The 276,144-nt window shown below is 59.1% G+C and overlaps 10 protein-coding genes across 19 annotated transcripts in view; 4 read left to right on the top strand and 6 right to left on the bottom strand.

Annotated features, from left to right (window-relative positions):
- Window positions 1–31,834, bottom strand: part of KMT2B (lysine methyltransferase 2B) — a gene marked incomplete at its 5' end in the record, with an annotated part of 34,669 nt that extends 2,835 nt beyond the window's left edge. Inside the window, 32 exons of the mRNA XM_084613627.1 lie at window positions 180–254; window positions 489–626; window positions 866–963; window positions 1,055–1,153; window positions 1,434–2,829; window positions 3,151–3,369; window positions 3,763–3,917; window positions 4,429–4,507; window positions 4,693–4,813; window positions 5,033–5,191; window positions 5,598–5,735; window positions 6,012–6,118; window positions 6,529–6,650; window positions 6,776–6,849; window positions 7,094–7,201; window positions 7,354–7,446; window positions 7,982–8,166; window positions 8,575–8,688; window positions 9,022–9,139; window positions 9,268–9,363; window positions 10,131–10,277; window positions 10,517–10,630; window positions 11,240–11,338; window positions 11,785–11,879; window positions 12,116–12,364; window positions 15,194–15,249; window positions 15,608–15,854; window positions 16,262–16,424; window positions 16,661–16,759; window positions 23,012–24,999; window positions 26,843–26,918; window positions 31,580–31,834. Of these exons, the coding sequence (XP_084469753.1) occupies window positions 180–254; window positions 489–626; window positions 866–963; window positions 1,055–1,153; window positions 1,434–2,829; window positions 3,151–3,369; window positions 3,763–3,917; window positions 4,429–4,507; window positions 4,693–4,813; window positions 5,033–5,191; window positions 5,598–5,735; window positions 6,012–6,118; window positions 6,529–6,650; window positions 6,776–6,849; window positions 7,094–7,201; window positions 7,354–7,446; window positions 7,982–8,166; window positions 8,575–8,688; window positions 9,022–9,139; window positions 9,268–9,363; window positions 10,131–10,277; window positions 10,517–10,630; window positions 11,240–11,338; window positions 11,785–11,879; window positions 12,116–12,364; window positions 15,194–15,249; window positions 15,608–15,854; window positions 16,262–16,424; window positions 16,661–16,759; window positions 23,012–24,999; window positions 26,843–26,918; window positions 31,580–31,834 (7,282 nt within the window). The remainder of the gene's footprint in view (window positions 1–179; window positions 255–488; window positions 627–865; window positions 964–1,054; window positions 1,154–1,433; window positions 2,830–3,150; window positions 3,370–3,762; window positions 3,918–4,428; window positions 4,508–4,692; window positions 4,814–5,032; window positions 5,192–5,597; window positions 5,736–6,011; window positions 6,119–6,528; window positions 6,651–6,775; window positions 6,850–7,093; window positions 7,202–7,353; window positions 7,447–7,981; window positions 8,167–8,574; window positions 8,689–9,021; window positions 9,140–9,267; window positions 9,364–10,130; window positions 10,278–10,516; window positions 10,631–11,239; window positions 11,339–11,784; window positions 11,880–12,115; window positions 12,365–15,193; window positions 15,250–15,607; window positions 15,855–16,261; window positions 16,425–16,660; window positions 16,760–23,011; window positions 25,000–26,842; window positions 26,919–31,579) is intronic.
- A 3,281-nt stretch (window positions 31,835–35,115) lies between these two features.
- Window positions 35,116–55,655, bottom strand: ZBTB32 (zinc finger and BTB domain containing 32; the record flags this gene model as incomplete). The annotated part of the gene is made up of 5 exons (XM_084613222.1): window positions 35,116–35,354; window positions 36,709–36,873; window positions 37,411–37,497; window positions 38,254–38,345; window positions 54,445–55,655. 5 exons carry the CDS (start codon window positions 55,653–55,655, stop codon window positions 35,116–35,118), a joined length of 1,794 nt encoding a protein of 597 aa, XP_084469348.1.
- A 35,094-nt stretch (window positions 55,656–90,749) lies between these two features.
- Window positions 90,750–97,726, top strand: PSENEN (presenilin enhancer, gamma-secretase subunit). 2 transcript variants are annotated; one of them, XM_084613420.1, is made up of 4 exons: window positions 90,750–90,890; window positions 91,532–91,615; window positions 96,877–96,981; window positions 97,383–97,726. In XM_084613420.1, exons 2-4 carry the CDS (start codon window positions 91,555–91,557, stop codon window positions 97,520–97,522), a joined length of 306 nt encoding a protein of 101 aa, XP_084469546.1. In that variant the 5' UTR covers window positions 90,750–90,890; window positions 91,532–91,554; the 3' UTR covers window positions 97,523–97,726. The 2 variants fall into 2 exon arrangements, with proteins under 2 accessions (XP_084469546.1, XP_084469547.1); XM_084613421.1 differs by having other exon boundaries at window positions 90,888–90,902.
- An 8,692-nt stretch (window positions 97,727–106,418) lies between these two features.
- Window positions 106,419–108,888, top strand: HSPB6 (heat shock protein family B (small) member 6). The gene is made up of 3 exons (XM_084613419.1): window positions 106,419–106,675; window positions 108,203–108,325; window positions 108,406–108,888. Exons 1-3 carry the CDS (start codon window positions 106,472–106,474, stop codon window positions 108,601–108,603), a joined length of 525 nt encoding a protein of 174 aa, XP_084469545.1. The 5' UTR covers window positions 106,419–106,471; the 3' UTR covers window positions 108,604–108,888.
- Window positions 108,889–109,818: 930 nt separating this feature from the next.
- On the bottom strand, window positions 109,819–127,521 carry LIN37 (lin-37 DREAM MuvB core complex component). Of its 3 annotated transcripts, none has more exons than XM_084613190.1 (10): window positions 127,303–127,521; window positions 117,397–117,451; window positions 113,432–113,507; window positions 112,997–113,047; window positions 112,578–112,607; window positions 111,822–111,907; window positions 111,411–111,577; window positions 111,080–111,226; window positions 110,378–110,451; window positions 109,819–110,241 (listed from the first exon to the last, which is right to left on the bottom strand). In XM_084613190.1, exons 1-10 carry the CDS (start codon window positions 127,381–127,383, stop codon window positions 110,160–110,162), a joined length of 849 nt encoding a protein of 282 aa, XP_084469316.1. In that variant the 5' UTR covers window positions 127,384–127,521; the 3' UTR covers window positions 109,819–110,159. The 3 variants fall into 3 exon arrangements, with proteins under 3 accessions (XP_084469316.1, XP_084469317.1, XP_084469318.1); XM_084613191.1 differs by lacking the exon at window positions 127,303–127,521 and adding an exon at window positions 118,174–118,738; XM_084613192.1 differs by lacking the exon at window positions 111,080–111,226.
- Window positions 127,522–127,626: 105 nt separating this feature from the next.
- PROSER3 (proline and serine rich 3) lies at window positions 127,627–139,881 on the top strand. 2 transcript variants are annotated; one of them, XM_084613188.1, is made up of 12 exons: window positions 127,627–127,910; window positions 129,023–129,146; window positions 129,501–129,778; window positions 130,071–130,213; window positions 130,382–130,425; window positions 130,859–130,947; window positions 131,189–131,319; window positions 131,598–131,779; window positions 137,831–138,472; window positions 138,687–138,864; window positions 139,193–139,274; window positions 139,421–139,881. In XM_084613188.1, the coding sequence occupies exons 1-12, from the start codon at window positions 127,759–127,761 to the stop codon at window positions 139,488–139,490; spliced, it is 2,115 nt and encodes a 704-aa protein (XP_084469314.1). In that variant the 5' UTR covers window positions 127,627–127,758; the 3' UTR covers window positions 139,491–139,881. The 2 variants fall into 2 exon arrangements, with proteins under 2 accessions (XP_084469314.1, XP_084469315.1); XM_084613189.1 differs by lacking the exon at window positions 138,687–138,864.
- A 2,017-nt stretch (window positions 139,882–141,898) lies between these two features.
- ARHGAP33 (Rho GTPase activating protein 33) lies at window positions 141,899–189,632 on the top strand. Of its 4 annotated transcripts, none has more exons than XM_084613186.1 (23): window positions 141,899–142,121; window positions 151,701–151,795; window positions 155,251–155,335; window positions 155,893–155,979; window positions 156,343–156,480; window positions 156,959–157,051; window positions 157,623–157,745; window positions 158,055–158,132; window positions 161,426–161,492; window positions 162,463–162,531; window positions 169,129–169,290; window positions 169,856–169,958; window positions 170,426–170,570; window positions 171,255–171,337; window positions 171,686–171,793; window positions 172,042–172,187; window positions 175,684–175,882; window positions 176,073–176,170; window positions 181,795–181,869; window positions 182,056–182,154; window positions 182,251–182,895; window positions 185,877–186,229; window positions 186,852–189,632. In XM_084613186.1, the coding sequence occupies exons 1-23, from the start codon at window positions 141,996–141,998 to the stop codon at window positions 188,034–188,036; spliced, it is 4,362 nt and encodes a 1,453-aa protein (XP_084469312.1). In that variant the 5' UTR covers window positions 141,899–141,995; the 3' UTR covers window positions 188,037–189,632. The 4 variants fall into 4 exon arrangements, with proteins under 4 accessions (XP_084469312.1, XP_084469310.1, XP_084469311.1 ...); XM_084613184.1 differs by lacking the exon at window positions 141,899–142,121 and adding an exon at window positions 147,492–147,584; XM_084613187.1 differs by lacking the exon at window positions 141,899–142,121 and adding an exon at window positions 148,994–149,451.
- A 5,348-nt stretch (window positions 189,633–194,980) lies between these two features.
- Window positions 194,981–199,547, bottom strand: UPK1A (uroplakin 1A). Its single transcript, XM_084613221.1, has 8 exons — window positions 199,534–199,547; window positions 198,503–198,603; window positions 197,924–198,124; window positions 197,497–197,571; window positions 197,169–197,276; window positions 195,833–196,012; window positions 195,530–195,613; window positions 194,981–195,298 (listed from the first exon to the last, which is right to left on the bottom strand). The coding sequence occupies exons 2-8, from the start codon at window positions 198,563–198,565 to the stop codon at window positions 195,254–195,256; spliced, it is 756 nt and encodes a 251-aa protein (XP_084469347.1). The 5' UTR covers window positions 198,566–198,603; window positions 199,534–199,547; the 3' UTR covers window positions 194,981–195,253.
- A 3,081-nt stretch (window positions 199,548–202,628) lies between these two features.
- On the bottom strand, window positions 202,629–220,873 carry APLP1 (amyloid beta precursor like protein 1). Its single transcript, XM_084613292.1, has 17 exons — window positions 220,563–220,873; window positions 216,226–216,390; window positions 215,565–215,694; window positions 215,240–215,352; window positions 214,143–214,321; window positions 213,735–213,973; window positions 212,775–212,905; window positions 212,351–212,425; window positions 211,784–211,942; window positions 211,150–211,278; window positions 210,941–211,040; window positions 207,807–207,971; window positions 207,164–207,187; window positions 206,976–207,046; window positions 206,527–206,595; window positions 204,697–204,840; window positions 202,629–204,308 (listed from the first exon to the last, which is right to left on the bottom strand). Exons 1-17 carry the CDS (start codon window positions 220,629–220,631, stop codon window positions 204,210–204,212), a joined length of 2,061 nt encoding a protein of 686 aa, XP_084469418.1. The 5' UTR covers window positions 220,632–220,873; the 3' UTR covers window positions 202,629–204,209.
- A 35,107-nt stretch (window positions 220,874–255,980) lies between these two features.
- KIRREL2 (kirre like nephrin family adhesion molecule 2) lies at window positions 255,981–275,896 on the bottom strand. Of its 3 annotated transcripts, none has more exons than XM_084613181.1 (15): window positions 275,383–275,896; window positions 267,564–267,713; window positions 266,996–267,145; window positions 266,698–266,855; window positions 266,214–266,364; window positions 265,756–265,861; window positions 265,360–265,508; window positions 264,794–264,921; window positions 264,390–264,516; window positions 263,944–264,044; window positions 263,370–263,568; window positions 262,833–262,943; window positions 261,825–261,937; window positions 261,365–261,448; window positions 255,981–260,985 (listed from the first exon to the last, which is right to left on the bottom strand). In XM_084613181.1, the coding sequence occupies exons 1-15, from the start codon at window positions 275,438–275,440 to the stop codon at window positions 260,566–260,568; spliced, it is 2,205 nt and encodes a 734-aa protein (XP_084469307.1). In that variant the 5' UTR covers window positions 275,441–275,896; the 3' UTR covers window positions 255,981–260,565. The 3 variants fall into 3 exon arrangements, with proteins under 3 accessions (XP_084469307.1, XP_084469308.1, XP_084469309.1); XM_084613182.1 differs by having other exon boundaries at window positions 261,825–261,934; XM_084613183.1 differs by lacking the exon at window positions 275,383–275,896 and adding an exon at window positions 273,386–273,590.
- Window positions 275,897–276,144: the final 248 nt, after the last annotated feature.

Raw genomic sequence — 276,144 nt, 5'->3', positions numbered from 1 at the left:
TTGAGCCCCGCCCCGCCCCAGAGCTGGCAGAGAACCCAGGAGTCCTGGTTCCCAGCTCTGCCCGCTCTAACCACTAGACCCCACTGCCCTCCCAGAACTGGGAGAGAACCCAGGAGTCCTGGCTCCCAGCCCCCCTGCTCTAACCCACAAGACCCTAGGCCAGGGCTCCCCACACTCACCAGCGAATGACAGGTGCTTGAGGCGGGCATTGGCTCGTGCCTCCTGCACCTTCTCAATCACAGCCTTCCAGGCACCTGGGGAGAGAGCAGGGGAGAGCATGAGCCCCTAGGCTGCCTGGCACTCCCACAGCCCTGTGCCCCATTCCCTACCCCTCCCTCCGCCTAAGCCAGCCAGTCCCCTCCCTGAGGCCTGATCAGAGCCGGTGCCCCTTGGAGGGGAAGGCCCAGTGTCCCTTTCCCCCACTAGCCAGTCCCCTCCCATCGGGGCTGCTCAGAGCCAGCATCCCCTGGAGGGGAAAGGCCCCATACCATCAATGCTGTCAGCCTGCACGCTAAGGCCATCCTCACTGCTGATCTCGAAGCATAGGTGCGGCTGGCTCTTGGGTGGCGCCTCATTCTCCTTATCCTCGCAGTACAGGGCGTCCTCATCGGAGCTGGACAACTCCCCTAGGGGTAGAGAGTGAGAATGGGGCAGGGTGGGGCAGGGCACAGAGTCCTGGCTCACGTCTCCACGCCGCCTCCCACCCTGCTCCAGTCCCAGGCTCCCCTCTGCCTACCAGCCAAGCCCTGCAGCACGGCATCCCCCAAACCCCCTCACAGGATGGCATGATGCCCCAACCCCCCCGCCCCCCCATGGCACAGCACCACACCAGTCCCACTCCCCACACTGGCTGCCCAGGCAGTACCTGTGTAGCGGTGCCACGTGGGCTCTGGCGGAGGCTCCAGGCTGGGATCCGGCATGCGGGGGCTGCACTCCGGGACGAGGGAGGGATCCGAGGGTGACCTGCAGGGGTCAGGCAGAGAGAGCTCAGCACGGACAGGCCACCGGCCGGGAAGGTGGGGCAGGGCGGGGGGCCAGCAGGGCTCACACTCACCCTGTGCTGCCCCCATCGCTCAGCTCCGCCTGCTCCTTCAGCGCCGCCAGCTCCAGGACACTCTTCACCGAGGGGGTCTTCATCCGCACCCGGCCGGGCCTACAATGCCAGCACAGCAGTGGACTTAGGGGGCAGGCAATGGCAGCTGTGGGTTGGGATCAAGGGGCCCTGGCAGAGCAGGGCAGGTTGTGGGGAGCCCAGGGCTAGGACAGGAGGGGGCTGTGGGTCAAAATTGAGGGGTACTGGCAGAGCTTGGGGGGGGCGGGGTTAAGGCACCCCATGGCACAGATCTGACATGTCCTTACAGGGAGACATGCACTGGGCGGCCATGTCCCAGAATGCACTACTCCCCACAGCTTATGGGGTTGGGGTCACCTACCTGGGGCCCTGCGGGGGGCTGGTGAGGCCGTTCCTGCTCTGGCTGTCAGGGGTACCAGCTGGCAATGCAGGGGGCAGCAGCTCTTCCTCTTCCTCCAGCTTGGGCCTCTTGGGGTGGGCACCAGCGACGGCAGAAACCCTCTTGGCACTGCTGGGGAGCTGGTGGGCATGTGGCTGGGGTGGGGGGACAGGCAGGTGGAGCAAGCCTGAGTTGAGGGCCAGGCGCTGCAGCAGGCAGGGCTGGGGCAGCCCCAGCGAGGGCGTAACCAGGGCTGAGGGGCCCAGGGTGAGCTGCCCCCCAGCACCTGGTGGCCGCAGCACATTCATCATGGGCACCATGCTGAGAACAGGCGCTCGGATGGTCCAGGTGGGCACTGGGCTCCTGGCCACGCCCAGTGGGGCTGCAGCACGGAAGATCACTGTGCCCAGGCTGGCTGGGGGCTGTGGGGGCAGAGCCGGGCCTGGCTTGGCGGGGGCACCCGGCCCCTCCAGGCTGCCCCCTGCCAGCGCCTCCTCCCCGCCCTGCATCTTGACGAACACCTGCCCCAGCTTGTTGACCAGGATGACCTTGGAGCCAGGCTTGGGCGGGGCGGGCGCCTCGGGGCCCAGCACCCGGACGCCCGGGCTGCCTGGCACCCAGCCCAAGGCACGGGCTGGCTCGGGTGCAGGGCCTGCCTCGCTGCCATTCACGCTGGGCTCCGGGGCCTTGCCCTCGCCCAGGTTCTTCAGCACAAAGTCCACGATTTCCGAAGGCAGGTCCTCGGGTGGGGGGGCGGGGCCAGCTGACCCCTGCTCTGCCCCTGGCTCCACCCGCTTGCCATTGGCACCCCGCCCCTCACCCTCCCCATCATCCACCCCATCCAGCTGGTCGATGTGGGGTAGCGGTAGGTCCAGCGGGTACGGCGCCAGGTCTAGCTCCCGTGTCACCACCGTGCGGGAAAAGCGGAAGTAGCGCCCAGTGCCCCCAGCCCCTTCCTCCTCCTCGTCTTCGTCACTGGGGCCGGCCAGGGGCAGGCCAGGCGAGGAGCAGGGCCCCCGCCCCTCACCCCCCACCTGGAAGGGCTCATCCAGCAGGCTGTCGTCGAACTCCAGGTCCGAGACGTTGAGCTCATCGAAGGTCAGTTCGGGGGGCACGCCGGGGGACGAGGGGATTGCCGGGGGGGAGGTAGGTGGGCCGGGCCTGGCTGAGGTAGGGGGGTGCTGTGGGCTGCTCCCCGGGGGAGCGGCTCCTGCCCTGAGAGAGGTGGGGCCCGGCGGCCGAGTCCTGGTGGGGCGCGGGGGGGAGGGGGCCCGGCGCGGGGGCGGCGAGAGGGGGCTGTGGCGCCGGGGGCGGCGCAGTGGTGTGAAGTCCGGGTCGCCCACCGTCAGGATGTGGTGGGCCATGGACGACGTGCTGCCTGAGGGGGGAAAACGGGGGGGTGAGATGCTGGCACCGGGTTTGGGGGGACCCCGCACACCACTCCCAGGCGGGATCAGACCACCAGCCCCCAGAAAGCATCTCACAACCCTTGGCCCACAACACTGCCCCCAATTCCAAACCCCAAAGAGTGCATCCCAGAACCCCCTAGGCCACAACTCCTCCCGCCACCCCCCACCCTCCACAGTGCTTGTTTCCCAGAATCCTTTGAGAGACCAGGCCACGAGCAGCAACCCACCCTTCTCCCTCCCCCCACAAGGCAACCAGCCCTGCCCCTCATGACCAGGCAGGGGGCACTTACCGGGTGATGGCAGCGGCCGGGAGGAGACCCCAGCCAGGGGCCGGCGCGTCGGAGAGTAGTTGGGCACTTTGATGCGAGCTCCAGCCAAGGAGCGGGGCACGGAAGTGGTGGCCGGCTCCGGGGGAGGCAGGGGCCCCGGGTTGCAGGAAGGCGAGTGGCACTCTGGTGCCAGCATGGCAGGCGCTGCACTCGGGAGGTGCAGATCCCAGAGGTGAGCGTCTGAAACCGGAGCAAAAACAACATGCTAGGTAGAGCGAGGAGCCGCCTACGGCACGGAGACCCGACTGCATGGCCCTGGAGACAGCACCAGGACACGCGCCTGGTACAGAAATGCAGCCACCTCTGGGGCAGGGCAGCAGCCACACAACGCTGCACTTTGAGCTGAAAGGAGTCTCCCCTAGCTGCAGCAGCGGGTATTTTATCCTCTGCCAGGGTGAGAGGACAGCTCCCAGGCAGGACACAGGGGCTGGTGCACCAAGGACAGCCCCGCCCCCGAGGATGGGAGCCCCCACCCAGAACACGCTTGGCTTGTGCAGAGCCCACAAAGCCCCCTTGTATGGTGGCAGAGTGCCTCCCCCTTCAACCGGGTCAGCCCCCCACCCCATCCCTCACCTGTGGTAGGGCTGTGCACGATGGTCTGGTTCTCCTCCTGCCCCACCAGCGGGTCTGGCTCCTTCTGGTTCGGCTGGGGCCGGCACTCCAGGATTCGGCACTTGTACCAGCAGCGCCTCCGGGCATCTACGGTGCTCCAATACAGCCGAGTGCACCTGGCAGGAGAGGGCACCGCCCAGAGCCACCTGAGCTCTGGGACAGCACAAGCCAGAGACTCCACCCCCGCCCCAAGCCCAGCCACAGGTATCTGGCTAAAGCACCTCCCCGAAAGGTGGCTGGCCCAAGTCACTGCACCGTGCCCTGGCCACTCCCTCCACTGGTTGCCCCTATCCTGCCTGGTGCGGCCAGTGAGTTGCAATGAGCCTGCCAGGGAACCGTCCCACGGGCTGGACGCCTGCGGCCAGACGGGTCTCGACATTGGCTCGGCACCATATGCGTCCTTGCCACCTTTCCCTTGTGCTGATAGTTCAACCCTCCCTGGCTGCTCCGGCATGGCCCCAGCCGCCCACTTAGCCCCCCGAAGAGGGGCATGGGGGGCTGGAAATTGGGGTGGGGTACACAGGCAGCCCCAGGGCGGGGGAGGGTTGGGGATGGGGTCATCCCTGTAGTGCACACACTGCAGGGCAGGGAGCCAGGGAAGCCCCGCGCCGGGGGCCAGATACTCACTGGTAGCCGACAGGGAAGAGGCATCCCTCGCACTCCGACAGGTCCGTCAGCAGCCCCAGACTGTCTATCTTGATGGAACCTACAATAGGAGATGAGGTGAGGACATCCGCACGCACCTACGGCCAGATGAGAGCTGGCACCCCGTGGAGGGGGAGGCCAAATGCCCCATTCCCTGCCCGCCTCTTCCCCAGTCAGCCAGTCCTCCGCTCTGGGGCCGGATGAGAGCTGGCGCCCCCTAGAAGGAAGAAGCCCCCCCGCACTCACCGATCATCATGTTGACTGTGTCGGGTTCGAGGCCAACCATGAATTTCCTCTTGAAGCTGATGCCCTCGAAGTCCACGTAGACCCGGCGCAGCACATCGAACCCGTCCTCGGTGACGATCTCCTGGAGCGGGTGGGGGTATGGGTCAGCAGCTGGGCAGTACCCCCTTGCCTGGAAGCACTTTAGCGGGGACCCCCCGCAAGGGCCAGCCTGGCCATAGGGACCCCGCAAACACACCATGGGGCCCTAGCCCTCAATCTCCAGGGGAGTAGCACCCCACAGCCCAACCCGCCCGGCTCGCAGCCCCCACCCCCCGCAGGTGCATCCGGCACGGCCCCTCACCGTCCCATCCAGCAGGTCCGTGTGCTTCTGGCAGAAAACCTTCTTGTCCTCCTGGAAGGTGCAGCGGCGCAGGCGGGCGCACATGAAGTGGTAATTGCTGAGACAGGCCGACAGGCAGCAGCCCACTGTGGCGCCGGTACGCTGGCAGTGCTCGCAGCGCTGGGGGCACAGCGGGGGTAAGGGGGCAGCGCTCGCAGCCTGGCCTGCGCCAGTGCAGAGGGCAAACAGCCGGCCTCAGGCGCCCCCCCACCACACCCTGGCCTCAGCCTGCCCCCGCACTGGCCAACAGCTGCCCCGCCCCCACAGGGGGAGACAGGCCCCACCCCCGGCCCTCAGCCCTGCCCCCCACCAGGAGACAGGCCCCACCCCCGAAGGCTTCAGCCCCACCCACCCCAACCCCCCAGTGGCAGACAGGCCCCACCACCCACCTCAATGGGAGAGCAGCAGCCCTTGCCCCAAATGCAGACACACCTGCTCCCCTTCAGCCTTACCCCACCAGCACCTCAGCCTCGCCCCCTCACTCAGCCGAGGCCGACCCCCCGCCTGCAGGGACCTGCCCCCTCACCATCTGGCGCCCCCGCACCACGGCAGCATGCACGTTCTTCAGGGACCCATCGTTCTCCTCAAAGACCTCGGCCGACCAGATGGCGCAGTTGACGTGGGTCCATTCATTCTGGCCGATGTACAGGAGCCGCCCTGCGTCCTGGGGAGGGGTGGAGAGTGAAGGGGACAGGGTCAGCATCACCAGCCAGAGGGGGAGCAAAGGGCAAAAAACTCCAGCAGTGACCTGGGACAGAACCAGGAGTCCCAGCTCCTAGCCCCCTCTGCTGTAACCTTTAGCCCCCACTTCCCCCACCCTGAGCAGGGAACGGAACCACACTCCATGCTCCCCTGGATCCCCAGCGGCCCAAGGCCATGCGTTTGGGGGTTGATGACTCACCCAAGCCCTGGTGCAGCCTTGGGGTGGGCCAGGCCTTACCTTGGACGGGGCGTCCCCATACTGAAGGCACAGGGCGCACTGACGCTTGTCCTCAGCACCGCTGCCCAGCCCCTGCTTCGACAGCGCCACCTCCTGGCCCTTCCCACCTGCCAGGAGAGAGGGTGAGAGCTGCTGGGGGCAGAGACCCGATGGTGGTGATGGGGTGGGGGCGTAGGAGAGAGGCCTTAATGCACATGGAGAGTGACCACCAGCTTCCTTCCCCCATCACCCCTACCAACTCAGCAGCTGGCCCAACTTCCAGCCCCCATTCTCCCAGTCTAACCCACCAGACCTCACTCCCCTCCCAGAGCCAGGGACAGAACCCAAGAGTCCTCTCCCCCAACCACTCGCCCACCCCTGCCCTAACCACTAGACCCCACTTCCCTCCCAGAGCCCGGGAGAACACAGTTCTGGCTCCCAGCTCCCATCCCCCTACTCTAACCCATCAGACCGCACTCCCCTCCCAGAGCAAGGGACAGAACCCAGGAGTCCTGGCTCCCAGCCCCCCTGTACTCACAGGTGCCCACGGTTCCGGGTGCCAACTGGCCATTCTCTGTGGCGCTGGGCTCCTCGGGCCGGCGCCACTGCGCATACATGTGGTCGGAGGAGGGGGGCAGCACAGCGTCAGGCAGCATGCCACTGTGGGGGGGGGGGCAGAGTAACAGCGTGAGGGCAAGGGAGCCGGGGCCCTGGGAGTCACCCCAAGCCCTCCCTGAACCCCCCAGTGTCCCTGTTGCCAGTCCCCCCCACCTCCCAGTACTCACTTGGGGAGGCAGCTGCGCCGCTGCCAGCGCTTGGCGTCCTGGGCGTTGAACCAGCTGAACGAGCGCGCCATGAGCTGCAGGAGAGAGCCAAGTGGTGGGGGCTGCACCGGGGAACGCTTGCCACATCCACAGGGCCCCCCAGCCACCCCGCCCACCGCTGCTGCCCCCCAGCCACCGCCACGGGGGCCCAGCATCCGCCCCCAACCAGACCCACAGTGGGCCCAGCTGACCAGAATCCTGTCTCGCCCCCCATGTGCAGCGCCCCCCCGAGTGCCCTGGCACGCACACCATGCTTGCCCCTCGTGCTCCCTGCGATACCTCAATGTAGAGCGCCTTGGCAGAGGGACCGCCCTGCTCCTCCTCGAGGCCCTCATGCTCCTCCAGGTGCCGCAACAGGATGCCCACCACGTCCTCGCTGAACCCGTGCTGGGGGGAGAGCGACCGTGGGGGCAGAGCCTAACCACTACCCCGCCCTGCCCACCACCCCCTCTGAGCCCCCCTGCACTGCTCTGTCCCCCACCTCCCTTGCCCATCCTTCATGCTCCATCCGTGCCCTGCACGGCCCGCGGCCCCCTCACCACGGAGCTGTAGTGGCCCTGTTCGAAGAGCTTGCTGATAGTGCGCAGGTTGCAGGGTCGCCGGTGCACCTTCACGCCGTCATCCGGGCAGCACTGCAGGGAAATGGGGGTCAGCACCCAGGAAAACCACAGGTCGCTGGTGGGGAGGGGTCTGCTCTCCCCAGAGTCTGCACCCTGCCCCCGTCTGTGTTCCACTGTCCCAGACCAGGGTCCATCCCCCCCGCAGGCAGGGACTCATCCACCTGGCATGGGCCTTGTGCGCCTTGCAGCCAGAAACGCCCCCACAATCAGCTCCCAGCCAGCTGCCAGGAGGGGGGGGCACCAGACAGTGTCACTGCAACAACATGGACTAACGGGGGCTAGGAGCCAGGACACCTAGGTTCTACCCACAGCTGAGAGGAATAAGGGGACTCATGGATTCCAGGGGGCGCTGGGAGCCAGGGGGCTGAGGTCTCTCCCAGCTGGGAGTGCTGTGGGAACTAGTGGGTTAGAGCGCAGGGAGAGGCCGAGAGCCAGGGGGCAGGGGCTCTCCTGGCTCCGGGGCGCAGGGCCGTACCTGGGGGCACTACAGCAGGGGCTGGGAGCCAGGGGGCGGGGTCTCTCCTGGCTCCGGGGCGCAGGGCCGTACCTGGGCGCACTGCAGCAGGGGCTCAGCATGCTGGGAGGCCAGCATTCCCTGCAGCACGTTACGCAGCCCCTTGCGCAGCTCCGAGGTGAGGACATCCCGCCACTTGGCCCGGTCGCTGCCAGAGCAGGGCCGGCAGTTGTAGACCACGCTCTCTGGCAGGCTGGACAAGATCTCGTAGTCCTCGTCTGGGGAGAGAGCATAGCAGCTCAGGCAGCCCCAGCCCCATGCAGCCGGGGGCAGGGGGTGCATGGGCCAACCATGGCCAGTAAAGCAGGGCCAGGGCTAAGATGGCAGCCCAAGGCAAAAGGGGTGTGCTGCAGATACTGAGGGGACACACTAGGGGGTGCTGTGCCAAAGGGGTCATGGCTCTCCCCAACCAGCAGGGCCAGCCCTGAAGCCCCAGGGCAGCGCTTGAGGGCACTGTGGGGGTTCTGTGCTGCAGGTGGGCATGGCTCTCCCCAGCTGGCAAGACCAGCACCGAAGCCCCAGGGCAGCACTAGGGGGCACTGTGCTGCAGGGGGCAGGGCTCTCCCCAGCTGGCAGGGCCAGCCCTGACACCCAGCGCAGCTCACTGGACAAGCCCGCAGACTGACCTGAGAGCCCCTCACATTTGGCATGAACCCAGTGCTCGCACTTGGCGCATTGCATCATCTTGCTCTCGTAGTCGTTGTCCTCGTAGCAGTGAGAGCAGATGGGGCAGTAGTTACCTGGGGGGCAGAGGGGTTAGTGCTGCACATGGGGCTGGCACCCCCAGAGGGAACAGGCCCCATTCCCCATCCCGAGCCAGTCCCCTGCCCTGGGGCCAGATGGGAGCCTGTGTCCCCTAGAGGGGAAAAGGCCCATGCACCATTCCTTGCTGCCCTTATCCAGCCAGCCCCCAACCCTGGGGCCGGATGGGAGCTGGCGTCCCCTAAAGGAGAAAGGCCCCGCATCCCATTCCCCACCCCCCTGAGCCAGCCAGCCCTCCACCCTGGGGCTGGATGGGAGCCTGCATCCCATAGAGGAGAAAGGCCCTGCGCCCCATTCCCCACCACACACACCTTTGTCATAGAGCAGGGAGCAGGGGGGGCAGAAGCTGTAATCATGGGACCACTCTGTGTCCCAGTTCTTCCCTGGGGCAGCCCCACAGCTCTTGCAGCGGATGCAGGCAGAGCAGATCTGGGGAGCCAACAAGAGCGTTAGTGTGGGAGAAACGCCCCCCCTCACAACACCTCAACCCTGCCGATCCCAGGATAGACCCTGCCCCCTTCCTCCCCATCCTGGCACGGCCCTGCCCCTGTGCTCACCCAGCCCCTCTTCTTGCGAATGGGCTTGCTGGGGTAGTTGGGGCCCAGGCAGGCCGGGTGGTAGCAGTTGCGGCAGCGCTCGCACTCCAGCAGGGGCTGTGACAGGGCAGAAAGGAGAAGGCAGGCATGAGACACGGATGGAGACCCCCTGCCCCACCCCGAGATGGCGAGGGCTGAGATGCAGCTGCCTCAGGGTGAGGCCAAAGGCTGATCACCCAGGGCCCCCTCACCTGGCACTGAGGAGGAGGGGCTGGCAGGGGGTGGAGGTTGTCGGGCCCCTCTGGAGGCTGGCAGGTTGCCACCCCCTCCCTCAGGTGTCCCACCACTCCCTGCCACCCGTCAGGTGTGCCCAGTGGCTGCACTGGGGGTGGGGAGGCTGGTCCACTCTCGGGTGGGGCAGGTCACCCAGGGTCCCTCGCCCGGCACCCTCTGGGGTCGGGTGAGTAGCTGGTCACCCAGGGACCCCCTACCTGGCATTAAGACACAGCCCGGCTGGGAATTCCCAGCTGCTTGGCATTACCAGGTTTGGGCAGGAATGAAAGCCGAGCCCCAGTCACGCTGCCCACGTGGGTGATTTTGGGGAGCAGAACGGAATCACCCGAGGGGGACTAACGGGCCGGACACTGGGGTTCACACCTGGCTTTTGGCGGCAAAGAACTGTACAGAACCCAGAGGAGTCAGGAGGTGGGTGTACAGCGCAGGGGGAGGACGGACCTCAATGCTAGGCATTGGGGCCAGCCCCGACTGCCAGGGAGAGCCCCCCACCCGCGCTCCCTGCAGCACAGCGCCCCCTAGTGCCGTGCTAGGGCACAGGCTAACGCTGCCTGGCGGGAAGGGCCCCGACCTCCTGCCAGGGCACCTACCTTGGAGACCTTGTTCTTGCGCCCACACACGTGGCAGAACTTGCAGCGGCGACAGCACCAGTTCGCTTCCTGCTCCCGCTGTGGCTGCTCATCCTCCTCCAGGCAGAACACGTGGAAGGGGTCGCAGCAAACCTGGCAGAACACCAGCTGGGGAGGGGACGGGCCGATGAGATGGCTCCGCCCAGAGCCAGGAGGGAACCCTGGAGTCCTGGCTCCCAGCCCCCCGAGCTGGGAGAGAACCTGATCTCTGGGTTCCCAGCCCTCCCCACAACCACTAGACACCCCCCACCTCCAGAGCAGAAGGGGAACCCCAGTGTCTGGGCTCCCAGCACCCCCTGCCCCCAGAGCGGGGGGAGAACCCCAGCATCCGGGCCCCACGCTCTCACCTCATGGAAGCCCTTGCTGGCGCAGAGCAGACACACGAGCTGGGCTGTGACAGGTCCAGAGGTCAGGATGCTGAGCCCCCCCATCAGCCACACGTTCTCCAAGTCACAGTCTTCCTGCAAGAGATGGTGCCCACCCCACAGCTATGAGCCTCTCGCCCTGCCCACAGACGGCTTGCTGGGACCCTGGAGACAGACATGGGCTGGGGCCGCAGCCAGGGACACAGAGCCATGCCACCCTCTGTTCCCACCCACCCCACAGGATCCTAAGTGGGCAGGCCAGAGGGGACCCTCACACCGTGGGGCACAGGCTGGAGATTCCTCAGTGGTGCCTCCCAGCTCAAAGGGAAGCATGGGGACCAGCCTCCCCACCCCCAGTGCAGCCACTGGGCACACCTGACGGGTGGCAGGGAGTGGTGGGACACCTGAGGGAGGGGGTGGCAACCTGCCAGCCTCCAGAGGGGCCCGACAACCTCCACCCCCTGCCAGCCCCTCCTCCAGCCCTGCCTGGTGGGGGGGGGGGCTCCAGCACCAGAAAGGGGCTTAATTCCTTTGCCCCACCACCTGTGTGGGACTGAGCTGCCCTGTGTCCTCAGCACCTCAAGGGGAGGGGGCTGGAGGCTCGCGCTGAGATGTGGAGCCAGTGCTGACACCCCTCCCACAGTAGGGCCGAGTTGGGTGTGGATTCTGCCCAACACTGGGGACCAGAGAGCGCTGCCCCCTCACCTTGAAGTCAACACGCAGACGGTGGACCCCGTCAGTGGATTTCTGCTTCCCGTTCCAGCCATTGGGGAAGGAAGGGAACGAGCCAGAGGAGAGTGTGTCCTGGGGGGAGAAGGAGGTCAGTGGGAGGGAAGGCAGGGGACCTCCACCCTCTAAGGGGCATCAGCTCCCATCTGGCTCCAGGGCAGGAGACTGGCTGGCTCATGGGGGTAGGGAAGGGACACATGGCCTTTCCACTCTGGACGGTGCGGGCTCTGATCCAGCCACAAAGCAGGAGAATGGCTGGCTCAGAGGGCAGAAAACAGGACACGGGTCCTGGAACCAGCCAGTGAGAGCTGTGCCAGTCATGTGGAGGCCTGGATGGAACAAGGTGGGGTTCCCCATCCTGGCAGACCCCTGCCTGCCCACCCATGATGGTGTTCGCACTGGAATCCCTGGGCCCCATGCAGGCTCCTCTCCCTCTGCTCTGGGCCTGGGTCCTTCCAGTGCTGGAGCATAGGTGCATCACACCCCATACACTGCTCACTCCATGCCTGGGGCCACCTCACCTTCTCCAGCCTCCTCCTCGCCTTGAGCTGCACGACGGGCTGCAGCGGCGTCCTCCGCGGCCGGCTCTGCTCCTCTGCCTCCATGGGGAGCAGGTCTGGAGGGGCAGAGAGACTGTTAGAGGGCCAGCAGCCCCAGCCCACCTGCTGGCACGGCAACATCCCAGGCCCTGACCCCTCTGCACCCCAGGTACCCAATACACAGGTGGGGGAGACAGCCCAGGGAAGCCAGCAACCTGTCACGGGGAGAGGGGAGCCGGCCGCCACGCAGTGGGGGGCGGGTGGGAGCCAGCTCAGGCGCAGGGGGGACGGAGGTCCCAGCAGAGCGGCTCACCCGAGTCACGGGAGGGCTTCCTACGGGGCGTGGTGGAGCCAGGCCGGGGCTCAGCATCCGAGTCATCCGTGGACTCGAAGATGTCGTAGGAGGGTCTCTGCTTGACGCAGCGCCGGGCCGACTTGCGCTGCAGCAGGGCCTCCTGCTCTGCTGTCTCTGTCGCCCCCAGCATCAGCTCCCAGGGCGCTGGGAACTCCTCCTGTGAGTCCTCCGAGTCCCGCGCCACCACCGGCTTCACCACCGTGCGACCTGTGGGCGGCCGAGAGTCACTGAAACACGGGGCCCATGGCACTGCTGGCCCCATCACTGTGTGACCTGCAGGCGCCAGCCCCATCGCAGGGTAGCCAAGAGATAGCCCCCACCATCCCCACAACCACACAAACCACAGGGGGCAACCAAAACACACAGACAGCCCCAGGTGCCATGGGAGCAGCTCAGAGACACAGACGGGTCCTACAGCCCCACCACCAGGCAACCTGCCAAGAGACACTGATACACAGCAATGCAGCAGCTGCCCCCCAGCCCGGCTCCTCTCAGTAGGTCGCAGACCCATCCGCCCCACTAAGCGCCACATACGCAGTGGCCTCCTGAACTGTCCCACTATGGCTTCTCACAGCACCCACCTCCAGTCAACACAACCCACCAGCTCATGCCTGCCCCCCATGCTCCAGATCCACCCCCCACATGGGACCAGGCACCCAAGTGAACACGGCATGCTGGGCTGGGGCCAGAGATCACACCCCACCCCACTGTGCTCTGCACACCCCCCACCCCAAACAGACCCAGATGCTGTAGGGATGGGCCCTGCCCCAGGGGCCTGTGATCTGCAGACAGAGCACAGAGGGGGCAGGGGCCCCACAGGGGGGAGGAGGGAGAGAAGGGGCAGGATAGAATGCAGGAGTCCTGGCTCCCAGCCTAGTGCTGGAGCAAGTCTGGTTCCGTGAATAGCTTCCTCCCCTCCCCCATCCCATTGACACACACCCCAGGGCTCCCCTCCTGCCCCCCACACACCCAGCACCACAGACTCCACCCCACCCATTCCATCTCTCCCCCCAGCCACATATGGCTCACGACCCCACACACACACCCCTCCCCCACATACATGCAGCACCCCCCCCATTCCACTCCCCCTCCCCAAGGGGCTGGGACCTTTCCCCCACACACAGGCCTTGAGCCTTCCCAGTGGCAGCAGCACAGAGCAGCCTGTGTGCCCCCCAGCTCAGGCCCCCGCCACAGCCTCCTCCTGCCCCACCATGCTGGCTGCAGAGCAGGGCCGGCTCTGGGTGAGCTGGGGGCAGGGAGCGGAGGACAAAGGACAGGGTGGTGGGGCTAGGCCAGTTTCCCTCCTCAGCCACAGAGCAGGTGAGGAGGGCTGGCCTACCCACAGCAGGAGGAGCTGGTGCAGCGTCCACAGACCCTGCCCGAGCTTGGGGGCTGCCTCCTCCCCTGGCAGGCCAGGTGTCTCAAAGATGCAGCAGGCCCCTCCAATCTAAGCAGGCAAAGGGGGGGTCCCAGCAGCACTGAGGAAAATATCCGGCTCTCCTCCAGTGCCCCCATCCATAGATCTCAAAAGCACCCCACACAGTGGGGAAACTGAGGCACAGGGCGATGACAACTTACTCGCTCACCCAGCAAGCAGAGCTGGGAACAGAGCAGAGGTCTCCTGCGTCCCAGCCCAGGGCTGTATCCGCTAGGCTGCGCTGCTTCCCCAAGCTCAGCAATCCCTGGCCTCAGAGCAAACACCCACTGGCGAGTTTCACCCTGGGCAGTTTCCCGGCCATTTCCCAGCTCAGCAGCTATGCCATGGTGAAGACACGCAGCCCTGCTGGGCCCAGCAGTGCCACAGGGACTCATCCCTTGGCCAGGGCGCCCGGGGCCTTTCCCCCACAAGGATTGTGTGGGACATGTGGACAGGTTAACCCTAACCCTTACTGGCCACTCATGTGCCATCCTTGCCAGCAAGCTCTCTCACAACCTTAAGGAAGGTGCATCAACTTCTACACTACGTTAACTCTGAACCTTAATAACAATATGTGTCAACCTTGCTGTGTTCACTCTGAAACCTAACAACTCCATTATAAATGAACAACACTAGACTGGCAACCTCGGGTTGTGTTAACCCTGATCCTCAACTACTACCCCACAATTGTTGTTGTGTTAACTCTGAACTCTAATGAGATGCCACTGCAGCCCTTGCTACTTACAACCTCTGAGCGTTTCCCGGACAGGATCGGGGAATGGAGCTAGCCAGGGAGGTTAGACGTATGCAGAGCAGGGGGGTGTCCCTCCTGAGGGGGACTGGGTCCTCTCTGTGAAACACATGAAGAGGACACTGGCGAACTAGCAAGGAGGCAGCAAGTGAGAGCTGTGACTCCATTCCAACCCCACCTTGCACCAACATCCACCGAACCCAGGAGTTCTGCAAGGACAGCTTCTAGATTCACACCGTGGCCCGCAGCCAGAAGAGGGCATACAGGCTGCTCCCCCAATGCCCCTGGCTCCAGCAGTCAGACAGGAACACCCCAGATATTTTCAAAAAGGGTTGCTATGGGCCAGGGGAGGGACACTGTGGCGAAGGCAATGGGGGGGGGGTCACTCAGTAGGGGGAGCTCTCCCCTAAGCCACTGATGGCCCCAGTGCCGCACTAGGGGCTGCTGTGCTGCAGGGAGCACGGGCAGGGCTGGCCCAATTTCCCAGGGCGATGCTGGGCTACAGGGGACAGGATGGGGAGCTCTGAAGGTCCCTGGAACATGCAGCTCAGAGCCTCAGAGGACTGGGTGAGCAGGACCCAGCTGAGGGTGCCCTCCAGGCTCTGCCATGGCGGTTTTGCTGTAGTAGGATGGGGTATGGGCCCCAGATGAGAGTGGGCAGGAAGAGAAAGCACTCCACCACCCGCCCACCCCCACTGCCTGCAGCGCTCAGTGTACAAACCCAGCGTGTGCGGGGGTCTGCAGCACACAGGAAGCCCCAGGACATCTAAAGGTTACTCAGCAAGACACTGGCAGAGCCAGGGAGAGAACCCAGGAGTCCTGGCTCCCAGCCCAGGCCCCTGCCAGGCTGCAGCAGCACTGGCTTTACCTTTCTTGGAGAGCCGCTCCATCTTGCGTGCCTCGATTTTATCGCACTTGCGGTACCTGCCAGGGCAGAGAGCCGGTCAGAGTGAGGGGGCCACAGGCGCGGGATCGCAGAAGGGGGCAGCAACACGCATGGGTATGTGTGTGTTGTGTCCATCACATGTGATGCGAAGGGGAGCTAGCAGGAGGGTGAGTGCATTCACACAGTGCTTTAAGGGGAGCTGGAGGGGTCGGGGGAAATAATACAGGGAGCTCCGGCAAAGTGACATGACTTGCCTTAAGCCACACAGGGGCACAGTCAGGGGGAAAGCATAGGAGTCCTGGCCCCCAACTCCCCACTCTAACCACCATGCCTCACTCCCTGCCCAGAGCCAGCCTGGCAGTCGGGCGCCCGGCCCCCTGCCCCGGGGACACTCACACACAGCACTGTTTCTTGGTGTTGGGTCCCCCGAACTTGGGCTTGTCCAGGCAGTTGACGCAGGCCCCGCAGTCCTGCAGCTTCAGGCAGCCCTTGCACTTGCCACAGCGTGTCATGCGGTTCTTCTTGCCTGAGTGATGGTGGTGGGGGACGGGGCGGCGCACAGGGGCCGGGGCCTTCACCGCCACTGGCTCCACCTTCCCCCGTCGTGCTCGCCCGCCCTCGCTCTCTGAGGCGGAGGAGGTCTCTGTGGGGGAGATGGCAGCGGGGTTACCATGGGGTGCCCCTGGGCCCACCATGTGAGGCATGGGGCCGCCTGCAGGACAGCACCCCGTAGCACAGTCCCCCCCCCCCCCCCACAAGCCCTCTCACCCTGCCCCTGCAGCACATCACCCCCTGCCAAGCCACCTCATAGCGCAGCCCCCCACCCCACTGCCATCCCTGCAGCACAGCAGCCCCCTCCAAACCCTCCCACACGGCACCCTGCTGAGCCACCCTATAGTGCAGTCCCCCACACCCCACCCCACCCCTAAATGCAGCCCAGCACTCCCTGGCGTCACCCCAAAGCCAGCACCGATGGTGATGGAAGAGTCACCCACAGGGACAGCCCTGCATGGAGGCACCGCCCTGAGTGGGCACCATCTCCATACTCACCCTCGGCGGCCGGCGAGGCAGCGATCTCCTCCCGCTCGCGCAGGGGCAGGGCACTCAGGCGGGGCATGTCCTCGGGCACCATGGCACGCGACTGGCCCAGCGCCACTGCCGCATGCCGGCACACATGCTTGATCCGGGGGCCCTGCACTGGGGACTCCTGGCCCTGTGGAGATATCACAGCAGGTTGGGTACCAGAGGCAGAGATGCTGTCCTGCAGGAAGTGCCACGAGGCCAAGAGGCTGCCTCGCTCCCCAACCACTGGGAGGGGGTGTGCGGAGCAGGGCTGGAGAAGATATATCCTCCCCCCACCACTGTGTTCCTCCTTGTCCCGCATCACCTCTGCACAAAGCCCCCCACCCCACACACAGTGGCAACGATCCAGCTCCCAGCCCAGCATACCAATTTCTTGATCTCGTTCCTGTCCACGCTGGCCAGGTCTGGCACAGCCTCCCCCGGTGCAGCCTCTGCATTCTCCTCCGATTTGACGCTGGGTGATGGCTGCAGGCGGGACACAGACAGACACAGCTGTGACAGCACAACCAGAGCTACGGGGACAGACCCCTTTCCCTCTCTGGCTCTGGGACATTGGTGGGCTTGGTTAAGGCATCAGGTACCCAGCACTGCAGGGTTCTCTCCCTGGCTCTGGGAAAGGAGTGGGGTCTAGTGAGTTAAAGAGGGGGCTAAGAGCCAGGATTCCTAGAGCCATGGATAGAACCCAGGAGTCCTGGCTCCCAGGTCCACCTTCATGCTCTAATAGATGCCACTCCCCTTCCAGAGCTGGGGACAGAACCCGGGAGTCCTGGCTCCCAGCCCTGCCCTTCTCTAACCATGCATCTCCACTCCCCCTCCCAGAGCTGGGGAGAAAAAGACAGTTACTAACCTTCCCTTATCTGTTGTTCGAGTGCTTCCTCATGCCCATGCCATTATGGGTGTGTGCACGTCGTTTGCACCGTCGCTGGAAGACTTTCCCCTAGCGGTTTCCGTGGGCTTGGCTCTGGTGCCCCCTGGAGCAGCACCTCCATGGCACGGTAGATAGGCACCAGCCACCTCCTCAGTTCCTTCTTGCCAGCAACTCCAACAGAGGGGCAGGTGGGCAGGTTGTGGGATGGACGTGAGCAACGCATCCTGAAGAACAGGGGTTACGGAAAGGTTAGTAACCGTCTCTTCTTCTTGGAGCGCTTGCACATGGCCAGCCCAATGTAGGGGACTCCCACACAATCCATCAATGGGGGGGGGGGGTCAGAGTTCCTGTGACACTGAATGAAGGAGCACTGCCCCAAAGACTGCATTGTTCCTTGCCTGCTGGGTAAGGGATAAGTGCCCATGAATGTGTGGCTAGAGGACCAGGTATCTACAAACAGAGCATGAGCCACGAACGCTGCTGGTGAGGCCTGTGACCGTGTGAAGTGCGCTGTTAAGCATGGGGGAGCCATCTTTGCCAGGCCATAGCATGTGCAGATGCAGGACATTATACAGAAGGAGGTCCTCCACAACAAGACCATGCTGCCTTTCATCCTTTCTGCAACAGCAACGAATAACTGGGTGGACTTTCAAAAGGGTTTGGTCCTTTCTATGTAAAAGGCCAGAGCACGTCTAACGTCCAGAGAGTGCAGCCTCTGTTCGTGTCTATTAGCATGAGGTTCAAGACAGAAGATTGGAAGATGTCCTGACTATTGTGGAAATGGGAGACCACTTTCAGAAGGAAGGACATGTGATGACACACACAGACTTTGTCTCAGCCATGAAGTTGCCAAGCGGTCAGATGCAGGGACTGCATGCGGCCACGGCCCTGGGAGATCAGAACTGGCCACACTGGGAGACCAACTGGGGCATCTATTGAGAGGTCCAGCAAGATTCTGAACCAATGCTGGCGCGGCCATGCTGGTGCTAGGAGAATCATGTGGGGTTTGTCCCTTTTGACCCTGAGGAGCACTTTGCAGATGAGGGTGTGGGAGGAAAGGAGTAGAAGGAACCGGCCTCCCCATGACAGATAGAAGGCATCTGAGAGAGACACCAGGCTGTGTCCCTGGTACGAGCAGAACTGGGGTATTTCCTTTTGCTTCTGGTTGCAGACAGGTCCACCTAGGGAAACCCTCACTTCTGGAAAATAGCCTCCAGGACGTCCAGCCAGAGAGACCACTGGTGATGACTGGTGAAGGACCTGCTCAGGTGGTCTGCAAGCCCAGAAGCTAAGCAGCCTCCAGGTGAATGGAGTGGGCTAAGCAGTAGTCCCAGAGTTTCAATGCCTTAGACACAGGGGAGAGGATTGGGTTGCCCCTTGCTTGTTTATATAGAACATTGCTATGGTGTCCATGAGGACTGACACATCTGCCCCAGAGCTTGCAACAGAAGGCTTGGAAGGCAAGGCGCACTGCCCTTCGCTCCCTGACACTGATATGCAGGCAAACCTCCTGTGTCCGGAGAGGCCCCGGGTGGGCTCCCCACCCCATATCTGGGGCATCTCACACCAGCTCTACAGCTGGTGTGGGCCTTGCAAAAGGAACACCAGCACACACACTGTCCTCACCCAGCCACCACTGAAGGGCGTTGAGCATCGTCTGGGGAAGAGCCACCACTCGGTCTAGTGAGTGACACCTGGTAAAATGTACACCGCTGCCAGCCACAGCTGCAGAGGGTGGAGTCTGAGACGTGCACTTACATGGTACAGCGTGCAGGAGGCCATGTGCCCCAGGAGCTTTAGGCAGCTCCTGACTGTAGCGGTGGGGTATGCTGTCTGGCCTGGTATGAGGGCTGAGATGGCCATGAAAGCGGCTCTCCGGCAGGCAGGCCCTTGCTTGAGTCATGTCGAGGATTGCTTCTATGAGTTCTACCCTCTGGGCGGGAGTGAAAGTTGACTTCTGCTCATTGATCAGGAGTCCCAAGCTCTTGAAAGCGGATAGAACAATTTCCATGGGTTGTTCCACTCGCACCTTGGACTGACCTCTAACCAACCGTTGTCCAGGTCAGGACAGACATGTGCCTCTCTCCTCCCGAAGAAGCTGCCCCCTCTGCCATGCATTCTGTGAACAGTCCCGGGGCAGCTGAGAGGCCGGAGGGCAGAACAGTGAACTGACAGTGGTTCCAGTTTACCACACACCGAAGGTATCTGTGTCCCCGGAAGAGAGCTATAGGTCAAGGGCGGCATACCAGCCCCCTGGATCCAGCAAAACCATGCAGAACTTTAGCTTCTTTAAGAACTTGTTAAAGTTTGAGGTCTCGGATAAACCCGAGATCCCCACTGGACTTTGGAATCAGGAAGGAGCAGGAGTAAAACCCCTTGCCACTTAGTTCCCCGGGAACCTCCTCCACTGCCCCCGCCCTTAGGAGCAACTGCACTTCCTGGGCCAGGAGATTTTTGTGAGGAGGAATGGGCAGGTGGTGTGGGGAAGAGACAAACTGCAAGGCTTCTCCTACTTTTGCCGCGCAGAGCAACCACCAGTTGGACATGATGTTGGCCCAAGCTCTGTAAATGTGGGACAAACGGTCCACAAATATAAGGCCAAGATCCAGGTACTGGGCTGGTGCCCTGTCCTCAGGTGCCCCCTCAAAAGCATCGTCTGTTCCCCGACAGTTGTTTCATGTGTGCAGACGTTGAGGCTGCAGAGGAGTGAGAGGCTGGTCTCTTCCTGAAACCCCTATTACTCTGTCACCTGAAGTCCTGCCTCTAGTGGGACTAGTAAATATGGCCCATGGGCTGCGGCTTATCCAGGATGGGACAGTCCAACAATGTCAAGGTCACCCTTGAATCTTTCAGGCTGTGCAGCTGGGCGTCAGTTTGTTCTGAAAATAAGACTGCCCTTCGAATAGGAGGTCCTGAACAGTCTGCTGGACTTCATGGGGGAGGCCTGATGACTGAAGCCAGGAACTTCTCATGACAACTCCAGTAGCCATTGCCCGGGCTGCTGAGTCCACGGTGCTTAGGGCCGCCTGGAGGGATGCCTTGGCTATGGCGCTGCCCTCTTCAGTCATGGCAGCAAATTCTGCCCTAGGCTATGTCTACACTGGCAATTGAACGACAAAACTTTGGTCTTTCACAGGTGTTCAAAAAACCCACTCGTTGGGGTGGAAGATTTTGTCGGCAGGAGAGCTGACAAACAGCAGCTACAGGACCCTACTTTTGGCTGCAAGGCTGTAGCAACACAGTCACTTTGCTAAAAGCTGGGTAGTGTAGACGTAGCCCTAGAGTCAGAGGGCAAGAGCTCTCTGAATTTTCTGGACCGCTGACCAGGAATTAAAATTGTGACAGCTAAACGGAGCCTGGTGTTTCGCGACCCTAAGCTGGAGGCGGCTGTGGAATAGATTTTCCTCCCCAGGAGGTCCAGCTTCTTTGCCTCTCTGGCCCCCTGCTGCCTCGCGTCTCCTTCTTGTTGGCTGCAGTGACAACCAGGGTTACAAATACCTTTATGCTGGGCTCCTTTAGGGGCAGGAAATACTTCCTCTTCACCCACTTGGCCTTAGGCTGGAGAAAGGCTGGGGTCTGCAACAAGGCCCTCACAGGCTGCAGAATGGCCTTGTTCAGGGGCAGCGCAATTCTTGCTGGCCCTGAAGCAGTCAATGTCCACCAACGCTGACCTGACTCTGTGATCTCCTCTATCTGGAGGTTAAGGTTCTGAGCCATCCGACACAGGAGCTCCTGGTGGGCTTTGTAGCCATCCTGCGTCGGGGCTGCAGCCATACCCACCACTGTCTCATCGGGGAGGGTGACAAAGTGGTCTGGACCATTGCCGGCACCTGGTTCTCCTCCAGCCCTGGCAGTCTCCTGCCGGTGTGGCTTGAGAACCCCTGATCTCTGCCCCAGGAACCAATCCTCTTTCCAACAGGGATGGAGGGGGTGCGCTTGTCTCTGAGGGTGCCAAAAAGGAGTGTCCCCCATGGGAGCCCTGGACCTGTGCGGCCAAGGGGTCCAGCATCTGCCATTGGACGGAACCCCACCCTGGTGGGAAAAGTCCCAGGGCCATATCCGTGGGGGGTCTGATCTGCCTAAGGTCCGGTCCCTTGCAAGGCACATGACTCTGCCTGAGATTCGGAGCGCAAGGACTGGCTCCTAGGTGACAGGATGGCGCTGTGCCTCATGGGGCCCAATGACTGTCTTGCTGGGGGCGGCGCCACAACTGCTAGCGGCGTAGGGATTGCGACCGGTACTGGAGACGAGACAAGGCATCGCTGAAGCAAGCATGGCCTGGGTGCTGAGTCTCCCAACGACGAGTGGGATGGAGGGCAGTGCCTCGCCATAAGAACATAAGAATGGCCATACTGTGTCAGACCAAAGGTCCGTCCAGCCCAGCATCCTGTCTACCAACAGTGGCCAATGCCAGGTTCACTCCCTCTGGGGCACCTAACAGGTAATGATCTAGTGATCTTTCTCCTGCCATCCATCTCCACCCTCTGACAGACAGAGACTAGGGACACCATTCCTTACCCATCTTGGCTAATAGCTATTAATGGACTTAAATTCATGGAGGTTATCGAGTTCTCTTTTAAACCCGGTTACAGCCATCTTCATGGGCTTGACCAGGACTGGTGCTTGCCCTCTTAATGACTGTCTTGCTGGGCCCCGCAATGCCTGACTTGTCCCTCGTAGACTGCAGTTTGGAGACAACGGTGCCGGTAGGGGTAAGAGGTTTTGCACTGCCCCATAAGCCTCTGGTGCTGCCAGGTTCATGTCCTCTTCTTGAGGAGCTCCCCACGTGGGGAGCTCCTCAATACTGGACTTGACAGGTCTCCCATCCCTGGGGCTGGAGTCAATGGGCTGGTTGAGATGCACCCGGTTGAGAGTGGTTCACCACAGCTCAGTCATCCCCCAACGCCCCGATCAGACTTCTTTTTGGCCCCAGTGATGTGGGAAACAGTGCTGTGTCATCAGTGCAGACTTCTTGGGTGCCAGAGATGCGTGCTGGGGACCCGACAGATGCCAGCGCGCACCTGGTAGAGGGAGCGCTCAGTACTGGGTCTGGTCACCGCTCTGAAGCGGGACAGAGTGCCATTTCCGTAAGTAGGAACTTCAGTTGATTCTCTATATTTGGGTTCTTGAAGTTCCTACAGATCTGGCACTTACCCTAGATGAGACCCTCTCCTGGACACTTCAAAACATTGCTCGTGAGGGTCACTAACTGGCATGTGCCCGGCACACTGTTTAAACTAAGTCCTGGGACCAAGGCATGCCCTGGGGCCAGGGCGGGTGCTTACTAGAAAACTAACTAGCTTTATACTTATGCTAACGAACTATTTACGCTTATCTACCATCTATTTACAGGAAGACCACCATGAGGGGATCTATTGCTGAGCAAGAAAAGATAGTTCCAGACAGAAACAAAACAACTGAGGAGTCAACAGGTGCCCACCAATTGCGCCGTGGAGGCGCCACCAGAGTCAACCCAACAGACACCACTTGCGATCAGGGGGAAAAAGCCTTACTTACAGTGACCGTGCATGCAACACACGCACACCCATATTGGAATGGGCATGAGCAAGCACTCGAAGAAGAAACCAGGAGTCCCAGCTCCCAGGAGTCCCAGCTCCCAGAGCCCCCTGCTCTAACTGCTCGACCCGACTCCCCTCCCAGAGCTGGAGAGAGAACCCAGGAGTCCTGGCTCCCAGCCCCATCACCTGGCCCCATGGGAAGCACGGTCATTAAGGCAGGCTGACAGGTCAGCATGTACAGCGCCCCCCACTCTCCTCCCCGCCCAAGGCACCCGGAGACCCAGTGCCCGCTTCCCTTCCCCCCCCCCGCACGGGGGCTTGGTCTCTCACCGGGGCCAATCTGAGCAGTTGCTGCTGGTCAATCTTGAAGAGCTGCACCTTGGCACGAGTCAGCAGGCTGTAGACTTTGTCCATGCCCGACAACTGGGCTGGCTGTGCAGCCGGCGCTGCCTCCTCCCGGGTGGGTGCCACAGCTCCCTGCTCCTCGGCCTCACACCCAGAGCCCTCCTCCTCGGACTCATGGCTGGCCAGCGAGGCAACGCGGCGGATGGCTACCTTGCGCACCACGCCTGGCGCGTCCACATCCTCCATCTTGATCAGCTCTGTGTCTGGAGGGGCAGGCAGGTGCTGGGGGGGCTCCCCAAAGAGGGGCAGGGTTAGGTGATTCGTTCGGCCCAGCAGCCGCTTGCCACTGCGGGTCACCACAGGCTCGTAGTGGGGGGAGGGGGGCTCCGGCCGAGGCACGGGGGACAGTGGGGGGTCCTTCCCGGCCTCGCTGAGGCACATGGGCTCCGACTCCTCAGCCGACACGGTCAGCGACTCGTAGATCTTCAGGTGGGCTTCACTGGGGGTGAACTGAGGGGCCCGGAGCAGCGGGAGCCGCCTGGCTGGTGGGGAGGGGGCCAGGAGGGGGCCAGGCGGAAAGATGTGGGGCTCCTCAGGGGGCAGCCGGAAGAGGGACTTGCCCGCCTCGGGGGGCAGAGGCGGCGAGGTGCTGAGGGAGGTCCAGCGGAAGGTGGGCTCCCGCAGGATAGAGCGTCGCTTGCCAGGGAGGGTGGGGAGGGGGGAGGCTGGGGGCGAGAGGCCAGGGGAAGGAGGGGATGACGAGAGCGGGGAGGGGTACTCGTCAGGTGAGCGGGGGGGCTGGCCAGGCACCACCTCCTGGCCAGGGGCCTGCTCTGGGACCGGGGGCTCCCTGCGGAGCAGCTCCCCTGCTTCAGGGACCTTGGCCCGGGGCGCTCGCCGGGGGGGCTCATCCATGAAGCGCCGGGGAGGGCGGATGAGGCGGCAGGAGCGGGCGCTCACCACAGGCATGATGAACTGGCGGATATTCTTCAGGAATGTGGCCTTGTGCCCGGGGGGCTCCTCGCCCGCCGCGCCAGCCCCCTCCCGCTGGGCAGCCGCCACCCGCTCGGCCCGCTGGCTGGGGGTGAGGGGCGGCCGACCCCGACCCCGCTTCAGACACTGTGCCCGCGTGGACTGGGCGATGGAGGCCGGGGCAGCTGACTCCTCCTCTGCCTGGGCCGGGCATGTGGGGGACACCGGCCTTTCCTCCCCAGCACCCTCGCCCTGGGCCGGTGGCTGCAGCCGCCTCCGCCGCTTCCACCGAGCTTGAGTCGGAGAGGCCGGCTCGGCTGGTGCCTCATGGGGCCGCTGCTCCTTCGGGGGGGCAGGGGAAGTGGGGGAGCCCCCTGGCGAAACATCCCTCCTCTTTGGTGGGCTGCTCTTCATCCTCTTGCTGCCCTGCTTCCTGCCCATGGGGGGCTTTAGCCTGGCACGGGCCAGCGCCACCCGCCCCGACTTCAGCCGCTTGGCTTTGGAGACGAACTTGAGCAGCAAGGGCAATTTCTTCCGCCCACGCCCAGGGCCCTTCCCCCCAGAGCTCGGCCTGGAAGCCGGGGCCGGCTGCTGGCTCTTCCTAGGTGGCGCAGGGGCAGCAACAGGAGCCTTGGCACCCCGCCGAGGAGCTCCCGGCTTCTTCTTGAATGAGCCGCGGGGGCGGCCCCGTGGCCGGTGGGGCACCATGGAGTCTTGACTCTGCCCCCTTGGGGGGCTGCTGGGGGATGGGGAATGGGGCTTGACCTCAGAGGGCCCTGGGTCCTGCTCGGGAGGCGTCCTGGTGGTTTGGACAGGGCTAGCACCCGGAGGCAAGCTTGGCCTGGCCAGTGGGGGCCTAGATCTCTGGAGCAGCTCAGCCAGGGCCTTGACCATGCGCTCCCGCTGGGCCTCGCCCTTCCTCGGCTTGGCCAGCACCTTGGAGGGGGCAGCAAGCAGGGAAACGCCCCTCTTCTTCCTACTGCTGGCTTGGGGCGACATGCCTGAAACGAGAAAGGGGAGGGGGTGAACCGCGGGGGTGGGACTCGGGACCCCACCCGTGCACCACCACACACCCGGCCAACCAGCTAGTAAGGGTGGTTAACATGTGACAACTCCATCCCAGCCCCCCAGTGCTGGGGGGAAAAGCAGCCATCACCACAAGACCTGGCTTAACACTCGGGGGACAGCAGCCATCAACCCAACCAAGGCCTGGCTTAACACTAGGGGTGGCACTGTGTGCCTTGCAGTATAGAGATAGGAACCCCCCCCCATTCATACCAGGGCACCCCAACTGAGATGAGATCCCCTCATTGTGCCAGGCACTGCACAGACACCCCATATCCATTAGTGTGAGTGCCAGCCGCTGCCGAGACAGACCCTGCCCCAGCTTACATCAGAGCTCCATTGTGCCAGGCACTGCACAGATACAGTGAGAGACAGGACCTGCCTAAACAGCCAGAGGCGTATTACCCCCATTTCACAGATGGGGAAACTGGGGCCCAGGGAGAAGCAGTGAGCTGCTCAGGATGATGCCAGGAGTCAGCGGCAGAGCCCTAGCTTGTCTGGCATCCCTCCTCCCAGCCACCCCCCACTGCACACCTCTCCCTCCCCTTCCATGCTGGAAACGTGCTGGGAACAGACAGCAGGGAAGCCAAGGCTGGCAGGGGGTCTGTGGGCACTGGACAAAGGGAATCCTGCATCCCCAGGAGGGGCCCTCACCCTGACCGGGCACCCTGGGTACTGCAGGAAGCTGGCGTGGCCAAGCAGTTTCAAGCAGAAGAGAAGCATGTTCGCAGTGGGAAGCGGTCTCAGTTTATCCACACCCAAGTTAACTCTGCCAGGAGAAGCTGGCACCTAGACCCCAGCGGGACCGCCGTTATGCGGCGGGGATGAAACAGCAATTCCCTGTTGTCTGCGGGCATGAGCTATGGCTGGTGTAACTGGGCCCACCCTATGGCGGGAGGTAGGGGTAGCTATTTTAGTTAAGTTTCAGAGTAGCAGCCGTGTTAGTCTGTATCCGCAAAAAGAAAAGGAGGAATTGTGGCACCTTAGAGACTAACAAATTTATTTGAGCATAAGCTTTCATGAGCTATAGCTCACTTCCGATGAACTGAGCTATAGCTCACAAAAGCTTATGCTCCAATAAATTTGTTAGTCTAAGGTGCCACAAGTACTCCTTTCCTTTTAAATAAGATTCCTTCCCCCCAAGATCAGTCTTCATGCCAGGCCTTGTGCTGCGATGCGAAGGGACATTGAATGGGGAGGCCCAGCTGGGAGAGCTGCTGTAAAGTCAGTGCAGAGTCCTGGGGGGGACAATTAACTCAGTGTCAGAGCAGCAGGTGATGGTTCAGCTTGAATCGTGCCCTGGTCTGCCCCAGCGAGATGAGTGCATCCCCGCGGGTGTGCCCTTTGATTTCACACCGTGCCTGGTCCTGCAGGTTGGTGCCCTTGGGCCCACCACCCCACTACACCCAGGACAGAGGGAAGTGGATTGTCTTGAGTGTTCAGATTTGAGTCGTAACAGGACCAGAGCCCCACCCATTGCGCACTCACGACACATCCCCTTCACCGTCAGCAGCCTCAGAAAATCCTACAGGTCCTGCAGGCTGACCCCTGTGGGACAGAGGTAGCCTCCAGACAGCAGCCCCATTGCAATCAGAGACGGCCAGGCCCCTGTGCAGCGGTGCTCGGCCAAAGGGGGCTGGGGAACCCCAAGGGCCCCATGGAGAAGCACAGCGCAGGAGACGTGATGAGGGGCTGGGGACGTGGGATGCCAGTGCTGACACCTCCCTGGTGCCGGATTGAGGGGGTGTCCGTGTGGGTCGGGCCGGCCAGTGCCCTCACCTCTCTGGGAGCGCAGGACGGTGCGCAAGGAACTCTGGGAGACAGGCTCATCGGGAGGGAAGCCCTGGAACTCTTCCTGCAGGGAGGGAACAGAAAAGGGCTGTGGTTAGATGGAGGGTACAAAGCTCCAGCCCCAATATGAGCCCTGCCCATACCTGGGGATGGCTCCAGCCACCCCTTGCTACATAGCTACATTCCAAGCAGCACCAAGCTGGGCCTACCCATAGCCCCAGGTCCCACTCTCCCACTTGCCCCCAGGATGACCTCACCCACCTGGCCCCAGCCATACCCCCTAGGCCCCATCCAATACACCTATTCAGAGCAACTAGAGGTGGCCATGTCCACACCCTTTAGGCTCCACCCACCCAGCAGCTGTCCCACATACACCCCCTCCACAGGCCCCACCTACTGACGTGCCACACAGCTGGAAGCAAGTGCCCAGGCAGGTAGGCTGGCACAGCCCCACCGTGGGACAGTGAAGGATCAGGATGAGCAACTGCGGCACTGCCATGCCAGCAATGGGGGGATGAGATAATCCCAGTGGGCTCCATGCTACAGCTATGGGGCGGGGGGCTCCCCATCACAGGGACACAGACTCCCCTTGAGCCAGTAGGTGGGGTGGGCTCCTCCCCCATTGCCAGCGGGACTGTACCCAAGGTGAGGCCTGGACAAGCCACTGGGACCAATCCCTCCTCCAGCAGCCCTCTGCTGAACCCAGCCCCACAGCCGCCATGCGTTCAGCAGCCCCGAATGGGGCAGGCAGTGGAGCCCACCCAGCAGCTGCAGTGATCTAACCAGCACTAACCCCTAAGTAACTCCAACTTGCTGGCTTCCTCCTGTACCGGGTCGCCCGGCTTCCATACTGCACACCGAGACACGGCCCATAGGACCCTTGCATCAGGCACAATCGGGGACCCTCAGATGCCCAAGAGTCAGCACTGCCCCAGCCAGCGTGCAATCCACCACGAGGGGATACCCTGCCCCAACATATGTTGCCCATTCCCTTGCAGCTTTGATAGAGGCCCCAAAGGATAGCAAGGGCCTTAACGGATTGCACTCCCCCAGCTCCGAGATGCAGCTGCCTCTAGGGCAGGACAGCTGGGGAAAGCCGCATACAATGCCACCCAGGGAGGCTTGCCCAGGACTAGATGCAGCTGCCTTCACCAGGGCTTTGGAGCTGTATTCCGGCACCGCTCCAGCTCCAGGCAAAATCCTGCAGCCCCACTGCTTCGGAGCTGCTCCGCGCTCCAGCTCCGGGCTCCGCTCCAAAGTCCTGGCCTTCATAGTGGAGTATGGCAGGCACACAATACATGAGCACTTCATCATCTTGTAGCCGTACCCAGCTACCCGACCCCAGAAGCAGCAACATGTCAGCGGGGTCAATGAGAGACTGTTCCTCAGGTGCCCCATCTCAGCGCCAGATAAGTCATCCCCATGTGGCTGTTTCCCAGCATCCCCCAGAGCTGGCTGGATCTCAGTGCTGGACGAGCCGTCCCTGCACAACATGCTTCAGCTCAACTAGCCCCAGCAGTTGGGTACGTTGGGAAGCTAGAAGCAGCCCTGGGGCATGAACCCTGCACAACAGCGCCCCCTCCTCTCTGCCAGTCAGGTGGTGCTGCCCCTCTGTTGCAGGCTCTTCACAATGGGCTGCTTTGCCAGCTCAAGGGCACCCAGCATGAGCTGGGTCCAAGCCGCAAGCATGCAGGGCTATGCAGGTTCATACCACCAGACTCCCCCTCTCCACATGCCGCCTCAAGCAGCGGCCAGCACTGGGGGTGTCTCACGCACCTGGAGGAGGCGGTGGCGATATTCACCTGTGTGCTGGGGAAGAACCAGGGCCTGCCTGAGGTCAGCCTGGGCACGGCGCTGCAGGTGCACCTGACGGTTCGCTAGGCAACAGAGCAAGGCCAAGCTACGGCAGGACAAACTCCTCGGCTCAGGTGCCAAGAGACCACACCACCCACTGGTACATGGGTAACTCCACTCGGGAGGAAACAGAACCAGCCCCTCTGCTGGCACAGCAGGAGACTGGCAGCCACCTCTACATGCCCCTTGAAGGATCTCCAGCTAGGTCAGGAACCAGCAACCTTACGCTGGCAGAACTGCAGCAAAATGAGCCAAGGAATAGCGAGAGCAGGGAACAGAGCAGGAGAGCTTTTCCTCTAGGGGCTCCAGCTGTGAGTAGGCCCCAGGGCAGGGACCGGCTGGCTCAGGGGGGCAAGAAATGGGTCATGGCACCTTCCCCCTCTAGGGGGCACCGGCTCCAATTGGGCCCCAGGTCTGTAGTGGCCTTATCCCAAGCGCCTTTGCTGGAGTCTGCAGCTCCCAGCACCCCCTGCAGAAGACAGCTGCACTCCACTGTCCACAGGCCCCTGCAACCGGACAACCCAAGGCCCATGGGCTGGGAACAACCAGCACCCCATACCCACAGGAGACAAATAACCCATTCTGCAGGGCAGGCTGATCCAGCGCTGGCCTTCTCCCGCCCCGTGGGATCCCTGCCAGCTGGCTGCCCTCACCGCAGCTGGCCCAGCCCAGCAATGTTGGCACCTCTCTCCAAGGCCGGGCTCCTGGAGTCCCGTGACCAGGTGAAATGCAGCGCTTTCCTCTCCAAACAGGAAGGGCAAGTTCCCCGACCCAGTGTACACAGAGACATACAAGAGTGACGGCTCAAGCTCTGGGGCAGAGATTGGCATGTGCAACATCTAGCAAAGAAGGGTCTGTTCAGGCCAGGACCCTCATGTGCTAGGACAGCCCCACATCTCCATCCATAAACTCCAATTATTTCCAAAGAGAGCAGAGTCACCAGCCCCCTTAGACAGGTGGGGAAACTGAGGTATGGAGGGGGGAGTAAGCCAGTGGCAGAGTTGGGGCTGGACCCTAAGTCTCCAAAGTGCCAGTGCTCCATCCACTAGGCCGCACCACCTCCCCAGCATTGCCTATTCCCTAATCCGGGGGTTTGACTCCTGATTCCAGTGCAGCTCCCGCCCCATGCACAAGACCAGCAACGTTCTCTATGCTGTGCTATGTGGGAGGCCAGCTCAGAGCCAAACCCAGCTCCCCAGCACCAGCCAGCCTGCCCACAGCAAGAGCCCATCCAGACCATACTAGCCTCTGGCAGGAGAAGCATGAGGCATGACAGCAAGGGCTAGGAAGGCTGGTGCCAGAGACTCGCCCCAATCCCGAAACAGGGCACCTTCCTGGCCACTAGCCGCAGCAGCACGAGCCAGCTGGCCGTTCACTGGGGTCCCTCAGGATGAGGAAACCCCCCACCCCTCACTGCACGCAGGCCCACTTGAAGAAGGTAAAGGGGGAGACCATCTGTATGTACCCACAAAGAGGGGCCCATGCACTGAGGAGGGGGCGGGCAAGGAACCAAACATGACTCCAGGGCAGATGACGACTAGTTCACAGCGACTTTCCACCACTGATTGTGCAGGGAGGGCTCCGAGCAGTGCCATGCCTGGGGCAGGTCGGGAAGCTGCTGGGGGTGGCATTGCCAATTGCCACCCAGACTCTGAAGCCAAACTCCGGAGGGGAGCATGGAAAAGCTGAGCCCAGTGCCGGCTACAGCCAGCCAGGGTGAGATGGCCACTACATGTGCCTTCTGCTGCCCAACGCACACCATATGGGCAGGTCTCCCCACAGACCCTCGTCTGACCCACCCCAGCCCAACAGAACTATTCAGGCAGGGGGCACCCAGAACTCCTACAGGATGGGCTCCCCTGGCCAGGTGTCACTTCCCAACATGCAGCATCAAAACTCCTCTACATGTTGATAGGCTACACCCCACAACTCCCTAGCCCCACAAACAATGACACCTACCCCCAAGCAGAACCCCAACACTGTCCCAGCCCCACACAGGGGCCACCTCGACCCAGCTCCATAGAGTCCACTGACCCCCCTAACTTTCCCCTCTCCCACCAGCAGCCACACATAACACTCCTACGGGGACCCACCCCCACAGGTCACCCAGCTCACCCCCAAGATACCCCCTGCCCCAGAGTCTCAGACCCTCCATGATATCCCACCCATCAATCTTCCCCACACCTCCAGCCCTGGGGCCCCAGATCCTTTCCCCATAGGGATGCCCCCCATAGCTTCTCCCTATACTTCCCAGTTCCCCCAGAAACTGTTCAGTCCCCTCTCAGCCCTAGGGTCCCAGCACCCCATTCCCCAACCTCACCAGCCCCCCAGCCCTGGGGCCTCAGTTCCTACCCCTTGTCCCAGCAGCCCCCCAGGCTCCCAGCCACCCAACTGCTCCCCCAAGCCCCCACATTCTCCTCAGCTCCACCTCCCACTCCCCCATAACATCCCCCAACCTCTCCTGCACATGCTCCCAGACTCCCAGCTCCAGCCCTCTCCCCACAGCCCCCCCATGAGTTTCCAGACCCCCAGTTCCCTTCCTACACGATCCCCCCAGCTCTCCCCTCCCCCCAGGTTCCTATCCCAAGGCCCCTCAACCCCCAACTTAGTTCATCTCCCCCATGCTGTAGCTCTAGCCCTTGCCCAAGCCCAGCTGCTCTCCCCAGCCCCAACCCCACAAGCTCCTATGTCAAGCCCCCCAATCCCCAGCTCCTCCACTCAAATTCCCCCCAATCCTCCCCCCCGCTCCAGCTATCCACCCCCCAAGTCGCTCCCCACACAGCTCCTGCCCCCCAACTGCTCCGCTCAAATTCCCCCAACCTCCCCCGCTCCACCTCCTGCCCCCCACAGCTCCTGCCCCCCACCGCTCACCGGCTCCTCCTCGCTGCTGCCCCCGCCCAGCAGGCCCCGCAGGCGGCGCAGGCTCCAGCCCAGGCCCAGAAGGCTCCGAAGCGCCGGGTCCCCCAGGCCGGGCCCGTCCCCGCTGGACCCGCCGCGCAGGGGCAGCCGCGCGCGCAGCCCGGCCCGGGGCAGAGGGCGGCCCCCGCCCGGCCGCCCGGGGAAGCGGCCCCGAGCCCAGGCGGAGCCGCCACCGCCGCCCGCCGCAGCCGCCGCCGCCGCCGCCATCTTTAACCGCTGGGGGGGGGCCTGGCCCGGGGGGGCGGGGCCGCCGCAATAACAGCCCGGCCCGGCCGCGGGGCACCATGGGGGATGGAGTCCGAGCAGGGGCGGCGCCGATCGGCCACAGCGGGGCCGGGACTACAGCCCCCAGCAGGCATTGCGGCTTCGCTCCCCGCCCAGCCCAGCTGCGGCGCACCCCTGGGGGATGGAGTCCGGACGGCGGCGGCGCCCATTGGCCACAGCAGGGCCGGGACTACAGCCCCCAGCAGGTAATGCGGTTCCGCTCTCCACCCCCCCCCCCGGCCCGGCCGTGGGGCACCGTGGGGAATGGAGTCCAGGCAGAGAGGAGCGCAGCATGGAAGGAATAATAGCTCCCAGCAGGCATTGGTGCTACCCAGCCTCAGAGAGAGACCCCGTTGCATCATGGGGATGGAAATCCATGGTGAGGGCAGTTCTTCGATGCACCATGGGAGTTGTAGTCCTCTCTGGCCTGCAGGAAGGGCAGAAAACTTCATCTCCCATGCTCCACTCGGAGAAATACTGTGCAGCCTGGCATAGGTGGCCCCAGCTCCTCTCTTCCTGTCACATGAAAGAGCTAGATGTAATTAAATGACTACGACTCCCAGCAGGCACTGCGGCTCCCACTAGCCGCAGGGCATCATGGGGCATGGAGTCTGGGGAGGGAGGTGCCATGTAACTCGATCGAGACAATAATACGGGGGACTACAGTTCCCAGCAGGCATTGCAGCTGCCAAGGTGGAGAGGAGGGGGAATGGTGTCCAGCAATTCCGCAATGCACTGTGGGAGTTGTAGTCCTGTATGGCACTTAGAACAAGAGAGGACTACAGCTCCCTGAAGGCATTGCCAAGGTAGGAGAGATGCAGTGCATGCTGGGATATGCAGCCCCAGCTCCCTTTCCATCCCCATGCAGCATTGCGAGGTCAACTCCCAGCAGGCCCTGTCTCCACACAGCTGTGTCAGCCATTCAGGCTCAGCAGCAATGTACCATGGGAAACGCTGTCCTAAATGGTCAGTTCCCTCTCACAATGCCTGGGGGGGGGGGTGGCAATTAGCCTACAACTCCCAGCATACATTGGGCTCATCCTGCCCACTCTTAGCCCAGGGCACCATGAGAAATGTAGTTCTGAGACACTGATCACAACCACCCCATAGGCTGAAGGGGATAAAAGGTTACAACTCCCAGGAAGCATTGTGCTGCATGATATTGCAATGCACTGTGGGAAATGTAGTTCTGGGCTAGGCAGCCCTCTGCCCCAGATTTTGCAGTAGTTGTCCAGCCAGCAGGCATCACACTGATCCATGTGTGATGTGCCCCATACGGCTATTGGGGATTCTCCTTGAGGAGTCCCACTGCAGGGGGATGGAGCAGCAGGGCCTGCACACAGTGGCAGAAGATCCTTTTACTGGAGACGTCCCGCACGGCAAATGACAAATGCCCCTTTTAACCCGCCTGCTGGGGGCGCTGGACAAAAGCAGCAGAGACCCCGCGGGGCACCTTTCTCAACTGCATTCCCTGCTGCCCGGCTGGCGAGAAGTGATCTATGAATGGATTTGTGAGACCCTCTGCAGTCATGCGATTTTCCATGTCCAAAGTGCCGCCGGGTAATGTCCTGCAGGCAGGGGCAGGACAGAACTTTTGTGATCAACAGAAAATAACAGAGCCCTTCAGTATCCCTGAGACATTTAATAGAAAATGAGATCCCGCCCCCACCCCACCACACATACAGCTTGTGGGGCCTTGCCACAAAGGGGCAAGGGACGGGACACAACATACAATGGCAATCGACACTGCAACACAGCTGGCAAAGCCAGACTGAGAGCGGAACGTGAAGGGCTGGCTGGTGAGTGGCCTGAGGCACTCTGGTTGCTGTGGCTTGTTGGTCTTCGATTTCCCCAGCTGTGTAATGGGAGACTCTGCCTGTCCAGATAGGGAAAGTCTTTGGGGCAGGGAGTGTCTCTGACTCAGTGTTTGTGCAGCTCCCAGTGTGATGGGGGCGGTCTGTGCAGCGCCCAGTGCGATGGGGACCTCAGTCTTGTTGAGGGGTCTGTGCAGCACCCACAGGGACAGGGGAGTCAAAGCAGGCAGAGGGGGTGTGGGAGCAATGGGCGTGTGGGGCAGGATAGAAGGAGCAGTGCCGAATGAACTCCAGCTATTTGTCCCCGTCCCCCAGTTCTCCAGTCCCTGGCCCTGGGGCCAGTTCTTACCCCCACCCCCCACCGCAGATAACTTCCCAGTTCTCTACTTTTGGCTCCGGACCATTTAGCATCGCCTGGATTCCCGCGGGCTAATGAGTCCCACCCCGCTGCCAGGTAATGAGTGACCCACGGTAATCAAGGTGGGCCTTTTCACAGCCACTTTTGACTCTGCGACATTGCAGCCCGGGACTGGCAGAATCCCTCCCCTCCAGTCTCAGCTCTCTGGCTTGCGGCAGGTTCATGCCCTCTGAAGCAGGCTGGCCATGGTGCCCATGCCACACGCATGACTCCCAGCCAGTGGGTGGCGCTCCCAGTGCACCGTGTGTCACAGGCAGGGGAGCGAGCCATGGATCTGTGTTCTGCGGGTCCAGCCATGGCCAGTGGTGCCCACTCCCCATGCCAGGTGCTGCCACACCGATGCTGGACCCCATGCCCTCCCCGTGCCACACACCATCGCAGATCCGTCTGCCACACTGATGCTGGTCCTCGCGCCCTCCCTGTGCCATGCACCATCGCAGATCCATCTGCCATGCCGACGCTGGTCCCCGCGCCCTCCCCGTGCCATGCACCATCACAGATCCGTCTGCCATGCACCATCACAGATCCGTCTGCCATGCCAACGCTGGTGCCCACGCCCTCCCCGTGCCATGCACCATCACAGATCCGTCTGCCATGCCAACGCTGGTCCCCATGCCCACCCCACCATTGCAGATCCATCTGCCACGCCAACGCTGGTCCCCGCTACCTCCCCGTGCCACACAGCAACACAGATCCGTCTGCCACGCCGATGCTGGTCCCCATGCCCACCCCACCATCGCAGATCCATCTGCCACGCCAGCGCTGGTCCCCGCGCCCTCCCCGTGCCACACACCATCACAGATCCGTCTGCCACGCCGATGCTGGTCCCCGTGCCACGCACCGTCACAGATCCGTCTGCCACGCCAACGCTGGTCCCCGTGCCCTCCCCGTGCCACACACCAACACAGATCCGTCTGCCACGCCGACGCTGGTCCCTGCGCCCGCCTTAGGCCACGCATGAGTCTCCCAGTGCCTGTACCAGCGCGGGCGGCTCAGGAGGAGGAGGTGGAGGAGGAGTAGAGGTAGGTGGTCTCGATCGTCCAGTCCGAGGGCAGCTCCTCGGGGCAATGGCCCTTCATGTGCTTCTGCATGGCAGCCAGGCTGGGGCAGAACTGGCAGCATAGGGTGCAGCGATAGGGAGCCGCGCCACCGTGGGTCCGCAGGTGCTTGATCATTGCAGAGTAGTCACGGGAGCGCTGGGGGCAGAGCTTGCACTGGAACGGCTTCTCGCCTGCAGGGGGCAATGGGCTGTGAGGGGGGGGGAGTACCCCAGCCCCTCCCACCCCTCTCCCCTGCCCTGGCCCCCCAACTCTCCCCCAAAGCCCTCCCTGCCCTCCCCCCAGCCCTAGCCCGCCGCCCCTCCCCCCAAATCCAGCCTCACTTTCCTGGGGGAAGCACGGGATTAAGGCCATGGCAGGGTGGGGGGCAGGAGGGGTAGGGCTGCCCCCCCAGGACCCAGGGAGGTGGGGGGACCAGAGCACCCCCGACTCCCAGTGGGGGGAGGGCTGGGGGTGATGGTGTGGGAGCGACACCCCAGCCTGCAGGGGTAAAAGACAGGTATGTACCTGGTTCCCAGGAGTTAGGAGGGGTGCAACACAGTCAGGGAGCACCAGGGGCTGAGGTCCGTGGGGGAGGGACGCACAGCAAGGGGGGGATGACACTCATGGGGGAGGGGCACGCGGCACTGGGGGGCTGGCTCCTGTGGGGGAGGGACGCACAGCAAGGGGGGGATGACACCCATGGGGGAGCGGCACGCGGCACTGGGGGGCTGATGCCTGTGGGGGAGGGACGCACAGCAAGGGGGGGATGACACCCATGGGGGAGCGGCACGCAGCACTGGGGGGCTGATGCCTGTGGGGGAGGGACGCACAGCAAGGGGGGGATGACACCCATGGGGGAGGGGCACGCGGCACTGGGGGGCTGGCTCCTGTGGGGGAGGGACGCACAGCAAGGGGGGGATGACACCCATGGGGGAGCGGCACGCGGCACTGGGGGGCTGATGCCTGTGGGGGAGGGACGCACAGCAAGGGGGGGATGACACCCATGGGGGAGGGGCACGCGGCACTGGGGGGCTGATGCCTGTGGGGGAGGGACGCACAGCAAGGGGGGGATGACACCCATGGGGGAGCGGCACGCGGCACTGGGGGGCTGATGCCTGTGGGGGAGGGACGCACAGCAAGGGGGGGATGACACCCATGGGGGAGCGGCACGTGGCACTGGGGGGCTGATGCCTGTGGGGGAGGGACGCACAGCAAGGGGGGGATGACACCCATGGGGGAGCGGCACGTGGCACTGGGGGGCTGATGCCTGTGGGGGAGGGACGCACAGCAAGGGGGGGATGACACCCATGGGGGAGCGGCACGCGGCACTGGGGGGCTGATGCCTGTGGGGGAGGGACGCACAGCAAGGGGGGGATGACACCCATGGGGGAGGGGCACGCGGCACTGGGGGGCTGATGCCTGTGCGGGAGGGACGCACAGCAAGGGGGGGATGACACCCATGGCGGAGCGGCACGCAGCACTGGGGGGCTGGCGCCCCACACGGGGCGGGGGGCATTGGCACTCTGGCCGGCAGGTCCCACTCACCAGTGTGTACCCGATAGTGCGTCTCCATCTGATGCTTGAGGGTGAAGCGCTTGCTGCACTCGCCGCACTCATAGGGCTTCTCGGGGGGCGCCCGCCGGGACTCCCGCAGCCTGGCCTCAGCCTGGAACCCGCGGGCACAGAACTCCCGCTCCAACAGCCGCTGGCCTGCAGGGATGGCAGCGGGGTCAGTCCTGCACGTCAGGAGTGAGGGGTGCCAGCTGGACAGGGGCGGGGCAGGGGCGCTCACAGCCCAGGCTGTACCCATGCGGCTGCGGCTGCGCAGCACCATCTGGCTGGGGAACCGCCGCTGGCACAGCTGGCAGACGTAGCTCCAGGCGCTGGCCGGCTGGGCCCGTGGGGGGCACCGCAGGCCATACATCAAGTACAGCATGGGTGACGCCATGGGTGACGCCGCTGCGGCTGGCTCTGGGGAGGAGCAGGAGAGACACGGCTCAAAGATGGGTCCAGCCCACCCCACCAGCCCCTCCCCATTGAGCCCAGCTGGCTCCCACCCTCCACCCCCCCAATCAGACCCATGGGCCATCTAACCTGGGTTTTCCAGCCCCGCTGCCCTTGGGTGACCCAACAATAACAACGTGCCCAGTTGAAACAACTGAAACATCCACCCCCACACTGACACTGCCTCTCAGGGACCCCCCACTGTCAGTGCCCCCCTGGTCTCCCTTCTCCTGCCCCTCTCACCTCCAGGGGGTGCCGTGCTCAGGGGTGGCAGGTCCTTGTCACAGCTCCGCCGGGCCCGGCAGGGTGGGAGGGGGAACGGATGCGGCCCTGGGGAGAAAAAGTGACTGTCAGCTGGGGTGTGGGGTGGATGGGGTGAGGGGTCTGGGGCAGGGGCAAGTTACAGGGAGGGGAGCTGGAGGAGGGGCAATGAGGAATGGGATCAAGGATCTCGGAGGGGAGGGGATAGTTGGGGTAGGACTGGAGGACTCAGGAGACAAGGGCAATGGGGTGGCTGGGAGGTTGGAGGGGCCCGGTGGAGCCGGTGAGGGGCAAGGTAGGAGGAAGGGCCAGGGGAGGTAATGGGGCAGTGGGTGGTTGGGGTCAGGGGTCCAGGAGCTCCTAGTGGGAGGAGACGGGTCAAGGTGGGGCAGTTGGCAGGGTCCATACCTGGGTGGCACAGTGAGGGGGGTGGATGGTGGGGGGTCTATACATGGGTGGTAGAGTGGGGGGGCAGGGTGGGGGTCCATATATGGATGGCATGGAGGGGCAGAGGGGTACATACTTGTGTGGCACAGTGGGGACAGGGTGTGGGGTTAGTACAGGAGTGGCACAGCGGGGTGGCAGGGGAGTCCTTATGTGAGTGGCACAGTGGGGAGTAGGGTGGGGGGTCCGTACATGGGTGCACAGCCGGGGGGGGCAGGATGGGGGGTCCATACAGGGGTGACACAGCCAGGGGGGTAGGGTGGGTGGTCCATATGTGGGTGGCACAGTGGGGGGTGTACATGGGTGGCACAGTGGGGGGGCAGGGGGCTTTTTACATGGGTGCCACAGCTGTGTGGGCAGGAGGGACAGGGGGGTCCTTACGTGGGTGGCAGAGCAGTGGGAGGCGCAGGGCGTCTGAGCCCTGCTGCGGACAGAGGTCGTATGCCGAACTCTTGACCGGAGCCACCAGCAGCCTGAGAAGAGGAAAACAAGGGGTTAAACGGCAAGTGACCCACAGGACTCAGGATGGGGCCAGGTGAATCTCCAACCAGAGCCCCCCATCGCCCCCCAGTCCCCCATAGCTCTGACCCCATTGCCCCTGTGATGCTCTATACCTCAGGGCAACATCCTACACCCCCAGGTTTATCTTTATAAAATGATTGTGTGGTATCCAATGCAAAGTTTGTCATGTTGCGTGTCTTCAGAAGGCTCATAATGCACTGAGCATGGTTGTTATAGGATGTTATAGTAATTGTTACAGTTATTGTTGCATCCGATGAAGTGAGCTGTAGCTCACGAAAGCTCATGCTCTAATAAATTGGTTAGTCTCTAAGGTGCCACAAGTCCTCCTTTTCTTTTTGCAAATACAGACTAACACGGCTGCTACTCTGAAACCTGTTACAGTAATGTTATAGTGAGGTTGTAGATTATCATTTCATGTATATAGTTATGAGGCTGAAAATGTATCCTCATGGCTTAAAGCAAGCCCAGGCAAAAACTCTCCAAGAGCAGAGGGGCAGTTCACATCTCATCAGGGCAGGTATGGGACAAACCCAGCCCAGCCTCAGAGGAACAAAAGGGCGCTGGCCTAGGTAGCAACAAAAGAATCTGTTAGACCCTGGAGGGAGTCACCCCCTTCCTTTGGTCAGTTTGGGACTGCGATGAGGTAATGCTCACCTGACTCTAAGGAGGGAGGGCAAAGCCAAGAGGAAAAAAGCATGTGATAAAAGGGAGAGACATTTTGCCATGCTCTCTCTCTTACAGCTACATCTACAGATACCACCACCTGAAGTGCTGATCACAGGGGAGAGCCTGGCTGAAGAGCAACCAGCCAGCCTGTGGTGAGAAGCATCTAAGTTTGTAAGGGCCCTGAAAGTGTTAAGATCAGCTTAGAATGCATTTTGCTTTTATTTCATTTGACCAAATCTGACTTGTTATGCTTTGACTTATAATCACTTAAAATCTATCTTTATAGTTAATAAATCTGTTTGTTTATTCTACCTGAAGCCGTGTGTTTGACTTGAAGCATGACAGAGACTCCCCTTGGGAGAACAAACCTGGAACCTATCAATTTCTTTGTTAAATTGACAAACTCATATAAGCTTGCAGTGTCCAGCGGGCATAACTGGACACTGCAAGATGGAGGTTCCTAGGTTTGTGTGTGGGACCGGAGATATTGGCTAGTATCATTCGGTTGCACAATCCAAGGAGCAGCTTATATGCCAGAGGCTGTGTGTGAACAGCCCAGGAGTGGGGGTTCTCACAGCAGAGTAGGGTAAGGCTGGCTCCCACAGTCGAGGATTGGAGTGACGTAGCAGATCACCAGTCCGGATAACCCAGAGGGGAACATCACAGTGACGCAGCAAGCAGGGTGTATGTGCAGTTTGTTACCCCAAGTGAAGTTTACACTTTAAGCACTGATGTTTGTGATTTTAAGTGAGTCTTAAGTGCAGTGGCTAAGAGCAGTCAGGAGGAAGTCACCGTTCTGTTATCTGCTGTTTGTTTATTTCGGGTGAGGGAAATAAGCACAAGAAAGCAGAAAAATGACTATGAGTGAGGCAGCTACAAAACCAGAGCTGACCAGACTGGAAGTGGAAGAGAAGACAAAGGACCGTGAGTCTCAAATGTGGCAGGCAGAAATGAGGCTCAGAGAAGTGGAGGCAACACCACATCAGGAAGGGATGGGGGCGTAAAGCCTGCCAGGAAGAGAACTGTCCAGGTTGTTAGCTGCCAGCTGAACCAGAGATAAACCCGGCTCTAGATAAACCCCCATTTCCCCCAGCCCCCCACTGCTCTAACCCTACCACCCCCCGGCCCCCAACGACTCTGACCCCATCACCCCCTGACACCCCACCGCTCTACCCCCATCACCCCCTGACACCCCACCGCTCTACCCCCATCACCCCCCGGCCCCCCACAGCTCTGACTCCATTGCACTCTAGCCCCCCACCACTCTGACCCCAACCCCCTGGCCCCACCACTGCTCTGACCCCATCTCCCCGGCCCCCCACAGCTCTGACCCCACTGCCCCCCGGCTCACCACCGCTCTGACTCCATCACCCCTAGCCCCCCACTGCTCCGACCCCCATTGCCCCCTAATCCCCCACCACTCTGATCCCATCGTCCCCCAGCCTTCCCCCTGATCTGACCCCCATCACCACCTGGTCCCCCACAGCTCTAGCCCCATTGCCCCCAGCCCCCAACTGCTCTGACCCCCATCGCCCCCTAGCCCCCAATCGCTTTGACCCTCTTGCTGTGTAAGCTTCTTGCCCTGGAGACAGTATGCTCAGAGAGAGGAGGCTCCCCCAGAGTCCTGACTGGCTTCATAGGGAGTAGTTCCAGAGCATCGCCCGGTGACTCTGTGACAACTGGTGGTAAAGGTGGGATAAACTGCACACTGTGGACAGAGCATCCTGCAGTAAGTGACTGGGGAGCAGTAAAACGAGGGGGAATTAGCGAGAGGCAGGCAGGCTGGAGGCTCTGAGAGGTGCGGTTCTAGGAGGTGGAGGAGCCTACAGCTTAACCCCGAGAGAGCGTGGACCCCCGAGAAGGGCTGTTGCATTGAAGGGTTCCTCCCAGGGATCATGGGAAGCTGAGAGAGCACAGGCCTGTGAGTCCGTGACCACTTGGGAACATTGTGGAGGTGCCCTATAACCATCTCCTTAAGAAGGACATTGTAGAACTGTGCAGAGAGAGGGACGCGCATTGGAAAGTTCACTAAGGCACAGCTGATTGCTCAGCTGGAATAGAATGATCAGCTGGTTCCAGAGGCCGGGGTGGACGGGGAGGTGGCTCACACTGGCTCTGGTGCTGTGAGAAACGCCTGCATTTGCTGCCTGCCCTCACTGGGACAGCAGAGGCAAAGCAGAGCTCAGGGGGACCGGAGACCCCAGCTGAGTGTGGGGAAACACAGCCAGAGCGGGACAGCTGCCAACCAGGGCTGACTTGTCCAGAGGTGCAAAAGGCCTGGGAGAAGGGTAAAGCAGCCTTCAGACACATGCCTGCCACAGAGGAGCCTTTTCAGAAGGTGGCCCTCAACTTGATGAAGGACGAATGGGAGGGGAAGGCCTCCTCCAATGGAGAATCAGGGTGAAGCATGTCCTGACTTTCCGGGAAAAGCTCGCTGAGAGTGCGGCCAGGGCGAACCTAGCCAGAGCCCAAGGGAGGCAGGTCTGGTAGGATCATTCAGCCTATGGCACCGGGGACCAGCTGAGGGTTCTCATCCTGGTGAGGAAGAATAAGCCACAAGCTGCATAAGACAGGCCCTTCAAGATCATCAAGCAGCTGAATGGGGAGAACGATGTGGTGGAACTGCCCAACGGGGCTCACAGCCACCAAGGGGACCAGGTCAACATGATGGAGCTGTACTGTGACTGGGAGAGGCTGGTACTGGCCGTGTGTGGCCGGTGGGAGAATGGGAAAGATCCCCTGGTGGGTCTCTTCCCTGAGACAGGAGCCAGCCCATTACTGGAATCAATTCCTCTCTGACCAGCTAACCCAGAGGTGGGCAAACTACAGCCCACAGGGCACATCCAGCCCACGGGACCATCCTACCTGGACTCTGAGCTCCCGGCCAGAGAAGCTCGCCCCCAGCCCCTCCCCTGCTGTCCTCCCTCCCCCGCAGCCTCAGCACCCTGCTCGCCAACGCTCTGGCCCACCACTCCTGCCAGGCAGGGCGGTGGTGTGGCTGTGAGCCCCTGCCGCTCTGAGCGGCATGGTAAGGGGGCGGGGAGGGGTTGGATAAGGGGCAGGGGATCCCGGGGGGGAGTCAGGGGACAGGGAGCAGGGAAGGTTAGATGGGGTGAAGGTTTGGGGGGGCAGTCAGGGGACAGGGAGCGGGGGGTTGGATAGAGGGTGGGGTCCTGGGGGGAGGTTAGGGGCGGAGGTGTGGATAGGGGTCAGGGCAGTCAGGGGACGGGGAGTAGGGGGGTTTGGATAGGAGGTGAGGTCCCGGGGGGCAGTCAGGGGGCGGGGGTGTGGATAGGGGTCGGGGCAGTCAGGGGACTGGGAGCAGAGGGGTTGGATAGGGGGTGGAGTCTCAGGGGGCGGTTAGGGACAGGGGTCCCAGGAGGGGGCAGTCAGGGGACAAAGAGCGAGGTGGGGTTGGATGGGTGGGGGTTTCTGAGGGGGGCAGTCAGGGGGCAGGAAGTGGGAGGGGGCAGGGTCCAGGCTGTTTGGGGGGCACAGCCTTCCCTACCCCGGCCCTCCATAAAGTTTCGCACGCGGATGTGGCCCTCGGACCAGAAAGTTTGCCCACCCCTGAGCTAACCCCTGCCCAGCAGGCAGAGATCAGAGAGATCCTGCATTCGTACCACAGTTGTTTTCCAACCAGCCTGGGTTCACTAACTGAGCTGACCACTGGGTGGAGACGGGAGCCAGCCCTCCCATCAGGTGTTCCCCATTCAGAGTAACTGGGAACCCAGCCCAGGCCCTGGAGGGAGAGGTCAGACACATGCTGGCTTTAGGGGTGATCCAGCCATCCGCCAGCCCCTGGGCCCTCTCCCGTGGTGCTGGTCCCCAGGAAAGATGGGTCGATCTGATTCTGTGTGGCCTATTGGAAGCTCAGTGCCATCACCACGTCTGGTGCCTGCCCATGTCTAGGCCTGATGAGATCCTAGACAAGTTGGGGCGGGACTCGGTACCCCATGACCAGGGATTTCACTAAAGGCTACTGGCAGGTGCCTTTGGATCCAGATGTCAGGTTGAAACCTGCTTTTGTCACCCCTTTGGGGCTGTACAAGTCCCTGGTCCTACCTTTTGGGCTCAAGGATCAGTTACTGAGGGGGATGGAGAATTTTACCCTAGCGTACATTGATGATATTTGTGCCATTAGCCAGACCTGGGAGGACCATGTGTCCCAGGTGAAGAGGGGACTGAGTCACCTCCAGGATGCAGGGCTGACTGTAAAAGCTGGGACGTGCAAGGTGGGGATGACAGAGGTGTTGTACCTGGGTCACAAGGTGGGGAGCGGCCACCAGAAGCTGGAGCTAGCCAAGGTAGGGGCGATCAGCGATTGGCCTGCTTCCCAGACTAAGAAACAGGCCCAGGTTTTTATTGGGATGGCGGGGCACTACCAGAGGTTTGTGCCACACTTTAGCTCTGTGTCAGGTCTCATCACTGAGCTATGCAAGAAAGGTAAGCCAGACAAGCTGGTCTGGACCAGGCAGTGCCAGAGGCCTCTCTGCACACTGAAGGAGGATCTGGTCAAGGGCCTGGTGCTGGGAAACCCAGACTTTGACAAGCCCTTTATGGTGTTCACCAGTGCCACGGACACAGGGCTGGGCGTGGTGCCGAGGCAGGCCAATGCAAAGGGGGAGAAATACCCCATCATGTACCTGAGCAGGAAGCTGCTGCCCCGGGAGCAGGGCTATGCAGCCATAAAGAAGGAATGCCTGACCACGGAGTGGGCTCTTAAAAGGCTGCAGACGGATCTAGTTGGGCGGTGCTTCACTGTATACCGGGACCACTCGCCCTGCCATGGCTGCACCAGATGAGAGGGGCCAATGCCAAGCTCCTGAGGTGGAGTCTGTCCTTCCAGAATTATGACATGAAGGTGGTCTACATTAAGGAGAGTACAAATGTTATAGTTGATGCTTTATCCCAGAGAGGGAGGCCTGAACTTCCCCAGGTCACTGGCTAAAGTGACCCCGGTCAGTTCAGTCTCAAAGCGGGGAGACGGGACGTAGTGTTATGATGCATAGGCGCCAACTTCCCCTCTGCCTCATGGGTGCTCAACCCCCACCCCTGTTCCGGTCCCTGTCCTACCCTCTCCCCGCCCCAATTTCACACCCTTCCCCCAAGTCCCCGCCCCTGCCCCGCTTCTTTACTCCCCCCCCTCCGCCAATGTCCCTACTCCTCCCCCTCCCTCCCGGAAAGTCCTAAGCTCTGCCAAACAGCTGTTAATCAGCAGGGCGGGAAGCGCTGGGAGGGGAGGAGCGGGGACACAGAACACTCAGGGGAGGAAGAGGCGAGGACAGAGTGGGGGCGGGGGGAACTTGGCTGCTGGTGGGTGCAGAGTACCCGCTAATTTTTCACCGTGAGTGCTCCAGCCCTGCAGCACCCATGGAGTCGGCGCCTATGTTATAATATATGTGAGTCTTACTGTTTTGCATGAATGCTGTGCGTGCCTCAATTTCCCTATGTATTGCACCAATGTCTAGGTGGTGGGAATAAGGGGGTGTGACTTTTGTAGGGGTTTCTCCAGCTGCCTTCATAGATGCTATGGTTGCCCCTTCGTAACCTGAGAGCCAGGAGGGGGATGCAACCAGGTAACTCTTGGCCCAGGTGCGAGACAAAGGCTGGAGGAGGAGCAATGGGCAGGGCAGGGGCCAGGCAGCTGGAAGCAAGTCAGTCTCAGCGGGACAACCAGAGCCCTGGCTCTGGGCTCCCCTCCCCCCAAGATGGACTTGGCTGAAAGTCACTGATTTCTGTGCTAACAAGTTCTGTTCTACGCTGTGTTTCTGTCGACTAATAAACCTTCTGTTTTACCGGCTGGCTGAGAGTCACGTCTGACTGAGGAGTTGGGGTGCAGGGCCCTTTGGCTTCCCCAGGAGCCCCGCCCTGGCGGACTCGCTGCAGGAAGCACACAGAGGGGCAGAGGATGCTGAATGCTCCGAGGTCAGACCCAGGAAGGTCGAAGCTGTGTAAGCTTCTTGCCCTGGAGACAGTGTAGGGCGCAAAGAGGAGGCTCCCCCAGAGTCCTGACTGGCTTGATACGGAGTAGTTCCAGAGCATCGCCCCAGTTACGCCGTAACACTCCCATCGTCCCTTACCCCCCCACCACTCTGACTTCCAACTGCTCTGACTCCCATTGCCCCCTAGCCCCCCACCGCTCTGACCCCCATCACCCCCTGGACTCCCACAACTCTGACCCCATCACCGCTGGACCCCACCATTCTGACTCCATTGCCCCAGCCCACCACAGCTCTGACCCCATTGCTCCCTGGCCCCCCTACCGCTCTGACCCCCATTGCCCTCCAATCCCCCACCACTCTGACCCTCTGTGACAAAGTTCATGCCTCAGGTTTCTTGCATGTCCCATTGCTCCCCAGCAGGGGCTGAAGGGTTGTGTCCACGCTCAGACGCCCAGGCTGACCCATAGTGATGGACAAGCTGAGAAGACAATGGAAACCCCCCATGGCCAGAGGACTCCCCGAGACCCTGGCCCAGGGCTAAGCATGGGAAGTTGGGGTGGGACCGACATGGGGCAAAGCCTCAGACTTAGGGGCAGGGACTGCCCAAGGGGGGCTGGGATGCTGATGGGTTCATCCAAGGGACAGGTTAAAAGCAGGGGCACAGCACCAATCCTGTGTATCCGGGACCCCCTACATCATCTCATCGCAACCGCTGCCCTGAACCACAAGCGACAGTCTCGCTCCAGCCCAGCACTGGGAGCTCCCACACCTCACTCTGGACCATGTGGTTATGGCTGGCGCGTGCCAGCGGGCAGCTGTGCCGAAGCTCCAGGGCTGTTTATACACGTGCAAGCTGCCCTGAGTCGTGGGCATGTCCCTGAGCTGGGAAACCCCAGCTCGCAGCATGGAGGGAGCTGGGCGCCAGATCAAAAACCCGATTGTGCACCGTCCCCTGCAGGTCCCCATTCCCCCACACCCCCGGCGCAAGAATCTGCTGGCACTGCTGGCCTGTGCCCCAGCATCTGGGGGTGTTGGCTTGCTGTTCTAGAACCCGGCAGCCCCCCACAGTTCACCCTGCAGATCCCATCCCCCTGGAACATGGCAGCCCCCCACAGTTCACCCTGCACATCCCATCCCCCTGGAACATGGCAGCCCCCCACAGTTCACCCTGCAGATCCCATCCCCCTAGAACCTGACAGCCACCACAGTTCACCCTGCAGGTCCCATCCCACTACAACCCAGCAGCCCCCACAGTTCACCCTGTAGTTCCCATCCCCCTAGAACCAAACAGAACCCACAGTTCACCCTGCAGATCCCATCCCCCTGGATTCCAGCAGCCCTCCACAGTTCACCTTGCAGATCTCATCCCCCTAAAATCCAGCAGCCCTCCACACTTTATCCTGCAGGTCCCCTGTAACCCGGCAGCCCCCCACAGTTCTGCCTACAGAGCCTCAACCCCCTAGAACCCAGCAGCCCCGATGTGACATTATTGACATGAACTGTGACCATATAGATCATTGTTGCAACCAAGGTCCTATACTTGCACCAAATCTCATACAAAGGAGGTCACGTAAGATGTCTATGAAAAGGTTGTAATTTGCTGGTTATGATTATGCTGTCTGTATGTGTGTATCATTTTTGTATTTGAAGTTATGAATATTGGCTATGTACTTGTTTCTCAATGTGTTTGATTCTAAGTAGCATCAGTCAAGCCTTTGGTCAGCTTCTTGAGAAAGGACTATTCTGAGTAAGTGCCCAGTCAAGAAACACTTAACTGACAATGGACTTTGGAAGACTCCAATCCACATCTGAGGAGCCTTCCTGGGAACATTCAAGGTAGCATGTGAGCAATGGCTGCCACCTGCAAACTGAGTCATGCATGGACATGTGACTTGCCCATGTGACTCCAAACTCCATCTTGCTGCTGTGATTTTCCACAGTAAGACCAAAGAGGTTTCCTTCCACATGGCAGAGAATATAAAATGCCCTGGAAACCCCTCCATCTTTTCTTCAATCCTGCTTCTGACCTCTGGAGGAACTGTGCTACAAACTGAAGCTCTGAACAAAGGACTGAATGACCCATCCCAGCTGGGGATGTTCTCCAGAGACTTGATATGAACCTGCAGTTTATTCTATCACTGCTACAAGCCTGAACCAAGAACTTTGCCATTACTGTGTGTAATTGATTCCATTTAACCAATTTTAACTCATCTATATTTCTTTCTTTTTATGAATAAACCTTTTAGATTTTAGATTCTAAAGGATTGGCAACAGCGTGATTTGTGGGTAAAATCTAACGGGTATATTGACCGGGGTCTGGGGCTTGGTCCTTTGGGATTGGGAGAACCTTTTTTTCTTTTACTGGGGTATTGATTTTCATAACCATTCATCCCCATAAGGAGTGGCACTTATGGTGATACTGGGAAACTGGAGTGTCTGAGGGAATTGCTTGTATGACTTCTGGTTAGCCAGTGGGGTAAAACCAAAGTCCTCTCTGTTTGGCTGGTTTGGTGTGCCTTAGTAGAGAAGGAACCCCAGCCTTCGGCTGTGACTGCCCTGCTCTAAGCAATTTGTCCTGAATTAATACTCTCAGTGTGTCCCGCCAAAGGCCGCTTTGTTACACCCCATAGTTCACCCTACAGATCCCATCCCCCTAGACCCCGGCAGCCCTCCACAGTTCACCCAGCAAATTCTGTCCCCCTTAAACCTGGCAGCTGCCCACAGTTCACCCTGCAGGTCCCCATCCTCCAAGAAGTCAGTGGCTCCCCACAGTTCACCTTGCAGGTCCCCATCCCCCCAGAAAACCCCAGCCCGTGACAGTTCACCCCTGCAGTTCCCATCCCCCTAGAATCAAGAGGCACCCACAGTTCACACTGCAGGTCTCCGTCCTCCTAATATCTAGCAGCCCCCCACAGTTCACCCTGCAGATCCCATCCCCCTAGAATTCAGCAGCCCTCCACAGTACACCCTTGAGATTCCATCCCCCTAGAACCCAGGAACCCCCCCACCCTACATTTCACCCTGCAGATCCCAATGCCCTAGAACAAAGCAGCCACCAACAGTGCACCCTGGAGGTCCCCATCCCCCCAGAACCCAGAAGCCCCCACAGTTCACCCTGCAGATGCCATCCCCCTGGAACCTGGGAGCCCCCCTGTGAGGAAGTTGGGGATTTTTGTAGTGTTTTACATGAATAGCATGTGCGCGCCTCAGTTTCCCTGTGTGCTGCATGTTTAACAAGGTGGTGGGAGAGGGTTTGTTGTTGCAGAGGACCAGGTGTGCCCTCACCTTGCAGCTGGGACCCCTAGACAACGGCCTGGAGATGGGGAACCCTAACAACTGGTGACCTGCTGACTAAGAGGCCCACCCCAGCTTGGCAGTCAGCTGATTCTGGCCAGTGGGAGGACAAAGGGCTGAGGAGAGAGGACCCCGGTGACCTGACCAGCCAGTTGGAGTCAGAGGGGAACAAAGGACTGAAGAGAGAGGGCCCCAGTTACCTGTTTACCAGGGACAGAAGACAAAGGACAGGGGAGGAGCTGTTGGAGCCAGAGATATCGGATGCCCAGCTGGAAAGCGGCAGGGTCTCTGGACTGGAGAGGGAGAGCAGGTAGAACCCACCTGGATGCAGGGCAGACTTAGATGAGCTGTGCTGAGGGAGGCCAGGCCTGAAGCCTAGAGAGTTTCCTGTGCTGTGTTCAGACGCTCAATAAACCCTCCTGTTTTATGCTAGCTGGAAGTCGCTCCAGTCTAGAGGGTAGGGTTGCATTATTCCCTCTGGGAGTGGGGGGTCCTGGGCATCCAGAGCGAGTGGACTCGCTGAGGGAGCCCATGGGCGAGAGACAGGTGTGCTAAGGCTCAGAGAGGTGCGATTCCAGGAGGCAGAGGGGCTTAACCCCAGAGAGAGAGTGGACCCCCAAGAAGGGCTGTTGCCCTGAAGGGGGTTCCTCCCAGGGATTGTATGGGGCCAAGAGTGGGCACGACCTGTGAGTCCATGACACCCCCACAGTTCACACTGTAGATCCCATCGCACTGGAACCCATTCCCCTAGAACCCAGCAGCCCCCCATATTTCATCCTGCAGATCCCATCCCCCTAGAACTCAGCAGTCCCCCACATTTCACACTGCACTTCCCCATCCCTCTAGAAACCGGCATCCCCGCACAGTTCACCCTGGAGATTCCATCCCCCTAGAACCTAGCAGCCCCACACAGTTCAGCCTGCAGGTCCCCATCTGCCTAGAAGCCAGCAGACCCCCCCCCCAGCTCACCCTGCAAATCCCCATCCCCCTAGAATCTTGCAGCCCCCATCAAATGATCTGGAACCCAGCTGCCCTCAACATATGCCACAGAACCTAGGCCATTCCAGAACCTAGGCACCTCCAATTCTTACTCTAGAGTGAAGCTAGTATCTTCCCACACTTCTAGAACTTGGCTGCATGTATCGCTCTAGAATGTGGCAACACTTCCCCCACCATCCACATGAGAACCCATCTGTCAATACCACCAGGGAACACTCTAGAACCTCACAGCAGATGATCAGAGTGACTCGAGAAAACCACCTAGCCATACATTTTCCTCCAGAACGGGGACATCAACATGCTGAAGCAATCTAGAACCCAGTTGCTCCTGTGTCTACTGTAGAACAGTCTCCAGTTGTGTGGTGCTCTAGAATGCAACCCTGCTGTTCCTGCATGCTCTAGAACCCCACCTCACCACATTCCACACCACACCCAGGCTGCCTGCATCCTGCTGCCTGGCCCTCTACATCCTTGGCTTGCTGGTGCTCTAGAACTCTTGCTGCAGCCGGTTTTGGTAGATGCAGGTAACGGGAGCCCCGGAGGCCAGGGCTGAGAGGCACCCATTCCTGCCTGTCTGGGTAATGCAGGCCCCACACACGCCTGCTAGACATGCAACACTGTGGCAGCCAAACCCTGGGGGGTTGCCGGGCTGGGGGCACCACTCATCAGAAGAAGAGATGCAGGGAGCATTCCCCTGTGACAACGTGGCAATTTTCATAATATATTTATGACCCCAATAGGTGCCTCAGTTTCCCCTATGCATGGCTGCCTGGTGTGGGGTAAAGGTCTGTTTTTACTCTCAGGGCAGGCCGGGAGACAAAGCTATAAATGTCACCTGGCTGGCCAAGGTGTGATGGGGTTGTTAACGAGGTCATGAAAACAAACTCACTGACCCCATGTCAATGGGCAATTGGAGAAGACAGCTGCAAAACTGGTCACCAGGACGTAGTCCCTGGCCAGCCCACGACTCAGAGGAGCTAGGATTCCCCTGCCTCACCGCAGGAGAGCTGGGCAGAGACCCCAGAACAGGGAAGGTGCATGGTGGGGGCACAGGAGCTGGCATCAGTCCTGCAGAGTGGACAAGGCCCTCCAGCGCGTCAGGCTCTGTTTGCCATGCTGAACAGAGTGAAGAAGAAGGGCCCGAGGTGCAGCCTAGAGGCGCTGAGGCCATGTGGCAGAACAATGTGAGCCACTTGGGGGGTCTGGCACATCACAGGGGCTATACCAAGGAACTGTTCCAAAGCTGGGGGCACAGCCCCAATTCTGCACTCCCCAATTCCCCAATCCGTGACACTCCCACAACCCCGGCTGGTGCCCAGCTCTGAGCCTAGGGCTGAGCAATGCGGTGCCCATCCCCAGCTGGGCACTAGGGGGCTCCATGCACCAACAAGTCTTATCTGGGAGACAGGATTTCAGCAGAAAAATGTGAGTGACCCTTAGGAATTGTTTGAGAACACTTTTACTAGGTGCCAGGAAAGCCAAGCTGGAGAACGGCTATGCCGGATCTGAAACCAACCTGGCTTACAGGGGAAGTGCAGGTGGCTCTAAAACACAAAAAGGGAATACATAGCAAATTGGAAAATGGGGGAATGGAGAGCAATGACTATCACTCAGAAGCTTGGAATTGTAGAAACTGGATAAGGGAAGCAAAAGGATGCCAGATGCAATCTGTGGCCAGCAGAGAGTAGGACAATGAGAAGGAGTTTTTGAAGTATATTGGGAACAAAAAAGAATCCTAAATGCTCTTGGCCCTGCACTATTTAACATCTTTAACAATGACCTGGAAGAAAACATAAAATCATCCCTGATAAACTGTCTGATGATACAAAAATTGGACAAATGGGAAATACTGAAGAGGGCATGTCACCGATTCAAGGAGATCGGGGTGGCTTGGTAAACAGGGCACAAGCAAACACTCTGCATTTTAATACAGCTAAATGTCAATGTATCCACCTGGGACCGCAGAATGTTGATGGTGGACAGCTCCAAAAGACAGGTTTCAGAGTAGCAGCCGTGTTAGTCTGTATCCACAAAAAGAAAAGGAGTACATCCGATGAAGTGAGCTGTAGCTCATGAAAGCTTATGTTCAAATAAATTTGTTAGTCTCTAAGATGCCACAAGTACTCCTTTTCTTTTAGCTCCAAAAGAGGCGACCCCGGCGTCTATAAATAGGGGAATCTGGAGAAGCCCAGAGGTTATTTGACCTCTGTACTTGGCCGTGGTGTGAGTGCAGCTGGGACCCTGTGGCCAGTCCTGGAGCCCCTCTTTCAGAAGGGATGTGGATAAATTGGAGAGGGATCCTGAGAGGAGATACTCCAGGCACAGGATCAATTTAGCTGGACACGGGCCAGGTTGAGGGGCAACTTGGCTGCAGTCTGGCATGCTGACAGGGGCACGGCTTGTTAATAACTGGATCACCAGAGGAAGATCTGCACCATGGAAGGCTGGAAACTGAAGCCAGACTCATTCAACCCAGAAAGCTTTGGGACCTGGCCCAAGTGCCGAGGGTGCAGGCTGGGCTGCTGTGCGGGTCGAGGGGGCTGGTCCCATGGTGAGGGGCAGGGCTGAGCAGGGGAAGGGCGCACAGTACCCTGTGTGCAATGTATACACTTCCTGCCCCACAGCTGGGAACAGGAAAGAGCCGCCACGCGATCCCCGGCCCCTAGTGCACCCCACATGAGGGTGAAAGGTTCAAGTCTTCAAACCACGGCAGCTGCTCAGCCAGAGGCTGTAGGTCGGTACAGGCGGATGGGAGGGCGAGGCTCTGGGGGTGAAGCACGGGAGGGTAGAGCATGATCACAATGGGCCCTTCTGACCTTACAGTCTCTGGGTCTAGGAGGCTGAGAACTGGGGCTGCCCAATGTCCAGCCCCCGTATGTACCCCGACATCCACCCCCACAACCCATATCCCCCCGCCCACCAATCCACCCCTACAACAATAGTCTCCCTGCCCACAATCCACCCCTACACCCCATATCCCTCACTGCCCCCATCTAGATCCACCCCTACACTCCATATCCCGCCTGCTCCTCCCAGATCCACCCCTACACCCCATATCCCACACCCGGATCTACCCCTATACTCCATAGCCCTCCCTGCCCCTACCCAGATCCACCCCTACACCCCATAGCCCCCTGCCCCGATCCACCACTAAACCCCTTATCTCCCCTGCTCCCCAAACCAATCCTATACCCCATGTCCCCATGCTACTCCCAGATACACCCCTACAGTAGCCCCCTGCCCTCCCGAGCCAACCCTACACCCCATAGCCCCCGGTCCCCAATCCAACCCTAAACCCCATATCCCCACTCCTCCCCAATCCACCCCTACACCACGTATCCCCCACTTCTCCCACCCCAGATCCACCCCTATACCCCATATCCCTCCTGCTCCCCAAACCAACCCTTCATCCCATGTCCCCCTGCCCCCGATCCACCCCTGCACCCCATTGCTCACTGCCCCACCCCTACACCCTATATCCCACTGCTCCCCAATCCACCCCTACACCCCATAGCCCCCACTTCCCCACCCCAGATCTACCCCTATAGCCCATAGCCCCCTGCCCCAGTCCACCCCTAAACCCCATATCCCTCCAGCTCCCCAAACCAACCCTACATCCCATGTCCCTCTGCTACTCCTAGATCCACCCCTACAGTAGCCCCCTTGCCCTCCTGATCCAACCCTACACACCATAGCTCCCTGCCCCGATCCACCCCTACACCCTGTAGCTCCCTGGCCCCACCCAGATCTATCCCTACACCCCATAGCCCCCTCCCCCAATCCACTCCTAAACCTCATATCCCCACTTCCCCCCACCTAGATCCACTCCTACATCCGCTGTACCCCGATCCACCCCTACAGCCCCCTGATACCCGTTCACTTCCCCACCCTCTGAATTAAGGTAATTTGCCGAGAGGAAAATGTGAACGGCGCGGGGGGGAAGAATGTGTCATCTAGGAACAACTCAGCCCTTTGAAGTCGGGCATGTGGGTGTGGGGCCAGCTGGGGGAAACCCCACTGGCGAGTCACCCGCCCACCCCCTCCTGTGGGGACCGTTTCATCTCAGGCTCCTCTGCTCTCTGGGGCAGCAACCTGCTGGGCTCAGGATCTGTGTGTCACTGAGGGAGCGGGGGGCCCTGAGCCATGACCGGCATAACTGCAAACCAGAGAGATCGGGGGATTTCCCCCCACAGCGCCAGGCCAGAGCTGGGGTACCCAGGAGCTCCCCTCATGGACAATACTTTCCCTCCCCTCAGCTCCCCCGGGCTGCAGTGCCCCTACCCCAGGGTTAATCTAGATGGCCTGGTGCCGGAGGCGAGCGGCTTCCGGCCACGGGTACAAAAGGTCAGCGGTGCTCAGCAAGGTGCCTGCCCCTCGTGCCCTGCTCAGAGCTGCAACAACGCCTGCCTTGCCTGCCTTCAGGGGGAGGGTGCCTCAAGGAGACCAGGCAGGAAACAAGTGACGAGGCCAGTTCCCATGGAACAGGAGCCGCGGGCGAGAGCCAGTGTGCCCCGGAGCCACGGGAGGAGGGGAGGGCAGCAACCTCATGGCCTGAATCATCCCCCCTGGTCCCCTGCTTTAACCACTAGGCCCCACTCCCCTCCCAGGGACAGGGTTAGAACCCAGGAGTCCTGCTCCCAGCCCCCGCCCTGCTCTAACCCATTAGACCCCACTCCCCTCCCAGGGACAGGGATAGAACACAGGAGTCCTGGCTCCCAGCTCCAACCCACTGGACCTCACTCCACTTCCAGGGATAGAACCTATGAGTCCTTCTTCCAGCTCCCCCTGCTCTAACCCATTAGACCCCACTCCCCTCCCAGGGACAGGGATAGAGCCCAGGAGTCTTTCTCGCAGCCCTCCCTGCTCTAACTCACTAGACCCCACTCCCTTCCCAGAGCCAGCCAGAGATAGAACCCAGGAGTCCTGGCTCCCAGCTCCCCTTGCTCTAATCCACTAGACCCCACTCCCGACCCAGAGCCGGGGATAGAACCCAGGAGTCCTGGCTCCTAGTCCCCCCTGCTCTAACTCACTAGATCCCACTCCACTCCCAGAGCCAGCCAGGGATAGAACCCAGGAGTCCTGCTCCCAGCCTCCCACAACCCACTCCCATCACCTATGGCTTCTCTACCACCCCCACCCCGCTCACCTCTGGTCTTCCAGTTGCTTCTCTCTGCCCGAGATCCCAATGGGGGTGCCCGGCTTCCCCGTCTCCAGCCCGCAGGGGAAGGGTCGGATGTAGCCATGGAAACCCACGGACGCCGAGAGGGCCATGTGCCCGGGCCCCAGGTCACCCAAGGGCGAAGGCAGCGACCGCAGCTGGTAGCTGAGCAATGGCGGGCAGGGCTGGTAGCCAGCAACCACCCCTTCTGGCCCCCAGAGCACCTCTGGCGGCCAGGGATGGGCGCGGCGCTCCTGAGGCAGTGGCCGGGCCGTGATGACACTTTCCCGTGGCTTGAGGGAGGACTGTTCAAACAAGACCCAACTGGGTGCCAAGCTGCCATCTTGGATTTGGCTCCCCTTACTGTCTGGCCTAGCCAGGGCCAGGCAGGGCCCATCGGCCAATAAAACTAGGTTGTGGTTGCCTGGTGCTACAGTCTTGCCAACAGGGCTGGTGACCACAGACTTCATCTGGGACATCCCAGCCACTGTCTCCTTCCTTGTGTCTTGGGCGCCAACCCCATCATGGCTGCCAGCCCTGTCGCCATTGACAACTCTATCATGGCCACCATCCCCGTTGCCAGTCCTGTCGCAAATGCCCACTTCGTCAGGGTCACCAGACCTGTCACCAATGGCAACTCCATCATAGCCACCAGTCCTGTCGCCAGTGGCAACCCCATCATGGCCACCAGTCCTGTCACCAATGCCAATTCCATCATGGCCACCAGTGCCGCCACCAATTGCAACTCCATCACGGCCACCAGTCCTGTCGCCAACGCCAATTGAATCATGGCCACCAGCCATGTCGCCAATGCCAGTCCCATCGGGGCCTCCAGTCCCCAGTGCCCTGAGGCAAGCCTGCTCCAGCTCCTCCATCTCCAGGTCCCGGGCAGTGGCCAGGAGGCTGGTGAGCTCCTCAGGTGCCACCTCAAGGCTGCCAGTGTAGGCGAAGTCCAGGGCGTGCTTGAAGGTGGCAGGTGCAAGGAAGTCCAAACTGCAGAGCTTGCTGGGGCCCTGCAGCAGGAGGAGCCGGGCCAGGGTGCGGCTGGCGCAGGCCAGCACCAAGCTGTGGGCCGGGAAGTCCCGCTGGCCCACACGCACCAACACATCACACAGGGCCTGTGCATGCCTCAGCTCACCAGCCCGGTGCAGCAGCAGGTCTGGGTGTGAGGGGCTGTGCAGCCTGATCCGCCGCGCCATCTCCCTGCTGCGGGGCTCAGGGCCGCTGCCGGTCAGGGGTCAGCTCCTCCATCAGCCACGGGGCTCTTCCTCCTGGGGACAAGACAAGGAGATCATCAGTGGGGGTGGGCTGTGCAAGATGGCTGCCGGGCTCTCAGACCCAAGGGTCAGGGATGGCAGGAGCGTGGGGGGCAGGGGGACTGCACAAAATGGCCACCAGGGTCACAGACCCAACACTCAGGGATGGCAGGAGTGTGCGTGGGGCAGGATGGGGGAGGACTGCAAAAGATTGGGGTCACAGACCCAATGCTCAGGGATGGCGGGAACATGCCCGTTGAGAGGAATTTGGACCCCCACTTCCTCCCATTTCACTTTAGTTACACAGACATTTGGGGGCTACAGTTGTCCCTCGTTCCGCTCCCTTCTTGCCAGCCCTGGGTGGGACTGTGCCTGGGGGGAGGGGCTGGCAGGAGGGGTGCATGGAGGGGGATGGTTGTGGGGGAGGGCAGAGGGTTGCTGGGGGTTGCGTGGAAGAGGTGGTGGCCTTGCAGGAATTGGGGGCATTGGTGTGTAGATGAGGAACAGGCAGGAGTGGGGGTTTGGGAACAGTGTGTTGGGGGAGGGAATGGCGGGAGCGGAGAGCAGAGGGGCAGATGGGAAGGAGAGGTTGGCAGGAGCAGTATCTCAGTGGGGGCATGAGTGTGGGCCTGGGCCAGCTGTGGGGGTCGGGCAAGGCCGTGAGCCTGTCCCACAGGGGGTGGGGCCTGGGCCAGCTCGCGGGGCCATGAGCCCATCTCGTGGGGAGGCAGGGCTTGGGCCAGTTGCGGGGACCGTGAGCCCGGCTCGTGGGGGGCAGGGCCTGGGCCGGCTCGGGGGGCTATGAGCCCGGCTTGCAGGGAGCAGGGCCTAGGCCAGCTGTAAGCTCATCTCACAGGGGAGCAGAGCTTGGGCCGGCTCGGGGGGGGCAGGGCCTGAGCTGGCTGGGGGGGGCCGTGAGCTCGGACCACGGGGGCAGGGCCTCCGCAGCGCAGTGCTGTGGGGTTTGGGGTTTTCGCTTTGTTGTCTGTGAGGCAGGAAGCTGGATGGGAGACGGGGGCGGGGGGTGAGCACCCAGGTCTCTCAAGTGCATGAGAAAGTGTCTGTCTCCCCCCACTCGCTGGCTCTGCTCCCACAACAAAGGCAGCGAGGCTAGTGCAGATTCGGCACATGAAAGAGGCGGCCCCGCCAGAGAGTGCTGGGGGGAGTGGGGCCCTCCAGATTGGGGGTTGACTGGGAGCCAGCACAGGGATTCCCTTCCCCGTCCAGTGCATCCTGAGCCCCTCCAGTACTCCGCCCGGGGAGAGCTCCCCTCAAACTCCTGTGTGCAGTGGTGAGCGCTCAGTGCAACATTGTACATATGGAGCAAGCACTGGGCCCCACTCCCCTCCCAGTGCCGGGGAGAGAACCGAGGAGTCCTGGCTCCCAGCCCCCCCACTCTAACCACTAAACCCCACTCCCCTGCCCGTGCCAGGGGGAGAACCCAGGAGTTTTGGCCCCCACACAGAAGCTTTTTAAAAGATGCCCTGAGCTACTCTTCTCCCACAGTCCCCTGAAATTTGATCCAAGATATCCAGGTGCCCAGATGTCTTAACGAGACCCCTGATTTTTTGTGCTGGGAGCCTGGTGCTTCCTGGACACAGGACCCCCTTTGGGGTGTCAGGCATCAGCATCTAAAAGCACTAGCCCCTTTTCAGAAGCAGTGGCCAAACATGCCCCCCAGACAGGGCAGGGGACAGGGCAGAAGGGAGTAAGATGGGGCCGTTCCAGGGCAAAGCTATAATGGGCACCGCACTTTATGGGGACACCGGTGGCCAGCTCCACCTACACCCTATGCCTGGGTTTGTGGGGGCGCCTCCTGCCCTCTGCTGTTCTCGCAGGGACACTCTGCGGAGGCCGAGGGTTCTGGCCAAGTTCGGATGGATGCTTCTAGCCCCATCAAACTGCTTCTAAGTCACTGCAGCAGGGTGGCCCTCCTTGGCCAGCCGAAAACCCAGAGGCCTCCACTGAGATCAGGACCCCCTCACCCCCTCGATTGTGCCGGGTGCTGCATAGGCCCCAACCAAGATCAGGACCTCCCTCCCCCCACCTCCAATTGTGCCGGGTGCTGCCCAGACCCCAACTGAGATCAGGGCCCCCGAGTTGTGCCAGGCGCTGCAGATATATAGCTAGTGATTCCCTCCACTGAAGAGCTTACAATTCAGATTGACAACGTAGACAAAAAGAGGGTTATGCACTCCATGAGGAAACTGAGGCCCAGACAGCCTGGGTGACATCCCAAAGTTCCCTCAGGAACTCCATGGCAAAGCTAGGAATCAGGCCCAGGTGGGGTGAGTTCTCATGTTCTGGTTATTATTAATTTAAAATAAAAAAAAACAAAGAACCAAAGCCCACAGCCCCCCCCTCCCCCTCAACTCAGACACTTGCAAAACCATTGGGAGCAAAACACTCTAAAAACTTCTCTTCGTAGGGCATGCATGTCCCGTCCTCTACAGAGACTGCCAGGCAAAAACAGGGCAGGGCTGGGGGGACCCAGGCCTATTTCCAGTGTCGAAGCAACAAGGACCCCCCAAATACCAGCTCCAGCCATCACTAGAAAGCACCAGGGAAAGAGGGCAGTGCCCCTCATTTCCCCCAGACTCCCCCATGTTCCAGGGCACCTTCGGGAGGGCCAGTTTCCTGGCCATATGGCCCCTGCACGGCATCTGTCAGCAATTGTGGCAGCTGCCAGCTCGGTAAATTCCTGATTGTGTGGGTACAAAAATCCCTCCCCTTTTCCCAGCATCCCAGTAAATAAGGGGCAGAAGGAGACTGCAACTAGTCCATGGGCACTCAGAAGGGGATGGCAGGGGGTAGATCCCAGAGCCCTGCCATGAGCATCATTAGCCTGGAAGAATCCCCCTTGGGAATCAGCAATATAGGACACATGACACATGCACATCAGTGGAACTACAAAGAATCTTCATTACTGGCCTTGATGGACCAGTGGTCTGAGCAGGGATGGGGGATGTAGTTTGGCTGGGCCCATGGCTGGTCCAGGGCAGCACCCTTGAGGAGTGACGGGGCCAGATTTCTGCCCATTCCCTTCCCACGCTGGCATAAATGGGGAGCAGCTCCCAGGGGTCAGTGGGGCTGAGTCTCCTTGTTAATCCGGCCTGGGACTCCCTGAGCTGGTGTCTTGGGACCAGACAGGAAACGGGCTGCGCACCCAGTTCAATGGGGACCCCTAGAACCAGCTTGGGGGCAGGGATTGGCTTTCCGTTTGGCCTGTCCAGTGCCTGGCACAATGGGGCCCAGGGCCGTGGCTAGGGCTCCCAGGTGAGGAGCTGGGGGAGAGGAGAATCCTCCCCATAATGACACTACAGCCGGGAGAGGGACCCTGAACTTGACAATGGCTATCTATTTAACAAAGCTCCCTGGGAGGGGGGTAACCCCAGCACAGCCCATGGGAGGGGACAGGAATCGGGGGGCATTTTAAAGCGAACCTGGTAGCCACGGCCCAGCCAGGCCAGGAGTAAGTGACTGGAAGGCTCAGGACTAGCAGAGGAGGGTGCCGGCACAGGGCACACGCTGATGGAGGGCTGAGAGTGGGACCCACAGCTGGCATCTGGGTGATGCGGGTGGTGGGGGCCTCAGTGAGTTAAGTACACCAGTCGGGTTAATTCCACAGGGGGTCCTGCCCCGATTTCCTCTCCCTGCTGGCAGGACACCCTATGGATTTGCTGACAGCTGGAAGTCAGGGGGCACAGTGCAGCCGGACTGGGGGATGGGGAAGGTGAGGGGGCTAGAGACCATCCGCAGGGACCCAGTTGCTGTGAAAACATGAGGGGCTGGCTCAGGGGGGCAGGGAATAGGGCAGGGGCCTGTCCCATTTCAGGGATACTGGCCCCAATCCAGTCCCAGGGCAGGGGACTGGCTGGCTTAGGGGGTGGGGAATGGAACATCAGGCCTTTCCCCTCTAGGGGGCGCTGGCCCTCATCCACCCCAGTGCAGACCCCTGCATTGGTGGCATAACCCACAAGCAGTCGCAGACCTTGGAGAAATGAGTTGTCGCTTTCTCAGCTCCCTCAGCAGCTGGGGCTGAGCAGGGACCAGCTAGGGGGTCTCCCTGGGGGCACAGCGGCAGGGGCTGGCAACTCGCACTGCTGTTGTCCCCAGTGCTCAGGTTCCCCCCACCCCGGGCCCTAGAGGGGCTGCCTTGGTTGGAAAGGGTTACGCACACCGCGGTGGAGAGGGTGGCGAGCGTGGGACATCCTGTGCTGTGACACGAGGAAACAGACGTGCACAGAACCTAGAGAGGAGGGAAGAGAAAATGCAAGGTGCGGTGGAAACGGGCAGCCGCCTCCCTGGGGGATTGTCCCGAGGTTCCTCCCCCTCCTCTCCCCTCCCCAGAGCCAAAGCCCTGCCACTCACCCTGCCCAGGAGCACCGAGCCAGCCCCATCCATCCTTCACCCGCAGCAGACGTCTCTTCCACTGACAGTCCCTGTCAATCAGGTGTCAAGGTCTTGGGTCCCATCGATGGGCCAGGGGACCCACCCACGCCTTGCCATTGGCTGGGGAAGGTGTCTGGTGAGCTCACATTGGACAAGGGGAGCTGTCAGCAAGGACCAATCTGGCACCACCCAGAGGGATTTGACTTTTCGGAGAAAAAATTATGTTTTCTTTGAAGGGAAACTTGATTTTTTTGGCGCTAAGATGCAGCCAGCTGTGGTGCGGGGCAGCTGGGGAACAACCACACATAACACCGCATGGGCACGGCTCGCCTGGTGCTGGGATGCAGCCACCTCTGGGGCAGGGCAGCTGGGGAACAAACGTTACACACGAGTGTGGGGGACTGAATGTGACTCTGACACACACACCCCAGTGACTGGGAGGGGCAGACAGTACCATCCTGTCATGAGAACTCAGGGTCCAGTTTCTCCTGAGCCTCCCCCAGCTTCAGCAGGGCCCCATGGCAGTGGTAGGGGGGCTGCATTGTCCCATTGCTGCCCTCCCAGCAGGATCTCGCCCCACCCCCCTGGGGGTGCCAGGCTGAGCCAATGCCCAACAGCTTCACGCCCCACACATTGCAGCCAGTTGGGGGAACCTCCTGTATGGGGAGGCTGCCCCCAAAACACATTGTTCCCTGACCCTTCCCCCCGCCCATCCACACCTTCACCCCACATTGGCACCTCACCCCGAGGGTCACCTGTGTTCCCTGCCCCACTCCAGCCATGCTATTACTGCCTCTGCCTGGCTTGCGGGGGGGGGGGGGGCAGAGGGAGGCACAGAGCCTTTCCCCTCTTGGGGGCGCCAGCCCCAGGGTGGGGGATGGGCTGACTCTGGCGATTCCCCCCCCTCCCCCCAGAAATAACCGAGAGGGGCTGGTTTTCGTTTTACTGAGAAACAAAAGTGAAGGGTGGGGGCGGGGGCAGGGGACACTGTGGGGCCTGGGGATGATTCAGCGCCCACAACTGTGGGAAATGGGGACAGGGCAAGTTTCTGCCAGGAAGAGCAGGCACCCGCTGACACATCCCTGGGGGCCGAGTTGCCCTGCCTTAGCAGAGAGGGGGTGGGGCGGGAGTGGGGACACCCGTAGAACAAGAGGGGAGAGCCCAGGGCTGGGCTAGCAGGGGGCTGCAGGTCGGAAATGAGGGGCGCCAGCAGAGCTCAGGAGGAACCCAAGGCTGGGTTAGCAGGGGGCTGTGGGTTGGGAGTGAGGTGGGGAGCTTAGGGCTGGGATGGCGGGGTGGGGGGCTTCAGAACCACAAGTGGGTTCTTCTCTGGACTGTAGGGTCCAAGTTGTGATTTCTGGCCACTGAAATTCAACTTCAGAGATGACATTAGAGTGGCATGGCTGAGTGCAATGTGAAACCAGTTCAGAGGGAATTATCTTGTGGGAGCCCGGATACCTGGGTTCTTTCCCTGACTCTGGGAGGGGAGTGGGATCTAGTGGTTGGAGGGAGGGCTGGAACTCAGGACACCTGGCTCCTTTCGCTGCTGTCTGATCTTGGAGAAGTTCCTTGCCTCGCTGTGCCGCAGTTTCCCCTGAACAAGCTGTGTCAGACGGGATCAGGATGAGAGGGGCGGGAATCCTGAGCAGTCACTGCCCCTTGGCGTGACCTGCTGGGTTGCTGGGGTTTCCAGTCCCACAGAGGTGAGGACTCCAGGGCCTCTGGGCAGGGCCAGGGACTCCGCGGGCTGATTCATAGCGAAAGGAAGATGCAAATCGAACGGGCCGGGGCCTGTAACTGTCTACGAAGGGGAAAATACGGGGGGGTGAGCCAGAAACTCAGGGACCCACCGCAGGGCTGGCTCTGACCCATGGCTCCCCGCATCCTGGTGCGGGACTGGCTATGGCCCATGGCTCCCCCTGGTCCCGGTGCTCGGCTCGCTATGACGCACAGCTCCCCCCCAATACTGGTACTGGGCTGGTACAGTCTTGGTGTGGGGCAGGCTGTGACGCACAGCTCCCCCTGTAATGGTGCAGGGCTGGTTGTAACCCACAGCTCCCCCTGTCCTGGTGCTGCCCTGGCTGTGACCCACAGCTCCCCCTGTCCTCATCCTGAGCTGGCTGTGATGCACGGTTCCCCCAATCCTGGTACTGGACTGCCTGTAACCCACAGCTTCGCCCATCCTGGTGCAGGGCTGGCTACGGCACCTGGCTCCCCCCGGTCCTGGTGCTCAGCTGGTTGTGACGCACAGCTCCCCCCCAGTACTGGTACTGGGCTGGCTGTGACTCACAGTTACCCCTGTCCTGGTGTGGGGGTGGCTGTGACCCATGGCTCCCCCCCCATCCTGGTGTGGGGCTCGCTGTGACCCACAGCTGCCCCCGTTCTGGTGCAGGGCTGGCTGAACCCAAGGCTCCCCCTGTCCTTGTGCAGGTGGCTGTGACCCACGGCTCCCCCGCATCCTGGTGCAGGACTGGCTGTGACCCACTGTGATGTTATCAACATAAACTGTGACCGTATAAATCATTGTTGCAACCACTGTTATATATTTGCACAAATCTTGTACAAAGGAGGTCCAGTAAGGTGTCTATGGAAAGGTTATGATCTGCTGGTTATGATTAGGCTGTCTGTATGCATGTATCCATTTTGTGGTTGAAATTATGAATATTGGCTATGTGCTTGTATCTCAATGTGTTTGATTCTAAGTAGCATTATGACAGGTTTCAGAGTAGCAGCCGTGTTAGTCTGTATCCGTAAAAAGAAAAGGAGGACTTGTGGCACCTTAGAGACTAACCAATTTATTAGAGCATAAGCTTTCCTGAACTACATGCAGCCGATGAAGTGAGCTGTAGCTCACAAAAGCTTATGCTCTAATAAATTTGTTAGTCTCTAAGGTGTCACAAGTACTCCTTTTCTTCTTAAGTAGCATTTGGTCAGCTTTTGAGAAAGGAATTTGCAGATTAAGTGCCCAATCAAGAAACACTTAACTGAAAATGAACCTTGGGAGACTCCAATCTATATGACAGGTTTCAGAGTAGCAGCCGTGTTAGTCTGTATTCGCAAAAAGAAAAGGAGGACTTGTGGCACCTTAGAGACTAACCAATTTATTTGAGCATAAGCTTTCGTGAGCTACAGCTCACTTCATCGGATGTAGCTCACGAAAGCTTATGCTCAGATAAATTGGTTAGTCTCTAAGGTGCCACAAGTCCTCCTTTTCTTTTTGCCAATCCATATGAGAAGTCTTCCTGGGAAAGTTCAAGGTAGCATGTGAGCAATGGCTGCTCTCCCTGTAAAAGAGCTGAGTCATGCATGGACATGTTAAGTCTTTGGGTTAAGTTTAGAGGTGAGAGCAACAACAGTGATGTCGTGGTGGGCGAGTGCTATAGACCACCAGATCAGAAGAATGAGGTTTTCTTTGGACAGCTAACTGAAGCTTCCAGATCACAGGCCCTGGAACTAATGCGGGACTTCAATCACCCTGACATCTGGTGGGAGAGCAATACAGCAACGCACAGACAATCCAGGAAGGTTTTGGAGAGTGTTGGGGACAACTTCCTGGTACAAGTGCTGGAGCAACCGACTAGGGGCCATGCTCCTCTTGACCTGCTGCTCACAAACAGGAAAGAAATGGTAAGGGAAGTAGAAGTGGGTGGCAACCTAGGTAGCAGTGACCATGAGATGGTTGAGTTCAGGATTCTGACAAAGGGAAGAAAGGAGAGTAGCAAAATATGGATCCTGGACTTCAGAAAAGCAGACTTAGACTTCCTTAGGGAACTGATGGGCAGGATCCCCTGGGAAGCTAATATGAGGGGGAAAGGAGTCCAGGAGAGCTGGCTGTATTTTAAAGAAGCCTTATTGAGGGCACAGGAACAAACCATCCCGATGTGCAAAAAGAATAGCAAATATAGCAGGCAACCAGCTTGGCTTAACAGTGAAATCTTCTGTGAGCTTAAACTCAAAAAGGAAGCTTACAAGAAGTGGAAATTTGGACAAATGACTAGGGAGGAATATAAAAATATTGCTCAAGCATGCAGGGGTGTAATCAGGAAGGCCAAGGCACAATTGGAGTTGCAGCTAGCAAGGGATGTGAAGGGTAACAAGAAGGGTTTCTACAGGTATGCTAGCAACAAACAGAAGGTCAGGGAAAGTGTGGGCCCCTTACTGAATGGGGGAGGCAACCTAGTGACAGATGTGGAAAAAGCTGAAGTACTCAATGCTTTTTTTGCCTCGGTCTTCACAGACAAGGTCAGCTCCCAGACTGCTGCACTGGGCAACACAGTATGGGGAGTTGGTGAGCAGCCCTCAGTGGTGAAAGAACAGGTTAAGGACTATTTAGAAAAGCTGGACGTGCACAAGGCCATGGGTCCAGATCTAATGCATCCAAAGGTGCTGAGAGAGTTGGCTTATGTGATTGCAGAGCCATTGGCCATTATCTTAAAAAAATCTGTGGTGATTGGGGGAGGTCCCGGACAATTGGAAAAAGGCAAACATAGTGCCCATCTTTAAAAAAGGTGTCATAAATATAAAGGGAAGGGTAAACCCCTTTAAAATCCCTCCTGGCCAGAGGAAAAATCCTCTCACCTGTAAAGGGTTAAGAAGCTAAAGGTAACCTCGCTGGCACCTGACCAAAATGACCAATGAGGAGACAAGATACTTTCAAAAGCTGGGAGGAGGGAGAAAAAACAAAGGGTCTGTGTCTGTTTGTATGCTGCTTTTGCCGGGGATGGAACAGGAATGGAGTCTTAGAACTTTTAGTAAGTAATCTAGCTAGGTATGTGTTAGATTATGATTTCTTTAAATGGCTGAGAAAAGAGCTGTGCTGAATAGAATGACTATTCCTGTCTGTGTGTCTTTTTTGTAACTTAAGGTTTTGCCTAGAGGGATTCTCTATGTTTTGAATCTAATTACCCTGTAAGGTATCTACTATCCTGATTTTACAGAGGTGATTCCTTTACTTCTATTAAAAGTCTTCTTGTAAGAAAACTGAATGCTTTTTCATTGTTCTAAGATCCAAGGGTTTGGGTCTGTGGTCACCTATGCAAATTGGTGAGGATTTTTACCACACCTTCCCCAGAAAGGTTTCAGAGTAACAGCCCTGTTAGTCTGTATTAGCTCATGAAAGCTCATGCTCAAATAAATTGGTTAGTCTCTAAGGTGCCACAAGTACTCCTTTTCTTCTTCCCCAGAAAGTGGGGTGCAAGGGTTGGGAGGATTTTGGGGGGAAAGATGTGTCCAAACTACGTTTCCCAGTAAACCTAGTTAAAGTTTGGTGGTGGCAGTGGAAATCCAGGGGCAAAGGATAAAATTAATTTGTACCTTGGGGAAGTTTTAACCTAAGCTGGTGAAAGTAAGCTTAGGAGGTTTTCATGCAGGTCCCCACATCTGTACCCTAGAGTTCAGAGTGGGGAAGGAACCTTGACAAAAGAGAAGAAAGAGAACCCAGGGAACTACAGACCTGTCAGCCTCACTTCAGTCTCCGGCAAAATCATGGAGCAGGACCTCAAGGAATCCATACTGAAGCACTTGGAGGAGAGGAAGGTGATCAGGAACAGACAACATGGATTCACCAAGGGCAAGTCCTGCCTGACCAACCTGATTGCCTTCTATGATGAGATAACTGGCTCTGTGGATATGGGGAAAGCGGTGGATGTGATATATTTTGACTTTAGCAAGCTTTTGATACTGTTTCTCACAGTGTTCTTGCCAGCAAGTTAAAGAAGCATGGATTGGATGAATGGTCTATAAGGTGGATAGAAAGCTGGCTAGATCATTGGGCTCAATGGGTAGCGATCAACTGCTCGATGTCTAGTTGGCAGCCGATATCTGGTAAGTGAGATCAGAAAGAGTCTGTTGCTCAGGAATGTTCCTTTAGAACAAGCCCTAGGTGAAGGGGGTAAGGGCAGAATTTCTGTGAGGGGTGAAATAGAGAAGCTCCTAGGGAAAGGAATCCTCATGGTAGTCTTAGCAAGCAATTTGCTACAACTGAAGGGTGTGGAAGTAATTTGATCAAGGAAGTTTTAGTTCCTAACAGCCAGAAATTTTCTGTTGTGAATGGATCCACTGACTTTCCTTTTGAAAGAATAGCTTTGAGACTCTCAGATGGAGTAAAAGCTGTTAAAGTTTAACAGCCCTATAACCAAGTGCCTGTGCTTGACCAGTTTGTTGGGGAAACAAGGTTGTTAAGAAAGAAATGTCTCCATGCTAATTCTTTGAGTGAGCAGTCTGTGCTTCACAGTTAATGCCCATAAGTCTGAGGACAGATTTGGTTATTGGTGTTTCAAAGCAGAGCAATTTTATGGCTGAATGCCTAAGGCAGGGGTAGGCAACCTGCAATCTGCCGCACATGAGCTGATTTTCAGCGGCACTCACACTGCCTGGGTCCTGGCCACCGTCCCGGGGAGCTCTGCATTTTAATTTTAAATGAAGCTTCTTAAACATTTTTAAAACCTTTATTTACTTTACATACAACAATAGTTTAGTTCTATATTAAAGACTTATCGAAAGAGACTTTCTAAAATCGTTAAAATGTATTACTGGCACGGGAAACCCTAAATTAGAGTGAATAAATGAAGACTTGGCACCCCACTTCTGAAAGGTTGCCAACCCCTGGCCTAAGAATACAGGGGAAAGCAAGCAAACTCACCCTTATGTACTTTGAATTGTTTTGGTATCGCTTTAAAACAAAATCCAGCCTCTAAGTTGCTGGGGGTGGTAGATTCGCAAGCAGGCAGAAGAGCTTCTGTGTAGATGCTCAAAGCACAGAGAATCTGCAGTTGGTGAACACACCTATCCAGCAAAGGAATTCCTGTGAGCAGGAAGTTTCAGTTTTCAGCCTTCTAGAAAAACGGCATAGGGGAAAAGAACCCAATCCTGCTGAAGGGAAGAATGAATGTCCAGCCTTGAAATTGGTAGCAGCTGAGAATTTAAAAGCTAGTGTTTGTGTTGATGCAAGTTACCTGACTGACTGAAGGGAGAAAAACTTGCTAATAGCTGTTAGCACAGAGAGCACACCCAATCTGCCAGTGAATTCTATTAAGCAAGAGAAATCAGGGTTTGATCCTTCAGGGCAAGGAGGAAAAAGAGAAAAGTTTGCAAATGAAAGCCACAGGTTAACCCTAAAATGCCAAAACCCCAACGGTATTGAGCCAAAGGTGTGGAATAACAAACATGATTGTAGATGGACACTTGCAATTGATTTGTTTCAGAGTAGCAGCCGTGTTAGTCTGTATCCGCAGAAAGAAAAGGAGGACTTGTGGCACCTTAGAGACTAACCAATTTATTTGAGCATAAGCTTTCGTGTAAGTGAACTGTAGCTCACAAAAGCTCATGCTCAAATAAATTTGTTAGTCTCTAAGGTGCCACAAGTCCTCCTTTTCTTTGATGGATTTGTTGTTATTGCTAATGGTAATTTTTGTAACTACAGTTCTTGGTAATAGCAACACATTAATGTACAATGTGCCTGATCTTTTGAAAAAACCCTTGAACATGTTAAAAGGAATACATGAGAACACACTTTATGCTAAAAGGCCTGGTTATACTGACATTGCACAGTTAATGCCTGTAAACAGTATTGGAACTTTTCACAGAGGAAAAGATGTTCCAAACCTAATGTGCTGTATGAAAAGGGAAACTGAGGCACACTACCATATTGCTTTCATGGCTAAATGCCAAGATTTCTATACTGTGGACAACATTAATATCTACAGCAACTTGATGTTAATTGATTTCCAAACATTTGCCAGAGCTTGTATGGATAAGTAGCTATGTTCTCTAGCTCTTGGAAAGATCACGAGACACACAGGAATCATGCTGCAAGAGCAGATCCAATCCACTATTGTTCTAACGAAGTTTTACCTTGAGTTTGTAAAGAGATTCAATCATGTTATTGAACATGACTTTGATGAACCATTTCAGTTATACACTGGTACGGCTTCTAATACAATACTAGCTGTAGTAAGACAGAACCAAGGATGGGGAGCTCTTGGGATACAGTCAGCAATGTTTGTGTTATCCCTTCCTGCATCAATTTTGCATTGGGGGTGTGACGTTAACATGAACTGTGAACGTATAGATCATTGTTGCAACCACTGTTATATATTTGCACCAAATCTTGTACAAAGGAGGTCCATGGAAGGAGGTGTCTATGGAAAGGTTATGATCTGCTGGTTATGATTATGCTGTCTGTATGCATGTATCCATTTTGTGGTTGAAATTATGAATATTGGCTATATACTTAAAATCAAACACATTGAGATACAAGTTACATTAGGGAAGCATTTGGTCAGCTTCTTGAGAAAGGAATTTGCAGATTAAGTGCCCAATCAAGAAACACTTAACTGACAATGGATCTTGGGAGACTCCAATCCACATGAAAAGTCTTCCTGGGAACATTCAAGGTACAATGTGAGCAATGGCTGCTCTCCCTGTAAAAGAACTGAGTCATTCATGGATGTGTGACTTGCCCATGTGACTCCAAACTCCATCTTGCTGCTGTGATTTTCCACAGTAAGAACAAAGAGGTTTCCTTCCACATGGCAGAGAATATAAAATGCCCTGGAAACCCCTCCATCTTGTCTTCAGTCCTGCTTCTTACCTGAAGCTCTGAACAATGGACTGAATGACCCATCCCAGCTGAGACTTGATTTGAAGCTGCAGTTAATTCCATTGTTGGGCTGTGAGTGCCCTGCGCTAAGCAATTTGTTCTATATTGGTACTCTTAGTAGTGTCCCCCCAGAGGCAGCATCATTACACCTATGGTTCCCCCTGTCCTGGTGCCAGGCTGACTGTGACCCACAGCTCCCACCCCATACTGGTGCGGGGCTGACCCATGGATTTCCCCCCCCCCCATCCTGGTGCACGGCTGGGTGTGACCCACAGCTCCCCCTGTCCTCATGCAGGGCTGACTGTCACTCACAGCTACCCCCACCCCCATCTTCGTGCTGGGCTGGCTGTGACCCACAGCTCCCTCTGCCCAGGTGTGGGGCTAGCTGTGACCCATGGCTCCCCGCATCCTTCCTGCTGCTATTTGGCTGTGACCACTGGCTCCACCTCCCCAGTTCTGGTGCTGGCGTGGCTGTGACCCATACCTCCCCCTCGTCCTGGTATGGGGCTGGCTGTGACCCATGGCCTCCCCACTTCCTCCCCTCATCCTGGTGCGGGGCTGGCTGTGACCCATGGCTATACCCCACTCCGTCCCAGTGCTAAGCTGTCTGTGACTCACAGCTACCCCTGTCCTGGTGCGGGGCTGGTTATGACCCACTGCTACCCCCATGTATCATGGACTCACAGGTCATGCCCACTCTTGGCCCTGTATGGTCCCTGGGGGGAACCCCCTTCAGTGAGACAGCCCTTCTCGGGGGTCCACTCTCTCTCGGGGTTAAGACCTCTACCTCCTAGAACTACACCTCTGTGAGCCTTAGCACACCTGTCTCTCATTAGGGGCCCCCCTCAGGGAGTCCACTTGCTCTGAACCCCTGGGGCCTCCACTTCCAGAGGGAAGAATGCACCCCTGTTCTCTAGACCGGAGCAATTCTCAGCCAGCATAAAACAGGAGAGTTTATTGAGCATCTGAACCTGGCATAGGAAACTCTCAAGACCCTCAGGCCTGGCCTCCCTCAGCACCGTACATCTAAGCCTCCCCTGCATCCATGTGGGCTCGGCCTGCTCTCCCTCTCTAGGCCAGAGACCCTGCGCTTCCCAGCTGGGCATCTGATATCACTGGCCCCAATAGCTCCTCCCCTGTCCTTTGTCTTCGTACCAGGTAAACAAGTCACCATAGTTTGCCCACCTCTGAGCTATAACATTTGCGCTCCTCTTAATATGGACCACCCCCATAAGAAAGAAGATCAGACTCCACACTAAGAATTTGGTATTGGCCCCTTTCATCTGGTGCAGCCATGTCAGGGCAAGTGGTCAGTGTACACCATAAAGCGCCCTACAAATAGATACGGCTGCAGCTTTTTAAGAGCCCATCCCTGGGCCAGGTATTCCTTCCCTCTGGCCACGTAGTTCTACTCCCGGAGGAGCAGCTTCTTGCTCAGGTACACAATGGGGTGTCTCTTCCCCTTCGGCTTGGCCTGCGTCAGCACCGCACCCAGCCCTGCATCTGAGGTGTGCTGGTGAACACCCTAAAGGGTTTGTCCAAGTCTGGGTTTTACCAGCCCCTGGGTTAGAGCCTCCTTCAGCACAAAGAGCGCTCCCCTGGCACTGCTCACTCCAGACCCCCTTGTCTGGCTTGTCCAATTTAGCAATCTTTGTAATGGGGCTAAGGTGGGGTACAAACCTTCAGTGGTACCTGGCCATCCCATTAGAGGCCTGAGCTTGCGTCTTGGTTTGAGGAATGGGCCAATCTCTGGGTACCTTCACCTTGGCTGGCTCTGGCTTTAGGCAGCCGCTTCCCACCTTGTGGCCCAGGTACGACACCTCTGCCATCCTCATCTTACCCTTTCCAGCCTCTATCATCTGTCCTGCATCCTGGAGGCGTACCAGCCCCCTCTTTACTAAGACACACGGTTCTCCCAGGTCGGGCTGTAGCCACGGATATCATGAATCTATGCCAGACACAGTCCTCCACCCTCCTCGGTAACTGATCCCCTGGCACTGGGGGCTGTCAGGTGCCCCTTTGAGGCTGAAAGGAAGGACCAGGAACTCAGAGCCCTATAGGGGTGATGGGAACAGATTTCAACTGGCAACTGGGTCCAAAGGCACCTGCCAGTATCCCCTGGTTAGATTCACAATAGTGAGGTATCATAGAATATCAGGGTTGGAAGGGACCTCAGGAGGTCATCTAGTCCAACCCCCTGCTCAAAGCAGGACCAATCCCCAATTTTTGCCCCAGATCCCTAAATGGCCCCCTCAAGGATTGAACTCACAACCCTGGGTTTAGCAGGCCAATGCTCAAACCACTGAGCTATCCCTCCCCCCCACGGAATCACCGGAATCACTGGGTGATGCTCTGGAACTACTCCCTATAAAGCCAGTCAGGACTCTGGGGGAGCCTCCTCTCTGTGCCCTACACTGTCTCCAGGGCAAGAAGCTTACACAGCTTTGACCTTCCTGGATCTGACCTCGGAGCATTCAGCATCCCCTTCCACACGGTGCGCTTTTCCCAAAGTGAGTCCGCTCAGGCAGGGCTCCTAGGGAAGCCAGAGGGCCCTGCACCCCAGCTCCGCAGTCAGATATGACTCTCAGCCAGTCGGTAAAACAGAATGTTTGTTAGTCGACAGAAACACAGCGTAGAACAGAACTTGTTAGCACAGAAATCAGTGACTTTCAGCCAAGTCCATCTTGGGGGGAGGGGAGCCCAGAGCCAGGGTTCTGGTTGTCCCCCTGAGCCCCAAGCCAGCTGAGACTGACTTGCTTCCAGCTGCCTGGCCCCTGCCCTGCCCATTGCTCCTCCTCCAACCTTTGTCTTGCTTCCTGGGCCAGAGTCACCTGGTCGCATCCCCCTCCTGGCTCTCAGGTTACGAAGGGGCAGCCATAGCATCCATGCAGGCAGCTGGAGCAGCTTCCGCAAAAGTCACACACAGCATCCATACAGAACAGCAGGACACACACAACATAGCAAGTGAAAATCCCCACTTCGTCACATGAGGTAACGCCACCCCCCCCCCGCCCCCGTCTAGGATTTTGTTAGTCCTGGGCATGGGGCAGGCATCAAACACGGTGACGGCATTGAGCTTCCAATAGTGCACACTGGATCTGATTGACCCGTCTTACTTGGGGTCCAGCCCCAAGGGTGAGTCCCAGGGGCTGGAGGGTGGCTAGATCACCCTAACACCAGCATATCACTGCCCTCTCATTCCAGATCCCATGCTGTTTTCCTGATGCCTGTGAATGGAGAACACCTCCTCTCCCCCTAGGGACAGCTAGATTAGTGAGCCCATGCCAGCTGGCGCCAGGCTGCGGGTACAAACCCCCTCTGAACTCAGCCAGTGGGGAGGGGTTAGCTGGTCAGAGGGGGAAGTTATTCCAGCAGGAGGTCAGCTCCTGAGTTAAGAGAGAGATTCCCTTTCCCCTTCTATTTTCCCTGTCCACACACACAGCCACTCCAACAGTCTCCGTGTCAAAGTACAGCTTCATTACGGTGACATGGTACAACTGCCCAATTGGGCATCTTCAGCACATGCATCACCTCCCTCAGCTGGTTGCTGATTTCACAGGGCTCTCCCAAGGCGCTCTCCACACTGAGCTGAGACCCCTCTTCTGGTCCCCGATCAGGCACATTGTCGTACCAGCCCTGTCAGGGTTCCCCCGCCCCACACACACTCTGAACTCTGAGGTACAGATGTGGGGACCCGCATGAAAAAACCCCTAAACTTATATTCTACCAGCTTAAGAACATAAGAATGGCTATACTGGGTCAGACCAAAGGTCCATCTAGCCCAGTATCCTGCCTGCCGACAGTGGCCAGCTTAGGTTAAAAACTTCCCCAAGGTACAAATTCCTTTCCTAGTCCTTGGACGGTATTGCTGCCACCACCAAGTGATTTACACAAAATTTCAGGGAAGGGTCACTTGGAATCCCTATCCCCCCAAAACCTCCCCCCAAGCCCCTTCATCCTCTTTCCTGTGAAGCTGAGCCAGAGGGGAATCCTCTGTATTTTAAATCATTTTATTTACCCTGTAAAGTAATCTTCCATCCTGATTTTGCAGGTGTGATTCTTTTAATTTTTCTTTATAAATAAAGTTCTTCTTTTAAGAACCTGATTGACTTTCAGTGTCCTGAAGACAAAGGGTCTGGTCTGTGCTCACATTACTAACCAATTGGTTGGTATATTATTCTCTATATTTAGGACAAGCCCTTTTGCAATTCCTGGGCCCTAGCTAGGTTCTTCCTGGCCAAACTCCTGAGCTCAGTGAGCTTTCCCCAGAACGATAGTTCAGAATCCACCACCGATTCCCCATTTGTTTCTCATCAAGTCCAGGAGTCCCCTCCTTCTCCTTCCACACCCCAACTCAAAAGGGTGGACCCCTGTGAATTTCCAGAGCAGTAAACATTCTGCAGCAGCTCTTGCCAGGTGCACTGAACCTCCTGATGTTTAGAAGACAGGACATCCCCCCGGTGGTACTTCTGGGGGACCACCAGACACCCTCTGATCCCCCAAGTTCAGTTTTCCCTCAGGGAGCCCTTTCTTGGTACCAGATTGCTTCTCTCACCTGGATCCTTCCCCAGGATCTCGCAACACCAGGGTCCACAAGGCCCCTGCTTCTTCCAGGAAGGATCCTTCTGCAGCTAGGTCTAGAATTCAGCTGCTGGGTTTGGGGTCCAGCCCTCATTGCTGTGCCTTAGTTTTTCCATCTCGGGACAAGGCCTTGGTCTCAGCCCTGTTAAGCCCTGTCCCTGGCAACTCACTTCCCCGCACTGGAGGTTCCACGCCCCCCTGCAGGGTGGATTGCTGGTGCCAAGCCAAGTGGCTCTCCCTGACCTCAGCCACAGGCAAGGACCAGGGCACTGTCTGGCCAGTTCTTCAGTCCATCCCCCACCTACACCTCTGCAGGTATCTGATCATGCACCCCAACCTCTTTGGGGCCCCCATTCAGATGTGTCCTCGCTACAGGATCTTAACTGGGGGTCCGACCACCCCCAGCACCCGTGTCCCAGTGAGGGTAGGGAGCAAGCCCACTGCTTTGGTTGCCGCATCAGAGCCAGTGTGAGCCACCTCTCCCCTGTGCAGGGCTGTTGTCCCACTTAGCTCCAGGGCCTGGCTACAGACAGGCAGGAAACCAGAGCTTCTCAGTTCTTCCCTTGTACTACTTGCCAGGGGGAAAAGTACCCCCGACCCTGCCAGCGGGCCATTTATGGGCCATTCACATGCTCACTGGCTCCTGCCCTCTGCACCTTCCGATCTCTGGGTTCAGCTCTTTGGCCATTCTTGGCACGGGGTCCAGATCCTGTCTTAAAGAGACGCAGTCACTTCCCAAGAGTACATCTTTCAGGAAGGGATAGCTCAGTGGTTTGAGCATTGGCTTGCTAAACCCAGGGTTGTGAGTTCAATCCTTGAGGGGGCCATTTAGGGATCTGGGGCAAAAATTGGGGATTGGTCCTGCTTTGAGCAGGGGGTTGGACTAGATGACCTCCTGAGGTCCCTTCCAACCCTGATAGTCTATGATTCTATGACAGGTTTCAGAGTAACAGCCGTGTTAGTCTGTATTCGCAAAAAGAAAAGGAGTACTTGTGGCACCTTAGAGACTAACCAATTTATTTGAGCATAAGCTTTTGTGAGCTACAGCTCACTTCATTGGATGCAACTATGAGTACATCAAAGCTGATGTGCTGAAGGACCCTAGCTAACAGCCCTGCACCCCGATCCTTCCTGTGTCTGCACACGAACCCTGGATGAATGGCTGCCATCTGAGAGCCTTTCCCCAAGTTATACAGCCCCATAGCAGCTGGTGAGGTTGCATCACACCCACAAGAGTCTCATCCCAGAATCGCTTCCCTCCGTGAATGTTTCCCCACTGACTTGGGGCCTGAGCCCAGGGGTCACAAGCAGACATATCTGCTGGGCTTGGAGGAGAAGCCTGTCTGCCTTCCCCCTTCCTCTGGCCAGCTCTGCCCCAGGGGCCGGCTGGGTGACAGGTTCCCAGGTCACTCTCTCAGCCTCTGTTACAGGCTGTCTCCCCTTCGCCCGTTAACCCTTTGAGGGTTCTCTTGGGCAAAAATTTCCTGTGTCTTTGGGCATGACACCACCTTGGGTCCTTTTCAGCCACAGTAATTACATTCCAGGTCCCTCAAGTCCCATGATGGGGGTCGGCCCACCCCAGCCTTCATGGGCACCCCTGAGTTGGGCTTCCTGGAGTCCCACCTTTAAGAGGTCTCTGGGTGACTCCCCTTCTGAGTCCCCAATGTGGGTCTCCCTCCTGCCCCCAGTCTGCTGTCCACAACTCATCTTCCAGTGCCCCCGCACAGTGCAGATCTTTAGGCTTCCAGTCCACTAACCACATCTTAAGGTCTGGAGGGCAGATGTCATACAGCTGCTCCAACCCTACCAGGTTATACATGTCTTTGACGGTAGTGGCTCCTGTGCCCTTTCCCCACTTGCAGAGAGATGTTCCCCCAGCAGGTTGGCGACCTAATTGTAGGTGATGCCTGAGGTCTTGCGTACACCCCGGAATCGTTTCCTGTACGCCTCGGGGGTCAGTTAGAACTTCAGCACCAAAGCCTGTTTGAATACCCTCCATTTGGCTGACGGCATCTGTGGCCTTGGGATCCAGCAGGGGGGTCAGACAGTGGAACCTGTCTGCGGGGTCAGTCTGGTTCAGATCACAAGTCTTCTCAAAGGATGTGAGGTAGACATCAAAATCCCCCCCCTTAAATGCGGGTAGCAGTTTGATGTCTAGATTCCCTGCAGAACTGGCGTCTCGGGGCCCTTCCCCACTTACCCCCCGGCAGGTCCTCTTGGTCCGCCGCTCCTAAAACTCCAGCTCATGTTGTCTCTGCTCCGAGCGGCCAGCTAGCCTCCGCTCCTCCAGCTCCTTCACTTCCAACTCCAGTTCCCATCTCTTCACACGCACTGGTGGGAAGCCCCGATCCTGGCTGGAGAACTCGGTCCAGTGGACCCCCTGCCACTACCCCAACTGCCCCCCTGCTACTCCCAGGCTTTCCAGGCATCCCGGAAGCCCTGCTGGGATCTGGAAGTTGGCCCTTGGACTGGTCAATCTCTACCAGCCAGGCAATCACTGCTCCTGGGTGAGCCTCCCAATGCTCAGCCCTCTCTCCCTGCACAGACGTGCCAGATCCCTCTTACAGAGCTGGTTATAGGCCATTTCCGCGCTGGTTCCTTTAATCCCCTCGTTTTATTGCGGGCAGCCACTCACTGCAGAGCGCCTCCACTCGCAGTCAAAGTGTCTACAGGGTGCATCCACAAACCATCCTCTGCTACCACGTTGTCACGGACTCCCAGGTCATGCCCACTCCTGGCCCCATAGGGTCTCTGGGGGGAACCCCATTCAGTGAGACAGCCCTTCTCAGGGGTCCACTCTCCTCCTGGAACTGCACCTCTCTGAGCCTCAGCACACCTGTCTCCCGCTGTGGGCCCCCTCAGGGAGTCCACTCGCTCTGGATCCCCGGGGCCTCCACTCCCAGAGGGAATAATATCCCCTGTTCTCTAGACCGGAGCGACTCTCAGCTAGCCTAAAACAGGAGAGTTTATTGAGTGTCTGAACCCAGCATAGGAAGCTCTCAAGACCCTCAGGCCTGGCCTCCCACAGCACCGTACATCTAAGCCTCCCTTGCATCTGGGTGGGCTCTGCCTGCTCTCCCTCTCCAATCCAAAGACCCTGCACTTCCCAGCTGAGTGTCTGATATCACCAGCCCCAACAGCTCCTCCCCTGTCTTTTGTCTTCGTACCAGGTAAACAGGTTGCTGGGGTCCTCTCTCCTCAGCCCTTTGTCCTCCCACTGGCCAGAACAAGTTGACAGCCAAGCTGGGGTGGGCCTCTTAGTCAGCAGGTCACCAGTTGTTAGGGTTCCCCATCTCCAGCTTGTTGTCCAGGGGTCCCAGCTGCTAGGCGAGGTCATACCTGGTCCTCTGCAACAACAAACCCTCTCCCACCACCTTGTTAAACATGCAGCACACAGGGAAACTGAGGCGCGCACATGCTATTTATGTAAAACACTACAAAAATCCTCAGCTTCGTCACACCCCGTCCTGATGCTGGGCTGGAGGTGACCCATGGCTCCCCACCATCTCACTGTGGGGCTTACTGTGACCCATGGATTCCTCCTACACACACACATCCTGGTGCTGAGCTGGCTGTGACCCATGGCTATCCCTGTCCTGGTGTGGGGCTGGCTGTGACCCACAGCATCCCCCATCCTGGTGCAGGGCTTGCTGTGACCCACATCTCACCCCTATCCTGGTGCGGGGCTGGCTGTGACCCACGGCTCCCCCCTGTCCTGGTGTGGGGGTGGCTGTGACCCACAGCTCCCCCCTATCCTGGTGCGGGGGTGGCTGTGACCCACAGCTCCCCCCTATCCTGGTGCGGGGGTGGCTGTGACCCATGGCATCCCCCATCCTGGTGCGGGGCTGGCTGTGACCCATGGCATCCCCCATCCTGGTGCGGGGCTGGCTGTGACCCACGTCTGGTCCCATAGCCCACCCCCCCCCCCCCGACTGACTCAGCCCCAGTGGCTGGGCGGTTTAGGGACCGTCCCGAGGGCAGGAGCCGGGTGAGTCACCTGCAGGGCCCAGCAGACATTGCCGCCCATCTTCCCCCCTCCCCGCCGCCCGCGGTACCCATCAAGGAGGAGGGGGAGCCCCAGGGCCTCACAGCTGGGGGAGGGGGGACTGCTGCATCCCCCCTGGTGGATTCTCTCTGGGGCAGGCCACTAACCCCCTCGCAGGCCTGGGGTTCCCAGCCAAGGGGCTGAACAGCATCAGGCTCGGCTGTGGGCAGAGGGGAGGAATGGGATGATATGGGGTCTTTCCCCTCTGGGGGGAGCCAGCTCTCATCTGGCCCCAGGGTGGGGACAGGGAGTAGGGAATGGGGCTGGGTGGCTGGGCAATTGAACCTGTCTGCCTTAGATGTCAAGACAATTTCAGACCGGGTTTGGCCTGGGGCTACGACCCCCCACCCCCAAGTCTCCTCAACCAGCCCCTCCGGGAACACCCTCAGCACCCCCTGGAGTACCCCTTCCTGCCCCGCCAGCAAGGGGGTTTCTAGCCACAGCTGCTTCAAGGGAGGTGGCTGCAGAGCCATCGCTATGGTGATGACAACCCCCCTGCTCCTGCACGGCCCCCATCCCACCCTGCTGTCATGGGACTAGGGGCCATCAAAGGGCCCTGGGCAGCCACACACAGGAGGGGTCAGGAGCTGGATGGGAGACTGAGCAGCAAACTCCAAACTGAGGGGCTCAGCAGGGGGTGCTGGGCCGCAGGGAGCGGGGCAGGGGCCCAGCGGGGGGTGGGGGGGGCTGGGCTGCAGGGAGCAGGGCGGGGGCCCAGCAAGGGGTGGGGGGGGCTGGGATGCAGGGAGCGGGGCGGGCTGTGAATAGCGGTCGCTCTCCTCACACAGTCAGTGCCCATACTGCACTGCAGCACTAGGGGGCGCTTTGCTCCCACATCTGCACCCAAGACCCTTTTCCCCAGGGATCCCGCTGTCCCAGCTCAGGGGATTTCAACCTTTTTTTGTTTGCAGATCCCTAAAAATTCTGATCTGGTCCCGAGATTTGGGGGGGGTTACAGCTGGCTTAGGAGGACTGGGAATGGGCCACAGGGTCTTACCCCTCTAGGGGGCACCAGCCCCATCTTGCCGGGGTGGGGAAAAGCGGCTGGCACAAGCGGGGGCGGAGCTTGGTTACCAAGGGGGGCTGAGATTCGAGTGGGGGCAGGTCAGCAAAATGGCTCTTGTGGGGTTTCGTTTCCTGGAAATGGGCCCTTCGCCTGGGCGATGATTCAGCCTGTCAGTGACGCCCGGGGGGGGCCGAGCGCCGGGGCGGGGGCAGGAAATGCTGCCGGGGCCTTGGTGATGACGGTGCCTGGCCTCACCAGCTCCTGGAAATGCCCCGTCCGCCACCACTCACCTAACGGCACGGGCACCGAGCGCAGCACATCAGCCAAAGCATGGGGGCTGCGGGTCGGGAGTGAGGGGCACCGGCAGAGCTTGGGGGGCAGGGCTGGGCTAGCCAGGGGCTGCGGGTCGGGAGAGAGGGGCACCGGCAGAGCTTGGGGGCCAAGGCTGGGCTAGCCGGGGGCTGCGGGTCGGGAGAGAGGGGCACCGGCAGAGCTTGGGGGGCAGGGCTGGGCTAGCCAGGGGCTGCGGGTCGGGAGAGAGGGGCACCGGCAGAGCTTGGGGGCCAAGGCTGGGCTAGCCGGGGGCTGCGGGTCGGGAGAGAGGGGCACCGGCAGAGCTTGGGGGGCAGGGCTGGGCTAGCCGGGGGCTGCGGGTCGGGAGAGAGGGGCACCGGCAGAGCTTGGGGGGCAGGGCTGGGCTAGCCGGGGGCTGCGGGTCGGGAGAGAGGGGCACTGGCCGCCCTGCGGGATGAAACACTCGCTCCCTTGGGACAGGGCTGAACCTGTGGCGCTGGAGCTCTGGCTTCCCCTTGTGGACAGTTTTGGGAACCACAACCGGCTCCAGCTGCCATGTTAAATCCACCCACCCAGGTGCGGACTCAGAGCCCAGCCAGGCCCAGCGCGCTCCCTTCCGGCCCTGCAGAGCCCCTGCCCAGCCCGAGCCCCATCCCCGGGGCCTGGCTGCAGCCTGTGCTCCTCCCGCCGACCAGCCGGGCTGGCCCCTCCAGCATGTTCCTGCCACCAACTAAAATGCCTGCCCGGTGCCTGTTTGTACCTGGCAGGCACCAGCCTGTGGTTTCTGGCCAGCTTTTCCCCCTGAGCCCTCATTGCCTGGTTCGTGACCCTCTTGGTTCCTTTGGAGGAGCGAAGCCAAGTTTGCTCGCGCTGCCGGGCACGGTTCTTCCATCCCCGGATCCCTTCTGGGCCTGGCCCTGCACCCGCCCCTGATCTTTTGCTTTAATCTCCTTCTGCAGCATGCTGGGGCTGGTGCCTTGTCCCCCAGGAATCCTGCTCCCAGGGTGGGGGGCCTCTGGGACAACTATCTCCCCTCCTCCCCTGCACCTGCCAAGTCTCTACCATGTCCAGGCCCGAGATCCATTTGCCCCCAGATGTGGGAGCTGCTCTTGACTTTGGTGTCACAGACTCACAGGACTCATGCTCTCTCTCGGCTCCGTACGGTCCCTGGGGGAAACCCCCTTCAGTGCGACAGCGCTTCTCGGGGGTCCACTCTTGGGCTTAAGGCGTAGGCCCCTTCGCCTCCTGGAATCACACCCCTCTGAGCCCTCAGCACGTCTCTCACTGCGGGCCCCCTCAGGGAGTCCACTCACTCTGGACCCCCTGGGCCTCCACTCCTAGAGGGAGCAAAGCAACCCTGGTCTCTAGCCTGCAGTGTCTCTCATACAGTGTCACACAGGAGGTCTGCCTGCTCTCTCCTCCCAGCCCCTGCTTTCTCCTCTTCCCCTCCTTCCAGCTGGGCATCTGATATCACTGTCCCCCAAGTCCTGCCTCTGTCCTTTGTCTTCTCTCCCAGGTAAACAGGTCGCCTGGGCTTCCTCTCCTCTCAGCCTCTTCTCTCATCCGTCCTTTGTTTCCCCTCTGGCTGGAACCGGCTGGTCAGGTCACCGGGGTCCTCTCTCCGCAGCCCATTGTCCTCCCACTGGCCAGAACCAGCTGTGACTCCTGAGCTGGGCCTCCTGGTGACCAGTCTTTGGGGTGTCCATCCTCCAGGCCGTTTGCTGGTCCTCTGTAACCAGAAACTCCCTCCCCCACCACCTTGTTAAACCAGTAACACCCAGGGAAACTGAGTCCCACCCCCTCTGCATGCAAACCATTGAAAACAACAAAAAACCCACCTGCTTCATCACACTTGGCCAGCCCCTGCCAGGGGACCAGAAGCCATTCCCGGTGCTGCCCAGCAGTGCCAGCTGTGGCCAGTACATTTCCATGCCCCAGGCTGGCTGAGTGCCACCATTCCCTGTAGGGCTGCAGCTGTGAGACTGCCCTGTGGTTCCTGCTGCCAGCCCCTGGGTTTTTGTCTCTCTCAGGCTCTGGCAGCAGGGGCAGGGTCCATCTGGATCGTGACTGCGGACTGTCAATAACTCTCAGCGCAGTGGGCAAGGACAGGACGGAAGCGAATCTTGTGCCAATGTCTCAGAAGGGTAAATGGGACCCTGGGGTAATTCTAGACCAGCCAGTCTGACACTGATCCCAGCAAAGTAATAGGACGGCCAACAAAGGCCTGGGCTCTCCAGCGCTAAGGGGATGACGCAATGAATCTTGCCAAGCTTTCTGGATACCTTCTTTGCCAAGTTTGGCCGATAAAGACCCGAGTGCTGAGGTGCGGGAACTTTAACAGGCCTTCACCTTGGTGCCACGTGGCATTTTGATTGAGAAGCTGGAACGATGCACAATTAACGTGGTCTACAGTAAATGGGTTAGAAACAGGCAGACAGGCATCAAGGTAAAACTGTAACCAGAGAATAGTCACCGAGTGGGTGTGTTTCCAACAGGTCCTGTGGGGGGCGGTTCTGGGCCCTGCTAGGTCACATCTTTAGCAGTGACCTGGACAGTTTGCAGCTGACACAAATTTGGGGGAGTGGGAAATATTGAAGAGGGCAGCCAGACGCAGACTCACCGGCAGCGCCTCCTGCTGGTCATCTTGGGGAATTAGCATTCCAGCCTCTGGAGCACCCTCTTCAGGCTGGTATCTCGCCTTGCTGCTGGCTCCTGTGTCCCCCCCCAGGACCCTGGTGCCCCTTTCACGGGGTGCTGTCCCCTGGCAGTACACCACAGTTCTGGGTCTCTCCCTTCCAGGGGAACCCCCCACCCACTATCCCTACCTTGCCTCAGTCATAGGCTCCTGCCAGTCACCAGCTAGCCCCTGCGCCCTGGGGCAGACTGCAGTATGAGCCACTCATCACAGGCGAGGGGGTTTGGACCTGCTGCCTCTGCTTACCCATGGCTGCCCCTGCAACCCCCGTACCTAATAGGCCCTCAGCCTGGGGCTTTCCTAGGCTGGAGCTCCCAGGCTCCATTGGCCTTTCCCCAGCCCTGCTCCAAACTAGGTGTCCGGCTTGGCATCTTACACCCAGGCCCTTCTCCCTCTACAGTCAGAAAGAGAGTCTCCCTGGGCTTCTGGCTCACAGCCTTTATAGAGCCAGCTGGACCCTGATTGGGGCGTGGCCCCAGCTGAGGCTGCTTCCCCAATCAGCCCCGCTGCTTTCTACAACAGCCCTCTCCCAGGGCTGTTCTAAACCCCTCTGAGCCCGAGCGGGTGTCCACCCTGCTACAGCAGGGCACTGACACAGAGCAATCCGGGCGCAAGCGAACGATACGTGTTTTAACATGGCTAAAGGTCAATGTATCCATCTAGGAATGTGGGACATCGGCCGGAGTTACGGAATTGGGGAGCCGAGCCTCTGGAAGAGATGTGGGGTAGTGGTGGAGAATCAGCTGCACATGAGCTCCAGTGCGATGCTGCAGCCCAAAAAGCTAGTACGGAGCAGAGGTGGTTTGACCTCTGGATTTGGCTCTGGTGCAACCACAACTGGGATCCTGGGTCCTGTTGTGGGGCCCAGCATCCAAGGAGGATGTGGGTAAATCAGAGCTGGGTCAGAGAAGAGCCATAAGAATGATTCAAAGCTTAGAAAATCTGCCCGAGAGGGACAGACCAAGGAGCTCACCCTCGCGTAACACAGAGATGGTTCGGGGTGGTCTGATCCCCAACTATCAGAACCTGGGGGACAGATCTTAAATAACAGGCTCTTCCAGCCAGCAGGGGACGGTCAAACACCATCTGGTGTTGTTGGAAATTGAAACTAGACAGATTCAGATGGGAAATAAGGTGCCACATGCAGCACATGGGGGAAACTGATGCACATACGATTCTCACCCAAAGCACTAGGAGAAATTCCCACTTCATCACAGCCCACAGCTTCCCCAAAGTGTGGCGCCCAGAACTGGACACAATACGCCAGCAGAGGCCTAATCAGCGAGGAGGAGAGCTTAAGAATTACTTCTCGTGTCTAGCATCAGAGGGGTAGCCGTATTAGTCTGGATCTGTAAAAGCGGCAAAGAGTCCTGGGGCACCTTATAGACTAACAGACGTATTGGAGCATAAGCTTTCATGGGAGAATACCCATTTCGTCGGATGCATGTAGTGGAAATTTCCAGAGGCAGGTATAAATATGCAAGCCAGAATCAGGCTAGGGATAACGAGGTTAGTTCAGTCAGGGAGGATGAGGCCCTCTTCTAGCAGATGAGGTGCGAGCACTAAGGGAGGAGAAACTGCTTTTGTCCTTGGCGAGCCATTCACAGTCTGTGTTTAATCCTGAGCTGATGGTGTCCAATTTGCAAATGAACTGAAGCTCAGCAGTTTCTCTTTGAAGTCTGGTCCTGACGTTTGTTTGCTGCAGGATGGCTACCTTTACATCTGCTATTGTGTGTCCAGTGAAGTGTTCTCCTACAGGTTTTTATATATTGCCATTCCTAATATCTGATTTGTGTCCATTTATCCTTTTACGTAGGGACTGTCCGGTTTGGCCAATGTACATGGCAGAGGGGCATTGCTGGCACATGATGGCATATATCACATTGGTGGATGTGCAGGTGAACGAGCCTCTGATAGTGTGACTGATCTGGTTAGGTCCTGTGATGGTGTGGCTGGTGTAAATATGTGGGCAGAGTTGGCATTGAGGTTTGTTGCATGGATTGGGTCCTGAGTTAGAGTTACTATGGTGCGGTGTGTCGTTGCTGGTGAGAATATGCTTCAGGTTGGCGGGTTGTCCATGGGCGAGGACTGGCCTGCCTCCCAAGGCCTGTGAAAGTGAGGGATTGTTGTCCAGGATGGGTTGTAGATCTCGTCTCTTGTCTTGCTCACAACACTCCTGCTAATACATCCCAGAATGGTGTTAGCTTTTTTTTGCAACAATGTAACACTGTTGACTCATATTTAGCTTGTGATCCACTATGACCCCCAGATCCCTTTCCCCAGTACTCCTTCCTAGTCTGGCCTCGCCCGGCTGGGATTTAATTGATTGCTCCTTCCTCAGTGTCATACTTTCCACTTCCCCTTCTTGAATTTCATCCTAGGTATTGCAGACCATTGCTCCGCTTTGTCCAGGTCATGCTGAATTTGAATCCAAAGTGCTTCCAACTCCTCATAGCTTGGCATCATCTGCAGACTTTATATGTGGGCTCTCTGTACCACTATCCAAATTTGTGAAGCTATTGAACAGAACCAGAACCAGAACCAGGACCGATCCCTGCGGGACCCCACTGGCTATGCCTTTCCAGCTTGACTGGGAACCACTGAGAACTACTCCCTGAGGAGCTTTTCCAACCAGTTATTCACCCACCTCACAGTAGCTCCATTTTAGGTTGTATTTCGCTAGTTTGTCTATGAGAAGGTCATGTGAGACACTATCAAAAGCTTTACTAAAGTCAAGTTATACCACATCTACTCTCACTGGTGCAAAGTTACGCCTTATTGCCAGTCCGTATTTGTCTAGCTTCAACTTCCAGCTACTGCATCATATTCAACCTTCCTCTGCTAGACTGACAAGCCTGTTACTAAATAGCTGTTCCCCAACTTATAGACCGAGATCAAGTCACCCCTGAATCTTCTTTTTGTTTAGCTAAATAGATGGAGCTCCTGGAGTCTCTCACTCTAAGGGAGGTTTTTAACTCATTAATCGTTCTTGGCTCTTCTCTGACCCAACTCCAATTTATCAACATCCTTCTTGAGTTGTGGCACCAGAGATGGACACAGGATCCCAGCCGCAGTTGCACCAGGGCCAAATCCAGAAGTCAAATAACCTCTCTGCTCCTATTCAAAATTCCTCCATGTCTACATCCCAGGATCACATTTGCTTCTTTGCCCACGGCGTCACACTGGGAGCTTGTGTTCAGCTGATTATCTACCATGACCCCAAATCTTTTTCAGAGTCACTGCTTCCCAGGAGAGCATCCCCCTTTCTTTAAGTCCGGCCAACGTCCCATATTGCGAGATGGCTACATTGACCTTTAGCCTTATTAAAACACATATCGTTTGCTTGCGACCCATTTACCAAGAGATCCAGATTGCTCTGTATCAGTGCCCTGCCCTCTGCAGTATTTCCCACTCCGCCAAACTGTATCAGGGATGATTTTATGTTTCCTTCCAGGTCATTGATAAAGATAGAAAGTAGTGCAGGGCCCAGAACTGCTCCCTGCGGGACCCACTGGATACACACCCACTCAGTGAGGATTCCCCAGTTACAGTTACATGAAAGAGCCTGTTTACGTGGATCTGATACCTGGAGCATCAGCACCATGAAACAAAAGTACAAGCTGATTAAACTCTTGGAAAGCTGAAACCACCTGTTTTAAAAATAAGTGAAAATACTGTCTTGACTGAACGTTAAGTAGAGAGACAAGGGGGGTGAGGTAAATATCTTTTATTGGACCAACTTCTGCTGATGAAGAAGACAAGCTTTTCAGCTGTGTGGAGCTCTTCTTCATGTCAATATCGCTTCTGCAGCTCCGTGTAGCTCGAAAGCAAGTTGGTCTAATAAAAGCTATTCCCTCACTCACCTTGTCTGTCTAATATCCTGGGACCAATATGGCTACAACAACCCTGCAATAAACACTTTCATGCATGCAAGTTAAGCGCACACTTTAATGCTGTACTATTTCAAGAAGCTTTGCTGGATGGGGCCGGTTGATTTTATTAGGTCCCCTATTATGACACGTTTCCTTATTTGCCATTCAGAGCTTGTTCCACAGAGTTTGAGCCAAGAACTCCACTTTCAGTCCAGGCATCTGCGACCCCTTAAGTGTGCTGTGCTGGCCGAGTAGGGTTGGAAACTCCATTGAGACGTGGAGGCCTGTGAATCACAGACTAAGCCACTCTCTGTGTTCTGGAGTAGCCCATCTTAGTTCTATCAGTTTACAGCCCATGGCCAGTATGGGTCAGACCAATGGTCCACCTAGCCCCATATCCTGTCTTCCAACAGTGGCCGGTGCCAGATGCTTTGGAGGGAACAGAACAGGCCAATCATCGAGTGATCCATCCCATTGTCCAGTCCCAGCTTCTGCATCCTCAACACTTAGAACCACCATCCACTGCACAAGCACTGAGGACCCATTTGCATCTCCTCGCAACAGAACCGAGGGTGTCTAGCTCATGGGAAGGGGCTTGAATGATTGGCAGGTCTCCAGTGGCAGCTGATTCTGGGCCCGTTCTCATGTGCGATTGGCTGAGATGTGTCCTTCCGCCTCATTCAGAGGTTTAGTGATAAAGGCTGTAGCAGAAGCTCCTACGGACTCAGAGCGCCATGCTTTGCAAACAGCTTTAGCTTTGCCATTGGCCAGCACAACAGTGTCGGCTGCCTCCAGGCATATACTGAGTGTGCTGTTGGATGGTGGCTTTAGGTCTTTCAGGACACGCCCCCCTTTGGCAAGCAGCGACCAGGGCTGCACGGACCGGGCCTCTGCCCTCCAGAGAAGCATCGTTGATGTCGATAGCATCGGCCGCATAGCAAACAAACTTCTGTCAAGGTTCCTTCCCCACTCTGAACTCTAGGGTACAGATCTGGGGACCTGCATGAAAGACCCCCTAAGCTTATTCTTACCAGCTTAGGTTAAAACTTCCCCAAGGTACAAACTATTTTAACTTTTGCCCTTGGACTTTTTTGCTGCCACCATCAAGCATCTAACAAATATATAACAGGAAAAGAGCCCACTTGGAAACATCTTTTCCCCCCCCCAAAATCCTCCCAAACCCTACACCCCCTTTCCTGGGGAAGGCTTGATAAAAATCCTCACCAATTTGCATAGGTGAACACAGACCCAAACCCTTGGATCTTAAGAACAATGAAAAAGCAATCAGGTTCTTAAAAGAAGAATTTTAATTAAAGAAAAAGTAAAAGAATCACCTCTGTAAAATCAGGATGGCAAATACCTTACAGGGTAATCAGATTCAAAACACAAAGAATCCCTCCAGGCAAAACCTTAAGTTACAAAAAGACACAAAAACAGGACTATACATTCCATCCAGCACAGCTTATTTTATCAGCCATTTAAACAAAACAGAATCTAATGCATATCTAACTAGATTGCCCTTTACAGGAGTTAACCTGCATTCCTGCTCTGGTCCTGGCAAAAACAACACACAGACCGAGAGACAGCCTTTGTTTCTCCCCCCCCTCCAGCTTTGAAAGTATCTTGTCTCCTCATTGGTCATTTTGGTCAGGTGCCAGCGAGGTTATCCTAGCTTCTTAGCCCTTTACAGGTGAAAGGGTTCTGCCTCTGGCCAGGAGGGATTTAAAGGTGGTTAGCTTTCCCTTTATATTTATGACAACTTCCATGCTGGGAAACAGGCTGGGAGGGGTGGCAGCACTGTGGCAGCAGCTTCCGAACTGTGCAGAGCTTCCTCTGCGAGGGCTGCACCCACCTTTGGGATTCCTTTGTCACAAGCACGTGGCCAGCCTGGCAAAGCTGAACACGTTGCTCTGACCTCATTGCCTGGCAGAGGGTGCGCCCAGAAGCAAAGGCTTTGGGTCCATTGCTTTCCACCACTCCCACACATGCCATGTCTTGAGCTACACATGGCACCTTGACTTTCACTGACTCTTGTTTCAGGTTCTCTTCACCAGCACCACCCTCCAGATGAGATTCTCGCCGCCAGCGGAGGAACATGTGCAGGCTCCCAACCGCCAGCAGTTCCAGTGTCCCCACTGACATTGAGACCGTTATGACAAAGTATCTCCTGGAATGTTCAATCCCACATGTCCCAGTGACAGAAATACGTCCTAACTGGGCTGGGGAACAGGGCTGGCCGTCTTGTCAGCTTGGCAAAAATCCCTCACACAAGCGATGGAAGGAACTGAACTGAAGCCCTGCTAGGAGCCTAGAATTTTCTCCTTGAGTGACGACCTACGACTGATGCAGGCACGTGGAACGGCAATGCCAGTTTCCTGCTGTAACTGTGCCAAGCCTCAGCTAGCTCCAAGCCTCACCCGTCAGTGGCTGCCTGCCTGAGTGCACTTGGAAGCCGAAGCACGGCTGTGTCAGGGATTTTTGGTGCCCTCCCTCTTTTTCTTCACAGGCCTCGCAAACGGGATGTAACAAGTCAGGTGGCTCTGCCCTTCAGCAGTTATGTGGTAATTCACACCAGCAAAACAAACACTTGTTCTGTGGTCAAAGGCGGCTGCCTTTGTTCTCTGTCGTTGATCTCAAAGGCAATTGCAGAGTCTCTGCTTAGGGAGCATTTCTGGACAAAACCACACAGCATCCCTAGGCCATCGGTGTCACAGAACCAGACTGTCTAGTAGGGCAGACACTGGTGTCTTTTACTGGGATCGCTGCACTCACCACACGTGTTCCATCAGTTGCAGACGCGCTTGCTTTCTGTAACCAGTGGATTTTGCCTTTGTCAGCGGGTTGGGCACAACGATTTCTGTGCCACGCAACTGGTACTATCTGTTCTGAATGGAAGACGGACTCTGTTCTGTGAATGGTCTCACTGCATTTGACATCATGCAGTTTCTTTCTACTGGCTATTGCCTCCTTATTCTATGCAATCACACACGTCTTCTTTACTCAAGAAATAAAATAATGGTAAATAATGCAGTGACTGCAGGAAACTGGCATGGCTCTCTTGAGATTTACAACTGGTGCCATGGTTTACCTTCAACTGGACCCAATCTGAGTGGCATAAACCACCACCTCATCTAATTCCATCCCCATCACATCTATGTTAATTCTAGTCTAACTACAAAGCCTCGTGTACAATAAAACAAACACTAAGCATGTGAGAAAATGAGAAAATGATTTCACATATTACAGGAAAAAGAACTTTTTTCTGTGTCATGATTAACATAGTTCGAATGTTCCGAGAGGCAGATGACTAAACACTGTGAGAAGTTGCAATCAGGGTCCAATAGGTGTTAAGACCATGGTGCGTGTCATCTAATTTCTGGTCTGAATAGATTGAGCAGGAGTTATGCCAAACCCTTTGATTTTGCTGACAAGTTCCCGCACGCAGGGTTGACAAATCAGCCATTGCTGGTGAATGTTGGTGACCATATGTATATGCATGGGCCTAAACACCAAACATTTGTCTTGGTAACAGCCGGGTTTGAAACCAGGAGGGTCAAATGATGTTGGAAAAAGTTACCACCAAACTTTTAACAAAAACTACTTCTGGAGCCCTGGGACCCGTATTCCCACCCTACACACTATTGTAATAATCAAACCCCTTAGAGAGGTCAATTCTGAGGTTTCTGTCTAATCTATTCATAGTTAAAATTGTTCAGGGTGAAGTTTGACTCTCCTGCAAGGGTTGAGCCAAACTGATGAGCCAAAGAGGTTGACAGGCGCTTGGGGCTCTCTTGCAAACCAGCGGGGCTGCTATGTCCACAGTGGGGTGACTCAAGGTGACATGCTTTGGCCATTGAACTTGAACAGCACTCGCATGGCATGAGTTTGAGCCTGGCCCTGTGCAGTGTCCAGAGAACGTGTCTTGGGTGTAACCCTTGCATTCCGCAGGAGCGCCTTCAGGAAACTTTGCCCTTTGACCCGAGTTTCTGGAGTAAAAGGCGATATTTCAACGGCTCCAAAATCCACCTCGGACCCTGATTCTGCTTCACAAACACTGACTAAGAAAGCACCCAGGAGCCAGCAAAGAGAAGATGAAAGACTTGGGAAGCAGTCTGGTCACAGTTCCGGTCGCCCTGTCTCAACAAAGCTACAGAAGAATTGGAAACATTGCAGAGAAAGGCAATGAAAATGATGAGGGGGATGAAACAGCTTCCATAGGAGGCAAAATTAAAAAGACTGGGACTGTTTAGCTTAGAAAAGAGACAACTCAGGGGGGATATGATAGAGGTCTACTAAGCATAAGTGTGGAGAAAGTGACTAGGGAGGTGTTGTTTATCCCTTCACAGATCACAAGAACTAGGGGTCCCCTGATGAGATTGACAGGCAGCAGATTTAAAACAAACAAAAGAAAGTAGTTCACACAAAATACAGTCAACTTTTGGAACTCACTGCCAGGGGATGTTGTATGTACATGAAACAGCTATTAGGTAAAGAGGGTAAAGGCCTAAGTGCATTTAACGTGTTGTATATAAACAATTGACTTGTTGGCATAGTGGTTAGTGTGGTTGATAAGACCTTTGATGACCCTTTCAGGAGAGAGCGCAAAGGCAGCCTTCTTGGTGTGCTAAAGATCCTGCTACTGTGTTTTTGGGATGACCCTGACTTGAGGACAGGGCACTGAAAGCACAAGCAGGGCAAACTAGGGAAGCGCTTGTCCAGTGATAAGATTAGTAGCTTTGTTGTTGCTAATAGGCAGAGAGACATGTTCCCTGCTCCAGCGTGTAATGGGGAATTTGGTCATGACTATTGCTCTGTGACGAATCGGAGGAGGGGATGGGGATAAACACAGGACATCGCTCAAGGTAGGGAAAGAAAGACTCCAGGCTTGACGTAATACAGCCTTTGGCTTGCGAAGGTGTTGCCGCCCTGTGGGTCGGGCCCCACAACGAGGCCTGCCAACAGCCCCTTCTTACAAGGGACGTCCCTTGTTTCTTCCTCGCTGTACAAGAAGGTCGGAGCAGCCTGGAATCCCCCGGGCGAACGTGTTAATTAATAACAATGCTGATTTTGGGAGGGGGTGGGGGAAACAAGCCCCTGTTTTTAAATGCAATGTTGGCAGCCCCACGCCGATGGACAAGGCAGCCGGGACCTGGCCTGGGCCTGTGATTTGAAATTGGAATTAGCTGCGGATTTTGTTTCCTCCCAAACCGGGGATAGAATCCAGGAGTCCGGGCTCCCAGCCCCGCCCTGCTCTAACCACTAGACCCCCCCTCAAAAAAAAAAAAAGTCGGGAAAGGAACCCAGGAGTCCGGCTCCCAGCTGAGGTCCAGCTGACCTCTAACCCGTTGCCAGCCTTGACCCTCGCCCCGGGGCATGCTGGGAGTTGTAGTCCCCACCCCTAGTAGCGAAAACCAGTTCTGGCCGGGATCCCCGCCTGGCGCCATCCTGAGCCTCGCGCTCGTGGGGACCGACGAGACCAGAGGGACAGCGGGGAGCGCGCCCTGCCCAGTCCCGCCAGAGAACGAGACTACAGCTCCCAGAATGCACCGCGGCAGGATGGCGGCTCGCCCTATTGTATCGTGAAGGAGGACTACGGCCCCCAACATGCACCGCGGGCCGGAACCGATCTCGGGACTACAACGCCCGGCATGCAGCAAGGCAGGCGCATGCGCTAGGCCGGGCTCAGGTGATCGAGTAAGTGCTTCGGTGGGGGCAGGCAGGCCTCTTGTCCCCAGTGCGGGGGGCTTCACGCGGGGGCGCGCTAGGCTCCCGGTCCCCAATGCGGGGGGGGCTCCCTGGGCTCCCGTCCCCAGTGCGGGGGGGCTTCACACGGGGGCGCGCTAGGCTCCCGGTCCCCAGTGCGGGGGGGGCTCCCTGGGCTCCCGGTCCCCAGTGCGGGGGGGGCTCCCTGGGCTCCCGTCCCCAGTGCGGGGGGGGGGCTTCACACGGGGGCTCCCTGGGCTCCCGGTCCCCAGTGCGGGGGGGGCTCCCTGGGCTCCCGGTCCCCAGTGCGGGGGGGGGCTCCCTGGGCTCCCGGTCCCCAGTGCGGGGGGGGGGCTCCCTGGGCTCCCGGTCCCCAGTGCGGGGCGGGGGCTCCCTGGGCTCCCGGTCCCCAGTGCGGGGGGGGGCTCCCTGGGCTCCCGGTCCCCAGTGCGGGGGGGGGGCTCCCTGGGCTCCCGGTCCCCAGTGCGGGGGGGGGGGGGGCTTCACACGGGGGCGCGCTAGGCTCCCGGTCCCCAGAAGTGGGGGCTGCACGGGAGGGGGGTGCTTTGGGCTCCTCAGTGGGGTGAGGGGTGTGTGGACCCCTAGGCTGACCCCATTGTTCCTCCCCCCAGCTGCCCGTGGGGCCGGAGCTGGCATGAACCTGGAGCGGGTCCCTAACGAGGAGAAACTCAACCTGTGCCGGAAATACTACCTGGGTGAGTCGGGGGGGCCCCGGCATGGGGCGGTGGGCAGCGCCCACGACGCCAGCCTGCAGGGGGAGATGGTGCGTGGGGGGCCCCTGTAGTTGGGGGGGCAGATGGGGTACTGGGTTGGGGAGTTGTGGGGGGGAGGAGGAGGAGAGGGGACACCAGGCAGGGAGGGTGGGGAGGAGATAGGGCATTGTGGGTGTCCAGGTACTGGGATAGGGGGTAGAGGAGGGGGCACTGGGCAGGCACGGTGGGAGGAGAGGGGGCGTGGTGGGTGCGCAGGTACTGGGGTGGGAGGGAGAGGAGGGCAGGCAGAGTGGGAGGAGAGGGGGCGTGGTGGTTGCGCAGGTACTGGGGTGGGGGGAGAGGAGGGCAGGCAGGCTGGGCAGAGGGGGGCGTGGTGGTTGCGCAGGTACTGGGATGTGGGGGAGAGGAGGGCAGGCAGGGTGGGAGGAGAGGGGGCGTGGTGGGTGCGCAGGTACTGGGGTGGGAGGGAGAGGAGGGCAGGCAGGGTGGGAGGAAAGGGGGCGTGGTGGTTATGCAGGGACTGGATGTGGGGGAGAGGAGGGCAGGCAGAGTGGGAGGAGAGGGGGCGTGGTGGTTACGCAGGGACTGGATGTGGGGGAGAGGAGGGCAGGCAGAGTGGGAGGAGAGGGGGCGTGGTGGTTACGCAGGGACTGGATGTGGGGGAGAGGAGGGCAGGCAGAGTGGGAGGAGAGGGGGCGTGGTGGTTACGCAGGGACTGGGATGTGGGGGAGAGGAGGGCAGGCAGGGTGGGAGGAGAGGGAGCATGGTGGTTGCGCAGGTACTGGGGTGGGGGGGAGAGGAGGGCAGGCAGGGTGGGCGGAGGGGGGGTATGGTGGGTGCGCAGGTACTGGGGTGGGGGGAGAGGAGGGCAGGCAGGGTGGGAGGAAAGGGGGTGTGGTGGTTACGCAGGGACTGGATGTGGGGGAGAGGAGGGCAGGCAGAGTGGGAGGAGAGGGGGCGTGGTGGTTACGCAGGGACTGGGATGTGGGGGAGAGGAGGGCAGGCAGGGTGGGAGGAGAGGGGGCGTGGTGGTTACGCAGGTACTGGGGTGGGGGGGAGAGGGGGGCAGGCAGGGTGGGAGGAGAGGGGGCGTGGTGGTTGCGCAGGTACTGGGGTGGGGGGGAGAGGGGGGCAGGGTGGGAGGAGAGGGGGCGTGGTGGTTGCGCAGGTACTGGGGTGGGGGGAGAGGGGGGCAGGCAGGGTGGGTGGAGAGGGGGCGTGGTGGTTGCGCAGGTACTAGGGTGGGGGGGAGAGGAGGGCAGGCAGGGTGGGGAGGAGAGGGGGCGTGGTGGTTACGCACGTACTGGGATGGGGGGGAGAGGAGGGCAGGGTGGGGAGGAGAGGGGGCGTGGTGGTTACGCACGTACTGGGATGGGGGGGAGAGGAGGGCAGGGTGGGGAGGAGACGGGGCGTGGTGGTTACGCAGGTACTGGGATGGGGGGGAGAGGAGGGCAGGGTGGGCGGAAAGGGAGCGTGGTGGTTGCGCAGGGACTGGGGTGGGGGGGAGAGGAGGGCAGGCAGGGTGGGAGGAGAGGGGGCGTGGTGGTTGCGCAGGTACTGGGGTGGGGGGGAGAGGAGGGCAGGCAGGCTGGGCAGAGGGGGGCGTGGTGGTTGCGCAGGTACTGGGATGTGGGGGAGAGGAGGGCAGGCAGGGTGGGAGGAGAGGGGGTGTGGTGGTTGCGCAGGTACTGGGGTGGGGGGGAGAGGAGGGCAGGCAGGGTGGGAGGAAAGGGGGCGTGGTGGTTACGCAGGGACTGGGATGTGGGGGAGAGGAGGGCAGGCAGAGTGGGAGGAGAGGGGGCGTGGTGGTTACGCAGGGACTGGGATGTGGGGGAGAGGAGGGCAGGCAGGGTGGGAGGAGAGGGGGCGTGGTGGTTACGCAGGTACTGGGGTGGGGGGAGAGGAGGGCAGGCAGGGTGGGGAGGAGAGGGGGTGTGGTGGTTACGCAGGTACTGGGGTGGGGGGGAGAGGAGGGCAGGCAGGGTGGGCGGAGAGGGGGCGTGGTGGTTGCGCAGATACTGGGGTGGGGGGGAGAGGAGGGCAGGCAGGGTGGGGAGGAGAGGGGGCGTGGTGGTTACGCAGGTACTGGGGTGGGGGGGAGAGGAGGGCAGGCAGGGTGGGGAGGAGAGGGGGCGTGGTGGTTACGCAGGTACTGGGGTGGGGGGGAGAGGAGGGCAGGCAGGGTGGGAGGAGAGGGGGCGTGGTGGGTGCGCAGATACTGGGGTGGGGGGGAGAGGAGGGCAGGCAGGGTGGGCGGAGAGGGGGCGTGGTGGTTGCGCAGATACTGGGGTGGGGGGGAGAGGAGGGCAGGCAGGGTGGGCGGAGAGGGGGCGTGGTGGTTGCGCAGATACTGGGGTGGGGGGGAGAGGAGGGCAGGCAGGGTGGGAGGAGAGGGGGCGTGGTGGTTACGCAGGTACTGGGGTGGGGGGGAGAGGAGGGCAGGCAGGGTAGGTGGAGAGGGAGCGTGGTGGTTGCGCAGATACTGGGGTGGGGGGGAGAGGAGGGCAGGCAGGGTGGGTGGAGAGGGGGCGTGGTGGTTGCGCAGGTACTAGGGTGGGGGGGAGAGGAGGGCAGGCAGGGTGGGGAGGAGAGGGGGCGTGGTGGTTACGCACGTACTGGGATGGGGGGGAGAGGAGGGCAGGGTGGGGAGGAGAGGGGGCGTGGTGGTTACGCACGTACTGGGATGGGGGGGAGAGGAGGGCAGGGTGGGGAGGAGACGGGGCGTGGTGGTTACGCAGGTACTGGGATGGGGGGGAGAGGAGGGCAGGGTGGGCGGAAAGGGAGCGTGGTGGTTGCGCAGGGACTGGGGTGGGGGGGAGAGGAGGGCAGGCAGGGTGGGAGGAGAGGGGGCGTGGTGGTTGCGCAGGTACTGGGGTGGGGGGGAGAGGAGGGCAGGCAGGCTGGGCAGAGGGGGGCGTGGTGGTTGCGCAGGTACTGGGATGTGGGGGAGAGGAGGGCAGGCAGGGTGGGAGGAGAGGGGGCGTGGTGGTTGCGCAGGTACTGGGGTGGGGGGGAGAGGAGGGCAGGCAGGGTGGGAGGAAAGGGGGCGTGGTGGTTACGCAGGGACTGGGATGTGGGGGAGAGGAGGGCAGGCAGAGTGGGAGGAGAGGGGGCGTGGTGGTTACGCAGGGACTGGGATGTGGGGGAGAGGAGGGCAGGCAGGGTGGGGAGGAGAGGGGGTGTGGTGGTTACGCAGGTACTGGGGTGGGGGGAGAGGAGGGCAGGCAGGGTGGGGAGGAGAGGGGGCGTGGTGGTTATGCAGGTACTGGGGTGGGGGGAGAGGAGGGCAGGCAGGGTGGGGAGGAGAGGGGGTGTGGTGGTTACGCAGGTACTGGGGTGGGGGGGAGAGGAGGGCAGGCAGGGTGGGCGGAGAGGGGGCGTGGTGGTTGCGCAGATACTGGGGTGGGGGGGAGAGGAGGGCAGGCAGGGTGGGGAGGAGAGGGGGCGTGGTGGTTACGCAGGTACTGGGGTGGGGGGGAGAGGAGGGCAGGCAGGGTGGGGAGGAGAGGGGGCGTGGTGGTTACGCAGGTACTGGGGTGGGGGGGAGAGGAGGGCAGGCAGGGTGGGAGGAGAGGGGGCGTGGTGGGTGCGCAGATACTGGGGTGGGGGGGAGAGGAGGGCAGGCAGGGTGGGCGGAGAGGGGGCGTGGTGGTTGCGCAGATACTGGGGTGGGGGGGAGAGGAGGGCAGGCAGGGTGGGCGGAGAGGGGGCGTGGTGGTTGCGCAGATACTGGGGTGGGGGGGAGAGGAGGGCAGGCAGGGTGGGAGGAGAGGGGGCGTGGTGGTTACGCAGGTACTGGGGTGGGGGGGAGAGGAGGGCAGGCAGGGTAGGTGGAGAGGGAGCGTGGTGGTTGCGCAGATACTGGGGTGGGGGGGAGAGGAGGGCAGGCAGGGTGGGTGGAGAGGGGTCATGGTGGTTGCACAGGTACTGGGGTGGGGGGGAGAGGAGGGCAGGCAGGGTGGGTGGAGAGGGGTCATGGTGGTTGCACAGGTACTGGGGTGGGGGGGAGAGGAGGGCAGGCAGGGTGGGGAGGAGAGAGGGCGTGGTGGTTACGCAGGTACTGGGGTGGGGGGGAGAGGAGGGCAGGCAGGGTGGGAGGAAAGGGGGTGTGGTGGTTACGCAGGGACTGGGATGTGGGGGAGAGGAGGGCAGGCAGGGTGGGAGGAGAGGGGGTGTGGTGGTTACGCAGGTACTGGGGTGGGGGGGAGAGGAGGGCAGGCAGGGTGGGTGGAGAGGGGGCGTGGTGGTTGCGCAGATACTGGGGTGGGGGGGAGAGGAGGGCAGGCAGGGTGGGAGGAGAGGGGGCGTGGTGGTTACGCAGGTACTGGGGTGGGGGGGAGAGGAGGGCAGGCAGGGTAGGTGGAGAGGGAGCGTGGTGGTTGCGCAGATACTGGGGTGGGGGGGAGAGGAGGGCAGGCAGGGTGGGTGGAGAGGGGTCATGGTGGTTGCACAGGTACTGGGGTGGGGGGGAGAGGAGGGCAGGCAGGGTGGGTGGAGAGGGGTCATGGTGGTTGCACAGGTACTGGGGTGGGGGGGAGAGGAGGGCAGGCAGGGTGGGGAGGAGAGAGGGCGTGGTGGTTACGCAGGTACTGGGGTGGGGGGGAGAGGAGGGCAGGCAGGGTGGGAGGAAAGGGGGTGTGGTGGTTACGCAGGGACTGGGATGTGGGGGAGAGGAGGGCAGGCAGGGTGGGAGGAGAGGGGGTGTGGTGGTTACGCAGGTACTGGGGTGGGGGGGAGAGGAGGGCAGGCAGGGTGGGTGGAGAGGGGGCATGGTGGTTGCACAGGTACTGGGGTGGGGGGGAGAGGAGGGCAGGCAGGGTAGGTGGAGAGGGGGCGTGGTGGTTACGCAGGTACTGGGGTGGGGGGGAGAGGAGGGCAGGCAGGGTGGGTGGAGAGGGGTCATGGTGGTTGCACAGGTACTGGGGTGGGGGGGAGAGGAGGGCAGGCAGGGTGGGGAGGAGGGGGGATGTGGCAAGTGCCCGAGTGCTGGAGTGGGGATTGTAGGTTGGGGAGCAGGGTTAGGGGGGGCAGGGGGTAGAGGAGCAGCGGTTGTAGATGGCAGCCACCCAGTGGGCCATGTTTTTCCGCCAGCCTTGGGGCTGCCTGCCATGTGACCCCTATGCTGGTGCCTGGAGTGCTGTGAGCTCCTAGTGGCAGTGCTCTGACTGGCAGCCTTCCAGAGCAGGATGGGGTGGGGGTCAACTTCCCCTGGGCCTGACCCCTCTCTGCTGCCCTCTCCCCAGGCGGCTTTGCCCTTCTGCCCTTTCTCTGGCTGGTCAACGTGCTGTGGTTCTGCCGCGAGGCCTTCCTGGCACCCGCCTACACCGAGCAGCCGCAGATCAAGAGTTGTGAGTGGGGCAGAGCCTGCTGAGAGGTGGGGGGGGGCTGGGGCTGGGCACAGAGCTACAGTGGGCTGGGGTGGGTACGGCTCTGTGATGGGAGCAGTGCCAAGGGTATCGGGGGCAAGGAAAGGGTAGTGAGAGCTGAGCTTGGGGGCAGGCACCAGGGGCATGACAGGTGGTTCCTGGGAGGGCAGGAGGGCGTATTGAGTGTAGACCATGGGGACAAGAGGAGGGCATTGGGGGTGCAGCTAGCGGGTATGGAAGATAGTGCCCAGTTGACTGGGAGAGGGTATTGGGACCTGAGCTAGGGGACAGGGCCCTGGGGGGCTATTGGGGCAGGAGGGAGCGGCCATCAGGGCAGGACCTACATGTGGTGGGCACCGCACTCAGCCCTCCGTCTCTTTCAGATGTCCAGCGCTCAGCTGTGGGGCTGCTGTTCTGGGTGATCGTGCTGACCACATGGGTCACCATCTTCCAGACACACCGGGCCCGGTGGGGCGAGCTGGGCGACTACCTGTCCTTCACCATCCCACTGGGCATCCCCTGATGGCACCCGGCGTGCTCAGAGGGCATCCAGGGGGCGCCCTCCAGCTGGGACCAGCGGGGGTCAAGTCGCTGCCCCTCCTGCTAGAGCTGCCGTTCCTGGCTGGGGGTGCTGGTCCTCCGTGTACCCAGTTCTGCCCCGTGATCCCACCTGGGCTGTGCCCCCCACTCCAGGAGAATCAATAAAGCTGAGGCCCGTTTCACCCTGTCCCGCTGGCTCTGCAGCTGTGTGTGGAGTGAGTTCCTGGGGGAGAGGTGTGTAGGGGCCCAGAGAGGCAGCGGGGACAAGGAAGGACACTTCAGTGATTCAAGCCACCTGAAGTGGTGGGGAGAGCAGCATGTGAGGAAAGGGGGCACCCCCAACGCGATAGTCTTGGCTCCTGCCTTTCCTGGGGGGACGTGCACATTCCCTGCGGGGGTGGAGAGCAGAGAGGTGCCATGTAACTACGCCTGGGCGAGAACCAGAGCTACTGCTGCACAGCTATGTGGTGGAATGGACCAGGGGTGGGGGCAGCGAGTGCTGGGACACAGTCACACCTGGGGAAGTTTAGCTGTGGAACAACCATACATAACGCCACACGGGAACGACTCCCTTAGTGCTGAGATGCAGCCACATCTGCAGGGCAGCTGGGGAACAGCCACATAGGGACGGCTCAGCCAGCCCTGAGATACAGCCACCTCTGGGGAGTAGTCGTACAGTGACATTCCAAAGGCAGCTGAGCACACTCTGTACAATCATAACTGCAGGGGGCAGGAAAGAACCCTCGGCTTGCTCGTGATAATGAAGGATCCCTCCACCATCAAGCCTCTTATGAAAGGCAGGGCTGTAAGCTAGGAGAGGAGGGGGCAGATGCTCCTGTCATCTCCACGCCTGGCTTCAATAGGAGGAAAATGATTATTTATGGCAGCTTGGAGCCCTGGGCATGGAGCAGGGGGGCAGGGAGAGAGAGTGAGGATAGGATGTGATCAGGAATGGGCGGGCAGGGAGAAACAACTGAGATGTTGGCACATTACTGCCATGCTGAAGCCTGGGAACTGGGAGAGCTGCCAGAAGGGAACTGGGGCAGGCCGTGACGCTGGATATAGACTGGCAGGGGTTTGATTATCTGAGGTAAACGTGGATTTCACTATGGCTGGCGCCCAAGTGTCTCCATCCTTGAGAATTGCCTGCTACAGCTCGGCAGCATAATGAAAATGCAAGTGGCTCAAGTGGAGCTCAGGTGACATACGGGTGTGTTTTGGCTGGGGATGTTCCCCGGGGTGTTGGAACGGGGTTAAAGCTGGCGCTGTCATTAAACAATAGTCTGATCCTCCCATTGTGTGACATCCCCCCCCAATTTCTCACAACTGTGACTATTTAAATCAATAGAAATGGGTGGGGAGGCTTAAACCCCATAATTTTGTGCCACTGTGAAAATTTAAGTTGCTAAAAATCTTTAAAAATGCTTAAAACTAAACCCTAATATTATCTGCCAAAATGATCAAAAATCAGAATCTGATTCTTCCGGCTTGCTTAGGACCAGCAGAACCCCAGGGCCCAGCCCTCGTGACAGAGCAGGAGTTGAAGGGTACAGGGTGTTCAGAAATGATGGAAGTAAAGGTAAGCGTTGGGGGTAGCATTGTACCCGCACTTGATAGGAGTTTATTTTTGTTTTATGATTTCGATGGATAAGATCAGTTTCTTTTAAGCTTTTTTTAATTCAGATTTTTGATTTACATTTTTCCGGTTGCATGAGCTTAGGGGTTTCACCATTCTCTATGTTCATCAATTTAAATTTCCAATTTGTCCCTGTTTTCACTATTCAGGGGTAGTCTGCCTGTAAACTGATTATCGTGGATGGAAATATTTTTTGTCAGTGTGTCTGCAGTGACACCCCCGTTTACCGATAATAATCTAATCCTGCCAAGCCTAGTTGTACAGCAGTAATAGGGAGACTGTAGAGGAATCAGAAGTGGCAGCGTGGATAAAACAGAAGCGATGTGAGTCAGAGATCACATTGGGGAAGGATCACAAGAGAGAGAGTCTAGCGGGGTAGTGTCAGGGGTCTGCTATAGACACACACACCTTCCCCCTATGGTCAGATATTTATGTGGATTGAGATCCCTAATATTAGAGAGAAATACATCTGTGTATGGTGTCATTATGGGAAGCTCCAGTCCCCCCCCCGCCCCCTCCGGCTTGGCGAATAAAGTGCAAAGTACTTCACTTAGGAAGGAGAAATCACACCTCCAAACCAGGCAGTAACTGATGAGCGGGACATACTGTGGAACAGGCTGCTGGGGGGAGCATATCACTAATGTAAGGGGGCAGCAGGGGGATGCAGCTGCAAAGCAGGCCAAGCTCGTTCTGGGCTGTGTTAATGGGTATGTCGGATGTGAGACACAGGAGGTCGCTGGCCCACACTGCTTGGCCCTGGTGAGGCCTTGGCAGGAGTTCTAGGTCCAGGTCTGGGTGTGGCACTTTGGGAAAGATGGGGACACGTTGCAGTGAGTCCAGACAGCAGCAGCAAAACTGATCTAAGGGTTAGAAAACCTGACCTGGGAGGAAAGGTTAAAAGCCTGGGCATGTTTAGTCTTGAGACAAGACAACTGAGCGGGGACCTGAGAACAGTTCAGCCGCATGCAGGGCTGCCACAGAGAGGCTGGGGATAGTTGTTCTCTGTGGCCGGAGGCAGGAGAAGCAGCACTGGGCTTAACCTGCAGCCAGGGAGAGGAAGGATAGATATTAGTAACCACTTGCTAGCTCCCAGGGGAGTTCAGCTCTGGACTCTGCGTCCAAGGGAGGTTGTGGGATCCCCGCCACTGGAGATTTCTAAGCCCAGGCTAGACAAACCCCTATCAGGGCTGCTCTAGGGTTACTTGGTCCCACCTCAGCGCAGGGGGCTGGACTAGCTGCCCTCCAAGGTCCCTCCCAGCCCTGCATCTCTCTGATTCCCAGTCAGGCCGGTGACGGAATCCTTCTAACCGTAGGGCCCAGGATTTCCTGGCTGTGGCAGCCAGCAGATTTCCTCAGCAAAACCCCCCTGGATGGATCCATGGCACCCAAGTCCTGCAGGCAGGGGCCCCCAAGATCTTCACATTCCCTCTTGAGTCTTGATGCTGCAGAGCTGCCAGGAAAGGAGCTCTGGGATTCACAAACTAGGTGTAACCTGGCTGGCTGGGCTGGGCCTGAGCCCACAAAGAGGGGCTGGGGGTTTGACCGCTTGGCCTGATTTGGAGCCGGGATTGGCCTCTGTCTTTCCCCTCCATGGGGAACTCCTAATATTCTGGCCCATGTCCCTGCTGCTCCATGTTGGTTATAGAGCCATTGGGCTGGAGGGAGAAGGACTCTGTGTCTGGGCTTGCAAGGAGCTGGGTTTTATCAGTACATGTCATTTGTGCGGGATGCACACGAGCCAACCCGGTGAGATCTCCCTTGCCCATCAGCACACGGAGAGGCAGCGCCAGCAGACCGCAGCCTGGGACCAGTGCTGCCGCTGAAGGCTCCTTACATGTCTCTTTAGACGGGATGAGACCAGTTTGTGTTTAACGCTTTAACCAGCTTTAGCCTTTCCAATCTCAACAGTGCCTGTTGTTGACTATTGGCTGACCCTGCATGCTGTTGTCTGATCTCCCCCCCCCACCCCTCGCAATTTCCTGCCATGCTCACAGTGCCCCCGGATACACCTTGCAAAGATGACACTGAGCGCTGTAATTGTGCACAGCTGGGACCGTGCCCACTGCTGCAAATGCTGCAAAACGCAACATTGCTCTTGTCTCTGATGGATTTGGCCAGGGCTGGCTCTGCCCCAGGGAAGCAGCTGCTCTGGGTTAGGGAGCGCAGCACTGCCCCCACCCCGCTCGCCGGAGCTAGTAGCTCTAGGGGGCAAGGGTCTCGCACCAGCCGCTGGGTGAAAGAGGCCGAGTTGCCCTAGGGAAGCGTGGCAGGTTGGCAACCAGGGGTGTTGCCCTGGCTCCGAGCAGGGCGGGGTGTTGTGCCCCAGGGCTCTGGCTGGAGTCTCATTTATTTAATCTCTTCATTAATGAGCTTGACCCAGCATGGGCGGGTGAAACCTGCTGATGGTGGGAGGGGGAAATTGGGCAACCGGGAGCAGGATCAGCCCTGGGTGACCTTGCCCACGGGAGGGGCAGACAGGGGATTTGACATCGTGAAAAAGCAAGGGCATGGCATAGGGCCCCTGGTAGGATTGACGGTGGCTTGTCAGTCGGAGGGAACAGGCACACAAAGCCCACAGCCAGCCCCTGGTGCTGTGCCAACAGCCAGCATGCTGCCTGCGCGCATTAGGCTTGGCATTTCCAGCAGCGGTAGAGCCGGGTTAGTGCTGCTGGCCAAGGGGCGGCTCAGAGCCCAGCTCTGCTCTGTTACCCGCCTGTTCTGGACCCGGGGGTTCACACTGAACTCGGGTACAGCGAGGGGCTGAGCCCAGGCGCAGAGAGACCGTCTCATGGGGCTTGTTCGGCTGGGCACACAGAGACCTCTCATAGAATATCAGGGTTGGAAGGGACCTTAGGAGGTCATCTACTCCAACCCCCTGATCAAAGCAGGACCAACCCCAACTAAATCATCCCAGCCAGGGCTTTGTCAAACCGGGCCTTAAAAACCTCAAAGGAAGGAGATTCCCCCACCTCCCTAGGTAACGCATTCCAGTGCTTCACCACCCTCCTAGTGAAAAAGTTTTTTGTAAAAACTCTCCCCCCACAATGCACAGGTGTCCTTGGCAACAATCTGCTCACACGCTCCCTGATGGCACCTTCTCCCCGCGCACACGCTACACACAACAATACGCACACGTGTCCATGCCATTAACCCACCCACCCATTCCCCAATGGCACCTTCTCCCCACACACACGACAATACACACACATGTCCATGCCAACACACCCCCACACACGCTTCCCGATGGTATCTCCCCCCCCTCCGCACACAATATACCCCCCCAATACGCACACACATCTCCACGCAAACATACCAACCCCCTGGTGGTGCACACACACAGGCCCACACACCCTCTGGCTGATGCATGCACACGTGCCCCTGCACATGCATGGATCTGGTGGCAGTTGTCAATTTCCACTCGTCTATTTTGGGTGCTAATTATATCGCTGCCCAGCTGGGAGCCCAGCCTTGGCTCAGCCTCAGCCCCCTGCTTGGAACCAGCCAGCCGCGGGGAGGGCTTGGGATAGTCCCCCTTCACCGCCACCAGCCCAGGAAAGACCCTCCCACTCCAGGGAGTGGGCGTGAGCTTAGTCACTCCCCGCTGTGCCCTGTCTGCTGCGGGCCACCCCAATCTGCAGCGAGCACATTCCACGGCCACTGCCAGGCAGCAGCCAGGCTGACATGGCCTGCAGCCAGCACTGAGTCACGGGCCCCAGTTTACCTGCTGACGTCCCCAAAGCCCCTTCCAGGGGCCTCACCCAGCTCCCAGTCACAGGGCTGAACAGGCCCAGGCTGAGGCCCCCCCAGCCCTGGAGAGCTCAAGTACAGCCTGGCAACAGGACCCCCTGCTCTAACCACTAGCACCTGCCCCAGGGATAGAACCCAGGAATCCTGGCTCATAGCCCCCCCAAATCTAACCATTAGACCCCACTCCCTTCCCAGAGCTGGGGCTAGCACCCAGAGGCACCTAGTCTAGAGGACGAGCCCTGGCCCTAAGGGGACGCGACGGGTGGGGTGTTTCTGGGGCAAGAGGCACCAGGACCCAGCCTGCTCCCCAGGCCCAGCTGCTCAGACAGGTCCTGGGCGTCAGGCCAGCACTAATTACAGGGCCCCACTGGCTCCTGCGTTCAGAACAGGTGAGACAATCAGCCCAGCCCTGGCACATCAAAGTGGGAACAGGGTGTAACATCCTGCTCCTCACTGAAAGCAGTCTCACTGCTCCCCGGGCCAGAGTTCTCTGCCCTACGCAGCCCGCACGGCTGAGTCCCGGCTGCTCTGCCTACAGCGGGCAGCGTGTCAGCACCAGGTGAGCCATCCCCATGCGGTGTTATGTGCGGCTGTTCCCCAACTGCTCCAGCCCAGGGGTGGCTACATCTCCACACCCATCGAGCTGTCCCTGAGCAGTGTTGCTATGCAGCTGTTCCCCAGCTGCCCTGGCCCAGAGGTGGCTACGTCGCCGTCCCCAGGTGGCATTATGTGCAGCTGTCCCCCTCTCCCCCCACAGATGTCGGTGTCTGAGCACCAGGCCCCTGCTCTGAGGGGGTTAAACCCCATGAGACAGACATTGCAACACTGATATTTTAAGTGAAACTTCCCAGCCCCTGGGTCAATTTTTATGGTCCAGGTTTGAGCTGAGTTAGTTCAGCTGTTTTGCATTAGGGAGATAAACACCCTTTCCTTGCCAGAATGTAATGCTAGAAAGGCGGAGCCAGGACGCCTGGGTTCTCCCCCTGGCTAGGGGAGGGAAGTCTGGGCAGTTAGAACAATGAGGGGTGGGAGCCAGGACACCTGGGTTCTCTCCCTGACTCTGGGAGGGGAGTGGGGTCTGGTGGGTTAGAGCAGCAGGAGCTGGGAGTCCAGTCAGGATGCCTGGGTTCTCTCCCCAGCTCTCGTCTCCTGTGCCCAGCCTGCACTCTCTCCCTGCTCACAGGATCAGCCTGTCACTGAACGGCCTTTGTGTGTCAGCCGCTGACGCCTCCTGTGCCCATGACCAGGGGGCAAGGCAGCAGGATGGAGCTTTTTGGTGGTTATTGCGCTGCTATGGGGGGCTGGCTGCAGGGGTCAGGGGGAGGGAAATCCACCCAGGCCTGGGGGGCTCCAGAGGCTGGGCTGGGGGATCACTGCAGCTGGTGTTTTCAATTCTGCTGTGACTCCTTGCCTGCGGCTTGGCTGTGCATGTATCTGGCTGTCTGGGTTTGCAGCTGTTTCAGGGCTCAGGCTGTGGCTGTTCTGTATCTCACTGCGTTTGCTGCTGTGTGTGTCTGGATGTGTCTGCATCTGTTGTGGGGCGTGGGCTGTGGCTGTTCTGTGTCTTGTGTTTGTGGCTGTGTGTATTTGTGGCTTTGTGTTTCTGGGTGTGGGTGTCTGGCTGTGTCTGTGGGCTGTGGCAGTTCTGTCTCGTGCTTGCAGCTGTGTGAGTCTGGCTGGGGGGATAGTTGTGTGTCTGGCTGTGTTTGCGGCTATGCATGTGTTTGTGGCTGTTTGCGGTTGTTGTGGGGCTCAGGCTGTGGCTGGGTTGGTGTTTGGTGTGTCTCTAGCCGTGTCTGGGCTGCGAGCCAGGTGGCATCCATGTCTGGCTGTGGCTCTGTAGCTGGGTTCATTTCTTCGGCAGGCGCCCTGCCGGGGGCATCGGGCAGTGTGCAGGATTTGTCGTGGTGTGCCCCTGCATGTTGTTTAGTGGCTGCCTTTGCTGGGCTGTTCCCTCCAGGGGGTGGGGGTTTGTGCTGCGGAGAATGTTGTGTGTGTCACCAGGTGAGTGTTCGTGTCTCTGAAGTCCAATACAGTCAAACCACAGTATTCAGGCCGGGCTCAGACCCACAACACTCATTACACAGAGACCACCAGCTGGGCAGGGACCAGAGCTTGCACTCCTTAGACAGGCCCTATTCCCTGTCCCCCTTAGCCAGCCAGTCCCCTGCCCTGGGCTAGATTGAACTGGTGCCCCTAGAGGGGAAAGGCCCCAATCCCCATCCCCCTGAGCCAGCCAGGCCCCCCACCCCCCTCCCTATGTGCGGCAGGCGTGCACTTTAGCCACAGTCCCTTGGCGGATGCTTGACACATGGGCTAATCCCTGATATAGTAACATGAGCACATTTGGCCTCAGGCTTTGGGCACCAAATCCCTGGGACAGAGAGACTTAAAGAGACCCCCTGCTTTAACCCCCAGCCCCCACTGCCCTCTCAGAACTGGGGAGAGGACCCAGGATCCTGGCTCCCAGCCCCCTGCACCTCCCCCGCTCCAAGCACTACACACAATATTTTTGCTTATCCAACCCAGCTAGGGACACTGCTGCTCTGAGCTTCCCCACAGCAGTGCCCAGCTGAGTACCCTGCCACTGTGAGCTTCCCTGCAACAGTGTTCGGCCTGACAGGACCTCAGCGCTGTGAGCTTCCCTGTGGCAGTGCCCAGCTCTACAAGCTTCCCCATGGCAGCATCCAGCCAGGCAGGACCCCGCGGGGTAGGGCAATCTTCTGGGCAATGCTCCTTTGTTCTGTGCCCAGCTGGCCCAGCCTGGCTCCATGTCTTGGGCGCAGCTCCCCGAATGGGATCGGACAGGATGGGAAACCAGTGCGCCCATGTGCCTGGGTTTGGGGCAGGGCGCATGTGCCAGATACGCACCCCATCCCACTGTCTGTCCGTCCGTCCCCATTCCCCTGCCCCTCCCCAGCACACACCGCATGCAGCGCCCTCCCCGGGCAGTGGCCCACAAACGTGTGGGGTGAGTGCTCGCAGGGCTGGGAGGAGGGGAGCCGAGTCCTGGTGGGGTGGGGGTCGGGGGGCACAGTCTGTGTAGTGTCTGGCAGCTGGCCTCTCAGAGGGGCTGACATGTGGGTGGGGGTGCACAGAGTAGGGCTCAGCCCCTCCAGCAGGGACAGAGGGACACACACACACATGCACGGTTTGTGTGTGTGTGTGTGTGGTGTCTATCCATCCCCCAGCTGGAGGGGCTGAACTGTCTGTCTGTCCTCACAGCTTCTCCCCCCACCCCCCCGTGGAACTCCTCCTCCCCCCGGGATCCAGGCCTGCGACCTGCCCCAGACTCGGTCTGTCTCTGGTGTCAGTCGGCTGGGGACGGGGGGGTTGCCCACCCTATCCGTCTGTCCACATCAGTGTAGGTCGGTCCGTCCGTCTGTGCTGGTCTCGCCTGGCCCTGCAGGCCTGGCAGGCAGCCCGGCCCTCCCCTTGGCCCGGTGCCCGGCCATCCCTCCTCACCCAGGCTTCTAGCGCCTTCCACGCCCGTGGGATATAAGGCCCCGACGGAGGGCGGGTGCAGACGGACGCCCCGACCCAGCTGCCATGGACGTCGCCATCCAGCATCCTTGGCTGCGCCGGCCTCTGGGCCCTGGCTTTGGCCCCTTCCTTGCCAACCGCCTCTTCGACCAGCGCTTCGGCGAGGGGCTGCTGGAGAGCGACCTGGCAGCCCTCTGCCCCGCCGCCGGCCACGGCCCCCTCTGCGCCCGCCCCCCTGGCGTGGTCCTGCCTGACACAGGCCTCTCCGAGGTGGGTCAGGGGTGGGTGCCCCTCATTGCCCCCAACCCCTGCTCCCCCTCCCTGCTCCCAGTCCCCGCACCCCCTCACTGCCCCAAATCACTGCTCCCCCAATCCCTGCATCCCTCGCTGCACCCCAAATCCCTGCACCCCCACTGCCTCAAATCCCTGCACCAAATCCCTGCCCACTGAATCCCTGCACCCCCTCACTGCACCAATCCCTTCCCCCACTCCTTGCCCCACCCTCACTGCACCCAAAAACTCCTGTCCCTTCACTGCCCCCCAAATCCCAGCATCACCCTCATTGTGCCCAATCCCTGTATCCCCAATCTCTGCACCCCCTGACTGTCCCAAAAATCTCTGCATCACCCTCACTGCTCCCCACATCCCTGCTCCCCCCCCTTGCTTCACCCCCTGGATCTGTGCATGGTCTCCACCCTTCCTGTAGTCACACCCAGGCCCCACCCACTGCTGGCCCCCCAGAGCCACGTGGGCCCCCCCACCCATCCATCTATTAATGTCCACCACTCTCTCTGCTCCCCTAACTCCATAATCCACACCCCTTCTGTACCTCCCTGCATCCCCATTCCCTGCTGCCCCCTCTCTCTGCACCCTTAAATCCAGGTGTTGCCTGTGCTCACTGTACCCCCAGATCCATGCATGGCCCACATCCTCTCTGCACCCCTGAATTCTGCTCTGCCAGGCCCATACCCCAAATACCAGAGAGTCTCACCCCAGTGGCACGAGCTTCCCCAGGGCTGTGCTGGGAGTGGGGGGCTGCGGGGACTAATGCTGTACACAGCCATATTGGGGTGTGAGTGCCTCCCACCCCTTGGGGCACCGGTGAGCAGGAGAGGGGTAACGGGGGGTGGCACGGAAGCAGAGGCTGCCCTATTATGGTAACATTCCTGTGCTGTGCGGCGCCTGCTGCCAGCTGGTTGGGCTGCCAGCCATGGGGACGGGGGAATGGGGGGGGGAGCAGCTAGCTCCCCCCAACTTTGGACCCCGTTATTCCACCCTCCCCCAGGCTCTGCGTCCCTCACCGCACCAGCATCTGCAGGGCCCGGCAGGGGCAGCACTCACAGGGGTGGGACTCCAGCACTGCGAGTCCCCCTCCCCCGGCAGTGCCTAGCCCTGTAAGCTTCCCCCCCCACAGTGCCCAGACCTGGCCCCTGGCACTGTAAGTTTCCCCCAGCTCCCCAAGTCTGTGAGCTTCTCCCTGACAGTGCCCAGGACCGGTGCTGCAAGCTTCCCCCTGACAGTGCCCAGCCCCTGCAAGCTCTTCCCCTACCCCGCAGTGTCCAGCCCTGGAACCTGGTGCTGTGAGTTTCTCCGTCAGTGCCCAGCCCTGGAGCTGTGAGCTTCCCTCCAGTGGTGCCCAGCCCCAGATGCTGCAAGCTTCCCTCTGGCAGTGCCCAGCCCCAAAAGCTTCTCGCTGGCAGTGCCTGGCCCCCAGCCCTGCAACCTTCCCTGTGACAGTGCCCAGCACCAGTGAGCTTCCCCCCAGCAGTGCCCTCACCCGCTGGTCTGCCCCCACAGATGACACTGGACAAGGACCGGTTCTCAGTGCTGCTGGATGTGAAGCATTTCTCGCCTGAGGAGCTGAGTGTGAAGGTGGTGGGTGACTACGTGGAGGTGCACGCCAAGCATGAGGAGCGTCCGGTACGGCCCCCCCCCCCAGCCCAGAGTGCCCCCCTCAGCCCTCCTCCCCCCCCCACTGACACCTTCTCTCTTGCCCCCAGGACGAGCACGGCTACATCTCCCGTGAGTTCCACCGGCGCTACGGGCTGCCCCGGGGTGTGGACCCCGCCACTGTCACCTCAGCCCTCTCGCCCGACGGCATCCTCTCCATCACGGCGCCCACCAAACCAGAAGGCAAGGCCCAGGAGCGCACCGTCCCCATCACCTGCCAGCAGAGCCCTGCCATCACTGGGAAATAGCGGGGGCAAGGATCCGCCTCTACACCCCTCCCACCAGAGCCAGGGGGTCCCCCTCTCACCACTAGGGACACCCCCTGCCTGGTGGGCATCACCCTCCCCCAGTGCCTTGGGACAGCAGAATTTCAGGGGGTCCCCCTTTCCAGGCCTGGGGGAGCAGAGAGCTGGGAGTTGCTCCTTCCCCTTCTCCCCTCCCCCGACCAGCTGCTTTGCAGGATTTTTTTTTATCTATGGCTGGTGCTGTATGAAGCCAGGAGCTCGGCCAATAAACTCCACCCGCCTGCTGGACTGGTGCCTCCCTGTGGTTGTTTTTGGGGGTCACTGCTGCGGGGGGGGGGATTTCATCCAGGGGTGCTGCCTGGGAGGAGGTGGGGGTAAGTTACAGTGCATGGTGGGAGTTGTGTGCAGTGGCTGGTCTGTGCTTGTCAGGGAAGGGGAGGATAAACAGGGTTGTTTAGCGGTGGGGGCAGGTGGTACGAAGCAGAGAGGATGTGTTGGGGTGCACCTGTTTGAGGTTATAGGGCAGAATGCCCCTGGTGCCCAGGGCTGGGCGTGGCAGGCAGAAGCCCCTGGTGCCCAGGGCTGGGCGTGGCAGGCAGCTGTTTGGAGTTGTGTGTCAGAGCATAACAGGTGTCTGGTGCTGTGTAAGGAAGCACCTGTTGCATAGGGCTGAGAGAGACAGCCAAGGGGGCCCTGGGCCAGCTGTTGGGACCTATGGCTGCGTATGTGGGGTGAGGGGAGCTGCAGGAGGGACACATGTACCCATACTCCAGGGCATGGGTTACAGTAACATCCCACCCTGCTCTCTCACCTCATGCTCCCCCCAGGTCCCACACACTGCACCCCCTCACTAGAGCCCCTGGGGCCCTGCCGCGACACCCAGACACGGGCCAGCCCGGCCACCAAAGTGTGGCCAGTGCAAACTCCCTGCTCTGCCCCAGTGCAGCAGCATGACATCACTGCGACACACCCCTCTGTTCCTGAGGGGAGGGGGGCAGCTCAAGGCTGATTAACCCCTTGTGGAACAGCTCAGGTGGGGTTTACAGAGGTCTGGCCTCACCAGAGCCCCCTTTACCCACAGGGGTGAGGCAGGACCCCACTTCCCAGCCACCCCTATCTCCCCGCCCCTGCTGCATTGCCTCCAGCTGTGAATTCTCCCCAAAGGGGGCTTCTCCCTGGGCCACTCCAGGGTGTCATCTCCCCATGACACAGGTGAACCAGGTGGCAGGGACTCAGTTTATTGGCTGTATTGGAACTTGGGGGGGGGGCAGGAGAGGAGACTAGGCCCAACCTGGGAGACTAGGCCCCCATACATGCACTAGCCGCTGCCTCCACTGAGGGGCAGCCCCACCCCACACAGAGCCCAGCCAGGGGACAGAAGGGGGGCATGAGTGGCACCCCCAACCTAGACCACTCTCCCCCACACCAAGCCCAGGGTTTTCAGCTGCTTTCTACTACGAGTGGCCTCCCCAGAGGCGGGGCGCCCAAGTGGCCCCATTCCCAGTGTCTGGGCCTCAGTACAGCCCCACCCCCAAGAGAAAGGGCCTGGGCAGGGCCCCTCACTGCCGCTCGTACATCTCCTTGAGGATCTTCATGCTCTCAGCATAGCGCAGCTGGTTCCGGTGCGATGCCTCCTTCCACCTGCGGGGGCAGCAGAGATCAGAGATGGGGCAGGGGGACAAGAACCCCCCTCCCCGAGGCTGAAGTGCCCCCAGCCCTTCCCCCAGGCGGAGTATGAACACCCTCCCTCCATCCCCCACCACTCTGGCACACCCACCGCTGGCGGATCTTCTTCCAGCGCTCCATGTTCTTATAGATGAGAGATGACATCGAGGGCCGTGGGTCAGGGGTCTACATGGGGGGGCGGGAGAGAAGAGAGAGAGAGAACGAACACACATCAGGTTGGGGGGGAACCTGAGAGAGCAGGAGCCTACAGGGGGTGGATCCCCTGGAAGGGAGGGGCAGTGTCATGGTAGGAGCATAGTGGGGGGGTGGGATAGCTCAGTGGTTTGAGCATTGGCCTGCTAAACCCAGGGTTGTGAGCTCAATCCTTGAGGGGGCTGTTAAGTTGATCTGGGGCAATAAGTGGGGATTGGTCCTGCTTTGAGCCCGGGGTTGGACTAGATGATCTCCTGAGGTCCCTTCCAACCCTGAGAGTCTGTGATTCTGTGTGGGGGGAGATGGGTAGTTGGGGGGTGGACCCCAGGGGAAGTGGGTAGGAAAAGAGCAGGGAACCAGGTGGGAGATAGGGGGCAGGCAGCCTGCAAGGCTGGGACAAAGTATCGGGGACCCCATGGGACCCATGGAAAATGGCGGGGCAGCAGTCCAGGCTGTGAGAGCAGAGCAGTGGATGGGGGACAGACTGAGGGGAGCTGCAGCACCCCCTGCAGGTGGAGGAGGGAAGAGGCCAGAGCTCAGCGGGCATGAGGCCCTGGGTGGGGCAGCAGGTGGACACAGCAGCCCGGGGCCCCACCCTCACCATGTCAGGGGGCAGCCCCCCATCCTCAGGTGGCAGCGGGGAGGGTATTCTGGTGCTCACAGACTCCCCACCAGCACTCTCCAGGCCAGCACACGGCGGGGGCAGCTTGTACACATCCTGGCTCTTCCCGTTCAGCCCCTCAGCCCCCTGGGAACACAGAGCAGGTCACAGCAAGGGGTGGGGAGACCCCGCACAGCCCCTCCCCAATCCCTGCCCCTCAGCCCCCTGGGAACACAGAGCAGGGGGAGGGGACACCCGACAGCCCCATCCCCATCCCTGCACCATGGGGGGATAGGACCCCATACAGCCCCTCCCTCCACATACCCCCCACCTCCTCATCCTCAGGCAGGGTGGGCAGCGGGGGGCTGGGCGAGCGCTCCCTCTCGCGCACAGCGGGGCTGTTCCTCATCCAGGCCCGGCAGATGGGGTACAGCGGGGTGCTCTCCGCAAACTGCGCCAGGTCCACACTCCGGTCAAACAGCTTGATGATGTAGGTGTCTGGGGGTGAAAGCAGAAAAACCATCAGACGGGAACCCCCACTAACCAGCCCGCCGCTTGGGATGTGAGCCAGCACCCCCTGGGGGGGGGGGAAAGGCCCCATGCCCCATTCCCCCTGCCCCCCAACCCAGCCATGTTCCAGTCCCCCCCCCCCCCAACCCCGAACCAGTCAGTCCCCTGCCCTGGGCCAGATAGGAGCCAGCACCACCTAGAGGGGAAGGCCCTGTGCCCCACCCCCACTTACTCTGTCTCTGCTGGCCACCCTCAGTCAATCCATCATCTGTCTCCTTCCTCTTCTTGCGCCGGTGATGGGAGAACCGTGCTGAGGGCCTGCCGTGGGGGTGGGGACAGATCAATGGTGGACTGCCAAGCCCCAACACCTCCAGGGACTGAGGCCAGGCCATAGAAGGGACTCCCCGCCATAGGGCTGAATGGGGGCCCAGACACATGGAGCCTCAGGCATGATCCTGGGAGAGGAGCCAGCCCTTCCCCACACAGATATCCCCATCCTAGCACCGTCCTGCCACCCCCTCCCCACAAGGGCTCCTTGCACAGGAAGGCTCGCCCAGCACGGAGATGCAGCCAGCTCTGGGGTGGGGCAGCTGGGAAACAGCCACACAGTGACTATTGCTGGAGAATCTCTAAGCCCTTTAATAACAAAACTTCAGCTTCATAATGCCCTTCCAAGAGCTGGGGGTGTCACCTCTACTTCACAGACAGAACTGAGGTGCTGACTGCAAAGGGACTTGCATCAGGTCAAATGGCTAAAGAGGGAGAGAACCCAGGAGTCCTGACTCCCCCTCCCTCCCAACCCACCAGATCCCACTACTCACCCACGGCTGAGGGAGAACCCAGGCATCTCTGGTTCCCAGCCGCCCTGCTCTAACCCACTAGACCCCAGGGCCTCCCCCGTCTACTCGTCCATCTCCCGTCAGGGTGGAGTCTGGGCCTGACAGCCCTATGGTGCACAGCGAGGCACAATGCCACTGGAAGTACCCACCTCTTCCCAGTCGCAGAGGGGGAGGAGTCCCTGCAAAGACAAGAGGAGAGGGGAGGTGAGGCCCGAGGTGCAAGGCCCCCCAACCCTTCCCAGGGGCAGCAGGCCCCCGCTGCTAGACATGGTGCCCCCTGCTCCAATCCTGCCCACACCCCTGACGCAGGAGAAGGAGGGGGGTCTGAGGAGCACGGGTGGTGATTGGAGGAGGTCAGCATGGGGGTGGGGGAAGAACCAAGGGCTGGGAGCTGAACCCGGCTGGAGTAACGCGGGGCTCTGAGTGAAAGGGACAATCCTGCCATCCCACAGCTCAGTACTGGAATGTTATGGGCCCTCCCAGCTCTGACCTGGCTTCCCAAGGGGCCACAGGAGAAAGGCTCCCCCCACACAGCCCCCCCAACAGCTCCTGGTCAGAGGCTCCTTACTTGCTGAGCGGGTCACTGGACGTCTTCCCGGCATCCTCGTCCATCTGCTCCCTGCAAGGAGCATGTCAGTCCGAATCAGAGCCAGCCCGATCCCATCCCCCATGGCATGCAACCCAGGGGGCCCAGCCCCCGAGCCAGCTGACCCACTGCCGTGGGGCTGGAGGGACCCATCACTCCCCAGAGGGAAAAGGCCCCATTGCCATTCCCCACACCCGAGCCAGCCAGTCCCATGCCCAGGGGTGCCCCCTAAAAGGGAAAGGACCTGTGTCTCTTTTCCTGCTGCCCCAAACAGCCCGCTTGACCCCTGCCCTGGGGGTGGATTAGAACTGGTGCCCCCTAGAAGTGAAAGGCCCCATATTCCCCCAGCTCTGTTCCAAGCCCAACTCCCAGCCTATGCTCTCATCCCCCCACCGGTCCGTATGTATCTCCACCTACCGGTCCACATCACTTTTCTCCAGCAGACACTGCAGCACAGCATCAAGGCGGCTCCGGGCGTTGGCCATCTCCAGATCTGCAGTGGGAAGTGTAACTCAGACACCTGGAGCCCTGAGCGTGATAGTGGGAGAGGAACTTGCGCCTTCCCCTCACAGCCAGCCTCTCCACAGCCCCGCCCAGCTCTGCACATCCCAAAGGGCTCCACCCACAGGGATGGCCTGTCTGGCACTGGAATGCAGCCATCTCCAGGGCGGGGCAGCTGAGGAAGAGCTAAACACAAGCTACAACTGGCCAGAGCGAAGGGGTTAGCACCTTGTCTCTTGGGGCTCTTGCAGGGTTAGAATAGAACCCAGGAGTCCTGACTCCAAGCCCCCCCTTGCCATAATCACTAAACCCCACTCTCCTCCCTGAGCCAGGACAGAACACAGGAGGTCCAAAAACTGCTTTGGGACAGGAACTGAAGAAACCTGAACACAGGGGGAGGCAAAATAGAACCGGTCATGTTGTGGGGTGCAATCCAGACAGGGAAAGAGTTGTGTCTCCCCTTACCCACACGGGTCTCACAACACCTTATTACTGCAGCTGTCTGCCTGGGACACTCCCAGTCAGGACTGAGCATGCGCTCTATGGCCAGCCCTCATCCAACGCTTTCGCTCCAGGAGTCGGCCTGTGATACCCAGCCTTGGTTATCAATGGGTCAAGTGAGTCCACACTCCAGCCAGCCCGGAATCTCCCCAAACCATGTTTTCTGAGATGTCCAGCCCTGTCCTGGGACAATCAGAGGGAAGTTTGGGTCTGTAGCTTCTTTACAGAGTCAATAGCTCACAGTTTGTTACGTGAACTGAAGTTCCCCAACAGCTGAATTCAGACACAGCCTGGGATGGGTCGAGATTCAACATAAACCATGTTCATGTAATTTCAAAAAGCTTTGCAATGAGCTTAAGTGGCAGGAACGGTTACAAGAGAAAGGGAAAGAAAACGCGGTCCAGTGACTGAAACTTAACAAGGCAGACATGGTGGAAGGTAAAACCTCCCCACATCTCCGCCAAGCCAGCTGACCGAACCCCAGGGGCCAGATTGATCCCCCAAAGTCAAAGGGGGATAGATCCTCTCTCATCTTAGGGGTCGGCCAGATCACTTGGGGTCTCCTGGCCTCTCAAAAATGTCAAAGACAAAAGCCTATTTCTAGCTGTGAGGTGGCACCGTGAGGTCTGTCCCCCACCACCCAGTTGGAGTTGTCTGCAAAGATGGAAATCATTTAGTCCTGCCTCTGCCGGTGTAACCGAATGAACATGAGACATGTGATTGGCTATCTCCCTCCCCTCCAACGTGGTAGTGCGCCATTCGCCTCCCCGCTTTGTGAGTGTGGTGGGCCTGTTTACACGACATTCTCACGGTCTTTCAGAGCACTGCGGGAGTGGAAAACTCACCCTTCTGGCTACAGTGGGGTAGTTCCTGCTTGGCTGGCAACCAACTTGTCTATTATCATTTCAGTTCACATCCATAACTTTGCAGCAGTTGCCTGCAGCCATGTTACACGATGATATTAATACCCAGTGAGTCATGAGCTTTCCGCTAGCACCTCCCAAGGCATATTTTGTACAAAGGGTGTGAATCCAGGCATGCTTCGGGTCACCTGCCCCTCTTACAATGTTGCAGGAGGGTTACCCACTGGCCGACCCAAAGGCCCTGTTTCCTGGACCAGGGTCTCTGTTCCCTTTCTGTGTACAATTTCCATCTCATATTCTTAGAGCGGCATGCTCCATCAGAGTAGTTTGGGACTGGAGCCATCATGCTAATGCAGAGTGATCTGTTAGGCCCCAGAATTTCTGTTGCACTGCCCACGCTCCGGCCGAGCATTCTCTTTCTATGACAGAGTAATTCTGTTCAGCGGGTGTCAGATTCTCGCTTCATAAAGCATTGGGGGAGTTATTACTGTCCCAATTGCATTAGTGCAGCCCCTAACCCAGCGTGTGAGGTGTCTGTGCACAGCTCAAGTCTGGACTAGCCAGAACAGGCTTCTCAGCCCTCAACAAGCTTTCAACCACACACCATTGTCTGGCTTTTTGCCCACATCTGTGATTGCAACTACAATGTCACTGAACCCACATGCCCAGAGAAAATTGGTCAGACTTCTACTGTCCAAAGCAAACATTGCAAAGGTTGATTGGGCTATAAAGACAGGGTGGGGGGGCTGAACCTCAATCATAAGCAATTGACTCAACGGGTTGCATACGATATTATGTATTATCAGAGGATATCAAGTGAGGTCTTTTCTGAAAGCTAATGACACTTGGTGATGAATATCTGGGGAGATGTCTGTATTAATGCTATGGGGAGAAATACTGACACTTAGTGAGGTTACACTTTACAGCCTGTGTCCACACACAGGGAGAAACAGCTCACTCCCAGCCAGTCAGCTCCCTGCCTCCCAAGAGATTAAGCAAGATGTGATCAGAACTGATGACAGGCCCATTTACACAGAAACCATATAGAGCATGGGAAGCCCATGGGAACGGCAAACAGTCTGAGGTCAACCTGCTGCTTAGAACAAGTTCTCTGAAGGTATAAGGCAAGGACAGAAACCACCTTTGGCACCTGTCACTAGACACAAGAGATCAGAGCTACTGCAAGCTAAGAAAAATGGGTTCTTCCACCACAGGGGTGTTGAAGTCTCTAGAACGGAACACAGGTGAGAAATCTGCTTAGGTAAAGATCTTGCACCTAAAAGGACAAGGGAAGCCAGCATGTTGTGCTTTTGTGAAGGTCCTGATTGAGGCTGGGAAGAGCAAGCAGGCAGACAGACCATCTTGACCACCACCTGTATCTTGATAGATTGTTTTAGATGTATGTTTTCACTTGTGTTTTCCCTGTACCCCTTTCTAACTTGATTGTTTTTACTTGGCATCACTTATCGTGTCCTCAAAAAGAAAAGGAGGACTTGTGGCACCTTAGAGACTAATACATTTATTTGAGCATAAGCTTTTGCGAGCTACAACTTACCGCATCGGATGCATTCAGTGGCTGAATCCCACGGCATGCATCCGATGAAGTGAGCTGTAGCTCACGAAAGCTTATGCTCAAATAAATGTGTTAGTCTCTAAGGTGCCACAAGTACTCCTTTTCTTTTTGCGAGTACAGACTAATACGGTTGCTACTCTGAAACCTGTCATTATTGTGTCCTATTGTTCATAAACGGGTCTTATTCTTACAAGCCAACTCACCTCTGTGTTTGAAAGGCGGGTGCATTCATCCCAGTGAGATTAATAAGCTGTGATGCGTGGGTGTCTTTCGAGGAGGAAAGGAACCGCATTATTTCTCTGAACTGGCCAGGAGAGGGCTGGACATGGCAGAGCATACTCTGGGGGAAATTCGGGAATTGGAACATGTTGGGGTCAGCTTGCTGGTGGGGCTGCAGACAGGCTGCTGGGCCAGGGCTGTCTAGCACACACTCAAGGGGTGACCTGCATGCTGGTAGATTGGCTGTGAGCCTCCCAGCAGCAAAGCACTGGAAGGCACTCCAGGCTACCGGGCAAGTGGAGACAACCCCTCACTGGGCTGGATTGCACCCTGAACCCTGACTGGACCATCATAAAACTTGTCCCTTTGAATGGGCGTGGATGCTGGGTGTGCACCCCAAAGATCCTGATGGCAAGCAATTGGGACCCTCCACTCGCCAAAGTATTTTGAGGATCAAAACATGCCCAGGGTGGGTAGAGCCCATGCAGAGACAGGCATGTAACCCCCAACTGCCCCCATGATGACCCTCCCCCAGGGGGTGTAAGTTCTGTGGCCTCCTTAGAATGGATCAGCTGCTGGGCACATAGCAGCTGTGGGGTGGGAATGTCTTTCAGTGCCTGGCTGGGGGGCAGCTGGAATCCCAGACTAGGTAGCTGGAGGTGCCCACCCTGCCATCTGGTACCACCAGGGCTCTTCAGGCAGATCCACAGAGGTACAGAACCTACCCTGCTTCTCAATTTCCACCTTCGTAGGCAGCATGGTAACCTGGGGCCAGGAACCCTGCAAAGAGAGACCTGGAGTCAGAGAACGTGCTATGGGGACATAGACATGGAGAGCAGGATGGTGGGTTACAGCCGGGGGGGGGGGCATTGGGAGTCAGAACTCCTGGGTTCTATCCTGGCTCAGAAGGGGGATGGGGCAGAGGGAAATAGAACCCAGGAGTCCTGACCCTTTCCATGCTGAATCTGGTTCCAGATTTTTCAACAACAAGCTCTATTGGCCCTCAGAAGCCCAAAATAAGTCACCAACCAGCTTTTAAAGAGAACCGGAGTGCTCAGCGCTACAGGATCACAACACAGCAGCAACGAAGGGACCGACTGCCCAAAGCAACATGGTACAAAGCTTTTGCTTGGCCTGTTTTTCTAGCAGTTGGGCAAAGCCGCACAGACAGAAACCAGGGTCATTTCCCTTCTCTTTGTAGCTTAGCTGACCGATATGATGGGCTGAAATGGGTCAAGTCCATAGCCAAGTTCTCCAGCCACACTCAGCTCCAGCTGACAGACTGAAGGGGACGCAGACCTAAGGGGAAATGTGCTAGCCCGAAAGCCCCCACAAGGGCAGGGGGAGAAATGGAGCAGCATTTCACAGATGCTTTTCCGGCTCAGGACGCTGCACAAAACCTGCACAATCTTCACGTCTGCAGCCAGCCAAAATGGCATCCCCTAAGAAGGGGACAAGCTGGGATTTCAGGGCTTTTGTCTCCTTGCCATTGGCTGCGGTACCTTTTTCCATTCTGGGCCCATTTCCTCAGGGATGGTGGATTGGGAACTGTAAGCCATCCATCTACCAAAAGTAGCAGCAAAACCAGAACCGGCCAAGCTTGCAGCAGGGGACACACCTCCTCGATTTCCAGACCATTCTGCTTTGACAAAGCCGCACACCCAGCTAGAGGCAGAAACTCCCAGGGGCCCCTCAGGGACCACTCTGCTCTGACAATGCGGGATAGAGGCAGTAATGCCCAGGTGGCACTGGCTAGTTTTTGTGCCACTCAGGAACAAGATGGTACCTGGGGCAGGGCTGTGCTGGGAAACAGTTGGATTTTGAATTTCAAGCACAGTTCCATGGGTACTCTGGGGGCAATGAGGCAGCTAGTGGGCCTGCCGTTCCCCAGCCCACACGCAGCCCCCGTACCTGGCCAACCTACTACCATGGGCCTGCGCCCCCCACCCAATGCAGACCTGGCTCAGCCCCGGTACGACGCATACACCACCCCATACACACCAATGCGGACCAGGCAAGAGCCCAGTAACATACACCCCCTCACCGCACATACCCCACCACTCAAACGGGCCACGCCCAGCCCTGGTATCACCGCCACACACCTCATACTCTCCCCCAGAGGTATCTCCCCCACCCCCAGCATACACCTCTCAACCCTGCCCCCACATACCCCACACATTCCTTCCATTCCCACATCCCCAACTCTCCCCCCCACATAGCTCTACCCCCAACCCCACCCCATACGAACTACCCCACCCCCTGAACTCTCCCCCCCACAGCACTACCCCACCTCCAACCTCACGTTCCCCATACATCCCCTACGCTTCCCCCCTTCCAACAGACACCGCTCCAACATCCCATCCACCCTCCCACCCAGATCTCCAGCCACATCCACCCCACCGCCGAACTCTCCTCCCCATATAGCTCCACCTCAAACCCCACATTCCCTATACAACCCCTACGGCCGCTTCCTCCCAAGCACCCCTCCGAGCTACCCCACACATCTCCACCTGCTCTTACCGACACCACTCCCACATTGCATGCACCTCCGCACGCCCTACATCCCCCTACCCCCAAACTTCCCCCCCCAGCACCACTCATTTCCAACCCCACATTCCACATACACCCCACACTTCCCCCCACCTACCGACACCGCTCCCACAACCCACACACCTCCCCACCCCCTACATCCCCCCACCCCCCTAGCTCCACCCCCACCTCCCACCCCACGTTCCCCATACACGTCCTACGCTCCCCCCACCCCCTCCTACCAACACCGCTCCCACATCCCACACACCTCCGCACCCCCTACATCCCCCCAACCCCCTAGCTCCACCCCACCTCCCACCCCACGTTCCCCATACACGTCCTACACTCCCCCCACCCCCTCCTACCAACACCGCTCCCACAACCCACACACCTCCCCACCCCCTACATCCCCCCACCCCCCCTAGCTCCACCCCACCTCCCACCCCACGTTCCCCATACACGTCCTACGCTCCCCCCACCCCCTCCTACCAACACCGCTCCCACATCCCACACACCTCCGCACCCCCTACATCCCCCCAACCCCCTAGCTCCACCCCACCTCCCACCCCACGTTCCCCATACACGTCCTACACTCCCCCCACCCCCTCCTACCGACACCGCTCCCACATCCCACACACCTCCGCACCCCCTACATCCCCCCACCCCCCTAGCTCCACCCTGATCTCCACCCCACGTTCCCCATACACGTCCTACGCTCCCCCCACCCCCTCCTACCAACACCGCTCCCACAACCCACACACCTCCGCACCCCCTACATCCCCCCAACCCCCTAGCTCCACCCTGATCTCCACCCCCACCTCCCACCCCACGTTCCCCATACACGTCCTACGCTCCCCCCACCCCCTCCTACCAACACCGCTCCCACAACCCACACACCTCCCCACCCCCTACATCCCCCCACCCCCCCGAAGCTCCACCCCACCTCCCACCCCACGTTCCCCATACACGTCCTACGCTCCCCCCACCCCTCCTACCGACACCGCTCCCACAACCCACACACCTCCGCACCCCCTACATCCCCCCAACCCCCTAGCTCCACCCTGATCTCCACCCCCACCTCCCATTCCCCATACACGTCCTACGCTCCCCCCACCCCCTCCTACCAACACCGCTCCCACAACCCACACACCTCCCCACCCCCTACATCCCCCCACCCCCCCTAGCTCCACCCCACCTCCCACCCCACGTTCCCCATACACGTCCTACGCTCCCCCCACCCCCTCCTACCAACACCGCTCCCACAACCCACACACCTCCGCACCCCCTACATCCCCCCACCCCCTAGCTCCACCCCACCTCCCACCCCACGTTCCCCATACACGTCCTACGCTCCCCCCACCCCTCCTACCGACACCGCTCCCACATCCCACACACCTCCGCACCCCCTACATCCCCCCACCCCCCTAGCTCCACCCTGATCTCCACCCCACGTTCCCCATACACGTCCTACGCTCCCCCCACCCCCTCCTACCAACACCGCTCCCACAACCCACACACCTCCGCACCCCCTACATCCCCCCAACCCCCTAGCTCCACCCTGATCTCCACCCCCACCTCCCACCCCACGTTCCCCATACACGTCCTACGCTCCCCCCACCCCCTCCTACCAACACCGCTCCCACATCCCACACACCTCCCCACCCCCTACATCCCCCCACCCCCCTAGCTCCACCCTGATCTCCACCCCACGTTCCCCATACACGTCCTACGCTCCCCCCACCCCCTCCTACCAACACCGCTCCCACAACCCACACACCTCCGCACCCCCTACATCCCCCCAACCCCCTAGCTCCACCCTGATCTCCACCCCCACCTCCCACCCCACGTTCCCCATACACGTCCTACGCTCCCCCCACCCCCTCCTACCAACACCGCTCCCACATCCCACACACCTCCGCACCCCCTACATCCCCCCACCCCCCTAGCTCCACCCTGATCTCCACCCCCACCTCCCACCCCACGTTCCCCATACACGTCCTACGCTCCCCCCACCCCCTCCTACCAACACCGCTCCCACATCCCACACACCTCCCCACCCCCTACATCCCCCCACCCCCCCTAGCTCCACCCCACCTCCCACCCCACGTTCCCCATACACGTCCTACGCTCCCCCCACCCCTCCTACCGACACCGCTCCCACAACCCACACACCTCCGCACCCCCTACATCCCCCCAACCCCCTAGCTCCACCCCACCTCCCACCCCACGTTCCCCATACACGTCCTACGCTCCCCCCACCCCTCCTACCGACACCGCTCCCACAACCCACACACCTCCGCACCCCCTACATCCCCCCAACCCCCTAGCTCCACCCCACCTCCCACCCCACGTTCCCCATACACGTCCTACGCTCCCCCCACCCCTCCTACCGACACCACTCCCACAACCCACACACCTCCGCACCCCCTACATCCCCCCAACCCCCTAGCTCCACCCTGATCTCCACCCCCACCTCCCACCCCACGTTCCCCATACACGTCCTACGCTCCCCCCACCCCCTCCTACCAACACCGCTCCCACAACCCACACACCTCCCCACCCCCTACATCCCCCCACCCCCCCTAGCTCCACCCCACCTCCCACCCCACGTTCCCCATACACGTCCTACGCTCCCCCCACCCCTCCTACCGACACCGCTCCCACAACCCACACACCTCCGCACCCCCTACATCCCCCCAACCCCCTAGCTCCACCCTGATCTCCACCCCCACCTCCCACCCCACGTTCCCCATACACGTCCTACGCTCCCCCCACCCCCTCCTACCAACACCGCTCCCACAACCCACACACCTCCGCACCCCCTACATCCCCCCACCCCCTAGCTCCACCCCACCTCCCACCCCACGTTCCCCATACACGTCCTACGCTCCCCCCACCCCTCCTACCGACACCGCTCCCACATCCCACACACCTCCGCACCCCCTACATCCCCCCACCCCCCTAGCTCCACCCTGATCTCCACCCCACGTTCCCCATACACGTCCTACGCTCCCCCCACCCCCTCCTACCAACACCGCTCCCACAACCCACACACCTCCGCACCCCCTACATCCCCCCAACCCCCTAGCTCCACCCTGATCTCCACCCCCACCTCCCACCCCACGTTCCCCATACACGTCCTACGCTCCCCCCACCCCCTCCTACCAACACCGCTCCCACATCCCACACACCTCCGCACCCCCTACATCCCCCCACCCCCCCTAGCTCCACCCCACCTCCCACCCCACGTTCCCCATACACGTCCTACGCTCCCCCCACCCCCTCCTACCAACACCGCTCCCACATCCCACACACCTCCGCACCCCCTACATCCCCCCACCCCCTAGCTCCACCCTGATCTCCACCCCCACCTCCCACCCCACGTTCCCCATACACGTCCTACGCTCCCCCCACCCCCTCCTACCAACACCGCTCCCACAACCCACACACCTCCGCACCCCCTACATCCCCCCACCCCCCTAGCTCCACCCTGATCTCCACCCCCACCTCCCACCCCACGTTCCCCATACACGTCCTACGCTCCCCCCACCCCCTCCTACCAACACCGCTCCCACATCCCACACACCTCCCCACCCCCTACATCCCCCCACCCCCCCTAGCTCCACCCCACCTCCCACCCCACGTTCCCCATACACGTCCTACGCTCCCCCCACCCCTCCTACCGACACCGCTCCCACAACCCACACACCTCCGCACCCCCTACATCCCCCCAACCCCCTAGCTCCACCCCACCTCCCACCCCACGTTCCCCATACACGTCCTACGCTCCCCCCACCCCTCCTACCGACACCGCTCCCACAACCCACACACCTCCGCACCCCCTACATCCCCCCAACCCCCTAGCTCCACCCCACCTCCCACCCCACGTTCCCCATACACGTCCTACGCTCCCCCCACCCCTCCTACCGACACCACTCCCACAACCCACACACCTCCGCACCCCCTACATCCCCCCAACCCCCTAGCTCCACCCTGATCTCCACCCCCACCTCCCACCCCACGTTCCCCATACACGTCCTACGCTCCCCCCACCCCCTCCTACCAACACCGCTCCCACAACCCACACACCTCCCCACCCCCTACATCCCCCCACCCCCCCTAGCTCCACCCCACCTCCCACCCCACGTTCCCCATACACGTCCTACGCTCCCCCCACCCCTCCTACCGACACCGCTCCCACAACCCACACACCTCCGCACCCCCTACATCCCCCCAACCCCCTAGCTCCACCCTGATCTCCACCCCCACCTCCCACCCCACGTTCCCCATACACGTCCTACGCTCCCCCCACCCCCTCCTACCAACACCGCTCCCACAACCCACACACCTCCGCACCCCCTACATCCCCCCACCCCCTAGCTCCACCCCACCTCCCACCCCACGTTCCCCATACACGTCCTACGCTCCCCCCACCCCTCCTACCGACACCGCTCCCACATCCCACACACCTCCGCACCCCCTACATCCCCCCACCCCCCTAGCTCCACCCTGATCTCCACCCCACGTTCCCCATACACGTCCTACGCTCCCCCCACCCCCTCCTACCAACACCGCTCCCACAACCCACACACCTCCGCACCCCCTACATCCCCCCAACCCCCTAGCTCCACCCTGATCTCCACCCCCACCTCCCACCCCACGTTCCCCATACACGTCCTACGCTCCCCCCACCCCCTCCTACCAACACCGCTCCCACATCCCACACACCTCCGCACCCCCTACATCCCCCCACCCCCCCTAGCTCCACCCCACCTCCCACCCCACGTTCCCCATACACGTCCTACGCTCCCCCCACCCCCTCCTACCAACACCGCTCCCACATCCCACACACCTCCGCACCCCCTACATCCCCCCACCCCCTAGCTCCACCCTGATCTCCACCCCCACCTCCCACCCCACGTTCCCCATACACGTCCTACGCTCCCCCCACCCCCTCCTACCAACACCGCTCCCACAACCCACACACCTCCGCACCCCCTACATCCCCCCACCCCCCTAGCTCCACCCTGATCTCCACCCCCACCTCCCACCCCACGTTCCTCATACACGTCCTACGCTCCCCCCACCCCCTCCTACCAACACCGCTCCCACATCCCACACACCTCCCCACCCCCTACATCCCCCCACCCCCCCTAGCTCCACCCCACCTCCCACCCCACGTTCCCCATACACGTCCTACGCTCCCCCCACCCCCTCCTACCAACACCGCTCCCACAACCCACACACCTCCGCACCCCCTACATCCCCCCACCCCCCCTAGCTCCACCCCACCTCCCACCCCACGTTCCCCATACACGTCCTACACTCCCCCCACCCCCTCCTACCAACACCGCTCCCACATCCCACACACCTCCCCACCCCCTACATCCCCCCACCCCCCCTAGCTCCACCCCACCTCCCACCCCACGTTCCCCATACACGTCCTACACTCCCCCCACCCCCTCCTACCAACACCGCTCCCACATCCCACACACCTCCGCACCCCCTACATCCCCCCAACCCCCTAGCTCCACCCTGATCTCCACCCCCACCTCCCACCCCACGTTCCCCATACACGTCCTACGCTCCCCCCACCCCCTCCTACCAACACCGCTCCCACATCCCACACACCTCCCCACCCCCTACATCCCCCCACCCCCCTAGCTCCACCCTGATCTCCACCCCACGTTCCCCATACACGTCCTACGCTCCCCCCACCCCCTCCTACCAACACCGCTCCCACAACCCACACACCTCCGCACCCCCTACATCCCCCCAACCCCCTAGCTCCACCCTGATCTCCACCCCCACCTCCCACCCCACGTTCCCCATACACGTCCTACGCTCCCCCCACCCCCTCCTACCAACACCGCTCCCACATCCCACACACCTCCGCACCCCCTACATCCCCCCACCCCCCTAGCTCCACCCTGATCTCCACCCCCACCTCCCACCCCACGTTCCCCATACACGTCCTACGCTCCCCCCACCCCCTCCTACCAACACCGCTCCCACATCCCACACACCTCCCCACCCCCTACATCCCCCCACCCCCCCTAGCTCCACCCCACCTCCCACCCCACGTTCCCCATACACGTCCTACGCTCCCCCCACCCCTCCTACCGACACCGCTCCCACAACCCACACACCTCCGCACCCCCTACATCCCCCCAACCCCCTAGCTCCACCCCACCTCCCACCCCACGTTCCCCATACACGTCCTACGCTCCCCCCACCCCTCCTACCGACACCGCTCCCACAACCCACACACCTCCGCACCCCCTACATCCCCCCAACCCCCTAGCTCCACCCCACCTCCCACCCCACGTTCCCCATACACGTCCTACGCTCCCCCCACCCCTCCTACCGACACCACTCCCACAACCCACACACCTCCGCACCCCCTACATCCCCCCAACCCCCTAGCTCCACCCTGATCTCCACCCCCACCTCCCACCCCACGTTCCCCATACACGTCCTACGCTCCCCCCACCCCCTCCTACCAACACCGCTCCCACAACCCACACACCTCCCCACCCCCTACATCCCCCCACCCCCCCTAGCTCCACCCCACCTCCCACCCCACGTTCCCCATACACGTCCTACGCTCCCCCCACCCCTCCTACCGACACCGCTCCCACAACCCACACACCTCCGCACCCCCTACATCCCCCCAACCCCCTAGCTCCACCCTGATCTCCACCCCCACCTCCCACCCCACGTTCCCCATACACGTCCTACGCTCCCCCCACCCCCTCCTACCAACACCGCTCCCACAACCCACACACCTCCGCACCCCCTACATCCCCCCACCCCCTAGCTCCACCCCACCTCCCACCCCACGTTCCCCATACACGTCCTACGCTCTCCCCACCCCTCCTACCGACACCGCTCCCACATCCCACACACCTCCGCACCCCCTACATCCCCCCACCCCCCTAGCTCCACCCTGATCTCCACCCCACGTTCCCCATACACGTCCTACGCTCCCCCCACCCCCTCCTACCAACACCGCTCCCACAACCCACACACCTCCGCACCCCCTACATCCCCCCAACCCCCTAGCTCCACCCTGATCTCCACCCCCACCTCCCACCCCACGTTCCCCATACACGTCCTACGCTCCCCCCACCCCCTCCTACCAACACCGCTCCCACATCCCACACACCTCCGCACCCCCTACATCCCCCCACCCCCCCTAGCTCCACCCCACCTCCCACCCCACGTTCCCCATACACGTCCTACGCTCCCCCCACCCCCTCCTACCAACACCGCTCCCACATCCCACACACCTCCGCACCCCCTACATCCCCCCACCCCCTAGCTCCACCCTGATCTCCACCCCCACCTCCCACCCCACGTTCCCCATACACGTCCTACGCTCCCCCCACCCCCTCCTACCAACACCGCTCCCACAACCCACACACCTCCGCACCCCCTACATCCCCCCACCCCCCTAGCTCCACCCTGATCTCCACCCCCACCTCCCACCCCACGTTCCCCATACACGTCCTACGCTCCCCCCACCCCCTCCTACCAACACCGCTCCCACATCCCACACACCTCCCCACCCCCTACATCCCCCCACCCCCCCTAGCTCCACCCCACCTCCCACCCCACGTTCCCCATACACGTCCTACGCTCCCCCCACCCCCTCCTACCAACACCGCTCCCACAACCCACACACCTCCGCACCCCCTACATCCCCCCACCCCCTAGCTCCACCCCACCTCCCACCCCACGTTCCCCATACACGTCCTACGCTCCCCCCACCCCTCCTACCGACACCGCTCCCACAACCCACACACCTCCCCACCCCCTACATCCCCCCACCCCCTAGCTCCACCCCACCTCCCACCCCACGTTCCCCATACACGTCCTACGCTCCCCCCACCCCCTCCTACCAACACCGCTCCCACATCCCACACACCTCCCCACCCCCTACATCCCCCCACCCCCCCTAGCTCCACCCCACCTCCCACCCCACGTTCCCCATACACGTCCTACGCTCCCCCCACCCCTCCTACCAACACCGCTCCCACATCCCACACACCCCCGCCCCCCGCCCCAGGGCCCAGACACCCCTCCCCCCGCTGTCTCACCTCCCTCCAGCCGACACCAGCAGCAACGACTCGGTGCTGCCCGAGCGCGCCCAGGGGCCCGGCCGTCTGCACCCCTCCCATTGGCGAGCATCGCCGCCAATCAGCGCCCAAGACCCAATCGCCACCCGGCCTCTCTGGCTAGGCACGCTGGGTGCTGTAGTCCGCGTCGTGTCTGCCGACCGGCTCGTTGCCTCCTGGGAAGGGTAGCGCGAGAGCGCCCGGCGGTCATTTTGAAGGGGTGGAAGTAGACGGGAGCAGTAGTCACAGCGCGCTATGACTCATAGGATATGTCGTCATAGGACGCACAGACCTGCCCGGCGGCCATTTTTATCGAGTGGCCAGTGGCGCGCTGCGCTGCCCCATGGAAGTTGTAGTCAGTGGCGAAATGACTCACGGTAGTTGTAGGCAAAGAGGCGCGGGGCACCATGGGAGTGTAGTCAGGAGGCGCTGTGCCTTATGGGAAGTGTAGGACCCGCCGACAGGCGCCTGGGCTGCCATTTTCAGCGGCGGGGCCGGGGGAAATCCCGGACAGCGTGGTGCATTATGGGACACAAGCCCACCCCCATCCTCTGCCGGCTTTTCCCGACATGCCTGGCGGTCGTTGCTAGGTGATGGCCTGGGCGGCAAGTTCGGTTGGGGGAGGGTCCTGGGGGTTGCTGGGACAGGGGGTGGAGCCCGGACGCCTGGGTTCCCATAACCCCCACGGTCCCGCACTTGCGGGGCTGGGAAGGATGGAGTCCAGGTAGGGTCCTTCCGAGATTGGGTCCTCCCGCTTCCCCAACCTTCCCTCCGGTTCCCCCAGAGCTGGCTGCACACTAGCGTGCTCAGGCCGTGGGGTGGCGATGCCGTCTGGTCCCTGGGGACGGGGGCGCGATGGTGTCTGGTCCCGGGGTGTGTGTGGGGACGGGGGGGGCGATGCTGGCGGGGATTAGGGGGGAACTGGGGGGGCGATGGTGTCCGGTCCTGGGGTGTGTGTGGGGATGGGGGGGGCGATGCTGGCGGGGATTGGGGGGAACTGGGGGGGCGATGGTGTCTGGTCCCGGGGTGTGTGTGGGGACGGGGGGGCGATGCTGGCGGGGATTGGGGGGAACTGGGGGGGCGATGGTGTCTGGTCCCGGGGTGTGTGTGGGGACGGGGGGGCGATGCTGGCGGGGATTGGGGGGAACTGGGGGGGCGATGGTGTCTGGTCCCGGGGTGTGTGTGGGGACGGGGGGGCGATGCTGGCGGGGATTGGGGGGAACTGGGGGGGCGATGGTGTCTGGTCCCGGGGTGTGTGTGGGGACGGGGGGGCGATGGTGTTTGGTCCCGGGGTGTGTGTGGGGATGGGGGGGCGATGCTGTCGGGGATTGGGGGGAACTGGGGGGGCGATGGTGTCCGGTCCTGGGGTGTGTGTGGGGATGGGGGGGCAATGCTGGCGGGGATTGGGGGAGAACTGGGGGGGCGATGGTGTCTGGTCCCGGGGTGTGTGTGGGGACAAGGGGGGCGATGCTGTCGGGGATTGGGGGAGAACTGGGGGGGCGATGGTGTCTGGTCCTGGGGTGTGTGGAGGACTGGGGGGGTGATGCTGTTTGGTCCCGGGGTGTGGGAGGGAGTGGGGGGCGCGATGGTGTCTGGTCCCGGGGGCGGGGGGGGGGGCGATGCTGTCTGGTTCTAGGGGTTGGGTTGGCGGGGGGTGCCCGGCCCTGCCCCTGAGCCCTGCTAATTCCCCTTTTGCCTGCAGCACAGCTCTGTTCTCTGTCCAGGGGAGTCCCTTTGCCTTGGGGAGCCCAGCCCGGAGCCACTACCACCCTTCGCCTGCCCGCCTGCCTGGCCCACAGCACCAGTGCACGGTCCGGTGGGGGAGGGTATGAGAAGGCATTGGGGGGCTGGAGAGGGGAGCTGGGTCATGCTGTGTTGTGGAGTTTGGGGGGAAGCTGAGTCAGGGTGGGGGCTGCAGAGAGGCATTGGGGGTCCTGGGAAAGGCTATGTTTGGTGAGTTAGGGGAAGCCGGGTTGGGCTGTGTGGGGGAGTGCTGCAGAGGGGAGCTGGGTCATGTTAGGGGGCTGCAGGGGTGGAGCTGGGTCAGGCAGGGGCTGTTACGGGGAAACCAGTTGGGCTGTGGAGGTCTGTGGGGGCTGCATCCTGGGAGAGATGGGGGTGCAGTCTCTGCCCAGGCTGGCCCCCATCACACTCCTGAGCTTTCTCCATTTCCCCCCTAGGCCCTGAGCCCAGCCCACCTGCTGCCCAGTGTCCCTGCCATCGCCCTGCACCGACAGTGCCCCCCTGAGCCCACAGCCTCCAGCCCCCAAGACCTCAGCTTCCTGCAGGGCCCCAGCTGCTGGGGGACAGCTCTGGACTCAGACTCCACCAATCCCATCCTGGAATCATGGCCCTCGACCGACTGCAGCTCCCCTAGCACCCCCGAGAAGACGCCAGACTTGAGGCAGCTGCTGGACCCCCTAGCCTCAGCCCGGGCTGGGGTGTCCATCATTGCCAAGTGAGCTGCTCCCAGGGCAGTGGAGCCTGGTGGTCAGAGTGTGGTGGGTGGGGGCTGGGAGCCAGGGCTCCTAGGTTCTATCCCAGCTCTGAGAGGGGAGTGGGGTCTAGTGGTTAGAGCAAGGGAGGGCAGATTGGGAGCCAAGACTCTTGGGTTCTCTCTAAGTTCTGGGAGGGGAGTGGGGTCTAGTGGTTAGAGCGGGGAAGTGGTGATTGGGAGCCAGGACTCTTTGGTCTTAGGCCTGGCTCTTGGCGGGGCAGGTGACCATTAACACCATCTCCTTTCCCCGCAGGTACATAGAGCGTTTCCGCCATGGGCAGCCAAGCAGCCGCAGCCAGCGCCAGGTGCCCCCCATCCCCACAGCCAGGGAGTTCTGGTGGCTCGAGCCAGCACCTCCCTCTGACAGCTCCACCCCGAAAGGGGGGGCAAAGCCAGGTACCCCCCTTGCTGGGCAGGGGTCCCCCATTCCCTATCTCAGGGTCCCTGCTTGCAGGAGGGCACTTAGACTAAAGGGTCCATACCCCTTCCCCGCTTGAGGTCCCTGCGGGTGGAGGGGCTGGTTGGTTCCCTGGAACCTCCTTTAACTGGGCCATCTCCTTACAGACTGCGCCAAGCTGGAAGAGGCCAGACCGCCGCTGCGCCCCATGGTCAGTATGTCGCTTGCAGGGACGCAGAGCTGGCGGGCACCGGGCAGTCACTTAACAAGGGAGAGGGCCAGGCTGGCTCTGGGGTGCCCCTGGAACCCTGTCTAGCCCCTCTCTCTCCACTCTGGGGATCCCTCTGCCCGCAGGTCCCTGCCTAGCCCCTCTCTATCCACTCTGGGGATCCCACCCCACCCCCAGGACCCTGCCCAGGCCTTCTCTATCTGCTTTGTGGATTCCCCCACAAGACCCTGCCCAGACCCTCTCTCTCTCTGCTCTGGGGATTCCTCTGCCCCCAGGACCCTGCCCAGCCCCTCTCTGGGGCAGCAGGGGGCCATGTACTCTGGCTGGCTCTGTGGGGGACAGTCCCTGGTGCTGCCAGCTCCCTGGGGCCTGTTTGTGGGGCTGTTGCCTGCACTGCACACTTGCTCTGTTTCAGGGGGTCCCCTCAGATACTTCCCTGCTGGAGTCGCCTGACCCCGACACCTGCAGCCTGCAGGAGAGAGCCACCCGGCTGCTGCTGAGAAGGTACTGTCCAGACACCCCCTCTCCCCCGCACTGGGTATTCCACCCCCCCGTTGGCACCCTCTTCCCTGCCGTGTACACATCCCCCACCCCTGCAACCCCCCCCCATCTCACCCCCTGTTGGACACACGCACACCCCCGCTGGGTATCCCCCCTCTGGCCCCTCCTGCACACTGGGGAGAGGAGGATGCCCTCCAACGGACAAACCCACTGCCCCCTCTAAGCTTGCCTGCTCTTCCTGCAGTGAGTCCTCCCTGAGCAGCACCATCCCCGTCAGCTCTGAGGGGCTGCGCTCCACACCTCCATCCAGCATCCCGGACTCGGACCAGGCGCTTCCCAGCCCCCCTCACCTCTCCCTGCTGGAGCCCTCCCCAGGTAGGAACGGGAGTACTGGGCCTTTCCCCTCTAGGGGGCACCAGCTCCGATCCAGCCCCTGGGTGGGGATGAGCTGGCTTAGGGAGAGGGGAATGGAACACAAGAGCTTCCCCTCTAGGGGGCACCGGCTCCCATCTCCCATCTGGGTGGGGAACTGGCTGGCTCTGGGGGCAGGGAATGGAACACAGAGCCTTTTCCTCTCCAGGGGGCGCCAGCTCCCATCCGGGCCCAGAGTGGGTTATTCCCAGTCTCTTGTTCCTCCCTTTGTCTCCCCCCAGGGTCCCTGCCCCCTGCCTGCTGGCCTCCTGCCCATATCCCACAAAGCTCCTCTTCCACTCGGCCGGAGGATGACATCCTTTTCCAGTGGCGCCTGCGTCGGAAGATGGAGCAGGCAAGCCAGGCTGGCAGGTCACTGCCCATGCTGGGCTGGAAGAGTCAGCTGGCCTGGGGCCCAAAGACGGTAGGAGCCCGGGGATGATTCTGGGAGACCTGCCTCTCCCAGCAGGGATCATGGGGGCACAGCCAGCTGTGGGGCTGTTCCCTGTCTGCCCTGCCCAAGAGCTGGCTACATCTCAGTGCTGGGCGAGCTGCCCCACTGCAATGTTATATGTGCCTGTTCCCTGCCTGCCCTGCCCCAGAGTGCTGGACAAGTCAAACTACCCTGGGGTCATGTCACGGACTCTCGTTTCCCCTGCACTCCCGGCTCTGTACGGTCCCTGGGAGGAGCTCCCGTCAGTGTGACAGCCCTTCTCGTGGGTCCACACGCTCTCCGGGGGTTAAACCCTGTGCTCTAGCGCCTCCTGGACCTGCACCCCTCTGAACCTTCCATGGGTCCCCTCAGAGTGTCCACTCACGCTGGACCCCGGGGCCTCTGTGCCTAGAGAGAGCAATGCAACCCCGATCTCTACCCTGCAGTGACTCCCAGCCAGTGTAACACAGGAGGGTTTAGTGAGCATCTGAACCCAGGACAGGCAGTTCTCAGGGCTCTTGAGCCTGGCCAGTCTCAGCACCATCCATGTGGGTCTGTCCCAGTCCTGCTGGGCTCAGGCTGCTCTTTGTCCCCAGCTCAGCAGCCTCCTCCTTCCAGCCGAGCACCCTATATCACCTTCCCTACAGCTCCTCCTCAGTTCACTGTTTTGGTCCCAGGTATACAGGCCACTGAGGCCCTCTCTCTTCCATCCTTTGTTCCCCCACTCGCTGGAACCCAGCCGCAGAGGTCCTTCCTCTCTCCTCAGCCCATTGTTCTGCCATGGGCCAGAATCGGCTGACTGCCAAACTGGGGGTCCTACTAGTCACTAGGGTACCCAATCTCCAGGCAGTTGTTGAGGTCCTGACTGCCAGGTGAGGTCACACCTGGTCCTCTCCAGCAACAAACTCCCTCCTACCACCTCGTTAAGCACGCAGCACACAGGGGAACTGAGCCACAGACCGCACTCATGCAAGACACCAAGAAAATCCCCCCCGCTTCATCATAGTTCACCTACCATTTCTGTGTAAATCCCCCCGCCCCACTCAGAGCACCCCCCACCAATTCTTGCACCAGTGATGCTCCCGGGTGAGCCTTTATGTGTGACAGGGCATCATACAGCTGCTGCCTTTCCTAGCCACAAACTGCTCAGAGCCTTTCTGGTCCAGCTCTATTGCCAGCTCTCGCCCTGTCTCAGTGCTGTCCAGTTCATAGCCCGCGTGCTGGACCTCACCATCCACCTCTGTGCTACTGCTCAAGGATAAGGATAAATAGGAGGGGGACCAGAGAAGGGTTCAAGGGTTAGAAAACCTGCCCAAGAGCGACAGATGTAGGCCTGGTCTGCACTACTCGGTTCGTTCGAGGTAGGCTGCGTTGGGTTGACCTAGTCGTGGAAGTGTCATCCCTAAGCCCTGGTCTACACTAGAGTTAGGGTGATGAAAGGTAGCCAACTTACGTGGGCACACAGTCACCGTTCAATAACTGCAGCAGCCACATGCCAATGTAAGTTAGATCGATGTCCTTTTGTAACATAGCCGCAGCCTGAGATTATAGCTTAACAAAGAAGGGAAGGTGAAGGGGTGATTTATCGTAGCCAGGTCAACCCTGTGACAAAGTGGGGATTTTCCCCTTGTTATGTTGTATGTGAGACTTATTGTTTTGCATGAGTGCTGTGTGTGCCTCAGTTTCCCCGTGTATCGCACCAATGTCTAGGTGGTGGGAATAAGGGTGTGTGACTTTTGCGGGGGCTGATCCAGCTGCCCTCATGGATGCTATGGCCGCCCCTTCGTAAGCTGAGACCTAGGAGGGGGATGCGAACTGGAGACTCTTGGCCCAGGAAGTGAGACAAAGGCCGGAGGAGGAGCAACGGCAGGGCAGGGGCCAGGCAGCTGGAAGCATGTTGGTCTTGGCTGGTTTGGTACGCAGGGGGAGAACTAGAGCCCTGGCTCTGGGCTCCCCTCCCCCCCAAGATGGACTTGGCTGAAAATCACTGATTTCTGCCCTACGCTGTGTTCCTGTTGATGAATAAACCTTCTGTTTTACTGGCTGGCTGAGAGTCATGTCTGACTGCAGAGTTGGAGTGCAGGACCCTCTGGCTTCCCCGCCCAGGTGGTGTGGAAGGGGATGCTGAATGCTCTGAGGTCAGACCCAGGAAGGTCGAAGCTGTGTAAGCTTCTTGCCCTGGAGACAGTATAGCTCAGAGAGAGGAGGCTCTCCCAGAGTCCTAACTGGCTTCGTAGGGAGTAGTTACAGAGCATCGGCCCAGGGATTCTGTGACAACTGGTGGCAGTGGTGGGATAGATTGCCTTCTATGATGAGGTAACTGGCCCTGTGGATATAGGGAATACGGTAGATGTGATATGTCTTGACTTTAGCAAAGCTTTTGATATGGTCTCCCACAGTATTCTTGCCAGCAAGTTTAAAAAAGTATAGATTGGATGAATGGACTATAAGGTGGATAGAAAGCTGGCTAGATTGTCGGGCTCAACGGGTAGTGATAAACAGCTCGATGTCTAGTTGACCACTGGTATCAAGCGGAGTGTCCCAGGACTGACCCCTGGGGCACTCGTTTTGTTCAACATCTTTATTAATGATCTGAATGATGGTGTGGATTGCATCCTCAGCAAGTTTACACACTAAGCTGGTGGGAGAGGTAGATATGCTGGAGGGTAAGGATAGGGTCCAGAGTGACCTAGACAAATTGGAGGATTGGGCCAAAAGAAATCTGATGAGGTTCAACAAGGACAAGTGCGGAGTCCTGCACTTAGGAAGGAAGAATCCCGTGCACCGCTACAGGCTGGGGACCGACTGGCTAAGCAGCAGTTCTGCAGAAAAGGACCTGACCTGGGGATTACTGAGTACCAGAAGCTGGATACGAGTCAGCATGTGCCCTTGTTGCCAAGAAGGCCAACGGCATATTGGGCTGTATTAGTAGGAGTGTTGCCAGCAGATCAAGAAAAGTGATTATTCCCCTCTATTCGGCACTGGTGGGGCCACACCGGAGTATTGTCCAGATTTGGTCCCCCCGCCACTACAGAAGGGATGTGGACAAATTAGACAGTCCAGTGGAGGGCAATGAAAATGATTAGGGGGCTGGGGCACATGACTTACGAGGAGAGGCTGAGGGAAGGTGAAGAGAGAGGCTTGGGGTTATTTAGTCTGCAGAAGAGAAGAGTGAGGGGGGATTTGAGAGCAGCCTTCAACTACCTGAAGAGGGGTTCCAAAGGGGATGGAGCTATGATGTTCTCAGTGATGACAGAAGAAGCAGCAATGGTCTCAAGTTGCAGTGGGCGAAGTCTAGGTTGGATATTAGGAAACACTATTTCACTAGGAGGGTGGTGAAGCACTGGAATGGGTTACCTAGGGAGGAGGTGGAATCTCCATCCTTAGAAATTTTTAAGGCCCTGCTTGACAAAGCCCTGGCTGGGATGATTTAGTTGGTTTTGGTCCCGCATTGAGCAGGCGATTGGACTACATGCCCTCCTGAGGTCTCTTCCAACCCTAAGATTCTATGATAAACTGCACCCTGTGGACAGAGCATCCTGCAGTAAGTGACTGGGGAGCAGTAGAACGAAAGGGGATTAGCGAGAGAGAGGCATGCTGAAGGCTCTGAGAGCTGAGGTTCCAGGAAGGTCAAAGCTGTGTAAGCTTCTTGCCCTGGAGACAGTGTAGCTCAGAGAGAGGAGGTTCCCCCAGAGTCCTGACTGGCTTCATAGGGAGTAGTTCCAGAGCATTGCCTGGTGACTCTGTGACAAACCCAGCCACATTGTAATGAACCCCACATTCTGACCCTGTCTGTCCGTCCATCCAACCTCCTTGGTCAGGTCCCGGGGAGAGCCCCCAGACCTCTCCAGCAGCCAAGGCTTTATTCCCCCCACCTTGCACTTTCCCTGTCTTCTGTTCCCCAGCTGGGGCTCTGCTCTGCTCCCTGTGGAGAGGCGGGGAAATCCGTCTCCTCTGGGACACTTCCACCTACAGGCAGCGTCCTGGTGACTGCTTGCCATTTCTTCTAGGCTTTTCTATTGATACAGGGCCTGCCTTGGCCAGTCGTTTTGAAGGACCCGGACACCCTTCATACCTTTGTCTCCTTTCCCAGCCCATCCTGAGAGCAAACAAACCTTTTCCCCTGTGATGGAGTCACAGTCTGGGTGCTCTGGAACTGCTCTGTGTGAGGCTCAGCCCAGATTCTGGTGTAGCAAGTCTCCTTGCAGGGGCCCTTCCACGAGAGCAAGAAGCATCTTCAGCTTCGGCACTTCCTGGGGCCAACCTCGGAGCGTTCAACCCCATGAGCTCCCCGCAGTGAATCCACCTGGAACAGAGTCCATTTTGGTGGGTGGGGTATGGAGCCCTGCACTCCACCTGCCCCCTGCTTCCCCCTCATCCCAAACCAGGAGACTGACCCTTTCAGCTGCCCACTGCCCCTCCTCCTTCCTTTGTCTCTTTCCTGGGCCAGCAGGTCCCCTGGTCTGCACCAGCACCTCCGGCTGGTTCTTGCAGAGGAGGGGGCCTGGACATCAGTTGCCAGGATACACCATGTGGGCCATTCTCTGCAGCCCACCGGCAGTCACACCTGCCCTCTGGGGGTCTCTGCAACAATCATCCCACCACCTAGATACTTGAGTAACATATAAGGCAGGGGTGGGCAAACTTTTTGGCCTGGGGGCCACATCTGGGTATTGAAATTATATGGCAGGCCATGAATACTAACGAAATTGGGGTTGGGGGTGAGGGCTCCGGTTGAGGGAGCGGGCTCTGGGGTGGGTCCAGAAATGAGGAGTTCAGGCTGCCGGAGGGGGCTCCAGGCTGGGGTTGGGATACAGGTCGGGGTGAAGGCTCTGGGGTGGAGCCAGGGGTGCAGGAGGGGGCTGGGGGTGGAACAGAGGGGTTTGGAGTATGGGAGGGGACTCCGGGCTGAGGCAGGGGGTTGGGGTGTGGGAGGGGTACAGGCTCTGGGCTAGGGACGAGTGGTTTGGGGTGTAGGAGGGTGCTCCAGGCTGGGACTGAGGGGTTCGGAGGGTGGGAGGGGGATCGGGGCTGGGGCGCGGGAGGTGGTATGGGGGTGGAGGCTCTGGGTGGTGCTTACCTCAGCCAGCTCCTGGAAGCAGCGGCATGTCCCCCCTCCGGCTCCTATGCAGAGGTGCAGTGCCAGCCAGGTAGCTCTGTATGCTGCCCCATCTGCAGGCACCGCCCTTGCGGACAATGGGAGCTGCAGAGATGGCGCTTGGGGATGTGGTCAGCATGCAGAGTCCCCTTGGGGGGGACATGCTGCCGCTTCCGGGAGCCATGTGCGGAGCGGGGCAAGCTCCAGCTCCCCGGCAGGAGCTGGAGGGCCAATTAAAAGGTCTCACGGGCTGGACACGGCCCATGGGCTGTAGTTTGCCCACCCCTGATATAGGGGAAGCTGAGACACACACAGTATTCAGAGAAAACATTAAGAACATTCCCATTTCGTCCCATCCCCCCACCGGGTAACAATGCGTCATATAGGGGAAACTGAGGCACACATTGGCATCATAAAAAGATGACAGAAAATTCCCCCATTGCCAATCAGCTCAAGGAATTCTTCAGAACAGTTCTCAGGTTGTGTTACACAAGGGGCCAGACTAAGTAATCACTATGGTGCCTTCTGGCCTTGGGATCTAGGAATCTGTAGCAAGTCTTAGCTCCGCCTGAGCAACCCCATCCGCCTGTGAGTCTCCCTTGTCCAGCTTGGGCCCTTGGGCAGGGCTTCCTGTCGCAGGTGAGTAGTTGACAGCAGGTTTCCCCTTGGGCTGCTCTGGAGGGTGCCTTCCCCGCCACCCGAGCTTCTCCTAGGCACCCCGAGCTGGCGTTGGCTGGTCCATTGATTCGGAGAGTGCCTTGAAGTTTGTAGCATTTCCCAGGGTTGCCATCTGGTGTGTCTCCCAGCGAAGTCATGGACGATCCCGTGGTGATGCACAAATGTTTGTGTTTTTAATGCAGTGAGCTCCAGCGATACTTAATATTATTCCAGGATGTTGCAGGCAATGCCCCTTCATCGGCACACCTCTCCCCTTATTCCTGCAGGGTGATGGGGCGTGCATGACACGTCCTGGCCTTGGGCTGCTGCCAGGTGTGGCAGCATGGAAGAGCGGAGATGGCACTGCGTTCCCAGCACCTGCTGCTGAGCCAGAAGTGAGATCTGGCCTGGAGTGGACACCAGGATCCTCTGTGCTTCACCAAGGAATGGGGCACCCCCTGGAGGTGCCCTTCCTGAGTGCTGAGCCAGCTGTGAGGCAGAACCCCATAGCAGTCCATGTCCTAGGGCAGGTGGCATCTGTTGCAACTCCCTCCAGCACACCACAGCCTGAGGGAGATGGAGGAGGAGCTGCAGAGAGGTGGAGCTCCCGGGATGCTCGGCGAGCAGCGGGACCGGGACCGGCGGAGCGGGCCGCCTCCCGGGATGCTCGGCGAGCAGTGGGACCGGGACCGGCGGAGCGGGCCGCCTCCCGGGATGCTCGGCGAGCAGCGGGACCGGCGGAGCGGGCCGCCTCCCGGGATGCTCGGCGGGGAGTGTGGGCAGTGGGTGTGGCGCAGAACATACTTAAAGAGACCCAGCAGCCTTCCAAACCTCAGCCGTCGCAAGGCAGAGCTGCCCTGGAGCCAGAGACCACCACCAGCTGGAGGAGCGGGAAGGGGGAGTCCTCCATCCACAGTGCCCTGGGGCAGGTGCAGTACCCAGAGAGAGCCTGGCTGTGGGGAGTGAGGCAGGGTGTTAGTTGGGGGTGGGGTAGGGGAGCGGGGTGGGGCAGGGTGATGGCACAGTAGGGGCGCTGCCTCTGGGGAGCGGGGTGGGGCACTGGCTGCAGGGAGCAGGATAGGGGTGTGGGCTAGAGGTGCAGAGAGCAGGGCAAGTGACCTCCTGTATCTCTCTCTTTCCCAGGTGATCTCTGAGAGGCTGTTCTCCCCCCCGGCATCCCCCCACCCCACCAGGGGACACCAGTCAGGGCAGGGAGCAGTCTCTCCTTCAGAGCAGGGTGCAGCAGGGGAGCTCCCGGTCCCTGGCTCCCAGCACCCACAGCTGCTGCAGCTGGCGGCTCAGCTTCTAGAGGAGGCAGAGGGTGAGGGGGTGCAGGGGGTGGCTGGCAGCCCGGGTAGGGAGGAGAGGGCTGGGGGGGGGCACAGTGAGGAGTGGCATCAGGAAATGGGAGATCTGCTCAGGTCTCATTTCAGGGTGGAGGGGCTCTGAGCCGGGCTAGGGAGGGATCTAGCCAGGGTCCCCGTGGGGACTGGGGGGAACTGGATGGGATCTTGGGGGAGGGGGATCTTGTGGGGGTGTGAGTGGGGGCAAGTGGGATTTGGGGGGACCTGGCTGGGGTGTGAGCGGGGCAGGTGGGATTTGGGGGGACATGGCTGGGGTATGAGCCGGGCTCTCTCTGTCGCCCCCAGAATCAGATGGCACTGAGTTCGAGGAGGATCCACTGCTGGAGGTGCTGCGGGGCCAACGAGAGGATCTGCGCAGCCAGCTCCGGTAATTACCCTGGCGCAACACTAGAGGGTGCTGTGGGGCAGGGCAGGGGATGGCTGCCATCCCCATGGGGCAGCTGGCCTGCCCGGCTGGGAGATGCAGCTATTCAGGGCACACTCAGTGCTAATTTGAGCTCTCTCACCCCCCAGGGCCGTCGACATCGCAGTGTCCAGGCTCATGTCTCAGGGCTTGGCTGAGCCGCCCGGCCGCCCCTGCTGAGGGTCTCTGGGTCACCCTTTCTTCCAGCCCTGCTCTGTCTGGAATCAGCCTTGGGGGGCCGGTAACAATATCCTGAGCCAGGGCAACTGGCTATGAGTCCACGTACCCCCATCTCAGGGCCGAGTCAGCCCAGAGCCAGGGGTGGGCGAATCTGCCAGCTCCCCTTGGGCCAGATAGGCTACCTAGCGCTGCCTGCACCTCAGCCAGGGCCTCGTGCCCCTTGGGGTAGGGTCATTGGCCCAGCGGGAGGGCTGGCTGTGGGTGGAGCCCCCAGCCTGGTCCAGCGGGGGGCACTGTAGGGCACAGGTGTGCTGGGGGGAGCTGTTCCCTGGCCGGGTGTGTATGGTTTTTGCTGTTTTCTTAGGCAGTGTAATAAAAGTGTGTTTCCTAATTGGCATGGGATGGGCTTGTCTGCAGCCGGCTCTGAGATGTGGAAATGGGGTATAGGGGGTGCCAGCTCCTATCTGGCCCCATGACTGGGGGCTGGCTAGCTCAAGGGGGCAGGGAATGAGGCCGGAGGCCTTTCCTTTCTAGGGAGTTTGCCTCCCAGAAAGAGCTGGTGCTCCCTAGCGGCGAAGCCCCATGCCTCCTCCTGTACTGCCCCCCAGGTGAGGAAGCCTGGCCCTCTGCCCAGCCCCCTGTGCCCAACTCTGGCTCTCCCTGGCCTGGGGCTAGCACCTGTGTCAGGCCCACAAGTGCCAGCTCCTGGCTCCCCCAGCCCCTCATAATCAGCCCCTTGTGTGTCCAGTCCTCAATAGCCGTGTGTGTGCTGCCAACCCCATGGCCCCCACCCCACAGGGAACCACAAAGTCAGGGGCCCCGCTCCCTGCCTATGGCAACCACATCCTGCCAGGACAGCTCCCCTGGGGGGAACTGGGCAGTGGGGTGCTGAGTGAGGGGGCTGTGAGACACTGCCCCTGGCTGGGGGTGTATCCTGCTGCCCCGTGTTGAAGAGCGGGGTGTGTACACATACATACATCTCACTGCCTTCTGCTGGCTGGGATACCAGCTGCATCGCTGTGTGTGCTGCACCCTGTCCCGCTGGCAGCAGAGCGGGATTTTCCTCTGCTCCAGCTGCCTCTAGTCCAGCAGAGTGATCCCTTCCCCCCAGCGCTCTGGGGCTGGGCCCAGCTCGGTCCCATGCTCAGGAAGTGAGCACAAGCTGGAGGCTAAATTGGGCTCTCGGCGCTTTGGCCCCAGCCGCCTGCAAACAGGAAGTGGGAGCCAGCAGCACGGGGGCGGGGACAGTTCCCGTCCCCACAGCTACTGGGGGGAGAAGGGCGGGGGACCTAAAGTCCCCTGCTGTCCCAGCCTCCCTCACCCGCCAGCTCTGCCGGTGCCCCTCAATCCTGACCCGCAGCACCCATGGGTGTTCTAGTTGGCAGCCGGTATCAAGTGGAGTGCCCCAAGGGTTGGTCCCCAGGCCGGTTTTGTTCAATATCCTCATAAATGATCTGGAGGATGGTGTGGATTGCACCCTCAGCAAGTTTGCAGATGACACTAAACTGGGAGGAGAGGTAGATACGCTGGAGGGTAGGGATAGGATACAGAGGGCCCTAGACAAATCCATGCACCGCTACAGACTAGGGATCGAATGGCTCGGCAGCAGTTCAGCAGAAAAGGACCTAGGGGTTACAGTGGACGAGAAGCTGGATATGAGTCAACAGTGTGCCCTTGTTGCCAAGAAGGCCAATGGCATTTTGGGATGTATATGTAGGGACATTGCCAGCAGATCGAGGGGTGTGATCGTTCCCCTCTATTCGACATTGGTGAGGCCTCATCTGGAGTACTGTGTCCAGGTTTGGGCCTTACACTACAAGAAGGATGTGGAAAAATTGGAAAAAGTCCAACGGAGGGCAACAAAAATTATTAGGGGACTGGAACACATGAGTTATGAGGAGAGGCTGAGGGAACTGGGATTGTTTAGTCTGCGGAAGAGAAGAATGAGGGGGGATTTGATAGCTGCTTTCAACTACCTGAAAGGGGGTTCCAAAGAGGATGGATCTAGACTGTCATCAGCTAACAAGGAGTAATGGTCTCAAGTTGCAGCGGGGGAGGTTTAGGTTGGCTATTCGGAAAAACTTTTTCACTAGGAGGGTGATGAAACACTGCAATGCGCTACCTAGGGAGGTGGTGGAATCTCCTTCCTTAGAAGTTTTTAAGGTCAGGCTTGACAAAACCCTGGCTGGGATGATTTAATTGGGGATCGGTCCTGCTTTGAGCAGGGGGTTGGATTAGATGACCTCCTGAGGTCCCTTCCAACCCTGATATTCTGTGATTCTAACTGGGGGGACTGGCTGGCTGCTGGGGTGGGGGTGGGGGCGGGGGCTTTCCCTCTAGAGACGCCAGCCCTATCTGGCCCCAGGGTAGGGGCTGGGAAGCTCAGTGCCATGTGCTGATGCTGCCTGTTGCCCCCAGCCCCCCCGTGGTGCCCAGGGCAGCTCCCTGCAGGCAGCCTGGGAGGAACGGATCAGCAACTCGACTTCCCCTCTAAGCAGCGCGACAATGTGGTTTAACCTGTGGGTTCCAGCTTCCTGCACTGGGCGGCCCGAGGCAGTGCAGAGTCACAGCTCCCCAGGCCCCACACTGGAGCCCCTGGTGCCCCTGGACACGGGCTCTGAGCCACCACAGGTAGGAGGGCCTGGGGGGATGCTACCAGTACCCTGGATGCCTGGGTCCCATGGGCTGGGCAGCACCAGCTGCAGAGTCCCGAGGGGGTGGAGACACCACCTGAGTCCGAGGGATCCTGGCCCGCTTGTTCAGTGAAGGCTTTCCTGCTCTGTCGCTTCCTGGCTCACGCCCCGCTCGCTTGGTCTGCTGCCTGCACCCATTTGCACTGGCTGCCCATCAGGGCAGTGCCTGGCTGGTCTCCTGCCCCTCCCCATACACCTTCTGCCAGGGGCCTCTGGCTGGCCTCCTCCCCATGCAGCCGTTCGCTCCCCTCCTGCACGTGCCCCTCCATCCACCCTGCCATCTACCCCTCCCAACGTGCCCTCTCCATCCATCCATCCATCCATCCACCTGCCCCTCTCCACGCGTCCCCTCCATCCATCTACATGCCCACTCCACCTTTGCAAACTGGTGGGGGACAGGAGAGATCCCAAAGGCCTGGAAAGGGAAACATCGCACCTGTCTGTGCATAGGCACAATCTAGGAGCTCCTAGACCAGCCGGGGAGAGAGATTGGCCCTTAGCAGGTGGGGTAGTGAGACCTGACTGTTTGGGGCACATGGGTTTGTCCAGAACAAATCATGTCCATGACCCACTCTCCTCTGACAGGGCCTATCCTTGGGGAAGGGGGGGTGGTTGACATGAGCTATTGCCCCTTCAGTGAGGCTGTTGATATTGTCCCACGTGACCTACTGAACAAATCAGGGCCACGCAGCCTAGCCAAGTCTGCTTGGGGGCAGGTGCCCATTCCCAGGGGGTCGGGTCGGTGGTTGGCACCGAGTGGGGCCTGCCAGGATCAAGCCTGGCTCCGGTTTTGAGCACTATCTTCATCAGGGATTGGGCTAATGGCAGCTTGTAGCATCTGCAGACAGCACCCAGCCAGGCGGAGCACCAGTGCTTTGGGGGACAGGATTCGAAACCCAAGTGATCTGGAAAAACGGCCCAGGAGACACCTGCTGAAATTCACGGAGGCCACGTGCAAAACACAAGGCTAAGGCAGGTCGATGCAATGCTGCCTGGTGCCGCTGCACCACCTCCATGAGCGGGGTATGAATGTCCCCGGGAGCACTTTTGAGTCTCCAGGGCACTGTCTGTACTGGGGTTAGGCCAGTGCAGCTGCCTCGCTCGGGGGGATTTTCACACCCCCAGTGGTGTGGTTCTACTGCCGCACGATTTGAGTGTAGCCCTGGTTTGAGGGGGAGCCACTGCCCAGGTGCCAGCTTGTGCTGCCAGCCTAGGAGAGTCCTGCAGAGAAGGAGCTGGGGGAGAGCTGTAGCTCATGAAAGCTTATGCTCAAATAAATTTGTTAAGCTAGATATAGGTCACCAGAGTAACACTAGTGCCAAGCCAGCGCCCGTGGTTCCAGCTGGGCCAGCAGGGGCCTGGGGTCCAGACAGGAGCCACTCTGCAGCCGTGCCGAGGAGGCCTCGGTCAGTGTCCTGGGTCCGGTTCTGGGTGCTGCGCAACGGGGGTGAATGTGGCCGCTGGCAAAGCTGCAAGGAAAGCAGCAAAGGAGGAAAGGGCTGGACCCTTGGGCTGGGAGGAGAGACTGAAACCTGGGGCCGGGAAGCTGGAGCTGAGACACTGGCTCTGGCGTGTTGTGCAGACGGGCAGCCAGGCCTCTTGGCAGGGCCAGGCGCAAAGGGCAGCAGTGCTGTGAGGCCAGCTAAGGTTGGACATTGTATGTGGGGAGCTTGGCAGGTGCCCCGGGGCAGGACAGGAACCTAAGCAGGAGTCCCGGCGCAGGAGGCTTCTAAAAGCAGGGCAGACAGAGCCCTGGCTGGGCTGGATGCCCTTTCCAGGTCCCTTTCAGCCCCACATTGCTATGGGTCTATGATCCCTCCATCTGCCCCACTCCACACATCCACCATCCTCCCACCAATCTACCCTGCCCCACATGCACCCTCCATCTGTCCTTCCCCACACCCACCCCTCCCTCCATTTGCCCCCCACGTGCACCCTCCACCCCCCATTCTTCCCCACACCCACCCCTTTCCCTGACACATATCCTCTACCTCTCAATCCATCCGTCCATCCTTCCCCACATCCACCCCTCCCTCCATCTGCCCTCCCACATGCACCCTCCACTCACCCACCCCTCCGCCCCTGCCCACACATATCCTTTACCCCTCCATCCATCCATCCATCCCTCCATCTGCCTGTCCATCCATGCCCACGTGCAGACGTCTGTCTATCCATCTGCACATGTACACCGCCCCCATTGGCCCTGCTCCCAGACATCTACCAGAGTCACTCTGGTTCCTGACGCAGCTTCTTCTTGCCTCCCCGGGCCACAGGGGCCCCTGCTCCACGGGACTGGGGTTTCCTTCCACCCCACGTCTGTGCAGCTGGCATGTGTGTGCATGTGAACACTGCCCCCCCCTTATAGGGGATGAGCCCAGCTCTGTGTGTGTACTGACCCCTGCTGGAGGAGCTGAGTCCCCCTCCATATGTGTGTCTGTCACTCACTGCCCCCCAGCCCCTCTCCTGCGACGGGGTCCTTTCTCCCCCAGCCTCCTGGGAAAGCCCCAGCCCAGCTGTCAGCCCATCTGCCTTCCCAGTGGGCGGGGCGGGGGGGGGGCGAGAGGGAAATCCCTTGTCCCCACCCCCCTTCCCTATACAGCCTTTTTTTTTTTTGTCTCCCTCCTTTCCCACCCTCCCCACTTGCACTTCCCCCTCTGCCTGTCTCTTCCTTTTGCATTTCCTGCCCTGCCCTCCACCCAGCCTTTGCGCCCCCTGCCACCAAGATCACCAGTGGGGAAACAGTGAATGTCAGGGACACTGGACTTTGGAGATCATGAGGAGGCAGGCAGGCCAGCTTCCCCCCCCACACACACACCCCGTGATTGGCTCAGGCTCTCAGCAGACCCAGGCAGCGTTGCTGGGTTGGTCACAGGTGGGGAAGCTCCCCATTCTCTCAGCGACAGGCACAGGCTCTCAGCAAACCCAGGAAGCTTCTATCCCAGGGGTTCTCAAACGGGGTTGGGACCCCTCAGGGGGTTGCAGTGTTATTACATGGGGGGTTGCGAGCTGTCAGCCTCCACCCCAAACCCCACTTTACCTCCAGCATTTATAATAGTGCTAAATATATAAAAATGTGTTTTTAATTTATAAGCGGGGGATGCACTCAGAGGCTTGCTGTGTGAAAGGGGTCACCAGTACAAAGGTTTGAGAACCGCTGGTCTGTCCCAACCACTAAGGCTAGAAGCTTTAGCAGCCCGTGAAAGCTGAAGTTCTGTGGGACGTGATGGCACCAGCACAGCCAGAGACCACGTGGGAGGTGACGGAGCTAGCTCACAACTGAGACTCTGACAAGCAGCTGGCTTGGGGGGTGGGACTGGGGCATGAGGCCTTTCCCTTCCAGGGGGCACCAGCTTCAATCCAGCCCCAGCCTGTGCTAGGGGGTTCTGCTCTCTGACCCCCCAGCCTTGTTCCATCTGCAAACTTAGTGCACAGGGGTGCTGTGCCTATGACAGTGGGACAGGCCCAGCCAGGCCCCCAGACATACCTGGCAGAGCCCCAGTGCTACCGCCCCAGCCCTGCTCTCTGAAACCTGCTGCCCTGCTTGGCGAGTCTCAATCCAGCTGGGGCTGCAGCCTCGGGCTGGGCAGGGATGTGGGTGGGGAAACCTCCAGAACAACCTGCAGGGGGCTGCAGGGACCAGGGTGGGGGATCAGCAGGGGACGCTCTCCCCTTGCAGTCAGAGCTGGCCCCAGTGTGGTGTCGCTGGGTGGCTCTTCCCCAGCTGCCCCATCCCAGAGGTGGCTGCATCTCATTAGTGGACGAGCATCCCTGTGTGGAATTATGTGTCGCTATTCCCTGGCTGCCCTGCCCCAAAGGTGGCTGCATCTCAGCGCCAGGCGAGCCTTCTATGTAAGCAGTGGTGCTGGACTATTGATAAAGAGGACAGTTGTGGTGAGCACGAAGGGCATCCTAGTGCAAAAGGCATGGGGGGATGTGCATGGCGGGGCAGAGTAGCCTTGTTCACTGGGCACAGGTGAGTGTACCCAGGAGGATGTAGGTCAGGGGTGGGCAAACTATGGCCCGCAAGCTGTTTTAATCTGCTCCTGCTGAGGACTGGGGTCTGGGGCTTTCCCCGCTCCAGCCAGGGAGCAGAGACGGGGGCTGCTCCACACAGCTCCCAGAAGCAGTGGAATGGCCCCCCTCTGGCTTCTACGCATAGAGGCAACCTGTGCCGCATCCTCAGCTCCCTTTGGCCAGGAACTGTGGCCAATGGGAGCTGTGGGGGAGGTGCCTGCGGATGGGGCAGCAAGCAGAGCCACCCGGCTGTGCCTCCGCGTCGGAGCCGGAGAAGGGCCATGCCGCTGCTTCCAGGAGCTGTTTGAAGTAAACGCTGCCTAGAGCCTGCAGCCAGAGCCTCCCCCTGCACCCCAACCCCCTGCCCCAGCCCTGATCCCCCTCCCACCCTCCAAACCCCTTGATCCCAGCCCAGAGCACCCTCCTGCACCCCAAACTCATCATCCCCAGCCTCACCCCAGAGCCCGCACCCCTAGCCAGAGCCCTCACCCCTCCCAGCACCCTTCCGTCCCAGTCTGGAGCCCCCTCCTGCACACTGAACTTCTCGTTTCTGGCTCCTTCCCAGAGCCTGCACCCCAACCAGATCCCTCACCCCCTCCCACACTCCAACCGTAATTTTGTGAGCATTAATGGCCCACCATACAATTTCTATTCCCAGATGTGGCCCTCGGGCCAAAATGTTTGCCCACCCTTGATGTAGGTGCACAGGGCCCAGCCCAGCGTGTGTGGCAGGGAGGTGCTGGCGCGAGACTTGTGAGTAAGCATGCACAAGGGGATCTCAGTGCCAGGAGCACAGCCGTGCCAGCCTGCACCCAGCTCACGCTTAGCTCAGAATACAGTCCCCAGATTTAAAGCGCCAACAGGATCTGGCGACCCCCAGCCGCTTCCTGCTGCAGTTCCCAAATGTGGGCAGGAAGCAGAAGCAGTATCTGCAGGAGGAGCGAGATCTGATCCAAGCAGCTTAGACCTTTGGGGATGTTCACCCAGCACTGATGTGCAGTCACCTCAGGGGCAGCTGGGGAACAGCCGCACATAACTCTGCACAGGGACGACTTGCCCAGTGCTGAGATGCAGCCACCTCTGGGTTCAGGGCAGCTGGAGAACAGTTGTGCATAACACCACACAGGGACAGCTCACCCAGCGCTGAGAGGCAGCCACCTTTGGGGTGGGGCAGCTGGGGAACAGCCACATGTAAGGCTGCACAGGGACCTCTTATTAGTGTCCCTGTGTGGCAGGGACCCTGGTCACAGCTGGACCCCATCAATTGACCCCCACCCTGCTTCAGGGTCTCCAGCCCCCCACCATGGAGCCCCGTGTGCGGCGCCGATTCTCCTTGGTGGACAACAGCCAGCAGAAGTGGACGCCTCGTCTGCGCTCGCTCTCCACGGTAGGGAGCAGAAAGGGAACTCGGCATCCCCTGGCCCCACCATGGGCACAGTGAGTGCTGGGGGGCAAGGCAGGGATTCCTGGAGGGGTCTGGGAGCTGCACCCCAATGCTGCTCCCTGATCTCTCCCCAATGCACAGCCCCCCAACTTCTCTGCCCTGAACCAGATATGCAGTCCCCCTCCCAAGGAGTCTCCCCAGATTGGTAACTCCAAACCCAGACAGCGCACCCAGCCCACACAGAGCAGACCCCCAGACGGAGGCAGCAGGGACTCCCTCACTGACTCACACAGGCCCCCTTCCCTGCACAGCCCCCCAATCCCTCCACAAACCCTCCTGACCCTCAATACTTTCCATCCCCCCAACTGTTAGAGACTCCATGACCCACCCCATCACTTGCAGCCCTGCTTGGAATACTCTGGCCACCCCGTAGCCTCCATCCCTCCCCTTCCCTTCACCCTGATCAGTTCCCCCCACAGCCCCCTCCTGCACCCTACAGCTCCTTACTCCCCCCACCCTCATGCCCCCCATGCAGCCCCCAATTGCCTCACTTGTGTCATCCCCTCTCCACACCAAATACTCCTGGCACTGACACCCCGCACACCCTAAACTGTCCTGTTCCTCACACTGGGTAAAGAGTGGGCTGGGGGGGGCTCAGGTGGGGAGGAGGATTTGGGGGGGTCAGTCTGTGGAGGGCTGGGGTCAATCTGTGTGGCACTGGGGCTCAGTCTGTGGGGCACTGGGGCTGGGGGGTCAATCTGTGAGGGGCTGGGGGGTCAATCTGTAGGGGGAAGGGGTTGGGGTCAGTCTGTGGGGGGCTGGGGGGTCAATCTGTGGGGGGAAGGGGTTGGGGTCAGTCTGTGGGACACTGGGGCTGGGGGTCAGTCTGTGGGGGAAGGCTGGGGGGGGGTCCTGATGTATCCTGTGCTGAGAACACAGCCGCACACAGTGACCTAGGAGCATCCTCCCCCGGGGATTCCCACCCCCGACACTGCCACCAAGGGCCTGGGCCTCAGGAGGGGAGTGGGGGGCTGGGGGCTGGGACTCCAGGGTTCTCTCCCTGGCTCCGGGAAGGGAGTGGGGTCTGGTGGTTACAGCGGGGGGGCTAGGACTCCTGGGTTCTCTCCCTGGGGCGGGGGGGGCTGCGCGAGCCGGGCTAACAGAAGCCCCTTTGTGCGGGTTGCCCAGCTGCTGGCGCCTGGCCCATTGTGCCTCTGCCCCTTTGCATCTCAATGGGAACGTACCAGCGGGCGCGGCCCTCCCAGCCCCCCGGCCCCAGGGGCGCTCCCTGGGGCACCTTCCCGGTGGGGCCGGGCGTGGGGGGCACCCCTGCATCCTGCCCCCCGCCCTCCTCTCCCAGGAGCTTTTCCGTTCTCTCCTTCCCCAGGCGTCGGGGTGGGGGGCTGCCAGCGCGCGCGCGCTCCCCCCTCCCCGCCTCCTTCCCCGGCTCCCCCGTCTGTCTGTCTCCGTCCGCCTCCCCCTCCACGCCCCTCCCTCCGCCTGGCTCCTTCCGTCCCCCCATCCCTCCGCCTGGCTCCTTCCCCCGCTCCGCGGCTCGGAGCCCGGCGAGGCTCTGTTCTGGGGGTAGGAGCGCCCGTCCGTCCCTCTGTCCGTCCGTCTCCCCCCCCCCCCGGTGTGTGTCTCCTCCCCCTCCCCGTCTGCCTCCTTCCCTCTCTCTCCAGCTTCTCCACCCTCCCGCCCCATTGTGCCGCTCTCCACCCATGGCCAGTGGGAGCTGACCCCCCCACCCACGCTCCCTCCCTGGGGGGCTGCGGATGGGGGTCCTGTCCCTGCTAGATGCCGCCCTCCCCTCCGCATGGCTCCGGCCCTCACCCCCGGCTCCTCCTAGCGGTCCGGAGACACAATGGTGGTAAGTGGGGGCGGGGGTTATTGTCTGGGCTGACGGGGAGGGGTCCCCATTGGATTGTGCCCCCATGTTTGTTTAACCCTCTACCCACCCCAAAATGCTGCCCGCCCTTCCCGGCTGGCTTCGGCGCCAACGCTCCCCACACATGCACCTGTTCCTTAGTCCCACCCCCATCCCAACCCCCATATATATATTTAGGGTCCCCTCCCCTGCACCTCTAATCCCTCTTCGGGGCATCTCTCAGGTTGGGGGCTCTATTCCAGTGTGTATTTAGGGTCCCCTCCCGTGACCCCACAATCCCGCCTCGGGGCATCTCTCCGATTGGGGGTTATGGAGTTTTAGGGGTGTCTTCCCCCCATAAACCTCCCTGACCATAAAGATTTGGGGGGAAGACACAGTGCACACCTCTCACACTTTTGTGGGGAGATTTTGCAGGGAATCCCAGTTCCAAAATCCCCACACCCTCAAAATCCTCTTTTGGGGGGCCAGGGGAATCTCCCCTATAAATGCTCCAAGATTTGGCAGTCCCACTCCCATGCTGTAAGTATTTTGGGGCACCCAGTTTCTCTCATCAGTTTTTATTTGGGAGGGGGCTATAATTTTTCCAGCTGTCTTGCTCTGTATTTTGGGGTCTTGGCCCCTTTCTGCCTGAAATCACCTAGCAGCCAATCTTAGCCTCCCATGAGGGGTTGTGCACCCCACTTTTGCACAGGAAATGAAGGTCTCTGTTAATCCAGTGCGGGGATATTCTGCCCCCTAACCCTGAATGATGCAGCTAGATGGGGGAAATGAGTACGCACACCAGAGTTGTGCAGGGAGAGAGCCCCAACCCCAAACTATTGGGGTGGGTTATAAGGGGGCCAGATAGGCTGGGGGTGGGTTATGGGGGAGCAGCTCACCGAGGTATCGGAGATGCAGCTAGGTAGGGGTGGGAGATAAGGGGGTCAGCTGGGCTGGGGAAGAGGGAGCTGGGTTATGGGGGGCTCCTTGTGCTTTTCCTGGGTCCCCGTGGGAGGAACTGGGCCATTGCAAGAAGCTGTTATGTAACCCCCACCACGTGTCTTAACCCCCCCCCGCCCCAACATGGAGGTGGCAGGAGTGTGGGGGGGTGTCTCCTACGCAACCTCTTGTGGGAGGAAGGGAGGCAGTGGGGGAGCAGGGATATGGCCAGGTGTTTGTGGGGGTCAGTTCCTTGCGGGGAGATGGGAAGGTAAGGTGCGGGGGTGGGGGTGTTACACTCCTGTGTCTGTCTCACCCTTTGTCTTCTTTCTCCCTTCCCCAGATCTGGTCTGTCGGGCTATGCCCCACAGAGCCCAGGCGCCCCCTTGCCCCCATGGCATCCCCCACTCCCACCCCCCCTTACACCCATCCCACTTGGAGAGAAGGGCCAGGCCGGGGTTCTGGGCCTGACTCGGTTCTGAGGCCATTGGGGCTCCCCCACTTGCAGTCAATAACCGGAGCATCCATGCAGCTGACAGAGAGGATGTGGTCTCCGATCCAGCCCCAGGGCAGGGAATGGGGCCTTTCCCCGCTAGTGGGACGCCAGCTCTGATGCAGCCCCAGGTTGATTTGGATTTTGGGTTGCAGTTTGGGGCTCCGTATGCATTTGGAGCTGTAGGGTGTGGTGACTTCTACCCCTCCTGAGCTGCCTTTGCCCATGCCTGTACCCCTACCTCTCCATCCCACAACAAGGTCCTGCCCCCAAATCTGTCTGGTGGAAATAGAAGGGGAGATGTCCCTTTCCCAGCAATCCCCCAGCCTCTCTGCATAGTGCCAGGGATTTGGGGTTGATGGGGTGCTTTCCCAAAGGGTAAAATGGGGAGCTGCAGGGAGTGGTGGGGGTCATGGCAAAGAATATCTAAGCAGGCAGCTATTGATGGGAAACCTGATCCATGGAGATTGTTGCTCCGCAGGCTGCTAAAGCTAAAGAGGATGGGATTACATGGCGCAGGGGGGAGAACTGGGATGGTTGGCGTGTAGCAGGGATGCAGCCACCTCTGGGGTGGGGCAGCATCTCAGTGCTGGGTGAGCTGTCCCTGTGCAGCATTATGTGCAGCTGTTCCCCAGCTGCCCTGCCCCAGAGCTGGCTGCATTCCTGCACCAGACAATCTGTCCCCGTGCAGTGTTATGTGCAGCTGTTCCCCAGCTTTCTCCCCTGTGAGGTGGCTGCAACTCAGCACCAGGCGAGCACTTTGGGCTCCTTTTGGGGGATGGTAAATTGGGGCTGAGGTCTGTTTGATTTGCCGTTGCAGGCCCGCAGCACGGACAGTCTGGATGGGACAGGGGATGGGCCGATCCGCCCCCTGGGGAACACAGCCACCAGCGTCAAGGGGAAAGCCCCCAAGAGGTAAGCAGGGGGAGCCCTGCTCTGGGAGGGGCACCCCTATTGGTGAGTGTGGCATGACGTGTGCCTAGCCCGTCCATGCAATGGGGGAGTGAGTGGGTTCTCCGCTGGGGTCCCTGTGGGCTGGGCGGTCGCCGATGGGAGAGGAGGGTTCAGATCTCAGGCTCCCCTCTTGGGGGCACGTGTCCCATGGGAGTCCAGCTAGAGAAACAGACAATTAAAGGGACAATAATAAGGACAGGATCCTCTAATATGTGGGCTGAGATATAGCTCCAGGGGAAGGATGGGGCTGTGTCTGGGTGCCAGAGAGTCCGAGGGGCTACAGTATAATGCAGGGCCAGGGACATGTCTTGGTGCTGGGAGGCCCGGGGAGGGGGATGTGTCTTGGTGCTGGGAGGCCTGGGGGTGTGGGATATAGCAGAAGGGAGGATGTGTCTCGGTGCAGGGGGTCCCAGGGCTGGGATATAGCTCGGGGGAGGAAGGGGCTGTCTGGATATCGGGGAGTCTGGGGCGCTGGGATTCAGCGCGGGGACGGGGACATGTCTCAGTGCCATGGGGGCTGGGATGTATGGGGGGGTTCTAGGTCCTGGGGTTCCAGGGCTGGGATATAGAGAGGGGGCGTGTCTAGGTGCTGGGAGTGTCTGGGTGCTGGGGGGTCCCAGGGCTGGGATATGGGGGGGTGTCTAGGTGCTGGGGGGTTCCAGGCCTGGGATATGGGGGGCATGTCTGGGCACTGGGGGGTCCCAGGGCTGGGACATAGCGCGGGCTTGTCTGGGTGCTGGGGGGTTCCAGGGCTGGGATATAGAGGTGGGTATCTGGGTGCTGGGGGGATCCCAAGGCTGGGATATAGCAGGGGGCAGGGGAGACACTGGGCTCTGTCTCGCTGTTGGGTACATGGCTGTTACCTGATTAGGATATTGTGGGTGCTTGGAGTATTCTGGGGGTGCTGTATGCTGGGCAGTTGGAGTTTGAGATATAACAACAGTGGGATATAACAACAGGATAGTGTTCTGTCTGCTGTCGGGGTCCCCAGTTGGGATTGGGGTACAGCTGAGGGGGGATGGGTTATGTGGGGTGGGGTACAGCAGAATGGGGATGGGTTCTGGGGGGTTGGGGTACAGCCAAGGGGGATGGGTTCTTTGGGGGGTTGGGGTACAACAGAAGGGGGATGGGTTCTGTGGACAGCTGTAGTCCCTGGTTGTGTATAGCAGGGGGTTGGGATATCATGGGGGGGTGGAATACCCAGTGCTGTGTGGGTGTCAGGGTGTCAGGTTACTCTATGCTACCTGGCATACCACGTGGGGTTGGGTACCTCATGGTGAATAGGATATCATGGGGAGTTGGTACCCCATGTGTTCTCTGGGGTACAGCGGTGTTGGGGTTCCCTGCGGGTGGGTATGTCGTGCTGTCTGGTGTACAGTGGTGCTGGGGTACCCTGTGCTGTGTCCAGTACCATGGGGGTGGGTACCCCATGCTGTCTGGGGTACAGCAGTGTTGGGGTACCCCAAGCTGTGTGGGATACCATGGGGTGTGTACCCTGTGGTGTGTGGGGTACAGCAGTGTTGGGGTATCCTGTGCTGTCTAAGTGTTGTCATAAGAACAGCCCGGCTGGGGCAGCCCAGAGTCCGGGGCCTGGCAGGGGCCTGGGCCAGGGAAACAGAACAGGGCCAGGAGCCATCCAGCCCCTGGCTGCCAGTCAGCGGCTCAGGGACAGCGCGTGCCCGGCCCCTCCTCCAGGAACTTAGCTCGTTCTTTGAACCCTGTTACACTTCTGGCCCCCCCACAACTGGCGGTGAGTTCTCCAAGCTGGCTGTGCGCTCAGTCCATCCTTCTGTTTGTCTGAAACCTGCTGCCTGGTAATTTCCCTGGATGCCCTTAGCCCATGTTAGCTGAAGGGGTAAATAACACCCCACAGTCTCTCCCTCCACCCCAGACAGGCTTTTAGAGCCCTCTGGCCTACCCCCTCAATCCGCTCATTTCCAAGCTGAACAGTCCCAGGCCTTTGACTCTCTCCTCGTCCCCTGTTCCCTTCCCTGCACTTTGCCCAGGTCTCTGCTAGGCAGGGGCCTGGATCTGCAGGCAGGCAGTGTCCCCGGCGTGGTGTCCTGGGATAGTGTCCCCAGACAGTGTCTGTCACGGAGTCACCGGGCGATGCTCTGGAACTGCTCCGTATGAAGCCAGCCGGGACTCTGAAGGAGCCTCCTCTCTGTGAGCTACACTGTCTCCAGGGCAAGAAGCTTCGACCTTCTCGGAGCATTCAGCATCCCCTTCCACACCATGCACTTCCCGCAGCGAGTCTGCTGGGGCAGGGCTCCCGGGGAAGCCAGAGGGCCCTGCATCCCAACTCCACAGACAGCAGTGACTCGCAGCCAGCCGGTAAAACAGGTTTATTATTCGACAAAAACACAACGTAGAACAGAACTTGTTAGCAAGTCCATTTTGGGAGTCTTGGGCCAGACTCCCTGGACTCCCCCTCTTCCAGTCCCCACAAGTAGAGTTCCAGCTTCCAGCGACCCGAACTCAGATACCCCTGTTGCTCCTCCTCCTTCTCTTTGTCTCGCTTCCCAGCCAAAGAGTCAGTTGGTTGCATCCCCCTCCTGGTCTCAGGTTAGGAAGGGCACCGGCCATAGCATACGTGCAGGCAGCTGGAGCAGCCTCACCTGCCCCAGAGGTCTCAGCCAAAGTCACACACCCCTATTCCCACCACTGAGGTATTGGTGCAGCACACAGGGAAACTGAGGCACACACAGTATTCATGCAAAACAGTAAGATTCACATACAACATAATAAGGGAAAATCCCCACTTGGTGGTGGTGTCCCCAGCGGTGTCCCCGGGCAATGTCTGGGGTGTGTGCACCCGGGGTTCACACGGCGCCGGTGTTACGAGATTTTTCTCTCTGATGATCTGTCCCCGTCCCAAGGGTTTCTGGTGCTGCGCAGTTGCAGAGAGCAGCCCACATGGATGCCTGGCTCTTGCTCAGTCACACCCCACCCTCCTTCTAAATAGTGGGATTATTTATCGTTGGGTACCATGGCATGTTGGGGTAATCTATGCTTTGAGGGGTATCATGAAGGGATCAGGGTACCCAGTGCTGTGTGGGGTACAGCAGGGATGGGGTACAGTGGGGTGCTTCATGAGGCACACTGGGATACAGTGGGGACAGTGGGGTACAATGGGGGTGCTGTGGGGTGCAGCGGGGGTGGGGTACAGTGGGGTGTTGTGTGGGGCACACTGGGAGACAGTGGGGACAGTGGGGATGGGGTGCTGTATGGAGTACAGCGGGTGTGGGGTGCTGTGTGGAACACACAGGGGGACTAGGGACAGTGGGGGTGGGGTGCTTTGTGGGGTACAGCAGGGTGGGGTTCAGTGTGGTGCTGTGTGGGTTGCAGCAGGGGTGGGGTACAGTAGGATGCTGTGGGGGCACAATGGGGTACAGTGGGGTGTCCTCTCCCCCCAGGCTGTCCATCACCCGAGCCCATTTCCCCAAGCTGGCTGAATGCGCCCACTTCCACTACGAGGCCGTGGACTTTGGACACATCCAGGTGAGCAACCACCGTGGCCCCCTGGGGAGCCCCAATCCCTAATGCCTGGGTCCCCCCTGGGATCCCTCTTCCTGTACCCCTAGTCCCCTCCCCAGAGAGCCTCTTCCCCGACTCCTAAGTCCCATCCAGGCAATCCTCTTCCCAGGTGCTGCCCCAGACCTTTCTGGGCGAGGATGGTTGGTCACCCGGATGCCTGGGTCCAATTTGGGGGGCTTTTCTGGTTGCCTAGGTCCCATGTACAGGGACAGGTGGGGGGTCATCTCCCAGACAGCTGGGTCCTTGGGGAGGTGGGAGCGTCTCTTGCTGGAGCAGAAACTGTGGAGGGCTACCTAGACATTGGGTCCCAACTGGGGATCAGATGCAGGTTTGGTGTCGGGTTGGGGACTGAACTCCCAAACGCTTGAGTTCTCTCCCGGACACTTGGGTTCTCTCTCCTGGGATAAGGGGGGACATTCAGGGGATCTGGACTGAGCGTGCTCCAAGTGATGCCGGGGAGACAACTTGCCCCGGATGCCTGGGTCCCTCAAGGGCACCTCTCACCCACTGTATGCCCACAGCTCCTGCTGGCCTCCGAGCAAGGGGAGGGGCTGCCTGGTACCCTGGGGGACGGGGAGCTGCTCTTCATCGTCCAGGTCACCTGCCAGGTGAGTGGAGCCCCCCTCCCAGCCCCCCCATTCCCAATCTTCCCCAGAGCCCCCCCTTCCTGACCCTCCCATTCCCAACCCGGGTCCCTCCTCTCCAGCTGGGGTCCCCTCTGCCATGCCAACTGCTGAGGGGGAGAGGGGACCCACCCCCTCCCCTTTCCCCTGCAGTCCCCCCTTGGTCCATCCTGTCGTGCCCCACAGTGGCACCCCACACAGTGCCACTGCTCCCCACTTTCCTTCTTTAGCCCCCCAGATCCATCCCCCACTCCGTCCTCAGCTGCCACAGCACCTCCCAGCCCCACCTCACCAGTGTCCCCCTCCCTCGCCCCCAGCTGACATCCCACTTTGCCTCCCACCCCGCAGGGGAAGACGTGGCCCGTTCACCGCAGCTATGAGGAGTTCTGCAGGCTGGACGGGCACCTGCACTGCTGCATCTTCGACCGCCGCTTCTCCCAGCTGCCCGAGCTGCCACCGCCCTGCCAGGCCCGGGAACAGGCTGAGGTGAATCATGGGGGGTGCTGGGCAGAGCTTGGGGACTTGCTCTGTGGCTGTTCCCAGGCTGCCCCAGCCCAGAGGTGGCTGCATCTCAGTGCTGGGCGAGCCATCCCCGGGTGGCATTATGTGTGGCTGTTCCCCGGCTGCCCTGCCCCAGAGGTGGCTGTATCTCAGCACTGAGCGAGGTGTCCCCAGGCAGCATTACATGTGGCGGTACCCCGGCTGCACAACACCCGAGGTGGCTGTATTTCAGCACTGGGCGAGCTGTCCCTCAGCATTATGTGCAGCTGTTCCCCGGCTGCCCCACCCCAGAGGTGGCTGCATCTCCACGCCAGGCAAACCTTCCCTGGGCGGCATTATGTGTGGCTGTTCCCCAGCTGCCCCACCCCAGAGATGGCTGAATCTCAGCACAAGACGAGCCTTCGCTGTGGGGCAGACATGAGGGGGGTGGTTGCCAGGCCCTGACTCTGCTTCTGCCCCCTAGATGCTGGCCCCAGTCCTGCGGCAGTATCTGGAGAAGCTCTCTGCCATTGTGGACAGCAACATTAACTGCGGGCCCGTCCTCACCTGGATGGAGGTGAGATGGGGGGGCAGGAAAGGTAGGGGCCGTTCAGCACGGGACCCACACCCAGTCAGACCCATGGGCCTGTTCTGCCCACCATCCACCCCCACACCGGCCCCCAGCCCTGTCCAGGCTGGTAACCCCACACACCCCCGTCAGACCACAGGCCTGTCCCGCCCAGCATCCACCCCCACACCAACCCCCGGCCCTGTCGAGGCCAGTAACCCGCCACCCCCGCACCAGACCCGGCCCCTGTCCAGACCGGTAATCCCACACCCACACGGCCCACCTCCTCATCAGACCCATGAGCCCATCCAGCCTGGCATCCACCCTACCCCTGGTCAGACCCACAGCCCCTCCTGCCCTCCCCCCGCCAATCAGACTTACAGTCCCCCAGCCCTGTATCCCTCCCATCAGACCTATAGGCCTTCCAGCCCAGTATCAGCCCCACCCCTGACCACCTACAGCCCCCTCCTGCCCTCCCCCCCATCAGACCCAAAGCTCACCCCACCCCCCCAGATCAGACCCACACCCCATCCAGTCTTCCCCTTGCCACATGCTCATCCTTGCACCTCCTCTGTTGCAGATCGATAACCATGGCAACCGGCTGCTGGTGAACGAGGAGGCCTCTATCAACGTCCCAGCCATCGCGGCCGCCCATGTCATCAAGCGCTACACGGCCCAGGCCCCTGATGAGCTGTCCTTCGAGGTGAGGTGTGGAGGGGCACCACCAACCCCACAGCCCCCTCCCCCTCTGGCTGGAGCACTGTCCTGGGGAAGCTCACAGCACTGGAGCCCCCTTCCAACCCAACTGGGGCACTGGCCTGGGGAATCTCACAGCACCAGAGCTCTTTCCCCTTCTGACTGGGGCACTGCCCTGGGGAAGCTCACAGCCCTGGAGCCCCCTCCCGCTCTGGCTAGGGCACTGCCCTGGGGAAGCTCACAACTCCAGAACCCCCTCTGGGGCACTGCCCTGTGGGGCTCGGGGTCCCCCTGACTGTCTCTCTGCTCAGCGCAGGTCGGGGACATTGTGTCAGTAATCGACATGCCCCCCAAGGAGGAGATCAGCTGGTGGCGAGGAAAGCACGGCTTCCAGGTGGGTGTGGGGCTTGGGGAGGGTCTGCGAGGGGGAGGGGGAGGGCTTCCTGCTGGACATTGCCCCCCCATGCCTGGGTCACCGTGGGGGGGACTGCATGGGAGAGCCAGGGGCATGGGGGCACATGGGGGGGTGGGAATGCAGGGTGGGGGGCAGCTCGGGGCATGGGGAGTCGCCGCTCCGGCTGAGCTGCCCCACTGGCTCCTGGGGTCTGGGCAGTGTCTGGTCCCTGGTCCTGCCACTGGGTCCCCCCAGCACGCACCCCATGGCTGACTTCCCCCCCGGCTATGGCAGTGAGCCCCCATGGCCCAGATGCCTGGCAGGCCTGGTACGGGGCGTCACGCGGGCTTAACCATTGCTCACTAGCTGCCCAGGTGGATGCTTGCCATCTGCACTGCAGTTGCCTGGCCCCAAGGAGGCGAACCCACTTAGCAAGGGAATGAAGCTAAACGGAATTCAGGCTGCTTCAGTTTGGGAGGAGGAACTGAATGCGATTTAACTTGGGCTTGGTCTACTCTGAAAATTGATCCTGGTACAGCTCCCTCAGTCTGGGGTGTCAGACCTTCCCATCCCAGGCCAGAGCAGAACAGACCCAGCTGTGTCGACAGAGGAGGGCTTCCATCGGTGTGCCGTGCTGGGTGTGTATGTATGCGCCTGCAGAAGAGCCTCTGTTGGCGTAGGCTGCATCTACACCAGGGGGCTCTGGGGGCAGAGGGTCTGTCATAGCCATTGACACGCAGGAACGGGCATCCAGATTCATGGGTGGAGGGTTAATTCGGATTTAGTGTTGGTGAGTTAATTTGGATTTGCTGTTGTTAGGTTAATCCGAATTCGCAGTTAAAGTGGTTTAGGAAAGGAAATCTGGATTCACTGGTGATGGTTTAATACAGATTCATTATTAAAGTGGATTAGGTCAGGAAATCCAGATTTGCTGTTGGTGGGGTAATATACATTCACTCTAGGTTGGTTAATCCAGATTTGCCAGGAAAATGGATTAGGAAAGAAATCCAGATTTGCAATTGGTGCGTTAATCTGGATTCACTGGTAGTAGGTTAATCCTGATTGGATGTTAAAGTGGATTAGTTAAATGGCGGTGTGGAAGTTGTGACGGAGTCACAGGCCCGATGTGCCGGACCTGCTCTGTATGAAGCCAGTCAGGACTCTGGGGTGGCGTGACTCCCCTCAGGGCACACTGCCCACAGCAAGGAGCCTCCTTGGCTATGGCCTTCCTGGTCTGACCTCAGAGCATGCAGCATCCCTGTTCATACCATACACTTCCCCTTGGCGAGTCAAGCTGGACAGGACCTCTGGGGAAGTCAGAGAGCCCTGCACCCCCACGCTGCAGCCAGCAGTGACTCTCAACCAGTGAGTAAAACAGAAGGCTTATTAGTCAACAGGAACACAGCAAAGAACAGAGTTTGTTAGCACAGAAATCATTGACTTTCAGCAAAGTCTATTTTGGGGGGACCCCGGGCAGGATGCCCTGGACTCCCCCATCTCCAAGTCCCCCAAAGCTGACTGCCCAGCTACCAGAGACCTGACCTCCAACACACCTGTAGCCCTCCCTCCTGGTCTTTGTCTCGCTTCCCGGGCAATGTGTCCCCTGGTCACACCCCTCTACCGGGTCTCAAGTTATGAAGCCATAACATATGTGCAGGCAGCTGGAGCTGCCTCAACTGCTCCAAGGGTCTCAGCAAAAGTCACACACCCTTATTCCCACTACCAAGGCATTGGTGCAGTACACAGGGAAACTGAGGCACACACAATATTCATGCAAAACAGTAAGACTCACATAGGCTCATGTACAATGTAACAAGGAGGAAAACTCCACTTCATCACAACGTTTTCCTTCCGAATGGGAGTGGGCAGCAGCTGGGTGAGCGTCACTCCCTTTGGAAGTGGATTAGGAAGAACTGCTGCCATTGGGAGGCTAAGCACCCACCCAGGGGCTTAATTCAGTTTAAGGAATGCACATTGAGTTCACACCTTTGGCTGCTCCAGATTCAGCCCTGGGGTTCATCGTGTCCAGTGGCCTCCATCATGTCACATGGACAGATCCCCATGCCATCCGGGGGGTGGGGCAGGAATTTACCACACGGGACGAGTGGGTGTCCGTCTTGGGGTAGCGTGTGGGGATCCTCCTGTAACAAAGCAGCCTTTGGCAGGACACACTGAGAGTATCAGTTCAGGACAAATTGCTTAGAGCAGGGCAGTCACAGCCCGAGGCTGGAGGTTCCTTCACTACTAAGGCACACCAAACCAACCAAACAGAGAGGACTTTGGTTTCACCGCACTGGCTAACCAGAAGTCACACAAGCAATTCCCTCAGGCACTCCAGTTTCTTCTCAGTATCACCACCAGTGCCCCTCATTGTGGGGACAAATGGTTATGAAAACCAATACCTCAGTAACCAAAAAAAGGTTCTCCCGATCCCAAAGGACCAAGCCCCAGACCCAGGTCAATATACAAGTCAGATCTTACCCACAAATCATGCTGTTGCCAATCCTTTAGAATCTAAAGGTTTATTCATAAAAAGAAAGAAATATAGATGAGAGTTAAAATTCGTTAAAGAAATCAATTACACAAAGTAATGGCAAAGTTCTTGGTTCAGGCTTGTAGCAGCGATGGAATAAGCTGCAGGTTCAAATCAAGTCTCTGGAGAACATCCACAGCTGGGATGGGTCATTCAGTCCTTCGTTCAGAGCTTCAGTTTGTAGCACAGTTCCTCCAGAGATAAGAAGCAGGATTGAAGACAAGATGGAGAAGATGCAGCTGCCTTTTCTAGTCCCTTACCATGCAGCCTGTGCGTCCTTTGTTTTAAACACAAGCTGGCCAGCACACGGCTTGAAAGCCTCAGAGTTCTCTCCATAGGCAGGTCCCTGCTGCCTTGCTGAGTCCTAAGGTGTATCCACCTTCTCTCAATGGGTCAGTTGTGTAGCTGATGGTCCATAATGGGCCATCAAGCAGGCTAGGCTGTGCTGATGCCACACTGTCTGGGGTGTCACCCAGAAGCATAGCACAAGTTTGAAATACAGACAGTATAGAGCCAATACTTATAACTTTAAATTAAAAAAATGATACAGGCATATAGACAGCATAATCATAACCAACAGATCATAACCTTTTCATAGACACCTTGCTTGACCTCCTTTGTACAAGATTTGGTGCCACTATAGGACATTGGTTGCAACAATGATCTATACAGTCACAGTTCATGTCAATACATCACACCCCCATGTTCAGCTATTGGGGGTGGGGCAGTGGACCCTGACTCCATCTGTCTGTCTCGCCAGGTCGGCTTCTTCCCCAGCGAGTGTGTTGAGCTCTTTCCGGACCGCCTGGCGCTAGGGCTCAAAGCAGGTGATGCCTGGGTCCCACAGCTGGGGTGCTGCTCCTCCACAAAAAGGTGGCCTTGGGGACTTGGGGGGGTAGGGGGCAGGGTGTTTAGGGGGAGACAGGGTGAGGGGTGCAGGTGTATGGGGGATATTGGGAAGCTGGGGTGGGGGCAGGGAGTTGGGAGGAGATGGTGTGTTGGGGTAAGGAGGGGGTGGGGTAAGGGGTGCTGGATTGTGAGGTACAGAGGAGGTGGGTAAGGGGTGCTGGGGTTTGGGGGCATGGAGGGGACGGGGTGTAGGGGTAGGGCAGGAGTGTGGGGGGACAGGGTGTAGAGGTTGGGCAGAGGGTACTGGGGTGTGGGTGCATGGAGGGGATGGGGTGTAGGTGGGGCAGGGGGTGCTGGGTTATGGGGGTATGGAGGGGACGGTGTTAGGGGGTGCTGGGATGTCAGGGTACAGAGGGGATGGGTTGTGGGGTGTGGTAAGGGGGTGAAAGGGTGTCCCGGGGTTTGGGTTGTAGGGGTGTGGCAGAGGATGTGGGGGTATGGAGAGGACAGGGGTTAGGGGGCACTGGGGTGTCAGAGTACGGAGGGGATGGGATGCAGGGGCGGGGTAAGGGGGTGTTGGGGTATGGCGGGGACAGGGTGTAGGGGTGTAGCCAGGATTGTGGGTTATGGAGGGGATGGGATATAGCAGTGGGGCAGGGGGCACTGGGGTGTCAGGGTGCAGAGTGGATGGGGTTCAGGGATTGGGTAAGGGGGTATATGGGGGTTGGTATATGGGGGCATCCTTTTCCCCCTAGCTGGGGTCTCCCCAAGGACTCCAGGGTCTTTCCGGCACTCTGCAACACGTCTTGGGTTCTGGTGCTCAGCAGGGCCGGGCCATGTCTGCTCCATGGAGGGGCGACCCAGGGTGACCCTTATCTGGGGTGCTGGGGGGGGGGCTCTGTCTCCACCATCCCAACCCCTTTTCTTCCCCTCTGTTCCCCCCAACAGACACAGACGGGATGGGCACCAGCATCCCTGGGGTCCTCCCGCCTCAGGGGCCCCTCTCCCCGACGTTGGGTAAGTACAGCTGGTATAGAGGGCCTAAACAAGGGAGGCAGGGGGAAACACTACAATAACATTCTGCATCCCAGCGCTGGGCAAGCTGTCCCCATGCAGCATTATATACAGCTGTTTCCACTTGCCCCGCCCCAGAGGTGGCTTTGTCCCAGCACAGAAAGAGCCGTCCCCATGTGGTGTTGTGTGGCTGTTCCTGTCCGCCCTACCCCAGAAATGGCTGCGTCCCAGTGCCAGGTGAGCTGTCCCTGTGTGGTGTTATGTGTAACTGTTCCTGTCTGCTGTGCCCGAGAGGTGGCTGTGTCCCAGTGCTAGGCGAAACTCCCTGTGCGGGTTTCTGTGCGGCTGTTCCCGACTGCTCCGCCCCAGAGGTGGCTGTGTCCTAACGCTGGGCAAGCTGTCCCCGTGTAGCGTTATGTGCGGGTTTTGCTGGCTACCCCACTCCAGAGGGGGCTGTATCCCAGCGCCAGGCGAACGGTCCCTGTGAGGTGTTATGTGCAGTTGTTTCCGGGTGCCCCACTCCAGAGGTGGCTGCGTCCAAGCACCGGGCGAGCCGTCCCCATGTGGTGTTATGTGCAGCTGTTTCTGGATGCCCGCCCCATAGGCGCTGACTTCTACTGGTGCTGGTGGGTGTTCGACCCCCTTCTGCCCCCAGTCCCACCCCAATTCCACCCCAGCCCTGCCCCCTCCTGCCCCCATTCCAACCCCTTCCCCAAATCCCCACCCCGGCTCCGCCTCTTCCCTGCCTCCTCCCCTGAGCGTTCCACTTTCCCCTCCTCCCCCCTCCCTCCCAGAGCTTGCTACAGCTGTTTGGTGGTGGCAAGCACTGGGAGATAGGTGAAGGAGCAGGGATGCGGTGCGTTCAGGGGAGGAGGCAGAGACAGAGGAGGAGGAGGTGGGGTGGGCTGGGTGCCTGGGAGCTTGGCTGCCTCCCAGCACCAGCCGAGCTGTACCCGTGTGGTGGTATGTGCGGCTGTTCCTGGCTGCCTTGCTCCAGAGGAGGCTGCATCCCAGCGGTGGGCAAGCTGTCCCTGTGAGGTGTTACATGCGGCTGTTCCCAGATGCCCCAACCCAGAGGTGGCTGCGTCCCAGTGCCAAGCAAGCTGTCCCCGTGTGGTGTTATTTGCTGCTGTCCTTGCTGCCCTGCCCCAGAGGTGGCCAGACAAGCTGTCCCCAAGTGGTGGCATGTGATGCTGTTCCTAGCTGCCCTGCCCCAGAGGTGTCTGCGTACCGATGTTGGGCGAGCTGTTCCCATGTGGTGATTGTCACAGACTCCCAGGTCGTACCCACTCTTGGCCCTGTACGGTCCCTGGGGGGAACCCCCTTCAGTGAGACAGCCCTTCTCAGGGGTCCACTCTGTCTTGGGGGTTAAGCCCCTCCACATCCTGGAACCGCACCTCTGAGCCTTAGCACGCCTGACTCTCTCCATGGGCCCCCTCAGGGAGTCCATTCGCTCTGGACCCCCAGGACCTCCGTGCCCAGAGGGAGTAATGCCCCCCCTGTTCTCTAGACCGGAGCGACTCTCAGCCAGTGTAACACAGGAGGGTTTATTGAGCGTCTGAACCCAGCAGAGGAAACTCTCAGGGCCTCAGGCCTGGCCTCCCCCAGCACAGCACATCTAAGCCTCCCCTGCATCCAGGGGGGCTCTGCCTGCTCTCCACTGCCAGCCCAGAGAACCCCTCCTTCCAGCTGGGCTTCCGATATCACCTGCCCCCAAGCCCCGCCTCTGTCCTTTGTCTTTTGTCCAGGTAAATAGGGTCGCCTGGGGCTCCTCTCCTCTCAGCCCTGCTTTGTACCCCTCTGGCTGGTCAGCTGACCAGGGTCCACTTTGCACAGCCCACTGGCTGTGGCGTCTGAGCTGGGCATCCTGGTCGCCAGGTCACCAGTATCTGGGGTACCCATTCTCCCGGCCATTGGCCAAGGTCCCAAGTTCTGTCACTGATCCTCTGTAACAACAAACTCCCTCTTCCACCACCTCGTTAAACCAGTAATGCCCAGGGAAACTGAGTCCCACCCCCTGTGCATGCAAACTATTGAAAAAACCACGAAAATCCCCCACTTAGTCACATCTCTCCCCCCTTCGAGTCTGAACTGAGCGGGGTCACTTAGCCAGTGACCTGGGGAAGTTCAGGGCCCCCGCCCCATGATAAAGCATAGGCTATAACATTGGCACTCCCCCACACATGGACTTCCTCCATGTCATAACCCTGGAGGAGAAGGCCCCATGTCAGCAGCTTGGCATTAGCCCCTTTCATTAGGTGCAGCCACATCAGGGGTGAATGGTCAGTGTACACAGTAAAGTGCCACCCAAATAGATACGGCTTCAGCTTTTTAAGGGCCCACACCATGGCCAGGCGTTCCTTCTCTATGGCTGCATAGTGCTACTCCCGGGGCAGCAGCTTCTTGCTCAGGTACACAATGGGGTGTCTCTCCCCCTTAGTATGAGTTTGCATCAGCACCGCACCCAGCCTTGTGTCTGAGGCGTTGGTGAACACCAGGAAGGGTTTGTTAAAATCTGGGTTTACCAGCACCGGGCTTTGGATAAGTGCGCCCTTCAGCACACAGAGAGCCCTCTGGCACTGCTTGGTCCAGACCATCTTATCCAGCTTCCCCTTCCTACAAAGCTCCGTGAGGGGAGCTGCCAGGGAGCTTAAGTGGGGCACAAACCTCCAGTAGTACCCCACCATCTCAATGAAAGCCTGGACCTGCTTCTTAGTCTGGGGAGCAGGCCAGTCCTTGATTGCCTTCACTTTGGCCGGCTCCAGCTTCAGGTGGCTGCTCCCCACCTTGTGGCCCAGGTATGTCACCTCTGCCATCCCTACCTTGCACTTTCCAGCTTTTATGGTCAGCCCTGCATCCTGGAGGCAACCCAGCACCCTCTTCACTTGGGACACGTGGTCCTCCCAGGTCTGGCTAAAGACACAGATATCGTCAATATACGGTAGAGCAGTGCTACTCAAAGTTGTGGTCCGCGGACCAGTGCCGGTCCGCGAGCCATCGGCTGCTGGTCTGCGCACACGTTGGGGAAAAAAATTGCTGGTCCCGCACATCAGAGAGCTTGAGAAGCACTGGGCTAGAGCAAAGTCCTCCATCCCCCTTAGTAACTGATCCACCAGGTGCTGGAAGGTGGCAGGTGCCCCCTTGAGGCCAAAAGGCAGGACTAGGAACTCGAAGAGCCCGGGGGTGGGGGAGGTAAAGGCGGATGATATTAAACTGGGAGGAGTGGTAGATACGCTGGAGGGCAGGGATAGGATACAGAGGGACCTAGACAAATTGGAGGATTGGGCCAAAAGAAATCTGATGAGGTTCAATAAGGATAAGTGCAGGGTCCTGCATTTAGGACGGAAGAACCCAATGCAGAGCTACAGACTAGGGACCGAATGGCTAGGCAGCAGTTCTGCGGAAAAGGACCTAGGGGTGACAGTGGACGAGAAGCTGGATATGAGTCAGCAGTGTGCCCTTGTAGCCAAGAAGGCCAATGGCATTTTGGGATGTGTAAGTAGGGGCATAGCGAGCAGATCGAGGGACGTGATCGTTCCCCTCTATTCGACATTGGTGAGGCCTCATCTGGAGTACTGTGTCCAGTTTTGGGCCCCACACTACAAGAAGGATGTAGATAAATTGGAGAGAGTCCAGCGAAGGGCAACAAAAATGATTAAGGGTCTGGAACACATGAGTTATGAGGAGAGGCTGAGGGAACTGGGATTGTTTAGTCTGCAGAAGAGAAGAATGAAGGGGGATTTGATAGCTGCTTTTAACTACCTGAGAGGTGTTTCCAGAGAGGATGGTTCTAGACTATTCTCAGTGGTAGAAGAGGACAGGACAAGGAGTAATGGTCTCAAGTTGCAGTGGGGGAGGTTTAGGTTGGATATTAGGAAAAACTTTTTCACTAGGAGGGTGGTGAAACACTGGAATGCGTTACCTAGGGAAGTGGTGAAATCTCCTTCCTTAGAAGTTTTTAAGGTCAGGCTTTACAAAGCCCTGGCTGGGATGATTTAATTGGGGATTGGTCCTGCTTTGAGCAGGAGGTTGGACTAGATGACCTCCTGAGGTCCCTTCCAACCCTGATATTCTATGATTCTATGAAAGGCAGACTTTGCCCTGGCCTCTGGGTCCAAAGGCACCTGCCAGTAGCCTTTGGTGTGATCCATAGTAGTGAGGTACCGGGCACCCCACAACTTGTCAAGGATCTCATCGGACCTAGGCATGGGATAGGCATTGGACATGGTGACGGCATTGAGCTTCCGATAGTCCACACAAAACCAGATTGATCCGTCCTTCTTGGGGACCAGCACTATGGGAGAGGCCCAGGGGCTGGAGGACGGCTGGATCACCCCTAAATCCAGCATGTCTCCGACCTGTCTCTCCAAGTCCTGGGCTGCTTTCTCAGAGACCCTGAATGGGGAACACCTGATGGGGGGGTTGGCTCCCGTCTCCATCTGGTGAACAGCCAGGTTAGTGAGCCCAGGCCAGTTGGAGTTTGGGGGCACACAGGGGACGGGGTATGAATGCAGCACCCGGTGGACAGTTCCTCTACACAGTTCACCTCGTTTACCTGTCTGATGACCAGGCAGCTTGCAGATCATTCTTCCTCATGGGGATGAGAAGCATCACCTGGTCCCCGGTACCATAGGAGCGGACATGTGCTGAGTGGTCGTACCAGACCTTCTGCTTCCTCTGTGCCCTGGCTAGGTTTCCCCTGGCCAAGCCCATAAGCTCCACGAGCCTTTCCCAGAAGGTCAGTACATACTCCACCACTGATTCTCCATCGGGGGAGGCCTTCCCCTCCCACTCATCCCTCATCAAGTCCGGGCTCCCCTCACTCTCCTCCCATACAGCAACTCGAATGGGGAAAACCCTGTGGATTCCTGGGGCATTTCCCTGTGTACAAACAGCAGGTGGGGTAAATACTTGTCCATAAAGGTTTTCAGCATCATCTTTAGGGTCCCATTGAACCTCTCCACCAGCCCATTGGACTGAGGGTTATACGCTGAGGCCGAGAAGTGCCGGACCCCACACTGCTCCCACAAGCACGGGAGCAGGGTTGACATGAAGTTGGACCCCTGGTCTGTAAGGACCCACTTGGGGAACTCCACTCTGCTGAAAATGGTCAGCAGTGTGTCTGCCACGGTGTTTGCCTTGATAGAGGACAAGGCCACTGCCCTGGGGTAGCACGTAGCAATATGTCCCCATGCAGCATTATATGCCACTTTTCCCACCTGCGCTGCCCCAGACATGGCTGTATCTTAGTACCGAATGAGCTGTCCCCATATGGTATTATGTGTGGCTCTTCGTGACTGCCCCGCCCCAGAGGTGGCTGCATTCCTGTGCGGGTTTATGTGCGGCTGTTCCCAGCTGCCCTGCCCCAGAGGTGGCTGTGTCTCAGGGCCAAGTGAACCATCCTCTTGTGGTGGTTATGTGTGGCTGTTCCCCTCTGCCCCGCCTCAGTGGTGACTGCGTCCCATTACTGGGTGAGCTGTCCCTGTGTGGTGTTATGTGCGGCTGTTCCTGGTTGCCCTGCCCCAGAGGTGGTTGCATCCCAGCGCCGGACGAGCTGTCCCTGTGTAGTATTATGTGCGGCTGTTCCAGGGTTCCCCGCCCCAGAGGTGGCTGCGTCCCAGAACCAGGAGATGTGTTCCTGTGTAGGGCTATGTGCCACTGTTCCCAGCTGCCCCACCCCAGAAGTGGCTGTGTCCAAGCACCGAGCAAGCCGTCCCCATGTGGTGTTATGTGTGGCTGTTACTGTCCGCCCTACCCCAGATGTGGCTGCGTCCCAGGGCCAGGTGAACCATACTCATGAGGTGTTATGTGCGGCTGTTCCTGGCTGCCCCGTCACAGAGGTGGCTGCATCCCAGTGCTGGACAAGCTGTCCCCATGCAGTGTTATGTGCCACTGTTTCTGGCTGCCCTGCCCAAGAGGTGGCTGCGTCCTAGCGTGGGGTGAACTATCCCTGTTCGGTGTTGTGCGGCTGTTCCTGGTTGCCCTGCCCCAGAGGTGGTTGCATCCCAGCGCCGGACGAGCTGTCCCTGTGTAGTATTATGTGCGGCTGTTCCAGGGTTCCCCGCCCCAGAGGTGGCTGCGTCCCAGAACCAGGAGATGTGTTCCTGTGTAGGGCTATGTGCCACTGTTCCCAGCTGCCCCACCCCAGAAGTGGCTGTGTCCAAGCACCGAGCAAGCCGTCCCCATGTGGTGTTATGTGTGGCTGTTACTGTCCGCCCTACCCCAGATGTGGCTGCGTCCCAGGGCCAGGTGAACCATACTCATGAGGTGTTATGTGCGGCTGTTCCTGGCTGCCCCGTCACAGAGGTGGCTGCATCCCAGTGCTGGACAAGCTGTCCCCATGCAGTGTTATGTGCCACTGTTTCTGGCTGCCCTGCCCAAGAGGTGGCTGCGTCCTAGCGTGGGGTGAACTATCCCTGTTCGGTGTTGTGTGGCTCTTCCTGGCTGCCCCGCCCCAGAGGTGGCTGTGTCCCAGTGTCGGGCGAGCTGTCCCCGTGCAGTGTTATGTGCGGCTGTTCCCAGCTGCCCCGCCCCAGAGGTGGCTGTGTCCCAGTGCCGGGCGAGCTGTCCTCATGCAGTGTTATGTGTGGCTGTTCCCAGTTCGTGACACAGTGTGTAAGAAGCACGGGAAGCTCCTCGGTTTCCTTCGCACCTTCATAAAGTCGCGGCCCAGCAAGCAGCGACTGAAGCAGCGCGGGATCCTGCGTGAGCGTGTCTTCGGCTGTGACCTGGGGGAGCACCTCCTGAACTCGGGGCACGATGGTGAGACCCCTGGCATACAGGGCGTTATCTCCATCCACCTGCCACGCTGCTTCTCCTGGCCTTGTGCTGTGAGGGATTGCCTCCCATCCCCCTGGCCAGATCTCGGCTCCCTGCCCGGGGTTATGGGGCACTTCCTCCAATCCCCCGGCTGTACCCCGTCTCCCAGCCTGTTGCTATGGGGTGCTGCCTCCCATCCCCCTGCCCACACCTCTCCCACAGCCTGGCGCTATGGGGCACTGCCTCCCATTCCCCCTGACCACGCCCCATCCTCCGCCCATGCCCCATCTCCTGGTATGGCACTATGGGGTGCTGCCTCCCATCCCCCCCGGCTGCACCCCGTATCCTGGCTACACCCCGTCTCTAAGCCTGGCACTACGGGGCACTGCCTCCCTTCCCCCCTGGGTGCGCCCTGGCCACGACCCATCTCCCGGCCTGGCGCTACAGGGTGCCACATCCCATCCCCCAGCTATGCTGCCCCCCCCGCCGCCCCCTCCTGGCCTGGCGCTGGAGGTCTTGGTGCCGCCGTCCATTCCCATGACATCTGCTTACCTCGTGCCTCCTGCAGTTCCCCAGGTCCTGCGCTGCTGCTCGGAGTTCATCGAGAAGCATGGCCTGGTGGACGGGATCTATCGCCTCTCGGGCGTTGCCTCCAACATCCAGAAGCTGCGGTGGGGCCTGGGGAGCTGGGGGTGCCTAGCGGGGGGGGGGGGACAGGACGGGGGGCACAGGGGAGTGGCAGGCAGCGGGGGGGATTTGGGCACAGGACAGGCGCAGGGCACAGCAATAGATAGGGAAGGGTTGGGGGGTTCAGGGCACTGTGTGGGGTGGTACCAGACTGGCCCCCAGGGTTAGGGAGTAAGGTGAAGAGGCAGGGCAAGGGAAGAAGGGTGCAGGGAGAAGAGTTAGGGGGCTGGGCCCAGGGGGAGCTGGCTTAGGAGGCAGGGCGGCAGGGTCTGGGGGCAGACTGTAGGGCACAGGGTGTAGCGGGCAGGGTTGGGGGGAGGGATTGAGGTCAGGGTGTAGGGGGCAGGGCACGGGAGAGCAGGGTTGGGGGGCAGGGTTGGGTGGCTGGGTTAGGGGGCAGGGGTTGGGGGCAGACGCTGGCCCGCCCATACCCGCTCTCCCCTTCCATCAGGCACGAGTTCGACAGCGAGCGGGTGCCAGAGCTGGGCCGGGCGACCTACCTGCAGGACATCCACTGCGTGAGCTCCCTGTGCAAGCTGTACTTCCGCGAGCTGCCCAACCCGCTGCTCACCTACCAGCTCTACCACAAGTTCGCGGTGAGCCCGGGATGCCCCCCGCCTGCCCCCCAACTCCCCACCCCCGCATTCCCTGCCCCCCGAACTCCCACCCCCGCATTCCCCGCCCCCCAATTCCCCTACCCCTGCATTCCCTGCCCCCCAACCCCCCACCCCCGCATCCCCCTGCGTTAACGCCTGCCCCCCAATTCCCCTACCCCTGCATTCCCTGCCCCCCAACCTCCCACCCCTGCATTCCCTGCCCCCCAATTCCCCTACCCCTGCATCCCCCTGCGTTAACGCCTGACCCCCAATTCCCCTACCCCTGCATTCCCTGCCCCCCGAACTCCCACCCCCGCATCCCCCTGCGTTAACGCCTGCCCCCCAACCCGCTGCTCACCTACCAGCCGCCCGCCTGCCCCCCAATTCCCCTACCCCTGCATTCCCTGCCCCCCAACCTCCCACCCCTGCATTCCCTGCCCCCCAACCCCCCACCCCCGCATCCCCCTGCGTTAACGCCTGCCCCCCAATTCCCCTACCCCTGCATTCCCTGCCCCCCAACCTGCCACCCCCGCATTCCCTGCCCCCCAACCCCCCACCCCCGCATCCCCCTGCGTTAACGCCTGCCCCCCAATTCCCCTACCCCTGCATTCCCTGCCCCCCAACCTCCCACCCCCATGTTAACACCTGAGGCCCCCCCCAGATAACAGCCCATTTGCCCTGCAGGAGGCCATGGCAGTGCCCAGTGAGGAGGAGCGCCTGGTGCGGGTGCATGACGTCATCCAGCAGCTGCCCCCGCCCCACTACAGGTACCTGCCCCACAGGGCCGTGGAGGGGGTCGGTGCCCCACAGACCCGTGGGTGACAGCTGGGGGGGTCGGGGCCATGGGTGACGGCTGTGGGGGGGGAGGTCAGGGCTCCGCAGCAGTGTGGGTGACATCTGGGGGTGGGTGGGTGATGACTGGTAGGGTCGGGGCCCCATGGGGCCGTGGGTGACGACTGGGGCAGGGCTTAGTGCCCGGCTGGGTGGTGGTTGAGGGCTGGGGGACCCCAAGAGGTGTGGATAACAGTTGGAGGGGGTCAGGGCCCTGTGGGATTGTGGGTAATTGGAGGGCAGGCTGGGGCCGGGTCCCCCTCACCAGCTGCCGCCCCCCTCAGGACCCTGGAGTTCCTGCTGCGGCACCTGGCACGGGTAGCCACGCACAGCCCAGACACCAGCATGCACGTCAAGAACCTGGCCATCGTGTGGGCCCCCAACCTGCTCCGGTAAGTGCCCCCTGGCTTCCCTCTGGACCCCCTGCCAGTCCCCTGCACCAGCTACCATCCCCCCAACCTGCTCCGGTAATTGCCCCTCTGACCCCCCTCTAGCTCCCTTCTGGATCCCCTGCCCATACCCCACCTACAATCCCCCCAACCTGCTCCACTGAGTGCTTCCCACCAGCGCCCCCCTCCCCCCCCAACGCGCCAGCTCCAATCCCCCAGACTGCTCCACTGAGCGCCCCTCTGCCTCCCAGGTCCCTGGAGCTGGAGGCCGTGGGGCTGAGTGGGGCGGAGGCCTTCCACGAGGTGCGGGTCCAGTCCGTTGTGGTCGAGTTCCTGCTCAGCCACGTCCAGGTGCTGTTCAGTGACAAGTTCACCTCCATCGGCAAGGACAGCGCAGGTGGGGCATGTGGGGGGGCCTTGGGGGATGGTGTGGGGAGGGCACGGGCGGCCGTGTGAGGCAGTGCAGGGGGGCAGCATGGAGGGACAGTGTGGGGTGGACAATGTGGAGAGGGCAGCCGGGGGGAGCAGCGTGGGGGAGGAGACAGCACAGCACAGGCTGGGGGGCAGCGTGGGGTGACTCTGGGCATGCAGGGGGTAGCAAGGTGCTCAGTGGGGGGCATACAGAGACTGGCTGGCTGCTGAGCTGCGGGAGGTGGGGGCAGGCTGTGCCCTAGAGGAGGCTGGGATCTTTGCTGCCTTGTTTGTGATGCTGCACTGCTGGGCACCGCCCACTGGGACCTGTCCCTTGACCCCCAGCAGCGGGGTTGGGGTGGGGCTGGGTGGGGGCTGCTGCTCTGAGGGTGGGGACCTGCCCCCAGTGGCATTGGGTGGGATGCCTGGGTGGAGGAGGGCCACCAGCAGAATTTGGGGGGTGGTCTCCTTGCCTCACCCTGCCCCAGACCCTGCTCTGCGCTTCATGCCATCTTGCTGTCTTGTGTCCTTGGAGGTCTCACAGGAAGGGGCTCGGGGGGATGGGGGCAGCAAAGGATGGATGAGACACCTGAGGGATTCTGAGAGGTAGGGGTAGGGGGAGCTGGGGAAGGTTGGCAACAGTGGGGGGGGGTGGAGGGGCATTGGGGAGGCTGGGGACAGTGGGGTTTGGGGTGATGGGGATAGTTTGGGGGCAGTGGGGTTTGAGCTCCCTGCAGTGAGTCCACCTGGAAGGGACACCTGGGGACCCTCACCCCCTTCAAAGGGCCCTGTACCCCCACTCCGCAGTCACAGGGACTCAGCCAGAGTGTGACACAGGAAGGTTATTAGTCGTGGGGAACACAGCGTAGGACAGAGCTTGTTAGCACAGAAATCAGGAACTTTCAACAGAGTCCATCTGGGGGGGTGAGGGGGAGGCCCAGAGCTCTGGGCTCCGCCCTGCCCCCAGTCCCAAACCAAGAGACTGACCCTTTCAGCTGCCCACTGCCCCTCCTCCTTCCTTTGTCTCTTTCCTGCGCCAGCAGGTCCCCTGGTCTGCACCAGCACCTCCGGCTGGTTCTTGCAGAGGAGTGGGCCTGGCCATCAGTTGCCAGGATACACCGTGTCGTTCTCTGCAGCCCACCAGCAGTCACACCTGCCCTCTGTGGGTCTCTGCAACAATCACTTATTCCACCACCTAGATACTCCCCTTATCCCACCACCGAGATACTCAAGTAACACAGGGGAAACTGAGGCACACCGCAGTTTTCAGAGAGAACATTAAGAACATTCCTACTTCATCACACTGGGAAAGGCTGGGGGCAGTGGGGTTTGGAGGGGTGGGAGGCAATGGGCCACTGGGAGAAGTCTGGAGGCAGTGGGGAACGGGGAGCTAGTAAGGCAGCCAGTGCCGCGACCCCCGCCCCATGCTTTGCTCCCTGTGTAGCAAGCCGGTCTGTTCTCAGCAGCTACCTCCCGGTCCCTGGCCTGGGGCTGGTCCCCCCCTCCCCTGCTGTGTGTCAGGGTCCCAGGCCCAGGGAGAGGGGGCCCTGCTCTGGGCATGGGGTTGCCCCTGGGCTCTGGCATGCTGCCCCCCCAGGCCACCCTCTAACCCTGTTCTCTCTCCAGCCCCCCAGCCGGCGTCCCGGAAGCTGGCCTGGCCCCCCAAGACCGGCCGGCTGCTCACCCTGCCCGAAGCCCTGAGCAAGGCCCAGAGGGAGCCGGAGACGCAGCAAGACAGGGTGGAGGGTGTCCTGGAAGCGGAGGGGGACTGAGGGGTTGGGGAGGTCATCCCCCCGCCCCGGATCAGATTCATGGACCCATGCACCCCGGTGTCCCACTCCCTCCCTGCCACACACGGGCCCCTCTACCCCGGTATCCTGCCCCCTCCCTGCCGCCTGTGGGCCATTCTACCCTGGCATCCCACCCCCTCCCTGATGCCCACGTGTCCCTCTACTTGGGCTGTGTGGCTCCGTGACCCCCTGAAATCTGGTGCAGTCAGCTGCATCCCCAGATAAGCATCGATCCCAGACACTATGGTGGGGAGGTGCCCAGTGGCAGGGGGTTCCAGTGGCCCAGGTCGCTGATTGCGGGGCAGGAGCAGGGCGGTACGGCTCTCCTTGCATGGGGCCCTGTGGGCTCTCAGAGCTTGGGTGGGGCAGGGTAGGACAGGGGCATTGCCCATCCGGGGAGGGAGGCTCAGGTCCTGGGTTTAACTGGCTCCCATTGAGCACAAGAGAACATTAAATGCCCAGCTGGCAATGCCCCACATTGGTGATTCATGGTGCCCGGCGCCCAGCGGCTCGCCTTGGGGAGACAACTTGCTGGGGGGGGGCTGACATTGACTGGGCCTGATGTGGGGGGACACTGAGCCCAGCAGGGGTGGGGGTGGGAGGTTGCTGAAGTGGGGGGCTTCCAAGGCAGACTGGGGAGGCAGGTGCTGGGGGCATTGAGACAGGCTGGGGAGGGGGGTGCTGAGATGAGTGGGTGCCAAGGCATGCTCGGGGGCAGCGAGGTAGGCTAGGGAAGGGGGATGCTGAAGTGGAGGGGTGCCCAGACAGGCTGGGGAGGGGGGTGCTGAGGCAGGTGGGGGGCCTGAGGTAGGGGGTGCCAAGGCATGCTGGAGGGGTGCTGGGTGGCACCACAGAAGGCTAGGGGGTGCCACGGCAGGCTGGGAAAGGGGGTGCTGAGGTGGGGCAGTGCCAAGACAGGCTGGGGAGGGGGGTGCTGGGGATGCCCAGACAGGCTGGGAGGTGCCCAGACAGGCTAGCCCTGTGGTGGGAGGGGGGGTGGACAATCCTGCGACCAAATGCAGTGGGGTGTGGAATTGGGGGGCCCATAGAGTGGCTGGGCACAAGGCCGACGTGAGCTGCAGTGAGGGGGGCAACCCCCCAACACACATCCCAGGGAAGCTGCCTTCTGCCCCTGACCAGCTGGGACCTGCGGAGCCCAGCGCCCGGCCATGCTAAGGGGGATGGGCCCTGCACTGGCACCTGGCTGCCCGCCCCTCACCCAGGTAACAGCTCCCAGTGCCCAGCTACGCTGCTGCTTCTCTGCGGGGTTGAGCCTCTCCCTCTTCCCATGGGCTCACAGTGCCCTCACTGGTGTGAGGAGTGGGATCCCTGCGGCCTGCCAGGGTGTTAAATCCTGTCCTGCTGCTAGCACTAGGGGGCACCATAGTGCTTAGGGCTGAGTAGGGGGTGCTGTGTTGCAGGGAGGGGAGCAGGGGGCACTGTGCTGTGGGGAGCGGGGTGGGGGGCTCAGCAGGGGGTGCTGCGGGGGTGGGGGGCTCAGCAGGGAGTGCTGTGCTGCAGGAAACAGGGTTAGGGGTTAGGCGGGGGGCACTATGCTGTGGGGAGTGGGGTGGAGGAGCTGCAGAGAGGGGCTTGGGGCTCAGTAGGGGGCGCTGTGCTGCAGGGAGGGGCTGAGGTTCCTGTGGGGCAGGCCCAGCTGACCCCCCTTCTGTCTGTCTCCCTGTCCCCCAGGTCGCTCCTGCCTCCCGCGCCCCAAGTCCCTGCTGGGCAGCTGCCCCTCGACCCGCCTGCTCTCGCTGGAGGAGGCTCAGGCCCGGACGCAGGCCCAGGCCCAGCATGCGGCCCCTGGCCAGGGCAAGAGCCCTGAGGCCAAGCTTGGACGGAGTCCCCCGGGGAGGCTACCCCTCATGCTGGACTCGCCCCATGTCAGGTAATCCCGCACTGGGGTTGCTGACTCTGGGGTAGGGGCTGGTGAGCTCAGGGGGGCAGGGGATGGGGCATGGGGGCCTTTCCTCTCAGGGGGTGCCGGCCCCGATCTGGCCCCAGGAGGTGGTGGCCTCAGGGGTGTGTGGAATGGGGCTGACAGGGCCATGGGTCGGGCTGACACTGTCTCTCCACAGGCGCCAGACGCGGGGCGGAAGCTGGAAAACCTTCTTGGCCTTGGGCAGGGCACCCGCCATCAGCCACAAGAGAGTGCAGTGCCCGGGCAGGCAGACAGGTGAGTGAGCCCTGCCCCACGCAGTCCCCCTGACTCCTGCCCCACGCAGCCCCTCAGCTTCCCCCAGACCCACACAGCCTCCCAGCTTCCCCCCGCCCCACATAGCCTCCCATTTCCAGCCCTGCCCCACAAATCTCCCCCCAGTTCCACACCAACCTCCCAGCCCCACATCTCTCTTCCTCCTGTTCTCTTTGTCTCTCCCCCTGCCCCATGGAGTGGGGATGAGGGGTGTAAGTTCGAGTGCTTGCTCATGTCCATTCCATGCTAGGTGTGCGCAAACCCACGGGCCCAGCTGTCGGAGATTTTTCCCTTAGCAGTATCCGTAGGGCCGTCTCTGGTGCCCCATGGAGCCCTGCACCCATGCTCCAGTATATGGGGTGCCGCCGGTATATGGGGTGCTTCAGTTCCTTGTCTCCCTTTGCGATTCCAAAGTGCTCCGAGCAGTGTAACTTTATAGTTGTTGGATATATTTGGATCTAGATCATGAAGTAGTTAGTTAGGTGAATAAGTAGGTTAGATAGTTGTGTAAGCGGGGGATGGTCCCGCTATTGTGGGGAACTTTCCTGGCTTATACACGACCCCGGTATATGGGCTAGCGAAAGGATCTGAGTCCTCACTCCCACTCCCTTTACCCAGAGGCCTACCTGACCTCAAGGGCTCCCCTTCCACTCTCCTGTCTGGCAGAGTCCTCGTAACACCAATAAGGCTGGGCCCAGGATTCCTGGGGGGCTCCACCCCCACTTTGGGCAGGGGCTAGGGTGTCCCCACTCTGGGTGCTCTCTCTGCACTGGACACTTCCCTGACCCACTGATTGTTACAAACAGTTCAAAGCAAATACAATTTATTAAACAGCAACCAATTAAAAAAATAAGGAAAAAATGGGAAAGGTGAAAGGAAAACCCGTCGCCCCGCTCTGTGGCACGGGGACGTCACAGCCAGCGTCTCGGGGATGTCAGGGCAGTTCAGCCTGTTCCTCACACGTCCCAGGCCCCTGCCCAGGCCCTGGCTGTGCTGCAGGGATGCTGCGGGTCGGACACTTGCTCTGGTGGTGGCCACATGCCCCCAGGCTCTAGGTGGCAGGACCCTTCTTCCCAGCGTCGCCCCCGCCCCGTCGGGGTTACGATCTCCCCCCAAATCTGGCCTGCCAGGCGTCTTGGCTGGGGGTGTCTCCCTGTGCTGGGCCCGCTGCCCGGGGTCCCCCTCGCTCTCCCCAGCTGCTTCTGGCTCTGGACAGCGACAGCCCCAGCTCCACCACTCTGCCTCACCACTGATGCTGCTGCTCTGCCTCCAGCCCCCTGGGCTGCTTCTCCGGCCCCTCTGGCTGCAGTTGCTGCAGCTCTCCCCATCCCAGCACAGGTCTGCTCTGTGGGCTGCTTCTGTGGCTCTGCTCCCAGCACTGACCTGCTCCCTGGGCTGCTTCTCCGGCCCCTCTGGCCGGCGCGGCCCTGCTCCCCCTCTCCACTCTGGCCCCTGCTCTCTCCTGAGCTCGGCCCCACTCTGTCTGACCCAGGCAATTCTAGCTCACTAGGGGGACTGGACCCCCCTGGCCTCCTGACTCCCTCATTAGCCTGCCCGCCCTGTCAATCAGGCTGACCTGGAGCATTGGCCTCTCCCCATTGCCCCGGGGGACTGTCAGTCTCAGGGTCCTGATTTCCCATTGACCCTTCTCCTTCCTTTTGGTTCTGAGAGCTAGCCAACCAAACCACCCCCACTGAGTTTTAGTAAGGGGACAGTTAGTGCCCTTAGGGACTTTGTCCCCGGCACAGGGCTTGCCCCCTTCCCCGGGATCCCAGCCGTCTGCCATAGACCTATGCCGGTCAGTGAACCCCGCACCAGCTGTCTGATTCTGGGGGAATCGCACATCAAAGAGAAATGCCAGATCTGTCAGGGCTTCACGGCACACTTGGAAGAACAGGGCCATTCATCTCCAAGCTCTTCTCTCAGATGGGCCTCGGAACCCTCCTGCTCGGACTCAACCCTGTCCCTCTGCCTACAGCGAGCCCCACCAGCTCCGGGTTCCTCCCAGCACTGCTCACCATCACCGGGGCCACCACAGTGCTAACACCTGGGACTGCAGCCAGCAGGCATTGCTGGGGAGACACGGTGCTAACATCTGGGACTCCAGTTGCATAGATTCTCCGGCCCTCAGTGGCAGAGCCAGGGGCTTTAGATGCCGCTGCCCCACCGCTGCCCAGCCAGGTCCTGTGCACTGCTCAGGAGGCCGTCGGCAGGTATTCTGAGGGTGTGCCCGAGGCCGGAGTTGCCGTCTCCTCCCAGGATCCATCTCCCCATTTGTTTCGGGACCGCCTGTCTCCCTTTCTCCTGCATGGGCCAAGGTCACCTCAGGCCGCTGGGTGCTCAACACCATAGCCGTTGGCTACACCCTGGAGTTTTCCTCCATTCCCCCCTCACACCCCAGTTCCCTGTCCCTCTTCAGGGCCCCTTCTCACGAGCAGCTCCTCATCCAGGAGGGGGATTCCCTCCTACGTCTGCGGGCCGGGTAGGAGGTTCCCCTAGACATGAGGGTAAAAGGGTTTTACTTCCGGTATTTCCTAATCCCGAAGGCCAAGGGGGGGCCTCAGACCCATCTTAGGCCTGTGTCGCCTCAACAGGTATCTGAAGACATCAAAGTTCTGCATGGTCTCCCTGGCCTCCATCATCCCCTCTCTGGATTCGGGAGGCTGGTACGCTGCTCTCGACTTAACGTACGCCCACTTCCATATTCTTAACTTCCATGGCCCCAGGAGATTCCCCCATTTGGTGGTGGGACAGCACCTCGACTAGTTCACGGCACTGCCTTTCAGCCTCTCTTCTGCTCCGAGGGTCTTCACGAAGTGCATGGTGGTGGTGGCCACTTCCCTTAGGTGCTGTGGCATTCAAATCTACCCATCTCTCGAGGACTGGCTAGTCAGAGGCAGGTCCCAGGCTCACGTGCAGCACGTGTCGGGATCTAGGCCTGCATCTCAATGACCAGAAGTTGACTCTGTCCCCCGTTCAGAGAATAGTGTTTATAGGAGCAGTGCTTGACTCCACCCACGCCAGAGCCTACCTGCCAGAGTCCTAATTCCTGGCATGTCAGAGCCCAGCCGCTCCCAGCCACCCGAGTATGCCACCAGCGGCTGGCTCACATGGTGGTGTGTACCGACGTGGTGCAACATGCATGGCTGTGGCTCAGTGTCCAGATGTGGCTGGCGTCGTTCTTCTCACGACTTGTAACTAATGGTCACAGTTCCGTCGAACGTCCTGTTGTCTCTGGTTGGGTGCCCAGCCCTGTGACTGTTCTGGATGGGGTCCCCTTCGTAGCACCAGTCCTATCGGTAACGTTGGTCTCTGATGTGTCGGATCGGGGGTGGGGAGCCCAGCTTGGCAGCTGCAGTACCCAAGGTCTCTGGTTCTCTTCACAGAAAGGCCAGGGAGCTCAGGGCGATATGCTCGGCTTGCCATGCATTCCTTCCTATCTAAGAGGCAGAGTGGTGCAGATCTTGACGAACAATACAGCAGCAATGTTCTTCTATGAGCAAGACGGGGCCTCATCTGCCCTGTGTCGAGAGGCTCTTCGCCTGTGGGACTTCTGTGTGCAGTAGACTGGTCATCTCAAGGCTTCACGCTTCCCGAGCGCCCGAAACGCGGAGGCAGATCTCCTCGGCAGGTCCTTCTCCTCTCACCATGAGTGGTCACTCCACTCGGAAGTTGTCAGCACGATCTCCCCCAAGTGAGGGACTCCCCAGGTGGACCTCTTCATGGCCACTCAGAACAGGAAGTGTCAGCAGTTATGCTCATTTCACAGGCTAGCTGGCTGCTCCCTGTCCAACGCTTTCCTGCGCCCTTGGATGGAACCCTGCTGTATGCCTTCCCGGGGACAAAGCAAAAGGCATCCTAGTAGCTCCAGCATGGCCATGGCAGCTTTGGTGCGGCAGGCTTTCGGACCTCTTGATGGCAACCCCACTAGAGGTCCCACTTTTCCCAGACTTGCTCTCGCAGTACCAAGGCTGTCTGCTCCATCCAAACCTAGCGTCACTGCATCTGATGGCGTGGCTTTGCATGGCTGAACACAAAGGAGCAGGCCTGCTCGGAGCAAGTCTAATACATCCTGTTGAGTGTCAGGAAGCCCTCCACCAGGGCAACCTACCTGGTCAAGTGGAAGCACTTCATCTATTAAGGGCCGCAGATTGAGGTCTTTCTCCCTCCCGGTCATTGCTACAATCCATCTTGGACTACCTGCTCCACCTCAAGCACCAGGGTCTGGCAATCAGGGTTCACTTGTTGGCCATCTCAGCCTTTCACCCGCCGATCCAGGGCAGGTCAGTCTTTGCTCATGACATGATGATCAGGTTCCTGAAGGGTCTGGAGAAGCTATACCCACAAGTTCGGGATCCTGTCCCTCCTTGGGACCTAAACTTGGTGCTAGTGAGGCTCACGGGTCCCCCTTTTGAGCTGCTGACTTCGTGTTCTTTGCTGCTTCTCTTGTGGGACGTCTCCTTCTTGGCGGCTATCATGTCGGCCCACAGGGTCTCTGAGATTAGAGCATTGATGTCAGAACCCCCTTACATGGTGTTTTACAAGGACGAGGTCCAGCTGAGCCCCCACCCAGCCTTCTTACCGAAGGTGGTATCACAGTTCACAATAATCAGGACCTCTTCCTACCGGGTTTCTTCCTGAAGCCTCACAAGGCGAACAGGGAGCATCGGTTACACTTTATGGATGTTAGGCAGGCCTTAGCCTTCTGCATCGTGGACAAAACCCTTCTGTAAATCAGTGCAGCTCCTCATCGCAGGGCGGACAGGATGAAAAGTTTGCCTGTGTCCGCTCAGAGAAGCTCCTTGTGAATAACTGCCTGCATCAGGCTCTGCTGTGAGCAAGCAAAGGTGTCACTGCCAGCCATCCTTCCTGCCCATTCCACCAGAGCGCATGCTTCGTCAGCGTTTTTCCTCGCACAGGTACTGATCCGAGGTATCTGCAGAGCCGCCACCTGGTCGTCGGTCCATACCTTCCCGTCCCACTACGCCATCAGCCAGCAGGCCCGGGGCGAGGCCAGCTTCACAGAGCAGTGTTGCAAGCAGCACGGCCATGAACTCAGAGCCCACATCCAGGGATACTGCTTGGGAGTCACCTAACCGGAATCGACACGAGCAAGCACCTGAAGAAGAAAAAACGGTACCTACCTCTCGTAACTGCTGTTCTTCGGGATGCTCTGCTCACGTCCATCCCACAACCCGCCCTCCTGCCCCTCTGTGGCAGTGTTGGCAGGAAGGAACTGAGGGGGCGACGCCCCATTAATGGGCACAGGGCTCCAAGGGGTGCCAGAACCTGCCCTACGGACACTGCTAAGGGAGAAATCTCTGGCAGCCAGCCGTGGGCGCGCACACCTAGCATGGAACGGACACGAGCAGCGCACCTCAAGGAAGAGCAGTTATGGAAGGTCAGGAACCGTTTTTTCCAGGGGAAGGAAGGAGAGTTGGGGGGCCTGTCTGGGGTGTTCCCGGGAGCAGAGGTGGGGACTCGGGGCAGTGCTGGGGGCAGGAGCAGTGGGAGGGTATCAGTGGGGTCCAGGCAGGGGATGGATACGGGGGTGGCTGAGGGAGGACTGGGGGGCTGACATTCTCACCCCTCCCCTCTCCCTGCAGGACGTCGGGCCGACACCGTCACGCTGCGATCTGCCAAGAGTGAGGAGTCACTCACATCCCAGTCCAGCACTGCGGGTATGAGGGGCAGCGCCAGGGTCAGGGAGGGGATGTTCAGGGGGAAGCCAACCCCAGAGGTGTCAGGCAAGCCGTCCCCATGCAGCGTTATGTACAGCTGTTCCCCAGCTGCCCCATCCCAGAGATGACTGTGTCCCAGTGCTGGGCGAGCAGTCCCTGTATGGTGTTGTGTGTGACTGTTCCCAGATTCCCAGCCCCAGAGGTGGCTGCATCTCAGCCAGGTGGCGTTAAGTGCGGCTGTTCCCCAGCTGCCCCACCCCAGAGATGGCTGCATCTCAGTGCCAGGTGAGCTGTCCCCATGCGACATTATGTGTGGCTGTTCCCCAGCTGCCTGCCATCTCAGGGTTGTTTACGCCTGCTGTTTGTCCATCTGTCCCCCAGGCCTGCGCAAACTCCACCGCCTGCGGCGCCCACGCTCCAGCAGCGACGCTTTCCCGGCCCTGCCCGGGGCCCCCCCCGGGTCCCCGCCAGCCCCCCTCAAGCCCTGCCGTTCCTGCGAGTCGCTGAGCTCCTCGGCCTCCGGTGGCTGCAGCGAGAGCCTGGCCGTGCTGCCGGACTTGGCACCCCATCGCCGCACCTCCCTCTGGCTGGATGACGAGGGCGAGCTGGACTCAGACCTGGAGCTCAGTCCCCCGGGCTTCCTGGATTTCAACCCACTCCCCTTCCGGCACAGCCCCCCCCGGCACCCCTCACTCTCCGACACCTCCGACTCGGCCCCCAGCCCCGCCCGCCTTCCCTTCGCCTGCAAGGTGGCCCGGGCACTGTCGCCCCGCGGCCCAGAGCCCCCCACAGCCGCCCTGGAGATCTCTGAGCCCGTGGCCATCTCGCTGCCAGCCAAGGTGCTGGAGATGCTGGAGGGGGGTGAGGCCGGGGGTGTGCTGAGGCCCGGACAGCGCCGGGGGACGCGCAGTCCCCCCCACATGATCTCCCGACTGCTGCAGGCCGGTGACGGGATGCTGACTGACAGCTGCCAGCGCGAGGTGCGGCGCAAACTGACCCAAGCTGAGAGCGGAAGCCTGGCCCAGAGTGAGTGTGCCAGAAGCTCCCAGCACCATCTGGAACCCCCTGCCGGCCGGATCCGCCCCCCGGCCAGAACCTCCCAGCCCCATCCGGAACCCCTGCCGGCCGGATCCGCCCCCCCGCCAGAACCTCCCAGCCCCATCCGGAACCCCCTGCCGGCCGGATCCGCCCCCCCGCCCCCCGGCCAGAACCTCCCAGCCCCATCCGGAACCCCCTGCCGGCCGGATCCGCCCCCCCGCCAGAACCTCCCAGCCCCATCCGGAACCCCCTGCCAGCCGGATCCGCCCCCCCGCCCCCCGGCCAGAACCTCCCAGCCCCATCCGGAACCCCCTGCCGGCCAGATCCGCCCCCCCGCCAGAACCTCCCAGCCCCATCCGGAACTCCCGCCGGCCGGATCCGCCCCCCCGCCAGAACCTCCCAGCCCCATCCGGAACCCCCTGCCGGCCGGATCCGCCCCCCCCCGCCAGAACCTCCCAGCCCCATCCAGAACCCCCTGCCGGCCGGAACCACCCCCCCACCCCCCCGCCAGAACCTCCCAGCCCTATCCGGAACCCCCTGCCGGCCGGATCCACCCCCCCGCCAGAACTTCTCAGCCCCATCCGGAACCCCCTGCCGGCCGGAATCACCCCCCCGCCCCGCCGCCAGAACCTCCCAGCCCCATCCAGAACCCCCTGCCGGCCGGATCCGCCCCCCCGCCAGAACCTCCCAACCCCATCCGGAACCCCCTGCCCGCCGGAACCGCCCCCCCTGCCAGAACCTCCCAGCCCCATCCGGAACCCCCTGCCGGCTGGAACCGCCCCCCCTCCCCACCGCCAGAACCTCCCAGCCCCATCCAGAACTCCCTGCCGGCCGGAACCACCCCCCCGCCAGAACCTCCCAGCCCCATCCGGAACCCCCTGCCAGCCGGAACCGCCCCCCCGCCAGAACCTCCCAACCCCATCCGGAACCCCCTGCCCGCCGGATCCGCCCCCCCGCCAGAACCTCCCAGCCCCATCCGGAACCCCCTGCCGGCCGGATCCGCCCCCCCGCCAGAACCTCCAAGCCCCATCCGGAACCCCCTGCCGGCCGGATCCGCCCCCCCGCCAGAACCTCCCAGCCCCATCCGGAACCCCCTGCCGGCCGGATCTGCCCCCCGCCCCCCCGCCAGAACCTCCCAGCCCCATCCGGAACCCCCTGCCGGCCGGATCCGCCCCCCCGCCAGAACCTCCCAGCCCCATCCAGAACCCCCTGCCGGACGGAACCACCCCTCCCGCCCCCCCGCCAGAACCTCCCAGCCCCATCCGGAACCCCCTGCCGGCCGGATCCGCCCCCCCGCCAGAACCTCCCAACCCCATCCGGAACCCCCTGCCCACCGGATCCGCCCCCCCGCCAGAACCTCCCAGCCCCATCCGGAACCCCCTGCCGGCCGGAACCGCCCCCCCCGCCAGAACCTCCCAGCCCCATCCGGAACCCCCTGCCGGCCGGAACCGCCCCCCCGCCAGAACCTCCCAACACCATCCGGAACCCCCTGCCCGCCGGATCCGCCCCCCCGCCAGAACCTCCCAGCCCCATCCGGAACACCCTGCCGGCCGGAACCGCCCCCCCGCCCTCCGCCAGAACCTCCCACCCCCATCCGGAACCCCCTGCCGGCCGGATTCGCCCCCCCGCCAGAACCTCCCAGCCCTGTCCGGAACACCCTGCCGGCTGGAGCCGTCCCCCCACCCCCCCGCCAGAACCTCCCAGCCCCATCCGGAACCCCCTGCCGGCCGGAACCGCCCCCCGCCAGAACCTCCCAGCCCCATCCGGAACCCCCTGCCGGCCAGATCCAGACCCCTCCCACCCCCCGGCCAGAACCTCGCAGCCCCATCTGGAACCCCCTGCCGGCCGGAACCGCCCCCCCGCCCCCCTGCCAGAACCTCCCAGCTCCATCCAGAACCCCCTACCCGCCGGATCCACCCCCCTGACCCCCCACCAGAACCTCCCAGCCCCATCCAGAACCCCCTGCCGGCCGGAACCGCCTCCCCGCCAGAACCTCCCAGCCCCATCCAGAACCCCCTACCCGCCGGATCCACCCCCCTGACCCCCCACCAGAACCTCCCAGCCCCATCTGGAACCCCCTGCCAGCCGGAACCGCCCCCCCCCGCCCCCCGGCCAGAACCTCCCAGCCCCATCCAGAACCCCCTGCCGGCCGGATCCGCCCCCCGCCAGAACCTCCCAGCTCCATCCAGAACCCCCTACCCGCCGGATCCACCCTCCTGACCCTCCGCCAGAACCTCCCAGCCCCATCCGGATCCCCCTGCAGGCTGGATCCGCCCCTCCACCCTCCGCCAGAACCTCCCAGCCCCATCCAGAACCCCCTGCCGGCCGGATCCACCCCCCTGACCCCCCCGCCAGAACCTCCCAGCACCATCCGGAACCCCCTGCTGCCCCCCCCGCCCTCCCGCCAGAACCTCCCAGCCCCATCGGGAACCCCCTGGCGGCCGGATCCGCCCCCCCGCCCCCCGGCAGAACCTCCCAGCCCCATCCAGAACCCCCTGCAGGCCAGATCCGTACCCCCCAGCCCCAGCCGGAACCCCCCGCTATCCAGAACTCCCTAGGCCAGAAGCCCCCAGCCGGATTCCCGCCATCCAGAGCCCCATGGCCGGACCCTCCCAGCTGGAACCCCCCACAGCTGGAACCCCCGCCCCCACTGAAACCACCTGGCCAGAACCCCCCGGTCACAACTGCCCAGCCCCAGCCAGAACTGCCCAGCCAGAATCATCCCCGCTGCAGCCAAACCACCCCCACAAATGGAACCCCCTGTGTCCCCTGCTGGGGGAGTTGGGGAGCACACAACAACCCCCCAGCCAATGTGCCCCAGCCTCCTACAGTGCCCCCTGCTGGGTGAGGCCAGGGCAGGAGTATCCAGGAGCTCCCCGCACAGCCAGCGCCCTGCTCCACCCCCCTACAGCGCCCCCTGCTGGGTGTGGCTGGCACTGACCACCCTCTTTTCTGTTCTCCCGCTTCAGGTCCTGAGTTGGAGGCTTCCCCCCCGCTGCCCGGGGCGCTGGGCCTGCTTCGGCACGTGCCGCCCCCCCCACCCCCGAAGAACCCGGCCCGGCTGATGGCACTGGCACTGGCGGAGAGCGCACACCGGGCCACCCGGCAGCAGCAGGGGGTGTCACACAGGGAGCAGCGTGCCCAGTTCCGGCGCTCCCTGTCCCTGGAAGGTGGCAGGGAAGGGGCAGCAGCGGGGCCGGGAACCCTGTACTCTGTGGTGCGCCCTGGTCCTGCTGCCCAGCTCCCTGGTCCCTCTCTGCAGCGCCAGGAGAGTGAGGGGGAACCCCGGGGCCAGCACCAGGAGCGGGCAGGGGGCCCCCAGGTGAGTGGGGGTGGAGGGGAAGGGATCACTGGTTGGGGGATAGGGCGGGAGGGACCCTTAGGGTGTGGGAGGGGAATTTGTGGCTGGGTTGGGGCAGGGGGATTTGCTAGTTCGAACAAGGCGGGTTTGGGGGGGCTGGGAGGAGGGCAGATAGGTGGTGGGGTTTGGGGGGCAGTGGGTTGGCCTGGGGGCAGTAAGTCAGTCAGGTTGAGGTGAGGTTTGGTGGCTGGGGGGATTCAATGGGATTGCGGCTGGGTGGGGGAATAGGGGGTGCAGTGGGGGGGCTACATTGAGGGAATTCAGGCAATGGTGGGTGGATGGGGAGATTGGGGGCTGCAACAGGGGCAGTTTGAAGGGTTGTGGTTGGGTGGAGGGACTGGAGGATTGGGGTGCAGTGGGAGGCTGTGGCAGGGGTTGTTCGGGGGAATGCAGCAGGGTGGGGGGATGGGATTGGTTGTGCAATGGGAGGGACTGAGGGATTGGGGGTGCAGTGCGGGTGCTGGGGGTACAGTGGGCTGCTGGGGTTGGGGCTGTGATGGAAGGCTGGGGGGTTGACTAGAGGGGGAACTCTATGTGTCTGTGTCAACCCCCCCTTGCTGACCTCCCTTCTCTCTCGCTACAGGTCCCATTGGTCCAAGCCCCTGCCCCGGGTGAAGAGGGGGGCAGGGCCAGCTCAGCAGCCCCTCCCCATTACAGCAAAGGCCCCCCCACCACCCACCACTGGGACCCCCCACGCCACCTGCCCTGCCAGACCCAGCCGCTGCCCTTCCCCCAAGTACTGGCCCCTGGCCCCCGCCACCCGCTGGCCCCGCCCAAGCCCCCAGCCCCCCTGCACTTCCATCCCCCACCCGCGGCCTGTCTCAGCGTCACCCCCCCGTGGATGGGCCCCCCCTCCGCCGCCCCTCCGTACCCTGCGGAGCCGCAGCTGCACCAGCGCCCACGCTTCCTGGCTCCCCACCCCCCCAGCGCTGCCCACCCCCCCCAGCGCCCACTGCTGGAGCCCGCAGCCGAGAACCTGTACTACGAGATCGTCCCAGAGCCGCCCGTCCACCGGCCCTGGCCTCTGGGCCCCCCGCAACCCCCAGCGCCCCCCGAGTACCTGGCCGCCCTCAACGCCTCCTACGGAGTCTTCCAGCGGCCCAGGCCCGGCCCCTCAGCCCCCACGCCACCCCTCTGGGCCGTCTTTGAGGATGGGCGCGTCCACTACGAGCCACCAGAGCCCGTCTACGTCAACGTCCCCTTTGCTGGTCCTGCGGGAGGGCCAGAGGCCGGGGGGCTCTGCCGTGGCAGGGCCAGCCCCCCTTCGTCCTCATCCTCTGCCTCGGCCTCCCCTCCGCTGGAGGGCGGGCACCTGCGCAGCCGCTCTGACCCTGGCGCTGCCCGCGCCGCCCTGCGCCGCCCCCCGGTGCCAGCCCTGCCACAGAAGCAGAGGCAGGGCCTGCGGGCGGCACCAGGCTGGGCCTACGGGCCCCCGCCGGTGCCTGGACTTTACCGCCAGCTGCTAGACGTGCTGCCCTGCGGCAGCACCATGCTTCGGTTCTACCGCCCTGCGCCACCTGGCTGGGAGCCAGCCGCTGGCTGCACCACCCCCTTCACTGCCTACGCTGAGCCCTCACCCCGGCCTCCTGCCCTCCTTAGCCCCAGCCTGATGGACGGTTACCGGCTGGGGCCCTGCCCCCCCTACTCCAAGCGCCTGCCCCCCCAGTACGGCAATGTGGAGAGGAAGGAGGGGCCCCCCCCGCCACCCACGTGCCTGGCTCCCAACTGGACGGTGCGCTCTGAGGGGCAGACTCGGAGCTACTGCTGAAGGGGGGCCCAGGCTGGACCACGAGGAAGTCTGGGTGGGAGGCTGGAGGACCTGTGTTGAGCCCCCCCCAGGTGCTGACACACCCCCGCCTCCCCCGGGTGGAGGATCTGAGCATTGACTGGGGTCCATTGCTGAGACAGTCAGGCTGTGACATCACAGGAGGCCCCAATGACATCATGAGGTCTGTATGACACGCCTGAGCTGCTGCAGGACTGGAGTGACATCACAATGGGCTCATCAATGGCAGGAGGCTGGGCACTGTGACATCACAATGAGGCCACCAGTGGCAACACGACTGGTACAGTGACATCACAACAGGCCATCAATAGTGTTGGGATGAACACCTGATGTGATGGCAGCCCAATTGCATCGCTGCTCCCCCATGATGTAACAGCTGCTCTCCAGTGACATCACCACATCCCGTATGATCTCACCAGGCTGCTGTCGCCATCACACCCAGTATGACATCATTGCCCTCCTTGACTAGGCCTCCACCTGCTGAGGCTCAGCGACCGCATCAGTGTGACATAGGGAGGGGGCAGTGGTGACATCACCAGAACCATGATTGACGTCACTACCTGACTCCACACCCCCCGGGGGGGCCAGTGTGGGGCATAAAACTATCAGGGTCTTGCTCCATTGCCAGCCCTGGTAATAGGGGGACCCTCCCTGTCCCCCTGTGTGTAGGGGGGAGGAGGGCTTTTCTATAAAGCTGAGCAAGATTTCTAACGTTTTAACCTTTCATTAACCCAATTAAAACACCCCTGCCCTGAGATGGGATCCCCCAGGGAGAGGGGGGTGCCAAGGGTAGTGGTGGGAGGCTAAAGGAAAAAAATCCCTCCCCAGCCTACCTGTCTGACCTCCCTGGTCAGCATAGGCTGAGGTGGGGGCATACATACAACCTCCACTCCTGCAGAGTATCTGCCTAGATCTAGGGGTGTGGGGGGTGCCTACTGCCCCCTGCTGGAGGCGCTGAGCCCTGCTCAGGGGGCTTGATGGTGGGTGCTTGGTTGTGTCCGTGGCTGTGGGTGTAGTTTTCTGGTTGTGGCAGTACTGCAGGGGGTGTGGGGGGTATGTTATGGGGTAGCAGAAGGAACCGGGGGCACCCCCTGGCCCACCCAGTGGCAGAAAGCAGCGATTGCTGGGGGAGGGTGGTGTCTGGCTGATTTTATTGCACTAACTCCCACTGTGACTTTGGGGGATCCCCTGGGAGTTATGACCTTTGACCTCCCCATACCCTGTAACCCCCCCCCAACCCCATGATAAAGGGGCAGTGCTGTGACCAGCTGGGCCCAGTGTGGGTGGGGTTACCCTGGGAGTGCTGACCTCCACCAACACCCCAATCCTATAAACCCCGCCCCCCCTCCCAGCCAAAGTCCCACCGATAGTGGGGGGGGCTAATCCTGGTTCACCTAATTCAGCCCCATCCCCACTGCAGGGCCCTGGGGTGCTGACTGACGTGGGCGGGGGGGGGGCGGGGTGCTGCTGTGACTGTTCCCCTGGTGAGTGTATTTGTTGAAGATCCTCCCCTCCCCCCCATTCTGTACTAAATGGTTTCAACCAACCCCATTAACTAATAAAGACCAAAAAAAAACCCACCCCCAAACTGCCCATGTAGTTCCTCCTTCTCAGAACACAAGAAGTAGGGGGTCACCCAATACAATGACTAAGCAGCAGGTTTAAAACAAACCAAAAGAAGCACTTCTTCACACAACGCACAGTCACCCTGTGGAACGCCCTGCCAGGGGACGTTGTGAAGGCCAAGGCTATAACAGGGTTCAGAAACAAACTAGATAAGTTCCTGGAGGATAGTCCATCAATGGCTATTAGCCAGGATGGGCAGGGGTGGTGCCCCCAGCCTCTGTTTGCCAGAAGCTGGGAATGGGCAACGGGATGGATCACTTGTTCTGTTCATTCCCTCTGGGGCACCTGGCATTGGCCACAGTTGGAAGACTGGATCTTCGGTCTGACCTAGTATGGCCGTTCTTATGTTCTTCAATTTGGGGGTAGGGGCTGGAAGCCAGGACTCCTGAGTTCTGTCCCCAGCTCTGGGATCAGGAGAGGAGTGGGGTCGAGTGGTTACAGGGGTGGGGCTGGGAGCCAGGATTCCTGGGTTCTATCCCCAGCTTTGGGAGAGGAGTGAAGGCTAGAGGGTTAGAGTGGGGCTGAGTGTGATGGAGTGGGCATTCGGTTTCCCCATATGCTGCATTGCTAACTAGGTGGTGGGACAAGGTGGGTGCATCACTGCACAGCCCCAGTGTGGATGCTCAGCTGGTTGGGGCTGGGCCCACTCTGGGCGTACACGTTGCCCTTGGGATCCCACCAGCGGACTCGCTGGAGAGAGCACCTGGTGGGGAGCAGGAGGCTGGAGGCCCTAAGGTTCAGTCCCAAGGGATAGAGAAGCCAAGTGGCTTCCCCTGGTGGCTGAGTGAGACCATAAGGGGGGCGGGCCTGTGGGTGCCCACCCCCAGGGCACTAGGCCTGCAGAGCTGTGACAGGTGGTCACAGGTCGCAGTGGCTGGACGGATGTTGAAGGGCCTGGCAGTGAGAAATGGCCTGTAGCCAGTTCCCCCCAGCTGTGCCGGGAGCAAGGGGCAGGCACGGGGAGGCTCAGCAAGGTGCAGAAGGGCACACGCTCCAAGAAGCAGGTTCCAGGCCCAAGTGGGGGGGGGTCACGAGGCGCCAGAAGCAGGAGAGGCAGCCACTGGGCTTCCCCCAGACCCGGTTCCCCATCTGGCAGGGGAGTTTCATGCCCTGGCTGCCCCGCCCGGGAGCTGAGAGTGAAGGAGCTGGAGGTGCGGGAGAAGTAGTGGAAGCATAAACTGACGATGGAGACGCAGAGAGGCAGAGGGACCTACCAAAGGACAAGTTGGGAAAGATGCCACTTCCACAGGGAACCTAGATACCGGCGGTGCGGGGGGGGGGAGGGAGAGAAGGGGGCATATAGACAGCTCCTTGCTGGGGGGAAGGCCTGTGATATGACCCTGGCTGCACCTTCAGCACGGCTCCGCTCACTCACCCCAGGTACGTCTCCGCAAATGGGGCAAGGGTGCAAGCATTGCTGGGGGGGAGGGAGGGAGCGGGCATGTTTCACCTGGCTGGGTTGGCGCAGCTGAGTGAAATCCAGCCTCGGGACCTGACAATGGGGTTAGGGGGGCTGTAAGCCCAAGGATCTGCGCAGGGCATGCAGGCAGGCAGCTGTGTTTGCAGACAGTGTGAAAAGAGACCCACAGGGGACTGGCCTAGGTTGGGGGGGGTCACTCAGGGCACCCCAGAAGTGGGAGTCAGGCAAATCCAAACCAGGGGTGATGGCCACTGGGGACAGACTGCAGAGACCTAAGCTGTAATTAGTCCGGGCAAACAGGGCCCAAGTGGGCACGGTGCCCAAAGGTTAAGGAATTAGTGGCCAAGCAGAAGGGTTAACTGGGGAGGGAGCCCAGCCGGGGGGGAGGGGGTGGGGGGCACACCAGCTTCCCAGGGGTGGGCGCCAGGAGCACTCAATTTACAGGGTGGGCAGACCCAGGAAGCAATCGCTACAACCCCCCTTGAGGTGGAAGGGAGGAGGGTCCCAGGCCATGGGTGCTGAGATGATGCTGGCCTGGCCCCAGGTGGTGGGCTTGGCCCAGTTAGTGCCCAATGATACCTCATTCGGGGGGGATTGGCCCCCGGTTACAGTTCCTGTAGCGAGGGTCTGAGATGGGGCGCCAAGGAGGGGCCCAAAGAGTTGGGGCGCAGGCAGGGCTGATGGGGAATGATCTGGCAGCTTGGCTGGGTGATGTCCAGAGTGCCCATGTCCTTCCCTGGAGCTAGAGCCAGACGGCCACCCCGCCTTGGTGCCAGGGGAACGGCTCTACCGGGCTTAGCAAGGCTGAGCTCAAGGCTGTCTTAAGGTGGGGAAACCAAGGCACAGCCAGCGAGGGCTGGGACCCCAGGCCAGCGAGGAGGGACAATTCCCACCCTCTACCCCAGCAGCCAAATTTCAGCCGGAGCTGCAGAAGGATCCCTGCTTGGAGGAGCTGAGGGCCCTGACTGGCTGCAGCGCAGCAGGACCCCTGAAGGAGGCCAGCAGGGCTGGATTCCTGTGGGAGAAGTGATTCCTGGAGCGGGTTCCCAAGGGAAAACTGAACGGTGGGGGATCAGGAGGCAGCTGGGTGGGGGGTCCCCCAGAAGGGCCGCTGCTGACTATTGTACATGGCCTTTGACAGGACATCCAGAATCCTGTGTGACACAGTCAGGCAGCACTGCAGGTCCCATGACCCCTGCCAAAGGGTGGGGAAGGCCCAGAATAAGCTAAAGCAGCCTGGAGACCCTGCCCATCACAGAGGGACCTGTTCAGAAGGTGGCTGTGGACATAGTGGGGCCCCTCAGAAGGGCGACTCGGGCCAGGAAGAAATACATTCTGGTGGCAGTAGATTTCACCACCCAGAGGCGGTGGCTCTGTCCTCCAGCGAGGCAGACACATGGCAGATGTGCTGCTGACCATCTTCATAGAATATCAGGGTTGGAAGGGACCTCAGGAGGTCATCTAGTCCAACCCCCTGCTCAAAGCAGGGCCAATCCCCCACTAAATCATCTTCAGCAGAGTGGGGTTCCCCCAGGAGGTCCTTACAGACCAGGGGTACAGTTTCATGCCAGCCCTGCTTCAGGGCTGTGGGGAAAATATGGGGGCCGGCCCATCCCCCTCAGTCCAACGGGCAGGCCCAGAGGTTTAAGGGGACCCTGAAGCTGATACTGAGGACTTCTATGGCCCAACACCCACAGGCATCTACCCCTCCTGCTGTTTGCACACTAGGAAGTGCCCCAGGAACCCACAGGGATCCTTTTGAGTTGCTCTACTGGGGGAGAGTGAGGGGACCCCTGGACTTGGTGAGGGACGAATTGGAGGGGAAGGTCTCTCCCAACAGAGAACCAGTGGTGGAGTACATGCTGTCCTTTCAAGAAAGGCTCACTGAGCTCATGGTCTGGGCCAGGGAGAACCGAGCCCGGGCCCAAGGGAGGCAGGAGGTCTGGTATGACCGCACAGCACGTGTTCGCTCCTCCGCACTGGGGACGGTTCTCAGCCGAGTGCAGCAGAATGAGCTACAAGCTGTCTGGGATGGTCCCTTTAAAGGTCCTCACAGAACTGAATGAGGTGAACTACATGGTGGTACTGTCCAAATGGGTCCACAGCCCCCAAGTGTGCCATGTCTACAGGCTGAAGCTGTATTTGGACAGGGAGAGGTTGGTGCTGGTTGTGTGTGGGCAGTGGGAGAAGGAGGAAGATAGTCCTGAGATCCACCAGGGTGAGCCAGCCTCCTGATAGAATCAATTTCCCTCTCTGACCAGCTAACCCCTGCCCAGCAGGTAGAGATCAGAGAGGTGCTGCGTTCCTACCAGCTGCTGTTCTCCAGCTGGCCTAGGCTCACTAACCTGGCTGTCCATGGGGTGGACACAGGAGCCAACCCTCCCATCAGGTGATCCCCATTCAGAGTTACTGGGAACACAGCCCAGGCCCTGGAGAGAGAGGTCAGGGACATGCTGGCCCTAAGAGTTTCCCCAAAGAAGGGTCAGTCAGATCCAGTGTGGACTAGCAGCAGCTCACGGCCATCACCATGTCTGACACCTGCCCCATGCCTGGGATGGATGAGATTCCAGGCAAGCTGGGGGACCTGGTTCCTTACCAACACTGACCTCACCATGGGCCACCCGCCAGTGCCCTTGGCCCCAGCCACCTGGCTGAAGTCTGCCTTCATGACCCCAGTTGGGCTCAGTGAGTTCCTGGGCCTCCCTTTTGGGCTCCTGGGGAGGCCTGTCAGTGCCAGGTGGGCCAGTCACTGAGGGGGAGGGAGGACTTGGCCAAGGGCTACACTGACCCTAGCTGAAGCGGGAGCTGGGCGAGGCATCAGACCTCGGTCACAAAATGGGCAGCAGCTGCAGCTGGCCTGAGCCAAGGTGGAGATAATGAGAGACTGGCCTCAAGTAGGCTGGCAGAGGCACTCCTAGAGGTGTGCCCCCAGGAGTGCCCATGGGGAAGCGGGAGCAGGACAGGGCGCTTTGGCCTGAGTAGTGCCAGGGGCTCCAAGCCGGGCCCCATTCTGAGACACCCCCCCCCCCCCGACTTTCCCACACCCATCCTGGTGTTCACAGCTGCCTCGGGGCTGGGCGTGGTGCAGATGACAGAGCATGTACCCAAGCAAGAGCCAGCTTCCCCTAGAGCAGAGCCGTGCTGCCGGACGGCCTGGGCTCCGAGAGCTGTGGCAGATCAGGGTGGGCAGCACCTGATGGTGCTCCCAGCCACTCTCCAGCTGAACGGGGCTGGGACCGAGCTCCTGAGCTGGTGCCCCACCCTTGCGGCATTCAGAACTGAGTCACATTAATGGGCAGGGGACCCTATAGCAGCTGCCTTGCCATCGCTAGGAGGGGGAGGATGCAGCAAATGCAGTACAAGCTGCGGGCTGGGCAGGGCCAAGGCTGCAGGGCCCCACAATGCCCTCAGTGGGCTGGGGCAGGAACAGCTCTCAGCACTAGAGGGCAGCATGGTAAGAGCTGCTGTGACGCCTAACTTCCTGCCCCCGCCCCAAGTGCTGCAGCTGGGGAGCCCCCTGGGAGCCAGGGCCCTTAGGGGCCAGCCCTGACCTCCCCACACAGTCTCACTCCAGAGAATGGGGTGGGGGCCACCCCAGGAGCTGCCAGCCCCAAAGGGGGCCCAAGTTGTTGCTGAAAAATTCACAGCCCAGCTGAGGGCAGCCAGGCAGGGGATGTAACTGCTCCCCCTGGGGAGCAGGCAGCTGTTCCCATTCAAAGGGGAAGGGCCCCCATGCTGCTGGGGCAGGGGACATCCCACCCAGGCACCAACACCAGTGCACAGGAGCCTGCTGTCACAGACCAGGGACATTTACAACCCCACCTCAGGGCCCTGGCCCCCAGCACCACCCCTCCCTGCCCCCAGCACACAGACCCAGATGGATTTTTCAGGGGATTTAATGGAGACATTTTAAAAAGATCAGAAGTCAGCAGGGGTGTTTTACACAGTGATCAGCTCTCCTGAGGTGCTGCCTCCAACCCCCAGCCACCACCATGGGGTCAGGAGCAGGGCTGACAGGGGCCCAGGTGGTCACCAGGATGGTCTCCCCAGCTCAGAGAGAGAGGCTGGGGCTGGCTGGCTCCCTCCCCTCACTGACTCCACAGGTGGCAGGTCAAAGGAGCCCTGCCACACAGCAGGTGTGTGTGTGGGGGGGTCACAGCGTGGTGTAATGGTACATGGCCAAGAGCATCACTGGGCACTGCAGGGAGAGAGAGACCCTCAGATCATACCCACCAGTCCACCTAGCCCATTGGCCTATCTGCCCTGGTATCCCATCTTCCAAACCTGCCCCCCTCCCCCAAGCCCATCTGCCCCCCTGGTATCCCACATGCTGAAGAGTATTTAGAACCTCCCCTCCCAGGCAGGATTCGCCCCCCCCCACACACACACACTCCCTCCCTCCCTAGCCCAAGTTGGAGCCCAGACCCACCGTGAACATGAGGATGGCGAATCCAAACCAGGAGATGCCCCAGGTGTAGCTGTTAATGGCGTTTTCAATGTGCTCAAAGCAGCCCTAGGGAGACAGACGCTGAGTCCCGCACAGATGGATGTCTGGGTAGGGAGTGGGGGCTGGAGGAGGGACTGGAAACCAGGACTAAGGCAGAGCTAAGTAGCTGGGTGCCAAGGAACAGCAGGGGGCTGTGGGTTGGGAGTGTGGGGTGCTGGCAGAGATGGTGGGGGAGCCCAGGGCACTGGCAGGGCTGAGGGGGCAGGGCTGGGCAGCACCCCTTACCTTGGTGTTGATATAATCCACATGCCCCACACGGCAGCCCTCTGGGCTGAGGATGACAAAGTTGGCGTCGCGCTTGCAGCAGAGGAAGGGCCATGGCGCCAGCCCCTCAGGGTAGAAGGAGCGGAAGGTGGACGTGTGGTTCACCCAGTCCAGGGGGCCCGTCGCGCCACAGCACTGTTGCTGGGGGGGGGGGCAGATGACACATCTGTTAGTGCCGCCCCCTTCCCAAAGCCCCCTCCTACCCAACATGCCTGGTCCCCCCCTGCCCCTTCTCTGCCAGGCTCCCCTCCACCCCACCAGACAGTCCTGAGCCCCAGAGCCCACCATGAATATAGGGGGCATAAAGCGGAGCACAGCCCCCACCCCGCCCAGGATCAGGCCTCCTCCTCCATAGGAACAAGAAAGGGTTAATCTAGCCCTCCTGGCCAAGGCTTTCATCCCTGGGGTGAACAACGCCCCCAAACCCCACCCCCTTGCTGGCCTCCCAGCTAGGGTTGCCAACTTTCTACTCCCACAGAACTGAACACCCCAACTCACTCCCCCACCCAAGGCCCCCCATCCTCACTCATTTTCACTGGGCTGGCTCAGGGGGCTGAGGTGCAGGATAGACTGAGGGCTCCAGCTGGGGGTGCAGGTTCCAGGGATGAGGAGTTTTGGGTGCAGGAGGGGTCTCTGGATTGGGGGTGGAGCCAACAGGTTTGAGTATGGGAGGGAGGCTGAGGTAGGGGGTTGGGGTGCGGGATCAGGGCTGGGGTGCAGGAGGGCATCAGGGTGCAGGCTCCAGGCAACGCTTACCTCAGGCGGCTCCTGGAAGCCGCAGCAGCAGGTCCCCACTCTGGCTCCTTCGCAGAGGCACAGCCAGGCAGCTCTGGGTGCTTCCCGCATCTGCAGGCACCAGCCCCACAGCTCCCATTGATCATGGTTCCTGGCCAATGGGAGTTGCCGAGCTGGGGCTTGGGGAGGGGGCAGCACGTGGAGCCCAGGACCAGCTCTACAATTTTGCCACCCCAAGCAGCAAAACCCTCCCCCCTGCCGAATACGCTGGGAAGGAGAGCACGGGAACACTGGAGGAAGCTGCCGCTGAATCGCCGCGACAGCGAGCCCCGAGTCAGAAGAGTCGCGGCGGGAAACAATGGAGAGGTGCTGCAGCCAGAGTGCCACCCCTTCAGCTTGCTTAGCTGGTGCTGAGAGCCAACCCTGCGTGGAGCCCTGACTGCCCCTACACCAGGAGCTGGATGGGGACATGCTGCTGCTTCCGGGAGCCACAGGGAGCCTGCCTTGGGCCCACTGCACTGCCAGCAGCCAGCCGGGGCATCACAGGGCAGGCTAGACCCACCTCCATCATGATCCGGTCCCACATGCGGGTCAGCTCCCGGCCCTGGGCTGTAGGGGCCGCGTAGAATGTCAGCATCTGCTTGGTGACCATCCTGTGATTGGAGACCACCTGGAGGGGCAGGAGGGACCCATGGGGGCAGGGCCAGGCTGAGGCCCTCATGGGCCCATCCCCCAGCCTGCCCCGCCAGCCTAGGTATCCCGACTCCCAGTCTCCCCCCACCCCCAGAGCTGGGATACATCCCAGATGTCCTGGTCCCCAGTCCCCCAGCTCTACACACTAGACCCTCCCTCCCAGGCAGGGAACCCCGGTGTCCAGATGCCACACTCACGAAGTCACGGTGGGTGTAGGAGGTGATGCAAGAGGCACATTCGAAGATGTAGACTATCAGCATCAGTACCAGGTACTGGGGGAGAAGAGAAGAGAGCTGGTGAGACACTGCTGTGGGGGGCATGAACCCCTGAGGGCCCCCCCATGGCCCAGGCTGCCTCACTGATTTCACCCCTCCCTGCCCCCAGGACACTCCTCTCTCGAACTCCCCCTTAGGTCTTCCCCCCAGTCAGTAATACCATGTGGCTGCCCTGCACCCCCCCCCAATCAGCTGTTTGCCCCATGGCACAATCCTCCTACTCTCCAGTGCCCCCCAAGCAGCCACCTCCTGCCCCACAATGCCCCCCATACAGATTTCCCTCCCCCAGCACCTGCCCCACAGCACCCCCATACAGCCCTCCCTCCCAACATGGCCCCACCCCAGTCACCAGCATGAGCTGCAGGCGGCTGCCCCTGGCCAGGGCCACAATGCCGAAGACGCCAAGACAGAAGAAGGCGAAGCCGCAGAAGATGGCGATCCAGGCACCGGCGTAGACGTCATCCTTGCCTGACACACCCAGGATGGGGTAAACCTTGTATTGGTCGGCTGTGACCCAGACGGTCTCCGCGTAGAGCGCAATGCCGCACATCTGGGGACAGGGTTTGGGGTGAGCCCTCAGACCCTGAACTTCAGCCCCCAACCCATCCCCTACACTGCATGTCTGGGGCAGGGTGGGGGGATGAGCCCCAGGACCCCAAACCCCACCCCCATGCAACCCCCCCCCCAGCACTCAGGCCACACATCTATGGGGTACGGGGTTAGGGGAAGGGGTACGAGTGCCCTGGGACTCCCAAGTCTGGCCCAGCCCCCTGAACCCCCCATGGCATACAGCACCAGCCCAGCCAGCTGTGAGGGGATCCCTTAGAAATTCAAATTCCCAGATCCCCCCAAATAGCCTCAACACCCCAACCTCCAAAGCCCCACATACCCACCCCCCTCAGCCTGGCAGGCTCCCCAACCACCTCACCAGGATGATGATGTTCCCAAGAATCAGCAACCCCACAATAAAGGGGTTTCCTTTTTCCATCATGTTCTGCCTTTAGGGGGGAGGCTCTGCCAGCTCAGACCCTGCAACAGACAAGGGGGTTTAGAGACCGAGTGCCACCCCCAATCCTGCAGAGGGGGCCTCTGGATTGGCATGCTAATTTATGCTGCTAGTTTATGCAAATGCAAGCCCCCACCCCAAAGTGAGCCTGGAGTTCTGTTCCCCCTCACTCCCCAGAGCCTGCACCGAGTCCAGAACCAGCCACAGCAAGCATTGACAGACCCTGGGGCGGGGGGGGGGGGAAGGTGTCAGAGGCATCAAGGCCAGTCTGGGTCAGCACCCCAGCACAATGCTGGCCTTCCGGGGGTCACAGCCCCACAAGTGGCCAGAGAGGTCTGGATCCTCCCCTGGCCTCACTGTCCACCCCCTCCATGGGCTCACTGCAGCCCATCCCAGGGACTCACCCAGCCAGATTCCTCTGGCCCCAGGGGAGCTCAGCAGGTTTTTCCAGCTGCCCCACATTTCTTCCCCCCCAGCATTTTACAGATTCCCTTCCCAGGCACACCCAGCCCCCCAAGCCAGAGCCCCTCCCCACTAGCCCCCATTCCTGTGCCAGAGCCAAGGAGGGAACCCAGGAGTCCTGGCTTCCTTCCAGAGCTTAGAAGTGAGAAGTCTTCACCCCTCCAGCCCCACATGCCCTCCAACATCTGTTACATGCCCCACAGCCCCCCCACACCCAGTACATCCCCCTGCTCCTATCAACCCATCAGCACCACCTGTTCCCTACACAGCTGCTCCCTTACTCCCCACCTGTCAGCCCAGCCCCCCACCTCACCCATTGGCCTGCCTCTGCCCCCCAGCCCTGCTCATCCCCCCACTGCCCTCACCCAAATCAGCCACAGCCCAGCCCCCCACCTCACTCTGCCCCAGCCCTGCTCATCCCATCAGCCAGGTCCCAGCCCCGGTCCCCCACCTCACCCATTGCTCTACCCCCCCCCCCCCAGCCCACTCACCTGCTGGTCACTCCTGCAATAGCTGACTATAGGCCCAGCCCAGCCACCCCTTTATACCCACCTGGCTGGGAGGAGCCAGCGAGGGAAGCCCCAGGCTGGGCTGATTAGCAGCCAGGGGCAAGAGGTCCAGAGTCCCGTCCCACCCTAGCCAGGCTCCACCCCCAGCCCTGCAGCTCCCAAAGGGTTAATGGGTCCCTCCTACAGTGGGTGGGCTGGGGAGGGAGATGGGTTTGGGAGCCGGGCTCGTGGGGGGGTGGCACCACTGTGGGAAGGCACCCCCATGGGCAGCCCCTCCCGCACACCACAATGGTTCTCCTGCCCCAGTGTGTCCTTAGCATCTCCAGCAGCACCGGGAACACCCCATTGTTCCCCCGAACACGATCCATCTGGGCGCCGCCCTTTCACCCTGATGCAGAACATGCCACAGTTCAGATACAGGCCTGTTTGCAGCTGGCTGAGGAGGGGAGGTCTTGTATCCCCACCCCCAAACCCAGGGTGCTATGTGAATGGGGATATGTTGAGGTCTTGTAAACTCATCACATGTCAGAGTAGAGAGTGGTGACCGTGGGAGGCTAGTGGCAGGATAATTACCAAGATTCATGGCTGCTGAATTCAGGATTCCTGAGTTATATCCCCTGCTCGGGGAGGGGAGGGGGGGTCTAGTAGGTTGGAGCTGGGAGCCAAGACTCCTTGGTTCTACCCTGGCTATGGCAGGGGAGTGGGATCTAGTGGATTAGAGCCGGGGGTCTGGGATTTGGGACTTACGAATCACAAGTTTTGTCCCGGCTCTCTGAGGCCGCTGCATTGTAATAGTTTGAGGAAGGGGCCCAAAGCTCCGAGTCAGAGCACATCCCATCTGAAAGGTGGCACATGGGGGTGGCTCCGAGTCTGTCCTGGCCTGGGCAGCAACCTCGGCTAAGACAGCAGTAGGCCATGGCTGCCCGAATGAGCAGGGACAGGGCCTTGTCAGTGACTGGGGCTGTGGTGCTCCTGGACAGAAGACCTGCTGGCCTTAGGCTGAGCCCAGGCTCCCAGCAGAGAGCTCCTTCCCCTCGGATCCAACACAACCCAAAGAGCAGGGGCTGCCAACCTGAGCTTGAGAAGGAGCCAGGATGTACCAATGTACATTGCCAAAGAGCCCCAGTACCAGGTCAGGTCCCACCCACCCCGCTCCCAGCCGGCAGCCCTGCCAATCAGCGCTGGCTGGGGATGTGGAGTGAAGGGCAGACCTGTTTGTCTGGCTCACGGCCACCCAAAATGGACCCAGCTGAGGGGTCCTGTTCTCTGCACCTACAAGCTCTGTGTTAGACCATGTTCCTGTCATCTAATAAACCTGGTTTTACCAGTTGGCTGAGAGTCACGTCTAACTGTGGAGTTGGGGGGCAGGACCCTCTGGCTTCCCCAGGACCCCGCCTGGGCGGACTCGCTGTGGGAAGCACACAGAGGGGCAGAGGATGCTGAATGCTCCAAGGTCAGACCCAGGAAGGTGGAAGTTGTGTGAGCTGTGTGTCCTGGAGACAGTCTGCTCATGGAGAGGAGACTTCCCCAGAGTCCTGACTAGTGAGGGTGTGGCAGGCTCAGGGGAGGGGGCAGGAAGGGGTGGAGTGGGGGCAGGGCCTGGGCAGAGCCAGGGGTTGAGCAGTGAGCCCCCCCCCCCCCCGGCACAGTGGAAAGTTGGTGCCTGTAACTCCAACCCTGGAGTCGGTGCCTAGACAAGAGCTGCATGTGGCTCCGGAGCCACAGGTTGGCCACCCCTGCCTAATAGCTTGAGCAGCACAGCGTCCCCTAATGCTGTACTGGGCCAGCAAGAGGTGAGCGAGCCTACTGAGCCCCCTGGTGCACCCTGCTGAGCTAGGCAACCCCTGCTGAACCCCCCCCCCCCACCTGCTCCCTGCACCACAGCACCCATCCTGAGCCCTGCCCCCCCCTCCTTGCAGCATGGCACCCCTCGCCGAGCCCCCGCCCCCTCCCTGCAGCACCATGCTCCCTATTGAACACCCTACATCACAGCGCCCCCTAGCTTTAACACCCCATGTGGCAGCATCTCTCCTTGCCCTGCCTCCCCCAACTTCAAGCAGCACAGACAGTCCAGGCATAAGGTGGGTTTCAGGAAGTGACAATATTTTATTAGTTGGGGTGGCGGCTGGGTGGTACAACACCCCCCCCCCCGCTCCCAGCGGGTGATATTCTGCATCTCGCCATTCCCAGCTGGGTGAGCCCCGAAGAGTGCGAAGGAGAGCGAGCAGCCTGGGAAATAGCACACACCTGGTGCTCTGCAGCCAGGGCACAGAAGGATTAAAGAGAGGCAGGCACATGGGTGGGGGGGCAGAGACGTGGTGGGTAGGTGTGTTTGGTGGGCAAACACCCTCTTCCTGTCATCCCTCCCTTCTCTAATCACAGACATACGAGATAGGGGCACGCCAACAGCTGGGGGGGCTATATAAGGGGTGGAATGATCAAGGGGACCCCTCCCCCTGGGGTGCCACTCGTGGGGAGAGGGATAAGTCCCCATGGTCGTTGGTTTGCCCCCCCCCTAAGGAGCGCAGGTGGGAAGTGCCAGCGTCACTGCAATCTCCCTCCTCCCAGCGATGAAGTTGATGCAGCTCCTGCACCGCCCCCTGCTCCAGGGGATAAGATGGTAAATCCCCAATGCAACCCCCCGCTCCAGGGGCAAGATAGTATATCCCACGGCAAGTGTAAAATGTGGCACCTTAGAGACTAACACATTTATGTGAGCATAACCTTTCACGAAAGCTCACGCTCAAATAAATGTGTTAGTCTCTAAGGTGCCACAAGTCCTCCCGTTCTTTTTGTGGATACAGACTAACAGGGCTGCTCCTCTGAAACAGGTGTAAAATGATAGCTCCCGCCTGTATCAATCTGTGCCTTCTACAGGTGACACATGGTATATCCCGAATACCCCCTAAATGCGGCAGGTGGTACATCCTGTCAGACTCCTCCCAACAATAAAACCCAGCCCCAGAGCAAAGGCGAATCCCCCAGACCTCGGGACCATGGGCGCTCCGTTACTGGTACGAAACGCAGAGGGAACAAAGGACGAAACCCAGTGTGCACGGAATTTTACGCAGAGAAAATAAATTACCCTCATTTTTTATTTCGTTAACCCCTTCATCTACCCCCCTGCAGGGAGTAAGATGGTATGTCCCAAATACACTCCCACCCCCAATGGCAAGAGACAAGATGGTATATCCCAAATACCCCCCACCCGCAGCAGGCACGATGAGATATCCTAACTGTTCCCCCCACCACTCCAGAGGGTAGATGGTATATCCCCAATGCCGCCCCTCCCTGCAGGGAGTAAGATGGTATATCCTGTTTCCGCCGTTCTACTGAGTTGGGGAGTTTACGTGTGTGGAGTTAGATTGAACACACGTGTTCATACAAATTGGCAGGGCAGGGGGCAAGTGTAGGCTCTGGAGACCCAGGGCGCCGCTGTCTGGTCCTGCCTCCTCCAGGCACCGTGCTCTCCAGTCATGGGAGGTGGATTTACCCTATCCCATTCCCCCATCCCACTTCCCCCCCAACCACCACACCGCCCCACAGGCAGTTCATATCCCACCAACTGAATGGACTGGCCCCGTGAAGCCCTCCACACGGTGGAGTTGAGAATGATGGGTTTATCCACCCCTCTCTGACTCCCCATTAAAGTGCAGCTGAATATAGTAGTGGGGGATTTGGGGAGCGGGGTGTGTGTGTCCCTGCCACCCCCTACTGGAGGGGATGAGCCCTGCTCTGTGTATGTCCATCCAACCCCCATCCAGCTTTGAAATAAATTAAAGTACAACTAAAACAAGGAGGAGTCTGGGGGCACCTTAAACACTAACAGTTATTTGGGCATAAGCTTGCATGGGTAAAAAAACACTTCTTCAGATACATGGAGTGAAAATTACACATACAGGCATTTCACTCCATGCATCTGAAGAAGTGTTTTTTTACCCACAAAACTTTATGCCTAAATCCATGTATTAGTCTTTAAGGTGCCACTGGCCGCCTCGTTTCTGTGGATACACGCTAAGATGGCTACTCCTCTGATACTAAGTACAGCTAGTGAAGGGGGGGGGGCATAATATGGGTGTACCTAACAGCCAGATGGTGAGCTAACAGCACATGGATTTGGATGCAAGTGTTGCTGTGTGCAGGGTTGGCTGTAGGTTATGGTGCCATGTCTGCGTTGTGTGAGCATAGGGCTCAGCGTTGCCCGTGGGAGTGGGTGAACGTTGATAGGGTGCTGTGTGTAGCTGGGGTGCTGTGTGCACGCACACACATTAGAAACACCTAGAAAAAACACCTCCCTGAACCCCCCACAGCCCAGTTGATGGGATCGACCCTCACAGCCCACCCAAAGCTCTCCTCGTTGTAGGGACATGATTCCATGTGGGTTGAGTGGATTGTTTAGAAACCAGGGCGGGGGAGGGGGGAAGGGGCTGTGGGAAGCACTAGGGGTAGGGTTGTTAGGGGCTGGGAAAACACTGGAGGGAGACACACTGTGGGGGTGGGTAGCATTGTGGGGGGCAAAGGGGAGATGGGATGGGAAGGCATGGGGGGGGAGCGGATTTAATCCTCTCCTGTCAGTGTTGGGGGAGGGGTAGTGGTTTGTGAATGCTTCACGCTGTGTCCCCCCCACTGCCCCTCCCGCCCATGGTGCGGTCAGCCTCTCAGTGCATCTCCTCAAAGAATTTGTAGGTGGGGTTCTCGTAGCCGTGGTTCTGCATCTTGCTGAGCTGCCGCTCCTCCGGGCTCACCATGGGGTCCACCTGCCCCAGGGATGGAGACAGACAGACACAGAGGTTAGGGGTGTCGGGGCTGGAGGCTCCACCCCCTTTCCCCACAAGTGAAAAGATTTAGGGTGACTACTCCCAAACCTCATTGCTAGGAGGCAGCACAGTGGGGCTGGGAGCCGGAACCCCTAGGTCTCTCCCCAGCTCTGGGAGGGGAGTGGGGTCTAGTGGGTCAGAGCGAGGTGGGGGTCTAGAAGCCAGGACTCCTGGGTCTGTCCCGAGCTCTGGGGGAAAGTGGGGTCTAGTGGGTCAGAGCAAGGCCAGGGGCTGGAAGCCAGGACACCTTTGGCTCTGCCTGGCTGTGCCACCCCACCCTGTCCCCTATGAGGGCAGCAGTGCTGTGAGGGGTTGAAGGGGTCGCTACCTCGACAATGCCGTGGCTGATGGTCCCATAGGGCTTCCGGCGAACCATCAAGAGACTGATGATGATCACCATGGCGACTGCCACTGCCACCACCAGCAGGCCAATCAGGGCACCCCTGTTAATGGTTACCAGGGTGTCCGGCTCCTGTGGGGGACAGAGAGAGTCATGTTCCCCCTCCCCCTTCTTGGTAGACTCACTGGGGGAGGCTGGGGGACTTAGCAGGGGGGAGTCCCACAGCCTTAGATGGAGGAGCCCCAGTTTAGGGTTCAGGTTAGTCTCACCCCCCATCCCCTCCGAGGGGGGGAGTGCGGATCAGGGACACCCTAGACTTTCTAGGGTTCGTGATGGGGCGAGGTTGCAGCAGCCGGGGGTGCACAGCAGAAGGACTGGGGCTGCAGAGGGGGGAAGCACTCAGCAGCAACTATAGGAAGAGGTGTTACTAGACGGGGATTGTGTCCAGTGGTGGTGGAGGGGCAAGTGAGCAGCAGGCATCATCGCAGGGGCGGCAAGCTAAAGGGTGCACACAGCTGTGGGGGCATCAATGCAAAGGGGGACATTGTGGTAGAATGTACGCAGCTGTGTGCGCACGCGGGAGTGGAGGGGCTTAAGGGAGAACCACATGGGGGAGGCCATGCTGCAGGGGGCCTGAGATGCGGAGAGCACATGGCAGGGCCATGAGAAGGCAGCACTACAGGGGGAGACAGTTTCAAAATGCACATGGTGCAGGGGGACACAGTTGCAGGTCTCACACGGGGGGGGGGGGGAGTCAGCGCTGCAGGGGGACACAGTTGCAGTGCACATGGCGGGGGGGGAAGGCAGCGCTGCAGGGAGACACAGATGTGGGGCACAGGTGGCAGAGTGGGGGGAAGGCAGCGCTGCAGGGAGACACAGATGTGGGGCACAGGTGGCAGAGTGGGGGGAAGGCAGCGCTGCAGGGAGACACAGATGTGGGGCACATGCAGCAGAGCGGGGTGGGGGGAGGCAGCGCTGCAGGGGGACACAGATGTAGGGCACATGCAGCAGAGCGGGGTGGGGGGAGGCAGCGCTGCAGGGGGACACAGTTGCGGGGCACAAAGGCACACCCAGCAGAGCGGGGTGGGGAAAGGTACACTGCAGGGGGACATACTTGCAGGGCACACACAGCGGGGGGTGGGGGGAGGCAGCGCTGCAGGGGGACACAGATGTAGGGCACACGCAGCAGAGCCGGGTGGGGACAGGGAGCGCTGCAGGGGGACACAGATGTAGGGCACATGCAGCAGAGCGGGGTGGGGGGAGGCAGCACTGCAGGGGGACACAGATGTAGGGCACATGCAGCAGAGCGGGGTGGGGGGAGGCAGCACTGCAGGGGGACACAGATGTAGGGCACATGCAGCAGAGCGGGGTAGGGGGAGGCAGCGCTGCAGGGGGACACAGATGTAGGGCACATGCAGCAGAGCGGGGTGGGGGGGGGCAGCGCTGCAGGGGGACACAGATGTAGGGCACATGCGGCAGAGCGCGGTGGGGGGAGGCAGCGCTGCAGGAGACACAGATGTAGGGCACATGCAGCAGAGCGGGGTGGGGGGAGGCAACGCTGCAGGGGGACACAGTTGAGGGGCACAAAGGCACACCCAGCAGAGCGGGGTGGGGGAAGGTACACTGCAGGGGGACATACTTGCAGGGCACACACAGCGGGGGGTAGGGGGAGGCAGTGCTGCAGGGGGACACAGATGTAGGGCACACGCGGCAGAGCCGGGTGGGGACAGGGAGCGCTGCAGGGGGACACAGTTCTAGAGTGCACACAGCGGGGTGGGGGGAGGCAGTGCTGCCGTTGCGGATGTCGCAATTGCTCACCAGCTCATCGCGCTGGATCTCCGGGGACTTGTACACCACTTCCTTGATGTCCCCCATGGAAATGTTTACCTGGGGGGTATGGGGAGATAGAGACATTAGAGCTGAGAGGGAGCACCTATCCCTCCATGGCAACAGGGTGCAAAGTACTGTGTGTAAATGGTGCTTAGCCGCACACCCCTTCCACACTGCCATCGTACAGTCTTAGAGGAGATCATGTCTCCCATAATGCACTGTGCCCTCATTCCATTCAGGGGGAGTCACATCAAGCTGCTCCCACAATGCAGATCTCCCATCATGCATTGCACCCACATCCCCAGCTGAGGGGGGGTCATGTCAAGCTGTGCCCTCATTCCATCCAGGGGAAGGTCTTGTGCACCCCAGAGTGGCTGTTCCCCTCCCACCCCTACTCACTAATGTGGGGTGGCCCCCGAGTCCCCAGTCCTGCTCACCCTCTGCTCATCCTCGCCCAATGGGGTCTTCTCACTGGTGAGGTAGTCATACTCTGCCACCATCCCCGAGGCTGTGGGGAAGAAAAGAGTCCCGTAGGCAGTGGGGGAAGTAGTCCTGGTGTGTAAAGGTCAAGCAGGTTGACCCCTGCAAGGGGATGAGGTGCAGTCAGCCACCCCCAGGCACTCACCTTTCTTCTCGACTGGCTGGGAGTCTGCCGAGGAGGGGTCCCCGCGGGAGCGGCAGAAGGAGACGGCCCGTTGGGTGGAGGAGCAACAGAAAGAGAGACAACAGATGTGTTGAAGTGGGGGTTGGGGGGCCCATCCTGACCTCCCCCCCCATGGAAAACAAGCTGCCCTGTCTCCCCACACACAGCCTGGGGTAGGCACAGGCACATGGGGGGGTATCCCCCTTCAAATCCCCCTCCCTGCCCCACAGCACCGCTCCGACCAGCTTTAGCCCCTTCCCTGCCCTTGGCCTGATGCTTTGGGTCATGGCCCCACCCCCAAAGGTTCTGGCCCTGGCCCTGCACCTTTCACCTTCTCTACACTCCCAACCCTGTAGGTTCTAGTCCTGTCCCAGCAGGTTGTGGAGTCCTGATCAGTTCCTGCCCCACAGGCTCTGGCCCCACCCTTGTGAGATCCACCCCCACAGGCTCTGGCTCTGCCCTTGCAGATTTTGGCCCTGCCCCACAAGACCTGACCCCACCCCCACAGGCTCTGACCCCAGCCCCAATGAAATCCATCCCCACAGGCTCTGGCCCCACACTTGCAGGTTCTGACCCCACCCCCATAGGATCCATCCCCCACCAGGTTCTGGCCCCACCCCCTCACCTTCCCCCTGGAAGAGGTCCCCGGCTCCCAGGTGGTCAGGATGGTCCTCGGGGTTCAGGTCCTCACTGCTGTCCAGTGGCAGGAACTCCTCGGTGGTGTGTGTCTCGGAGATGGATGTGGTGAGCAGGCTGCTGGTCCCTGCCCGCTCTGCCCGCAGCAGCTCCTCTGAGGAGATGGGGACATGGGTCAAAGCAGGGAGAGACCTTCCCCAGCAAGAAGCAGCCCCCCCCCCACCCCACCTCTTGGGAACCTGGCGCCTCTGCACTAACCACTAGACCCCACTCCCCTCCCAGAGCTGGGGATTGAACCCAGGAGACCTGGCTCCCAGCCCCCCTGCTCTAACCACTAGATCCCATGTGACATAGCATATTTCCATAAAACATATAGAGTGCAAATGAGTGTGAATATAATGTAACTGGAATATGCTTCATAAAAAAGGTTTCTTGTAAGATATCATTACAAATCTTATAATCCACTGAGTGTGTTCATCCTATTTGTATGCATGTATCATTCTTGTATCTGAAGCTAGAAATATGGAGTATTACTCTGAAGTCCTATTGTAACTATGCAAAGTGTGGGCCATTAATGGTGGCTTGGAATCTTGATGGCTCCCATTAACTAGGACAATTGGTTGTAAACAGCTCTGTTTACTTGTAAGCCTTCCTGTGGGTGCCAGCCAGTGAGTAATGAAGTCTCACAGGACATGTGAATATGTCACATGATACTGGAACCCATCTTAAACCTGGTGCTTTTCCATTTAAAAGGAAGAGTGGAAACCCCAGAGACAGACAAAGGATTTCCGCCTTGTGCCAAAGCTATAAAAGGGGGTGGAACTGAACAAAGGGGGCTGCCAGTCATGAGAAATCCCCTAGTTACCACCTGAGCTGGAACTAACAAGACTTGTACTGGGGAAATGATTGGGCCCAGACTGAAAAGGAGTCTAGTGTGTGAAAAAAGCTTATTGGAACAGCTCTGAGGGTGAGATTTACCTGTATTCAGTTTCTTAAATGTATTAGGCTTAGACTTGCGTGTTTTATTTTATTTTGCTTGGTAGCTTACTTTGTTCTGTCTATTATTACTTGAAACCACTTAAATCCTACTTTTTATACTTAATAAAATCACTTTTGTTTATTCATTAACCCAGAATAAGTGATTAATTCCTGGGGGAGCAAACAGCTGTGCATCTCTCTCTATCAGTGTTAGAGAGGGTGGACAATTTATGAGTTTACCCTGTATAAGCTTTATACAGAGTAAAACAGATTTATTTGGGGTTTGGATCCCATTGGGAACTGGGGGTCTGGGTGCTGGACATAGGTGACTCGCTGAGCAGTTTTTGGTTAGAGCCTGCAGCTTTGGGAGGCGTGGTTCAGACCCTGGGTCTGTGTTGCAGCAGAGTAGTGTGTCTTGCTCAACAATGCAGGGTTCTGGAATCCCAAGCTGGCAGGGAAAACGGGCTCAGAGGTAGTTTCATCACATCAGGTAACAGTCCCATGGGGGTCTCTGTGACCCAACCCATCACCCCACTCCCCTCCCAGAACCAGGGATAGAACCCAGGAGTCCTGGCTCCCAGCCTCCCTGCTCTAACGCACTAGACCCCACTCCCCTCCCAGAGCTGAGCACGAGGGTGTCAGGGCAGGAGGCATCCCAGGTGGGTGTGGGCAGGGGCGGCGGGTTTGTATAATTTTTGGTGGTGCCCAGAATGGGTCCAAGTCCCATCCCCCCCCCCCCACACACACACCTGCCTTAGGCTCTGGGAGGGAGTTTGGGTGCGGGAGAGGTCAGGCTCTGGGAGGGAGTTTGGGGACAGGGTGCGAGGGGGAGGGTGGGCTCGGAGGGAGTCTGGGTGAGGGGTCTGGACTGGGGCAGATGTGCAGGAGAGGGTGAGGGGTGCAGCCCTTATCTCGGGCTGCTCCCAAAAGCGACTGCACCCCCTCTGGCAGCAGCTCCTAGGCGGGGGGACGAAGGGGTCTCCACGCACCACTGCCCACAGGCACCGCCCCCGCAGCTCCCATTGGCCACTGTTGGCAGAGTTGGCGCGCGGGGTAGGGGCAGCACGTAGAGACACCCTCACCCCCTGCAGGGACGTTCTGGCCACTTCCGGAAGTGGAATGGGCTTAGTCCCATTGTGCTGCCAGTGGTGGCAGCAGGGGCCCCAGGTGCTTTTAAATTGCCTGGGGGTGGCAGGCGGGGCCAGGGGAAAGACCCGGCCCCGAACTTTGGTGGAGCGGGGCCCCCATGCTCACATATTGGTGGAACACGGGCACCACGGGCCCATACAACTCGCCGCCCCTAGGTGTGGGAGCTGGCATGTACGTATTCCCACACCCCCTCCGAGAGCCGGGCGAGGGCAGCACGTGCAAGTAGCTGGTGGGGTGAGTGTCATGGGGAGAAAGTGGGGGGAGTATTGGGGGCAGAGTTGGCAGGAAGGTACACACAGGTCCCACAGCTCCTCCAAGAGCCAGGAGTGGGTGAAGGGGATGTTAAGGGGGGTTGCTGGGGGAAGGCGATGTAAGAGGAAGGGGGCATCAGCGGGGCTTGGCCATCGGGGACACTGGCCATTGGGGACTGGGACATTGTGGGGAGGGGTGTCAGGTGGCCATCAGGGGCAGAGGCCTTTGGGATACTGGGGACGTTGTGGGGTGGCCATCAGGAGAAAAGATGTCGGGGGGCCAGGCCATCAGGGTTTGTACGTATCTTGACCTGCAGCCCCATGGAAAGCCAGAGAGGCCGGCAGGGGGATGGGGCCGTCGGGGTATGTTCATGTTTAGTCCCGCAGACCCACGGAGACCTGAGGGGCGCTATCGTGGGAGGACATATCAGGGGGCGTAAGGGGGTCATTGGGGTACGTAGGTGTCTGGTCCCTCAGCTCCACAGAGAGCCGGGAGGCTGTCATGGGGGAGGGATGTCAGGGGCCCAGGGGGCCATTGGGGTACGTATATATCTGGTCCCGCAGCCCTGCGGAGAGCTGGGGGAGGGGCCGTTGGGGTATGTATGTTTCTGGTCCCTCAGCTCCACGGAGAGCCAGGGGGACTGTCTGGGGGAGGGATGTCAGCGGCCCAGGGCCATCAGGGTATGTATGTATCTGGTCCCGCAGCCCCACGGAGAGAAGGGTGAAGGGCCATCGGGATACTTACGTATCTGGTCCCGCAGTCCCGTGGAGAGCCGAGGGTTCTTGTAGAGCAGGGCCAGGCTCTGGTTCATGCGCTCCTCGATGACGTGCAGGTGGGTGTACACCTGGGAACAGATGGAGGAGGACAGAGAGATGGGGGGCTGCTAGGACAGGCATGCCCCTCCCTTGCCCACCGGGGGTGGGGGATGGCTGAGGGCACAGGGGGGTCCCCACCTGGAACTTCATCTGCTCGGCCTTCTCGGGGTCGACGGCGCAGACATGCTGGTAGTGCCGCAGCGTGTGCCGCTGGTCCTTCTGCTCCGCCCGCACGTACCGCCTCAGCGCCGGCAGCACCCGCTCTGGCTGGGCAGCCAATCGCAAGGGAGAGACGGAGTCAGAGCTGGCTAATCAGCACCCCTACTCTAGAACACATTCTAGATTGGCGCACCCCTGCCAATACACTCAGCACTTGCTCTGGCTGGGCAGCCAATCGCAGGGGAGAGGCAGAGTCAGAGCTGACCAATAGAAATCCCAACTCTAGAACCTGTTTGAGAACCAGTTCGAGACTGGCCCACTCCAACCAATCCATGCAGCACTTGCTCTAACTAGGGCAGCGAAATACAGGAGAGAGGAGGAGTCAGAGCTGGCAAATCAGAACTCTAGAACCCCTTCTGGAACCTGTTCTAGTCTGGCTTATCCCACCAACCTGTGCAGCACTTGCCCCAGCTGGGGCAGCCAATCCCAGGGCATAGGTGGCATCTGAGCCAACCAATTAGCACCCCTGCTCTAGAAACAATTCTGGGCTGACCTGCCGCCCCCCCTCCCCCCCCCGGATCCAGTGCCCCCGGATCAAGGCTGCCTGGTCCACCTGTGGGCTGTCGCTCTGCACAGCGCTCAGGTAGCTCTCCAGTGCCACGCGCCGATTGTCGTTCAGCAGGGCCACCACCCGGGCCAGGTGTGTCTCCACCAGCCGCTGCCTCTCGCCCGCCACCTGCTCCTCCAGCGTCTGCAGGATGGACTGGAAATGCTGCTTGGGGAGAGGCTGGGGGTCAGCAGGGGCTGGGCCAGGAGCCCTCAAGGGGGCGGGGCTGAGAATCCAGGGGGAAGGTTACTGGAGGAGGGGCAGGGAATCCTCCATGGGGGGCAGCGGGTCCATGGTCAAGAACTCAAATGGGTGAGGCCAGGGAGGTCAGAGGAGGCAGGGCTAGTCAGTGGAGGCGGAGCCAGGAACCCATAGGGGAAGAGTGAGGGGCCACAGTGGGGCAGGGGTGAGTGAGTGGGGTCCCCCAACCCCTCAGGCAGACTTGAGTGCCACTGCAGGGTGGCTGTGGGGCAGCCCTGGGTGTCAGGAGTGAGCAGCCATAGAGGGGGCGGGGTCAGGAACCGGTCGGGGGGGGCAGCCCCACCCTGCTCTCCCTGCAGACATGGGCCTCACCTCATTCAGCGCCTGCCGGTCAGCCTTGGGCAGCTCCTTGGCCTGGTTGTCCGCCTCGGCCCACTCCTTCATCACCTGGGGGGGTACCGGGGATGAATGGGGAGCCTGGCCCTATGCCCAGCTCCCTCCCTGTCGGCAGCCTTCAGCCCCCAGGCCTGCAAACTCCACAGTCCAGCTCGGGATGGGGCATGTTCTCCATGCTCACCGGCGCACAGGCCACCAACATGGACCACTTACGGACATGATAACATGCCCCAAGGCAGCAAGGACCTGCTGACAGGTGAGTCAGAGGCAGCCCTGGCCATGCAGAACTGGCCACGGAGGACATGGGGGTGGAGCCCATGTGTGGGCTACTGTGCCGGGGAAGACCAAGGGGCGGCAGGGTGGTGGATGTGGGGGGCCCGAGTCCTTCCCCCCCAAGCACCTCATTAATTTGTTTCATCCTGCGCTCCTCTAGGTCCATCTTGGCTCGCAGGAAGTTAGCATGTTCACTCCCATCACCTGGCATCTCAAAATAGATATCCACGCCATCTGTGGGGCGTGGGGTAGGAGTGGCTGTGGGGAGAGGAGCTGTCAGCATGGTGCCTCCTAATGAGCCCCCATCAGACCATGCCCCACAGCTCAGCACCCCCTGCCGAGCCCTGCTGCCCCTGCAGTACGGCGCCCCTCCTCACTCCCCACACCACGGCACCCTCCACCCTGCAGCACAGCACCCCCCGCCGAGCTCCTGCCCCGCTCCCCGCAGCACAGCGCCTTCTGCCGAGCCCCCGCCCCTACAGCTGAGCGCCCCCTTAGCACTGCACTTGGGCATTGGGCTGCAGTTTCTTCTGAGCCCGGGCAGGGTGGAGGGTCTCTGGCGGCTGCCTCTGAGCCTGGCACAGCTGGGCACTGCGCCACGCAGAACAGGAGTCGCATTGTGATGTGGGGAGGAGATGAAAACAGCCCAGGCAGCTGAGCGTCCCATCTCCCGCCCCCCCATTCACAGGTGCATCAGCTCCATGCCAGACTGTGCCATGCCCCTTCGCCTGGGAACTCCTGCTCCTCCTGAAAGGGTCCCCCCACAGCAGCACCTGCCCCAGGGGATTCTGGGAAACTGCCAGGTCCCCCCACAGCAGCACCTGCCCCAGGGGATTCTGGGAAACTGCCAGAAGTACCCCACCCTAGGGGATTCTGGGAAATCGCCAGCTCCCCCTCCCCAGCAATGCCTGCCCCAGGGGATTCTGGGACACCGCCAGCTCTTTCCCCCCCCCACCAATGCCCTGCCCCTGAGGGTCTGTAGGACACTTCCAGCTCTGCCGCTGCAGTCATCTGCCCTGGAGGATTGTGGATGACCCGCCCCCCCGCACCCAATGCGGCTGCACCCTGCCCGGGGACTGTGTCTCACCTTTGTTCTCCTCCTCGGTGCTCCGCATGGTGGTGGTGATGGTGGTCGGGGTTATGCTGTCATCGTAGTAACCGGGCTCCACAAAATAGTCATCCCAGGTGGCGGGGAAAGGGTCGGTGTCAGCTGCGCTGTCCCTGGGGCCTTGGTTCTCTTCCTCCTCCTCAACATCCTCCTCCCCATCCCCCTCTGCCTCCAGCGTCTCCTCTTCTGTGGGGGCCCGGCCCGTTGGGAGCCTCTCACTACAGCAGAGTTGAGGGGCAAGAATCAGGGATGGGCTGTGAGCTTCCCTCACAGCGGTGCCCTGAGCTGCAGGGGATGGGAATTCTGTGAGCTTCCCTCCCAGCAGTGCCCCAAGCAAAGGAGACAGGGTGCAAGCTCCCCCATAGCAGTGTCCTATATGTCCCTCACCTGCGCTTGGGCTCTTCCTTCAGATGGGCCATGTTGCGGGGGACTGGGGTGGGCTCCTCCAGCTGGAGAGGGAGGGGGCGTGAGGGACAGCACACGTACTCCACGCCCCGGAAGCGGTCAGCCCCACAGGGCAGCAGCATCCCATAGCTGTGCAGCTCCAGCCCCTCACTGCTGCAGGCCTGGAAGGGGGAGGAGGAGGGGGAGAAAGAGCAGCATCAGACACCCCTACACAATCCAGGATTGGTATATCCACAAGCACCCTCCTGCCTACCTCCAGGGCAGTGGAATCTCCCAATAGCAATGGTATCTCCTGAGAGCTCCCCCCTTGCAACGGCAGTGGTATCTCCTAACACCCCCAAATAGCAACAACATTTTCCCCAAGAACTCCCCCCGGCAATGGTATGTCCTGAAAACTGCCCACTCCCCGACAGCAATGGTATGTCCCCAGACTTACCCTCCCCCACCAACCCTCCCTGATGGCCATGGTATCCCACTCGACCAGTGGTTCCCAAACCTTTGTACTGGTGACCCCTTTCACACAGCAAGACCCTAAATGCGACCCCGCATATAAATTAAAAACACCTTTTTATATATTTAACACCATTACAAATGCTGGACGCAAAGCGAGGTTTGGAGTGGAGGCTGACAGCTCACAACCCCTTATGTAATAACCTTGCGACCCCCTGAGGGGTCCCAACTCCCAGTTTGAGAACCCCTGCGCTAGACCTTTCCCAGATGGCAATGATATCCCCCTTAATAGCAGTGGAATCTTCCAAAAACTGCCCCCACCCCGATATCTCCCACAAACTCCCTGCTCCCAAATGACAATGGTATCTCCCAAGAATTCCCTGGAATAGTATCTCCCAAGAACCCCTTCCCCAGATGGCAGTGGTATCTCCCAAGCCCCTCCCCCCATTGTCTGTCCTGAACCCCTACCTACCCCCATGAGAGTGGTATCTCCCGAGAACCCCATCCCCAACTCTCCCAGAAGGCAGTGGTACGTGCTGGTGCCTGCAAGGGGCAGTCTTCCCAAGGGGGGGTGCACTGGTGGCCCGGGGGCAACATGGGGATCCTCTGGCACCCCTGCCCACACTCACCTCCTTGGCCACGCCGTGCCAGTAGATGTAGCTCTCACATGAGTCCATCTTCTCCTGGTGCAGGAACTTGCAGGTGTCAGGCACAAGAAGAGCTTCACTGACAAACTCACCCACTGCGGGGGTGGGGAATGACACACACACGTGGTCAGCATGGCCCCCCCACACCCTGCTTGCACCCCCAGACCTTCCTCCCCTCCCAGAGCTGTGGAGAGAACCTAGAAGTCCTGGCTTTCACCCCCCATCCCCACACACACTACCCACTAGACCTCAGGCCCTCCCAGAGTCAGGGATGGAATCCAGGCATCCTGCGCCCTACCCCACTCACCCAGGCACCTGTAGGGGACCACAATGTGCCGATGCCCCTTGCACTGGGGACGTCCTTTCTTGCACCAGTTGTCAATGGTGACTGGCTGGGTGCCTTCCACTGCATTGGTGATCTGCAGCTCAGGGTACACCTGTGGGGCAGACGGGGGTATGGCAGTTATCACCGGTGGGGTCAATAGAGGCATAAAATCCTGCCCTCCCCCCCAAAGATGGGGGCAGACAGCAGGGGCTGTGGGGAGGAACCATGGGACAGCAAGGATTCAATAGGGGTCTCGGTCCCTTTTTCCTCACCCTGGGTCTCCCCCAGGGATGGAGCAGTTCCCCACCCCCAAATATCTTCAGCCCTTTGCACTGTTGTGTGAAGAGCACAGCATGGGGAGACCCCATCACTGGGGGGGGGGGGGGGAGGAAACAGACTATGGAAAAGGACCTGGTGGGGGTGTGTCAAGGAGTGTGGGAGAGAGGGGGTGGGTACCTTCTGGCAGTAGGCGAGGATCTCTGGGCAGGATGCAAGTGCGGAGGGTGTAGGGGGAAAAAGATGGGATGTGGGGGAGCCATGGGGCAGGTACCTCCTAGGAGTAGGAGAATATCTCCTGGCAGGGTGCAGAGAGAGCCCATGGGATGTGCGGGAACTGTGGGGCAGGGGCCCATGGGGCAGGTACCTCCTGGCAGTAGGCGAGAATCTCCTGGCGGCTGCGGAAGCAGCTGCGGGCACCAGCAGCATCGGGGTCCCACCTGCCTGTCTGCAGGTTTCGATGCATGGTCAGCTTCCCACAGAACACGGCCACCTGGGGTTCGGACACAGATGTCCCCACCATGCCCAGCGCCTGCCATGGAGGGAGGGGTTAGTAACCATCCAGCCCCACCCCCGCCATGCCCAGCCCCTGCCATGGAGGGAGGGGTTAGAACCTGGCTGGCCCCGCCCCCACCTGCCACAGGGGTTAGTGCCCATCCAGCCACGCCCCTGCCACACCCAGCACCTGTCACGAAGTGAGGGTTTAGTGCTTGGCCAGCCCCCACCATGCCCACACCTGCCATGGGTGGAGGGGTTAGCACCTGGCCGGCCCTGCCCCACCACGCCCAGTGCCAGCCACGGGGGAGAGGTTAGTCCCTGCACTGCTCCACCCTCGCCACACCCAGTGCCTGCCATGGGAGGAAGGGTTACTCCCCAGCCTGCCCTGCCCCTGCCCCACTCAACCCCACTGCACCTGAACATGCCATCCCTGCCCATCTTGCTGGGATGAGAGCAGGAGATGCAGCTCCCAGCGGCCAGGTGGGGGAGCCCTGATCCTGATGCCGGATTGGGCCCCCAGCTGATCCCGTCCCTCTTCCCCTTCGGTGTGCACTGAGCAGAGTCTGAACCCGGGGCCTGGAGACTCAGGCAGGACAAACCCGACTGCACTGGCCCAGCTGTCCCTGCACATCGCCCCCTGAGGACAGGGGCAGGACATGGGGCCTTTCCCCTCGAGGGGGCGCTGGCTGCGATCTGCACAGTGCAAGGACTGGCAGGCTTACGGGGGCAGGGAATGGGACATGGGGCCTTTTCCCTCTAGGTCAGCAGCTGGAGGGCTGTGGGTTGGGTTGGGGGGCACTGTTAGAGCTGGGGGACCGTTGGGGGTGGCTAAATGACACATTTGTTCCCCCCCCATCCATCTCTCTCTCTCTCCCAAGCAACAACCGGGATGTTGTTGCTGTGGTAATTGCTCCCCATGGAGTTGCCCGATCTTCCTGGTCGCCATGGAGACAGTCTCCCAGAAGGAATTTTAAATAACCCTCCCCACATCATCCTCTCCCTCCCCCCCAGTAGCCCCCTCCAGGATCACCCTCCCCCATCTCAGCCCCCCTCCACTCACCCTTCCTTCTCCCCCATCCCAGCCCCTCTCCCCACCTCCTGCCCCCAGGATCACCCTCCCGCATTCCAGCCCTCCCTCCCCCCATCCCAGCCCCTCCCTGTCTCACTCATTCCCCCATCCCCCACCATTACCCCTCATCAGTGCTGAAGAAATGGGATCCCCACCCCCCATTTGCCCCAATACCCCCCATCTTCCCCAGGGAGGAAGGTTCCTAGCAGGGCATGCAGGTCATCCCCCCTCCCCCACAGAGCCCTGGGGCTGAGGAACCAGGTGCCATCCCTGCCCCCACCAGGCACAGTGCCAGCCTTGGCCCTTTAACAAACTGCCTTTCACAGCCTCACCCGGCCCAATCTAAACAACAACAACAAAGGCTCATTCTCACCCTGCCAGGGCAGCCAAGGGGCTGCGGGTCGGGAATGAGGGACACCAACAGGGCTGGGCTAGCGGGGCCTGTGGGTTGGGAGTGAGGGGCACTGGCAGAGTGGTAGAGGGCAGGGCTGGGCTAGCAGTGGCTGCGGGTCAGGATTCTCTGCCCTGTTTTGTGGCACTGAGCCATAATCCCAAGGGCCTCACCCTTGCCCCAAGCTCAGATGCCCCAGTGAAGGTTAGAGACCCCAGGGTTTTGGGGGGCCTACACAGATCCCCCCATATGTCAGGAGAGCTCTTCCTTTCTCAGCCCCCACTTGGGTACCCACTGGGAGGAGTATCAGGTTTCGGTGGCGGAGGGGTGCAGAGTGTTTCCCTTCCCATCCCCAGTAGGGTGACCCTCATCTCTCTGTGGGGTGCATGGAAGACAGGGAGCCCTTAGATGGGCAAGAGAAGTGGGGGGCAGGGAGCTGTGTGTCTGTGGAGGCAGGGCAGGGGTCTGTGTCGATGCAGTGGGGGATGAGGACTGAGGTGGGGGAGCATGTGGCTGTGTCTTGGGGAGGGGCACTGGCTGGGCAGGGGGCGGTGTCTCTGTGGGGGAGGGACACTGAGGTTGTGAGGTAGGGAGCTGTGGAGGAGCACTGGCTGGGCAGCAACCATGGGGGACGGGGGCAGGGGCAGTGTCTCTGTGGGGGAGGGGCACTGGCTGGGCAGGGGGCTGTGTCTGTGCAGTGTGGGAGGGGCAGGGCTGGCACTGGTGGGGGAATGCCAGAGGGGCCTGGCCCTGGTTCAGCCCGGATTACCCCGGCTCTCCCTGGCTAAGCCGCTCACTGTTGGCTTTTCAGCAGCTGCTGCGATTTAGCCTGGGCTGACTCCGGCCTCGCATCAGTCCAGTACCTTTGGGGTGGGGGTGGGGGGCAGCAACGGGGGGTAGATGCTACCTGGGGCAGCTAATGGGATGGAGGGCTGCGGCAGGAGAGGGACCAGTGGGGGCGGGGGACAACAGAAGGAATGGAGGTTGCCAGGGTGAAAATTACGAGCTGTGCCCCTCACCCATCCCCTTCCCACCCCATCCACCCTTCCCCCTACTTTCTGTCCCTCCCCCAACCCCCTCCATCCCCACCTCTTGTCTCCCCGCAGCCCATGAATTATCCATGCTACATCCATCAGTACATTAAGGCACCAGATGGCAAGCTGGAGCCCATGTCCTGGGGCGGGGGGGGGGGGGGAAAGAAACTAGCAGCAACATAGGACCAAGGGGCAGACGGAAGGATCTTCCCAAATTCATGGGGGGAGCAAAGCCATGGGGAGCAGCATCCCCCACTACAGAAGAACCCCCTCCCCACACACACCCTCCCCGTTCCCCTCCCAGAGCTGGGATAGAACCCAGGAGTCCTGGTCCCCATCCCTCCTGCTCTATCCCCTGTACCCCACTCCCCTCCTAGAGCCAGGGATAGAACCCAGGCATCCTGGCTCCACACCCAGGCCTCCTCACCTCTCTCCAGTTTGGCTTTCTGGTATCAAGGGGCCCAGAGCCAAGAGCTGCCCTTCCACCCGACTTGAGCCAGAGCCAGCAGTTGGCATGGGATAGAGCTGGGTGCCCAGGAAGATATGGGCGGGGGGGGAAGATCCCCACATGGCTCCATAGCCCAGCGAGCACGAGGCCCACTTACCACCATCCCCGGGGCCCACTGGCAACAGGACAAGCATGGCCATTGTGGTGCTGCCCCATGTGCAGTGCCAGCTGGTGGCACCAGTGACGTAAGTGCTAACCAGGCCTGCCTGGGGTCAGACGGGGGCATCACCAGAGACTGGCAGCTCCCGGGAGAACTCAGCAGCAGCTGGTGTTCAGGGGGGCTCCCCTATGCAGGACTGGAGCCCCAAAAGTCCAGAGGGGGGGCTCACAGCTCAGCAGTGATCGTGCTATCCAAGGAGGTAGGCTCCCCTCCCCAAGCCACCAGGCTGCCCCATTGGCATGGGGCACAGCAACCCCCCCCCAGGAAACTCTTATGGGGGACAAAAGGGTAGCTTCAGGCCAGACCCGCCTATGCTGTGGGGCTGTGAGGCCCGAGCACTGGGTCCCAGAATGGAGTAATGGGGAACACCTGAGGAAAGGGGGTGATGCGGGGCTTGAGGGGCAGGACGGATGGATGGGACTGGGGCAATATGGGTGGGGGTGGGGGATGCCTGGTTGAGGGTGGCGAGGGGGACCTCGACCACATGAGACCTGGAGCTGGGGGTCCACCGCTACTGCTACTCCCTATCACAACAGGGCACTGGTGGGGCACCACCAGCGAGTAGGGGGCCAGGACTCCTGTGTTCTCTCCTTGGTCAGGGAGGGGACTGGGTCTGGTGGGTTAGAGCAGGGGGCTGGGAGCCAGGACTCCAGGGTTCTCTCTCTTGCTCATGGGGTGACCTTGGTAAGTCCCTCTGTGCCTCACTTCCGCCCCCCAACCACCTTCATGAACAGTCACATCTGGAGAGCCCCCATTAAGAACCCTCCCCCCACCACACACAGGGACGGGCGGCTCAGCCTATGTCGTGGCCTGCCCCAGGTGAAGGAATTGGGTGATTTACACCCCTCTTCGCTTCCCCCCCCCCGCCTCCATCTGACCCCCACCCGCCTCCCGGCCTCCCATGGCTGCATAGGAACAACGCCCCCTCCAGCAAACCCTCCACAGGGCGCTGCCTGTGCCCCCCTCGCCACCCCCAACCAGGCACCCCCCACCCCCGTCCATATTGCCCCACCCCATAACCCTGGAGGCCCCCAGCCCCCTCACCTGGCTGGCGGCTCCAGCGCTCAGCACCAGCTGGATCCAGGCTGCCCAGAGCCCCGCGGGCAGAGCCATGGCCGCGGCTCCCGGCGAGCTCCCTGCCCCGCGCGTGCCGGCCTCCCGCTCGCCTCGCCGGGCTTGGAGCCGGCCAGGCGAACCTGAGCTCCCCGCTCTCAGCCGGGCCGCCCCGCTCGGCTCGGCTCGGCTCGGCGCTCTCCCCAAGCTCGCCGCGGATGTACCAGCCCCGGCGCTGCGGCTCCCTCCTGGCTGGGCTGTGACAGGAGGAGCCTGGCCCGCCAGCTGCGGCGGCTCCCGGCTGCTGCAGCCCCCCCGGCCCCGCCCCCAGCCCGGACACCCCCCCGCGACAGGCGCACAGAACCCCCCTCCCGACAGCCAGGGAGCAGGGACAGACCCCGCCCTCGCCAGACCCACAGCGGGGAGAAGCCCTGCTTCTGGGGATGTGGCAGCCCAACCCCCCCTCAGGCCAGGGACACTGGTCCTAGCAACGCAGAGCAAGCCAGACCTGGTCCGGGACGGTGGGTGTGTGGGGAGACCATGCAGCCCCGAGAGAGGGATGGACACACAGATGGGGGCAGTTTCTCCACCCCCCAAGCAAGGGAGTCATGACACAGGCTCCAGCCACTGCAATGTGGGGCCTGCACCGAGGGCCCACACACTCTGTAGCAGGGAGTTCCACAGGTCAATGTGGTTCTGTGCTCTTCCCAGGACACTGAGCAAGGCCTGGCAGATAATGGGCACCATTGCCTTATAGACTTGGGGCTCTAACCCAGCAGTCCCGAGTCCCACCGCACCACTCCCCTCCCATAGCCAGGGACAGAAGCCAGGATTCCTGGCTCCCAGCCCCCCTCCCCACACACACTGTAACTCACGGGACTCCCCTCCCTTCCCAGAGCTGGAGATAGACCCCAGGTGTCCTGACTCCAAGCCCCAGCAGAGGGGCACCCCCTAACAAGACAACTTGGCCCTACCCCACCAACCCATTAGAAGCCAGTACTCCTCACATGGGGCTTTGAGCTCCTGCCAGAACTCAGCCTGGAAGCCAGGGGACCAGTAGCTCTGGTCTGAGACAAAAGCCACAAGGACTATGTTCCCAAAGGGGATGATGGCCAGGGGACTGGCTGCTGCCCACAGTGCCTGGGGAGACAGAGGGGATCTTAGATCAGTCCCCGCCAGGGACTGCCATGAGCTACTGAGCAACAAGCTGTGGGGACGGCTTGCCAGGCTCTGAGATGCAGCCAGCTCTGGAAAGGGGTGGCTGGTTATACAGGGACCCCTCGCCTGGCGTGGAGATGCAGCCATCTCTGGGGCGGTACAGATGGGTTAGAGCTGCAGAAGCTCGGGACAGGAAGTGAAGGATACCCAAAGGGGGGTTTTAGGGAGTGAGCAGAGACTTACACCCTGTAGCATCCAGCCGGACACCTGGGTTCACACCAGGGCACTTGGGGAGAAAGTCTTGAAATTCCAGGCATCCAGAGTTTGCTTTTATAACTTATTAAAACACACACCCCACCGGAGGCCCTAATGAGCCCCCCACCCTGCGGTGCACCCCCCAAGGTGCCCCTCACTGAGTCCCCCTGCAATGCCTCCCCCATACCCCAGCGGTGTCCCCCAAGCCTCCCCTACCCCCCTCATTGGACAAGGAAGTTCCAGAGGCTGGGGTTCAGGGTGTCATATACCCCCACAAATGCAGCCAGCTTTTGGGGGGATTGCCCCAATCAGAAGCAGAAGGAGCCATTGGGGGATCACTGCACAGCTGTATCTAAGGGGTTCCCTTCTGCCCGGGGTCCTGCAGTTTCAGACCCCCCAGAAGTCTCTGCCCCTACCCTCACTGTTCAGCCCTGAGGAAGGGGCCCCAGGACACTGGGGTAGAAATACCCCCATGTCCCTGTGTTTCGGGGGTTCCTGCTGGGGACGGAGCACTCAGTCACCCAGTGGTTTCACGGTGCAGGGGTCAGCAGCTGAGGAGAGGAAAGGGGGCAAGTCCAGCTGAGAGAACCCCCCATCCCTGGTGCAGCCCCCCCCATGCACAGGCTGGGAAAACCAGAGCCTCAGCCCCATAGAGCCCCCCATCCCAGAGTGGCCCCCCACCTCACAATCTCACCCCCCCTTTCTCAATGCCCCTCCTGGTGCATTCTAGGCACCCCTCTCCCATGTCCCCCCTTTTTGGGACTCCCCCAACACTGCTCCCGGCCCCTCCACCCCACTGAACCCCTTCCTGGTGCAGTGATTAACTCCCCACAGCACCCCCATGCCCTAGCTCCAGCTGGCAGAATCTGGGCAATTTCCCCCCTCCCCATGCCAGCCCCACCCAGGCATCTCACCCACCAGAGAGCTGGACACCTGAGATCAATGTGCAGGGTCTGCAGCAGGCTGACATGGTCCGGAGCGACGTCCAGCAGGGCCCCCATGGCCGGGGTCAGGAGGTGGGCAGCAGGTGCTGGCACCTCGAATCGTAGCCAGATGTAGCAGAGGATGCTGCCATTGCTGTGGAGAGAGACAGAGAGAGAGATGGGTCGATGAATCCCTGAGATGCGCCCACCTCTGGGGTAGGGCAGCTGGGGAACTCACCTGAAGGCTGTGACAGCAGAAGCCCTGAAGAAGTTAGGCCAAAGATCCTGCTGTAGGGATCATTCAACTGGGAACAAGACAGAAAGGAAAGTGGGTTAGATTCCCACTGGAGATAGAACCCAGGAGTCCTGGCTCCCAGCCCGCCTGCTCTAATCTTCTGGCCCTGCTCTTTCTGGTGCACAGTAGGACATGTGGGTTGGTGGTGCCCCTTAGTGGCAGGGATCTTACAGCCTCTCCCTGGCAGAGGAGGCTGGGTGAGGGGCAGAGGGAGGAGGGGGTGCTGCTCACAGGCTTTCCCACAAAGTCTGCCAGCCCCTGGAAGGTGGCTGACTCAGGCTCCTCCAGCTCCAGAGAGTAGCTCAGCTCGGAAAGGGTTAACCGGCCACTATAGAGCAGGAAGGCCAGTCAGGAGGAGCCATGGGGCTAGGAACCCCAGCATCTGGGTCAGGTTTAACTGTGAGAGCAGGAGACAGAGCAATTGGGCAAGGCAGGGGACCAAGCACAGGCAGCTGCTTCCCACCCCCCCACCTCACAGGGATCCCGTGACACCACCAACCAAGTAGCCCCTCCACGCCCATGACACCCTCCATACTGCTTCCCTCAAACCAGTAGACCCTGGCCATTACCCGAGTCTGACCCCTGATTTAACCCACTAGAGCCAGGAAGAGAACTCAGAAGTCCTGGCTCCTAGCCCTTCCGCTCCAGGTACTCCCAGAGCAGCTGCCAGACCAGGAGGCCGGCAATAAGGAATGGTGGCCAGGGCAATGAAGCTGGGGCACCTGGATGCCCCCAGTCATGACCGTGTCCTCACAGACCCCACCAGGCCCCTGCCAGGGACAGAGACCACAGGGGGCAGCAGTTAGACCAGGGGGCTGGCTTAGGGTCACCAACCCTCCTGGTTTGGCTGGGAGTCTCCCAGAATTGGGCTCGATCTCCCGGAGGCTACTGAAGTCGAACTGGGATATTTTAGGCCGCTAGAAGTCCGGTGGTGCAGCTGGGCTAAGGCAGGCTCCCGCTCTGCCCCAGCTTTGTGCCGCTCCCAGAAGGGGCCTGAATGTCCAACTGTGGCTTCTAGGGGGAGGTGTGGCCAGGTGGTCTCCATGCGCTGCCCCTGCCCCGAGCACCGACTCCGCAGCTCCCATTAGCTGGGAATGGGGAACCACGGCCAATGGGAGTTCTGAGCGTGGTGCTTGCAGGCAGGCCCAGCACACAGGGCTGCCTGGCCACCCGTGAGCCTAGGAGCTGCTGCCGGACATGCCGCCGCTTCCGGGAACCACCCAAAGTAAGCTCTGCCCCACTGGAGCCTGTGCCCTGAACCCCTCCCGCACCCCAATCCCCTGCCCCAGCCCTGAGCCCCCTCCCACACCCAAACTCCCTCTCAGATCCCACACCCCAAACTTCTTTCTGCATCCCAACACCCTGCCCCAGGCTCAGCTCAGAGACCCCTCCAACACTCCAAACCCCTCATCTTCATCCCCCAGCCTAGAGCCTGCACCCCCTCCCACACCCCAACCCCCTGCCTCAGCCCGGTGAGAGTGAGTGGGGGGGGAGAGAGTGAGTGATGGAGGGGGGTGGGACCTTGAGGAAGGGGTAGGGCAGGGGAAGGGACAAGGGTATTTGGGTTTGTGTGATTAGACAGTTGGCTAGTTGGGCTATGGAGACCCAGGCCAGGGAGCCTAGTTGGACTATGGGGATAAGCCAGTCCCCCCAGCTCCACACCCACAACCCCCATCAGAGCCCTTCCCCAACCCCCTAAGAGAGCAGGCCCAGCCAGCCACTCCCCTCACCCCCATGCTGAGCCCCCATGGCCAGAACAGCACAAGCCCCCACTAAGGCAGAGGGAGGAAGAAGCTGGTTTGCGGTCTCCTGTGTGCCTGCCCCATACTGAGGGGGCTGGACCCCCCACATGAGACCAGTGTCCCCTATTGGAAGACAGCCATAGTGACAGGGGCTGCCCCCTAACTAATACACCCCAAAACCTCAGCCTGCCCCCGTTGCACCCCTACATAGCCAGCACTGACCCTACCCACTCAGAAACACAGCCATGGGGCAACAGTCCTATAGGGGTGGGGCTAAGATGGCTCCACCCTCTGCCATTAGCTCTGTCCCAGGTTGGGGAATGGAGTATGAAAAGCATCTCCAGCTACAGCTGTGACAGGAACCCATCTGGGAGGGGAGTGGAACCTAATGAGTTAGAACGGGGGGCTAGGAGCCAGGACTCCTGAGTTCTTTCCCCAGCTCTGGGAGGGGGAGGGGTCTGTCTCTCCTGCTCTGTCCCTATCTGCTATTATTCCCTTTCTTTTCTTCCTGGGGCCCCCTGGCCCAAGCATCTGGGGCCCCAAGGAGACCATATCCCCTAGAGGCCAAACTCGGGGGGGGGGGGATAGCTAAAGAGGCTGCCTCTGCTAACCCCAGGGGGAATCCATTTAGAGAGTGTGTGGGAGGAGCTGAGCTGACATGGTCCTGGAGCAAATTTGCTCATGCACAAAGACTTTTCTCCTCCCTCCAACCTCTCAGATATTCCCTGGCTCTTCCCCTAACAACCATGCCATGAACTCACATGTACTCGCACTATCCTAGCCCCAGAGACATCTTCAGCCTTCTCTGAAGTGGCCCACTTGGGGACAGGGTCTACTTCCTGTACTAAATATGTGGGAGGCTGGTCCCCACCCCACAGGTGGCTACATCCCAGCTCCAGGTGAGCCATTGTTATCCTTATAAGAGGCACATGGGATCTTTTTCAGGGGAAAAGGCAATACTTCTCATTTATTAAAGATGCAACAATTAGCATATGCATTCTCACACTCAGAGTCCCATAAGTCAATGTTATAGTTACCAGTCCAGAGTCCGGATCAATCTAGGTTGATGACAGCTAGGGAGGAGCCGGGTTCTGTCAGTCTCGACGCTCCAGGGAAGTCTTGGCAGGACAAACCCAAAGTTCCACGACAAGGCCCCCTGTTTATATAGTGATTTTGCTTCATTGGGACCAATGAGTTTTGCACCATCATGCTGTAATCAATTGTTGTTTGACGAGTGCTTGTTTTCTTAAATTGTCCTTCTCATCGTCTCTCTTGTTCTTTCATCAAATCTCTCAGGGAGTTAGAATCATAGAATAGAATATCAGGGTTGGAAGGGACCTCGGGAGGTCATCTAGTCCAACCCCCTGCTCAAAGCAGGACCAATCCCCAATTTTTGCCTTGATCCCTAAATGGCCCCCTCAAGAACTGAACTAACATCCTTAGGTTTAGCAGGCCAATGCTCAAACCACTGAGCTATCCCTCCCCTCAAAGGTCCCCGACTTCTGAGTTACCCCATGCTGGTTATGATCACAGCTATCTTGTCCCCATTGATGGGTGCCCATCTCATCTTTAGCTTGTCAATCTGCCCTCTTCTGACATTTCAATAGGGGCGTGTTGTAATCTTCTGGCACCCTTTTGTCTGTCCTTGGTTCCTCCTTAGAACAGCCGGTTTGGTGATAGCCTTCACACTTCTCTTCTAACACACACACACACACACACACACATCTCTACCAGTGGCCCATTAGGCCATTCCTTTCTGCTATTCAAAAAGGGTGGCTGTCAAATGATACACCAATACATTTAATACATGCTACATTATTATTCTTTATCCTTCATTCTAAATTATACAAAATATAAACAAAATCCTACTACTACATGTCCCTCTTTTGACTCCTCCAGAACAATTCTTGAGTGGGTCATATTTTATACAAGTGTTTCATAGCAATATACTGAAAGGCCGTTTGAGCTTGTGGTTGTAATTTAACAAACATTCTCTTTCTCCAGCAGCACATACAACACATTCCTAGTAAGCAAACACAGGACAATATTAACACAACTAGTAATGGGTGAAACCTAATAGATAATATGCCCTTAGAAGTCTGGGACCAGCCTGTAAAAACATTGTACCAGTGATAGGCTGTCAGTTTTTTCAGACCTAGCAATGTCTAGCATGTCGCCATTTGCTTGTAATATCTGAAGGACACGCTTCCCTATATCCCTCCATGGCTGTTGTAAAAACTGAGAGTCACCTTTATTTCTGACAAGTGATCGATCAGTTAAATCGTGCCAATCCAGACCAAGGGTAACAGAGAAATTAACCAAGGTAGAGGTTATAGTGTTCTATGCTTTTTCTATTTTTGGTAAATAGAATGTGAGATTGCTAGTATATAATACGCTGGCATTACATCTACGTTCATCCACTGCGGGTTGGCTGATACTTGCATCTTCCCAAAATACTGTTTCCCAGGATGTAACACATACACATTGTCCGTTGTACAAAACATGCGACACATTTTCTAGTTCATCCCACACACATTCTCAATGATGTATCTCTGCTATATGGTTCTGTAGTGACAGGTAGGGAACAAGCACACCCATTTCTGAGGGCTCCATTCCATACACCCTTGGGTATCCAATAATTTCTCCTCTTTCCCAGCCCACTGACCCATAACCCTGAGTAGCCAAAAGGATCCCATGGTCAATTAGGGGAGTGGGCTTACTTTCCATATTTCTGTCTTTACAGATTGTTGATGAGCAATTTTAACAATAATTTCACCTACTAACAAATCAGGCTTAATCATGCTGGAAACATATTGCATCCATTCATGTTTGGAGGTGTCAAACAAGGACCTTTTCTACTGTGGACCTTTTCTGTTGTTTTAAAAGATGCGTTAATACCTGAACAAAATATTACACAAAACATTTTGTGCTCAAGTGATGCTAAACTAAGAATTTGCATCTCAGGATATCCCATTACCAAGGTAGTTTTATTCCCTAATTCTATTTGTTGTTTATACAACAGACAGGAGGTGGTGTTCAGCCACCACCATATACTTCATGTTGCTTTCAGGTTTCCCAGACCTATTTGTACCACGTCCACAGTAGTATCTGCCTGCTTGTGAATGAGGCTAACTTAACTTATTCTTAATTACCTCCAGGTCTACAGTATTTCATAATTCCTCCTGGTCATGGACTCCCAGGTCGTGCCCACTCTTGGCCCTATGTGGTCCCTGGGGGGGAAACCCCTTCAGTGTGACAGCCCTTCTCGGGGGTCCATTCTCTTGGGGGTTATGCCCCTCCACATCCTGGAACCGCATCTCTGAGCCTTAGCGCGCCTGTCTCTCGCTGTGGGCCCCTTCAGGGAGTCCACTCACTCTGGACTCCCAGGGCCTCCACTCCCAGAGGGAATAATGCAATCCTGATCTCTGGACCAGAGCGACTCTCAGCCAGCATAAAACAGGACAGTTTATTGAGCGTCTGAACACATCACAGGAAACTCTCAGGGCCCTCAGGCCTGGTCTCCCTCAGCACAGTACATCTCATCTAAGTCTCCCCTGCATCCAGGTGGACTCTGCCTCCTCTCTCCTCCAAGCCCAGAGACCTCCCTCTTTCCAGCTGGGCATCTGATATCACTGACCCCAAGCCCCGCCTCTGTCCATTATCTATCCAGGTAAACAGGGTCGCCTGGGCCTCCTCTCCTCTGTCCCCCTCTGGCTGGTCAGGTCACCAGGGTCCTCTCTCCTCACCCCTTTGTCTGACCAGAAAGGGCTGTGACTCCCGAGCTGGGCCTACCGGCCACCAGTCACTGGGGTGTCCATTCTCCAGGCCATTGGCTGGGGTCCCAAGTTCCATTGCTGGTCCTCTGTAAAACTCCCATCACCTCATTAAAGTAGTAATACCCAGTGTCCATTTATTCTCTTACGTAGAGACTGTCCAGTTTGGCCAACGTACATGGCAGAGGGGTATTGCTGGCGTATATCACATTGGTAGATGTGCAGGTGAATGAGCCTGTCATAAATATAAAGGGAAGGCTAACCACTTTTAAATCCCTCCTGGCCAGAGGAAAAAACCCTTTCACCTGTAAAGGGTTAAGGAGCTAAAGATAACCTTGCTGGCACCTGACCAATATGACCAATGAGGAGACAAGACAGTCCTGTCTTGCTGATTTCAGGCAAAGCAGAGGAATTACCACCATGCGTTCCTGTGTTTCGTTCTGTAGGCAGGCCAGGTTTCAATGGCTTATAGCTTAAGGGTTTAGGGTGAGTTCTCACTGTTCAATTATTAAATTCATGAGGTGATGTACCTCAGTTTTCCTTCTTATACAGCAGACCAGGTTTGTATTTTTTTTTCTGCTGTGCTGAACTTTAAGTTTATTCACAGGTAATAAATGAGAAGCATCATTACCATATGACCTTAAAGGGGTTTTTCCCCCCTCCCCCACATCCAAAAATCACACACACTATTCATGGTTACAGGGTTACTCATTAACCTTAATATTAAACATTGGGATAAAAATGTATCAAATCCATTAAAAGTATCTTGCTATACCATGAATTATATCCTTGGGGTTTTGGTGAATTAAAAAGGTTGGGGTGTTATGCATATAAGCTGACTCCTTTTGTACCTGTCTTCAGATTTCAGCATTGCTTACACAAAGAAAATAAATATTTTTGTCTACTTAGGGTTAACTTGTCCCTCGTATTCTTAGGTTTGACTCCTTTTTCCACCTTCCTCTGAAGGGTCATAATTTGAGCCTTTTGGTTTCAGGTAGTTTGCTTGCTGACCAGGTATGTCCATTATCTGCAGCTCCTTTGTGCTGCCATTTATGGGCACTTCTCTCCTTCCTCTATCAGAGAGGAAATTTGCATCAACACAGACGGTTTCTGGCTTGCTTTTGGATCCAAAGCCATCAGCAGAGCTCAGAGACTCTGTCTTAAAAGGGATACAATCAGCTTCCACTAGAGTTTTGATTTCTCTCTACTTTCAACTCCTGCTTCCAAAACACACAGCAATCTGAAAAAGAAAACAGAACCTATTGTTGTTCCCTTTGGAGCCCTAACAGAATTTTAATTAAGTAGCATGTTTTGTTTGCATTTCTTTTACCCCTTCTACAATGTAGACCGCACGTGTCCTGGGAAAAATGCACATTCCTTTCATAGTTTAACTTGTATTAGCCATATCAATTTTTACATAAGGTGTAACGGTTTTTTGTTTGGCTCAGTTTTCATGTACCCTTATCAAAGTGACAGTCTGATAACTCAGAGCCACCTTAAGGCTCAGTGTTCCTAATGTTGCTTTTTTTGTTTTGTTCACTTCACCCCTGCTGTTGCTCCAGAGGGGCACTGTCTTTTTTAAGTTTCTTATTCTTTTACTACAGCTCTTATCTGCTATTTTGTTATCAAAAAACAAATCCAGAATCTCTTCCCATTCTCCTGGGTTTGACTGCCCTGCTGCAGCCACGACTTTGGTCTTTAAAAAGAGATATTGAACTTTATAAAGCACTGAGGTACCTTAAGAGTTAAATGCTGAATACCAAAGCCAAACACCACTATTTACCTGTGTCTGGCAAGAAGTGTCTGTCAGTTTTGCAACTTTGAATGAAAGATTCAAATGGATTTTTAGTGGTATTATTTAAAAACAAAACAAAAACCAATTTATCTTAAACCTACAAAAGAGTTTTACAAGCTAGGAGTGCTGGTTTAGGTCCTAAACACTCCACATATTTACACAATATATTTATACACAATATTCACCACACACAGATATATATATAGATACATACACACACACACTTTTCTTAACATCCCTTACACTGCTCTAATAATTTATTTACATGGCTATACATAAATTACATCTTCTTTTATACATTTGGAGGCAGTTAAGTTCCAATAGAAGTCCCTTATGTTTTTAGCAAATTTGACTAAATTGTCCATAGTCAAATTATTTAAATCAGATAATCCAGGCAAAGAGACAATTTACAGACATTTCTTTGGAAAAGAGCCCATTTTTCCTTCAGAATGGCTGCAAAGAAACCAATAATTCTCTCCCTATAACACTTTTCTTTTTTAAGATTTTCACAAAGTTTAACTGCTTAATTCCCTCCAGCCTCTGCAGAGTTAACTTCTCAGTCTCTTTCCTTAAATCACTTGCTTATCTCCCAAAATGACACCTTCACCAGGGATCTGAAATCCCCATGCCTGTGCTTACTGCTTCCCTTACTCCTGCCACTATGCCCTTCAGGGCTCCCAGCAAGTTTTCCAATCTCTATCCATTTCCTGCCTGGCTTCTCTGGGCCCAATCCTGCTTTCCTCGCTTAACCATCCCTTTTCATGGACACAGGTTTTGTTCCACTACCAATTTAGCAAGGAGGGTGGGCTCCTCAACTAGCCCCCCCACTCCTCCTGGTCCCTTTTCTTAAAGATTTTTAACTGCTTAATTGTGAAAATCACAACTGTAAGCAGTGTCAGGATGAGCTCCACCCTGACATCTGGTGGTGAGGTGTGGCAAGTTGTGGAAAAGAACTTCAGGGGCCGATCTCATTTGCATAGGCACACCCACCACGCCTAGAATGAGACCATAGCTGCCCAAATGGTCACTTTGGCTGCTGTGGGATCCCCAGTGTCTCTGTTATTGGGGCAGGAAGAATAAATTGTTATTACCCTGATTATGGGAACTGTGCTTGGAACTGTACGTGGCCTTTTGTTATGATGGAGGGATTCACCATCAACTAAGTAGCACTCGCTAGGCAAGGGTCATGGGTTCCAAAACTGTGTGAATGGAGAGAGGCTGGGGACAAGTATTAATACTTGGTGGCGTGGGCCCCTTGGTGAGGGCTTTACATGTTAATTACACTTCCTCCTCCTCTCTCCACTGTGGAATATCAGAGCTAATTTTGATTTCATTAGAAGTCTAGTTATAGGCTGCTGAGCTCACTTTGGGCTGACAGTGCACCAGCACCGGGGCTCCCCTATTATAAGCTGAATTCACCTAAGAGCTGAAATCACTGAGTGTTGTGTTAAGTAGTGGGGGAGCCTGAAGATATATTGTGGAGCAGTTCTATGCAGCGCAGTGTGTGGATGGCAGGAGCTGCTTGTGGGCCGTGGAGCTGAGTGAAGGAGTTCGTGGGGGCGGCTGGCGGAGCGGAGCGCAGCTGAGCGAAGGAGTTTGTGGGGCGGCTGGCGGAGCGGAGCGCAGCTGAGCGAAGGAGTTTGTGGGGCGGCTGGCAGAGTGGAGCGCCGCTATGGAGCTATGGGGCGGTCAGCTTCAGATCATGTAAGGTGCCTCTTACCCCTGTCCCATTTCCACCCAGGTTGGGAGGTAAAGCTCCACAGATAAACTTTTGAACTCTGGGGCTGCCCTGACCAGGGACAGAGACTTTTGGGGCATTGGACTTTTGGGACTTTGGGTGATTTGGGGTTGCTAGACTCGAGAACCAAAGGGAAAAGGGCATGTCCCAATTTGCCTGGGGTGGGTTTTTTGCTCATGGGTTGTGTTATGAATCCTGTTGGTGGTGTTTCCCCAACATAATGCCACATTGTTTCTCTCTGTTATTAAAAGGCTTTTGCTACACTCAGACTAGGTGCTTGTGAGAGGGGAAGTATTGCCTCTTGGAGGGGGGAAGTATTGCCTCTTGGAGGCGCCCAGCGGGGGTGGTGTATATTGGTCCCAGGTCACTGGGTGGGGGCTTGAGCCGGTTTGCATTGTGTTATTGGAATGGATCCCCTAGATATTGAACCCGGCCCTTGTTGCTGCCAACTCTGACGGGCAGAAGGGTTACACAACAATCACTCAAACAAACCACACTACCCAAACTCCTATATTCTTCAGAGTTTGGTTTAACACAGCAAAATCTGTTTAAAAGGAGTAATCTCTTGAGCAAAAGGTAGTGATCTTTCTTCTCCCCACTTGGAGGTATTGTCTTTGGATTGATTCCTTTTAAACTTTAAAAACAAAAAAAAAACACACCACAGGTTCTACCACTATTTGCCCACACTCCTATATCCTTCAGAGTTGGGTCTCACATAGAAAATACCACCTGACATTTTCTTTATGAATCCGTTTTACCTTTATAACTTTTCCATGCCCATGCAGAGACTTAGATTCATAGATACTAAGGTCAGAAGGGACCATTATGATCATCTAGTTTGACCTCCTGCACAACGCAGGCCACAGAATCTCACCCACCCACTCCTGAAAAACCTCACCTATGTCTGAGCTATTGAAGTCCTCAAATCGTTGTTTAAAGACTTCAAGGAGCAGAGAATCCTCCAGCAAGTGACCCGTGCCCCATGCTACAGAGGAAAGCGAAAAGCCCCCAGGGCCTCTTCCAATCTGCCCTGGAGGAAAATTCCTTCCCGACCCCAAATATGGTGATCAGCTAAACCCTGAACATATGGGCAAGATTCACCAGCCAGATACTACAGAAAATTCTTTCCTGGGTAACTCAGATCCCACCCCATCTAACATCCCATCACAGGCCATTAGGCCTATTTACCATGAATATTTAAAGATCAATTAATTACCAAAATCATGTTATCCCATCATACCATCTCCTCCATAAACTTATTCAACAGTGTATCTTGAGTTTTGCAAATAATTGCTCCAGAGTACACGTGTATTTTGCAATCTTTGCAATAGAGAGAAAAAGAAAAAAGCATTTTGATTCCTAATGTTCTTTTCTCAGAGGCTATTTTTCTTCTCTTTCCCTTATGATAGAGAAAGATTTGTGAGCCTAAAAACTTCATAAAGTTAAAAAAGACTGATCATGCTTTACCCTAAAAAACTTGAAGCCAAAAGACTACAATCAGAAGAAAAGAAGTGGGGGGGAGGAATAGCTCAGTGGTTTGAGCATTAGCCTACTAAACCCAGGGCTGTGAGTTCAATCCTTGAGGGGGCCATTTAAGGATCTGCTTGGTCCTGCTTTGAGCAGGGGGCTGGACTAGATGACCTCTTGAGGTCCCTTCCAAGCCTGATATTCTAGGATCAATTTGTCACTGTTGCTAAAGAAGCAATGTCTGAACATGAACAATCAACAGGACTGTGAACTGGTGAGTGGGGGAGAAAAAGACAAAGGCCCAGAAAGGAGTGACTAGAGAATGGAACCTTATCAACCACCACAGGTAAAATTCATATACAAGTGACAGCAGGCTGGGCTTTGGAGGGTTTTTTTGGTTTGTGTTTTTTTTGTGGGGGAGGATGTTTCCTTCTCTTTTATTAGTCTTAAACATCAATTTATGTATGTGTGACAAAGACCCAAATAAGGGACAGTCAAATGACTCATGCAGGAAACGGGGCAGGAAAGTTAAGCCATGGTTAAGCACCATGGCTTAATTTTCGCCAGTAAAAGACAGTTGTGTGGTGTGGAGGGACCCTGGTTCCTAAAACAAGCTGTGTTTGGGAAGGCTGATGCCAGTGACTCAGGGTCAGGTGTGTTTAATTCAGAAGGAAAGTTGGTTTTTTCCTAACAGCCAGCCCTCCAAGCTCAGGTCTCAGTCCTGCACAAAGGGCCTCAACAGGACTTCGGCTATTGACATCAATGGGAACAGCTGGCTCAGGCCCTAAACCTGGACTCGGAGACTCAAGCTGGCTCCTTTCATAGAATATCAGGGTTGGAAGGGACCTCAGGAGGTCACCCAGTCCAACCCCCTGCTCAAAGCAGGACCACTTACAAAATACAAAAAGTCTATACCCACTAAAAACTCTGCCTGAACAAGTGGGGGGGGGGGAACGCTAAGCCCCCTACCTTTTGGGCTCAATCTCGCTATGACCAAGGGTGTATACACCTATGCAATTTTTCCCTGACAGACATGTAGGAGTGAGGACTCTAATCATCCCCCTTCGGGCCCAGTACCTCTATGACCAGGTGTATATACCTAGACAGTTTGTATAAACCAGTTTACATATATATCTTATCTGTATAGTTTTCCCCTGACAGACAGGTAGAAGCAAGGACTCTAATCCTCCCCCTATTGCCTGGCGCATCTATGACTGGGGTGTGCACCCCTGAATGATCGATCACTTTATACATATGTTATACCTTTTAGCAATATTTTCAACTATCATGGTGCATGTCTTCTCCCTTTCGCAATTCTCCACCAAAAATGCTATGCTTATAAGAAGCACACAGGATCTTTTTCAGGGGAAAAGGCAATACGCTGCGTTTATTGAAGATACAACCATTAGCATATGCATTCAATCACACCATACATACACACTGTCCCACCAATCAGTGTTATAGTTACCAGTCCAGAGTCTGGATCAATCTAGTGGCCAGCTAGGTTGAACACAGGTAGGGAGGAGCCGGGTTCTGTCGGTCACGACACAATGCTCCAGGGAAGTCTTGGCAGGACGAACCCAAAGTTCCATGGCCAGGCCCCCTGTTTATATAGTGATTTTCCTTCATTGGGACCATTGAGTTTTGCACCATCATGCTGTAATCAATTGTTGTTTGACGAGTGCTTGTTTTCTTAAATTGTCCTGCTCATCCTCTCTCTTGTTCTTTCATCAAGTCTCTCAGGGAGTTACCCCATGCTGGTTATGATCACAGCTATCTTGTCCCCATTGATAGGTGCCCGTCTCATCTTTAGCATCAACCATCTGCCCTCTTCTGACATTTCAATAGGGCGTGTTGTAATCTTCTGGCGCCCTTGTGTCAGTCCTTGGTTCCTCCTTAGACCATCTGATTTGGTGATGGCCTTCACACTTATCTTCCAACACACACATTCCTCATTCACACACAAAACAGAGTTGATTTACACAGAACATTTGAACAGGATCATCAAGTTGCAATACAAAAGAAAAACAATCATGGTATTCTTTTACTTGTTTTAAAATGCTAAAACCTACAAAGTGATGACCCTAAAAGGTCTGTTACTGCCTTGAAATCAGCTCAGCCACAGATTCTGGCAGATACATCTCTACCAATGGCCCATTAGGCCCATTCCTTTCTGCTGTTCAAAAAGGGTGGCTGGCAGGATATGGTTAAATGATACACCAATACATTTAGTACATGCTACATTATTATTCTTTATCTTTCATTCTAAATTATACAAAATACAAACATAAAATCCTACTACTACACCATCCCTGTGAAGTGTTGTGTGGCACTGAGAGTGTGGTGGGGTGTTCATGATGTCAGGACTCCTGGGTTCTCTCCCTGGCTCTGGGAAGGGAGTTGGGTCTAGTGGGTTAGAGCAGGGGGGCTGGGAGCCAGGACTCCTGGGTTCTCTCCTTGGAGCTGGGAGAGGAGTGGGGTCCAGTGGTTAGAGCGTGGGGGCTGGGAGCAAGGACTCCTGGGCTCAAGCCCTGGCAAGGTAGTGGGGTTGAGCACTCGTGGATAACATTCAGCTCTAGAAGGAACAGAGCCCAGAAGTCCTGCCTCTCCATTTAAGCCTTCTCTCCCACCCTGCCCCCAGCTTTCTGTTGTTCAGACCCCACCAGCCTGCATCAGCATCTTAACACCCTTGTCTCAGCTCCACAGGCCCGGTGCCCGGGGTTGGGGGGCGCATCCACAGGCCATTCCCCCTTGGAGTCTCACCCTTTTACCAGGGGAAGCCACTCAGCTTCTCCATCCCCTGGGACTAAACTTTGGTCCCTACAGCCCCCTGCTCCTCACTGGGTGCTCCCTCCAGCGAGTTTGCCTGAGGGGGCCCCGACCCCCCCCCTCCCCAGCATCTGCCAGGGCTCCCAGCCAGCAGGGGAAGGGCAGGCAGGTTTGTTAGGTGGCCAGCCCGTGGGCAACCTGGAGAGCAAAAAGCTGTAGCTGTCGGGTTCCCAACTCTCAGGATTTCGTCAGCAGTCTTGTGACAATTATTGTTTTCCTTAAAACCCCAGCAACAGGAGTCCCGGGGCTCTGGGATGGTTCAGTATTTGCCAAGAACAAGGGAGTTTCTAGCCTTCCCCTGGCACCTCAGCTAGCAGGTGACCAATACACAGCTCGTATCTCGACAGACACTCATGAGTCTGGAACATGTGGGGCTGGACACTGCAGCCTGGAGAGCCCATGAGTGATGCATGTGACAACCCCAATGGAGGATGCTGCTCTGGATGGGCCCAGGGATCTGACCTAGGGGCAAGGATGAGGGGGGATAATGGGCTGGTTGGGTTGGCTCCGGGGGGGGAGGGTGGGCACTTAGGTACCCAGCTGGAAGTGTCTGCTCCAGGGGGCAGGGAGGGGCTGGTACTGGGTGTCATGGATGCCCAGGTCGTGGCAACTCTTGGCCCTGTGTGGTCCCTGGTGGCGGCGGGGGGGCGGAGGGGGGAGGAGAGAACCTCTTCAGTGCAACAGCCCTTCTCGGGGGTCCACTCTCTCTTGGGGGTTAAGCCCCTCCGCCACCCAGAACCATACCTCTCTGAGCCTTAGCATGTCTGTCTCTCGCCGTGGGCTCCCTCAGGGAGTCCACTTGCTCTGACTCCCAGGGCCTCCACTCCCAGAGGGAATAATGCCCCCCTGTTCTCTAGGCCAGAGTGACTCCCAGCCACTGTAAAACAGGAGGATTTATTGAGCGTCTGAACCCAGCATAGGAAACTCAGGGCCTCAGGCCTGGCCTGCCTCAGCACAATACATCTAAGTCTCCCCTGCATCCAGGTGGGCTCTGCCTGCTCTCTCTCTCTCTCCAGTCCAGAGACCTTGCACTTTCCAGCTGGGCATCTGATATCACCGACCCCAACAGCTCCTCCCCTGTCCTTTTTCTTCCGTCCCTGGTAAACGGGTAACTGGGGCCCTCCCTCCTACGTCCTTTGTTCCCCTCTGGCTGGAACTGGTTGGTCAGGTCACCAGGGTCCTCTCTCCTCAACTCTTTGTCCTCCCACTGGCCAGAACTGGCTGACTGCCAAGCTGGGGTGGACCTCTTAATCACCAGTTGTTAGGGATCCCCATTTCCAGGTGTTGTCCAGTGGTCCCGGCTGACAGGCAAGGTCACACCTGGTCCTCTGCAACAACACACCCTCTCCCACCACCTTCTTAAACATGAAGCACACAGGGAAACTGAGGCACACACACGCTATTCATGTAAAACACTACAAAAATCCTAAACTGCCTCACATCTCTTCCCCCTTCGAGTCTGAACTGAGCGGGGTCACTTCCCACCTGGGGAAGTTCAGGAGCCCCTCTCTGGGACACAGCATCAGCTATATTTGACAAAGTTCCTCCTCTGCCTTGGTGGGTCCTGCAGTTTTTGGTGGCTTTGCTCACCTCAGAGATTCATGGCAGCCCTCAGTTTGGCCACTTCTGCTAGAAGCTCAAACCTGCCGTTCACTCAGCAAACCTCATCACTGGCCAGCATGGAGGAAACAGAGAACAATCCCCACAGTCTCGGTGTCCTACCTATTGGGTCAGGGACAGGCCAGATCCCTTTCCAAATTAGACCTTCTTTTCTGGTGTTGCTCACAGACCAGGTCAACTCCTCCTGTCTTGGGTCAGGAGTTAGGGAGAGGGGGGAAAACCTGGGCCCACCCTCTACACCGGGTTCCAGCCCAGGGCCCTGTGGATAGCAACTGTCCACAATGTTCCCTGAATCAGCTGCATGACAGCTACAACTCCCTGGGCTACTTCCCCATGGCCTTTCCCCAGCACCTTCTTTATCCTCACCACAGGACCTTCCTCCTGAAGCCTGATCAGTCCTCTGGCAGCACACCATCTCACTCCCTGCTCCTTGCGTGCCCCCCACTAGATGATGGGAGGTCATTTTTAAATCAGGTGTCCTGATTAGTCTGCCTGCCATAATTGATTCTAGTATGTTCTTAATTGACTCCAGGTGTCTTAATTAGCTTGCCTGTCTTAATTGGTGATTGCTCTAGTACAGTCCCTGCTCTGGTCACTCAGAGAACAAAAAACTATTCATCCAGTGGCCAGTATATTTCCCAATAGGGCCAGATCCCAATAGGACCCGGTGGGCCAGCCTATATTCCACCTTGGTTCCGAGGTCCTCCGGGGATATTAGTTGGCCGTGAGCACGGGCGTGTACTTGGCGCGGTTCACCCCAAGCCCGGACACGTGCCCCTTTTGCGGCGTTCCTCCTGCACCTTCCCCTCCTGGCATTACTCGGTCCAGTCCCCCTTGTGTGGCTTGTCCAATTTACCAATCTTCATAATGGGAGCTAAGGTGGGGTACAAACCTTCAGTGGTACCCGGCCATCCCATTAGAGGCCTGGGCTTGTGTCTTGGTTTGAGGAATGGACCAATCTCTGGTTACCTTCACCTTGGGTGGCTCTGGCTTTAGGCAGCCGCTTCCCACCTTGTGGCCCAGGTACGACACCTCTGCCATCCTCATCTTACCCTTTCCAGCCTCTATCATCCGTCCTGCATCCTGGATACATCCCAGCCCCCTCTTCACTGGGCTTCTGTGGCTAGGTCTAGAATTCAGCTGCTGGGTTTGGGGTGTAGCCCTCATTGCTGTGCCTTAGTTTACCCACCTTGGGACAAGGCCTTGGGCTCAGTCCTGTAAAGCCCTGTCCCTGGCAACACACTTCCTCCATTGGAGGTTCCATGCCCCCCTGCAGGGTGGATTGTCGGTGCCAGGCCAAGTGGCCCTCCCTGACCTCAGCCACAGGCAAAGACCAGGGCACCGTCTGGCCAGTTCTTCAGTCCATCCCCCATCAGCACCTCTGCAGGTAGCTGATCATGCACCCCAACCTTTTTAGGGCTCCCATTCAGATGTGTCCTCACAACAGGATCTTAACTGGGGGTCTGACCACCCACAGCACCCGTGTCCCAGTGAGGGTAGGGAGTAAGCCCACTGCTTTGGTTGCCACATCATAGCCAGTGTGAGCCACCTCTCCCCTGTGCAGGGCTGTTTTCCCATTCAGCTCCAGGGTCTGGCTACAGACAGATAAGTAACCAGAGCTTTGTAGTTCTTCCCCTGTTGTCAGGGTTCCCTCCCCACTGTGAACTCTGGGGTACAGATGTGGGGACCCACATGAAAGACCCCCTAAGCTTATTTCTACCAGCTTAGGTTAAAACTTCCCCAAAGCACAAATCCTTTCCTTGTCCTTGGATGGTATTGCTCCCACCACCAAGTGATTTACACAAAAATTCAGGGAAAAGGGCCACTTGGAGTCCCTGTTTCCCCAAAATATTCCCCTAAGCCCCTTCACCCCCTTTCCTGGTGAAGCTTGAGAATAATATAGAATCATAGACTTTAAGATCAGAAGGGACCATTATGATTGTCTAGTCTGACCTCCTGCACAATGCAAGCCACAGAATCTCACCCACCCACTCCTGCAACAAATCTCTAACTATTGAAGTCCTCAAATCGTGGTTTAAAGACTTCAAAGTGCAGAGAATCCTCCAGCAAGTGACCCGTGCCCCACACTGAAGAGGAAGGCGAAAAACCCCCAGGGCCTCTGCCAATCTGCCCTGGAGGAAAATTCCTTCCCGACCCCAAATAGGGCTATCAGCTAAACCCTGAGCACGTGAGCAAGACTCACCAGCCAGACACCCAGGAAACAATTATTTGTAGTAACTCAGATCCCACCCTGTCTAGTGTCCCATCACAGGCCATTGGGCATATTTACTGCTAATAGTCAAAGATCAATTAATTGCCAAAATTAGGCTATCCCATCATACCATCCCCTCCATAAACCTATCAAGCTTAGTCTTGAAACCAGATGTCTTTTGCCCCCACTGCTTCCCTTGGCAGGCTGTTCCAGAACTTCACTCCTCTGATGGTTAGAAACCTCCATCTAATTTCAAGTCTAAACTTCCTGATGGCCACTTTATATCCATTTGTTCTTGTGTCCACACTGGTACTGAGCTTAAATAATTCCTCTTCCTCCCTGGTATTTATCCTTCTGACATATTTATAGAAAGCAATGATATCTCCCCTCAGCCTTCTTTTGATTAGGCTAAACAAGACAAACTTTTTGAGTCTTCTTTCATAAGACAGGTTTTCCATTCCTCGGATCATGCTAGTAGCCCTTCTCTGTACCTGTTCCAGTTTGAATTCATCCTTCTTAAATATGGGAGACCAGAATTGCACACAGTATTCCAGATAAAAAGAAAAGGAGTACTTGTGGCACCTTAGAGACAAACCAATTTATTTGAGCATGAGCTACAGCTCACGAAAGCTCATGCTCAAATAAATTGGTTAGTCTCTAAGGTGCCACAAGTACTCCTTTTCTTTTTGCGAATACAGACTAACACGGCTGTTACTCTGGAAAGTATTCCAGATGAGGTCTCACCAGTGCCTTGTATAACGGTACTAACACCTCCTTATCTCTGCTGGAAATACCTCGCCTGATGCATCCCAAGACCACATTAGCTTTTTTCACAGCCATATCATATTGGCGGCTCATAGTCATCCTGTGATCAACCAATACTCCGAGGTCCTTCTCCTCCTCTGTTACTTCCAAGTGATGCGTCCCCAGTTTATAACAAAAATTCTTGTTATTAATCCCTAAATGCGTGATCTTACACTTCTCACTATTAAATTTCATCCTATTACTATTAGTCCAGTTTACAAGGTCATCCAGATCTTCCTGTATGATATCCCAGTCCCGCTCTGTATTGGTAATACCTCCCAACTTTGTGTCATCCACAAACTTTATTAGCACATTCCCGCTTTTTGTGCCAAGGTCAGTAATAAAAAAAAGATCCCTGAGGAATTCCATTAGTAACCTCTCTCCAGCCTGATAGTTCGCCTTTCAGTATGACCCATTGTAGTCTCCCCTTTAACCAGTTCCTTATCCACATTTCAGTTTTCATATTGATCCCCATCTTTTCCAATTTAGCTAATAATTCCCCATGTGGAACCGTATCAAACGCCTTACTGAAATCGAGGTAAATTAGATCCTTTGTCTAAAAAATCTGTTACCTTCTCAAAGAAGGAGATCAGGTTGGTTTGGCACAATCTACCTTTTGTAAAGCCATGTTGCATTTTGTCCCAATTACCATTGACCTCCATATCCTTAACTACTTTCTCCTTAAAATTTTTTTCCAAGACCTTGCATACTACAGATGTCAAACTAACAGGCCTGTCGTTTCCCAGATCATAGTCCGACTCCGCCGATTGGAAGGCATGAGATGCACTGTCCTAGGGTTGGGAGTTCCACGACCACCGCTCCCAAGAGAAGGAGGGAGGTGGTGGTGGTCGGGGACTCTCTCCTCAGGGGGACTGAGTCATCTATCTGCCGCCCCGACCAGGAAAACCGAGAAGTCTGCTGCTTGCCAGGAGCTAAGATTCGAGATGTGACGGAGAGACTGCCGAGACTCATCAAGCCCTCGGATCGTTACCCCTTCCTGCTTCTCCATGTGGGCACCAATGATACTGCCAAGAATGACCTTGAGCGGGTCACTGCAGACTACGTGGCTCTGGGAAGAAGGATAAAGGAGTTTGAGGCGCAAGTGGTGTTCTCATCCATCCTCCCCGTGGAAGGAAAAGCCCAGGGCAGGGACCGTCGAATCGTGGAAGTCAACGAATGGCTACGCAGGTGGTGTTGGAGAGAAGGCTTTGGATTCTTTGACCATGGGATGGTGTTCCAATAAGGAGTACTAGGCAGAGACGGGCTCCACCTAACGAAGAGAGGGAAGAGCATCTTCGCAAGCAAGCTGGCTAACCTAGTGAGGAGGGCTTTAAACTAGGTTCACTGGGGGAAGGAGACCAAAGCCCTGAGGTAAGTGGGGAAGTGGGATACCGGGAGGAGGCACGAGCAGGAGCGCGTGAGGGGGAGGGCTCCTGCCTCATACTGAGAATGAGGGGCGATCAGCAGGTTACCTCAAGTGCCTATATACAAATGCATGAAGCCTGGAAAACAAGCAGGGAGAACTGGAAGTCCTGGCACAGTCAAGAAATTATGATGTGATTGGAATAACAGAGACTTGGTGGGATAACTCACATGACTGGAGTACTGTCATGGATGGATATAAGCTGTTCAGGAAGGGCAGAAAAGGTGGGGGAGTTGCACTGTATGTAAGGGAGCAGTATGACTGCTCAGAGCTCCAGTGTGAAACTGCAGAAAAACCTGAGAGTCTCTGGATTAAGTTTAGAAGTGTGAGCAACAAGGCTGATGTCGTGGTGGGAGTCTACTATAGACCACCGGACCGGGGGGATGAGGTGGACAAGGCTTTCTTCCGGCAACTCGCAGAAGTTACTAGATCGCAGGCCCTGGTTCTCATGGGAGACTTCAATCACCCTGATATCTGCTGGGAGAGCAATACAGCGGTGCACAGACAATCCAGGAAGTTTTTGGAAAGTGTAGGGGACAGTTTCCTGCTGCAAGTGCTGGAGGAACCAACTAGGGGCAGAGCTCTTCTTGACCTGCTGCTCACTAACCGGGAAGAATTAGTAGGGGAAGCAAAAATGGATGGGAACCTGGGAGGCAGTGACCATGAAATGGTCGAGTTCAGGATCCTAACACAAGGAAGAAAGGAGAGCAGCAGAATACAGACCCTGGACTTCAGAAAAGCAGACTTTGACTCACTCAGGGAACTGATGGGCAAGATCACCTGGGAGAATATGAGGGGGAAAGGAGTCCAGGAGAGCTGGCTGTATTTTAAAGAATCCTTACTGAGGTTACAGGGATAAACCAACCCGATGTGCAGAAAGAATAGTAAATATGGCAGGCGACCAGCTTGGCTTAACAGTGAAATCCTTGCTGCTCTTAAATACAAAAAAGAAGCTTACAAGAAGTGGAAGATTGGACAAATAACCAGGGATGAGTATAAAAATTTGCTCGGGCTTGCAGGAGTGAAATCAGGAAGGCCAAATCACACCTGGAGTTGCAGCTAGCAAGAGATGTTAAGAGTAACAAGAAGGGTTTCTTCAGGTATGTTAGCAACAAGAAAAAAGTCAAGGAAAGTGTGGGCCCCTTACTGAATGAGGGAGGCAACCTCGTGACAGAGGATGTGGAAAAAGCTAATGTACTCAATGCTTTTTTTGCCTTTGTCTTCACGAACAAGGTCAGCTCCCAGACTACTGCACTGGGCAGCACAGCATGGGGAGGAGGTGACCAGCTCCCTGTGGAGAAAGAAGTGGTTCGGGACTATTTAGAAAAGCTGGACGAGCACAAGTCCATGGGGCCGGACACGCTGCATCCGAGAGTGCTAAAGGAGTTGGCGGATGTGATTGCAGAGCTATTGGCCATTGTCTTTGAAAACTCATGGTGATTGGGGGAGGTCCCGGATGACTGGAAAAAGGCTAATGTAGTGCCCATCTTTAAAAAGGGAAGAAGGAGGATCCTGGGAACTGCAGGCCAGTCAGCCTCACCTCAGTCCCTGGAAAACTCATGGAGCAGGTCCTCAAGGAATCAATTCTGAAGCACTTAGAGGAGAGGAAAATGATCAGGAACAGTCAGCATGGATTCACCAAGGGCAAGTCATGCCTGACTAATCTAATTGCCTTCTATGATGAGATAACTGGCTCTGTGGATGAAGGGAAAGCAGTGGATGTGTTGTTCCTTGACTTTAGCAAAGCTTTTGACACGGTCTCCCACAGTATTCTTGCCAGCAAGTTAAAGAAGTATGGGCTGGATGAATGGACTATAAGGTGGATAGAAAGTTGGCTAGATTGTCGGGCTCAACGGGTAGTGATCAATGGCTCCATGTCTAGTTGGCAGCTGGTATCAAGTGGAGTGCCCCAGGGGTTGGTCCTGGTGCTGGTTTTGTTCAATATCTTCATAAATGATCTGGAGGATGGTGTGGACTGCACCCTCAGCAAGTTTGCAGATGACACTAAACTGGGAGGAGTGGTTAGATACGCTGGAGGGTAGGGATAGGATACATAGGGACCTAAACAAATTGGAGGATTGGGCCAAAAGAAATCTGATGATGTTCAACAAGGAGAAGTGCAGAGTCCTGCACTTAGGACGGAAGAATCTCATGCACCGCTACAGACTAGGGACCGAATGGCTCAGCAGCAGTTCTGCAGAAAAGGACCTAGGGGTTACAGTGGACGAGAAGCTGGATATGAGTCAACAGTGTGCCCTTGTTGCCAAGAAGGCCAATGGCATTTTGGGATGTATAAGTAGGGGCATTGCCAGCAGATCGAGGGACGTGATTGTTCCCCTCTATTTGACATTGGTGAGGCCTCATCTGGAGTACTGTGTCCAATTTTGGGCCCCACACTACAAGAAGGATGTGGAAAAATTGGAAAGAGTCCAGCGGAGGGCAACAAAAATGATTAGGGGACTGGAACACATGACTTATGAGGAGAGGCTGAGGGAACTGGGGATGTTTAGTCTTCAGAAGAGAAAAATGAGGGGGGATTTGATAGCTGCTTTCAACTACCTGAAAGGGGGTTCCAAAGAGGATGGCTCTAGACTGTTCTCAGTGGTAGCAGATGACAGAACAAGGAGTAATGGTCTCAAGTTGCAGTGGGGGAGGTTTAGGTTGGATATTAGGAAAAACTTTTTCACTACGAGGGTGGTGAAACACTGGAATGCATTACCTAGGGAGGTGGTGGAATCTCCTTCCCTAGAAGTTTTTAAGGTCAGGCTTGACAAAGCACTGGCTGGGATGATTTAGTCGGGGATCGGTCCTGTTTTGAGCAGGGGGTTGGACTAGATGACCTCCTGAGGTTCCTTCCAACCCTGATATTCTATGATTCTATGATTCTGTGATCACTTTTTTCCCCTTTCTTAAAAATAGGAACTATGTTAGCAATTCTCCAGTCATACGGTACAACCCCTGAGTTTACAGAGTCATTAAAATTTTTTGCTAATGGGCTTGCAATTTCATGTGCCAATTCCTTTAATATTTTTGGATGAAGACTATCTGGCCCCCCGATTTAGTCCCATTAAGCTGTTCAAGTTTGGCTTCTATTTTGGATGTGGTAATATCTACCTCCATATCCTCATTCCCATTTGTCATCCTACCATCATCCCTAAACCCCTCGTTATCCTAATTAAAGACTGAGGAAAAGTATTTGTTTAGATATTGGGCCATGCCTAGATTATCCTTAACCTCCACTCCATCCTCAGCGTTTAGCGGTCCCACTTCTTCTTTCTTTGTTTTCTTCTTATTTATATGGTTATAGAACCTTTTACTATTGGTTTTAATTCCCTTTGCAAGGTCCAACTCTACATGGCTTTTGGCCTTTCTCACTTTATCCCTACATGTTCTGACCTCAATAAGGTAGCTTTTTTGAATTTTTTCCCCTTTCTTGGGATGCAGGCTTCTGATAGTTTTGGCAACTTTGACTTGAAGTAATTCCAGGCCTCCTCCGCCTTTAGATCCACAAGTTCTTCAGTCCAATCCACTTGCCTAATTTCCTTAATTTTTTAAAGTTAGCCCTTTGGAAATCAAAAACCCGCAGATCTATTTTTGTTTATCCTTCCATTTAGTTTGAACTGAATTAGCTCATGATCGCTTGAACCGCGGTTGTCCCCTACAACCATTTCTTCTATGAGGTCCTCACTACTCACCAAAACCAAATTTAAAATGGCATCCCTTCTTGTTGGGTCAGCAACTACTTGATGACAGAATCCATCAGCTATCGCATCCAGAAAAATCTGAGCCCTATTATTATTCCTAGCACTTGTCCTTCAGTCTATATCTGGGAAGTTAAAGTCTCCCATGATCACACAATTCCCATTAGTATTTACTTCATTAAAGACATTAAAGAGGTCTCTATCCACATCCAAATCAGATCCTGGCGGTTTACAGCACACCCCAAGCACTATCCCAGGGGAAGCTCTAGTAGCTTTCTTCCCCGATGTGATTTTTGCCCAGGCAGACTCTGTCTTATCCATTCCATCACTTATTTCTTTACAGTCTACCTCATCATTGATAGACAATGCTACGCCACCACCTTTGCCTTTATTTCTGTCTTTCCTAAACAGCACAGACCCTTCAATACCTGTACTCCAGCCGTGACTGCTATTCCACCCTGTTTCTGTTACCCCTAGAATAGCTGGTTTCACTTCCCGCACCAGTAGCTCTAGTTCCTCCATTTTGTTACCCAGGCTCCTCGCATTAGTGTACAAACATCTTCATTTTTGCTGTTTGGCCTCGCTCACATTCTTTACCCAATTAGGCATGGCCATTCTACCGCCAGTATCACCTATTAGACTGGTATCCACACTGCCCTTCCTCCTTATGTCCAGTCTCCTACCCACGGCTGTAACCTTTCTTATTTCGTTTTCTTCCCTCTCAATGTTAAAATCCGGCGTGGAGATTACCTGGACATCTCCCAATGATCTCCCCCAAATTCCTAGTTTAAAGCTCTCTTAATCAGTTATGCCATCCTCCATCTTAGAAGTCTATTTCCCTCCCTACTCAGGTGAAGTCCATCCTGAGAGAACAGTCCTCTGTCCATGAATGCCTTCCAGTGGCATCCCAAAGCTCTCCTTATAGCACCACTGCCTGAGCCGTGATCAACTGTCTGTTGATCATCATAATCTTGTCACATCTTTGTTGCCCTTCCCTAGGAACAGGCAGAATCCCACTGAAGATCATCTGAGCCTCGATTTCCTTAAGTGTCTTCCCCAGCCTGGCATAGTCTCCCTAGATACATTCCAGCGAGAATCCAGCTGTATCATTTGTTCCTACATGAAGGACGATCAGTGGATTCTTTCCCGTTCCCGTTCGGATCCTCTTCCGCCTCAGGTCCACATCCCGTATATTAGCACCCAGCAGACAGCACACCCGTCTGTTCTCTGGATCAGCTCTGGTTACAGGCCTGTCCATCCTTCTCAGTAAGGAGTCCCCAGTCACATAGACCTGCCTTTTCTTAGTGATGGGGCAATTCTCTGGTCTATCCCTTGTTCCCTCTGCCTGCAAATCCTCTCAATTCCTATTCTCCCTTGCAATCCTCTGCAACCCATCCCATTTCCTCCTGGGGCTCATATTTAGTGTTGTTATCTCCATTGACTCTTCCCCTCTTTCTATAGGACTAGCTGCTTTTCTCTTCTTCCTTGCCGTCTCACCTTCAGTGACCACCTGCTGTGCCCCTTCTTCATTTTCCAACTCCGCAAACCTGTTCCTGAGCTCTATTTCTCCTTCACTAGCTCGTCTTTTCCTCTGCCTGGTTCTCTTAGTCCCATGCTTCCACTGTCCACTTTCCTCACCCAGCAGTCTCCCCTCAGAGTTCTTTCTTGGTCCTGCTTCCATCTGCAAGTCTGAGCTTTTCCCTTCAGCCTCCTCATGTCTTTGCTCCATCATCTGCTCAAACCCCCTTCTAAACTCAACTAGAGTTTCCACCTGCATCTCCAATCCTTGGATCTTTTCTTCCATCAGCTCTATCAGGCAGCACTTCATGCAGACAAAACTCTTTTCAGGTCCCCCCACCTGGATCATGTACATGCCGCAGCTTCCACATCCAGTCATCTTCATTGTGTCTTCCACTGATTGGGTCATTACCACTGCTGCCTCTGTATCTGTCATAGCCTTCCCACCTAAGTCCTGTTAGTCTGGGAAACACAAACCAAACCAAAACAAGTGAATAGAAAGCTGGCTAGATTGTCGGGCTCAACAGGTAGTGATCGACGGCTCGATGTCTAGTTGGCAGCCAGTATCAAGTGGAGTGCCCCAGAGGTCGGTCCTGGGGCTGGTTTTCTTCAACAACTTTATCAATGATCTGTATGATGGGGTTAATTGCACCATCAGCAAGTTCGCAGATGACACTAAGCTGTAGGGAGATGTAGATACGCTGGAGGGTAGGGATAGGGTCCAGAGGGCCCTAGACAAATTGGAAGATTGGGCCAAAAGAAATCTGATGAGGTTCAACAAGGACAAGTGCAGAGTCTTGCACTTAGGAAGGAAGAATCCCATGCACTGCTACAGGCTGGGGACCGACTGATTAAGAAGCAGTTCTGCACAAAAAGGACCTGGGGATTAAGTGGAGGAGAAGCTGGATATGAGTCAGCAGTGTGTCCTCGTTGCCAAGAAGGCCAATGGCATTTTGGGATGTATTAGTAGAAGCATTGCCAGCAGAACGAGGAAAGTGATTATTCCCCTCTATTCAGCACTGGTGAGGCCACACCTGGAGTATTGCATCCAGTTTTGGTCCCCCCACTACAGGAGGATGTGGACAAATTGGAGAGAGTCCAGTGGAGGGCAACGAAAATGATTAGGGGTCTGGGGCACATGACTAATGAGGAGAGGCTGAGGGAACTGGAGTTATTTAGTCTGCAGAAGAGAGGAGTGAGGGGGGATTTGAGAGCAGCCTTCAACTACCTGAAGGGGGGTTCCAAAGAGGATGGAGCTTGGCTTTTTCTCCGTGGTGGCAGATGACAGAACAAGGAGCAATGGTCTCAAGTTGCAGAGGGGGAGGTCTAGGTTGGATATTAGGAAACACTATTTCACTAGGAGGGTGGTGAAGCACTAGAATGGGTTACCTAGCGAGGCGGTGGAATCTCCATCCTTAGAGGTTTTTAAGGCCCAGCTTGACAAAGCCCTGGCTGGGATGATTTAGTTGGTGTTGGTCCTGCTTTGAGTAGGGGATTGGACTAGAGGACCTCCTGAGGTCTCTTCCAACCCTGATCTTCTATGATTCCAGGTTGAATGGGTCAGGTCCAGGGGGCGGTTTCCTGGCTGGATATGTTGGCTCTGGGGGTTGGGGAGGGGGCATGTACTGGGTTCAATGGATCAACTCTGGGGGGCAGGGAGGGGGCAGGTACCAGGCTGGATGGGTTGGCTCCGGGGGCAGAGAGGGGGTGAGTACTGGGCTAGTTGGGTCGGCTTTGGGGGGCAAGGAGTGGGCACGTATCAGGTTGGCTGGGTGGGATATGGGGGGCGGGGAGGGGGCAGCTACCGGGTTCGATGAGTTGACTCTGGGGGGCAGGGAGGGGGCGGGTACCGGCTGAATACATTGGCTCTGGGGTTGCAGAGAGCGGGGGGTACCATGCTGGATTGGTTGGCTTCGGGGGGCAGGCGATACAAGGCTGGATGGGTCGGCTCCAGGGGGCAGGGAGGTTGCGGAAACTGGGCTGGATGGGTCGGTTCCAGGGGGTAGGGAGTGGTGGGTTCCCAGCTGGATGGGTCAGCTCCAGGGGGCAGGGATGGGGCAGGTATTGGGCTGGATGTGTCAGTTCCGTGGGGCAGGGAGGTTGCGGGAACCGGGCTATATAAGTTGGTTCCGGGGGGCAGGGAGGCAGTGGGTTCCCAGCTGGATGGATCAGCTCCAGGGGCCAGGGAGGGGGCTAGTACCAGGCTGGATGGGTCGGATACAGGGGGTAGGGAGATCGCGGGAACCGGGCTGGATGGGTTGGTTCCGGAGGACAGGGAGGTGGGGTTGGAGCAGCTGTATGACATCTGCCCTCCAGACCTTAAGATGTGGTTAGTGGACCGGAAGCTCAAAGATCTGCGCAGTGTGGGTGCATGGGCGGATGAGTTTGTGGACAGCAGATTGAGGGGGAGGAGGGAGATCCACTTTGGGGACTCAGAAGGGGAGTCACCCAGAGACCTCTCAAAGGTGGGACTCCAGGAAGCCCAACTCAGGGGTGCCCGGGAATGCTGGGGCAGGTGACCCCCGTCATGGGACTTGAGGGACCTGAAATGTAATTACTGTGGCCAAAAGGGACACAAGGTGGTGCAATGCCTGAAGATGAAGGAAATGGCGGCCAAACAGAACCCGTGGGGTGTTAACTCGGTGGAAGCCCACTGAGAGGGGGCACCGCCGGGCCTGCGGGCTGCAGTCGATAGGGCTGTTCCAGGGGGAGGGTACCGCCAGGCCAGGCCCACGGGAGAAGGCGGGGCCCCAGGTCCAGAGCGCCCGTACTCAATCTGTCAGGTGAGCGTGGGACAGGCCCCGGGGGATGATCACCACATCATCCCCATAGAGGTGGGGGGAAGGAGCGTCCAGGGGTTCTGGGACATGGGCTCTGAGGTGACAGTGGCGCAGCCTGAGGTGGTGGACCCAGACCAGCTAGTGCCCAATGCCTACATGACCCTAAGGGGAGTGTTCGGGCCCTCCATCAAGGTGCCTAGAGAGAGGATACACCTGAGATGGGGGGCTAAGGAGGGACCCAAAGAGGTTGAGGTGCACAATCACCTGCCTACAGAGGTGCTAATGGGTAATGACTTGGAGGACTGGCCGGATGGCACTTAAAGTGACCTGGTCCTTACCCGGAGCCAGAGCCAGTGAGGGATGTGGGACCTCCCAAAGCAGGGGACCAAAACATTGAGGGTAGGGCTCGACAGGGCTGGACCGGAGCCTCCATCCCAAGGTGGGGAAACTGAGGCACCGCCAACCAGGGCTGTACCCTCAAACCCAGCAGCTGAATTCCAGATGGGGCTGCAGGAAGATCCCTCCTTAGAGAAGCTGAGGGCCCTTGCTGGCCACAGCGGTGAAGAATCCAGGGGGAGGAATGCCAGGAGAGATTCCTGTGGGAGAAGGGATTCCTGTACTGGGAATGGGCTGTGTTCGGGGCAAACTGAACCTTGGGAGGCCAGGAGGCAGTTGGTCCCCCAGAGGTACCGCCGCAGACTGTTGTACTTGGCCCACGATATCCCCCTTTCAGGGCATCCGGCGCACCAGGCAGAGGCTGCTGCAGAACCTTTACTGGCCCGGGGTCTTTGACGCAGTCCAACAGTATTGCAGGTCCTGTGCCTCCTGCCAGAGCGGGGGAAGGCCTGGGATTAGTGTAAAGCAGCTTTGAGACCTTTGCCCATCATAGAGGAGCCTTTCCAGAAGGGGGCTGTGGACATAGTGGGGCCCCTCAGCAGGGCGACCCAGTCAGGGAAGAAATACATCCTGGTGGTGGTAGATTTCACTACGCGCTACCGTGAGGCAGTGGCCTTGTCCTCTATCGAGGCAGACACCGTGGCAGACGCGCTACTGACCATTTTCAGCAGGGTGGGGTTCCCCAAGGAGGTCTTTACAGACCAGGGGTCCAACTTCACGTCAACCCTGCTCCAGTGCTTGTGGAAGAAGTGTGGGGTCCAACATACCTAGGCCTCGGCGTGTCACCCTCAGTCCAATGGGTGGTGGAAAGGTTCAACGGGACCCTAAAGATGATGCTGAAAACCTTTATGGACCAGCACTCGCAGGACTGGGACAAGTACTTACCCCACCTGCTGTTTGCATACAGGGAAGTGCCCCAGGAATCCATAGGGTTTTTCCCATTCGAGTTGCTGTATGGGAGGAGAGTGAGGGGACCCCCGGACTTGATGAGAGACGAGTGGGAGGGGAAGGCCTTTCCCGATGGAGAATCAGTGGTGGCGTTATCTCCTGACCTTCCGGGAAAGGCTCGCTGAGCTCATGGCCAGGGGAAACCTAGCCAGGGCACAGAGGAAGCAGAAGGTCTGGTACGACTGCTCAGCACGTGCTGCTCCTATGCTACCGGGGACTAGGTGATGCTTCTTGTAGTAAGATGAGGCCTTGACACATAAATCCTTGTATCAGAGGCCTAGTGTGAGGCCTGAGGCCTGAACTATAGTAATGGTGAAGACTTTGCTAACATAAAGCAAAGTTAAGCTGTGAGCCAGAGGCAGGCCCTGCTCACACAAGTTGGAAGCTGCTAATTGCACGTATACACATATCTAAAAGGTATCGAGTACTAATAGGATGAACATGTGCCAGGATGGCACCAGAACATTCTGGTATGAACACATTCCACAGAGATAATGAGGAACAGGCTGACCCATCCTAAAGACAGGGTCAAAAGGATAATATGATGGATAGAGTTGTTTGTTCGAACCAACATGTACCAGGAGGGAGACAGCACCCTAACGCGTAGAGGGGCTGTACCTCGATGTGTCAGGAGTGATGGGTAACTTGTTTGTACCGGTGTATGAGATGCACCCCTGAGTGGCTGTCTTTGTCCAGCCCAGGGGGCAGTGGAGAGTCCCACCACTGACTAAGCCGGTCCATTGTCCGGGAGCACATATGTACTAGCAGAACCACAGACGTCTGATCCTGGGAGCTAGAGACTGTGTTTCATTTGGCAATAAACCTGGCCGGTGTCTTTGTACCTTATTGGAGTCTGTGGTCATTGGGGGTTCTCTCGGGGTCTGCTGTGTCAGCGATCTGCGCAGAGCCAGGGCATCACACGGAGGAAACACACACACGCAGCTGACTGTTATCAACATTGAACAGAGCAGAGCATCACACCGGTGACATCTGACAACACTTTTCATCCCCATGAGGAAGAACGAGCTGCAATCTGTCTGGGACGGCCCCTTCAAGGTCATCAGACAGGTAAACAAGGTGAACTATGTAGTGGAACTCTCCAGTCAGGCACACAACCACCAGGTGCCCCATGTCAACATTACGAAGCCATACTGGGACAGGGAGAAGTTGGTGCTGGCTGTGTGTGGGCAGTGGGAGGAGAAAGGAGAGGATCCCTAGTGGGACTCCTCCCTCAGGCGGGGGCTGACCCCTCCTGGAATCAGTTCCCCTCTCAGATCAGCTAGCCCCTGTCCAGCAGGCATAGATCAGAGAGATGCTGCATTCATACCAGCAGCTGTTCTCCAACCGGCCTTGGCTCACTAATTGAGCTGTCCACTGGGTGGAGACGGGAGCCAACCCTCCCATCGGGTGTTCCCCATTCAGGGTCACTGGGAAAGCAGCCCAGGACCTCGAGAGAGAGGTTGGAGACATGCTGGCTTTAGGGGTGGTACAGCCATCCTCCAGCCCCTGGGCCTCGCCCACGGTGCTGGTCCCCAAGAAGGGCCCACACCATTGCCAGGCATTCCTTCTTTATGGCAACATCTCTCTGATCTCTGCTTCTTGGACAGGGATTAGTTGGTCTGAGATGGGAATATATTCCAGCGAGAGAGGAGTCCCACCAGGTCTTCAAGGGTGACCCAGCCGTCCTCCAGCCCCTGGACCTCTCTCATGGTGCTGGTCCCCAAGAAGGACAGGTCGATCTGGTTCTGTGTGGACTATTGGAAGCTCAATGCCATCACCAAGTCTGATACCTATCCCATGCCTGGGTCTGATGAGATCCTACACAAGTTGGGGGGCGCCTGGTACCTCACTACCATGGATCTCACCAAGGGCTACTGGCAGGTACCTTTGGACCCAGAGGCCAAGGTGAAGTTTGCCTTCACCACCCCAATAGGGTTCTTCGAGTTCCTGGTCCTGCCTTTTGGCCTTAAGGGGACACCTGCCACCTTCCAGCGCCTGGTGGACCAATTACTAAGGGGGATGGAGGACTTTGCTCTAGCGTATATTGACGATATCTATGTCTTTAGCCAGACCTGGGAGGACCATGTGTCCCAAGTGAAGAGGGTGCTGGGTTGCCTCCAGGATGCAGGACTGACTATAAAAGCTGGAACGTGCAAGGTGGCGATGGCAGAGGTGTCATACCTGGGCCACAAGGTAGGGAGAGGCCACCTGAAGCCAGAGCCATCCAAAGTGAAGGCAATCAAAGACTAGCCCGCTCACCAGACTAAGAAGCAGGTCCAGACTTTCATTGGGATGGCTGCCGGAGGTTTGTGCCCCACTTTAGCTCTCTGGCAGCTCCCCTCACAGAGCTTTGTAGGAAGGGAAAGCCAGACAAGATGGTCTGGACCAAGCAGTGCCAGAGGGCTCTCTGTGTGCTGAAGGGCGCACTTATCCAAAGCCCGGTGCTGGTAAACCCAGATTTTAACAAACCCTTCCTGGTGTTCACCAACGCCTCAGACACGAGGCTGGGTGCGGTGCTGATGCAAACTCATACTAAGGGGGAGAGACACCCCATTGTGTACCTGAGCAAGAAGCTGCTGCCCCGGGAGTAGCACTATGCAGTCATAGAGAAGGAACGCCTGGCCATGGTGTGGGCCCTTAAAAAGCTGAAGCCGTATCTATTTGGGTGGCACTTTACTGTGTACACTGACCATTCACCCCTGATGTGGCTGCACCAAATGAAAGGGGCTAATGCCAAGCTGCTGAGATACGGCCTGCTCCTCCAGGGTTATGACATGGAGGTAGTGTGTGTGGGGGAGTGCCAATGTTATAGCCTATGCTTTATCATGGGGCGGGGGCCCTGAACTTCCCCAGGTCACTGGCTAAGTGACCCCGCTCAGTTCAGACTCGAAGGGGCAGAGATGTGACAAAGTGGGAGGATTTCTTGGTTTTTTCAATGGTTTGCATGCAGAGGGGGTGGAATGCAGTTTCCCTGGAGAATAAATACCCCAGCGACTGGTGACCGGGAGGCCCAGCTCAGGAGTCACAGCCAGTTCTGGCCAGTGGGACAATGGCCTGCAGAGAGAGGACCCTGGTGACCTGACAAGCTGGTTCCAGCCATTGGGGTACAAAGGACAGAAGAGAGGAGAGGAGGCCCAGCTGACCCTGTTTACCTGGATAGAAGACAATGGACAGAGGTGGGACGTGGGGCTGGTGATATCAGATGCCCAGCTGGAAAGCGCAGGGTCTCAGGACTGGAGAGGGAGAGCAGGCAGAGCCCACCTGGATGCAGGGGAGACTTAGATGAGCTGTGCTGAGGGAGGCCAGGCCTGAGGCCCTGAGAGTTTCCTATGCTAGGTTCAGATGCTCAATAAACCCTCCTGTTTTATGCTGGCTGATAGTTGCTCCGGTCTAGAGAACAGGGGGCATTATTCCCTCTTGGAGTGGAGGCCCTGGGGGTCCAGAGTGAGTGGACTCCTTGCAGGGGCCCACAGCGAGAGACAGGTGTGCTAAGGCTCAAAGAGGTGCGGTTCCAAGAGGCAGAGGGGCTTAACCTCCAAGAGAGAGTGGACCCCCAAAAAGGGCTGTCTCAGTGAAGGGGGTTCCCCCCCATCGACCATACGGGGCCAAGAGTGGGCACACCTGGGAGTCGTGACACCAGCCGGACGGGTCGGATAGGGGGGCAGGGAGGGGATGGGAACTGGGCTGGATGCGTCAGTTCTGGGGGGCAGGAAGGCGGTGGGTTTCTGACTGGATGGGTTGGTTCTGGGGGTCAGGGAGGTGGTGGGTTCCCAGCTGGATGGGTCAGTTCCGGGGGGGCAGGGAGGCAGTGGAGTCCTGGCTGGAGGGGTCAGCTCTGGGGGGCAGGGAGCGTTTGGGTAACGGGCTGGGTGGGTCGGCTTTGGAGGGCAGGGTGGGGGTGGGTACCATGCTGTACGGGTTGTCTCTGGGAGGGCAGGAAGGGGGCAGGTGTTAGAGGGCTTATCCCTTCACCCTCCCATTCCCTGGTCCTTCTCTCATGAACAGAGAGCAACAATACCCGAAGTCCGAAGGTGCAAACAATTCAATGTTTATTGGGGTGAACTTCCAGCAAGCAATTATTCCAATTTCTTTCCTCAGTGTCCCCCTTCCCAGCTCTGATGCCTGTGTCCCTGTTCCCATTCCCGCACTTAGCAAAACATGATTCCAATTCCCCACCTTACTTCCTGATTGACTGCAGACCATATAGTAAAACTTGAGTTCTGGTTAGCTATACCTTAACCAATCATTTTACTGAAATTTAACTAAACCAATCCTAACATATTGTAACATGATTATTTAACCAATTATATCCCACCACCTTAATTAGTTTACACCCAGCAAAATTAATTATACAGCAGACAGAACTGATCACAGAACCAGACAGAGATTATACAGACAAACAATAGGAAAATGAAAAGGAGTACTTGTGGCACCTTAGAGACTAACCAATTTATTTGAGCGGTGCCACAAGTCCTCCTTTTCTTTTTGCGAATACAGACTAACACGGCTGTTACTCTGAAATAGGAAAATGGGTACTACAGTGACAGAACAAACACAGAAGTGAGGATTTCACACCCCAGCTATTGAGAAATGAGTTTTTGCCAGACAGGATGCTATCAAACTACATTTTCTTTAAATCTTCTAGGCTCGTCCCTTTCTCTGGAGATGATAGATTAGATCATCTTTTTAACAGCCCGAAACTGCCTTATTTCAGTGTGACTGGTGAGGATGTGACCCTTCGCTTCCCAGCTTATGGCTGCCCCTGCTGTTTAGCCAAAGGCCTTAGCCTAAGAACAAAGTCTTAAACTATCACAGTGATGATTCTTGTTTTGTACCTCTATAACTAGTTAAGTGATAAGAATACACCTAAATTCTTAAAGTATAGGCCTTTGCAGACAGGCCTGAATATTTGTATCCTAACAGCAGGTACTGGGCTGGATGGGTCGACTCTAGGGGGCAGGGAGGGGCGGATTCTCAGTGGTGAAAGAACAGGTTAAGGACTATTTAGAAAAGCTGGACATGCACAAGTCTAGGGGTCCAGGTCAAATGCATCCAAGCCTGCTGAGGGAGTTGACTCATGTGATTGCAGAGCCATTGGCCATTATCTTTGAAAATTCATGGTGATCGGGGGAGGTCCTGGATGATTGGAAAAAGGTGTATATATAGTGCCATTTTAAAAAAGGGAGGAAAGAGAACCCCGGGAACTAAAGCCTCACTTCAGTCCCCGGCAAAATCATGGAGCAGGACCTCAAGGAATCCATTTTGAAGCACTTGGAGGAGAGGAAGGTGATCAGGAACAGTCAACATGGATTCACCAAGGGCAAGTCGTGCCTGACCAACCTGATTGCCTTCTCTGATGAGATAACTGGCTCTGTGGATATGGGGAAAGCAGTGGATGTGATATATCTTGACTTTAGCAAAGCTTTTGATACGGTCTCCCACAGTATTCTTGCCAGCAAGTAAAAGAAGTATGGATTGGATGAATGGACTATAAGGAGGATAGAAAGCTGGCTAGATCGTTGGGCTCAACAGGTAGTGATCAACGGCTCCATGTCTAGTTGGCAGCCGGTATCAAGCAGAGTGCCCCAGAGATTGGTCCTGGGACTGGTTTTGTTCAACATCGTTATCAATTATCTGGATGATGGGATTAATTGCACCCTCAGCAAGTTCACAGATAACACTAAGCTGGGGGGAGAGGTAGATATGCTGGAGGGTAGGGATAGGGTCCAGAGTGATCTAGACAAATTGGAGGATTGGGCCAAAAGAAATCTGATGGGGTTCAACAAGGACAAGTGCAGAGTCTTGCATTTAGGAAGGAAGAATCCCATGCACTGCTACAGGCTGGGGACCGACTGATTAAGCAGCAGTTCTGCAGAAAAGGACCTGGGGATTAAGTGGAGGAGAAGCTGGATATGAGTCAGCAGTGTGTCCTCGTTGCCAAGAAGGGCAACAGCATATTGGGCTGTATTAGTAGGAGCCTTGCCAGCAGATCAAGGAAAGTGATTATTCCCCTCTATTCGGCACTGGTGAGGCCACACCTGGAGTACTGCGTCCAGTTTTGGTCCCCACACTGCAGGAGGATGTGGACAAATTGGAGAGAGTCCAGTGGAGGCATATGACTAACCAGGAGAGGCTGAGGGAACTGGAGTTATTTAGTCTGCAGAAGAGAAGAGTGAGGGGGGATTTGAGAGCAGCCTTCAACTACCTGAAGCGGGGGGTTCCAAAGAGGATGGAGCTTGGCTGTTCTCCGTGGTGGCAGGTGACAACAAGGAGCAATGGTCTCAAGTTGCAGTGGGGAGGTCTAGGTTGGATATTAGGAAACACTATTTCACTAGGAGGGTGGTGAAGCATTGGAATGCGTTACCTAGCGAGGTGGTGGAATCTCCATCCTTAGAGGTTTTTAAGGCCTGGCTTGACAAAGCCCTGGCTGGGATGATTTAGTTGGGGATTGATCCTGCATTGAGCAGGGGATTGGACTAGATGACCTCCTGAGGTCTCTTCCAACCCTAATATTCTATGATTTTATGATTCCAGGTTGGATGGGTCAGGTCCAGGGGGTGGTTTCCTGGCTGGATATGTTGGCTCCAGGGGGCGGGGAGGGGGTGGGTACCAGGTTTGATGGGTCAACTCTCGGGGGCAGGTACCAGGCTGGATGGGTCAGCTCGAGGGGGCGGGTACTAGTCTGGATGGATCGGCTCTGGGGGGCAGGAACGGGGTGCGTATTGGGCTGGATTGGTCGGCTCTGTGAGGCCAGGGAGTGGCGGGTACCAGCTGGATGGAGCAGGGAGGGAGGCGGGTACCGGGTTCGATAGGTCAACTCTGGGGGGCAGGGAGAGGGCAAGTACTGGGCTGAATGGGTCGGCTCTGGGGGGGCAGGAAGGGGTGGGTTCCAGGCTGGATGGGTTGGCTCTGTGGGGTGGGTGGTACCAGGCTGGATGGGTTATATCTGTGGGGCAGGGAGGGGGCAGGTGGTGGTCAGATCTAGGGGGCCCGTCAGGCTGGTTCCCCAATAAAAGTCTCACGGCATCTTTCCATATGTTTTATTAAATATAAATTATTTCGGTGCTGCGCAATTGCAACAGGAGATTGACAGGTCAGTGGCGGGGTGGGGTTCACTCTGAGAACTCCCATCCCCCCTGGCGGGGACCCCAGTGCCTGGGCATGGCCGGGAAACGGGGTGTTTTTAATGGCAGGAAAAATCCAGGCCCCACCTGAATCAATTTGGCCCAGGCAGAGGCTGTCTATAACATCAACATTTCACCCCTGTGACCTGGAAATGGGGAATTAGAGCTGGTGCCCCTTGGAGATGAGAGGTCCTGTGCCCCATTCCCTCCCCGCCAAGCCAGCAAGGCAGCTACCCTGGGACATGCCTGAGGTTGCATGCTCTGAGAGGGGGAAGCTGCCCTTAGCATCCCCATGGGCTCTTAGTTCCCAGCCCCACAGCTCTGTGGGGCCCTTACCAGCCCCACCCCAGCAGAGGGTGGGTGTGGGGTAATGTTCCCTCTAATTTTTGACAGGCTTAGTGCGCAAAAAATTTCTTCTGTGCAAATTTTTGTGCTTCTGGGCAAATTTTTGTGAGCGCAGTGTTTCGCTGTGTGCGTGGGGTTTCAGATCACACGCGCACAGCTTAGAGGGAACAGTGGTGTGGGACAGAGGGCAGCAGACCCAGCTCCCACATTGGTGGTGTGTGGGAGGGTGCTGCCAGCGGGTGGATTCACGCATACATCCACTGCCCCCCATGAGCCCCATTATCGGGCCCCACAGGAAAGCTGAGAGCTACCATTTTTACTGGGCCTGCAAAACCAGCAGGCAGGGCCTAGCACCAGCCGCCATCTTGGCCCGGTGGTCACCATCTTGCGTCCAGGCCTAGCTGATCCAGGGCCAGCGGCAGTGGGGGAAGCCACTCAGAAATCCAACATCCACTGGCTCCTCCCTCCACTAGTCTCTGTAGGAAGCTGATTGGGCCATCAGCCATTTTGTGCCCCTTTTAGTGGCCATTTTGTATCCATCTTGGCAGCCCTGGGCTAAGCAAACCGGCTGATTTCACCAAGTGAATGGGATCATCAGCCATTCTGAACCCATCTCAACATCCCAGGGATAAGCCTGACTTCTTCCCTAGCCAATGGGATTCATCGCCAGGCCCAACCAAAGAAGTAAGCTTGGCCATTGGCCATCTTGAACCCAACTCAATGGCCATTTTGAACCCATTTTCAATAGCCGTTAGTGTATCCAACATCATGACTTCTCCCCTATCCAGTGCAAATCCATCCTCAGGTCCAATGGAGGAAGTCAACAGGGCCGTCAACCGTTTTGAACCCCCCTCGTCAGCCATTCTGAACCCATGCCCTGATTCCTAACCCCAGCCAATAGCCACTCATCCTTGCCTCTAGGAGCAAAAGTCAATTGGGGAGACAGCCATTTTGAACCCAGTTTGTTAGCCATCTTGAACCCCCTTCCCCTAGCTGATGGCCACTCATCTCCACCTCCAGCAGCACAAGTCAGCTGGCCTATTGGCCATTTTGAGACAGTTGGCTAAGCCGGACCAACCCCCTCCCACAACAGGGATGGCCCTAGGCATCTGTCCCCCAATGGCTTGATGTGTGTTGGGGAGGAAGAGTCACACGTGTGTCTGCATGCGCTGCTGGGCAGGCCGCCCGTAGTCCGACTGTTGCGAGAGGGAGGTATAGGAGAAGCGGGAGCCGCCCGACACCTTGCTGGCCTGGTCTGACTGTTCATAGCCACTCTCTGCCTTCTCGTAGGTGCTGGGCTTGACGTAGCTGGTGAAGGCCCGGGTGTAGGGGGCTGTGAGGTAGCCCCCCCCGTACACCCCATCCTGCGGGTAGTGGGGCTCGTAGGCTGTGCGGGAGCCGGGTGCCCCCAGAGTATAGCGGTGGCTGTAGGGCTGCCCTGATGGGGGGAACATGGTGGCGTGGGACCCGGTGTAGAGGGCGCGCGGGGCTGGGGCATACTCCAAGAAACTGCCAGACAGGTGGGGTTCCTCATGAGCACGGACCTTGTAGTAACCGTTGGTAGGGTCCTGGGTGGGGGGAGTAGGAGAGAGACATCAATGAGCCAGAGGGGGGAGGGGAGAGTGGGGGGCTGCCCCTCGGAGTGGGGGGAACTGCCCCAACTCCGACCGACACAGTGACGCTGCCTGAGTCTGCAGCGAGCCTGTGCCCCTTGCTGTTGGGGAGAGAGGAGCTGCTGTGTGCATCCCAATGAGGTGTGAATTCCCAGCCCGCCTAGCCGCGGGGGACCCCCAGCCCCATGCCAGCAGGGCACTCTATGTGGGGCAGGAGGGGGCCAGGGAAAGTGCAGGAGGGCCACTGTGCCTTTAAGAGAGGGGGAGGAGATACCATAGCATTGCCTCTTGGGGGAAAGGGGGTGGGGCCTGGGTCAGGGGCAGGGCCGCCAACCTTATTGTCCTGGCTGTCCTCTTCCTCCTCCAGGATCTCGCTGTGCTCTGTGTGCGAGGTGGCCGGGGACTCGCTGCTCGTGGCCTGTGGGGGTGGGGGAGAGGAGGGGGAGGGGCTGAGTCTCAGGGTAGGGGTATCCAGCCTTATCACCCCCCTGCCCCCCGCAGCCAGATCCCAGGGCTTCCCCCCGACAGGAACCAACTGAATCTGGATGCGTTGCCCAGCGTGGCATTGTGGGGCGCCGGGCCGCAGGGAGCGGAGTGAGGGGCTCTGTAGGGGACGCTGTGCCATGCGAGCAGGAGGTTCGTCAGGGGGCCATGCCACGGGGCAGGGGCACAGTAGAGGGCACAGTACTGTGGGGACCATGGGGCTCCGTACAGGGCGCCGTGCTGCGGGGGCTCAGTAGGGGGCGCAGTGCCATGATGAGGGGGCTCAGTACAGGACACCATGCCATGCTCACCATGGGCTCCTTGACGTCCTCCTCTGTATCGCTGGGCCGGCTGGGGCTGCTGTCACTCGTGGTGATCTGCACCAGGACATCTGTCTTGGACAGCTTGGTGCCTCGTTTGGCTGCTGGACACAGACAGACCCAGGGGTGTGAACCTCTCTTGGGTCCCCAGCTCCCCTATGGGCCCCACCCACCACTGGCTCGAGGGGGGGAATTTGTGTGCCCCATTGGTGTGGTCCCCCCTCCCACCTCTGGGGCAGGGCAGCCGGGGAACAGCTGTATATAACACCGCACAGGGATGACTCCCCTGGTGCTAAGATGCAGCCACCTCTGGGGCGGGGCAGCTGGGGAACACTCCCACATAATGCTGCATGGGAACAGCTTGCCCAGCACTGAGATGCAGAAACTGCCACTGGAACTGAAGGAGTCACTCCATCGGTGGGTAGCACTAGAGGGCTGTTATCCTGCACCAGCCACAGGAGGGAGAGGCTACACTTGGCCAGCGAGCTGTCCAGATCCAGTCACACACATGTGTTAAAAGAGACATGCACCGGGGTTACCACATCAGTGCAGACGTGTCTGAGACACGTCATGGCTCCAGGTGCCCATGGGAATGACTCGTATGTTCATGTATTGGGGGCCTAGGCACATGTTAAAGGGGCTGCCCACATATGTAAGGGTATGTTTGTGTGACCTTTACATGGGACACGTGTTTCATGCCTGTACAGATGTTCTCGGGAGCATGAAGCCTGTCCATGACACCACAAGACTGCTAACACCAACTCGCGTGGGTGCTTGTATCTAAACCAGCATGTCCATGTGTGTCCTCATGTGTCCCTATGCACAGAAGCACAGGTCTGTGTGGTACCATGTCGAGGTGTGTGTGGACCCACGTATTAGCCCAGGCCTGTTAACATCTGTTAGAAGTGTGTCTGCATGTGAAGGAGGAAAGGCCCATGTCAGCCTTTTGGGTGATCACGTCTGTAAATGGGGAGGGGCGGAGCTAGCCAGTGACCTCACCTTTCCCGGGGCACCAGTGCAGGCAGCAGACAGACACGCCAACGGCCAAGACCAGCAGCAGGGTGGCAGCGGCTGCGGCTGAGGCCCCGATTATCATGATGGGCAGGACCTCTGTGAGGGAAAGAGCAGGTGAGAGCAGGCCCCTGCTGCTAAAGCACAAGGACAGCTCGCCCAGTACTGAGATGCAGCCACCTCTGGGGAGTGGGGTTAACAGGAGAAAAGCTGCACATAACACCTCACAGGGATGACTCACCTAGCACTGAAATGCAGCCACCTCTGGGGCTGGGGAGCCAAGGAGCAGCAGCACATAATGCCTCATGGGGACAGTTCATCCAGTGATGCAGCCACCTCTGGAGTGGGGCATCTGGGTAAACTGTAGCCGGTTTGGTGTGGGAGGGTGGAGCAATTGGGTCAGGGGTTGGAACCCATGGGACCCACCCTGTCAGCATGGGGCTAAGTGGTGCCAGTCTGTGCAGCTGTTGCAGGGTTGTGTGTGGGCAGGGCCGGCTGGGCTATGGGCCAGGGGGCGGGGCTTACCCTGCCGGTGCAGTGTGACGGCCGCTGAGCGGGCCCCAAAGCGGTTCCAGGCCGTGCAGTTGTAGGGCAAGGCAAAGTCCTCCGTGCGCGTGGGCTGGATAAGCAGGGCCGAGAGCACCCCCCGCTCCGTAAGCGCCGTGTCCACTGTGAAGCGCTCCTCTGAGCCGCTGTCCAGCACCTGCTCGCCCCACGCCCACACCTGCCACGAGACCAAGACACAGGCCCTGTCAGCAGGGGGCAGGTTGGGGAGGGGTCAGTGGAGGATGGGCGGGGGACCGCAGCACTCACAATGCGATTTGCGGCAGGTTGGGGAGTTCAGGGGGTCAGTCAGGGGGCAGATGGGGGGGCAGTACTAATGATACGGTCGGGGCAGATTGGAGGGCCTGGGGCCATCAGCACTCAGAATGCATTTGGGGGCAGGTTGGGGAGCTGGGGGTGAGTTGGGGGGCAGGCAGAGGGCAGCACTGAATGCAGTCGAGGGCAGGTTGGTGGGCTGGGGGGGTCAGCAGTCATGATGCAGTTGGGGGCAGGTTAGGGGTCTGGGGGGTCAGTGAGGGCAGGGGACAGTACTCACAATGCGGTCAGGGGGGGGCGTGCTCCTCACTAGACACTCCAACCGTGCCTTGTCCCCGAGCGCCGTCTGTGGCCCAGACTCAGTGGTGATGATGGGGGGCCCTGCAATGGGGGAAGGTAGAATTAGGGGGAGCAGCACCTACTCATACCCCTCCCCCAGGACAGAGACCCCCCCCTCCCCAGACGCCTTCCCCACACCCTACGAGAAACCCCATGGGGATGGGCCACCTGAGGCTCCACCCATGGAATGCTCAACCCGCAAGGTAATGTTCCGCTCAGGCAATGCCCCCTAGGATGCCCCGCCCCCAGGGAATGCCCAGTTCCCAGGCAAATCCCCCTAGGATGCCCCGCCCCCAGGGAATACCCTCCCCCCCAAGCAATGCCCACCCCCAGGCAATGCCTCCTAGGATGCCCCACCCCCAGGCAATGACCCACCCCTGCCCTCACCGTTGACCGCCAGCGTCACCTCCTTGTCAGCCATGCCGATGCGTGGCACGATGGCCTTGCACACGTATGTGCCAGCGTCCTCCTGTGTCACAGCCTTTAGGTGCAGGGTGTTGCCATTGCTCAGCACCTGCAGCCACATGGCAGGGGTTAAAGCGGGGGGCCAAGATGCCTGGGTTCCAGCCCTGGCTGTGGGAGGGGAGTGGCTTCTAGTGGTTAGAGCAGTGGAGCTCGGAGCCAGGACTCCTGGGTTCAATCCCTGGCTCTGGAAACGGAGGGGGTCTGGTGGTTAGAGCAGTGGGGCTGGGAGCCAGGACTCCTGGGTTCAATCCCTGGCCCTGGGAGGGGGGGAGTGGGTTCTAGCAGTTGGAGGCAGGAGCCAGGACTGCACCACGCAGGTCACTCACCACGCTGGATCCCTTCTTGGTCCAGGCCAGGGTGAGGGGCGGGTTCCCGGTCCAGGTGCAGGTGAAGGAGGCGTCAGCCCCGACATCCACGGTGAGGGGCTTGGGCTGGGAGACCAGGTGGGGCCCAACTGCAGGGGGAGGATCCAGTGAGTAAAGGGGTGGGGCTCTGGGGAGCTGGGGCATCTTCCCCACACTGCCAGCCCCACCCCCTATGGCTCCCTGCCAATACTGTACCCCTCTCCCGTATATACCCCCCTTCTATTGTCCTCCCACCGCCCAGTGCCCAGCCCCTGAAGCAACCACAGCCCGGCTCCCCAAGTGTGCCCTTCCCCCCATCCCCAGCCTGCTCCTCTCCTCTCCCCCACCCCCTGCACGGACAGCACCCAACACCCTTCCCCCCACACCCAACCCAAATCCTGTCCCCCAGCACCTATCCACCACCTCCCCTGCAACCTCCCAGCACCCATCCCCCCAAGTCACACCCCCATCCCCCACTCGCAGTGCACATCCCCCCACTCCCACTCACAGCGTCCCTCCACCCCCTCACAGTGCCCCCCACAACTCACAGTGCACATCCACCAGGGTACTGACGTTGGTGCTGCCCACGGCGTTGGCCACCTCGCAGGACACGGGCTGGGTGAAGAAGGAGTGATCCACCCTGGCCTCATAGCTGTGCCCGTTGGCCTCGGCGATGGCCACGCCGCCCTTTGCCCACCTGCCCCACAGCCGGTGTGTGGTCGGGGGGAGACGCAGAATTAGGGGGAGCCATCAGCTGGGGGCAGTACCGCCTGTTCCCACCAGGGGGCCCAGATTCCCCTCTGCTCCCGGCAGGCAAGGCAGCGAGAGCCGGTGGGAGGGGACCTGCACGTCCCCACTGCAGCCACAAGAGGGCAGTGCAGCCCCCACCCCTGGCTGGGCCCCAGGGGCCGCCCAGGTCGCCCGGGTCAGCCAGCGGCTCTTACCGGTAGCCGGTCACCTCGGGGTTGGCAGTGGCGGTGCAGAGGAAGCTGACCTTGGCCCCCTCCGCGACGGTCTGCGGCTGGACGGAGAGGATCACCGTGGGGGGGTCTGGAGGGGGGAAGGGGAAGACGGTCAGAGACATGCAACCAGCTCTGGGGTGGGGCTCACCTGCCCCCCGCCAAGTCCCCTCCCTGCCCCTCACAGCACAGTGCACCCTGCTTGGCCCCCCACCCCCTACAGCACGGTGCCCCCCACCAGACCCTCGCCTGCTCCCCACAGCACAGTGCCCCCGTTGAGCCTCCTGCCAGCCCCCGCAGCACAGTACCCCACACTGAGCCCCTTGCCTGGCCCCCCACAACATGGTGTCCCTGCCAGCCCCCCCGCAGCACGGTGCCCCATGCCAAGACCTGGCCCTGCCCCCCCACAGCGCAACACCCCCTCCCCCCAAGTCAGGACTCACACAGCACGTCGAGGGTGATGGAGGTCTGCTTGCCGGCAGGCGCGGCCGGGTTGGTGACGTGGCAGGTGTAGGCACTGCCCATGTCTTGGGTGCTGGGTGTGAGGAGCAGGGTGCTGAGGGCCGTTGCCCGCTTCCCATCCTCCATCAGGGCCTGTGGGGGCAGAGGTCAGGCCACAGCTTGGGGCCCACTAGACCCATCTCCCAATGGGTCCAGGGGCTGGAGGGAGAATCACCCACCCCCCACTGAGCTGTCCTTTCATGCCATATCCCACCTCCCCTTTAATATCCTTCCCCCTGCCCCCCGACTGCCCCTTTAATAGCTTGTGTCCCACTGCACACCTGGACTGCCCCTTTAATTCCTTGCACCCCATACACCTCTGCCCCTTTAATACCCTGCCCCCACACCCCAAGCTGCCCCTTTAATAACTTGCCCGCACACATACCCTGTGTCTTCCCTTTAATGCCCTGCCCCTTGGCCCCTCACCTTGGCATAGAGGGCAGAGCCTTGCAGCTGCCCATCGCGGTACCAGCTGATCTCAGGGGCAGGCTTGGCGCCAGACACCTGGCAGGTCAGATTGTAGGGCACGCTGGCCTGGACCCGGACGATAGGGCCGTTCTGGATCACGGGGTCATTGGGCGGTACTGGGGGGGCAGATGGGAGACAGGGGGTCAGCGATGGGGTGGGAGTCCCCAGGGCGGTGCCCCAGCTGTGGGGAGAGAGGGCTCCAGTATTGTGAGCGTCCCCAGGGCAGTGGCCCAGCTGGGCAGGAGGGGACACTCACGGAGCACCGTGAGCTGGGCACGCTGGGAACGCAGTGCCGCCTGCGTAGCTTGGCACTCGTACATGGCGTCATCGCCCAGCTCAGTGGACTCGATCCTCAGGTTGTGCTGCCCGGCCGCTGGATCCCCGACGATGGAGTACCGGGCCCAGCCTGCGGGAGAGAGGGACAGACTGCAGGGATTGGCACAGCGCCCCCCAGGGACCCCTTGTCTCCCCCCCTGCAGCATCATGTCCCCAGGAATCCCCAGACCCCCTCACAGCACAGCACCCCACAGGGGGACCGAGTCCCCCACTGCAGCACAGCACCTCTCTAGGAACCCCCAGTCCCGCCTCACAGCACAGCTCCCCTGGGCACCCCCAGTCCCCTCTCCTGCAGCACGGCGCTCCCCAGGGAGCCCCAGTTCCTCCCCCCCGCATCATGGCACCCTATGGGGGTCTCTTGGTACCTTCCCCTCTGCAGAACAGTGCCCTCTGGGGACCCCCACTCTCCTCCCCTGCAGCACGGCACCCTGTGGTCCCTCCCAGCACAATGCCCCCTGCTGACCCTCCCCCTGCAGCCGTGTACGTACCAGGCAGGTCTCGCTCTCCACCCAGTGCCAGGCCATCCTTGGTCCACTGCACCATACCCTGGTAGCCCACAACCACGCAGGCCAGCGTCACCGATTGCCCCGCCACGATCACCTGGTCCATGGGCTGCTGAAAGAAATACACCCCCCAGCCTGGTGGGAGGGGGAGGGGGGAAGCATTACCCACCCAGGTCACCAGATGGGGGCCCAGGGATTATGGAGGGGCCTGGGAGCCAGGACTCCTGGGTTCAATCTCAGCTTGGGGAGGGGAGTGGAGGGGAATTCATGAGGGAAGGCTCCCAACAGGAGCACAAGGTGGGGGCAGATTGGATGGGGAAGAGGGGCAACATGGGGAGCGCAGGCTGGGGGGGATGGGAGATCCTGTCAGCAGGGGAGGCGTGGGTAGCACAGTTTGGGGGGGTGGGGGATCCCGGCAGTGGGGGAGGGGGGCATGGGGACTGCAGGCTGGGGGGGATGGGAGATCCTGTCAGTGGGAGGGTGGGGGGAATGGAGGCTGGGGGGGATGGGGGATCCAGGCAGCAGGTGACGGGGGGCATGGGGACTGCATGATGGAGTTGGGATGAGGATCCCAGCAGCAGAGGAGGGGGGCATGAGTACCACAGTTGGGGGGGATGGGGGATCCTGTCAGCAGGGGAGGCGGGCATGGGGAACGGAGGCTGGGGGTGATGGGGGATCCCATCAGCAGGGGAGGGGGTCGTGGGGAGCGCAGGATGGGGGGATGGGTGATCCTGGCAGCAGGGGAGGGAGCGTGGGGAACAGAGACTGGGGGGATGGGGGATCCCAGCAGCTGGTGAGGGGGGCATGGGGAGTGCATGATGGAGGTGGGTGGAGGATCCCAGCAGCAGGGGAGGGGGGCATGAGTAGCACAGTTGGGGGGATGGGGGATCCTGTCAGCAGGGGAGGGGGGCATGGGGGATCCAAGCAGCGGGGAGGAGGGAGCTGGGGGAGGGATAGCTCAGTGAATGGGGTGAGGCAGGGAGACAGAAGGGGCAGGCAGAGAGGTGCATGGAAGGGCAGCTGCTGTGGCTGCCGGCAGGGCAGGAAATGGGGTCTGGGACCTTTCCCCTGTAGTGGGTGCCAGCTGTGATCTGGACCCAGGGCAGGGGCCTGGCTGGCTGCGGGGGGGCTGGTCCACCTGGACTGCCCCCCCCTGAGAATTCCATAGGGGAGAGAGGGGGTTATGGGGTCTCTGCCAACCTCCCTGCCCTGGGCACCTTAAACAGGGTTGTAAGGGCATTGTGGTACCAATCCCCACGGAGCTGGCCCAGCCTTTCTGTAGGGCTGGAAGGCTGGTTGGGGGGGGATGTAGGTGTTAGGGCCTAAATGATGCTAGGGCTGGGAACAGGAGTCAGAGACCCCCGCAATGTACTCAGGGCTATCTGCCCCCCACAAGGTGGGGGTAGATTGGATGGTGAAGTGCCCCTCTCCCCTGGGCCCCCCAGCTCCACCCCCCACAGACACACTCTCCCCCAGGGTCCCCCCAGCCCTTCCCCAGGGACTGTTCCCTAGCCCAACCCCACAGATACCCACTCCCCCAGCAACCCCGAACTGTCCACCCCATCCCACTATAGATACCAGGGTTGTCCTTAGGATTGATGGGGCCCTATGCAGTATTATTAAACTGGTGCCCCTATGCCCAACTTGGGGCACAGCCACCACCCCCGCTCACAGACCCCCAGAAGAAACACCTCCCCCACCAATTGCTGACACACACCGAGCTTCCTACACAGCTGTGGCAGCCTGGGCCCACCTCAGGGCAGCGGAGAGTCACAGTTCCCTGCCCCGTACCCTCTCCCTCGTGCAGCATGCGTCGCGCTGGTGCATTCGGCTCTGTGAATATGGCCCCTGCCTAAGGAGACTGCAGCACGTGCTGGGTGTGCGGGAGCCAACCACCTGCTGTGCAGGTGATGCCCCAAATTTTCGGGTGCCCTACGCAGCCGCATGTGCCTAAGGACAGCCCTGATAGATACACCTTCCCCCCACCCAATTCTGCCCCCCAGTTGCCCTGTGGACTCTTCCCCACTGCCCCATTCCCCCTAGGCCTTGCCCGAGACACCCCCACCAGCCTTCTGTGCCCCAGCCCCGGTACCCCTGGGACAGGAACTGCTCCATTTCTTCGGGAAAGGAGCCCAGAGGCTGAAGGGTGAAAGATCCTTTCTGCGTCGCTGAGATTCCTTGGCTCTGATCTCCTGGCTAAACCCTTCTTAATTCCAATCCAATAACACCGCCCTTTGTTCCGATTGTTTCCAAGTTTACCCAATAAACCAGGATCTGAATAAGGGGATAATCCTCTGAGGAGGGTCAGGAGGGGCTGGGGGTGGGATGGCAGAGCTGGAGGGAGGAGAGAACAAAGCAGAGGGAGATGCACATATGCCAGGCTTTCTGTAGCACAGAGGATCCAGGAGTCCCAGCTCTCACCCATTACACCCCACTGCCCGGGCCAGAACCCAGAAGTCCTGGCTCTCAGCCCCCGCTGCTCCAACTCACTAGACACCACTCCCTCCCGCAGAGCCAGGGATAGAACCCAGGTGTCCGGGCGCACAGCTGGTTTCCAGGAGCAGGCAGGGAAGAATGATGGGGAAGAGTGATGGAGTCATGACCCTCCACAGAATTAGGAGGGGGGATGATGTCCTGGTTAATTTCCAGCCCCCATTCTTAATTTCACCCTTTGACTTGTTTTGGCTTCACTGATACTGAATCCTCTCCCTCCCCCCCCCCCCCACTAATTAGATTGTGGCTCTGAAATTTCAGGGAGAGTTAATGGGATTTCTGGGGTGGGGGGGGGATGCATGAGGGATTCCCCCCATGCACAGTGTCAGGTGACGGACACCAGCCACGGAGCAGGGACAGATGGGCACTACATTCTCACCCACTTGCAATGCCCAGCGGGTTGGGGGGCTGGGCTGGTAGTGTGTTGGTGATCGGGGGAAGACAGAGGGGGTTATGTATGCACACACACACACAGATGTGACACACACACACAGCTGTGACAGATATATGCACACACATAGGGCTCGACACACACACACAGAGCTGAGACAGACACACAGATCTGCATACACAGGGCTCTCTCTCTCTCTCACACACACACACACAGGGCTCTGATACCCATACACACACTGCTCACTGACACACCTAGCTTTGGCTTGATACACAAACACACCTCTCTCCTCTGTAGCCAGTGACACTGACCCCCTCCCCATCACACGCTGACTGAGACACACTCCGTGACATTGCCAGATTTACAGATACACAAGGGATCATGCACACTCTGACCCACATTCACCCCTCCTGACACCCCCACACAGGCTCACCCCTTCCCCCGCACGGCATGGACACAGCCACGCACAGACTCACACTGGTGCTGGGGTCACACACACACACTCTAGGGATGACCCGGACTCACCCCCAGGCTCCCGAGAACATTCACACCCTGTGACGCAGACCCACGGCAACAGCCACAGCGCTTCAGGCTGATGCCCACAGCCTGGCACACCCGCCCACCAGCGCTCAGCTCACCGGGCTAGCCCCGTGCCCCCACTCCCGGCCTGTGGAGAGCAGATACATCATGGCACTTCATGGAGCCCCCCATGGGGGGGAAGACCCCTGCTACAGCACCCCGCTCTTCTACCAGAGCTGGGGAGAGAACCCAGGAGTCCTGGCTCCCAGCCCCCCCGCTCTAACCACCAGACCCCACTCCTCTCCCAGAGACAGGGATAGAACCCAGGAGTCCTCACTAGAACCCACTCTTGACCCACAGCTGAAAATAGGGGGAATGATTCCCAGGAGTTAGAGCAAGAGGGGGGCTGGGAGTCAGGACACCTGGGTTCTGTCCTGGCTTGGGGATGGGAGGATGTCTAGTGCTTAGAGCCAGGGGGGAAGGGGAGGGCTGAGAGTCAGGATGCCTGGGTTCTCTCGCCATCCCTCCTTCCCCACTTGTCAGTTCTCCCACCCCCTGCACTCAGAGATACTCAGCTGCATTTCCACACTCAGCAGCAAATCCCATTGGAAGCTGCACAGAGGCCTCAGATTCCTGCCCCCTAATAGGCGTGAAATCTCGGCCCATTGTGTACCTGGCTCTGGGGAGGCAGCGCAGTTCCAGCAAATAGCTCTGTGCAGAATGTGGGACCCTGCTGATCCCAGCCTGGCCGGGCCCCCTGCCCCCCAGTAACCCCCACCCTACACAGAAGGGGGGACAGAATGGGGGAAAGGGCCAGCAGAAAACGCTGAGCCTCCCAGGATGGAAATAGCCAGAGGCAGGGTGGGTGAGTGGTTAGAGCACGGGACAGCGAGTCAGGAATCACAGACTCCACCATGTGAGCTCAGGGGGCTGGGAGCCAGGACTCCTGGGTTCTCTCTCTGGCTCTGCCCCATACTGCTGCCCAGGTGATCTTGGACAAGTCCTGTTGCTTCTCTATGCCTCAGTTTCCCCCATCTACATAAAGGGGATAATGAGAGTGACAGACAGAGGGGGCAGCCCCAGGAGGCTGTCCAATTCCCCACCCGCCTGAGCCACCCATTAGCTCCAGGGCCAGTATCTTTTCTGTCATGGGACAGGGAGGGGTGGATGAGGTGTGCAAGGGCAGTGGAGGGCCAGGCAAACCAAGGCCAGGCTGTGGGGGCCTGTGGGGTCAATGTAGGGCCCACACAAAGCCAGTGTTGTTGTGCTGGGAGTGGCAGTGGGAGGGTGCGGGGCAGGGAGGAAAGCAGGGGGCCCCACCCTGGGACAGGCAGCTTGTGAGAGTGGGAGCTGCCAGGACCCACAATGGACCCCTTTGTGCCAGGGCTCATTCAGCGCCCATCCCCCCTCCTCCATGCAGCCACCCCAATGCCTGCTGTCTTGGCAGCCCAGAGCAGGGCTGGCCACTCTCCCTCTTGCCAGCCTGGCCCTCTGGCCCCACAGCCTGCGCCCACTCTCCACCGGCCTGCACCCCCCACCTCCGCCAGCCTGGCCCCCCACCTCCGCCAGCCTAGCATCTCCACCGGCCTGGCCCCCCACTGCCTGTGACCCCCCAGTCTCCCAGCCAGCAACCCTCCACCTATGCTGGCCTGGCTCCCCATGGTCTGCACCTCCCCCACCTCCGCCAGCCTGATCCCTCAACCCCCCAAGCCTGCGCCCCACCTACATCTGCTGGCCTGGCTCCCCATGGCCTGGGCCCCCGCTCCACCTCTGCTGACCTGGCCCCCGCCTCCATCCTCCCAACTGCCCAAAACACAGCCCAGCATTGCCACCACCACAGCACAGCACACTGGCTAAAGGGGGGCAGCAGGAGAGAGAGAGAAAGTGGGGGGAGCACAGGGCGGGATATAGGGAAAGATAAATGGATGGGTGTTCGTGTGTATGCAGATGGATGGATAGACAAACAAACCCTGCACCTTCTCTCTCCACTGCCTCTCCCCCTTTTACTCTGTGTGTGTGGGGGAGTCTTGCAGCTGCACAGGGCCACCCCACTGGCATGAGAAAACCCCGCCGGGCGCCCCATGGCAGCGGGTGGGGGGCACATGCCCCACCTGCCCCCCAGCCAGCCTGGCAATGAGCAGAACACCCCCTGGCAGGTTTGCCAGCACCGGCTGGCACCAGCTCGGCCCCCAGAAATTAGGTCACTTCCAAACAGCCAACAGATGTTAATTTTGTGTGTGTGTCTGCAAAGCCGGCCCCTCCCCCATGCCCAGAGGAAAGGCAACCCCCCCAGACAGGGATTAGAACCCAGGAGTCCTGGCTCCCAGCCACCCCACCCCTCCCCTCCTAGAGCTGGGGAAAGAACCCAAGAGTCCTGGCTCCCAGCCCCATTGCTGTAACCTACTAGACCGACTGCTTTCCGAGGATGGAACCCAGGCGTCCTGATCCTTACAGGAAGTATCACCAGAGAGTGGGTTAGTTACTGAGCCCGCCAGGCCAGACCATCAGGGCCTCTGGGTTTGACATCCTGGGCAGCAGGGAGCAGCAGGTACCAGGGTCCGTGGGTCTGATCTGGGGCAGGGGCAGATATGGGGCTGGATGGGCCATGGAGAGCTGCTACAGAACAGTTACAGTCCCCTCTCCTGACCCCTCCCACCAACCCATCTCAAGCAGCCTTGGAAACCCCCCCACAAGCACCCTCCCGATTTCCCCCACAAGCACCTAGGGCCCTATCCCTCCCCCATCAGACCCTGATCCCCCCATCCCCATAACCCCCCCAATTTCCCCCACAAGCACCCGCACCCCCATCCCTCCCCTGTCAGACCCCAATGCCCTCCAGCCCCATAACCCCCCTGATTTCCCCCACTAGAACCTGTGCCCCCATCCCTCCCCATCAGACCCTGATCCCTCCATCCCTGTAATCCCCTGATTTCCCCCACCAGCACCTGTGCCCCCATCCCTCCCCTGTCAGACCCCAATGCTCCCCAGCCCCATAATCCCCCAATATCCCCCACAAGCACCTGTGCCCCATCTCTCCCCTCTCAGACCTCAATGCCCCCCGAGTCCCATAACCCCCCCCCGATTTCCCCCACAAGCACCTGGGCCCCCATCCCTCCCCTGTCAGACCCCAAACCCACTCCTCTAGGCCCCCACCCAGCCCCTCTGAGCAGAGTGGATGGAAAACGATGCCCTAAGGCAAAGACACTCCCTACTGCATCCACCCCCCCCCCCCCGCACACACACTCAGACACCCTGCTCCGAACCTCTCAGGATTCATTAGTGTTTCTGTAAAGGGAATTCATAGCTGGGGGGCCCAGCGGCCTGACCAGGCGTGTAAGTGTAAGCTCAGCTCAGCTCCCCTGACACCTCCAGAACCACCCCCCCGCCCCCGCCACACAGACACACCTTGGAGGAGACTAGCACCCAGCCGTGCCTGGGCACCCCCGCACCTGCCCCAGGACAGGTCTGCTCCTTTTTCTGTCAGTGCAGGAGGAAAGGCACATTGGGACACTGACAGACACATTGGGACAGGCGGGGGCGGGGGGAAATGGAGTTGAGATTTTGCTCTCCCCCATCCCTCTCTGTATCCCTGCCAGAGCGTAGGATGGCTCACAATGCTCTGGGCCTCCAGAAGGGGAAATTGAGGCAGATTTAGCAATGGAACCCAGAAGTCCTGGCTCTCAGCCCTTCCCCTCCAACCACTGGTCCCCACTGCCCTCCCAGAGCTGGGACAGAACCCAGAAATCACCTCCCCTGGAAGTCTGTAGGGGATGATGCCGGAAATTGCAGACTCGCAGGACTCATCTAGTTCTTTCCCTGGAGTGCCCCATGGGATGGAGGAGAGGCTGGGGGACAGTTCCCCACTGCCTGCTCCCCTTCTCCCCCCATGGGGGCTATATCACAGCACCCCACTATGGGTGCTCATTGGGGCTCCTTCCCAGTAAGATCCTGAAGGGGCTTAGTGCATTTACTTAGTGCACTCCCCCCCCCACACACACACGCTCACACACCCAGACACATACGTATCCCCCCCAACACACAGTTTGGCACCATCATCCTGAATGGCAAAGGCCAGAGGAGTTTGCTCAAGGTCAGGATGCCAGTAGTAGAGGTGAGGAGAGAACCCAGAAGTCCTGGCTCCCAGCCCCCCCTCCCTCCCCCCCCATAATCCATTGCATCCCACTCCCCTCCCAGAGCCAGGGAAAGAACTCAGGAGTCCTGGCTCCCAGCCCCCCACTGTAGCCAGTGGTGTGTTTGCAGAGTCCTGGGAAGAAAGGCTAAGAAGACCCCTCCAAAACCAGCCATTGCTCAGCCCACTTCGGGGATAGTGAGGGATATGGCCCAGGAGGACTCAACTGATCCCCACCCCACAAGCCCAGATCCCCACCCCCCAGCTCCTACCTATGTGAGCGAGGCAGCTCAGGGCCAGGATGCAGGGGAGCAGGGCTGACATCTCCATGCTGGGTTGGGGAGCCCCTTGGGGATCCAGCTCCAGGTTCCGGTCCGCTGCTGGCACTGGGACAGGGATCGATAAATCCACACTGCAGCTCTGCTCTGGATTCCTCTACACGCACCGGGGGAGGGTGGTGGTCAGGACTCCTGAGTTCTATCCCAACTCAGGGAGGTCTAGTGGTTAGAGTGTGCAGAAGCTGGGAGTCAGGACTCCTGGGTTCTATCTCGAGCTCTGGGAGAGGATGGGGGTCTAGTCGTTGGGGGAGCTGGGAGCCAGGACTCCTAGGTTCTATTCCCAGCTCTGGGAGGGGAGGGGATTGGGGTCCAGTGGTTAGAGCGGGGGCTGGGAATCAGGACTCCTGGGTTCTATCCCTTGCTCTGGGAGGGGGGACTAGTAGTTGAGGGGGCTGGGAGCTAGGACTCCTGGGTTCTCTCTCGATCCCGAGGACCCACTCTGCACAGCCAGGCTGATGATGCTCTGGAGTCCTTCAGCTCTGGGGATAGCGACTCATTGAGGCCAGCAGCAGGCAGGCCCCGCCCAGGGTAGGCGCTGATTGGTGGAGCAGGCGCTCTCATTAATAAAAAAGATCACACACACAGGGACTGGGTCATCTGCAGCTGAGTGGCGGGGTGGGGTGAGCCCCTCATCCCAGACAGAGGGTGCTCCCCACGGCATGAGAAGGGCATTAGGGGATATGGGGTGTGTGTAGG

Source organism: Lepidochelys olivacea (genome assembly GCF_965140295.1).
Source record: "Lepidochelys olivacea isolate rLepOli2 genome assembly, chromosome: 24".
NCBI lineage: Eukaryota > Metazoa > Chordata > Testudines > Cheloniidae > Lepidochelys > Lepidochelys olivacea.
The sequence above is the reverse complement of the archived record's forward strand: the minus strand, read 5'-3'. Positions and strand labels throughout refer to the sequence as shown.

Coding starts and splice junctions, on each gene's coding strand:
- PSENEN (XM_084613420.1), top strand. CDS start 91,555: ATGAACCTGGAGCGGGTCCCTAACGAGGAGAAACTCAACCTGTGCCGG. Junction 91,616..96,876: donor GTGCCGGAAATACTACCTGG/GTGAGTCGGGGG, acceptor CCCTCTCCCCAG/GCGGCTTTGCCCTTCTGCCC. Junction 96,982..97,382: donor GCAGCCGCAGATCAAGAGTT/GTGAGTGGGGCA, acceptor CGTCTCTTTCAG/ATGTCCAGCGCTCAGCTGTG.
- HSPB6 (XM_084613419.1), top strand. CDS start 106,472: ATGGACGTCGCCATCCAGCATCCTTGGCTGCGCCGGCCTCTGGGCCCT. Junction 106,676..108,202: donor CTGACACAGGCCTCTCCGAG/GTGGGTCAGGGG, acceptor CTGCCCCCACAG/ATGACACTGGACAAGGACCG. Junction 108,326..108,405: donor CCAAGCATGAGGAGCGTCCG/GTACGGCCCCCC, acceptor TCTTGCCCCCAG/GACGAGCACGGCTACATCTC.
- LIN37 (XM_084613190.1), bottom strand. CDS start 127,383: ATGGGAGGGGTGCAGACGGCCGGGCCCCTGGGCGCGCTCGGGCAGCAC. Junction 111,908..112,577: donor CCCTCTGCGACTGGGAAGAG/GTGGGTACTTCC, acceptor CCCCCACGGCAG/GCCCTCAGCACGGTTCTCCC. Junction 111,578..111,821: donor GGGTGGCCAGCAGAGACAGA/GTAAGTGGGGGT, acceptor TTTCACCCCCAG/ACACCTACATCATCAAGCTG.
- PROSER3 (XM_084613188.1), top strand. CDS start 127,759: ATGGGAAGTGTAGGACCCGCCGACAGGCGCCTGGGCTGCCATTTTCAG. Junction 138,473..138,686: donor TCCACAGTGCCCTGGGGCAG/GTGCAGTACCCA, acceptor TCTCTTTCCCAG/GTGATCTCTGAGAGGCTGTT. Junction 138,865..139,192: donor GCTTCTAGAGGAGGCAGAGG/GTGAGGGGGTGC, acceptor TGTCGCCCCCAG/AATCAGATGGCACTGAGTTC.
- ARHGAP33 (XM_084613186.1), top strand. CDS start 141,996: ATGTGGTTTAACCTGTGGGTTCCAGCTTCCTGCACTGGGCGGCCCGAG. Junction 158,133..161,425: donor GAGGAAAGCACGGCTTCCAG/GTGGGTGTGGGG, acceptor CTGTCTCGCCAG/GTCGGCTTCTTCCCCAGCGA. Junction 172,188..175,683: donor CATCGGCAAGGACAGCGCAG/GTGGGGCATGTG, acceptor CCTGTCCCCCAG/GTCGCTCCTGCCTCCCGCGC.
- UPK1A (XM_084613221.1), bottom strand. CDS start 198,565: ATGATGGAAAAAGGAAACCCCTTTATTGTGGGGTTGCTGATTCTTGGG. Junction 197,572..197,923: donor GCCGCCTGCAGCTCATGCTG/GTGACTGGGGTG, acceptor CTTCTCCCCCAG/TACCTGGTACTGATGCTGAT. Junction 197,277..197,496: donor CCTACACCCACCGTGACTTC/GTGAGTGTGGCA, acceptor CTGCCCCTCCAG/GTGGTCTCCAATCACAGGAT.
- APLP1 (XM_084613292.1), bottom strand. CDS start 220,631: ATGGCTCTGCCCGCGGGGCTCTGGGCAGCCTGGATCCAGCTGGTGCTG. Junction 215,695..216,225: donor TTCTCGCCTACTGCCAGGAG/GTACCTGCCCCA, acceptor TCTGCCCCACAG/GTGTACCCTGAGCTGCAGAT. Junction 207,047..207,163: donor CCAGCCAGTCGAGAAGAAAG/GTGAGTGCCTGG, acceptor TCTTCCCCACAG/CCTCGGGGATGGTGGCAGAG.
- KIRREL2 (XM_084613181.1), bottom strand. CDS start 275,440: ATGGAGATGTCAGCCCTGCTCCCCTGCATCCTGGCCCTGAGCTGCCTC. Junction 265,862..266,213: donor CATCACCCTCGACGTGCTGT/GTGAGTCCTGAC, acceptor TCCCCCCTCCAG/ACCCCCCCACGGTGATCCTC. Junction 264,922..265,359: donor TACCCTGGTGGATGTGCACT/GTGAGTTGTGGG, acceptor CTCCCCCTGCAG/TTGGGCCCCACCTGGTCTCC.